At 39.8% G+C, this 288358-nt stretch overlaps 3 protein-coding genes across 6 annotated transcripts in view; 1 reads left to right on the forward strand and 2 right to left on the reverse strand.

Moving 5' to 3' along the window:
• The first annotated feature begins 67007 nt into the window (after positions 1–67007).
• On the forward strand, positions 67008–68453 carry C8H11orf91 (chromosome 8 C11orf91 homolog). Its single transcript, XM_005150726.3, has 2 exons — positions 67008–67371; positions 68368–68453. Exons 1-2 carry the CDS (start codon positions 67008–67010, stop codon positions 68451–68453), a joined length of 450 nt encoding a protein of 149 aa, XP_005150783.2.
• Positions 68454–81717: 13264 nt separating this feature from the next.
• Positions 81718–203024, reverse strand: KIAA1549L (KIAA1549 like). The gene is made up of 22 exons (XM_034065390.1): positions 202844–203024; positions 151970–152317; positions 148535–149146; positions 147035–147147; positions 145350–145569; positions 144208–144341; positions 142792–142954; positions 139044–139103; positions 137296–137447; positions 135676–135847; positions 133591–133754; positions 127736–127926; positions 124093–124220; positions 122511–122534; positions 113312–113490; positions 111455–111672; positions 105577–105706; positions 99880–100227; positions 95035–95132; positions 92670–92815; positions 90191–90342; positions 81718–85362 (listed from the first exon to the last, which is right to left on the reverse strand). Exons 1-22 carry the CDS (start codon positions 203022–203024, stop codon positions 85081–85083), a joined length of 4215 nt encoding a protein of 1404 aa, XP_033921281.1. The 3' UTR covers positions 81718–85080.
• A 5136-nt stretch (positions 203025–208160) lies between these two features.
• HIPK3 (homeodomain interacting protein kinase 3) overlaps positions 208161–288358 on the reverse strand; it is a 100692-nt gene continuing 20494 nt past the window's right edge. Inside the window, exons 1-16 of one of the 4 annotated variants that reach the window (XM_034065148.1) lie at positions 272857–273012; positions 257028–258108; positions 230090–230213; positions 226436–226555; positions 225300–225386; positions 224266–224450; positions 223322–223481; positions 222850–222973; positions 220021–220142; positions 219737–219861; positions 219479–219640; positions 218521–218817; positions 217485–217625; positions 214245–214480; positions 213831–213958; positions 208161–212192 (exon numbers count right to left, since the gene is read on the reverse strand). In XM_034065148.1, the coding sequence (XP_033921039.1) occupies positions 211716–212192; positions 213831–213958; positions 214245–214480; positions 217485–217625; positions 218521–218817; positions 219479–219640; positions 219737–219861; positions 220021–220142; positions 222850–222973; positions 223322–223481; positions 224266–224450; positions 225300–225386; positions 226436–226555; positions 230090–230213; positions 257028–258106 (3567 nt within the window). In that variant the 5' untranslated portion in view covers positions 258107–258108; positions 272857–273012 and the 3' untranslated portion in view covers positions 208161–211715. Of the gene's footprint in view, positions 212193–213830; positions 213959–214244; positions 214481–217484; positions 217626–218520; positions 218818–219478; positions 219641–219736; positions 219865–220020; positions 220143–222849; positions 222974–223321; positions 223482–224265; positions 224451–225299; positions 225387–226435; positions 226556–230089; positions 230214–257027; positions 258109–272856; positions 273013–288358 lie in introns of those variants that run through there. The other 3 variants (XM_034065149.1, XM_034065147.1, XM_031050252.2) reach the window with 3 other exon arrangements.

The following is a 288358-nucleotide window of genomic DNA, read 5'->3' on the forward strand; positions in this document are numbered from 1 at the left end:
TCATTCACATCAAGGACAATCAAATTCAATGCAAGCCACTACATAACTGCAGGAGCAGTTATGTTAACAATACCTGGAAAGAAAGCTTGCAAATATATTGTTCCTTTATGTGCCTTTGCAAATAAAACTTCAGGCTTACTCTGAATCCTCCATCAGTGAAAGAACTTCTTTAAAGAATTTCCGAAGTGCCCAACTTTCTGCAGAAACAGAAAATTAAATAACATATTTTGTTCAGTATGCAGAGAAGGAATATTCCATTTAATTCAACTACAGTTCAGTGAGTTAATTTATCTTTTAAAGAAAGATTTTAAAGAAAAATCTGGGTTTGGATATCCCTTTTAAATTTAAGAAAATCATAATAAACTTTACAATAAAACTCATCAAACATGTCTAAAATCTTAATTTCTAAATTTAAAAAGGATATGGCTGTAAGCACCCACCTAATCAGGACCTTGCATTCTAATTGATTAGAAACCACCTGAAGAAGGGACAGTTTTTGACTGAACATAGAATCATAGAATCATAGAATAGTTAGGGTTGGAAAGGACCTTAAGATAATCATTAGTCCATTAGATCACTAGTTCAAACCCCCTTCCATGGGCAGGGACACCTCCCACTAAACCATGTCACCCAAGTTAAAGGTTATCATCACTAATGCCGTCATCATCATCATCATCATGGGGTCACTACTCTTAAACAGTAACATATTTTTGCCAGCCTTCTAGCACATGAACAGTCCCTTGTAATCCACACGATTTTGTACTTAAACTATGAAACCCAAGAAAATAAAACTGTTTTGAACTGAATCATAAAATCATACATTTAGAATTTTTTCCCTTCTTGAAACTAAGAATTTAAAATTATCCTTTAGGCTGAAAATTTATAGTTATTTTATCATATATCTTTCTGTTTAAAATAGTCTCTGGCTTTTTATTTCTTTAAAATTTCTTGGTGAAGACAATACAATTTGATACCAGTTGTCAGAAATTCTTTCATCCAGAGAGTAAAGATGTATGACTACTAATGAAACAAGCTGAAATAACCCATACTGTTCATGGTTTATGCTGATTTAATGCCAGAAGATACAGTTAAAATTTATTCATAGTCTGACAACAGTTCCAAAAATCACAGCTCAAACTGGGAGGGTAAATGCTGCTCTGAGACCCTAATTGCGTTGACAGCAGGTAGAAAAGCGGCTTTCGTGTATCGGGTGACTTTCCTCATTTCAGATATGATGATATTGTATCTTTGTTCTTCATTCTGCAAATGGTAGTTAAATACTAACTGCTACATTCTGCAAACAGAAATAAATAAAGAAATAAGCACACTCAGAAGTGTTTCAGTTGCAACTTTCCCCCCTTTTTGGCAACATGGTAATACAAACCTTTGCCAGTTTCAAAGTGAGAAGTTTCAGTTGCTTCAAAACTTCATTTCTCATGGACAAAGTTTCTTAGAATGTTTATATTTTGTTGTCAAACTTTGTTATTACGCTGATTCCATGCTGTTAAAAAAAGTCTGCAGCAGGGCAGAACACGTGTATGGAGTCATCAGTTTAATCATTAACAGATAATTAGACTAAATTCACAAGGGTGAGGCAAATGTCTTAAATGCATTCGGGGGGGGGGGGTGGAATGAAGTGAAGATGATGGAATTAGTATCTGTATGTATAAATTTTTCTTTAAAGACAACATGACTTCTTTCTTTTCTCATGGAGCAGCTCCAACCTAGAGAATCACTGACATACCATGAATATTCCGTTTTCTCAGGGTTTCAAAGCTATCAACTGGATTAATTCATTCATGCACAGAAAAATGCTGGAGCAAAACAAAAAGAAAAAATAAAACCAAACACATTCAAATACTTGAAATACCAGTACCAGACACTGCTGGGCATACTGTATTGCTAACAGGCTGTATGCATATGGAGATCAGTGGGAGACAGCCACCTTACTACAGTGATATTATTGAATGGGACTCAGAAACAGATTAGATAAATTTATGGAGATCTCATCCCTCAGTGGCTATTTATCAGGATGATTCAGATTAGCGCACGAAAGTGATAATTAGATGGTGATTATTCAAAACAAAACACAGTACTTTACACTTGGTGTCTTTCTCACAGTCTTTTCTTTTATCCCAGTTTTTGGGAGACAGTTTGACATAAGACAAAGCGTCCTTTGGGACTATCTTATCTTCTTCAGATTTATTCTTGCTCCAAAGGGTATGTTTCACTTAGAGCTGAAGAAAAACAAACCCTGCATGTCAACTCAAATGCGTACATTCATAATGTAATACATTACATTGTGCTTTATCTTAATTTTCCATATCAGCTCTATAAGTAAACAATAGTCACTGTCATAAGTGTAATTTCTTTAAAGTATTTAGGGGCATATCTGGACAGATAGTAAGTCTTTTAAAAGGAATTAATTCATCAGAATCTGTAATATCTATTGAATACAAAGTCAAGCATGTATTTTTTACTTCAGTACCTGTATAGGTTCATACTAAAAGCCAGTTCCACTCACCGTTAACATATCTGTGTAGCTCTGTAAGTCTGGTCTACATCCTCAAGAAGTATGAACTCATGGATAGTAGCCATACATGCATAGTCTCCGTGTAATTAGGTTAAGAAAGACATTAATTATTTTATTCAAAATACTTTGGGCACACAGCATAGAAACAGAGCTTTCAAATTTTAATACACAAAGCAATACAGCACATCACAAGCATGTACTAGTTGTTATTAAACTCTCCTTGATTCAAAACATACTCTGCCTCCAATGGCTACAGCACAAACTTTGCACGATCCATTAGTAATTGTAGTTTAAACACCTGACTTAGGACAAAACCGCCATTTTGTCATTCCCAACCACCTCTACAGGAAGGAGAGGAGGAAAGGGAGGAAGGGGAGAGGACATGAGCAGGTGGGCGGGCAGGCAGGCAGGAAGGCAGGCAATCAGTATTTCCCTTTCTACATGCTACTTCCATTAGAGTTGAATTCAGTGAATGAGTTGAAACCTGTAACAGTGTATTCTTACTCCTGATTTCTGTGTAGATAATATTTAGGACTGTCCATCTTTGTACCCAAATGACTGGGCCTCTGCAATCTGTTTAGAAATTGGGATGAGATTCAGATACTTATTTTGTGATCTGATTCACAGTGCCGAAGTATTCTGCAGATTAGGAAAGCCTTTGTTTGTCCAGGAGATTTCTTAACTCTTGCTACTCTGTGCAAATTGGCATCCATTTTACAACCTTGCTGCTAATTGTTATTTGCAGGAGGATTGGTGCTCAGTGCAAGCAGTTGCTTTAATTACTATATGAATATTCATTGGGATTTCATACATAGCACCCTAAGTATTTACAGCTTCATTTCTTCATTGTTGTGGCTTTGCTTACCTGCTTTACCCATCTGTACAAGTAACTGTCATTATCACAATCATGTAACTGTCTCTGTTATAATCAGAACTGCTTTGTTACTACTCCTACACAATCTTCTGCAGGTGCCAATACAAATTACAGTCTTCACAGCTTCTCAGACATTTTAGCCACAGACACAAAAGTAGTTCTGGTGATCTCAATAATGCATTACTATCTTTGCCACAGTGGAAAAAAAAAAAACCAAAATAGTGCTTTCACATAGTTTTGATGTAACTATCAGCGCAGTCCTAACACTAAACCTGGCCTGTTTCAGGAACAGGTATCAAAAATGCCAATGCCAGGATAGACCAGTCAGGCAGTCATACTGGATGTGAGCAGCACCTTTGCCAAGTGCGACCAGGTTCTGAAATCCTATGGTGATGTAATAAAATACAAAACTAAGTATAAGTAAGTCTGGAATATCTCCAGCCTTGTTTTATAGTAGTAGAAGTGTGTTTACTTACATGTATGCTTTACTGTCACCAGTTATACCTTGACAGCAATAGCAACCCACATCTAGAGTATTTCATGAAAGTGGGATCCTTTATTTGGCACATGTATGATTAACAGGCTCCTCAAATATTAGTCATTTCAAATTTGAACTCAATTCACTCTTTATTTTCAAGTATTATTTCATAGAATTATTAACCTTTTATAAACTGTTTATTTTGTAAGATTTAGATTTACCATTTTGTGTATTCTCCTTGGCAATCCCTTTCCTTTTTTTTTTTATTTTGCCTATTAATAACTTTGCTATCCACAATGGCTTTTTTTTTCCTGGTAGTTTTATGAGTTTGCTGTTTCTCAGTTGTCTGTTTTTTCCACAGATACTCTCAATTTATTTATTTTTTTACTGCTTTGTTCTTCTATCTCTGTTTCAGAAACATGTCTGGATGTCTGATTTATTGACAGAAATATTAATGACAACTATTTCATACTGTAATCCTTTTCATTGTAAATAAATGATAAACAATGTAATTGGGAAAAGCTGAGAACAACTGATAACAGAACAACTTTGATATAGAAGAAATGTTACCTACAGAAATCAACAGATTTGTAATATATGCTACTGTATATCAATAGAGAAGTCAATTTGACACTAAATCTACTCAAACCTGTCTAGGTTGAAATAAAGTATTTGACTATTGCAGTTCATAGCTGCACAATACATTAATCCTGCTCAATCACCAAGTGCTACCAAAGCCACAGTAAGTAACTTTTTCAGCCATATCTTTACAGCAAAAACCTATATTTTTACATAATAAAATAATGCAATATAATTTCTGTATGATTTTATCCAGCAAAAAGACATCCTTGTTGATGCTGTTGCCTTTGACAACCTATCATGAATAAAAGTCTTCTCTATGTTGAGACATACAAAATTTTACATCGTGATAAATAATCTGGGACAATGAAGCAACATAAAGCGGTTTTGATACCAAAAACCTTTCAGTAGTTTTCACTTCTATGCAGTCAGTAACCAGCAACAACTGCATTAGAGTTCTTTTACCTGCTGTCTGCCTGCACAACATCAGGAGCTCACATTCTTTTCATTTTGATGCTGCAGCTGTTGGTGGTTTTGAGCAGCTATGATCAAATTAAAGGTGAATAAAACTAATTGCTGTGGTCCCTGCTACAGCTCACAGATGATATAATGAATATTCTCAAAGCTTCTGAAGTTACTTTCAAAGTTATATGAGTAATATCGCTGACATCTCAATTCATACAGCAATCCCTAAACCAGTTTTTGAGGCACAATTTCCTGTATATTTTGAAGTGGATCATGACTATAACAACATGTTGTTCTTCCTGCTTCTAGTTAACAGCCCCATAACTTCAGGAATGGAAGGTGACAGCCCTAAGAATAGTTTATGCTTCTGGGTATTTATTGATCTGGTAATTAGAGCCTTAGAGAGCTACCTCCTCCATGCCACATCGTCCTTTACAAACTGAAGCTGCAGAAAACCCATGAAGTAGTTGAGAACATGGCAGTATGTAACAGAAGCTGCTGCAGAGGCTCATAAGAACCTTCCTCTAGAAATACAGCTCAGGTTTTTTACTAATACATCAAATATGCCATCTACTTAGTACTGCATGCTAATGCAAGTTACAGTCTGTGTGCAAAATACACAACATCATGTGAAGGAACAAATACTTTATAGGAACATTGTATGCTATAATCTAGTAACTCATTTTATGAGGAATTTGTTAAGTAAGAACTGGGAATGAATACTGGCAAACATGTCTTTGGAACTGAGAAATCAAAGTGACTGGAAGCTGTGTTGGGGACAAAACAATATCTCCCATTCGATTACTTTCATTTCAAGTATGAGAATTTGGTAATTTTTTATGAATAAATAGGATCACACAGCAAAAACTCTGGAGGAAGCCACTTATTTCTAAGCCAAGCTAGAAGAGGACCCCAAGCAATCATGGAGCTGTGAATTCAGACCGGATAATTTAAAAATTGTACATCAATTTAAATATAAAGGTAGGCTGTCTAAATGTAAATCTAATTTGAAATTTGTATAAATATCAGTAAATTGAAAGTGGGGAAAGGATTCAGTTTCTCTTATCTGCATTTTTGTTTCTGCTTTTGCAAACTCCTGAATTATATTTTCAACTTTCTTCTGCAATCAATTAAGCCTGATAGGGAAATTCTCTTAAAAAATGAAAGCTGAGTGCCTCCAGCAAGTGGAGAAATATTGCAAGACTCACAACAAAATCCTAAAGAGTCATTTTGTATGAAATGAGAAGGGATGTGAGACTTCTATAAATTTTACTCACAAACTCAATTGTATTCTTATTCTTCTAAAAGTCACAGTTTTCTAGAAAAAATTATTTGAAGAGATAAAAAAATAGCAGCCTCACCAATATTTTCAATACAGTTTTCATTACCATGTAGCACTCATTTCATCTGTCTAGTGATACATCATGAGAAGACTGTCTTCTATATCAAATGACACAAGAAGACTCTCTTCTATCTCAAATGACACGAGAATCCTAAAACAGTAGTTTTGCACTACTGAAGAACAAAGTAAAGTGACAAATGTTAACTTTTTCATACATGTAAAAGCAAGACATCAGAAAAATTGAAAAGGACAGCATTCAACAAACACCCATTTATTCAACCATGTTTCCTGAATTTTCTAATAACAAAATATCCAGAACTGCAATAGGAAAGAAAGACTTAGAAAAGAGTAAGTCTGAGAAAAGGAAAACTTAGAAGGAGAGTGTATCTGCAGTTCAACTGGAATGGCAATGTGGCAGAGCAACAAAAACAAAGCTGGTTCACCTATGGACAGCTTCACAAGTGGTGTGAGAACACTAATTGTAAGGCTTTGTCATGCACTCCAGATGAGGCCATTGCTCGACAGCTGTAAAAAATGGGCTATTCACAACTAGGGTTGGGGGGAAAGAGATTCAAAAGAAAAAGAAAGTGGAAAAACTCAACTGTATTAAGCTCAAGAGCACAAGTCTATACAGAAATGTTGTGATTACATACTGTCCTGGGTTCAGCCATAGCAGTCATTTTTCTCCTTCTTAGTAGCTGGTGCAGTGCTGTGCTTTTGACTTTCAGCCTGGGAACAGCGCTGATAGTACCAATGTTTTTAGTTGTTTTTCAGTAATGTTTAGTCTGACCAAGAGCTCTGTGAGACTCATGCTCTGCCAGGGAGGAGGGGAAGCCAGAAGGAATCAGAAACAGGACACCTGACTCAAACTAGCCAAAGATGTATTCCATACCATAGCACGTCATACCCACTATAGAAACTGGGAGCAGTTATCCAAAAAGACTAAATCACTGCTCTGGTCTAGGTGGATATCAGTAGGCAAGTGGTGAGCAGTTGTATTCTCTTCCCTTGTTATTTCCTTTATTATTATTGGTGGTAGCAGCAGTGATTTGTGTTATACCTTAGTTACTGAACTGTTCTTATCTCAGCCCATGGGAGTTACATTCTTTCGATTCTCCTCCCCATCCTTCCAGGAGTGGGGGGATTAATAAGGGGGGGAGTGAGTGAAAGGCTTCATGGTTCCGAGTTACCGGCTGGGCTGAAACCATGACACATATTAACCAAGCTATAACCAAACTAAGTGTGAATGCAGTTGTCCAGAACTATCTGACAAGCTAAATGCTTAGAAAGAAGGGGAATTGTTCAGTGTGATACCTAGGGCTATAACAGCAGACAATGGAATGAAATTCGGAGGGAAGGTTTCGGCCAGATATCAGCACAACATTTCAGCAGAGTTATTGTACTGTGAAATAATCTCCCAAGGGATGTAACTGAAATGCCATTGTATGGGAAATTGAAAACTAGCTCAAATTAGAGCTAAAAACTTCAGTGCAACAAACAATGATGCCTCCATGGAATGATGGCCTGGATTGACTTAACAGCTTTTTTTTCCACTTTCTATTATATTCCATTGCAGAATGCACATTGTAACACATTTTTAGAAGAATGTTTTCTCAACAAAAAATATTGTTTTAGCTAAGTATGCTTAGCAGCTGGAACATCTATCATTCCAGCAGTCGTTATAAGGGTATCTGCACATGCCATATGGACAAGGATGCTTTTTAAAAAGCGATGCTGGCTTTCACAATTCTGTTTGATCTCCCATTTTAATAGCTCAAGCAGATCAATTTGAAACTCCATCTGAAGAGATGATTAGGAACATTCATAATATAGAGCAGTATATAAAACCAGAACAATATTAATGCCAGTTTAAAAAATGGATGCAATGTTTATCACACAAAAGCTAAAACTCCTTTAGAAAGATGGTAACCTAATTAGAATAGAATCATAGAATAGTTAGGGCTAGAAAAGACCTTAAGATCATCCAGTTCCAACCCCCCTGCCACAGGCAGGGACACCTCACACTAAACCATATCACCCAAGGCTTCATCCAACCTGGTCTTGAACAGCACCAGGGATGGAGCATTCACTACCTCCCTGGGCAACCCATTCCAGTACCTCACCACCCGCACAGTAAAGAACTTCTTCCTTATATCCAATCTAAACCTCCCCTGTTTAAGTTTTAACCCATTATCCATTGTCCTGTCACTACAGTCCCTAATGAATAGTCCATCTCCAGCATCCTGTAGGCCCCCTTCAGATACTGGAAGGCTGCTATGAGGTCTCCACTCAGCCTTCTCTCCTCCAGGCTGAACAGCCCCAACTTTCTCAGCCTGTCTTCATACAGGAAGTGCTCCAGTCCCCTGATCATCCTTGTGGCCTCCTCTGGACTTTTTCTAACAGTTCCATGTCCTTTTTATGTTGAGGGCACCAGTGCCATTCCTTCCCTCCAGCGTATCAACTGAACCACACAGCCTGGTGTCATTGGCAAACTTGCTGACGGCACGCTCAGTCCACTCCACTGTCCACGTCACTGATAAAGATATTGAACAAGACTGGTCCCAACACCAATCCCTGAGGGACACCACTCGTTACTGGTCTCCAGCCGGACATTGAACCGTTGACCACAACTCTTTGAGTGCAACCATCCAGCCAGTTCCTTGTCCATCAAGTGCTCCACCTATCAAATCGATGACACTCCAATTTAGAGACAAGGATATCATGAAGGACAGTGTTGAACATTTTGCACAAGTCCAGGTAGATGATGTCAACTGCTCCACCCCTGTCCATCACTTTTGTAGCCCCGTCATAAAAGGCCACCAAATTAGTCAGGCAGGATTTCCCCTTAGTGAAGCCATGCTGGCTGTCACCAAGCACCTTGTTGTTTTTCATGTACCTTAGCATGCCTTCCAAGAGAATCTGCTCCTAGATTTTGCCAGGCACAGAGGTGAGACTGACTGGTCTGTAATTCCATGGGTCATCCATTTTCCCCTTCTTGAAAATGGGGGTTATATTTCCCTTTTTCCAGTCATCAGGAACTTCACCTGACTGCCATGATTTTTCAAATATGATGGCCAGTGGCTTTGCAACTTCATTCACCAGCTCCTTCAGGACCTGTGGATGGATTTCATCAGGTCCCATGGACTTGTGTACGTTCAGGTTCTTATGATGGTCTCGAACCAGATCCTCTCCTACAGTGGACCTAAGGTCTTCATTCTCACAGTCCCTGCGTCTGCCTTCCAAGACTTGGGTGATGCGGTCAGAGACTTTGCCAGTGAAGACTGAGGCAAATAAGTCATTCAGAACCTCAGCCTTCTCCAAGTCCTGTGTAGCCAGGTCTCCCAGTAGCTACCAGAGGGGGCCTACATTGTCCCTAGTCTCTCTTTTATTTGCAATGTGTCTATAGAATCCCTTCCTGCTATCCTTAACATCCCTAGCCAAGTTCAATTCTAACTGGGCTTTAGCTTTCCTAACCTGGTCCCTAGAATCCCAGACAACATCCCTGTGTTCTTCCCAGGGTGCCTGTCCTTCCTTCCATCTTTTATAAGGCTCTTTTTCCAAGTTTCCTCAGCAGCTCCTTATCCATACAAGGAGGTTTCCTGACCCTCCTGCTGCACTTCCTTCTAGTCAGGATGCAACACTCCTAAGCTTGTAGCAGGTAATCCTTGAATATCAATCAAGAGTCTTGTGCCCCCCTTTCCCTCTAGGGCTATATCCCATGGAACCTAACTAAACAGGTTCCTGAAGAGGCCAAAGTCTGCTCTCTTGAAGTCCAGGGCAGTGAGCTTACTGCATGCTCTTCTCACTGTCCTGAGGATCTCGAATTCGACTATCTCGTGATCACTGCATCCAAGACTTCCCTGGAGCATCACATTTCCAGACAGCCCTTCCCTGTTGGCGAGCACGAGATCAAACATGGTACCTCTCCTTGTCAGCTCCTCCGTTACTTGCAGAAGGAAGTTGTCTTCCACACAGTTGAGGAACCTCCTGGATTGCTTGTGCTGGGCCATAACTTCCCTCCAACAGATATCAGGCTGTCTATGAGGACAAGGGCCTGCAAGCATGAGGCTGTTCCTATCTGTCTGTAGAGTGCTTCATTCACAGATTCCTCTTGATCAGGTGGTCTGTAACAGATCCCCACAGTAATGTCCCCTGTAGCTGTTCTCCCTTTAACCCTGACCCACAAACTCTCTGTTGACTGCTCACCTGTCCCCAGACAGAGTTCCATACTCTCCAGCCTATCCCTAACATAAATCACAACTCCAATTGTAGCAGTCTTACAGAGAATGCACTTTTCAAACCGCCAAGTGTCCAAATGGTTTGCCCAAAATAGCTCATATTTTTTCTGTGTTTTCTTTCCCATGGTGTACTTACATTTCCTGCCATGCCTTGCATTGTATCTATGTGGAGCTCTTTGTGTAACCCTAGAAAAGATGAAGCCATGTAGAAAACACTCCCAGAGGCACAACCCTTCCACACAACTTGCACAAGTCACTGATATGGTTGTTGGATGTAGTTCTTCAATAAGCTAAAACATTTCTCTAAGCACAGAATGAGTAGCAGCAGTAAGATTTGGTACACGTAGAGCTTTTCCTGCATGTATATGCCTCTGTTAATACAATTTTCTACTGCTGTCCATATTTGCCTTCTCTCCATTCAATATTTGCTGCAGTGCTGCCTCTTATGTAACTGCAACATGATAAGATACAGGCAAATTTTAGAAATCATTAAGTATTTTACACTATGCATAAGCAACTGAAAAATAAGAAAACACAGCAATTTATTCAAAATTATCTTATTTACTTCACTCCCTTTTGCTTATGGATAAAAGGACCTTTTGTATGTTCTACTGACTGATTGTGTACCCCAGTAATAGCTGTAATATCAAGGAACTAAACTAAATCTTTCTGAGAACAGGAAACAATCTCATATCTTGACAGCCAGCCATATTCAATAATTAGTGTGGTTAGGAGCAGTATCACAAACAAACTGAGGTGCATTATAAACTTTTTTAACAGGCACTTGAATTAATCTAGAGAATCACCCTGAGAGTGCGTCAGGCAGTACATGAGCACATAGTGTTCATAGTTAAGATTAAATTCCCTTTAATTTTAGTTAATTTTCACCTGCTTATACCACATATATGTTATGTTACAAATAACACCAAGTGATAACCAAAGACCAACTCACCTGGTAGTCTGAATATATTTTATTCTTATTCTAGCAATAGCAGCAGCAGGCTGTTGTACATGTACAAGAATAAATAGGTCTACCAAAGCAACACAGCATTTACCCGCTTCTGAATGGATTCAGAAGGCTCCAAGCTGAATTAACAGCTGGCCACATGTTGTCCAGACTAAAAAATATTTCAAAAGATATACTAAGATGCAAATTTTACACTTAAGGTATGATTTAACAGCCCACTTATGACCTGCAGGGTTTGGTATATACAGTGGCCTAAAAACTTTAAGCACATTTTCTGTGTGTGGCAGCAATTCAGCCTGGAACAGCATTAGAAGCGACAGAATATTATAATAATATCAAGACCTCAGCTCCCATTAGCTCCCTGTGGAAAAGCCACAAAAGCAAATGACAACTTACATCCCAATTTTCCTAGGACACTTTTCTCTGTCACTCTGGCTGTTCCAAGGTGTCTTGCAAGTATGCTGCTACACAAAGCATTTCTGAGCTGATGAGCTGTGGCCAATATTGTCAGTCTCCCCAGAACCCTCCCTGTGGCTAAAGACACTGGTGATTTTATGGGGCATGTTTATGACATTCATCCCAAGTCGTTACTGTGATCTACCAACTGCAGTTACATTATCAATAGTAAGTATATAGGTATAAGGGCTGGAACAAGGCTAATATTAATTTCTTGAAATAAAACAGTGTCCTAGGTTCAGCAGTAGCAGTCATTTTTCTCCTTTTTAGTAGCTGGTGCAGTGCTGTGCTTTTGACTTTCAGCCTGGGAACAGCGCTGATAGTACCAATGTTTTTAGTTGTTTTTCAGTAATGTTTAGTCTTACCAAGGGCTTTGTGAGTCTCATGCTCTGCCAGGGAGGAGGGGAAGCCAGAAGGAATCAGAGACAGGACACCTGACTCAAACTAGCCAAAGAGGTATTCCATACTACAGCATGTCAAGCCCACTATAGAAACGGGGAGCAGTTACCTGGAAGGGCTAGATCACTACTTGGGTCAGGCTGGGTATCGGTCAGCGGGTGGTGAGCGGTTGTATTCTCTTCTCTTGTTATTTCCTTTATCATTATTATTATTGGTGGTAGCAGCAGTGGTTTGTGTTATACCTTAGTTACTGAACTGTTCTTATCTCAGCCCATGGGAGTTACATTATTTTGATTCTCCTCCCCATCCCTCTGGGAGCAGGGGGAGGAGTAAGAGGGGGGAGCAAGCAAGCATCGATATGGTTCTGAGTTACCAGCAGGGCTGAAACCATGACAATCAGTCAGGAAAATCTTACAGCTCTCTTGGGCTTAGGTGAGTTTTCTTCATCTCCAGTCTCCAGAGAGACCTGGCAGCAGTGCTGCAATAAAGACAGATGATTACATTCTCTTTGGCTCCTTGACAGTGAACCCCATCATCTTCCCAGGAACTGAGAAAAGGTAAACCTATGGGAACTGCTGACACTTGAAAGATTTAGCAGTAGAGATATTTTCTGTTGTAAATAGAAGAACACACAAGAAGTCCAACAGGTAAACACCCAGTTTACAGAGCAATGATGCTCTTGCACATACATAGCAGCTTTCACCACAACAGTGCTCAAATTAACACAGCTGCATAGATCAAACACAGCTACAGTTTTGGGTGTTTTTAACTAGGAATCCAGTAGTCCACTTCTAGTCATTTGAGAAAATTGTAAAGAAGTTTTTGGCAGATACAGGCAGGAAGATTTTTGGTTTCATGGATCATCCGAAAATGCAGGAATTGGCACATTGGAAAGGGAGAGCCCTCTCACTAATAAAGTCTTCTTGCAGTGAATAGCTCTTAACTGTTACTTTCAGCCAATTATTATTCTGCCTACCCCTCTTCATAATAGGATTTGTGAAGAAAAAGAGGAGTATCTATTTTAATTTAAAATTAAGTAATTTAGTAGAATTTGAGGTCGTAGAAATCCAAACCAGATGTGATATTCACACATATATTAAAAAGTGTATGTTGCTAATACTGGAAATAAAGGTGATAAATGTACAGTAATTGGGTTCCCATAGTAAGAATGGGATGCTATCTTAACACTCCCACAGTTAAGGAGCTACCTTGCTAGGAGCAAACCTCACACGACTTTTTCAGTCATTAAAATGTGTGGCACCTTCAGTACAGGTTCTCCTTACCCTTATTCACAGAATCGTAGGACTCCACGCCCTCACTGGCAACCTGTGCCAGTGGCTGATCACCCTCATAGGAAAAAAAATGGTGTTTTTCTTATGTTTCAGTTTGTGTCCATTGCCTCTCATCCTGTTACCAGGCACTGCTGAGAAAAGTCTGTGTCAATAATTGGTTTTCATGGTTCAGCTCCTTATGTGCCTCGGTTCCCACGTGAGGTTAACCTAAGACAACACAGTGGCACGGGGCATGAAATGCAGCAGATAAAAACTTGACTTGTATAAAATAAATATTTGATCTAAACCAAATATTTGTGCTTTAGTTTGGAACAGCTTAGCTCTTTTTTTAAAAACAAAACCAAACAAAACAAAACTAAAAGTGAAATGCTAAAAAGTGAAATCAGAAAACAAAAAGGATTTCAATGTTAGTCAAGAAAAGGTATCTATGAAATCTTCCTCTTACAAGTCAGCTACAGTTCTGAAAGCATAGGCCTACCCCACGGCTTTCCATCAGTTCCTCCCTCCAAGTTAGATGCAGTGAGTCAAAGAGAAGCTATGGCAGTACAGAGCATGAAGGAGGAGATCAGATTCCCCATTCAGAGTAAGCTGTGCCTACTGCTAGTTTCATTAGTCTTAAACTCAGGGGTTTTTGGCAAATTAATCTATCACCAAGCTCTACTAAGGCACTCATGAATAAGAAACTATGTACCTTTTAAAAGAAAAATAATCTTTAACCCTTCTATTCCTTAGTTTTTGTCTTTAAAATGGAGACACCACCACTCATCCATGCCTAACAAGCATGTTATGAAAGAGGATGGCTTCAAAACCTGATATAATGAAGGCCGGATAAGTACCTCAGAAAGACAATACAGTCTGGACTAATTTAGCCAAACTAAACATTATTCTCCTCAGGAGAACTTCTCAAAATATAGCAGAAGTAACAATGGACTGTAATTCTTTGAATATACCTCTAGGTACAGGAATAAGCATTCTAATCCACTAGCCTGCAAAGTATGCCAGCATACCTGCTCTTAACATTGAGGCACTTACTAGCAGCATTGGGTATGTCTGGTATCAGAAATATTAGTTAAAAAAAGAAGCTTTTCACACAATAGAGTCACAAAGCGATGGAGGGAAAGTATTATACCAATGTTTGCTGTAACTATATTTCCATCCCAATTAAACTTCCTTAAATACACAGGGGAATTTCAAAGCCATTTGCAGTGATTTAATGGTGCAGTTCACACTGATGTTTCTGGGAGTCAGGATGATAAATCCCTTCATATTGCTCTGAAAGTTCCCCAGCATGTTGGAAGCATGTGTCAAAGTCAGGAGAGTTCTCCTAATGAGCCCTGCTCTCTTTGATGTTTCCACTGGATAGCATTTCTGTCACTGAGTGAATATTTTAATGTCTTATGCAAAAAAAGTCTAACAGTTTTCACCTTTGATAACCATACATCTTACTTTAAAGCCTTAACTTCTAAATACAGGGGATGAAAGGTGATTCTTTTATGTCCTTTTTGCCATTGAGAAGCAATGCTTTTATTATTAAAAATGAATAATGTTCCAAATTTTTTAACTTTAGTATGCATTAGTCAACCAATGGCATTGAGGTTAGAAATCAATACATAGAGTGAAGCAGTGTTAATGTAGTGGACAGTTCATTTCTCAATTAAAGTATTTTAAAATTGAGCACATTCATTTTCAGGTGTTCATTTGAAAAAGCCTATAAAGAAAATATGTGGAATTTTAAGGAGATTCATCTGAGATTTTGCTGAGCCCAACTTCTGCACGCAAAGTTGATTTGACACATCTGATTTTAGTGTCCTTAAGTACAGCATCTGCAGCTCACTGCAAACTAAAATTTAAAAAGAGACAGAACATTAGCATTATTGAAAATGAGTGCCTAATCGACTTCATCAGGATGCACTTGCAAAGATTAGAACAGAAAATATTCTGCTTCTTTTATGCAATTAAGGAGACATCAGAAATTCATAGCCAGGCAAAGAGGTAAATTTAAAAGCCCTAAAGAGCACAAAAATTATTTCTCCTCTTGCTGTTTTTGCCCCATAATTGCAAATCCTCCCTGAGTTTGCAGGAAGTGAGCGGCAGCAAACCTCCCCTTTGTTTTCAGAAAGAATGACAGCTTCTGGAGTTTTGAGAATGGTCACTTTAAATCCCTTTTGTGGTCTAAAAGGGTCTATTCTATTTCTGCTCATTCAAGGAAGTTCAGAACTTAAAAGAACTCAGCAGATCAGAGTGAGATTCAGAAAACTCCTAAGCAGGTTATGGGTGTCTCAGAGTGGGAAAGTAAAATCTAAGGAATCAGAAAGAACACAATAGAGCACAGATGGAGAAGATATTCAGGTAGGTCTTAAAGTACAAGAAGCTGATTTATCGGTCTGATCCTCTAGCTCTAAAGGCACATCTCCCTGCCTGGCTACAGGACCAGAGCCTCTGGAGACACAGCCATACTAGCACCGAACAACACAATGGCAAAACAGCTGTGGGAGCTTCTGGCTTCTGCCAGGGACCCACATCAGTAAAACACATCCTAATTCTGATTCCCACTCAGGAAACACAACTACTGATCTAAGGAAGATGTGATCAAAGAGCACAGACAGGACTGGATCTGGTGCTTTATAGTGAGATCTCCCGGAGACTCTACCAAAATCCATGTAGATACAATAGAGGCTGCTTACTGAAATGGAAATCTTTCTATTAACATTTCTTTGCATTTTTTGTTCTGCTTCTGTGTAGGGCAGAGGTCTCAAAGAAGGTTTCTTTGCTCGCTTTTTGTGGTTATGTGTTAAGTACCATCTCACTGCCCTACATACACTACAGGCTTTTTCCAGTCTTTTGGATAGCTCCCATGATAAGACTTCAACAGCTACAGCTGAACACAAGAAAACCTAGCAATAACAGCTGTCCACATGGTTTGTCATTTTTCAGCCATGCCCTTATCATTACAGGGCTTAGACATCAGCTCACCAGCACAGTCAAGGATAGGATTCTGCCACTACTGCTCAGTCACATGTTCATTAAAAACTACTGAAGCTCATTAATTCTTGTTTTTATTTCAGATCTTGTATTAACAGAGATGCACCAAACACAGGAGCTCACTGAAAGTACAGTAAAATGTTAAAGTGATGATTTGATTTTCAATTATGAGGTGAATTTTTGAATGTCAAACTATCTAACACTGATGAGATATTACAAAAGCTGGATTTTAATGTGTGGCAGGCATGTTTTGGTCATATGTGACAGACAACTAGAGGAGAAAACTGGTCTCCATCACTCTGACAGATATTGCTAGATATACCTTTCAATGCTTTAGATACCACCTGAGCTAAGTGTCATTACCTATACAAACAGCCTTCTACTTACCATTCTACATCCTTACACTCATGTTTCAGTGTTCTACTGAACCTGCCTACCCAACAAGAAGGAGCAGATGATCCAGAACACATTGAATGCCTTCTTATGCAGAATCAAGACTGCTTACAAATACCAGCTGTAACCTGCATTTACCTTTCCCAAGTTTCCAGCAATACACGGCACTGCCAACTAAAAAATAACTGTACTCAGAAGAAACGACAAAAGGTTAATTTAAAAATCACCTTAATACTGCTATTTCCAACCTAGAGCTTAACAAGGACACAGGAGTCCCAAAATGCAGCACCAGTGCAGCACAACCAGAGACTAAGGCACTGAGTAATAATTAATTTCAGTATTTCTGCAGTAACAAACACTTGAGCAGTAGTAAACAAACATCTAGTGGTAAATCACTGGCAGTGTTCAAGGCCAGATTGGACAGAGCCTTGGGCAACATGATCTAATATGAGGCATCCCTGCCCATGACAGGGGGATTGGAACTAGATGATCTTAAGGTCTGTTCCAACTGAGACTATTCTATGATTCTATGATAAGAGATAAACACATTCCCTGCAAGGTAGCACAATTATTACTTTGAATTCTAACACATTTCAAGACATAAGAAATGGAAATGAAATTTAAATGCCAATCTTACAGAGGGCCCCATGTAAAGCCAAATTTGGGCATAACTCCTTGATGACACATTTAGAAGAAATTAGCTTTGAATGAGAGTAACTGAGAATCCTTTGCATCACAATATCTATAGTGGGAAAGAGCCAGTACCCTTGATGACCCCACAGTATTGTATCAAAAGACCTGTCTTTTCTCAGTGCACTTTATGTATGATATACGAGGATGATCAGGGGACTGGAGCACCTCCCATATGAAGACAGGCTGAGAAAGTTGGGGCTGTTCAGCCTGGAGAAGACAAGGCTGCGTGGAGACCTCATAGCAGCCTTCCAGTATATGAAGGGGGCCTACAGGGATGCTGGTGAGGGACTATTCATTAGGGACTGTAGTGATAGGACAAGGGGTAATGGGTTGAAACTTAAACAGCAGAGGTTTAGACTGGATATAAGGAAGAAATTCTTTCCTGTGAGGGTGGTGAGGTACTGGAATGGGTTGCCCAGGGAGGTAGTGAATGCTCCAGACCAGGTTGGATGAAGCCTTGGGCAATATGGTCTAGTGTGAGGTGTCCCTGCCCATGGCAGGGGGGTTGGAACTAGATGATCTTGAGGTCCTTTCCAATCCTAACTATTCTATGATTTATGATTCTATATGTACAAAACTGTAAGAACGTAAAGCTGGCACAGCTGAATTCAAGAGCAACACAATGAAAACACCATGATAAACATAAGATTATCAGCATACCTTGTATTTACCACTTGCTCCCTCCTGTCAGCCACCCACTCTGACACAGTCCATAAACACGTGAGCTGCTATTTTTCACCACATTGTTCCAATTCATTCCACATACAAACACCTGCTGAATAAAAATTCAGCCTTGGCAATTAACATCTGGCAACAGTTTACACAACTGACAACAGGGTTAAGCTCAGAACAGAGCAGCAGCTCAACCTGAAATCCATGAAAACTATTGTATTGTAATTAGCATCAAGAAGTAAGAACTTAGAAACAGCCTGAAGACAAAGCTGCATATGCAATAGATTATTTATAGTACTTATCAGTACTATAGCCTTTTCTACTAAAAATTACTGTTCTTCTCAGTTTCTGGCAGTTATTTTAGATATGGTTAAAGCTCATTCAAAAATTATCAAGGTCATGTAATTATCTAGTTTTAGTAGGGCCCACGTCTGCAGCATCTTCCAAATTGGCATTGCTGTATTTCTTCACCAAGAGAGGGAAGACTGAAGTTGCGATGTGAGGAGGACTTGCTAATGCTATGAACTGCATGCTAAAGACCTTAGTCTAAACATTCCACTCTGAAATTGCAGCTGATAATCACCTGCAACTATTTTAATCACAGATCTTTACAGCACCCATTAGAACTAATGATGCAGGAAAATATGAAAGAGCTGAATCTCACCACTGCTAAGACAGATGTCAGACACATGCTGCAAGTACTTCAAGGTAATACAGAAGTGGTTATTAGTTGCTATTTCAATAACAAGACTGTTTTCTTGGCTGTGAAAAACGCAAGTTTGCACAGAATGCAACGATTTCCTGTTCTAAATCTGATTTCTAGAAGTACTTTACAACTCCTGCAGAGATAGATCATTAAGCTACAATACCCTTAACAGACTGCAATCATTAAAGCTTTAAAACAAACCCAACCCCCCAACCTTTTTTCCCGTTTCCAGAAACTTTTCAAGAGTTTATTGAAAATTCAGAAACTTTCCTATCTCTACTGAGACAAAACTGAGACCTGCTACATTTTCATGCACCAAAAGAAACCCAAAGGCAGAAACAAAACCAAACCCCAAACAGGAAATCTATATTATTCTTTTACAAGCCAAAGAATATTTGCATATGGCTGAATGGTGTGGTTCATGTCCTGACTGTGCCACATTCCCATATCCCATGTAAAATGCCTTTGGTGTCAGATGGCGTGTTATTTTAGAGAGGGTCGTTTTCCTCACTTCTTCCTGTTTTCTTTTTGACTGCAAAATCTGGTCCAGAGATATCTTTTTGATGATTTCCTCGCACCACTCCCCTCTGCCCCTCAAGTGGAACACTCCCAAGAAAAGGTCTGGTTTCAGTAATTCAAGCATTTCTGACAAAATAAGTTTCATAGAAAATAATAATTCCTGAGCAGTTCTAGTAATATGTGATGCAAAAAGAAATACATAAACAGGCTGAAAATTTAATTACAGTATCTTCTGGGGAAAACAATGGCTTTCTTCTTACACTGGGAGGGGCCATGACTTGAAAACACAGGCGACTGCAGACAGAGAACTTCTGCCATAATGGATGGGGTTTACAGGACACAGAGTACCTACAAACAGTTACACAAAAAAAAGTATTAAAAAAATAGAAAAGAAAAACCAAACTGATGCTTTGGAAAGGTTCTAATTGAACTTGCTTCTAAAAATGGACAAACCCATGCAAAACCATACAGTTTCCTTAGCTCACTAGGTGGGTAGAGATCTCGATGCAGGTTAGCCAGTGGTATAAAGAGTGTGTCAACCTGGGTCATAATTTGAACATCAGTAAAAGTAATTACTGAAATACATAAAACCACATCTTTCACCAACTCGTTGTTTAGTGCTCCCTCAGGACCCTTTTGGATTCTGCTATTTTCTCATATGTGAGGGAAAGGCACCTGACTAGCACCGGTCACAGGAAGATGCTTCTTCCAGAAAAGCACCTGGCAATGCAAGGTCCCCATAATGGCCCTCACTGCTCTTTGGCTACATCTATACCAATAAATTAAAACTACTCTGAGCTACCCTCTATCACTGGGGTCAATCCTCTGGAATAGCGCATACAGAAATTCGTAAAACTCCAGCACTGAGCTGGCTACATCTACTCTGCTTATTGGGAATGCTCACATAAACTCTCCATATATGCCCAGGAATTGTCCAGGAGGGTGAATCCAAAGCTGTGCCAGGGACCAAGAGAAATATTTAAGAGCACCTTTAAAAATCCATATTCCTGTACACATGCCTGCAACCTTCCAATATTTAATTTAATAAGTTTTAAACCATAGGGGTGGCTTTTGCGCATCCTTGAATTAGAGTTGAAGTGCCACATGAATGAGTTGGTGTCACAGTTCAGTGGGTCACACACATACAGGTATGGGGCAGTTCATAGTCTGACAGATTGCAATGGTTCAGCCTCATCACTAGGTCAAGCTTAAATTCATACTTTTTTCAAAAACACAGATTTATGAAAATAGGACAAAGCTGCAATAAAACCAACATAGCATCAAAATTACTTTTCATATCAGAGATTGACTCAGCTTCTCAAATGGTTCCTCAGGTAGGGCAAATATCTTCTACAACATACCCCTGACTGTTCTGGGAGTTAAATACTGCTTGATCATGTTGTGAAAGCTCCCCTGCTGTAACCCTTAACATCCTGATGCAATGATATATCATCATCAGTCTATGGTTCCTAAGTACTCTCCAAATTCCCCTCAAAAGCATTTCCTTTCTCATAAAGACACAAAAAGAGATAATATTAAGCTGTACTCATGTTTTACACCCTATACTATGGTAGCAATGCAGAATTAGGAAACTTCTAACTTCTGCAGTTGTTGAATGCTATCTCCCAACTACATTAGGCAGACTGGAGCTGATCTGATGTTAACTTGCCTTGAAACTCCTGCCTATACTTTTGCATAACTTGCCTTGTTTCTGACACATGTTCTGAGCTACAGGAAATACAAATTCCTTTCCCCAGGAGCACCATGAGAGCTTGCAGAGCTATCACTTATTTCACAGAATTTGTTAATTGTTTGGTTTAGGGGGAAGAAGACTTTATAAAACTTTGTTTTAAAGAAGGGTTCCAGGAGCATGAATTCTATTTATGATAGTGGCCACATCACAGCTTACTGTATTTCTTTCACATTCTTTGATAAAAGAAAATAGCTTGTTTTAGAATAAACTTTCCATGGCATTCAATAGAATGCATAATCTCTGCTTCAGGCTTTGCAGAGGCTCCAGAGATCAGCAGGAATATTATTCACTGTCAAAAATTGATATTAATGCAGCAATTTATTCGAGAATTTTAATTCCCAGAAGACAAAAGGCATTCTTCAGTTCCCAGAAGACAAAAGACATTCTTCAGTTCCTTGGGAAGGGGAAGGTTATATACTGGTGTCTGTTCTACATTTAGCACTTCACAGTTAACATGGTTCTGTCAGGCTTGTTCAGAATAGGAACAACCAAAATCAGCACATCAAAACCTATGCTCGAAGTGGTATTTTGGGGTGCAAGAGGAACAAATTTTGCTGCGATATTAGATTCATACCAGTTCAACACATTAGTTCAGATTTTTCCCTGCCTTCACTTATAGACACATCCTGAATGATGGAATTGCAAAATTGGTGCCTTCCATTTAATGGAGATTTGCTTTTAGAGGAAGGTTTACTGAGCCCACATACAAAAGCAAATCCCAGTGGCAGGACAAAACGAAGACAAAGTTCTCTGCAGGGGAGAAATTCAACATCTCTGGGGATTGCTGTGCTCCTGCTGCTTTAATAACTGCCAGAGCTGACTTCACTACCCTGCCTAGCTTAGAAAAGGAAAAACCTCATTACCTGCTAGAGTCATTCTCTTATATAAACAGATTACTCAGGATGCATTCTGATAGTTGTATTTGTCCTTAGTGAAGAAGAAAGTACGTTTAAATACCCAAAAAATATATTCTTCCTACCTGCACTCTTGCAATGGCTAACAAAATAGAAATCAGCATAACAACCAGTGCAAGCATCTACAGTGTTACTCACCAAGAGGATTTTCAGATCTAGGGAAAAGTTTTATAACCTGCAACGCAAAAGATGGCTAGGCTCCACCAGTGGCTGAACTTAGATAATTACTTACAAGCTCACAGTCAAAAAAAAGAATTCTTTGGGTTTTTTTCAATGAATTTGTAATACATTTCTTTATGCATCAGAAACACTGCTTCATTGCCTGGGCACTTGAATGCACAGAGAGCAGCAGTGCTTCAGAACCATTGCAAACAAAAACCAATGGGCTTCAACTTTTTTGAATTCTAAAATCATTTTTATTCATTTTTCATTTTGAAATCATACCAGAAACATATTAATCTAACTTTGGAAGCCAATAGACTTTGCTTGCATGAGGGAAAAATCTGTTTAAGGGTTGTTATTTTTCTGCAGAAGAAAATGGAATATTGTTTCAGATGAATACACAGTTGATGGGAATATTGGAATTCCTTGTATCCCCTCCTGTGAGTTACATGGATTTCTAGCAAATTACATTGTACTAAGCACAGCCACAGACCAGGAATTACAAACAATACACCAAAAGCCTCCAGCTATCAGGTCCATAATAGTAAATAACATCTACAGTAGATTATGTTTTTCTAAAATTACACTAAGTTTAACTAAAGAATGATGTGTGCAATATCTTTATTTCATTCTCCTTATTTTACAGAGTATCACCAAAGTCAAATAAATGCTTAACTGAGCAAATGAAGTATATATAAAATGCCAAAAAGTAATTATCAGTAACAGTGTCTTAGAGAAACAACACATTTGCTATTTTGGCATTTCCTGTTATATACAAAATGCCTCGATATGTAACTGTGAAATGACAGCCACACTCATTGACCAGATATTTTCTAGACAGGTCCCTGAAAGGATAATTGTTCTTTTTCTTTTCTACCAACTGCCAGGCTGGAATAATGTTTGCAGTTTTTGACAGACACCTTACGAAACAGAAGTCATGTTTGCAGGAATTAGGTAGAGCACAACCTGCAAGTGACTGAGCAGCCTTGTTCTGAATCTGACCTTCAAACTGTGGCCCAGACACTCAAGAGAAATAACTGGTTTTCTACAACAGTTTAATCACTGAAGACTGAAAACTGATGAACATATTTACTTCTGTGATTAGGAATAAATGAAAAATAACTAAAAAGAAAAGGACATTTTTGTTATTAAAGAATGTAAGAGTGATGGCTTTTCTAACACCCAGAGGAAGCTACTATTTTCAGCCACCAAGTATTTCCCACCAGGTCCAGTGCATCTGTTATAAATAATGAGGACCAAGAAAATAAGGCAGAGATTGCAGCCCAGAACAAGCGCTTTTGCCATGTCTGCTCTGATATTGGAAACAGACAGAAAACATCTTCAAAATCTCTTTTTAGATGTGATTGACAAGTTTAATTTACTTGATGTACTCCTTAGTTATAGGAATAGCAATAATGCAAGGGAAGGAAGCTGTGCAGCAGTTGCTGTGGCAACCAAGCAGTCAAAGTGAAGGCATGAAACAAGAAACGGCTGGATACAGGGAGTGAATTCTCTGTTGGCATGGGAAAACTAGAAGTTTTACAACAAAAGGCAAATTGTAGCAATATAACACATCACTTGCCTGTGTCACTGTTAATATCTGGGACATTTGACTTGAAACATCCAAGTTTACAATTCCAAATTTGTGAACACTGATAGGCAGTCTGTAAACCATGGCATCCATTTAGGAAAACACAGAATTTAACAGCCTAAATCAATATGATAAAACAGGACATCAGCACCCACTCTTGTGTATTCTGAGGGCTGCAAATACGAAACCCAGAGGAAAACAGATTTCATTTTTTTCCTGTTACAGCTCTGGCCCCAGACAACATGCTCTGACACTGGTGAAGTTATCAAACCACTGCCTGCTGCCCAGCTGCTGTGGATTCTTCCTAAGGTTATGATAGATAAACACAACTCTTGATGCTCTCTTTCCAAAGCAAGTAATATTTTTGACAAATGGATGCAACAGCTTCCATTTTCGTTAGCTTCATAATCCCTGGAAAGTGCCAGAAAACACACTGTATCTCAGCAAGTAAATTTTCATGGCAATATTCTTAGGCCCTACTGGAAGTATTCCCTTGTAACAAGTATGGGAATTCAAATGTTAACCAGAACTGCTAAGCTTCACACACTCATGGCTGAGAAATAGTTGAAGTACAGTACGGTGACAACAGTATAAACTCTAAAGGAGCCAAAAGTCTGGAAGTAGTGAAATGCCACCATGTTTCATGAGTTTGACTACTTTTGTAATGCGGTGTGTCTGCACAGCAGGGCCTCAGATCTCCCAGGAGAACACATCCCAGCTGGGCTTCCCCAGGCATGGTGTCAGCCAAGGCACAGCGGCTCTGCAGGGGAAAGCAACACCTGAGGGGAAGAAAAGGACTGACCTTTCCTAGTCACCAGCACTGCTCCACAGTGAGGCCAAACCTTAGCAGGGAATGGGAAGAAATGTCATGTCAGGTGGCAGCCACCTGATGCGGACCTTTGTAGGCCAGATGAAAAGGGAAGGAAAAAGCTTTTAATTCAGTGTGTCTTTTTGAGCTTCATTATTTCTCATTGCACCTGCAATTTGCAACTGAATAACAGTTTGATTTTACTGTTTGTGTCTTCTCTGGAAGTTTGTAATCACACCCAGTGTAAAGGAAACAATCACAACCCTGACTTCCAATGTAATTATTTGTGCTGTAGAGTTTGTTTTCCTTACAAAGCATCTTCCCTGTTTTTAAGCATAAATGTACCTTGGGTTTTGGAGCTCTCTGTAAAGTTGATACAACTTTAAAGTGTAAGAGATCTTCTGCTCCTTTCACACGTCTTTACAATGAGCAATAATATCACAGTTAATATTTCTCCATGTATCTTTTTACCAGGACTGAAACTGGATCAATACTGTAAACTTCACCCCACTGCATGTCCTTAATGTGTACAACAAGCTGTGCTAATCACTTCATGGTCAAACTGATAGCACTGAGAAATAACCTTTACTTGGGGGGGGGGGGGGGGGGGAAGATGAAGCATATGGTTTTAACTAGGTTTTCGAAAAAATCTTTGAGAGGAGTAACAGCTATGCCCTGTGTTCATGTCCAGCAGAACACAACTGCAAACCCATCAGCTTTGACTGCCTTGCAGCTAAGCAAAATGCACTGCAGAAAGCAGCTTCACCTTATTGTAATCCACCAAACCTGGGAGGGTAATATTTTCTTCCCTTTCATTTGATGATGACAGAAATGTTTTTAGGAGGCCATGACACTCCTGGCTCTGCTACATTTTTTCTTTACTACAATGCTCTCATTGCAGACACCCAGACAGAAGACAATTTCTTTGAAAATATATGGTATTTTCCTGAAAATAAAGAAAAAAAAGAACTGTGTGGGAGAGAGGGGAGGGAGAGGGGAAGAGAGTGGGAAGACAGGAGACACATCATGTGAGGCCACAGAAAACCTCACTTTAAAGAAAGCTTAAATTACAGCCAAACTGATACTGAAAATATTGCTTTATCATTCCCACTCTTGGGAAAGTAAAGCCAGTTCCCGGAAATATGGTCTGAAACATAAAGATAAATGAACTCTATCCTGCCAAGAGAAAATGGCATTTTGTGTCCCTGCCTGCTGGGGCCAGATGTGCCACTGGGCTATTCCAGCTGCCAAAGCGGGGGGCAAACACACAAGTCTTGCTTCTGGGTTATGGAGGTACACAGCCCTGATTCCCCTGCTGCTGCTCCACACTGCCCAAGAGAGGTGTAATTGGCACTGGAGCCAAAGTAGACACAAGGTCCTTTTGCATTTGCCACTTGCTAAGCTTGAAAATTAAAAGAAGCTATTGATAGCAATTTATATGCACCAGGATGGCTGTGAGGGGAACTTGAGTATGCTAAATTGCAAGTAATCATTCACCACCCTGTGACAGCTTAACAGAATATAATCACAAAATTCAAAAAGTAAGATTGGGAAAGAGGACAAGAGGACATCAAGTCCTTCTCTGCTCTTCTCACAGAGTTTCTATTTATAAACGTTTCAATAAAGCCTCTGCTTGGGGATGAGAATTTAAAAGTGCCTAAGACAATGTGGTTACCTGCAATTTCTGTGTGGAGACGTGCAACCAAATCTGCTTGCGACTGTTTAATCCAAAATCTGTATGTAAACCTAACATGCTTCTCATTTCCACATGAGAGAGAATGACACTTGGATAGAAATTACATGCACTCAGATGGATGAAAGACTAAATTTTGTAGACTGGACTTCACTTATCTTTATGTTAAGAGACATCTTTGTGCCAGTGAAAACTACCCAGCACTTTTCATACATATCCTTTCTGCAGGATGTCCATATCAAGAGATACTTATTTCCTGTTTTCTGGTACTCCAAAAACCTCATTATCTTAGGAAGGGGAGTTTCCTTCTTATTTTCAATAGCAATTTGAAAATATTTACTGTCCATTTCTCTTTTCAGCTTTAAATCAGTTTCAGCAGCTTAAGAGAAATGTGGATACTTGTTGCAAAGATGAAACTGTTGGCAAAAGGCTGGAAAATCATGCTGCAGAGAGCCAGGTACCTGAAGAGCATGAGAACAAGGAAGGACACCAATAGCAGAAAGTAAGAGAGACTGATGTGCACATGCACTCTACACACACTTCAGGTAAAGATAACTCCCATACCATATATAATAAACTCTATAGTATTTTGTGCTAAACATAAATGTGACAAGTCATGTTCAATGGAACAAATCCCTTTTCCAGGAGCAATGCTAATCCCTAAAACCTCAGACATCTGAAAGGCTCTACACATCCTTGTTAAGCCACGACAACAGGATAAGCTGATTCTTTTTAATTTTGTATGCCTCACCCTGTATGAACTCACCTAAATTGCAGATTCCCTCCCTCACCAATGCGCATTCACAGACATTCACAGACACAGGCTTAAATCACATCTTTCCCAGATAGCAAATTAAGATTGAAAAGATTTCTTGCATTTGACTTCAATTCATCTCACTTTTCTTCCAGTTCATAAAAACAAGAGGGAAAGAGACATTTCACCTGCCACATTTTGCTCATTTCCTTTAAAATGACAAATGCAACAGATTTAAATACATTCCAGATTAATGCACAGAGCAGAGTGCTTTTGCCGCCAGCACCTGAATGAGACAGAAGGTTTCAACAGTAAATATATTCTTATATGAGGTTTAGTATTACCCAGATGATACCAATAGTCAGTAATTAATCTGAGTTAAATAAACCATCCACAATCTTGAGATGGAAGAAATATCATAGGATAAGTCTTATCTGCAGGGATTCTTTATACCCTTATATTGAGCAGTCACTATGTGTTTTACTTCATATAAAAGAGATTTTATCCACCCGCTCTGCTCTGCTTTTATTTCCAACTTTATTCATGCAATTGCTCCCTGACCTCCCATGATTGCAATCAGTGCCATAAAACAGTATACTAAAGAACTTCTACAAGGAAATCTACTGCCAAGGGCAACAACAATAGATAACTACCAACACTACAAGTGAAACTAATCACATTAACCCTTATAATTACTACTGACACTGTGTACAGCTGTGAGCCAAACTGATCACACAGGGGCACCTGCAATGGCATTGTCACAGCAGGCCAGAGCTGGGGAGGCAAGGAAGAACGAGTGGGAAGTCACTTCACTGGTAAGTCACTTCACATAAAATACTGTCTCATGGGTGATGTTCATATAAACTGAAGGAAAAGCAAATTCTCAGCATAAGTCCCAAGACCTCTAGACCCTTAAGGGACTAGTCAGGAAGGGGATAAGGGAAGAGTCAGCCCAGCCTGGCTACGCAGGGTCAATAAACAGCACTAAGCTCTTTCTCCATGTCATCAATATGAATCTTGCCCAAAAATGTTGTGTCTGACATGGAAGCCTACTTTTCATCACTTCCAGCAGAAGCTGAGAGATACCCTGTCTGGAGGTGCATCATCTTGAGCCTAGACACAACTGAAAGCACATTTCTAGAGTAGTTATTCTTTTCTGCAATCAAGATACTGATTCGTGAAATACCTTTGTGTAGGACAGATATTCCATGGGCTAAAGCTTCTCAGGAAGATTAGCATGGCATAAAGTAGAATTACACGGTGGATCTGCATCAGCATTTAATTTGGATGAAGAGTAGACATTTGAAACAAACCTCCTGATGGACTCCACTCACAGTGCTCCAAAATCCTGTCAGTGAAAATAAATTGGGAAATGCACCCCAGCATGAATCAGAACTCACACCAGAGCCAGCTTGAAGTAAAACCACAAAAAAAAAGATACAGTGCAGCTGCTGTATCCTTAGTACAGTTTTATTCTACATCTGGGTCCACACAAGTATCCACACACCTGACTACTTTTAATTAAATACGGGACCAGGCTCAATGTTGAGACAGAGTTTTCAGCCTTCTTCAGTAACAGCATCCACAGGATGTTTGCAAGTGAACAGTACTAGCCTTTCAATAGGCACAGCAGTGACAATTATCTCCTTAAAGACAAAAATGACCCCTGAAGGTGAGAGAGCCCTTTGCTAATTAGTATGAAAAGGAATGCTGTTGTGCACTCTCCGTTATATTTACACTGAGACCAAATGAAGATTTTCACCATCACAAATCTCAGCATGGCAACTCTCACAAGAAAAACTTTCACAGGACATACAGGAATACAGAATCAGAGCAGTAACACAGGTTTCAAGCCTTCCATACTAAGAATTGTGGTATAGTCTTGTTGCTATTGCCTTCTGCAGGTTTTCATTTAGGTAAACTCAGAAATTCTAAAAATCACCTGTGAAGAAACACATAAGACATTCACTTGAACAAAAGGTTCCCTTCAGGTCAGTATTCCAATGAATTTTATTTTATTTTAGAACTTCTTTACAATGTCATCAAAAGTGTACCAGTGGGTAGAAGAATGAACAATGAAGAAACGGATTCTGCAGAATTAATCCTTTTATAATCTTGGCACAGTGGTCATAATAATATCTTAAGCTTATTATAATGTATATTCTTGTTATACATTTAAAATGCTCATGTACTGAGAAAAAGCAGCTATTTCAGTTGAAATTTTGTAGAAATCTTAATTTTATGCATAAATTAGACTGAAGAGTTCCTACAAAAGACCATTCCATGGGTTATTATTTTCAGCATTCAAATCATCCCTACAGGAGATGGCTGGGACTGGAGGACACAAACCTTTTGTCTTCTGGAACAGGATGATAAGAAGAGAGACTCAAACATGCAGCCAGAACAGAGGCGCATTATCAGTAGCAAGCTGTAAAGGCAGCGGGGGCAACTCAGGAACTGACAATGAGATAAAACATCAGATGTTTTGAACAAGGATGGAAGAATGCAAACATACTTTGGCAGGACAACAAATGGGCTATTTTCAGCCTGCTTTTGCCATGCTGGAAGTTTCCATGATGGAGAAGAAAATAGCACTGTAGTAGAAAATGTCTGTGACCTCCTCAACAAACCTGACCTCTGCTAGAGAATGTGCCAGTGTGATGAGGGAAATGAAGAATCTTAATGAGGTAAGATGAAAGCTGGTCATCTTCATGCAGCAGACTCCTCCCAAGAGATCAGCTAGAAAGCAGCATTCACTGTATTTTACAACTATATTTTAATTCATCCTGGTTTATCTTTTAAAGACAAAGCAAGAATATTCAGACAGTAACAATCTATTCATAAACTTCTTTCTTCTCCTCATAGTTTTTCTCTGAAGAATTAAAATGGGCAAATGGACAAATCCTGGTACAATCCCGGGGCAGAGGGGTCTGAGGAGCCTGTGCAGAAGACTGGGGACAGGGAGGTGGTTACCAGTTCTGGCTTGCAGGAGGAAGGCAGATTAACAGATGGCTCAGAAAAGCACCTTGACAGTCTGAGACACAGTCATGTCTCTCAAACCCATTTCTGCTCTACAGAGAACTCCTGGCAATCTTGTGACTCCATTTCCACATAACCTGGAGAACTGTGTTACACTGTGCTATCACAGGATCCCCCACCTTTCCCATTCATCTCACACCACACAGATCCAAATGTAAAGCTTATGTCTACAGTACTCTATTAAACAGGCCTGCTCTCTGACCCCCAAGGCATATGGCTCAGCGGTGTCTGCATTCATCCACCTGTATTGGTTTTATCCACAAAAGGGGTCTCATCCATGCTGCTATGGGCAGCTACCCCTCAGCATTCACACAATTCTCCGGATATCCGTTCACACTGAGTGGGAGTTGCAAAGAGCCTACAAGATTGAGCCAAAGAGCATATAAGCATTTAAATATTGTAGCTGATCATGTGCCAGTTCTCAAATCTGTTCTCTAGTCCTGTTTAATTAATCGATACAGACAGGGCTATAGAAACCACATGGCATGGACATAAGTCTCCTCTCAGAAAAATAACCAAAAAAATTCCCACATGGACAGATTGTCCCACATGGCTTGAGGGTGAACATAGACATTATTGTTAACATTACCATCTATTTCTCTTTTATCTATTGTTTCCTTTTTCTATGTCTCTTTTATAGACAGGGAAGCAAATCTAAAAATAAAGCCCTTTTTTCCTTGAAGAATATTACTTGCTGGTAGCTCTTTTTCATCTCCTTCCTTTGTTCCCAGTTAGCTGCTCTTCTAACACAACCGGATATGATAAAAGAAAGCTAAAGATGGAGGATAAAACTTTGTTTTTTTTTTGAGAAAGCATCTTCCATAGAAAAGCCACAAAAAATTATTAGAATTCAGATGTCCTCTGCAGCAGAAAGATGGAGATGGTTGTCCTGAGCAATTGCTGCTTTTTAGGTTCCTGAACCTACTGGTTTGCTTGGGGCTTTTTTCTTTAGTAGGGTGAGGATTTTCATATAATTTCTAACTTGACAATGTGAAAAATACTAAGTATCACTTCTCCTTCCTAAGCATCATTTACTGGCTTATGCATTTCTGGTTTAGGCTCCTGTATGATTATTTTCTTATTAATAAGAGTCTCTTTATAGAATCACAGAATCATTTAGGTTGGAAAAGACCTTGAAGACCATCAAGTTCAACCATTTTTGTTCCTCGTTATTCTATCAAAGAAACAGATGATTTTAAAAATGCCCAAATCATATTGTTTTAGCTGAAAGCACAAAGGACTGATAATTCAGCAGCACTAAATTAATACTACTGAGCCCAGAAGCTGACATAACATGTCCTGTAGTGCAGGAGTAACAAACCAGCAGAAGGTAGTTCTCCTTAAGGCATTATTCCCTCCCTCAGCAAACTTCTGGCTCTGGTGCTCAGGGGGTTGAGTAGTTTGATCAAACAATGGTGATTCTCCCATGCCATCATATTCTGCAGGACACCTTTGTAAGAGAAGCTACCTAGTTTTGGAGCATTTCTTTTCCCTTCTTCACTTTTTGCACATTGAATCTACTCTGAAGTACAGCAAATAGCACATGAACCTTAACTTCATCTGTTATATTAGAAAGATATTTTTACACAATATGAGAATGACACAAGCAGAAGTGCTGTAGCCAGCATGAACTGGAGTAGTCCTGATTCCCTTCCAAATTGCACAGAGGTTAGTAAGCCCAGTACTTCAACAGGAGAGACACACTCGATCCTCCTTAGCTACCTCTTACAGGTTCATCAGAGGTACAAGGAGCAATTCAACCTTTTTATTTAACATTTGAACTTCTTTTCTGTAGCTTCAGCAAATTTAGTGGTATGCTCTGGTGATAGGTATTTTCACTTCAAGAAATTACAATTAATAAAATGCTGTACCTTACCCTTTTATAAAACATGGTTCTAATCTGGAAACTCACAGTGTAAGCCAGCAGTGAAACTCCCAGTCCTCCCTACTTTTGAAAAATAATCACTTTGCTGCTTCTTTATAAGCCAAAATTTGCTTATGTACATGTTCATAAAGAATACCAAATATTAAATGTTGAAACGTTAGAATTTACCACCAAAACCATTTTGCCTAACAGGGCCAAAACATTTCAGTTTGATGTTTCTAAATTTTGTTGAAGACTTACCAGGCAGACAGTATTGTAACAGTCAGCAGGATGAATCCGGAGCCTTGAGACATGCTTAAGCTCAAAAAAAAAAAAAAGGAAAACAAATTCTGTACCTTCTGGATTCTCCCAGTTTGATGCAAACAGGATCCCTACTACAGGCAATATGTAGATGCCATACAACATAAAACAGTCCCACAGTACAAAGACACAATGCCTACACTGCATTTGCAGGAGATGGGCCAGAGCATCCTTGACAATCAGAAGTTTTAGGCAGATACTTAGCTTTTCAGGAGCTTAGGGCCAGTCAGTCCACCTCCTGCCAACAAAAGGAGGAAAATTCTTCACTCTGTAAGTTACTCCTCATCCGCTGACCCAGCAGGTTCCCAGTAATGAAAACATTTTTCACAAATTTTATTGTCCTCAGCTCTGTAGAGCCACAAACAGCTCTGGGAAACAGTGGAGGAGCTCTCTACTGCATGAACTGGATTTGTTAACTGAGTTCCAATTACAGGACTGAAACCCTACCCACTTACCTGTAGCTGACATCACATGAAATCTGAGGATAATTGAATTGAACTGAACAGATGTGTACATCAGGGCAGAATCTGACCTGCCAAATCTCTATCTTCGTGATGTTATTCCCTGAATAAAACTCAAATTGACTTTCAGACTCTGGCTGAAATCTGTATTTCTGCCCATTAAAGAAATAAAATCTTTTTCATTTAATGCTGTCCAAATTTTGAATTGGAATAAATAAGGAAAAAATACATAGTCACCAAATTATTATTTTGTGCCACCAACCATAAGGACACACCTAGCAAATCTTGAAAGAGAGGAGAAATATCAACTAGGCCTGGGCACATAATGTGAACAAACACTGTTAAGGAAAAGATTTTCAGCAGTCTTTATAGGAGCCATTATTCAAAGATGGCATTAGCACACAAAAATCAGAAGTGGGTATCTTGCATATTCTGGGTTTTTTCACAATTAAAGATCTTTTCTTATCTAGACAGTAAATGTTTAAATCACATTTTCCATGCCAGAAATAAAACACTGATTATCCTTCTCAGAACGAGCAATTTAAACCATTTCTAGCAGAAATGTTACTCTATCAGTCACATAAAGTGTATGCCTCTCAAATTATGTTATGTTCAACACTTGTGAAACAATTTCTGATGAACAGTTACAGGACCTAGCGCCATGCTTGCTCCAGCTATTCCTTGCTGTAGCAGGACAACATGCCAAAGACTGGCACACTCTCAAGGTGACCCACTACAACCAAGTAGGCACCAGAGACCTGGAGGAGAGTAGATGGTGCAGGCCATGCTGCATGGTACTATGCACCAGTTATCCCGAGCAGCCACAGGCAGAAACAAACTCAAGTACCCATGCAACCCAAAACCCTAAAAAGCAGTTAACAGAATGAGTCTAAAGAATCTTTCTTCAACTTAGGGGGCCTATAAAGATGCTGGGGAGGAACTCTTCATTAGGGACTGTAGTGATAGGACAAGAGGTAACAGGTTCGAACTTAAACAGGGGAAGTTTAGATTGGATATAAGGAAGAAGGTCTTTACTGTGAGGGTGGTGAGGCACTGGAATGGGTTGCCCAAGGAAGTTGTGAATGCTCCATCCCTGGCAGTGTTCAAGCCCAGGCTGGACAGAGCCTTGAGTGACATGGTTTACTTGTGAGGTGTCCGTGCCCATGGCAGGGGTTTGGAACTAGATGATCTTAAGGTCCTTTGCAACCCTAACTATTCTGTGATTCCATGATTCTATAACATGGCAGTGGGGTGTTCTCAGTATCTCTCATTCATTACACCTTCCTAGCTGTGCTCCAAAGCCAACACAGCAGAGTCAGCAAATTCCATCACTCAGGTATCACTTAGATCACCTAAACAGGATAGTATAAATCCAACCAACCTTTGCCAGTCCCCTGCAACTGCCACTAATGACAACCACTGTTTACATCTGTTGTCTGCATAATTGGAAGTACACCAGGGACTCAAATCCCAAAGGAGACATGATCTGTGTCTCCCATCCATATACTGAAAATTATAGCCTTCTATTTTAACTCCATGTATCATATTCTCACAATATAAAGACCTAGGAAGTGGCTGGTAAATAACTGCATACTACAAAATTTGAAGAAAATCTGCACAAGGAAAATTTGCAAATATTAAATCCATCTCAGCTTTTTTTGATTCCCAACAATCTCAAAGACTGTTGGCAATAGACAAACAGGAAAATAAAAAAAAATAACCACAGAAGAGAGTTGATCAGTACAGAGGTCTTTAATTTGGTTGAATGGCTGAATTTCATCTGAAAAGCCCTTACACAAAATATTTCGCTATGATTAATAAGTAATTACCATGCATTGTTATCAACCTAGAATGCATCATGATGCAGGGAACAAGTCTACTAAGCACACAGATAATGGACTGAATCATGAAGGCTTTCTTTACACTGATTTTACATTAATTATTTTTCCAAGTTCCCTTAAATTAAATTAGTCATTCCTAGCATTGTGTTTCTTTTTCTTCCTTGAAATGTCTTAACTGGAGAAAATAGGCAGAAAATAAACCATCTTAAGGACTAAAAATCTAATTCAGTTGAATTCATCCATTTTTTGTTTTGTTCGAACAAATTAGTCACAGTGGAACTACGGTGTCAGGGACATTTGAACAGGAAAAAATAGCTTCTAGCTTAGTTAGTATAACCTCTGATTTCTTAATTGTTAAGAAATATTTAGTTGCATTAAAATATATTACCCTTACCTGTTGCTTTATTTTTCTCAATAATGCTCCTTCTTATACTGTACATTTTCATGAAAAAAACATCTTCTTGGAGACCTTCAAATGTGGGGTTTTGTAGCGCTGAAGAGGAACACCAAGACCTGGGGTCTACCATTCACTTCCTGCAGTCCAGAAACTGTATTCTGCTGGCAAAATTCTTACTCATAATTTTTCACTTTTAAGCAACAGTTATTTAAATTATTAATGGCATTTTTCTATGGTGCTTAAATTTAACTTATTTTTATTCTCTGGTGCCTAAACAGAGCTACTTTTATTCTTGAGAATTGTGGAATTAGAAATGGTTGGATTTACTTTGTAAAAACCTTGCCTTTCAGTGCCCAGAAGCTTCCGTAAATTCAGAGCCAAATTACAAATTATTATTTTAATAGATGTCTTCCATAGTTCACCTTAGACGGAATGATTGCTGCAGCCAAAGCAACTAAGACCAGAAAATCAGTTCTTCAGTCATCTGTAAGGGAATTAAAAACGCTTTACTTGAGCTGCTCACCTTTCTGAGTTTGACTGGCTAGCATCTCCTTACATTTTGTTTTCTTTCAATAATTTATGTATTCCTGAGAACACCAAAAGTATCAGGGCCTGTGATCAAGTCAAATCATGTCACACTCAATAAATCATGATTCAGAATTCTTGCCAATTCCTGAAATATCTTTAATGTTTAATTTGCAATTTAAAGTTACATCTAAAGAGAAACAATTGAAAAGGAGTGCTACTAAGAAACTTATCAACCCCCTGAAGACAGAGATTTATTAATGTAACTTATAACAATTCTAAAACAAATCTTCAAAGTTAGATATGTAAATAATACACAGAAATGTGGGTTTCTGGAAAAGGAGAAAAATAACTTTCAAAGCAAAGCAGAGATAAAGGAGTGATGATGTAGGACATCTGCCTGTGCAACAGTGGTATATGACCTTTAAATAATATATAGAAACTGTGTAAATGCACTTTAATTATGAGTATTTTAGAGGAGACTGTTCCTTCCCCATAGTTGAAATCAGCTGTCATTATGTGTTAGCATATTATTTTACAGAATTTTTAAATGGATGTTTAAATGTGAACACACAATGGGTTTTGTCATACTCAAATACATAAAATAAACCACAGAAAAATACAATTGTTTTATGATGTTTTAAATAAGTAAAGCAGAATGTTCTTTCTTGAATTTCCCCCAACCTGCTATGATCATCTCTACCTCAGTTATATAAATGCAATTCACTTACCTGTTGAAGGGCAATATAAGAAAAGAAAAATCTATCAAATTTCAAAATTCAGGAACAAATTGTACCCCACTTGCTCACACAGTATGGTAGTTTACTATTTTGTTTCTTCCTCTGGAAGTAATTCATTCCTTGGCACCAGATAACACAGGCCCTCGACCTATTTTGAGAACACTCAGTCACAGTCCCAGTTCACTTTAGGTAGTGCTCTGTTGAGTTAGTGCTCCATTGCTAATTATAAATGCTTCTAGTTAAAACAATGCAACTGCAGAGGCATAAGGATGGACTGAGTGAAATCAGATGTAGCCATCCTCTTCAAACCTATCCGTCCTGCTAAACTGGAATAGAAATCATATAAAAATTAGATTCTTTTTTGAGATATTTGCTCCTTTCTGCTCGCCACAGCCATTGCTTTTAGGAGTCCATTTTTCTGTCATTTCAATAGTTCTTTAAAGCACAAATATAAATGCTGAGCTGAGGGAGTTGAACATGCAATTCAGATCATAAACAACCTCATCAACCCAGTTTGTCTCAGACCATATACACTGGACTGTTATTTCCACATTATTATATGTACCACTGCACATTTTGCCCAAGGCTGGTTAAAACAGTTATGCTTTCTTCAGAAGGCACTAGCTGGCGTTGCCAGTGGGAGGCAGAGGATGAGAGTTTTGCACACAGCCACCAGTTTCAGCAAATAGTCACAACATTATTCCACATACAGCTATTGAGAAATTCCAGCATCCCTTATCTCACATGCATATTAGCTTATTGCAGTCCCCCACCTTATAGGATACACCTCCGGAGGAAGATACCCATGACTAACTTCTTCCCTGAGTAAAATTACACACTGGGATGAGATCTTGTTTAAACAGTGCTCAAATTAGAATATTTTTCCTGAACAGCAGCATGGAGAAAACTTATTGCTCACCCCCCCTTGCATACAGCAACTTGAACACACAGTGTACCCATAGCACAACTGACACCTAGTGCAAACCATTAACCCAGTGCTATAGTCACTGCCAAAAAGACAAATAGCAGGAAAAATAATTCCTTGGCCAGAAGCAGGAACATTTCCTGTCTTTGACATGGTGGGAGAGTAGTGATCAGCTTGCTGGCAGGCAGTTTATATATGGTGTAAATGATTCAAATAGGAAAGAGGGGGAGAAAAAAGAGAAGTCATCTGTAAACAATTAATGCATCTGTGGCTAAGTCTCAAGTAAATGGGTTGTTTTGCCTTCTGGTACTTAATTAGTATGCTCTGTTCAGTACATAGTGAACAGAGTCCCCAGTCAGCAGTGCCTCCAAAACAAATTAAAAGGAGCATAACAAATCTTGCTTTTCTCCAGACATGCAAATCTCTCTCTACACCTGTGTACAAATATATATATATATATACACACACATGCACATGTAGGGAGAGAGAGAAAATAAAGTTACAGGAGGAAAACATAGCAACTACAATTATGTTCATTTCTCATCTTTCTGAAAACTCAGATTTGTAGAGCTGTAGAGCTGATGACAGCCTCCATGAGGACAGAGCTTGGTGGATAATTCAGTCCCAGTAAATTTTAGATATAGCTCACAACTTCAGCATCTTGCAGATCAGTTAACTGTACTTGTATGTATGAGAAAAAAGCAGCAAAACATAACCCAAGTCACAAAAAAGATTGAACACACATCCATGAAAAACATAAATGTGCCAATATATCTATTTTCTCATGTTAATAATTTGATAACAATAATAATGCATTTCACCATTAAAGATAAACGTTTTACATACTAGTGTCTGGGGGAGAAGGGATTGTATTTGACTCTAGTGAGAGCAGGCTGTAACCCCAGAGTGTTTCCTCACAAGTCACCAATGCAATTGCAAGAGGTTTAGGCTCCTCAATGTTGGTACCTTTGTGCTTTTCAAAACGGCCACATTGTAAAGGATGGTGCTCACCCAGCAAGGGAGAAAAATTGATGCTGTATTAAGGGAGATTAGTTTACAAAAGCAATGGGAGACTTAAAGTGATGAACAGCCTGTGTTGATAAAAATTCATATGCATTTCAAGAGCACTCCTAAAGGAACCGAGTAGGTGCTGCAACAAATTATTATCTAATATAATTAAACACAAAGGTAAAATAGCATTAAGGGACAGGTTTTGATTGCTGTTGCAGTGGCAGATTGCAAGCAAAGATCCCATTAGAGGTAATGGGAGCTGAAATTATAATCCACTGTGCAGTGTCAAAACTAATGTCCCTGTGGTTTTGGCTTAAAGTGTCAGAGTTAAGGCAGCAACCTGATTTACAATTCTCTCCATCATGTGCAGACAGCAGACCTCACAATGCCCCTCTTCCCTTTCTGCCTCCCAAACATGTTTTTAAGAAATCCACATTTGAGCAGGAGGGAAGGAGGATCAGGCATGCTATGTATAATTGTGCATTTCTTTGCTTTTGTTGCTTTAAATCAAGCCTTTACTTTTTTTTTAGCATGATTAATGGCTAGAGCAAAGGGCTACCACTGAGAGCTCTGATGCTTTTCACTTTGTAACCATGGGTAAATCACCTTTGGACTGCCATAGCCAGGCTGTTAGCAAGGTGAAGAAAGCTGCTCTCCCTGTCTAAAATCACCCTTCAGCTCTTACAAGAACAAATTGCACCAGCCTGTGGCAAGTGCAAATCACTGGGATGGCTGGTAGCAGTGTTTCTTAAATGAAATATTCCCTGGGAAGGCATTTCATACCCCCCAGGCACTTGTCACCTGCTGATAACAGGTTTTACTTGGTCACTTAAGCTCACTCAGAGAATGGTCAGCTTTAAACAGACTAGATGCCCACATACAAATGCTGCAGCCCAGTTCCAACCTAAACCTGTGGGCTTGGGCTGTCTCCCATCTTTGAATTAGACCTGATGATTCTAAAATGCTGGAATGAAAACCATACAACTATGGAATCTGTACAAATGTGTGTAGGGGTTTTATTCATTTTCATAACCTGTGTTCAGGATAACGTGTTTACATTACTGCTGGAAAAGAACCTTATCTATGCCGAGAGTGGAGATGGGCTTTAACACCAACATGTGGTTGATGGGATGGACTATGCTCTCTACAAGCCTGTGAATGACACCAAAGTGAGGGGAGCTGGAGGGCAAGGCTACACTTCAGAGGGAACTCAACAAGCTGGAAGCAAGACCATCAAAAAGTTCATGAAGTCCCCAAAAGACAGATGTAAAACCCTGAATGTGGAATGGACCAACCCTGTGAATCACTACTGACTAGCTGGGCAGCAGCTCTGCAGAAAATTACCTTGAAGTCCTGATGGATGGGTCACTGAACCCCAGGATTAATTTCTGTATCATTCTGCCTTCCAGCAAGCTCACAGCAAAGCCTTCTTATACATATAATGCATTATTTGCCTTTCACCATCCAAATGTGGCAGGGAACTAATCCCATTTTATGTCAAGGAAAACATACAGACATCTGCAAACTTGAGTCTGGTTCACTGGCACCAACCACCCAGTGAATCAGTGGTAAAAGCAGAATTAAAACGCAGGAATTACTGGCTCTCAGTTCCACCAATTATCCATTCAATCGTAAGGATTTTACATGAAAACCTCGTCTTGCCTTGGCCCACTTTCATGATGTATTTTAACAGCACTGAACACAACAGTTTTCTGGCCCACGACTGATAATTCTTGGCATTAATATAATGCAGATTATGATAATTATTAATAATTTTCTAGGGTATGAATAAATTGTGTGGAATATACGAAATTATACTGGTGCAGATCAGTGAGCTGTAAGAAAACATTAAAAAATAACTCATGGAAGAGTATGTGTAACAAATTAATAATTGTCACACAAGTGATAATCAGCAGGACAAAGTTTTTTGGACTGTCTTTTCCACGTATGTCTGTACACTACCTGGCACTATCCATAATCAGGCCTGCTACATACTATTATGGTACAAATAAATTAAAAAATAAAGAAAGAAGACAGTAATACAAACTTTGAGACATACAGAGATCTTGTCTTCAATACAGAGAAAGAGAAAAAGTGGTGAAAAATAGGGGAAAAGGTTAGTTCAGTAGGGGAGAAGGTTTGCTTCACCTACACCTCTTGTTTTCCGGCCATCATACTGAGAAATTTAATAACTGAATAATCAGAATGAAAATCCCTGAATCAATATTCAATACAACACTGGTTTTCAATGCAAGGCATTTCTGGATTTGGCACACTGTTCAAACCACTTTTATACTCCCCCTATCACAAACTAACTGCAAACACAAGTATCAATGTGACTAAGACAATGAAAGGTTTTGAAGGTATTGCCCTGGCCTCAGCCATTCTGTCATTTCTAAAATTTCACAGACTGACCTTCTTGTCCAGCAGATTCAAACTCAAAAACCAGACACATGGAACCTGACTCATTTCCAGAGAGAATACTAGGAATCACCAAACCTGTTAAACCCCTGTAATGAAAGGGTCAAGCACAAAGTCTTGCTTTACTTGAGGTTTGAACCCTCCTGGAAAGAAAGATTTTCAGATTAACTGAAAAAACCCACAGTTTCATGTGTACTAAGTCAGAGACAAAGTCTATAAATATCACCCTCAAAAGGTGAGAGAATTCACTGATCTTTTCCAAGACACCTGGGGCACTTATTACACTTTCTGCATTGCTTCTGCCACTGCCTGTTAATTGTTTGATTGTTCTCTGCTCCTTCCTTTTGAAATACCTGTTATTACATTCTATTTTTAGTATTATAACACACAAATATGAATTACAAATGAAGAAGTACAAGGAAAATTTGATGGCATGAGCTGAAGAAAAAAATACAGCTTTATAAATAATATTTAAAACCTTTCACAAAATCCAAGGTTCGAATCACAGAATCATAGAATCACAGAATAGTTTGGGTTAGAAAGGACCTTAAAATCATCAAGTTCCAACCCCTCTTCCATGGCCAGGGACACCTCACACTAAACTGTGTCACTCAAGGCTTCGTCCAACCTGGCCTTGAACACCGCCAGGGATGGAGCATTCACAACTTTCTTGGGCAAGCCATTCCAGTGCCTCACCACCCCTACAGTAAAGAACTTCTTCCTTATATCAATCTAAACTTCCCCTGTTTAAGTTTGAACCTCTTACCCCTTGTCCTATCACTACGGTCCTTAATGAAGAGTCCCTCTGCTTTGAGGTCTCCATGCAGTCTTCTCTTCTCCATGCTGAACAGCCCCAACTTTCTCAGCCTGTCCTGCCTCCAGTAAAGTAAATAGCAGAATGAGGCATTTCATCCCACTTTCTGGTATAGCTCCATCAGTGTACTTCTGAAATGAGTGAGAAATCCAGGTAATAAAACAGTATAAATCCTCTGATCCTTTGGTTTTCTAGATGGCACCTGCTAGAACAGGTATAATAATTACTGATTACAGGGGCCTAAATGTCTATGATTGCATGACAGCAAAAATAACTCTCAATTCATTTCATAGAGACAACTGAAAATGTATTTCAGCTCTTGACTCTACTTTTAGCATTTCTAAAGTATTATTCACCATAGTATCAATGAAAACATTAGATTATAAAATTAAAATTCTTCCTAGACAACCATTAATCCCCTGGGTCATTTATACACAAGATATTTATCTTACATCCTTTAGGGTATGCAAACAATATGGGCTCCAATTTCCATATTCAAATATAGCTTTTAATAAGTAGGAGAGCAGTATATGCTCAGGAAAAACATTAATCACTTGGGTTTTTAAAATGAAGAGCACTTTAATAGCATGACTTCCAACAGCTAATATCATGGAAACATGATAATAATTGGCTTAAATAACTAATTTTGGCACCAAATAAAATTTTTTCATCTTTTAATTCAGCAGATACTCGCTTCAGAATTAATAATTTAATATCTCTATTTAAAAGAAACAACCCACATAAATTGTACATCATTGGTACTGCAACAGGCCACTCTACTAAATTTATTTTTCAACAAATATCTATTTCTTTTTTTTTAAGAATTCACTTATTTTTAGATAGATCTAGAGTCATTAAGTGGGTGATGATAATTCTGTACTCTGGAATTTTAGTAACACAAAATATTAAATGCCTTGAAATGTTTGCATATCTGAGAGGAAACAAAGCAGGATCTTAAAATACAAGTTAAAAATTTATTTGATTCTTATACATTATATTCTTGACCATGGTATTATAGTTAGCAATAACAACACTGTGGTCCTACTCTAACACCAAAGTTAAGGTGTGCTAGGCTCTGCACAAACACACAGACCACAAGAACTGCCAACATGAACAGGCAAATTAGCAAATTTAGAAGGAAATGTCTTCTATAACATTGACAAAGCCTGAAGCAGACTTGAGCCTGTTAAAGATGACCAGGCACCATTGCACATTAGATTTTTACCACCACAATACAATTAAACTGTACACCAGAACTAGTCCATCAGGCAAATACAAACTACTTTAGTAGTTCTATGTCCTGAAATTGCGAGCACTTCCATGCAGTAATTATCTGTTATAGCAGCAACTGTGAACACTGTATGAAAAAAAAGCATGCTTTGTAAACCTCCACCAGGAAGGGATCTCACAATTAATTAGCATTTCCACTATCTAGAACAAAAAATTTCTGAGGGTATGTGCCCTTCTTCACCCTACATCACTCATGCTTAGTCTAATGAAAATAAACCTGCCAGCAGTAACCAACACATCTCTAACACAGCTCAGCATCCACCTTCCATATTTTATTATTTTAAAAACATCGAGAAGCAGAGAGAAAAACAAGAACACCAGTAAAACTCACTGTTCTTAGCATCACCAAAGCAAAGAGAGACAAGCAGTCAGACAATAAATATTAAACACTCAAAAGAGTTCTTTCTAAAAATGAAACTGTTAGCATTGACTATAAGTGTTTATTATTGATCTCTTGGGACCTGCAGTTGTCACGAGGTACTAGAGACTACAAACTCTTTGTTTTAGAAATCAGGCATTGAGAATTTTGATAGCAAAAGACAGGGGAAACAATTTATCTGTTAAAAAAAATAACCTCAATTTTATAGCTCTCCTTTCATCAGAGCTTCATTTGAAGTTCTCAGTCTTTCCTATATTAAAAGAAGAGTTCTAGTCTGGCAAGAAACACTCACAGTGGGAGGTATCTTAGAAATTAATACATAAACTTGAGGCCACCTCTTACAGTATAAGAGTATAATCTAGAAATAATATACAGACACCCTGATTAAAAAAGACCAGGGAAAAAACCCAGTAAATTCTCACTAAGCGAAGAATATATATAAGTTAAACATCAGAACAAGAAATGCTGGTTAACAAGACTGTAATAATGCAAAATCTAGTTAGTCTCAAGCCTAGACAGAAGATACTCAAGTTGGCTTGCAAATCTTTTACTGAAGGAAGTATCTTCATTAGTGTTTACAAAATCAGATCTTCCAAATTATTCTTTTCTCAAGCTTTTGTTGTAAAATTTCATCCAATTGCATTAAATACATCATAGGATTAAGTTTTCTGGCTATGTCTCATCAGCTGGGGAGAGAAGCAATTCCATCACCTTGGATGCATATACACTGCAAACTGCGCCATGACAGGGACACTGAACCTCCTAGCTGAGAGCCAGTTTGTCTACTGAGCTGTGCAGAGTTACTTGTTCCAAACCCCACGTGGGACTTTCAAAAGCCAGTGACGCACTATTCTGACGTTACTGTCATACATCATACATGGAAAACTGGAATGGAAAATTAGGTAGGTGTGTACCCTTATGCATTCCATCACAGCTCATAAACCTTACTGTGCTGAGACAGAGTCAGTTTTTTTTAGGAGCTTCCTTGGCACCTGGAAGTTCTCCAGGGAAAGATAAACTTTGGCAAAGAGACCAGGACCGCACTGCTGGACAGAAACAAAAACTGCAAGGAGATGCGCTGGAGTTAAGCTCCATGCTTACCAGAGTCTTCCACCATGAATCACAGACACTCCCTGTGCAAGGGGTGAATCATAGCGTATAGCAGGCTGGAAAAGGAAAATGGATCCCCCATCACAACAACAGACTAGCGGCCACATCCTGAAAATGAGCTGGTAAATAAAGGGATGCATCCCCTTTAAATCCAAGGAGATCGTCACAAAATGCAAATGGAGTGGCCTCAGATGCCAGTGAGTCTGTAGAAATGCTGTTTGGGAAGACAGGCTAAGAAAGGTTGCAGATCATTCCCAACCCTTGGTCAGCAGTTCAGCCCTCAGTGCTACAGATGCACCCATTACCAGACATGCAGGAACTCTGTAACCCGGGAGGTCACAGACTAGGAAAGCACACAAAAGGCATCTGTGGTCCATAGCACAGTAGATATAACACTCTTCGGGATGTCAATTGGAGCTCAGTTCTCCACAGGAGGAAATGAGGCCTGCTTGAAGGAAAGGAGGATCTTCGGTGACAATGGCTGTATTCTGTATTTTGATGTATATGATTTCCATTCAGCTGGAACAACAGTGTGTGCAAAGGCTGCAGTAGAGTAAAAATGAGACTATGCAGCAGAGGGCAGGAATTTAGACTCAGATTTTTCATCTTTTTCTGCAGATTCACAGACAAGTGTTTTTCAGACAGGAAGCCGTAGTTGATGTCATCCCATCCTTTGCTTTTGATTCCTTTAAGTTCCTATTAGGTTAAATTCCAATTTAGTAATTTGATGTACTGTGAAATTACTATAGATTCCAGCTGTAGCCAGGCAAGCAGCCAAGGTAACCTCATGGTGAGAGGGATGGGTCTTGGCTCTACTCTTGAACATGTAACACATTTTAACAATTGGTTTTCATTGAAATATGCTTACGTCACATCAAAGTATCGGGTTTCCTTCACACTTTGTGCTGCTGAATTCAATTGCCTCATTTGATTCTAATTACAGTAAAAGACAAATGACTCCTCACATGAATAATACTCAAGAAAAGGTAACTGCTTAAATTTCATCCAGGAACAACCTGGGAGTTAGCACAAGCCCTATAAACTGACTGCAATGCATATGAAGCAACAAAGAGACAGAAACTTGAATTGGTTATAACTGAAGATTTACAGTCATCACTAAGCATAATATTCCCCAGCACAATAGAAGTAAAGCTTTGCTGTGAAAAAAAAAAAAGAACAAATGTAACTGCAGTAAAACTGGTCCAAGAAGCCCAAAACAGCCCAAGAGTGCATATGAGAAAACAGAGTCCCTGCTCACCTATAAATGTTCAGGAGCATCTTACAATATAGCAGAACAATAAACTCCCTATCTGAATCAAAATTCCCAAGTTGCAAGATAATTCTTATCATGTCTTACTGCTGTTTTGAAAAATCAAGATTACTTCTTTCTTATCCTGGGCAGCAATTTCTCACCAAGGCTCTGCCTGAAGGAACAGATCAAGGAAATGGATGGGCCTTCTCCCCATCCACATATCTTCAAAACACAAAGCTCTTACTGCTTCTTCAGCTTTCCTTTTATGTTTTCAAACATGTATGTGACTTGCTGTGGACTGGATATTTCCAGAAAAGAAAGCACAATATTAACTACATCATTCCTTTTTTTCCTGGGAAACTTGATTACAACTGCTAAATTCTTTCACAGGAGAAGCAACAAGCTTAAAATACCTTTCCCTGTAGAATATCTAATTATAACTACAAAAATAACCAACTTGTTTGGTTTGATGTCCATAATAGCTGTAAATTCTAAGTATTGCATTAATAATATATTCAAGCACCATAAGCAACTGTGTTTATTTCAATCATTTTTCAATTACTAAATCAATTGTCATAGTCACTTTAACAAAATATTTCTAACAAGAAGCTTTAGGTGTTTTAGCCTAAAATGACACAGAAAGTTCAGATGAGTAATTGTGACTGCACTATATACTTGTTAAATTTTGCAGAAGTATTAAGGCCATAGCTACTGGAATACAGTATCACATAAAGTTCATATATACTGACAAAAACACATTAAAATAATGTATTAGCCATAGAACACAGAACAATGAAGGTCAAAGAAATAATGTTCACTTTGATTTATCTTAATATGAATTAAACCTTGAATAATTACACCCTTTCTTTGGAATTTCTTGCCTCCTGTTTTGTATCATGCTTCTAGTATCACTTAGGAATAATACTATCAAATAATTCAAAGGTAAATTTTAGATGCTGTATAAGGGATTTCATGAACATCACAAAAATATTTCTTTCTAATGACACCATTTATATAAATAATATTACAAGGTTTTTTAAATGAGGCATATTTTTCTGCAATGCTGAAACCAAAAAATACATTGTCTTAATAAAAAAGGAAATATCTATCTCCAGCTGCATATCTACCTTAACTTCATCAATGAAATATAAAATGAAAACAAATGTCATATGATGAAAGACACACTGACTTCTAATATCAGTCGTTACTAATAACTTAAAATATGCTAATTAGCTTTTACAACCAATTTTATTAAGACATTTCATATGAAATGTGGGGTTTATAGCATTTTCCACCAAGTTTTTTTTTCCCCTAGAAAAAAGCTATTCTAGAAAAGTATTTACTTTTAAAGAGTCCAAATACATAATGATTCAGAAAAATTTACCATGTTTACAGCAAGTGAGAATTTATGTTTAAAAAGTCTGACCTAACCCTAATTACTGCCAATAAAAATATTCTCCTTCACCTCAAAAGACCCATTAACAGAACATTTGGACTGACTATCTAAGTTGTTTTTCAATTTTATTTGTTAACAAACAAAGTGGCAAAGTACCACCAATATTGCCTAACTTGTTTGCATAGCTGTCATCACTAGAAATGATAAAGTTGTTTCTTATCACAGAATGTACTCACAGGACTGAGTGGGAAGAGACCACCAGCAGCTACCTAGTCCAACTGCCTGCTCAGAGCAGGGTGCACAGAGGAACGAGTGTATGGATCAGATCAAACCATTTCTCCATCCAATACTTAATAGAGAAGACGAAACAAAAGATTTATGTGCACTACCCATTGTGTAGCACTATATGAAAGCAAAAAAATTCTTTTTGCCAATTAGATGCATCCAGCAGACATTCTGAGCGTTATTTGATTAACATTTTGGCCATCCTTACAAACTGCAGCGCTGGTAACAACCATGAACTAATCGACTATCCATCTTTTGAAGCCCAGACATCCCTTCCCGCACTCCACAGCAGTAATGAACATGTGTTGATCTGTATTACTTCTATTCAGAAAGGGAAAAACAATATGAGACAGGGGCAAGGTTGACACAACAGGGATGTTATGACTGAAGTGTCATTACTCTCTTGCCCTAATTCCAGAGACAGATTACTGCTTAAGGTCAAATGACTTGGATTTACACAGTAGCTGTTGAAAGCAAGAAGTTTCTCCCTGCAGCGCTTTCCTATCCTTTCCCAGTGAAGCATGGTAATTCAGTAAATCAATGTTAATGTCATGATCAGCAATTTAACCAAATTTCTTACCAGCAATTACCTATTCTTTCCTATTAGCAAAACCCACAGTCAATATTTTGTGCAATATTCAGCATATATATATATACACACACACACACAACTGGAGTTAGGTCTGGCCAGGTGTGCAGAAATACAGCTTCCAACAAACTGAGTTAATCTAGACAGAGATGTCCCACCATTTCCTGGAGCACACAGAACAGCTGCAGGATGCAGCAGGACAGCAGCCCTAAGCAGCCTATCTTAAAGGTTAAATGGCTGATATTGGCAAAGCCAGCTAGAAAAATGGAAACCCATTTTGCATTTATGTTAAAGGTGATTTGCCATCCAGGTATTTCAGTTCCTTCTGCACATTTTTCACTCATAAAGCTGCTGCTTACAGGCTTGGAAGTAAAACTCTCCCCTCTTCTTTGTTGCAAAGCTATCAAGGGCCTCTTTGTTCTCACATTGTGTGGTTCATTAAAAAGGAAGAACTTTCATTTTCCTTATAATGGAAGTTGTGCCCTCAGAAAATACACATATTCCTGAAACAACCTCAAGTGGAATCTGTTGATATCAGATACATATTTCCCTCAGATACATTCTCACACCGAAAGAGAAATAGCTTTTCATAAAAGAAACTGAAAGGACTTGAAGAGTAATGCAAAACACGATAAAAGAATTTATTCTAGCTGTGCATTTTTAAAGTATCTATCCTTTTGGAGACATGTCTCAGTTTCCTAAAATGTTTATGTTAAAAAACACTTTAAAAATACACAGCAGATTTCTTTAGGGATTTTATCAGATTTCATTTTTAACTGATTTTCCAGAAGTGTATATTTTAATAGGAAAAAAATCCTGCTTCACTAAACATTAATGTCAACAGACAAGATTCTCCACTCTAGTACTCCTGTTGCACCTGAAAAGTATTCACTGGGGAAAACTACTTGGCTCAACTGTTAGACAAATTAATCTCTGCCCTCACAGCTCCGCCATCTCGATCATTATTGAGTGAGCTGTGTGTAAAATGGATTTGCATTTCAGTGACATGTATTTTTAAGTGCATGCTGATGCTGCACATGGTTGCCTGGACACACCACCTCCATTTACCTTCAGCATGTTAAAATTGGAACCTTTCCATTATCCCATTCTCAGTACTCAATAACTCCCATTTCTGAAGTTTCTTACCCATCTTTGTGAACCTTTATCTAAGAAATAGGCTGAAGTGCCAGGCTATGCTAATAAGGAGGGAGTTCCTAGTGAATCCATGTCTGGTTTAATCCTTATTTTCAGATGACTTCTTCTGTAACATATACTAATTAATTAATTTCCACATTTACTTCCCAAACTATTCCATTATCGAGTAAACCTCCCCTGGGTCTTCTCTCTCTATCTCTGTGGACTTCTTTATTATGTACCTAGTCCTTTTCAGGACTCCAAAATTTCTGCCACCCAACACAGCAGCTGGATTTTCAGACACATTACAACTTTCACCTGTTCTGCTACCAACAACAAGACAACATAAGCTTCACTTTCACCTTTTCAACCTCTCATCAACATTTAGTTTCCTACCCCCAAATTTCCACCAGCTTGTTCTTTACAGCAGCAGTTGCCCCCTGTAAGGCTTTCCCATACTGTACACTGAACTTACTCAAACTCCACCTTGCTCAAGCTTCTCTTCAAATTCCACCTTCTCATTCAAAATCTTACTTTGATATTAGTAACAGTAAAATATGAAATGTTATTTTACTTATTTGCAACCCCTACTTAGAATACTTTCGTATTTCAGTTCAAATATAAATTGGGGAATAAGATCTAAAATGGCACTTGAGTAATTTCATGATTATATCAAAGACGTTTTCTCTAAGCTTTAGGTCAGAGGTTTTTTTTTCTGCTAGATTATTCATGCCTTGTCTGATCCCTCACTTTTTTGGTAATATTCTTCACCAACAAAACCAAGCAAGAGATATTTCTCAATTGTCTTTCCCGCAGTGCATCATTATTATTCCATTACTATTTTTTTATGGAACTAAAGCACACGTGGATGACATTTGTGCATATTAATTCTTGGATACCATTAACTCAATGTATTTCTGGATGCTTGTGTGCAAAGCCACATCGCTGCACAGAGCAGAAGAGAATTTCAGTTAATTGGGAACCAGCTAGAATGAGGTACTTAACAGCTGCGCGACCTACGCAGGAACCTTAAATCAGAGCTAGGATTATTGATTGTCACTGTTGCAATATTCAAGAGAGACATCTGCTGGCAATAAAAGAAAAGAGCACCCATCATGAACTATATGAAAGCACTACACATTTAATTATGCAGATATATACTTATCCATGAAAATTAACTATTCAGGGCTAATTAGAAATACCCAATCTGCTGAAATCATATATTTACTTTCATTACACCATTTTCCAGATGCACCCTGTTTCATTTATGATGCATTTTATCTGTTTATGTTGGATATGATTTGCTACATTACACTGCTCCAAAAATGTCGTACCATCTATGCTGCTAATACAAGAGGTATTTATTTCCTAAAAGAATCATACAGCTGGTGTAAAGCTTGAATATGTGCTCTGAGTGCAAGGTACTTTATAGCTGGGAGTCTTGTAATCTTAACAAATCAATGACAAGATGTCAGGAACTAATTAATATGTACCCATTAACAGCAAATGGTCAAGCTTTAATGCTACCTTAACTAATGTCATCCCCAATGACACTGAAACCAGAGGAGTATGATCATCAGCATAGCAGTGGTGAGATGGGACTTCAGCCCACCTTTCAGTGCTGAAGCTAGCCACTATCATTGGGCCACAGGTTATTTTCAGACAACTTTCACATGGGCTATAAAGGAAAAATCCTCCTGAGCCAACGTCTTAAAATGACACCTAGCCACAGCCTTAGTTTGGCTTAGCCTGTGTTTCAGTATTCACATTCTGAACTTTGTCAAGAGCCAAGGAGGAAAATGTACCGCAGGTGTCAAAACATTTATGACCATCCAACAGAGGTTATTTCAAAGCAAAAGCAAGGTGCGGAGCTAGCCATGGCTAACGCAGTACTGCTGACACAGCTGCCATGTATTTTATTCCACCTACTTCTTACATTTTGCAGCCTTCTCTTCCCAGCTATGAAACTATTTTTTTAAGCTCTGCTCAGGAAGCAACCTATTGTTTCACCACCCTGCACCATGATGGGATAACATATCTGTAAGCATCAGCCATGCTGTTCCCTCTCCAGAATTTATCCTTGGGTCTTAAGAAGACACTAATGACCAGACTTTCCATTTTCTTTTGGAATACACCAAATTGCATATAAATACCTTATTAAGAAAAACAAAACCACCACGCTCAGGAGGGGTATGTATGCTCCTAACACTACACCTATTCACATGGTCCTCCTCCTTGTGCCCTTTCCCCTTGTATTTCTTCATCTTGGTCATTTTCACAGAAAATTTCCTCCTTTGTTATTTTTGTGACTGTCTTCACTGTATTTGCCCTCCCACTACCCTCAAACATGTCTTTTTCTGCATTCTTTCTAAAATTTAGACCTTACAGTAAGAAAACAGCAGCAGTGCCCCATGATTAATTTCAAGCTCATTTTTCATTGCATTAGGGCATTGAACTATTGTTCCAATGAGTCAATTGAAGATATGGGAAAACAATTTTCCAAGAGGCAGGGAAAATGGACAGTAATAGACATGCCTAAACAGTAAGTCCTAGAAAGAATACTAATGCTTCAGGGAAAATACATTTTAACCAAACTCAAAAAAGGGGGAAAAAAGGGGAGGGGAAAAGGGAGGGAAATCCCCAACCATTTCCCTTTAGGAGATTTAAACTGTTTTCAAATTGTTTTAGCAATTTCAGCTACATAATAAAAAAAAATACTTCTATGTATATAACTGCAAGATAACAGCAGAATTCCCTCTAGGCTTCCTTTTAATTCATTCTTCTTATCCTAAACAGCACAGTCCTACTTCTTGTCATCTTCTCTCCCAGGTGAGAAGCTTTAACTCCTAATTGGCTCCACTCTTAATTTCCATAGCTTTACTCCAGTTCTTTCCATCCATCATGATCCACATCATCAACATAGCTACAGGAATCAGGCTTATATAAAAGTTGTTTATTGGAAGTGACCATTTTACATGACAACAGGCTATCCACCAGAATTAGTATTTCTGAGAGGAATGCTTGTCACTTCACGTAATTTGTATTTTTGAGTATGTCAATGCCCAGAGGCACAGGTATTGTCTGAAACACCCTAACTTCAAACATGCTGATTACAGTCTGCAGACTACTGAGGGACTGAAGCTTCAATCAAACATGTAGGTGATTCTCAGGGAGCTAATGATTAAGGTCATCTTGCATCTGCTCTTATGGACAGTGGTACTTGGTGATCTTTTCAAATTCTCATGCTTATTGATCAGAATTCCCTTGACATAATGACGGATGGGCACTCCTTTAAAAAAAAAAGCCAAACCAACTTATTTTGTTATTGATTTAGCATACTCTGCTTTCTCCTCTAGATTCACAATACACAGGGTTACCCTCTCTGCTGCATAACTTGTTTTTTCAGCATGAACTATAGAAAGAACTACACAGAAGGAACTGCCAAAAGCACTGCTGCAGCAACAAGCTAGCCATAAAGTTATCTTCCAGTAGAAGGAATGAGGTCACAGCAGCTGAAGATGGAACTGCACAGAATCCATTTAAACCATGAGATATTATCAGTATAGTCCGTAAGTCTTCCAAATACTTAAACTGATGGATCTTGCAAAGACAAAAATAAAGTTCAACAACAGACCATGGTCATCCCAAATGCCTAAGACACAGCTAAACCATACAGTCATGATTTTTTCCTGAGGAAAGTAATGGCCTAACTGTAAATCTGTTTAAGATTTAATCTGTTTAAAACAAAAGAGGAAAGTTAAATAATCAGTCAACATATACCAGCTGCTATTCTCTTTATGAAACAGATTTCTTGTATGCACACTGAAAAAAAAAAAAAAAATCAGCCTTAAGTAGCTTCAAAGAAAACACTCCCTGGATCACAATTTCTGTCCATCTATGCATGGCGCTAGTCATCGGGAGCAAAGGCATATTGGGCTGAAATACTTGAATGACATCTTTGCTCTGAATCAGCTATGCTGTATGATGAAAATGCCACTTAATGAAACTCAATGTACCATTATAATACAGCTTCACTGCAATAGTACTTTTATGTTTGGTATGAGCCAGTCTCCATTATTCTAAGTAGTTAATGTCAGTAACACAGATTGTATTCGCTGATATGATTTCACATTTCTTGATAGGATGGGCTGCAGCTCTGAAGAATATTATTAGCAAGTTGGAGACAACTCACGTTCCAATGCTGCTACAATTAGAAACCATCTACATCTCCCAGCTACTGCAATTCTAATTCTGAGAATAACTGGAGCCTATCTTTTACAGTAACTATTGGCAAGTACGAATGAAAGCTCAGTTTACATGCCAATAATATTTACACAATTCTGAAAATATAATCTCACACAATGGTAACCCTTAAAGACATAACAGGGTTTCAGCATAGTGCTTAGCACCTAAGTGTAGAATATACTAACAAAGAACAAATCTTACAGATACATAAAAAGGCTTTCTCTGTTAATACCTGTTTGAATTAAATTAGGAGCATATACATATTCATAGCAAAATCCATCTGAATTTTAAAGGTTTTGCATAACATCTCCCAAATAAATTTTGAGATCTATAGACATCACCATCACCTGAAAATGCAGAGATTTATGACAGTGTTGATTCCCAACACACAAGGAAAAACATTTGAGTGACATGTAGATTCTCTTCCAACTTTTTGCATTTCACAACATATGCAACCCATTCCAGTACTATTAAATGAACCTTATTATTGTCAAACCTATTAGTTTATTAAGCTGAGATGAAATGGTTCTGCAACAGGAATTTTAGAAGTGTTTGGAGTATGGCATATGAACAGCCAGGAACAAGGTAAAAGACTGCCTTCAGGACTAGTCATGAGTTCTAGTATTTTACAGCTGGTATGGATCAGGCTCTCTTTAATTTTATATGTGGTGAACTGTGCCTTTTCTGTGTAACCTTATCTGCTGTGATGACTATTTTATGTATGTGTGAGGTAGCACCAAATCCATATCTCTTATCTAATGCTCAGTAGAATTCATCTTTCTCACCCCACAGGAGGTCTCATTAGTTCTTTTACGTTGACAAGTGCAATCCTAAAACAATGTGATTTCCAGAAAAGAGCAAGACTATATGTTACAAACATTTTAAAAATTAGGTCATCCTGGATATATACTCGGTATCAAGAAGTAGGGTTTGACAAAGATTCATGTTTAAAGAAAAAGCACCCATCATTTATCTCAGATGCAAACACAGCTAATCAAAGCACTTATCTGAATTAATATGCAGACATTACTCTGCTCTCTTAAAATGATCTCTTTCCTTCTCCATCACCCTACACATACTCATACACAAGATACAATGCACAAAACCAGGCAACTTTGAAGGACCCCTTCAGAAAGCCTCCAGTTTCATGATGGTTTTATTCCATTTATGCACCCCTCACCAAACTTTCTTGTCAAAACATAGCATCTAAACCAATTCTGAAGCCACTGGATCCCCATTCCTGACACTCCATAGAAGAATGGGACACAACAGCAAAGAGGAGAAAACCCTCAAAATATACAAGGCTTCCTCAGTTACTAGACTTGAATACCTTTAACCAAGCAACTCTGAGTCTTTGAGACATCTTCTGTTTTCTTGTTTCTTACCTCTTTTTGTGTTCTTAGAATAAGGCAAGTGTTTTGAACTCAGTAGCACAGAAATCATCAGAGATGCAGTCATGGCCTCTCTGTCAAAACCTACAACTTCTGTGATCGAACACACCGTAAATATGTGGGAAACAAACACCAACACTGAAAAATAGTTTGACTACATTTTACAGCAAAACAGCATATCTTCTTCTGATCCTAAAGACTGGCAGAGACTTACTCAAAAAGAAAATTAAAGTTCATTTCTTACACAGCTAGTGCTTTTTGCATTTCTGCTAATCAGTCACAATTTCTATTTCAGGCACTAAGTCTCTGGCTAATTTTGTACTTCAATTGTAACTCATCTCTTCTAAACTTTTTAATTAGCACTTCTTTCAAGTTGTATAATTGTTAATTAGTTGCTCAGTGCTAATTTCAAGTTTACTGGCATAGTGTTTGAGACTTTATAAATAGCTTTATGCATACTGGTTTGTATTGTGAAGTGACAAATCTAGCAGATCAGACATATGCATCAGGGAAGGGAGTGGCACACTTCTGAAATCAACTTCATTAATAAATCCTACAGATTATAAACTGAAACTAGTATGAGCTCTGTAAAAAGAACTATATTAATAGCAAATAATACAGATTAATTTATAGTGGTGGGTTGACCTTAGCTGACTGCCTGGTGCCCACAAAGCTGCTCTATCATTCCCTGTCTTCAGCTGGACAGGGGAGAAAAAATATGACAAAAGGCTTATGGGCTGAGATAAGACATGGAGAGACCACTTGTCAATTACCATGAGGGGCAAAACAGCCTTGACTTGAGAAAAAGAATTTAGTTTATTGCCAATCTAAGTCAGAGTAGGATAACAAGAAATAAAACCAACTCTTGAAACATTTCTGCCCAACCCTCCCTTCTTCCCTGGCTCTTCTTCACTCCCAGTTTCTCTGTCTCCTCCTTCCAGAGTGGCACAGTGGGAGGAACAAGGGTTGTGGTAAGTCCATCACACACTGTCTCTGCCAATCCTTCCTCCTCACACTCTTCCCCTGCTCCAGCATGAAGTACCACCCACAGCAGACAGTCCTCCACAAACTTCTCTAGCATGAGTCTTTCCTGCAGGCTGTGGTTCTTCACAAACTGCTTTAACATGGGTTCCTTCCATGGGGTGCAGTCCTTCAGGAACAGACTGCTCCAGCATGGATCCCCTGCAGGGTCACAAGTATTGCTAGTGAACCTGCTCCAGCATGGGCTCCTCTTTCCACGGGTCCTGCCAGGACAGGCTTCTTGGGGGGTGTCACAGCATCCTCCCCCTGCTGCACCATGGACCTCCCCAGGCTGCAGGTGGAGATCCACTCCAGTGTGGACCTCCATGGGCTGCAGGCAGAGATCTGCTCCACTGTGGATTGCCGTCTGCACCACAGGCTGCAGGGGAATCTGTGCTCTGCTGCCTGGAGCACCTTCTCCTTCACTGACCTTGGGGTCTGCAGAGTTGTTTCCCTTGCATATTCTCACTCCTTTACTCCCAGATGCTGTTGAGCTACAGTTTTTACCCTTTCTTAAATACGCTACCATGGAGGCAATGCCACTGTCAGTGCCACTGTTAGGCTCAGCCTTGTCTAGCAGTCAGTCCAACTTGGAACCATCTTGCATTGGCTCTATCAGACACAGGGGAAGATTCTAGCAGTTTCCCCCAGAAGCTACCCCTGTAGCTCCCCTGCTACCAAAACCTTGCCATGCAAACTCAATAAATTTATTCAAGTTATTACAGTTTATATCAATACACTGGGGTAATAACCACACATCTAAATCACAACTGGGTTGAACACCGCCAACATCCTTTCAAATAAGAGAAAAGTTACCTTATTGAAGGGACTCCAAACATAAAAAACAGAAGTGACAAATTAGATACAGAAAATAGTTCACAAATATATTATGAACTCATAACTCTTCTACTTACCATTAAGAAACAGCACAATAAACAGCACAAATGTGAGAAACAATATGTAAGGAGAAGTGAACAAGAGGAACAGAAGTGTCACAGCTCACTGCCTGCAAAGCCATGAATCTGAAGTACAGCCTGGCAGCGCCTGTATAGATTTTTAGAAGCTTTTCCCCTAGACAAGAGAAAATTTTTCCTAGAGAATCTATGTGATAGGCAATAAAGGCTACTGGATACATAAAGTGGGAAGCTGATACATTATTGAACCAGTCAGGAACACGAAGATAATGAAATCAACTAGATAGTGCAAGAAAACGACTACTAAACTAAGACGAGATGGCAGAATATCCATTCTGGAAGACGAACACAACTGTCAACTGAATGCACAAAATGTGATTTATTAGTATCAGATTTGAAATAACCCATTACATGGTAAACCAAACTTTCTGACATAATTTTTCAGGGTGTCTCAGGGATGAAAATCTGTTTGTGTTTTCTTCTTTGTTAAATGCCATACAAAATTCTTTGTAGGAGTGGAAGGGCTGTAGCTTTGCTGGATTTTACAGATTCTTAAAGCACTCTATGTGAAAACAAGAATTTACACACATGCACTCTCAACACTTGTGAGTACCAGTATTTAAACCACATGCATTGCCAGCAGCTGTAACTTTTCAAACTGTGAATATCAAGCCAATGGAAGACCCTCTCCTAGGTATCTTTGAATATAAATATGGATGAATGTGCATACAAAGAGCAAAATACAAGTCTATCTAGGTTAGATGGTAACAGAAGCATTCAGCAGCAGAGTTCACCATTCATGACATTTGAAATGTTAATACTGACAATGATACTGCAGATTGCATTGCCTTCTGGCACTCGCATGAGGAGGATGTTTTAGCTGCCCTCAGATTTTACAACTTCTGGTTATCCATAACTTCCCACACCAGAAAAGCCTTTCCAAAAGATTTTAAATACGATAGAGGAGTGGCGGCTGGAATACTGCAACTCCAGTCTTTGTTGGAAGACTTACTTGTCCAAAATTAACATTTTCAAAAGCACTTCAAGTCTCAACACTTAAATACACATAGACAAATGTGCTAAATGTACCATTATAACACATTACCAATTGCATGTATATTACTCCCTCTATTGGATCAAACCTGTAATTGCTGGCCTACGAAGCGCATATATGAACGTTTTTTTGTCTCTGATCTCTGATCTTAACGGTCAGTTCAGCTACACAAAATTTCTGCCTACACGATGTATTCACTTGCATAACCCAAGACTAAAGGATCCCAACTTTGGAAATAAATTTTGAATGTCAAAGATGAAGGCACATCTCTAATCAGTGTATATAAAATCATAGAATCATAGAATAGTTAGGGTTGGAAAGGACCTCAAGATCATCTAGTTCCAAACCCCCTGCCATGGGCAGGGACACCCCACACTAAACCATATCTCCCAAGGCTTCATCCAACCTGGCCTTGAACACTGCCAGGGATGGAGCATTCACAGCCTCCCTGGGCAACCCATTCCAGTGCCTCACCACCCTCACAGGAAAGAATTTCTTCCTTATATCCAATCTAAACCTCTGCTGTTTAAGTTTCAATCCGTTACCCCTTGTCCTATCACTACAGTCCCTAAAGAACAGTCCCTCACCAGCATCCCTGCAGGCCCCCTTCAGATACTGGAAGGTTGCTATGAGGTCTCCACGCAGCCTTGTCTTCTACAGGCGGAACAGCCCCAGCTTTCTCAGCCTCTCTTCATACAGGTGCTCCAGTCCCCTGATCATCCTTGTGGCCCTCCTCTGGACTTGTTCCAACAGTTCCATGTCCTTTTTATGTTGAGGGCACCAGAACTGCACACAATACTCCAAGTGGGGTCTCACAAGAGCAGAGTAGAGGGGTATGATCACCTCCTTTGACCTGCTGGTCACACTTCTTTGGATGCAGCCCAGGATACAGTTGGCTTTCTGGGCTGTAAGTGCACACTGCTGGCTCATGTTAATTTTCTCATCGACCAACACCCCCAAGTCCTTCTCCGCAGGACTACCATGCATTTCCTTTTTGCTCAACTTGTAGCTGTGCCTGGGATTGCTCCGACCCAGGTGTAGGACCTTACACCTGGCTGAACTTTATCGGATTGGTATCAGCCCACCTCACAAGCGTGTCAAGGTAGCTCTGGATAGCATTTCTTCCCTCCAGTATATCAACTGAACCACAGATCTTGGTGTCACCAGCAAACTTGCTGAGGGCACACTCAATCCCACTTTCCATGTCACCAACGAAGATGTTGAACAAGACTGGTCCCAACACAGATCCCTGAGGGACACCACTCGTTACTGGTCTCCAGCCGGACATTGAACCGTTGACCACAACTCTTTGAGTGCAGCCATCCAGTCAGTTCTTTATCCACTGAGTGGTCCACTTATCAAATTGATGTCTCTGCAATTTAGAGACAAGGATGTCATGTGGGACAGTGTCGAACGCTTTGCACAAGTCCAGGTAGATGACGTCAACTGCTCCACCCCTGTCCATTATCTTTGTAGCCCCGTCATAGAAGGCCACCAAATTGGTCAGGCAGGATTTTCCCCTAGTAAAGCCATGCTGGCTGTCACCAAGCACCTTGTTGTTTTTCATGTGCCTTAGCATGCCTTCCAAGAGAATCTGCTCCAAGATTTTGCCAGGCACAGAGGTGAGACTGACTGGTCTGTAATTCCATGGGTCATCCATTTTCCCCTTCTTGAAAATGGGGGTTATATTTCCCTTTTTCCAGTCATCAGGAACTTCACCTGACTGCCATGATTTTTCAAATATGATGGCCAGTGGCTTTGCAACTTCATTCTCCAGCTCCTTCAGGACCTGCAGATGGATTTCATCAGGTCCCATGGACTTGTGCACATTCAGGTTCTTAAGATGGTCTTGAACCAGATCCTCTCCTACAGTGGGCCCAAGGTCTAGATTTTCACAGTCCCTGCGGCCACCTTCCAAGTCTCGGGTGCTGCGGTCAGAGCCTTTGCCAGTGAAGACCGAGGAAAATAAATCATTCAGAACCTCAGCCTTCTCCAAATCCTGTGTAGCCAGTTCTCCCAAAAGTTTCCGGAGGGGGTCTACATTGTCCCTAGTCTGTTTTTTAGCTGCTACATACCTATAAAATCCTTTCCTGTTATCTTTAACATCCCTAGCCAAGTTCAATTCTAACTGGGCTTTAGCTTTCCTAACCTGGTCCCTAACTTCCCGGACAACATCCCTGTATTCATCCCAGGCCACCTGTCCTTGCTTCCACCTTTTATAAGCCTCTTTTTTCCTGTGAATTTTTCTCAGCAGCTCCTTATCCATCCAAGGGGGTCTACTGGCCCTCCTGCTGCACTTCCTTCTAGTTGGGATGCAACACTCCTGAGCTTGTAGCAGGTGATCCTTGAATATTAACCAAGAGTCTTGGGCCCCCTTGCCCTCTAGGGCTATATCGCATGGAACCTTACTAAGCAGGTTCCTGAAGAGGCCAAAGTCTGCTCTCTTGAAGTCCAGGGCAGTGAGCTTGCTGCATGCTCTTCTCACTGTCCTGAGGACCTCAAATTCGACCATCTCATGATCACTGCATCCAAGACTTCCCTGGAGAGTCACATTTCCAACAAGCCCTTCCCTGTTGGTGAGCACGAGGTCAAGCACGCTGCCTCTCGTCGTCGGCTCCTCTGTTGTATGCAGAAGGAAGTTTTCTTCCACACAATCGAGAAACCTCCTGGATTGCTTGTGCCGGGCTGTACCGTCGCCCCAACAGATGTCGGGGTGGTTAAATCCCCCATGAGAACGAGAGCCTGTGAGTGTGAGGCTTTTCCTATTTGTCTGTAGAGTTCTTCATCCACAGGTTCCTCTAGATCATGCGGTCTGTAACATATCCCCACAGTAATGTGTCCCATCACCGATTTCCCCTTAACCCTGACCCACAAACTGTTAACTGATCACCTGTCCCCAGACAGAGTTCCATACTCTCCAGCCTATCCCTAACATAAAAGGCAACTCCCCCTCCCCTCCTACCGGGCCTGTCTTTTCTAAAAAGCCTATAACCTTCCATTCCAACACTCCAGTCAAAGGAGCCATCCCACCATGTTTCTGTGATGCCTATTATATCATAGCCCCGTAGATGTGCCCATATCTCTAATTCCTCTTGTTTGTTACCCATGCTATGGGCATTTGTATAGAGGCATCTTAGCCGAGCTCCAAATGAAGCGGCTCATTGGCTGGAGCACCCAGAATATCACTACATTGCTCAGAGTATTTATTATAGGTGCTGGCAACTGACTGGGTGTGTTGAGATAGAATGATGCCCCCCTCCCCCAACACATCTAGTTTAAAGCATCCTTGACAAGTCTGGCAAGCCTCACAGCAAAACCAGTCTTCCCTTTCTTTATCAGAGCAGCTCCACCAGCCCCCAGTAGGCCTGGCCCACAAATTTGGGCCCCATGTTCAAGACACCCAAACCCTTGACTATGACACCACGCTTTTAACCATTTATTAACCTGTCCAATTCTCCTTGCCTTTGGAAGGTCCTACCCTGTGTCCTGGAGAATTGTTGAAAAGACTATCTGAGCTCCAGAACCCCTGACCACCTCTCCCAGGGCTCTGTATTTCCTCTTTATACTCCTCAGGCTACTACTATCTATATCCCTAGCACCCACATGTATCACTAGAAGCGGGTAATAGTCCGTGGGACTTACTACAGCAGGCAGCCTCTCCGCAACATCCCTGATCCGTGCCCCAGGTAGGCAACACACCTCCCTTGCGAGCGGGTCAGGCTGACAGATGAGCGCTTCTGTCCCTTTCAAGGCAGAGTCCCCTACTACTACAACCCGCTGCTTTTTCCTAGCGGTACTAGTAGAGATCTTCTGTACCAGAGCACCAGCCGGCTGTTTCTGGTGCAAGTGCATTTCCTCATCAGCCCCCTGCAGGACAGCAAAGCGGTTCAGGGTGGGTACAGCAGATTTAGGAGGAAGCCCCTTGCTTTTAATTGCTCTCTTCCTCCTTTTGGTTTTTTGTTTTTTTTTTTTTTTTTTTTGTTACTAATTCCCAGCTTCCCTGATCAACAGCCTCCTTCTTTCCTTCATGAGTTAGAGGGGAAGCTTGATAACCCCACACTGTTTGGGACTGGAGCAAGCAGTCCTGCTTCCTCTCAGCTTCCCTGACATCTTGCAGCTTACTGATAGCATCCCGCAGCTCAGCCACCTGCTGGAGGAGGACTTCCATCAGGGAGCAGCAAGCGCAGCCCTGCCTGTTCTGCACCTTTCCCTCACCAGACCAGTGCAGGCACTCTCTACACTCCAAGCTCTGCACCGCAACCTCCCCACTTACCGGCTCTGTCTGGGTGCCTACGCTGGCCACCACCGGGGCAGTTGGGGCAGAGCTCCCAGACCGGACCCTGGTCATACGGCGAGTGCTCACCATCCCGCCCGCCTGCCCGCACGAACTGCCCCAGCCCGCTCTGGTCACCGCCCTCCCTGGGTAAGTTTTAACCACTCACAGTTGGTGCCACTCCTCCTGTCTCCGCCCCGGTGAGTCACCTCCTCGCGGGAGCTGAGCTGCCAGCTAGGCAAGTCCTGTCGAGGACTTGAGGCTTCCTCCTCTGTGGTTCTTGTCGCTCTGTGGTGAGGCTCCTGGACGCTGATCTCCCCCCGCTCCGCTCCGGTGTTACAGGCGTCCTTTCTCGAGCTATTCCCTCAGCAACTGACTGAGAATGGCCGATGATGGCCGGTTTGAATCTGCCACCTACCCTCCTGGCTCGGCCCCAATCACTGTATAGATATGGCAAATGAACACGTCTTTCTTAGAAGCAGAGTTTTCCTCACATCTCACAGCGTGACATCTTTTCTCCAACTTGCCAAACTAGCCTTCCTACCTGACAGACAGAATTCTTTCCCTTCTCTGTCTCTTCCCAGATATCTCACCTGCCCGCAGGAGGCAGCACCAAAATGCAATCCTGCTATACTATGTACTAGCTTGTGCTTTAAGTAGGACCTGCATGGACATGTGAAAAGGACCTTATTCCTGGGACCAAAGTAGAAAATAATATACTTGTAAGATCTTTGGTCAAGCAAAATGACAGTACTTCCTCCCACGAGACAAGTCCTACTGTAACTCATATAACCAATTCTTAAGTCCTGAAGATGTCCAACAACAAGAACATAGCTACTATTCTACTAACCCTTTTGCTACTTAATATGATATTTGGGATTATTTTAATAGTAACTCATGATCTCAAGATGCCTGTACATTTAAAAAAATAAACCCTAAAATAGTTTGACCGCACACCCCTCAAGAAAGGGTAGACTGTAGCTCCAGAATGTCATAATTAAGAATACCATTACCAAGAGCATTATCCGCTTCACATTAAAGAGGCTATCACTGATTATACATTAAGTGAAGGAGAAAATTTTCAGAGTTCTGAGAACTGGAAATCTCTCAAACTTGTACTATAAAGAGCTACATTATAATCTGTCCAACTCTGTTGCTGCAGCCTCTTTGCAGTGCCAGTCACCTTTATATAATCTCTGTATCTCTAACTTGTAATTCTTGCAGCAACCTTTTCTGTGCTCAGCACATATGTACCTGCATGACTAACGCAAGAAGAAAGACAAGGCAGCACTTTGAACATGATGCACAAACTCCACCAGATGGCACCTAAAGACAACATGACCCGCTACTTCTGCATTAAAAATTTACATTCTGCGTTACTATTTACATTAAAAATTGCATTCTGCATTAAAAAGTGCATCCTGCGCTTTTTTTGGTTCTAAGACAAAGGAACTTTCAGGTTCATTATTTTACCACCATGCATTGCTGTGATTCACTAGCCCACATAGAAATGTTTATAAACTGTATATTTGACTGATATCAAATGATGAAAGAAAAATGCTATAAAAATGTTATAAGTACCAATGAAATGACAACACTTATATTATGCTCTCTCCTTCAAAAAGTTTCCTCTCTGGTGAATGCAGGTACCTTCCTCTTACATCTCAGCACTTTTTTTTTTCCTGTTTAGCCTTTTTCAGCTGAAAACCTCAATTCTCTCTGTTCAGAACAAGTTATCTTTCTCTTTTTACTAAGATTGATCTCTAGAAACTGAGAATTGCTACAGTGGATCAGGGCCAAGACCAAACTTGCTATCTCTCGGCATCCTATCCCTGCTAGTTGTCGTACATAACCAAAACTTCACAATATGCACACATGTGCTATTGAATACACACATTTCCTCTCTCCCAATGAAAGTATCTATACTGGCTTTAACTCTGAAAAATGGCATTAATAGCCTCATCAAAATGCTTATCAATAGGCTATCAGTCTTTTCCATGCAAACATCCTTAAACTTGTAAGTTATAGAAATCCTCGTGCATCGAACCATGTACCAAAACATTGTGAGTTATCTGTAGGCCACTTTAGGACAGTATGAAGCATGCAACCACCAAAGAACAAATAACAGCTAAGACTGTTAATGCTACTTCACTAAAAATATATTTATCAGTCTTCAGTGCTACTTCATAAACCAAACACTTTGACTAAAGATCTAATCTCTTTTTATTTATCCTTTTGAATAGTAATTTTATATTCTTTTTTCTCAGTTCTTTTGAAAGCAGGGGCTTTCCCTTATCACTCTCTACATAAGGAATACACTATACAAATTTCAGATTGGGCTTTAAAGTAATGAGAACCTTACTGGTTTTCTAATACCTCTTCTCTTCCATGTGCACATATAATTACACACACCTTGATATACTTACATGTGGGAATTCTTAAAGAGCCAAGGCCACATGGTGAGTGATCCCAATACCCTGAGCCTTGTTACTGTAAAGTAAGAAGATTTTTGTCAGGCATAAACAAGGTCAATTGTCTTCTTAGGCCTCTGTAATTTTCCACTGAAAATACGCAGAGAATGATCTCTGCCAAGGTTGTAGTTTCCCACTGTATTTTTAGAGTAAGGTATTTAATCACAATTATAACAAGTTATAAATATTAGCTCTGTAAACAGTAGTAACCTCTAGACTAACCAAATAGAGCTCAGTATCCAAGGCTGTTACATAAGACACCTCAGGGTGTAAGGGTATAAAAGGAGCACTGTATCTGAATAAACTTTGGCAATCACTTGATCACATTGATCGTCTCTGCGTTGTCCATGACTCCTGCATCGACACTTACATTTTGTTTTTTCTCTACTAAATACTAAATAATAATATGTCACCTAATCTTCTTTAATAGTTAAGAGGTGAGCAAGCAAGGATGTGCTTGACAGTACAACAGCAAGATAGTACTTACTCTACTGTGGTGACAAAAAAGATTAACAGAAAAAAAATCTAAATTCAGTTATTCAAAATATTGTTAATTTAAAAGTATGCCAATATTACCCAAATAGCAAAGTGAAACATACAATAAAAGGGAAGCTAACTTAGAACATAAAAAAAGGAACACATCCCTGGGAGTGTTCGAGGCCATGCTGGATGGTGCTTTGAGCAACCTGGTCTAGCGGAAGGTGTCGCTGCCCACGGCAGAGGATTGGAACTGGATGTGCTTTAAGATCCCTCCCAGTCCAAACCATTCCATGATTCTACGGAAAACTGATTGAATCAGATTCAAATAAAACTGTGATATGTTTGTTTGTTTGTTTTATGTGTTCACAGATAAATAGAAACTTATTTTAGTAAAGATAAGTGAAAGCACTTGGCATTCTGCTGGTTTCAAAAGTAAAGCTCCCTGCAAATTTTGCATGAGCAAAAAGTGAGCCACAAAGACCTAGCTAAGGAAGGGTTATTGACTGTACTATATATTCTCAAATTACCATAGAAACAAAAGAACACCACACTTGCAGATGCTGTGTCCACCTAATGCTTGGATTCTCTCCTCTCACTGTCATGTAGAATCAACTGTAGTCGATTCTACATGGTTCTGGTCTAATCTAATATAAACTGGGGGAAAAATAATAAATGTTATTAGCAGACTTCCCATCTGATCACTCCTTATTTGAAATATACCTGCTCCATTCACAAAATATGCAACCTGTACCATACTGGCACCGGAATTTCAATAACGCAAGTTCACAGTATAAAACACAGCTGGTTTTGGCTGCAAGTCAGAGCACATTCCCTAAATGGTGTACATGAAAAAACACCAAATGACTCCTGACACTTTTTCTGCTCCTACCACTTTTGCAGGGCATGGACTGTCACTCTTGTGACTGCTAGTGTCTGTAGACCTGCTAAATTTCAAAACATTCTTATTAGTATTGGCTCACAACACAGTGCACCATACCTAAGTCCACAAAGTCCACTTCTAGAAAAAGGTAATACCAAAAGTCTCATTATATTCAAGGGAAAGCTTAAAAAATTGAATTTAATCCAGACCACATAGCAGTCCCTGCCATGGAATGGACTCAGTCAGAGACCAATATGATCAGACAAAAAGCCATTTATTGCAAAGCATTAACTCCTTATATACTATTGCTTACACACACCTACAGCAATTTGGCATATCATGATCGGATACTTGTCTTGAAGACCCTTAGTGACTAACATATAATTGGTTAAGCACAGGTGTGAGAACTTGACCTCGAACACTTGCCAACAGTCCACAGTTCTCATCACTCAGTGAATTCCAGCTTCTTCTTATCTTGCTTGCTTAAGCTTTCTTGGGCCTCCCACAGCCTTGCTGTATCCCTCGAAGTTATTCAGAGCTCCTGTACCAAATATCCATTCTCCTGTGAGAACACTGTCTCCACAAGTCCCTCTACTAGAGGCTGTGTTTTGCTGAAGACTGCTCATCCGTGCATTAGTAGTGGAGTGGTCTTCTCACCTTCTTTTAAGTGATTTTACCTCCACAGCCCCTGCTGATGCAAGGAATAGTAACGGACTAAGTAAAGAGTTAAGAGTTTTCTTCAAACTATGCATCGTCGTAACTTAGAATGGGAAACAGGTATGTTCTTGTTCTTTCCAGTTAAACTATAACTCAGAATAGAATATTGTATTATATACAGCATATATAGTATATATATATATGCACACACTATATATACACTATACTATGGTATATATATAGTGTGTATATATATAGTATATATAGTATATATTCTATTATACATAGTGAATTCTATTATACATAGTGAAACACACTGTTTAAAATTAGGGACCCTTTTTCCTCAAGAAGATGAATGTCTGACAAGAACCTGTTTTAGCTAGTCTCTATAAGACTTCAGGTTGCCAGCTGGGGAAACTGTGCAGCCACCGGGCGAGATCGAATTGCCGCGGCACGGAACTGGTACCCTCAGACATGGAGGGGCTCGCGCCCAACGCCGCTGACTCGCGGCCGGTGGGTCTCCAGGACAACCGCCGTTGGATGCCGGACATTGGCGGCCGGCGCCATGACCGAGCAGCGGGCGCCGGGCCCACTCTATTTCCCCCAGTTCCACGACGGCACCGAGCCCGTCCGGCCCCTAGTCGCCGGCGGGGAAATGCAGACCTCTTTCGCGGCCATGGGAGGCCAGCGACAGCCCCCGCCGGCCGCAACTGCGACGCCCCGCTGGGCCGCGGCACCGGCGCCCATCGCCTACGAGCCGCTGCGGTTCTTCTGCCCGGCGCCGACTGCGGAGGAGGGCAGGGGCGGGTCCGCGACGCGGCGGTCCGGAGAGCAGGAGCGGCTGGAGGATGAGATCACCGAGCTGGGCATCCGCCTCAAGGAGCTGGATCTGCTGGCCCTCGTCGGCGAGGGCTTCGACGACCAGCAGTGTGTGTGTCCCTGGGCTGTGGTTCCCCTTGCTGCTTTACAGCAGGGCTCCAACGGGCCGAACACAGCCCGGCCGCACAGGCAGCAGGTTTCTCCAACAGTAACCGATGGGGAGGGGCAGTCCCAGATGCCTCTGCGCCCACAGCGGAGTGCCTGCAGGACTAAGTGTGAGGAGATACAGATTTGGAGGCCCTGCACCTACCTGGGTCCCGGCCACAAGGGTCTGGGGTAGCCCATTGGGTGCAGGGAGCAAAACTGGTGTCATCTACTGTGGTTGCAGGTCATGAACAACTGGCTGAGGGCACAAATTAAAGAAGGGACAAGAACTGCAGATGTGGTTACTTATGCACAGATTGACAAACCCCCTAGTGTCATAAAAAAAAACCAACACCATAAGTGGTTAAGTGTTAACAAAAAAAACAATGCAGATACCACTCAAATCAGAGGGAGTATATACATACATGCACTAATGAGATGCTGTGGCTGTAAATCATCATTGATGTAAAGGCCACTGATAAGCACAGATAGTTTTCCTTGAAGGAAATACAGGAAATAACACAGTTCAGCAGGTTCTGATTACTGAGGGTTTCCAATAGGGAGCTGTAAAGATATGGTGCTCATCATTTCCTCCAAGGCTGCAAGCCAGGAAGCTTTTGGGAGCACAGAGGTTAGAAGAACACACAAGAAATGTCCGTCAGATATTTACATTCAAAGCAAGATCTCAAAGGAATTCTGATAGGTAGTTTGTATATATTTACTTTTCTGAACAGGAAATCAATATTTTCCTTTGTTATATAGCAATACATACCTCCCCCCCCCCCCCCCATTTCCCATTTTAATACCTATTATTTTCAATACATGTGAGAAACTTCAGTTTCCAGATATTTGTTAGCCAAGAAATTGTAAGGAATACTACTAGTTTGCTTAACACGTTATTTGATTTTCTGAAAAGTATTAATGACAGAAATCATGACAAATTATGTTTTGCTCCTGTTTAGATAAACTTCTGAAGGCATGGAGAGAAGAAAAGATAGAACGCATAAAAGCAAAGCAGAAGCTGAAGAAACAGCCTCCACCGCGATGAAGATTATTTCAGCTGGATATTCTGGCACTGTATCACTACAGAGTATTTTACTGGATCTTCAAAATTATTTTTCTACTTGTTATATGCTGTTCTACAAAATTAAAAAATACAGTATATTTTCCTACAAAGCTTTTTTGTGTATTGTTTGTCTGGTAGTAGTTACTGACAGCATTACTATGTATCTCAACATTTTTTCTCCAGTTACTATTGGCAAATAGGATGGGTAATATTTTCTTCAAAAACACTCAGAAATTAACAGGATTTGTAGCAGTGTATTGATGATATGCAAGATAAATGTAGCAGGGAAACACAGTAATTCCCATACAAAATACAGTTTGGTAGTGTTTTAATTTTAAGTACATATCCTAGTTTCATCTATTATTATTACTGTTATTATTTATTTCAACTGCTCAACTGTTCTTCTCTCAACCCACAGGTTTTTTGATTCTCCTTCCTGTCCCTCCAGGGGATTGAGGAGCCAGCAGCTGCATAGTATTTAATTGCTGGCTGGGGTTAAACATGACAGTCCTTTTTGGAGCCCAATGTGAGGCACAAAGGTTAAACAGCTATTTAAGAGTACCATGCAGAGATCTGCCCCAAGGCTGGATAGTTATGAATGACAGTGTTTCTGGGGTAGTATGAGCAAGTATTTGGGGCAGTGGGCACTTCCAGTGCTTTGGAATTCTGCCCCTGACAAGTGCAGAATCTGGAAAAATTAGTAAAATATTTGGGAGAAGTATCCTGTCACCCTGGCAATTCCAGAGAACCACGAGTCAATGCAACATGCTGGGACCTGGCCCATACCTACGGAGCCCTGCTCAACGCTATGCAGTGCCCTCAAGGGGAAAAGAAGGTATCTGCATCTGATGGCAGAGCAACACTTGAAGCCCAGTGACAGAAGTCACAGCTGAACCAGAAAACCAACCCATACCAGTATCAGCCACCCCTATATACAAGAAGAAATGGACAAGCAAGGCATCTTGTTTGGTGAAGGAGGATGAAGCAAGGCCATTACAAGAACAAAAGAAAGAGGCAGAATGAGAACAAGAGGCAACCACTTGATCCCTGTCCCTGACTGAGCTTTGGCAGTATCACACAGACCAAGACTCCCCGATTCCCATTCAAAAGCTGATTTATCAACCAGAGAGGCAAGGAGTGATCAGCAGGACCCGTTCACCCTTTAATGGTCTCATATGGCCAGTGCAAAAGTTGGATGAAGAATGGAGACTAACAGTAGACTATGATGGCCTGAATAAGGTCACACCACCACTGGGTGCTGCTGCACCAGACATGCTAGAACTTCAGTACGAACTGGAGTCAAAGACAGCCAAGGGGTATGCCACAATTGATATTGCTAATGCACTTTTCTAAATACCTTTGGCAGCAGAGTGCAGGCCACATTTTGCTTTCACTTCCAGAGGCATTCACTCTGAATCAACTGCTCCAGGGGTGGAAACACAGCCCTACAATCTGCCATGGACTGATCCAGACTGCCCTGGAATAAGGTGAAGCTCTGCAACACCTGCGATACATTGATGACATCACAGTGTGGGGCGATACAGCAGAAGAAGTTTTTGAGAAAGGGAAGAAAATAATCCAGATCCTTCTGAGGGCTAGTTTTGCCATAAAACAGAGTAGGGTCAAGGGACCTGCATAGGAGATTCAGGACTTAGTTGCTGGTTGGAGTTAAACCATGACCATACATTAAATAAGTGCAACTGAAAATAAATATGTATGGTAAAAACTCCTATGCCTCTAAGCAAGCTTTAGAAAACTACTTTGATGTTATCATAACAGCATACCACAAAATTATAGAAGTTATGGCTTTAGTTAGTTTTTAACAGAATAATTGTATACCACTGACTTTCAACTAACATTTTACAGTTATTTTAGAATAGTGCTTAGGCTAAAGCGTGTATCTGGTTTTAGAGTGACAACATCCTTGTGTTTGGAAGATGTGTCCTCTCCTGAGAAAATACGGACAGGCACAGCAATGACAGACTGAAGAACTGGAGAGCAACTGCCATTCAAAAAAAATAACGCCATATATATATGGCATCAAGAATAACCTAACAAAGTAGTAAACAGGCTCATCAGACTCATAGAAAACCCACAAAAAACAATTACTTTTGCCTGTTGTATATCAAGAGCAGTAGGCGGCAGCATGAAATAATAGCTACCAACCCTGAAACTATCATATTTTGTCAAGCAGGGCTTTTTTTTTTTTTTCTAAAATAGCAATATTTTAATCTGTTGGGTTTTTAAGAAAAAAAAAACAACAACAAAACAAGTAAAAACCCAAACCTGCATTCAAGTTGCTCGACTGTGAAGAATTTTAACAATATGGTATCAAAATTTTATTTTATGTTGCTGCTTATTACAGCATTTACTCTTTTGCTATCTTAATCTTTCCAGCCAGATTTTGATCTACCCTACACAGAGTTTATATTAAAAAAATATCTATCCTATTGTCAATCAGCTAACTATAATAAGCCCATTTTATCCGAGCAGCTAGATCTTAAACAGAATCTTACCATCTGCAATTGCCCCTGTCAGACGGCTGTCTCTGCCAATATGGCGAGTCTCGGTTTCACCTGCTAGTCAATATGCTCTTTAATGATGCAGAGCCTGAGCAGGGCTGGGGTAGTGTGGTAAGGGCAGGTTTTGTCCGCATCCCGGTGTGTTTCAGGTAGGGCGAGGTGAGGGACCTTGCAGGAACAGACAGGACCACCTGTACAACAGGCTCATGGAGGGTCTCACCAAGGCAGCCTTCAAACCCAGAAGGCCCCTCACAGGCACTCCTGAAGCACAGCTCATGCCTGGGTGGGAGCTGGGGCCTGAGGTGAGATGTGTCTCCCAAGCCTGTGGGGCAGGCAGTCCGTGTGATAGAGTGTGGTCCTGCTGGCCCAGGGCCCTGTGCCAGTTAAATGTACACAGACCAACAGTGAGTTTCCCCTTTTGCACTCCAAATCCTTCATATGCTACAATATAAACACCCTCCCTCTCCAGCTTGCTTAAATGTACTCTTCAAGCCCACCTTGGCAACATTTAATTGCTGCTTAGTTCTTCAAAGCCTAATTAATGATATTGTGCTTCTGGCTCAACAGTTCAGTTTTCAGTAGTTGGCATCCGTTAAGCTATTTTACTACAGACAGCACAGTACAAGTGTGACAGTTTCTGAAGTGGGCTTCTTAAATTAAGTATTTTTACACCTGGTCATCAAATGCTCGTGTAATAACTGTTGATTTCTCTCTCTCTTTTCAAATATAACACGGAGACAGAGGCAGGAAATATACAAAAGGTAAATCTAGGTGACCAAAGAACCAAATTATTACCCAAATAACTTGGAAATTTGGGTGGGCCTCATTGGTTTACAGCTTCCTCTGCAGAATGAAGATAAGAAGTCGCTCAAAAACGTTCTGAGGCTAAACCTGTGGAACTGATACAGAAACAGTTAATTACTATGAAAATGGAACCTGTAGTAGTACCTAAATACACAAGACAAACTCAGACATGAAATAAAATGGCCAATATACAGCAGCCTTTAAAGGCCTCACACAGAAGAGCTTTTAGACCAACTTATGTAACAGGGGAGCTCTTCATTTTCCCAGATCTCCAGAATAATTTCACTCCTAAACCACTCCAAGTTTTCCATGGTTACTGCAAAGGCCTGCAAGGATTCCCATTACATATGATCACTGCTTTCTATCTGTTACTTTACCTCACCTTTTATCCACTCTTTTTCTTTGCATTCATGTGGGCAATCAGAAGGCATGAAAGCAACCAGATTTGTATGAAAAAGAGTTCAGGAATGAGGTCTGAGGCCTTGGTGCTTTGACAAGCCCTGGGGCACTGAGTTGGGGCCTTGAAGGCCAGAAAATGTGGGGGCTATGAGAGGGTCTGCAACACTATGATTGGACTATTCACCTGGAGAGCTTCACAGTGGCCAATGAGATTGAGCGTTGTATGTATGTGCAGGACAGGAAAGTACCGAACAAGGGGATAAAAAGGGCTTGGTGACAATAAACAAGGATTTGAGTCTCTGCATCAACTTATGTCCATGTAGTGATATGCCACACATCCAGCTCTCTCATTAGCCATTATTCACTGCGGGTTTCTTGGATAAGCAGAGCTACTTTTCCCAACATACAGTTTAAGGGTTTTTTTCCATCTGTTCTTCAGTTTGTCATATGGCCTTTATGCTAAAGCAACACTTCCTGTTTAATTACTGGGTGATAATGTAAGGAATAACGCCTGGAAAAAAAAAATCACTGTTTGTTCTTTCAATTGGAAAATAATAAATATTTCAATGGAAAATACTAACACATGAATTTGGCTAGAGAGTAATAAGCTTATAGTAATAGTTTGGACATACAACAAGTTAATAGTACATATGTCAATTCTACCAGTCCATAAACATTTTATTTACCTTTAATTTTCTCCTCTGTTTCCACCTGATCTTGTTTCATCCAGTAGTTTGCTCTCATCTCTGTAGGCTTATGGGTTAATCTCTAAACTGATCTATTGTGCCCTTTGTAAAAACTAAACAGACATTAAACAAAATAGAAGGAGCATTACTGCCTTTTTTTTTTTTTTACTTTTTTCTGTTCTCTTAGACTGGTTAGGGAAGCTAAACCTGACATTTAGATGCTGGTATAAAATCATAGAATTATAGAATTGCAGCACAGTTAGGGTTGGAAAGGACCTTAAGGTCATCTAGTTCCAACCCCCCTGCCATGGGCAGGGACACCTCACACTAAACCATATCACCCAAGGCTTCATCCAACATGGCCTTGAACACTGCCAGGGATGGAGCATTCACAGCTTCCCTGGGCAACCCATTCCAGTGCCTCACCACTCTCACAGGAAAGAATTTCTTCCTTATATCCAATCTAAACCTCTGCTGTTTAAGTTTCAATCCGTTACCCCTTGTCCTATCACTACAGTCCCTAACGAACAGTCCCTCACCAGCATCCCTGCAGGCCCCCTTCAGATACTGGAAGGTTGCTATGAGGTCTCCACGCAGCCTTGTCTTCTCCAGGCGGAACAGCCCCAGCTTTCTCAGCCTCTCTTCATACAGGTGCTCTCAGGAGAGCAGAGTAGAGGAGCAGGATCACCTCCTTTGACCTGCTGGTCACACTTCTTTGGATGCAGCCCAGAATACAGTTGGCTTTCTGGGCTGTGAGCGCACACTGAAGCTGGATCATGTTCCTTTTCTCATCGACCAACACCCCCAAGTATTTCTCTTAAGGGCTGCCATGAATTTCCTTTTTGCCCAACCTGTAGCTGTGCCTGGGATTGCTCCGACCCAGGTGTAGGACCTTGCACTTGGCATGGTTAAACTTCATGAGGTTGGCATCAGCCCACCTCACAAGCGTGTCAAGGTCCCTCTGGATGGCATTCCTTCCCTCCAGCGTATCAACAGAACCACACAGCTTGGTGCCATTGGCAAACTTGCTGAGGGCGCACTCAATCCCACTGTCCATGTCACCGACAAAGATGTTAAACAAGGCCAGTCCCAGCACCAATCCCTGAGGGACACCACTCGTTACTGGTTTCCAGCCGGACATTGAACTGTTGACCACAACTCTTTGAGTACGACCATCCAGCCAGTTCTTTATCCACCGAGTGGTCCACCTATCAAAGTGATGTCTCTGCAATTTAGAGACAAGGATGTCATGTGGGACAGTGTCGAACGCTTTGCACAAGTCCAGGTAGATGACGTCAACTGCTCCACCCCTGTCCATCACTTTTGTAGCCCCGTCATAGAAGGCCACCAAATTGGTCAGGCAGGATTTCCCCTTAGTGAAGCCATGCTGGCTGTCATCAAGCACCTTGTTGTTTTTCATGTGCCTTATCATGCCTTCCAAGAGAATCTGCTCCAAGATTTTGCCAGGCACAGAGGTGAGACTGACTGGTCTGTAATTCCATGGGTCATCCATTTTCCCCTTCTTGAAAATGGGGGTTATATTTCCCTTTTTCCAGTCATCAGGAACTTCACCTGACTGCCATGATTTTTCAAATATGATGGCCAGTGGCTTTGCAACTTCATTCACCAGTTCCTTCAGGACCTGTGGATGGATTTCATCAGGTCCCATGGACTTGTGCACATTCAGGTTCTTAAGATGGTCTTGAACCAGATCCTCTCCTACAGTGGGCCCAAGGTCTAGATTTTCACAGTCCCTGCGGCCACCTTCCAAGTCTCGGGTGCTGCGATCAGAGCCTTTACCAGTGAAGACTGAGGCAAATAAGTCATTCAGAACCTCAGTCTTCCCAGATGTCTTTCATATAGCTGCCTTGTGACTCAACAAATCTACCCATATTGCATTAAAGAAAGAAACATTATGCTATGATTTTGATTCTTGGGCAGAGATCTCAAAACATTAGTAGGTTGCTCCCATTTCCACTTCTTAACAAAGAAGCCTTCTCAAAAAGCAGAGTGCCACATCTCAGCCAACCTGAGGGCTGAGAATGAGCTGCCTTGCTGAAAGAGCCATGTGTACACCTACAGTGATATTTGTGCTCCCCAAGGAGTGCCCACAGGTCTTTCACTTCTGAAACTTGAAGTGGTCTTGGCTGCTTTATGATGAGAAAAATTAGATACAAAGCCATTTTAAAACACTAATGCATTTAAGCTTTGAAGTATTTTATACCAAACATTTGGCTCCATCAAAGTGCAGACTGCTTTATTTTAGAGTTTGCCACATGAAAACTTTCCAAATAGATACTCAGCCTTATTACAATGGATTATGTGAATGTAAAGTAATCTTCAAGTAAAGCTGCCTTAATTAGCTCAGTGACCTTTTACAGAGGAAATCCAAAAAGACCAGGCTATCCTAAAATGATTTTTCTGTTTTCAGCAGTGAATGCTGCATGATAGATCCACCTCTCCTGAAAATTCAGAGCTAATATCTCAGCATAAAGTAGGGAAATCAGGAGCAGCACTCAGCTCTAGGAAATTTGTCCTCTTTTGTTTGTTTGGGAGGTGGTTTTTCTTAAGATCACCAACATCTATATACTGAATCGAAGAGGCGCTAATCAGGAAGCAATCAATAAGTGGTGCATTTGGCCTTTCTAAGGAAATGTATAATTAGTAATAACACTAGTCAGTTGTTCAATGTTACAACCTGAAAACTTATATTTTGCAAAATAGGCTGAGATTTTGATAAATCTTGAGAAGAGCCAGAATAACCCCATGAGGCAATTTAAGCACTGACAATTTAAATATATATATATATATAAACCTGTATCTTAAGTAATACTTTCTGTCCAGAACCTTAGTAGTGATATGTACACTAGGAAGCTCATTTATCCTCTATTTTGAGAAGATCCATTCCTGCCTCTTTTTTTCTCTGAAACTACAGAGAGGAAGTGTTAGACATGTTCCTTGTAGTAAAATGAACTTTTTATTCCAAATTTCTTGCATCACAAATGACACAAAAGCACTACTGTCAAAAGCACATACCTGCATTTTATTTTTTCTTTTCATTTCACTTCAGACTGACAGGAGAAAACTAAGGCCTGAGTAAATACTGATAAAACCCATAGTAACTGACTGAATATTAGGGGAAGGACTAGAGGACGTTAAGATGAGAATAGAAAGTCACAAAAGAAACACAGGATCACAAGATGTTCTCAAAACCTACAGGCTTGCTGGTTACTGTCCTGCTTACCTCTGTAAGGTAGGCAAACACCTTTCTTCAGAGGAAATACCACCATTGAAATACACGGTTTTAACTTGTGGACTTTTAAAAACTTCTTTCCTGTCCTCTGCCAGGTTCTGCCTCTAGAGCACAAGCAGCAGGACCCCTACACAGCCCAGGAGCCTGGCAGCTGCAAGGAAAAAGTGTGCTCATGCTATAAAGCATCTGATCTAAAGAAAGGGACACAGCAGGAACAACCAATAAGTAGCAACATAAACTTTAAGACATATTTTATTTAATGTGCAAAATTGCCAAGAAAAAGCATTTATAACTTCAACTAAGCTATAGCCACTAACATGAAAAACTATTCTATGTATTTGTAAGCTTCATTTCAAGAATCACCCTACAGTTCAGAGTAAAACCAGACATTTGGTAATGACCCAGCACATTCTAAATTCATCCTTTTAAGTGACATATAAAATTCTACCATTGGTATGATTTTACATTTGTAGTTGCCAAAGGAACCAGTTCTTGGAAATTTCCCTTCTGATTGCATAGTATAAAATTTTAATGAATTATTTGCTTCCTCTTCAGTTTATTCTCTAGACTTGGCTTTACAAATCACTCTCAGTTTTGCAGCTCTGTCTTCAGAAAACTAATTTTCCCATTTAAAGCTGAAACACTTATAAATTTTGAGCAAGTTTCACAGACACAGCCATTACAGTTTAGTTGAATCAAGCTGTGAACAACAAAGATAACATGGATATTTGTAATCATGCAGAGCTAGTCCTTTCCATAATTCAAAGACAAGAAAAGTTCATTTCATCAGAAAGTGACATCTGTTGCATGGGAAGTGAGACAATTTATTGATATAACATCTCCATAAAAAAGTGTAGAAGCTGTTAATGGAAAGGCTTCCTAGAACATACTGAAATAGTATCAGGAGGTGATTTTTTTCTTGTAAATTCACATATATTTAAATGCTACCAGAGAAACAGGTAGTTTATGATCTTGAACAATTACCAATATCCATGAAATAATAAACAGTGCTTCATACTAATGTATCCACTTGCACTCCAGGGTTTCAGTGTTTCTAATGTCATCAGTTAGTTTAGCCTCTCACTGGGGGTGTGAGGAGAGGCAGTCCCTTCACCTTGCTTTAGGAACAGGGACACTTAGGCATAGTAAGATTAAGCACCTTGCATAGGACCACTCCAAAATTCCAAGAAGGGTCAACTGACTTATGATCTCCTACTTTCTAGGTGCCCATAAGCAGATAGCACCCTTCCTCTCTTTGCCCTTGTAATAGCTAATGTACTGAGAGAATACTGTATTGGTCCTGCTCTACTTGAAGTGAGCAGGTGTTTTGCCAACAGCTTGAGTGGAAGACATTACCTGTATTCATGTTTTGCCTTAATACTAATATGACATCTGTAAATATTACAAAACAGAACATTGGCCAAAGCCACATGTTGCCATAGCGAATTCCCATCACATATGTTGGTTACTACTTCTGGTGCATCAGCATTATATCAGCAGGCCAAAGAGTGCACTGCTTTGTGTACACCAGTGTAAAAGTTATACTCAGAATGCCGAGCAATAGCAAGAATGACATTACATGAAAATAAAAAGTCAACATAGGAATACCTGTGCTGTACACATGCTCCTTCTTACGAGATGCAACGGACTGCCCCGAACAGACCCTTTGTTGTGTCTCAGCTGTTTCTTCTGGATTGCTAAATCCTAAACCAAAATTCAAGCTACAGTAAGATTGGTTCTATTGTATTTTCCACAATTTTTGGCTTTACTGTCATTTGTTCTCTATCAGCTATTATCTTGAATACACTTTGAAGAACTCAACACCAACATGAAATGAAAAAAGCCTTCGCAGTCCCTCTGTCATCAAAAGAAATATTAAAATTAATTTGGTGGAGGGTAAAATGTTTTTCCCCCTCCCCATTTGCAGTGTGGAAAGTAGTAAAGTCAAGGACAAAGAATAAACCTCAAGTTTACTTATATCCAGATCTCCCACGTTTAGAACTCTGAAATAGAATACGCTGCTGTTGTTGCTATTTTTGCACTGTTTTAACAAATGAAGAAAGCAAAAGCTAACAAGATACATAAAACTGATTCTAAGCCCTGCAACAGCAGTAATTTCGTAGTTAGTGTCCACCCACTGCTGAAATAGAAGGTTTACCACCTATTTTTCTACTACAGTCACTTGCTTTTTAGATCCTGGTGAATCCCTGGCACAGGCTGCTGTATTCTGACATCACATCTGAAGGTATTTATTAGTTAACTTTGCTGGTGATGCAGCACCTAAAAGCCACAGATTCCTTCCAAAAAGTCAGAGTTAAGGAGCAGCATATTTCTGGTTTAATATTTGAAAAAACTATTAATTTACACAGGCACTCTTTAAGAGGTCCCACTGAAGGCTGCAAAAGTCAGTGCTTTTTGCCAGCTACCCAAGATTTTAACTGATGCCAGTGTGTGTTACACTATTTAGGCACTGGTTTACAGAGCACAGAAACACCTTTATCTGCAGTGACAAGTGACACATTTTGGAAGAGAAAATCACCTCTTCTCTAAATATTGTACTCAGTGGAATCAACTTTCTCTATGATTTACAATTCTTTTGACCCATTACCATATGTAAACATCTATTTATAAAGTTAAAAAATTACTTACAGAATGTAATATAGTTTCAAGCTACTCCTTGGGAATGAATTGAGCATGGTAATTTATGAGAAGCCAGGCACTTCTTAACACAAGAATTATGTATAACAAATGAAATAATTAAAACCAAATTATTGAAACATGTATTCATGGTATTTGTAATTATTTTCAAGACATTTCCTATACATGTGACCACCAAACTATTTAAAACCCATTTCTCATCTTTCGTGAGCCTCATACAGAAAAAAAGCTTTGAGAACTAACTCTTTGTTTGCTTCTGTACTTCTTAAGGAACCTGAAATGGATGAGGACAAGTAAAAGGGACCAAAGAACGAGTTTCCAAAAAATATTTTTGGACATATATATACATAAATATGACCATGATACTATATTCCTATTGAAAATCCTTATGAATTTTCAACAGGAGCATAGTCTCAAGGTGATTTGAAAAAGATTAAATGTTACGTGATTTCGAGGCATCTCAGCAGTTTTAAAGATCAGGACCTAAACCACCTTTCTGCCACATCACTTTGGTGGCTATAGTTTTTATAGTCTCTTGGTACTAAGAGCCACCCAAAGGGCAGATGTGTTACATAAGGCAATCTGCCCATCTCAGAGCCCCATTGAAACCTCAATCTCATCTCCCATGTCTGGTAAACAGCACAAGCGAAAATTTTCATGAACAGGAATCACCAGATGCCATTTTTTGGATGGTTTTTCATTCACTGGGCACAGTAAAGCATTTTTTATCAATGCAGTTCTTCTCAGTATATTCTGTGCTATTAACCAGGTTTGCCTTTATACTTGGCCATCTTGAAACTTCCTTTGGAAGAACAGTATGCAGTTCATTTACTGACCTATATAAATCTCATTTCCACAGCTGAGTTTCACATTATTTATTTACAAGAGAAGGGCAAGAGTTAAAAAAGCATTCTAAATGAGTACTCTTATCCTTGTTTTGCATGACTACCCTTTTAAATGGAAAAGAGCAACTTTTAAGTATTTTGATAAGGAAAAAAAAGTCTTATTCCTGGTGTTATGTCCAAAAAATTAACCTGTGAAGAGAAAGTCTAGCACAGGAAATATAAGTTACCACTTGACATATAGCACTTGTGCAAAGCCCACAGTGCTATACATAAATAACATTATAGTAAACAAGCTTGAGGTAATTAATTTCTCTTTGAACGCACATTCCTTTGTAAAAATTGCTTAGCAGACCACTAATGCATCTGGAGCAATGTATTGGGTGCAATGGACAGAGAATTAGGTGGAAGTATCTAATTCTCTACTTGTATTCTACCTAGTATATACCTATTTTCAAAACTATGTCCTACTCAGAACAGCGATGTGCTTGTAGCTCTTTATGGAGGGGCAGTAAGTGGTGAGTGGAAAGATCTGCTCCATCAGCCACACCAGCATACTGAGCACAAGGGGCTGCTGTGTTCTCATCAGTGAGCAGTCCTGATCTTAGCAGGCTGACCTTTAGTTTTTTCACAAAGCCTGGGGAAAAAAAAACTAATGATGTTAATATACTAACACTGCATGACCATGCCTTCCTCCCCACCCCCCCAGTGATGTAATTAAATATATATTAAATGTCATACAACTTGTTTTATTACAAGAGATTATTTTGAGTAACTGGAAACTACTTGTGTTGATTCTGCCACACTCATGTGGAGCTGCACAGAAGATGCACATTGCTTACACAAAGGAGTGCAAGCATGAATGGATACACTCTCTTGCAATAGAACTGACTCTTAATTTACACATATCAGTCACTGACAACGAGAGGAATGTACCGTGCCAAGAAGAGTTTCAAAACACAACCATTTTCTAGTAGGCATGAGTTAACATGCCATAGAAGATCATAGAATCATAGAATGGTTTGTGTGACCCATGGCTTCCAGACTAGCAAGGTAGTCTTGACCTCTTTAATATACTTCCTATTATCTTGCACTTGTTCTTTTCCCATTTCATATCCATCAGGTGTGGGAAGCCACAGAGATTTAGTTATGTATTGGAAATACAAGGTCAGGACCATGACTGATATACAGTTTCCTTGGACACAGTACTCGGAGCTGCTCAGACATGTACAGGATGAACAAGGTTGGCAAAATGAAGTTACTCCTACTAGCTCAGAAAACTTACTGCTTTTAAGCTCTTTCAGACTTTTAGAAGCTGGCAGTTAGTTCTTACATTTGCAATGCAGGACTAAAAGCTACATTAAAAGGTAATTAATGCTTTAACAGTCAAGACATCTTAAAATATATAGTTAGCTTTGTGTGTATCATCCCTTAAACAAGACAGTCTGCCAATAAATCCAGTGTTGCTTTTTCTACTTGCTTCACATCTTTATCTTATATTTCTTACCTCCCACCTTTTCAAAGTTAGCCTGAAAAATAAATGATCATTACTTACAATAAATTCCCCTTTTCAGTATATGAGATTTACATGCATTTGATCAAGTTCTATCTGTAATATTTTCAGATACAAATATTCATGTTTCTAGACCAACTGCTAGAGCTTCCCTCAAATCCAGATAACATGTTTCTCTCAAAAAAAAATAAAAGACTGTTTAAGAGTAGCCTCTTATCCTCTGTAAAGTTACTGATGTTCATAAATGTCACACATAATACATGTACTGACAGTGGTCATTACACACATATCAAGAAGTAGTTTCACATGTGTTTCATTTGCAGATGTTTCTACGGATGATTTACAGATCTGAAGATAAATAGTGGTCAGAACATCAGAATTTCTGTAGACAGAAAATAACATTTTTACCAAAACATTTAACATAAATTTTAAAGAATACTGGGGTATTTAGTAGAAAAACCTTAATAGTCTAAGTTTTTATCAGTAAAAATGGCATAAATATATGTCCATGAGGTTGTAACTCTAACCAAGGATACTTCCTTCTTTAAAATCAATATTGAAAAACTGTATTGTAATTGTAGACATACAAAATGTTTATTATATTACAAATTATTTATACACTATATTTTCACTTTATCATTGCTTTGTGCTCAAACAGTATAAATATTACAGCATGATTTTTCTTTCCCAGGAATGTCCTTACTGTCTTGATATAATCTTACTTTGCACTAAAAAACCAAAATAAAAATACAGAAACATATTCCAAACAGGATAAAAAGCCATGAGGAATGTAAGATGTCTTTGTGAATAAAGTGCACCACAATGGTTTTAGTGATGGTTCAGGGAATATTCAGTGGACTGCACATCATCAATAACAATACCAAACAAAATTAATTCTGAAAGGCAAACAGGTCTTCCTCAGTAGTATGAAGAGTACTTTGTTTAACTTTACTGAAATGGTTTTCTTTCTAGAAGGCTATTTAAATGTTTGCTTGTTTTTTTTTATTTTTGTATATGTTCACTTTGTTTGTATGCAGGCATTCAAAGCCTGTACATCTATGTAATATGCAAATTTTAATTTCCAGTCTGGAAAGGTACATGCTCAATTATTTAAGATATACTCACATATTTTTTGATAGGATCACTAAATTGCTTAAATTTTGTAATGGCTACAGATTTACAAACAGAGCTAAGTGTCCCAGAGATGCTGCATAATCAGGTATGTCCTACCTCCTGTGACTCTTTTGGAAATACGTCGTAACATCACCCTTCCCAGCTATATGGTTTCAGCACTCTCATCCACGTGATTGCTGCTGCTTCCATACTTGCAGCTTTAGGATAACTCTGTAAAACTAGAGTCCAAGATACAGATATTTATTTCAAAGCCCATTTCCTTCCTGTTGCATAGAAGGGCTTATCTACTTGCAAAATTTCACTGGGCTAAATAGAAGAATTATTGAAAAACTGAGATAATAAAGCAGATGCAAAATGTGGCTGGCATGATTTAGCGTAAATTTCACTAAGTTAGGTTAATAAAGTTATGAACCAGCTTAGGCTAAATAAGAGTGAGCCACTCTTCACTTATGCAGTCAGAGTAAGTGCTTACTGCACTTGTGTTACAGTGATTTTAATGACTGAGGGATAAGCAGAATGTTGTTCAAGAGATTCTAGCGAAACTCGTATGTATAGATGAATCCTGACAGAGAAACTCAGCCTTGTTCTCAGTGAGTTGAGTTGCCACTGCAGCCAGAGTTAATCTTTTTATGGCACACTGAGTTTAGCCCAGTATTTTTAAAGTGTGACACTCTTAGGAATCTATTAATTCAATTGGATATATTGTATTACACTGATAAGGTCAGTATTATTTAGCTGACAGGTAATTTAGACAGCAGTCTGCCTCTACTAGACCATATTTATATGAGAGATTGAGTTTCTTTGGTTGATTTGTATCCAAGTCATACAAATGTCTATTTGTGTACTCCAGACATAGCAGGTTTATACTGATCATTAATATTAATAGGGTTTTTTTCTTTTTTTCTTTTTTTTTTTGTACTTGGTTTATGGAAATTTTCTGACTATTACAGATTAGTCACTTATATAAATATACAGCACATATATACATAGAAATTACAAAAATACATTTTATTTATATTTGATTTTTAAATAATAAAAATTAAATTTTACATTTGTTGAAAGATTAGCTAGCATTCCAAAAGCTTCTGCAATATTTAAGGTATTGAAGCAGAAGATATCTGTATATGCTAGGATAACTATGTATCACAATCTCAGTTAGGGTTTATAATATAATTATTTGGGGGAAAAAATAGTTCTGCTTTAAAAGTTTGTGCTTCAACAACTTCATCTTCTGTCCCCTATTCTAGTCCCCTCTCATTTTACTGATGGCCGAAAAGCTAAACCAAGTTCCCTTTCTCACTTCAGTAAAGACCAAAGAAACTCAGGGAAATGAAATGATCAGACAACACAGCATAAGTAATTGAGGAGAACTAAATAACTTACTGAAATGAAGGACATTACCTTTAACTCCAGCTGACATCATACATGCCTAATGCAACAAATATTGCAACAACTCCAGTACCCAAAGCTAATTGCTGAAGGAAAAGAAAAAAAACTGTGATCTCCAACAAGTTTGTATAACTGCAAAAGATCAGCTACTGTCCCATTCAACTAGTTTGATTTTCCTTTGGGATTGTATTCATACGATGATGCAGTTTTACAATCAGTGACCTTTATCTTGTACAATATAAAGTCAGCATAATTTCTGGAGATGCTCGCTTTTACACAGAACAATACTATTTTTGTTAATCCATGTAACTACTTACTTATTTACACATTAATATAATAATTAGGTCCTCTACATTCAGAACTTTCTAGGTGTGTATTCACTGTTCCAGTGTAATCAAAAAACTCAACTGCAGCTTCAGGTAGCACTTTCTGGCATCATTTTAGTAGATAACATTGTTTACAAAAGAGAAAAAAGCACTGTGTTAAACAGAGGTTTTCTTGTCCAGGCAGGTGTATTTCATTATTCCAGGCTGAAAAGACTTGTGCAAAGGTCTCAGGTTTACCAGCTTCACATGCATTCGGAGTGAAAAGCTGGAATATAGAGCAAACATGAATAACCCTTCTGGAAGCTTCTAGCACCAATATCCTGTGTTGGCTCTTCGTGCATTGTATTCTTTCACAATGAGAAAAGTCTCCTCCATAACTCATCAGTAGCATCTAGGGACAAGGTAGCCACCGATTATCAAATTATCAGTCACCTTCTTCACAGTCTTCTCTCCTTTCACCTCTTTGTACTGTTGATAGGATGAGGAGAATAGGGGCTATTTACAGGATATTTATTTGTATTATTTGCTAATCCCAAATTCTTTTGGTTTGAATACAGTCTCTAGAATTAAAAGGCTGAATGACTGCATTGCTGAAATCAGCATCCCTTATACAATGTCCTGGAGCAGACAGCTAACATGCCCCCTTCTGCACCTACCATGGCTTTTAGCTAACCATGTTCTACTGTATTCTCTTCTTGAATCAAAGTTTTGACATGCAAGAGTTATTTTCAGCAGCTTTACCTTGGGCCTGCAAATGAAACACTGCGTGGCACAGACATGTTCAGCAGCATCTCTAATGATGATGGGTCATAATACAAGACCTAAGTGACAAACAACTGCATATGATCACTCTTACCCATATTAAACTGTTATACCTGGCAGCATTTCCTTAGCTGGCAAGCAGAATTATATGTCTTCAGAGTCCTGTTGCTGTACTTTAAGTAACTTCATAGTATTGACATTTCAGACAGAGAAAAATGCCATCACCTTGGCACAATTCACAGCAAATTTGTAACTGAAAATGAAGAGTTGCTTTTTTGGCTACTCCGGGTTGCATAATACAAATACTGCACACAAAAGTTATTAGACCTGGAACTCAAACATATCTGTTTGCTTCTTGGCCAGTTTAGCAACTTCTTCTCTTATTGCCTTTACAAGGGCAGCTGTAGAAATGTTGGTGAGAGGAGCATCAGATGGGTCATTTTCTGTCAGACTCTGCTGGGAAGCTGCAGTGGATGGCAAAGGAGCTTGCTCTAGGCTGGGATGCATGCTTGCTTGCTGGCTGTATTGCCGAGGCAGTCGGGAAGGAGAGTTATGTTGGTAGCGGGGCCTCGGATAAGCCTCAATGTATCCAGGAAGTGGAACCTGTAGAGTATTTAATTACACAAAATTATACAGAACAATTGATCCATAGTACCACCTGCCAGGTAATGACTCTCCCTGGAGCAGAATAAGGTGGAACAGATAGGACCATATGAAGAGAACATAAACCCCATAATCCTAAGCATACATTTACAACTGTCTATCTTGGTATGTGCCATTCGTGCACACATGTCAATGTACTGGGCACTCAGCTCCCCAGACTGTGGCAGCAAAAACACCTAGCAGGGAAAACACTGTGTGTTCTAATATACCATCACTGCAAAAAGTCAAAGGGAGAAGACTTTTCCAAAAGTGTAGTCTCTGCTTACTATTCCGCCTAAACAGTTCAATTTGAAACAGGCAGCAACACTACATTGCAGGATATCAAAAAGCCTAGAACAGAAAAGTAGAGTTCACTGATTTGCAGCCACCACCTAATCTAAGTTAGCCAAGTCTCCAGACTTACTGATCCTAACAAAAACTCACTACATAAGCTTAGGTTCACCAACCTGGAAACTCAGCATGGAAAAAGAGGTTTAAATCTCAGAAGTATCAGGATCTCTGGCCACATTCCATGGGGGATTCACTGTTTTCCTCTATAGCGACTTCACTGAATTCAGCCCAATGTTACACTGGCTAAAATTAAAAGAATAACTTAGGCTCTTTAGTTGCTGTGAGATATTAAATTTTCTTCACAAATCCATGAAGCATGATACCAGTCTTTACTGTCCTCAGTTTTTAATGCATCAAATAAAAATAGTATTTCTGTTCTGCAGAAGTCTAGAAAACAGCCCTTCATTTTGAGGAAGGCTTTATGTTGTTACAGAAAGCAACCTATAACCTGTTACTAGGACAAGATAATTTTTCCTTGAGAAAAAGCTTGCCAGCTAATCATTCTAATCCTTGCCAACAAGTAAGGAAAGTTGCGTGATGCTCTTCTGTGAACTGAGTCACTTAGAAAACTACACTTATCTACACTATACTCAGAATATGACACTTAGAATCATAGTACAGTTAGGGTTGGAAAGGACTTTAAGATCATCTAGGTCCAATCCCCCTGCCATGGGCAGGGATGCCTCATCACCCTCACAGCAAAAAACTTCCTAATGTCTGTCCTGAACTTCTCCTGTTTTAGGTTAACCCCATTACTTCTTGTCCTGTCACTACAGTCCCTAATGAATAGTCCCTCACCAGCATCCCTGTAGGCCCCCTTCAGATACTGGAAGGCTGCTATGAGGTCTCCACACAGCCTTCTCTTCTCCAGGCTGAACAGCCCAACTTTCTCAGCCTGTCTTCATATGGGAGGTGCTCCAGTCCCCTGATCATCCTTGTGGCCCTCCTCTGGACTTGTTCTAACAGTTCCATGTCCTTTCTATGTTGAGGGCACCAGAACTGCACACAATACTCCAAGTGGGGTCTCATGAGAGCAGAGTAGAGGGGCAGGATCACCTCCTTTGACCTGCTGGTCACACTTCTTTTGATGCAGCCCAGAATACAGTTGGCTTTCTGGGCTGCAAGCGCACACTGAAGCTGGCTCATGTTCAGTTTCTCATCAGACAACACCCCCAAGTCCTTTTCCACAGGGCTGTTCTGAATTGCTTCTCCCAACCTGTGCCTGGGATTGCCCTGACCCAGGTCTGGGACCTTGCACTTAGCTTGGTTGAGTTCATGAGGTTGGCAGTGTCTCACCTCACAGGCATGCTGAGGTCCCTCTGAAAGGCATCCCTTCCCCCCAGCGTATCAATAGAAGCACATAACTTAGTGTTGTCAGCAAACTTGCTGAGGGCACACTCAATCCCACTGTCCATGTTGCCGACAAAGATGTTGAACAGGATTGGTCAAAACACCAACCCGTGTGGGACATCACTCGTTACCCATCTCAAGTTAGACATTGAGATGTTGACCACAACTCTCTGTGTGCAGCCATTCAGCCAATTCTTTATCCACCCAGTGGTCCATTGGTCAAATTTATGTCTCTCCAGTTCAGAGACTGTTCATTAACTTGTAAGTTAATAGCTAATACCAATAGTTAAAAGTTAATAGTTAATACCAATTTCACAGTGTTTAATGACTAAAAAAATAACTTTGTAATTCTTTTTGCTTTAAATTTGCCTTAACATATTCAACTTCCCAAATGCATTAAAGTCTGGCATAAGCATATAATACAGACAGCCAGACCAGTATCTCAGCTAATTTATTTCTGTGTTGTGTCAGTCAGGTTGAGGTGTAAGGTGCATCACCCACCAGGCCTAAGGCTGTGCTGGAATTCCGCAGAAGCTGGCTGAAATATCAAGATGGGGAACATCTGCCAATTGTATATACCTTCTAGGAAACACAGGACTGCAGTATGGACTGCAGAATGACAGCTTTGGAATTCTGTTTAAATCTCATATTGGCTGAGGCCCCATGAGAGTTTAACAACTCCTTGGGTGCTTTTGAAAATTGCCACTTCAGGCATCTAAGAACCTGTTAAAGCCTAACCATTAAGATTCACTCATAATCTCCAATAGCCTTCAAGTGACGAAGAGAATGTCAAACACATTCAGAATAGTGTGATGAGTCAAACACAGGAAGCAGGCATGATACAAAAGTGATCATTAAATGCAGTTGCCTCTTCAGTTTACAATAGATTATTCAAGACACTTTAGTAGTACAACATGTGAACAGGCCACTAGAGGCCACCAGGTTACTACTTTCACTAAGCAGCATCTAGCAATTTCGAAAATAACTGCATTGTTGAATACAGTTGCCCTCTCCCACAAGACATGGTGCTTCAGTACTTACCATTTAACTGAGAAAATAACACACTACAGTAAATAGAGCTTATAAGATAATTCTTTGTTGTGAAATCTCTGTTTCCTCTGTTGCCTGTTTACATCCTAGCCAGTGGAAATGCATGCAAAGTAAAGAATTTCAGTTGTTACCTTATGGATGTTAAGACGCTGCTCTTATGAACAGTCCAGAAAATCTTGCAAGCATGATCAAGCTATACTCTAGAGGCTCAGAAACCAGAAATCATCCAGAAACTCAAAACCACAATATGAGTTTAGATCTTTATTTTTTGCAGTTTTACTCAGGCTTCTGATAGTATTATGTTGCTAATACTATTACTAGTTTCTCTAGTAATGATTTTCAAATAAAGACAATTTCTTCACAGATTTGCAGTCATTGGGAAGTGCAGATTCATTGTGGAAACTGCAGTATTTTGGTTTACTTTTTTTTTTAATTCCTGCAAAGTCACAGGAGGGATGAAAATCTGAGCACTAAGTTGTTAAAGCTCTGTAATAAGTAAATGAAGTTAAAAGGAACATTTATTTCCTTTGAATTCTGTATTGCCAGTTATTTTTTAGGCAGCTTCTTGCATCCTTCTCCATTCTTCTATGTATGGTCCACTGGCACTAACTGCTATTCCCATCTCTTTCCCTGGAAACAAGGAAACCCACAACAGGGTTACACCCTTCTCTTTCCTGAGGAAGGAACTGGGGCTGGACACTTGCTTTCCAGTTTCATCCTCCACTTTGACACATGATACCTGACTTTTTTCATGGGACTGCAGCCAAGGAGTAGAGGTACAAAAGGGAAAAGAACAGAAGATAAATAAAATACTTTTCCTGATTTGTTTGGGGGATGGAGGGGTTAGATGGTTCTTAAAGTCTGAATGATTGCTCATATACAACAGACCTGGATTTAAAATGTCAGTAAGGTAAAAAAAAAAACAAACAACAAAATAACCCCAAAACAACAACAACAAAGAAAATAAGGTGGTTTTCACTGCTTTTAAAGGGCGGCTCTGGGGAGGGAATCTGTACCACAGCATCACAAGCCTCCCAGTGTCAGGGGCACAGCAGCAGATGCACTCAGCTTACAGATGAGCCTCTTTTATCCAACAGTTCAGCATACAGATTCAAGCTTGCATGTGACAAGTAAACCAAATTCTTTTCCTCACAGGCATTAGGAGCAGTAATAAAGATTTGCCGACAAATAGCTGCCCCAAAAAACATTTATATCTCTCCATTAGATGCTCAAAGCCAACTTAGACTGTAACTGCCATGACTAGAATATTCTGTTGATTATATGCACAAGGAAATAGAATCTATCTCCTGGTTTGTTTAGCTGAATTGGTTCTGCATAAATACCAGATGTGAGTCTAAGCAGTAGAACTGATCTTTTTTTTCTTTTCCCTAGTGGAAAAAAGCCCTACATTTTAGAAATTGTTTCAAACATGATAAACTATTGTAATTCATTTTAGGATGTTTCAGCTTTATGTCTTTGAAACATAGGTATAGTCTGGGCAAAAAATTATATCTTTCTTAGACTAGGATTGTGTAACTAATGATTTTATGATCTGTCACTCCAGCCTGCAGGAGGATTTGAAGCACTACACAGCAGGGAGAGCTGCAGCAGTGCTGGGAGCTAGGATTCAGGAGCCAGGCTGTCTTGAGAGAAGCCTCCAGAAGGGAAAGATGCTCCGCAGCTTCCAAAGAGCACAAGGCTACCTTGAGAGGCAGCAACACTTAATCCTGCCATGTGCCTATCCAATTATTTAACTTCTGTCTTAGGAAAGAAAAATGGTACCTAACTCACCAGCTTTAAGTGTGTGCCAGTCCCTAACCTAGTGAATGTTTTAACTCTCTGAAGACCCTGCTTTCAGTTCATGGGATGGACAGCTAAAGTATCTATGCCCTCTCTCATAGCTTTTTATTACTAGAAATTATTCCCATTCAAGGAAGAATTATCCCTCTCATTCTTTGCTGACCACTTAGCATTGCTTAAAACCCTTCCTGTGCAAACCACAGAAAACATATGTAGTTAAAAAAGCAAGGATGCTTACTGAGTCTGCCCACTGCCCTGGTAATTCATTCTCTCCAGCATAGGGCATCCAGGCTTGGTTCCTGTATGCGGTGGGTGGCGTTGGGATAAAATAGCCTGTGAAGCCAGGTCGGTTTCCTGCTGGTATGGCAAACACTGCTGGTACGGTATTTCCTATTAAAAAAGAGAGTAGATATAATTAATAGCTGCCATTTTCAGTTTTAAATTAGAAGATAGTGCTTATGAAGTAACTCATTGGTGATTGTGAGAATGTGACCACCATAGGCTGGATTTAAGGCCCTCACCATTTGTCTTGAACACCTTTACCATGCTGGGAAATACTGGAGAAGGCAAGATTTGCAGTTGTCTGTAAATAATACACAGCCTTCAGATAAAGAAATAAGGATTTAGTCCTTGATCCTTACAACACCTGATCTTCAACAAAACTTTGAATCATTAGGAAAAAGGAGGGGGGGAGGTTCCCGCTTATATTTGCTTCTTTGTATTCAACTTTCAGCTGTTGTCACCATGGGTTTGAGAGTAATGCACCTTTCTCTTCACAGTTTACGTAGTCTGTCTTCATGTGTCTAGGCAGAATAAAACTGTCAGAATTAAACTCTCTTAATATCTCTAGGCACAAAACCTATAAAAATGAGTGATACATTTAAAGGGTTGTAATCTCAACAACCCCCTCATAAAACTTCTGTACTTCCATAAAAAATACAGAGGCTGCACCTGCTCAGTTCCTTTCCTAGGAGCTGTCTACAACTGCAATAAATGACACAGCTATGACTTGACTTAAACGTTTTTAAGGAAACGTGTTGACACCAGTTCAGTTTTATCACAGAACAATTGCCTCCAGAGTAGAAGTATATAATCCATTTTAACATGGCCTTAAAAAAAGAAAAAAAACCCAACAACAAAACTTGAAAAAATGGGAAGAAACTGTGAGGGATATTTTCATCCAAAATACAGACTAAAAACTTGTATGTTATGCTTTACATTTACACAGCGCTTTCTACTCCAGGGACTAAGTCCTAGCTTTCATTCTGACACTGGGTTCTAGTGCCTTTTCTCCTATGTTAGAAGAATGCTGGAGTCACTGAGCCCTCAGAGAAATAGTCACCAACCATTTGCTATGGAGAGGTGGGATTCATGATGCATGCCTACATGGCAGGTAGCCATGGATATCTCACAGGACCTCTAGGCCAATTTCCTCTGGCCATTTGGCTTGGAAGGAGGTGGATTAAGAGAAGAGGTGTGGGCAATCCTTGTTCTTCCCAGGTCATAAACAACAGAAGGGTTGCTAATTTAAATGAGTTAGCAAGGCTAGAAATAAATATTTTTCAGACATGTACAGAGAAGAAAGTGCTGCTTCTATAGATGGCACATGGCTTCTATACCAAAACACTCTTTCACCACAGCAAAATAAGCCACTATTCAAAATGAACAATTAGCTGATGTAGCACCTTACTCCAAATTCTTACTGCAACATCATTATCATAGAGCTGATATTGATGGGCTGCATGAGAGTGACATGAGGCCATTTCATGCCAAATCAACACCTGCAGCAATGTTTCTTCATGTATTGAGGCAATACAAATTTATTTTCCTACTAGAACATTAGAAACACGTGTTAGTTTCCTCACAACTCTCTTTGTCTTTCCGTATACTGCAGCTTTTTGCAGCACATAGCATCTATCATATATGAAATTGTCCTCAAACTACCCCCAGAATTATTCTGGCAAACTCTACAATGTACACAAAGGTCACTTTGTCTCTTCTGAAATGCAGCCACTCTGCAGTGGTAGCACAGCACACCTGTTTTTAACAGACAGCAATAAAATGTCCACATTGGTGGAAATGATAAAAAATATATCACAGAGTACATTACTTTAGACATGAAGAACAAGCTTTGGTAGATGGCATATTTTGTACCTAGAAATGCTTTAAAATGAAAGTCTCAGCATCTGCTCTTTTCAGATTCACATGCACCATTTGCAGAAGGTATGACAATAAGTGAAAGCAGAACAGATCCTTCAAACCTGCTATATTTAATTAATTGACAACAGATTTGCATATCCACATTAGTATTCTCAGTAGAAGATGTTGAATACAATGCAGGTAATTATTACTTCTGAGAGAGCTAAGAAAGATTATTTTTTCTGACAGATTAAAATAGCCATGTCAAATAAATGTACTAATGTAAAGACTTTGAACCAACAGCATCAATTTTTTTTAATCTTGTAAGCTCTTCTCTATAGCTCTTTGAGAAAGCATATTCCACCAATGAAAAGCTATATCAAGTATTTTCTCGGATAAATGTCATCCAGATATCATCAAAAGAGCATATTAGCTTAAATTTATAATATTAAAACACCTAATACAGTTTTTCTCCAAATAATCATCTATGTTTGCTATATCCCATACATTCATTTATATGCAAAATTAATTATAAGGCTCTCAAAGCTGCAAGTCATATGTCTGCATCATTTTTTCACCTGAGTGAAAAGCTGACTGATCAAGTGGACCAACAGACAATGGAGCTCTTGAACCTGGTGCAAAAGATGCCTGATCATGATGCTGGGCCTGATCTGCCCCACTGGACTCAGGTATTCTCACTTTGCTGCCAATATCTGATGTAGACCTATGCATTAAGAAAGAAAAAAAAATAGAAACTTTTGTCATTGTGACTGGCAGATGAGATTCATAGCCACATGCATGCCTACCAGCTACAGCTGATGACAAGCCAGCTAGGAATGAGCTATCTGGTTTAGCTCTGGCATGACAGAAGTTTGAAGAACTGTAAAACAGTACATTTGGAGAAGTCTGAGAACAACTTCTTTAGTTTGGTCGCTACTTTGCCAAAGCATGTTATTGCCATCTCACAGAGCCTTTGCTTGCTGCTTCAAATGCCTGTGACATGCAACACAAAACCCAAAACTTCACCATAGTTTATCAACACCAGACTGCAGACACTAGCATATTACTAGAAGTATGTATGACATGGTATCAAATGGCAGGAGATTACTATGACAAGTAATGTTAACTGGACTTGGGAAGTACTAACATCATTTGAAATGGTGCGTCCCAGTTGCTTCAGAACTAAAATGTAATGGATGAAAAAGAATGTCAGCAGACAATGTCTATGTCCTGAGTAGTTGCATGCAGTTCTGGTGTCATAAGCAGCCAGTCAGGAAAGTCTCCTCTGGCCTTGGTGCTCCACAGTGATGTTAAGCAGGCCTGCTGTGCCTCCAACTGCACCTGGCACCAGCAGCACCTAACAGCACAGCACTGGAAGCTAAATGAGTTAATCCACCACAAAAGTGGGAAAATTCCTAGAAAAGCATTTTATAGAGTGCCTTGGTGTGAGGAAGAAGCAGAATGTATGAACTGAGCTAAGGCAATCAGGCTTTTGCAAGAGTTCGGCTTCAGAAATACAGGTATGAAATATCTGAAAGCTAGGCAGAAATCCTGGATCCAGGGTACTGAGTAATATCTTGCAATTCCTCCATATCCTGTTGCAAATCCTTACAATTGAGACAAGCAGGGAAAATGAAAGTGCTAGTTATCTATCTTAGGGATACAATATACTGCACCATTATGTGAGCTGAGACAAAGCATGTTTTAAAAGAAACTGGAGCCTGGATTTCCTAATTTTATTGAAACTGACTGGCTAATAGAAGACACAATTCATTGTTATTCCTTTCCTCTTCTTATTGAAATGAAACAAAACCAACTGTACCCTGGGCTACATCAAAAGGAGCGTGACCAGCAGGTCAAAGGAGGTGATCCTGCCCCTCTACTCTGCTCTCCTGAGACCTCACTTGGAGTATTGTGTGCAGTTCTGGTGCCCTCAACATAAAAAAGACATGGAACTGTTGGAACAAGTGCAGAGGAGGCCACGAGGATGATCAGGGGACTGGAGCACCTCCCATATGAAGACAGGCTGAGAAAGTTGGGGCTGTTCAGCCTGGAGAAGAGAAGGCTGCATGGAGACCTCATAGCAGCCTTCCAGTATCTGAAGGGGGCCTATAAGGATGCTGGTGAGGGACTGTTCATTAGGGACTGTAGTGATAGGACAAGGGGTAACAGATTGAAACTTAAACAGCAGAGGTTTAGATTGGATATAAGGAAGAAATTCTTTCCTGTGAGGGTGGTGAGGTACTGGAATGGGTTGCCCAGGGAGGTTGTGAATGCTCCATCCCTGGCAGTGTTCAAGGCCAGGTTGGATGAAGCCTTGGGTGATATGGTTTAGTGTGAGGTGTCCCTGCCCATGGCAGGGGGGTGGAACTAGATGATCTTGAGGTCCTTTCCAATCCTAACTATTCTATGATTCTATAATTCTATGAAAGTTGGGGCTGTTCAGCCTGGAGAAGAGAAGGCTGCGTGAAGAACTCATAGCAGCCTTCTAGTATCTGAAGGGGGCCTATAAGGATGCTGGTGAGGGACTATTCATTAGGGACTATAGTGACAGGACAAGGGGTAGTGGGTTAAAACTTAAACATGAGAGGTTTAGATTGGATATAAGGAAGAAGTTCTTTACTGTGAGGGTGGTGAGGTACTGGAATGGGTTGCCCAGGGAAGTTGTGAATGTTCCATCCCTGGCGGTGTTCCAAGGCCAGGTTGGATGAAGCCTTGGGTGATATGGTTTAGTGTGAGGTGTCCCTGCCCGTGGCAGGGGGGTTGGAACTGGATGATCTTAAGGTCTTTTCTAGCCCTAACTATGCTGTGATTCTATGTTTCAAATTTCATTAACGTGATTTTTTTAAGCGGCTTGTAAATGCCCTTCAGAGTTTGTCCCTGTTTGTATTACAAACAGTAGGATTTAGAGCTCATACCTATAATAAAACAACATATAAATACCTCCTGAGAGATGCAACAGCCACAGGACCTGTTCTGGGAGGGACAGGTGGTGGAGGAGAACCCATTACCATCTCAGGAAGCTGAGAAAATCTGTAAGCCTGTACAGGAGAGAAATAAATATTTTCTGAAACACCGATGAATCTCAGTCAAATTAAAAACCAAAAGCAAGTCAGAAATTAAGTACCTGCTTCACATGCTGGCCAACAGGAAGTTAACTTTTTGTGGCATCAATAGTAATTGCATTTTATTTTAGAAATTACAGTGCTTGGGTGATTTTCAGATGTGGGAGTAAATGTGAGCAAATGAGTTCAGAGCCCAGATGAAGTCTAATTAAAATAAAGCGTATTAAACACTGTGACATTTGTAACCTTGCTGGCAAAACAGATCTGTTATGATTATGTGAGCATTTTCACTTCCTTCAGAAACAAAGTTTTTAAAGATTCAGAAAGCAGAGAGCAGCATCAAGTGAAGTAAAGCTGCCTGTGAGAAGTGCATATTACAGCCTCTTCCTTTCAGACTTGCAGAGATGAAAATTCTTCACAAAAAAAAACCCAAAACAACCAACCTTTGTAACATTCTAAAGCAATAACAAAGGTCTCAAACAATTCTGATAAAAGTAGAGCAATTCAGAAGAACAGAGGGCCAACCCACTAAGTCACAACATTAAGCATCTTGCCCATGGTAATTCTGGATTTCATCACTAATACATGTGAATGATGAGTAATCGCGTGCAAGAAACACACAGCATCCAAGAAATGAGACGTAGGACAAAATTTTACCTACTAAATTCTTTGTACTGCTATAGATTAGAGGTCATAACTTTGATAGAAATACTTAAAGACAAAGGGATGATATTTCTCTAGCCCTTCATTGACACATTTCTTCAACACATTGCGGTTTTGGGCTGTTCTGCAGTTCTGTTGTTTTTACTGATGATGGTTCCGAGCAATGCACAGGATTAAAAATAAGATCAGAGCAATAGCAAATAACAAATGGTGGGGAGGCTGCCCAGTATCAAGACATCAAGAAAAAAAATAGAGCCCAAAGTCTAATGGTAGCTCTTTAAATCTGAAAAGAGGTATGTGTGTGGTTTAGTCAGTGAAGCTCCCTCCACAAAGAGCAGAGACAGCTAGAAACATGTTACCCTGCCATGAGTCACTATCTCCTGCCTGTAGAAAGAGCCTACACCATTTACATGATTAGCTTAGACTTAACACCTACATTTAGGTTTGAATTTGGCAATATAAGTCCCACACTAAATATCAAAAAAACTATATTTCAGTACTCATCTTAAATCTTACACATTTAGACAGAGTTCCAATAACTTCCTCCTCAAATTGATGCAAAACTGGGTTAACACACAGGAAGAGTAACTTAGCCAAATACTAACTTTCTGATGTCAGTATCTCTAAGGGAAAAGCAATACAGAAGATCAAGTGTCTTTCTCCTGCCTCTCACTGAACCCCTATTATAGCAGGGCAGAGTTGCTCAAAGGCATGTCTATGAAGGCATGTAATTTTTCCTTTCATGCCATAATGTCTCCTAATATTTACTTCCATCATGTTACAATGGTATTCAAAGTATTTCTATACTTAGGTGGAAAAAAAAAAATAAGGCAATGGTACATTCCCTAGCCAGGGGTTGGAAATACTGATTTTTAATGAAAGAATTGTATAGAAAAAAGAAATACTGATTTTGCATCAAAGAAAACCTCAATTAGATTTCTCCTAATAGCGCTGGACAGTGACTCTTCTGCATCTGCAAAGCTGGCAGGGCTCTTGCAGGCTGAAGCAAACACTTCCTCTGGCTCCACAAGCCTTTCATCCCACATCTTGCTCTCAGCATGCATTTGAGAATATGAAAGTAAGTATGAAATTAATTCCCCCCACTGCTGTTTGAAAGGAGCAGCACATGAGCTAATGTTTCAGAGTGGTTGGTGACCGAGTATAACCCGGTGGATAAAGACATAGAGGTAGACTCGGGGGGTCCTCTTGTGTGTTAGTGGATGTGCTTTGGCAAATGGGTATCAAAAGAGACATTTTGAAGGATCACAGAAAACAGTTCACAGAGAGCAGAAACATGCTGTGACTTGCACTGAAATCTGGGGGGGGGGAAAGAAAATCAAATCACTTATTTTACTGTATACATAGGAGATGAACAATTTTGAGTGACAGGTAATATTCTGCTCGTGGCTGCATGAGCATGCATAAGGCTATGAATGGGTAGATGGAATCTACCCAAGGGGAAAATTCCTGTTAGGAGATCTGCTACACCATGCCAAGGAACAATGCATCCAGGGGGACAGCAGCCAGCCTCTTTGTGCTGACCTTCCACAGGCACCAAAATGGATACGAGAGGATCTCCAACAACATTGCTAGAATTTCTCCAAGAATTGGGGCATTGGTGTTCTCCTGTATGCAACACATTAGTGAAAAAAAATGTTCAGAGGCTAAATTAAACCAAGATTTACTAAGGAATTACAGGTTCGGATGAGCAATTAGCTTCTAGGCTAACTGCTGTGATTATAAAAATAAAGTCACTTCACTGAAATTTGTACATTTGTAAATCCAACCAGCAAAAAAGAAAATAAAAACAACCCCAAATCAAACAATAAAACAGAACCCAGCTGATTTCACAGAAAATTTGCCTAATTTTATTCTTCCAAATGATTTTATCCTTAAAAAAAGAGTTCATGACTTGTTTTTCACAAAAACAACAAAACACAACCAACCAACAGCAACAAAACTGAATAAAAAATAAAACCAGCCAAACAAAACTGAAAAAGAGAAACATCCTGCATTGATTCCAAACTCTATTTTGTTGGAAAATAAGGACTTATATAACAACAAAGGATATAACAACCACGGGCAGAAGTAATCACATATGAGATTCAGGACAGACTTCACAGGTACCAGACTCTAGACTGGAACTGACTTTTAACAAAGGGCAAAAATCAATAATTCTTGGTTTGGACAGGTAACATCCTGCCCCACATAACAACATGCCAGTGCTCAAGTGCCTCTCATTCCCAGAGGTGCTGGAGAGTGCTGCTCATGCTGCAGCTCACCAAGCAGACACCTTTCCTACGTGCCAGCCACCTCACCTCCAGCACTGTCTGTGGCAGCATCTTCCCAGCAGCTGCTATGGGGTTCCTGGCAGGCAAATGGCTGCTTAAGTGCAAAGAATGACAATTCTTCCATGTTTTTCCTACCTACGGGTCACTTCCCACACACATCTCAGCTGGGTATTTCCAATTCCAACCCTCTGTCCCCATTTGAGAGCAAGCCAGTACATGGTGTGGTTAAAGTACAGCTTGCATTTGTGAAACCAATACACAGCACGCTATAAATTAACAGCCTTTATCCAAAGTCCAGCAGCTCACACCTATCCACATCGGTGGCCATTGACTATCTGCAAGGAATTTTTTAACACTATCCTCAAAACACCAGAAAGATAAGAAAATGCTTAAAGGTGCTAAACACAAAGGTGACTTAGAAGAGTAATCATTTGTATCTGAAGTCTTAGAAAACAAACAGTGGTGCATTCACTAAAAAAAGTATGGCTATTACATTAAAAGAAAAAAAAAGCAACAACTTTTTGCCATATAATAAATTTTATTTCATTTTAGAAAGATTCTCTGAAGTGTCAAAGCAATTTGACTAACCATTAGCTGTCTCTTAAGTTCGTAATCTAATTCTAACCATAAAATATGATTATATGCTCTATGAAGTTCATCGAACCAATTTCAAAGTGCCAGAAACAGCCTTTAGCAAGATTTAAACAGCACCAGCATGAATCTTTGCAGGCAGTGCCACTGGCTTTCAAATATGTCCAGAATAGCAGAGAAACAGCATCCTTTAATGTTGATGAGGTTTTTTATTGTCTTGTACGGAAGTCAATATTAATAGTTATTCTGAACAGAGGTCATTATTCTGCACTAGTAAGGGACTCAGTTTGAAATGCATTCTTAAAAAAAATATTCGTTTCTGACAAAAAAAATGCCTTAAAATGAGCAACTTTTCACACTGATATTGATATATGGGCTATTTCTCATTGGAAAGCAATCATCTCTTGTTCAGATTTGTACCTGACACATAAGAAGGAAAATATGTTGTTGAGTTTCACAATACTGTGTGTGGGAATTTAGAGGTAGTTTCCCATGCCAAAGGTGTTCATAATGCTACGGCAACTGCTGTCTTTATACCTACAAAATTCCATTAATAATTTGCACCCATGGATTTAAGTTCTTAATTCCTTTATTAATTCTGTGAGGTAAGGACATGTTAGCCACAACTGGAGGCTAGAAAATGAAGGATAAAGAGTGACTTACATAAGGTTAAATAAGACACCTGTGGAATTAAACCATCTAGAGTCTCAAGTCAATAGCTATAATGCAAGACTGACAGTAACAGCCCACATTTCAGGTCACCTCAATTACTGCTCTTGGTTCACTCTCTTGCTCTTCAGTGACGGACCTCGTCCAGAAGTATTCGGTGTTGTGTGCCTACACAGTTTTTCTGCAAAAACAGACTGCTTCCTAATATACATTCATTGAAGTAGAGGAGACATGCAGGCATGTTTTTGATCTGCTGAACAGCCTGGAGCTTAGTGCAGGCTGTTCTTTCAAACACAACTTAGACAAGATAACCTCGCTACTAAAAGATACTGAGTGTTCCTGCGAGAGACAGGTATGGGTAAAAATACATACACACATTCCTCTACCAATACTTACTTAACATAAGCTTGGCTTTACATCTGGTTTAAAGCACGGAAACATGGCTACTTCTTTTAAAAATGTGTCTCAGAGCATCACATTATAGTATACTAAAGAGAAGTTTCACTTACTGGTCTTGGTAAACTGTACTGATACACTTCTGGTCTGTATGTGGGTACCCACTGTACCCCTGCTCTAGGCCGGGTCATGGTACCAGGTGCACTGGTCACAACCTCGGAGTAGGGCAAGTGTGGTGCGGAGCTGTAAGCCTCCTGCCTGCTCTGTCCTCCATGGCCCGCAGAGGCCAGGCTGAAAGCCTCTTCCAGGAGCATGTGCATCTGCTGCCGAACCTCATCGATGGAAGGCTGAGAACTTAAAGTCGAGGTCTCTGAGTGGCCTTTGGCCTGACGGGACCTGGCGTAGCCCCGAGGCTCATTGACACAGTCGACATTAGTTTCTTCTATAATTTCAGGCTCAGTCTGTTGGATGGAATAAAAGCACATATACTTAAAAAGCTTTACAAGACAGTGATTGTGCTGCTCACACAAAACAATCTCAAGCACAGATGTAATGTATACAAAGTCAGGAGCTGTGACAATGTAGACACATGACAAGTATTGCAAAGGAGTTACACACTGCAGGCAAGTATAATAGCCTTTTATAGCCTACATTGTTTGCTGCAAAAACTATCAGGGGCACTTTGTAACAAATTAAATTGTCAATGATTCACATCTTAAAAGCAATTAGAATTAATGTTTACATTCTTTTCTTAGTTGATAGTACCAATGGGAGCACAACTGTGCCAGGAGGAGCATGGCTCTCTATATAGTACCAACACTACAAAGGATCCCTTAGAAGGGACCACTTGCTACAGCTACAGAGACTGAAACTCTGTTTCCATTCTCACACGTTAAGATTTCAGAAGAATTAAAGTTTTGATGTTTTCCTGAACTTTATAACTGAGTGAGGACTGCTAACGATGCCACAAACTAGGTCCTCTCCCCTGCAGAATGCTGACCCACCTTGGTCATCTTATCTAGCCATCAAAGAGTAACTGCACAAAAATCTGTCTAAACCTAATGTAGAAACATGTGAATGAAGCATCCAGGTAGTACTTGGGCAGCTTATTTTGAACGGTTACTTTTAGAGTAATTCCTTTTGTACAGATAAATGCAAACAGAAATCACCCCCTGGATTTTTTTGTGTAATTCCAAGGCAAAATCAAACATCATATTGTAAGAACTTGATAGTAAATCCCTAACTTAATCTATATTCTGTAAATTGGTTTTACAGCCTCTAGTTTTAAAAAACTAATTTTAAACAGGCAACCTGAAAAAAGGAACCAACTATTTATAACTCTTTAAATAACAGTAAAATTCATTTAAGATGCTAGGATAACTGGCATGAAGAACAGGATACATACCTCCTATATAGCATGTGGTTAGAATTTTTAAATAGCCACAAATAAATGAATACAACAGGATATTCTTATTAAAAATTCCAGCACTATCCTAATAATGTATCTGACCACTCTGTAGATCCTAGTGTGGCATACTTTTTTTCCCATATAACAGTGCTTTTCTACACCTCACTAGATAAGCAACTGTGCCCCTAACCTTCTACAAGTTATGTATGGTCATATGCGCTATACGACAGTCATAGTAGATATTTCTTCATTTGCAGTGGAAAATATCAAATTGACTTTCTTCTTCTGTTATCACCCATTCAAAGAGTTACATGTTAGCCTAAAACCCAATAATTTAAATCAAATAGCTTAGTTGTTACAAGCACAGTTATATTTTGTACTTAATGAAAATATAGCAATAAGGAAAACTATTACAATAATTAATCATTTGCATGTTAGAATTCAACTGTCATTTATATGATTATAGTTACATAGTATATTATACAAATTCAAAAGCACAGCTCAGCTCCAGGCTTCTTAAGCAGTACACAATAAGACTCTGGGAGGAACAATGTAACTGCAACAAATCATCTCAAACTGAAAAACTTTGTAGGAAATCTTCAGCTAAGCAGTTTTCCTTAATTTTCTTCCTGTGTTTTGATTCCATTGTTATTTGTGGTGTTACAGTAAATAAAAATCAGGTAAATTTTAGAAGCCTGACTATAAAATGCAATTGTAGTTTCTATGGGTGCAACTAAGAGTCTCTGAAATCATACTATCCCAACTGGATGATTACTAACCATGGCTCTTCTATTCCATCATATAGGAAGGTCAGTGAATGGAATCCCACAAGAGACCTGCTAGTATCAAATGCTGAAATTAATCAGGTTCTTTACTACAGCCCCTTGGTAAAGCCATTAGGATTCTATAGTGTCTAAAATATCTCTTATTAATAAAGAATGCGTATAAGTAGTCAACATTAAGTCAACTTTGATTTATCCATATCAAAGTTGTCATGAAGACTTTGGAGGAGACTGGTGATCATTACTTTTCCTCAAGTTTTAAAATTTATTTCAATTCATCCTGTCAATTTCTGATGTATGTCTTTTGGTTTCCTATCAATTGAAACATGCAGCTATCATAAAGAAATGCCATTGTACATTAACATTACCATTATAAAAAATCAGATATTGTTCACACACAGTTATTGTATAAAACAAGGAAATGGAAGTACATGAAGAAGGAAGAGAAAATCCTGTACAGAGATAGACTTTGTACACTTCTGGCATAACTCTACTGCAGCAACTATATCAATAAAATTCTTCATGTGGGCATCAATCCATTGAAGTTTTTGAGTTGCATTAATTTAGCAATGGTCAATAAAATAATGCCAGTAAATTCTTTTGCAGATTGATCTGAGATACATATTATAAGGCTATTTTTTACCTTTGACACCAAAACCAGCCTAAATATTTTCTGTCATAGTACAAAGCTCATTAGCAGTCTAGAGGTTCTAGACTTTTTCCTTATAGCACTTGCTCTACTCACAGTTGTCTGCAAATGTGTTGGAAGTAAGGAACATGTTGATAAAATCTCCTTAGTCTGCTTTCTAGGTGAAGATGATGATAGTAAACCCTGTTAGCATTATTTAAAATGGAAAGATAGGTACTGTTCAATAATAATCTATTTATAAGGAAGCTTTAAAGGCAAATAAGATAGAGTCAGAACAAACAGTATGTAACTATTGGCCTGTCTGTGTTTTAGCTCTGGAAACAGAACCATGATTCAGAGAAATAGCACAAAATCATTATAGGGAATGAAATATTAGAAAACCATAATTGAAGTACAAGAAATTTTTTATGTAAGGGGGACCAAAAATACATAAATAAAAAAACCACAGTGTGGAATGGCAGATTTCTGATCTCTTACTTCTCTATCCTATTTAAAGAGCAAAGCAAAATCATGCAGATCATAGACTCTTGTGATTTGGGTGCACACACGAGTCTAGCAGTTCTTCAGGAATTTTCTTAAAGGATCTGGGGTTTCTTAGTCTCCTTAAAATAAAATAAACCAGTTTTCATTGTTGGGAAGATAAACCTCAACACATAACCTTGGAATGCTGGTAACAGCTAAAAAAACCCCCAACAACCCTCTCCCCCACTAGAAAAAACCCACCAAACAAAAAAAAAAACAACCAAAATCAACAACAATGAAACAACAAGCAAACAAAAACCACAACAATTTGTTAATTTGTAAAAACATCTCATTATTTGGTTGATGAACTTAATTATTTGGAACTGCTTCTAAAACAAGTATTGTTATTTTTTGGCAGGACTTAATGCTAAGTAACATACTGGGAGGAAAAGGTTAGCAAGAGTCTGAGTGGTCTAGAACCTTTAGAATGACAAAGTGGATGTCAAAAGACAGCACCAGATGTTACTAGATGAAAAGGAAAGGACAGAGGATTCAGCATAAAACTCAGCACTTTTTCAGAGTCCTTTTCCGCTCGTTTTCAGAGGTCGGATTTCCAGAGGTGTTTAGTTGCACCATTGGTGAGATCTATATGAATTCCATGCGTAAATATGGATAGGAGTTTGCCTGTGGGTATCTAGGAAGACTAAGCCTGTCAGACACTAGGCACAGCTTGAGGAGCCTCAGACAGGACTGAGGGAAACCAGCCCACACTGCAAGTGGAGGCTTGGGAACTAAATTTCAACATCCTCTCCCATTTCCCCTGGGCATTTTTCTACTTTCAGAGGAGAAAAACATTAAGAATTAGAAGAGGTGCACTGCGGTGAATCGGCAGCACATCAGGCAAATGGAATTTTATGTAAGTGACCAGTAAAAACACTGTGCCACGGACAGCTTGACCAACTGCAACAACAGAAACAGGTGAAAGCAAACTTGTGTGTGGTGTGCACAGAGCTCAGAGTTTATCATGACTTTTAGAGTATTTCAGAATCTGCACAAGCTCATTAATCTACTGTCAAGGATTTGAACAAATTTCCCTTAAAATATACTTTATGGAGAGTATAGAAACTATATTTAATTAAATTTAAAAAAGCTTCTGCTAACTATTTATGGCATATTAATTTTGAACTAATAACGTTAGGCCATGCCTGCTCCTAGAATGTTTTCAACTTTAACTTCAGAAAAATATCACCTGTGAAAAAACAGCTTTTATTAGCATGTTAAAAAATTCCCTCACTTTCTTGAAACAGGATTTTCAGGATGCTGAGGGAAGAAGGCTGGCTTGACGATGTTTTTATCTAAGAAAGCTTGAAAAAGAAAGGAAATATTGTGAGGAAATTATTTTGCAAAATGTAAAGCCTATTTCAACAGATTATACCTTTGTTTTTCCAGGCTACAGTGATGTATTCTGGTGCCTCAAAGCAGTGCACCAGTTATCTCTCTCACATGGCACAACAGGACTCATGCAATCTGATAGGAAGCATTCACATGCAGGAAATAATTTAAGGAATATGACACCAACAACAAGCTGTGAAGAATTCTGTAAAGGATTTAAACTTCCCTTGGCACATCCCCTGAACTTGGCACATTCCTTCACCTTGCTAAAAATGCATCCCTCACAGCCGAGAGAGAACTGACAAAATGCTTGTTTAGAGGATGAACTCCCTTATTTTCCAGACTGGTTTAAACCATTTTTAGGGACTGATTTTCAGGGATTGCTAAGCTATAACTTTTTGTATACATGACAAAGGACTAAAAACTTCTACATTACCCCAGCGTGGGGGCTATTTTTATGCTCATTCTGGGTGCACACAGTGTCAGCCTGCACCCACCATGTGTTAAGACTGCATGAGACAACTCATCTGCCTTGTGCTGGCTGCATGAGTTCCTTGGACCATAAACCAGCATCTCCTCTGGCTGGTTTTGACATTTATCTATGCAAAACTCTCCCCATTCTGAGACAGTAAGAGGACAATATCTCTTCCTAGGGGATTTCAATAAAACACTGACATCTGGATTTCAGTGAAATTCCCAGAAGTTGGCTGTTCATTCTTCTGACTCCAGAGAGCAGCACCAGGGCTACAGAACAAACAGGAGATTTAATTGCAATGAAAAAAAAAACCAAAATCAAAGGCCCAGTATTACGTCAGTGGATTACTTCTTAAAAGAACTATCTAAATTCAAAATTCCATACTTTGGCAAACAATGGATTTCAGGGCAAATGTTTTGTTTGCATTTCAGACTGCAAAATGATGTACAGCCATAAAGTTTATGAGAGAGCCTGTGCTTTGAGTATCCTGAGCTTTTTTCAGGTTGTTGAGCGCACACGAAGTACTGTAATGTTAAGCTCCCAGTGCCACTCTGGCTTGTAGCTTACCAATAGTTACCTGGTTTTAGGAGTAAGTTAAGACCTTGCTGAGAAAATTTCTCTACATATATCTGATAAACTCACGTCATATCCACTGTTACGGATTCCCCGTCTAGGTCTTTCTCGAGTCACAAGAAGATCCATCTCAGTTTCTCCTGGGCTAGGGCTGTTCAAAGACTGCCTGCTTCTGTATACAGAGTTCTTCAGTGGTTGCCTAGAAAATGTGAAACAAGAAAACAGTAAAATGAAAACAAAAAAGAGACAGGCAGCAGTTTTCAATACTTACCTTTATTCTAAAATTATGGGGTTTATAAAAATGCCACTTAATAATAGGATATTCTATCTATGTACATGTAAGTGATAGAAATCAGTCATATTTTTCAAGAAATCATTAATTTTGTTTACTCTTAAAAAAATAAAGCCACATAAAGACATGAACATCATAAGTGGAAGCTTTTCAAATTAACTATGTCCCAGAAAGATATGAGAACACTTTTGACCTCAGGTGATACGATCCAAATTTATAAAAAATAAATAGGTGCTATTATAAAAAAATAATAGGGCCTTCCACACACTCAGCTGAAGAGCAGGGATTTTGGTTGCTGATCCTGAGGAACAAGCAAGGAGCAGAATAACACTCCACTGAAACAAACACCCAGCAAAGTGAACAGGAAGAGACAGGAGTGGGAGGCAACTGCTTGCAAGATGCTGTTTTAAATAGCCAGTTTAGTAACTGGCCACAACTTTATCAGAAAGCTGTACTCCCTGGGATTAAACTGCTTCCAGCTGGGAAGCACTGGCAAAGGCATCTCTAGGTGCTGAGCCTTTACCACTGTGTGCTCAGAATCAAGGGGAAGCAAATGTAATAGAAAAACAGCCTATAGCTCAATACCCAAAATAGCCTGTAATCTTTCCAGTGCAACCATTTCTTCCCTTGTTGGTTCTACAAAACCAAATATAGCATTCCTCTGTAAGACATATATCCCTGCATAAACGCTTCAGGAGCAGTTGCCAAATTGTGATATGGGAACTTGATGTTGCATCAAGCTGCATCTTTTAAGAAGGCTACATCTAAACCAGAAAATTTTAAGAAATGTTGCTCTTATAGCATATCTGGTCATTACTCCATTTCTTGAATACCCCAGAGAAGCGCTCCTCCTCCCCTTGTAGATCAGGAACAGATCAAATAATGGCACACCAGCTTCATTTATTAACACAGTAATTACACTGTTGTTATATAAAGTTATCTTTGCCTAGTCATACTATTTTTCTGTTTTGTGCAGTCATTCTCTTCAAGATATTAAAAGTAGATATATGCTGGGATATATTGTCTCTTCCTCTGGCACTTGAAGACAGCAACTCTTAACTAACCCTCACAGACTGACTGGAAACATACACTTATTCCTTATTTTCTCAAGGTTGTCTTGAGTAGCTGGTACTACCCAAGTAGTTGTGTTGTAGTAATATTGTGTGTCAACATTACTTTATTCAGTTACTTACGAGAAGTAAAAACATTCTTAGTGCATCACATTCATCCAAGTACATTTTTACATTAGAAAAGTTAAAAAATTACAAGTATTTTTGCCTTTCAACCAAACCTTAGCAAAAGATTGCTGCTGTGCTAATGGGTTCAACACAGTGGTGGCATGATTTTGACACTACAGCAAGGGAAGTTTTCAAAGGCACAGCATGGCAGCCCTTCAGCCATGACTGATATATTTGTTGGAATCACAGAAGACTCAAAAGGGGCTATTGAAGGTAGAAGGTTTGGGTGAGTTTTCCAACATTCTCTTATGCATGCCAGGTAACTTGAAAGAAAATGCAATCTCATGCGAAGATTTGATTAAAAGGCAAAAAATGCATGCCATAAAGTTAGGTGGGCCTGTGGCTGAGAGCCCTATTTGAGTTCATAAATGGTGTAAAAATAAGATCTCTGGAATGAAATGTTTGGGACTGCCTGAATAATTACAAAGAAAGAGATCTACTACAATATTTCAGCTATTGGAAAAATCCTGACATAAGAAGAAACCATATTTAGATTGTTCCATTGAACAATTAGTAAGACTTCATGGTTTAACATCTTAAGAACTATCAGTGAAACACAGTCTAAATTAATTCACTAATTCTTCAGATATTACAGATATGCTTAACAGAACGTTTTGCCTTGACAGATTAGAGCAGCAGAAACTGGTTTGCAGAAATACAGAAAGACAGACATCTACACCACCAGACAGGATAAAACACAGGACAAAAAAAAAAATCAGTTTTACACTTCTGATTAAACTAAGTGTTCAGGCATATACTTAATTTTAATGCAACTTTCAAAAACTTCTGTGTCGCTCAGTTCTTTACACACATTTGAAAGTCCCAAATGCACTGCCAAAACAGAACGTAAGCAGAGGTTTTGGAATAAATGTCCCCTATAAAAATATTATTGTGTAAAATGCCTTATCTTGTTTCTTCCAAGACTATGTGGTCAGTATTACCAGAAAACATAGGGAGCTACGTTATGCTAAGGCTAATCAGATCTGACAACCTTTATGTTCCTACATTAAAGGTCTCTAGAATTTCATGCATGTTTTACAATAGATCCATACATACTTAGTTGATGCAGTTGTGATATATTTTCTAAGGAATTCAAGTATACAGCTCTCTAATATATGCAGATACTTGACCTGATTTAAAACAAGTAAAGAAAATCCCAGAATAGTTCATATAATCAGAAGACTCTTAAAAATTGCCTTGAGATTACCAATTATCTCATTTAAGAGAGTTTTATTAATGAGAAAGGAGGTACAAACGCTAACAACTGGCATTCCAAAAGGGTTAGTAAGTGCCTTCTGGGAACAACCAGAACATTTCAAAACAGAAATTCTGTGGTACAGGAGACTCCCAAGGTACTAAGAGCTGTTTGTTCTTGAACCAATCAAATTATTTAGTAGCAATGTCTTGAAAATCACTTTTAAATATAATTTAAAATAAATCCAAAAGGTAAAGGTGATCTTGAGTAATGTAATCAAAGGCACCTTCATTTTCTGGTGTGTTTTGGAAATGCTGTAGTAATGTGATTTAAGTTAGTGGAATATATACGAAAAAGAAAAGAGTATAATAGACCTTCTCTCTAGAAACTATGATATTTTTTTCAGGTTTTAATTGCTGTAACTGTAACGTATAAACAACGATTGAAAGCAGAAAAAGTCAGAGATCAAATCTTTTCAATTTTATGCTAGCACAGATTGTTTTAAAAGCAATTTTATTTTGTTACAAAAATACAATTTTATTGATTCATAAACCCACATTGCCTTGTAGTATTATTCAAGGTTTTCCTCCAGCAGTGCTGGTTTAGCCACCTTATTTTTAGTTAGAAAAATTAAGGCAATAATGCTGTTATATGCGTTACACTATATCAAGTTCAGTTCTAAGTCTTAGTGTAGAAATGTTAGATAGACTTTGGAACTGATTTGTTTGCAAACATCTGCGACATCTGTGAAGTTCATTAAATGCTTTGTGTCTTTACAGAAAGAGCATCAGGCATTATTCTTCTCTCTTCCTATGTAGGGACAGAGACTTCATATTTAACAAGTAAATCTGGCAGTCAGTCTTTTATGGTTCAGCTACACAATGCAATCATTCCTGTACAGCAGTATACCTGCCTTCAAGCAGTTTATATCCTGCCAGTGATCACTATCTCAAACAGTCTGTGACAGGTTTACACAACATATCAGAAAGCATGCAGAAAAAATGTATTCCGGGACCTTTCAGTACATTGGCACATGAACAAGCAAACATCAGTATACTGAATAAAAAGCAGATGGCTAGCATTAAAGCTTCATGGGTCATGTTTCCTACATGGCATGTGGTGCATAATAAACATCCAAAGTAACACAGTCCTTCACTATGTGTGCAGCGCACATCATACCAATGTTTTTACTGTCCTATCTTTACCTTCTGGACAGACCATGCAGACAGAGCAGGACTTTTGTGTTCTGATGGATCAGTATTTTACTTTTCAGTGCATTTGGAGCAGTTTATTCCTCCCACACTGGAAAACTGCACAAGGAAATTATGCCCTGGACTCTCCAACAAGGACATAACGTACAGTTAAGCCAGCATCTTTTTTCTTCATTGACCAGCAAAACCCTGGGAAATGGCCCATCATGCCAGTATCTTGCAGTCATTCAACTCTTAGACCTGTTGAAGTTCATTTGGTCACAGCTTTCATCTATATTCTGAACCAAAACTGCTTCTATATTTCGCATTACAGTCTTTTTCATCTCTGCCCCTAGGGTAAGTGCTGAAGTTGCACTGTGTGCAAAGACTGTGTCACCACCAGTGCTTTGAATGCAGTCATGATTTGTGCTCATAGGAAAAACTTGGTCTGAACTTCCCAGGAGATGAGATGCAAGAATGTGCCTCCAGGCATGAGGGCCATTTCCAGAGGAAATGTAATTCAGTATCCCTTTTTCTCTCATGGATGTCATGGTTTAAACTCTGTCAGCCATGCAGTCTCGCTCGCTTACTTCCCCGCTTCTTCCCTCCTGCCCCGCTCCTGGAGGGATGGGGAGGAGAATCGAAAGAATGTAACTCCCATGGGTTGAGATAAGAACAGTCAAATCACCAAGGTATAACAAAAACCAGTACTGCTACCACCAATAAGAATAATAATGATAAGAGGAATAACAATGGAAAAGAATACAACTGCTCACTGTTACCCAGTTACCCAGTCCAACCGAGCAGAGAAGTCGCCCTTCTGGGTAACTCCCAGTTTACATCCTGGGCATGACGTGCTATGGTATGGAATACCTCTTTGTCTAGTTTGGGTCAGGTGTCCTGTCTCTGCTTCCTCCCAGCTTCCTCTCCTCCCTGGCAGAGCATGAGACTCAGAAAGTCCTTGGTCAGAGTAAACATTTGAGCAGTAACTAAAAACATCTGTGTTATCAGCGCTGTTCCCAGGCCAAAAGTCAAAAACACAGCACTGCGCCAGCTACTAAGGAGAAAAATGACTTCTACTGCTGAACCCAGGACAATGGATCAGTGCTACTGGTTCCACAAGAACCAGAGCCCTCACAGGGTGAGGTTCAATTTCAAACACTCTCCTATAATTCTTCATACCTCCACCACCCCTAAATAAGAGGAATCTGCACACTGTACCACTCCTGAGGTAGGACTGGTATGATCCCCTCTTTTCAATGTGCCAACTTGTGTTTCAGAAAGCACCAGCAGCAGAGCAGGTCCACCCACAAGCTCAGGCAGAACCAGGATGTGCACTCCCCCCTCATTTCTAAAATTGAGAGATAAATGCTACTGATGTGCCATCCTCAAAAGACAGCGAAGTGTTAATCAGACGTTAGTACTGTTATACAATATGTCAGTTTCACATCACAGATAAGCAAATTATGAATTTCTCTGTAAAGGGCACAGAAAGATCATCAGCTACAGGTATAAACACAACCTTATATACAGGTGTTAATACAGACACCATCCCTGCAGGACATACTGAAATACACGGACCACATACTGGTTGTGTTCTTGTATGCCTACTGCAACATATTCAGATAAAAATAATGACAAAATAACACCACCACTGAACTTTGGGAAAGAGCAAATTCAGATGCTAACTTCCTGGCTTTAGTTCACTCTCAGTATTACCAAGAACATGCCTACCTCTTTTTCTTTTTACCTGACTTGGAAAATTACACCCAAGAACTTGCTACAACCCCTTCCCCTTTTTTTTTTTTTTGTCTTTCCATTTTTTTCTTTTTAAACACATTGCAGATTTACCAGATGACATATTTTCATAAATAATCATGGGTTATATGAATTTTCTTCATAAAGTGGGAGGGGCCAGCTGAGCACACAGCAAACAGTTGGCTCATCAAGAACAAACCCTTTGATTCCCTACAACCTCTGGACATCAACTTTTCTCCCAGACAAAGAAAGAACTACATATAAAAAGACTCACCTGTTCTTTGGCTCAGCAAATGGCGACGGGACATCTGCGTCTGGACCCAAAATGTGGTCAAGTTCTTTCTGGTTTTTTTCATACATTCTTTTTCTGTCTGTCAGCCCCTTGTTATTATCAACCTGTGGGAAATCATAGTATCCCTTCCTCTTGGCTTTCAAGCGCAGTTTGTTGCGGTAATGTTCTATATCGGACTTCTGCTTCAAAGCCTTGTTTACCTAAAAGGCAAAAAGATGTTAAAAGGATGATGCTGGGCTGGCTACTTCCAAACAGCACTGTCGGAGCATGTTTGATGCGCTGCATGTGTCATCTTACAGAGCGCATTTTGCACCCCACCATGCCATCTGCAAGCAGTGAGGAACTGCAAGTGAACAGAGTTGCTGCATTTTTATGCCTTGGCAGATGGTTAAATAATTTTAGCCTAAAAAATATGTACCATTACAACAGTGACTCAGATACACCCACTGAAGAAAAACACTGATGATGTTAGCCAATTGTTGTGACCCAACATAGTGCATGCTTTTGGGCATCACAGGGAGGACTCATGGATGAGAACCTTCCAAGGTCCTATAAGTAGAGAGAGATATCACCCTTGACTTCAGAAAACCTTAAGTAAGTCATCACTGGTGGCTGGGGAAGAATTCCTGTGAAATATCATCATGTGTTCCTTTTATTTATATGCTTTCTTACAAATCTGTTATGGGCCCCTTATTTAAGGACAAGATCCCTAGATAAACTGATGTTTGGTCTAACCCAGTACAGGTCAGGTCCCACAATGCTCCTAAGTACTGAGGAAATTTCCCTCCTGTTTCAAATTGCCAGTTACATGGAAATGAGCTGTTTACTTGGGCTCTGTGCTTCCAGAGTCTTCTCACAAATTTCAAATGTATGTACACGAGAGCACACAGCACCAAATGTGCCATCCTGCTGACTTACAGAAAATAGATGCTGAAATCTAAACAAGCCTTTCTCCAAGTCTGGAAACCATAGGGCACATCAGGGCTTAAAATAAAAGTACGAAACAGAGCACAACAGACTAATCCAGGCCCACATGGGAAGCCTGATGACATTGTCTTTTACTGTGTCTTTGGCTGCAGCCCTCCTTGTTGCTTTTAAACAGCATCAGGCAGTTTCTGGCTGATCTTTAAAAGATCGTTGCAGTGTCTTACAAATTAGTGTCTTACAAACAAGACACCATTCTGGCTTGTCCCCACTATGCTCAACGACTCTATCAAAGCCTCAGCCCACTGTAAATGAACCAGTCTTGATTAAATCTACATAAAAATATGAATAACCAAACTCCAACAAGTGTTTGAGCCAAAGCACTGTTTTTTGGCCAGCACCTGGATCAGATGCTTGTGCTATCCCATTTTGTTCCCAGGAAACAACTGCATCCCTCTGTGCACAGGCTGGAGTGCAGACTGAGCAAACCCATGGTGCTGCTGCATCCATTCTTGCTCTGAATGGGATGCATTGCTCAGTATAGAAAGATCAGCTTGGTACTCAGATGATCTATGTACATTTCCATGCTCAGCCACAGAATTAGTGAAGACGAATTCTTATTCTGCTCTTGGTCTTCATTACTCATTTTGTTAAAAAGAATATGATAACAGAGAAGGATGTTGGGAAGGTAGAAATATAGATAATGGTCTCTTCCAAGGTCACACGCATTCATAGGTGCGTTGTGAAAGAGCAGATCTTAAATACACTGATCTCTGAGCCTGCAATGCTAATGGGACTTTATATAGAATCAGAGTGAAAAGCTTTTACCGGTCCTCAAGTCTAACAGGCTTCAGATTGTTTCACCCATGGATGTAGCCAAGGAAACAACTGAAGACATTATCTGACAGCCCTTACCTCTCCATTAATGATGGCAGATTCCTGGCTCCTCTCTGATGCAGCATGAACCGCAGGTAGAGCCACAGGTTTGATCGCTATCAGCTGCACTGATCCCGAAGAGGTGTCAAAGGGGTCAATGCCAGATTTCGCAACGTTATCAAAGAGAATGCCTCCTTCCTCTTCATCACTTATGGGCACTAAAGCACATCAGACTTGTTCAGCATAAAGACACGAATATTTTTACTGCATGTTCATAGTAAAATTCAGCAAGCACATGTTTTAGATTAATGATGTGCTCAGTACACTTGAGGGGCAGACCTGGGAGACCTTTACACTGGAAAAACTCCCATTAAATTACCGACAACATTATGTATTCAAAGTATTACCTGTCACTCCCCCCCAAAAAAAGGTTGATTTCCAATTTGCACTATTAAGATGGAAGAAAAGGAGAAAAAGAATGACACAGAAAAACGTATGAAAATGACAATGAAAGTCAAAGTACATCTTTTCCTAGGTGGAAACACAAACACACACAAGTCTCCACATGCCAAGGCATCAGTAGATACACCGAATCTAACACAAGAGTGCAGCTTTTTTGTGTCTCATATTGCAAGACCGTGGTCATTCTCAAAATCTGAAAAAATAAACCTACCGATTTTAGTAAAAGTCATAAATGCTAAAAGTGCTACCTGTTAAAATGAAAGAAAGCATCAGTGGTGTGTGTTAAAACATGCTTAAGAAACTGAAGGTGTAGAAGTTTATGTTGGCTTACTGCTTTGCAAAGCAGTACCTCAGGTGGCTATAAAGTTAAACCATTAAAATTTATTAAGAGACAGGAGAAGGCTTCTGAACAAAATCTTGAAAATTAAATGGCATGGCGAAGCATCTTCTGTTTTACATTTCTACCTAAATGGATAACTCATACGGAATTGAGCCCTTTCTCCTCCATATTGTTTGTAAGCCTGCATCACCTTGTCAGCTGTTGAATCTTATACCTTTTTATCCTCATTTTGAAATAGAAGAATGACTCTAAAGCACAAGCACATATTTTACAAAGAAATCCTTGCAAACATTTTGAATGATTATGCTATTAGAGGGAAGCATTTTTGCTCCATCTCCTAACTGACAGGAGCAGAGATCCTTTGCTAAAGAACAAAGTGGTCTGCTCTAAATTTATTTCCTCTGAAAATACACACTGGTTTAATATTTAATCAGTGCACAAATTATAATGGACTTGTATAAACTCGGCAGTTTAGACAGCCAGTTATGTTGGTAAGAAAATATTTGACAGTGTGCAACACAAAATATGAAGCCCCTGAGTAAGCTCATTATCTTTCTATAATGAAATGCCTATACTCAGTATGGGTTGAAGTTGACACCACTTGAGTGCTTGAGAAATACACGGGTTAAATCACTCTGTCATTAAATATTGTCTCTCTGGCTCCATGGAACTATCCAAATAGGACAGAATCTTTAGTGGGTCTGAAATTCCTTCATGCCTCCTGGGGCTGTTCAAACACTGAATTTGTATAGGCTCACAAACCTGGCTCAGTGAAATTAACTGCTGGACTCCCCCTGATGACCATGGTGCCAAAGATCAGCAAAAGTAGACAAATGAAGAGATGCCTGCCTGTCACAGACCACACGTGAACAGGAAGGCTTTTACACTGCAATGAGTATAAAAGTGAAGCATGGACATTCTTCCCTGGAGGCATTTTGAATCAGTTCAGTTCTCATGTAAGTCACCAAATGCAGTTCTGAAAGATGGGTCTTGTTTGTAATTTGCCGCTGAAACTTCCATGCTACCTTAACAAGGTACCTCTGCTGTGACACAGCCATCAATAAGAGAGAAAAAGTTTGTTTAAATTGTGTTCTTCACCAACAAAGATTGTGTCTCATAATAATTACAGCTTAGGTGAGCCTGGATAGTCTCTCGTCAGCGATCCAAGTACCAAGAAGTTGTGGAATCTCTTCTCCTTGGTTGTCTGTCTCTGCATTTGCCTGAGCAAGGCCTACCCAAAATCCCTGGCTAAGCATCAACTTCTAAACCATGATTCTTTCACAGTATTATCTGTGTACGCTATTTCAAGCAGAATGCACCAAGAAGCTCCAATGCATTTCCTCCCCAGTGTTCCATGACTGCACTTGACAAGACCTCAGCAGTGATCTCCAGGTACCCACAGAGAGCATGAGTAGCTACAGAAGTGTGGGTTGTCTCCTCAGGCCTCATTTCAGGATCAGAAACCAGGTTTTGCTTAATTAAACAGGATTCCTCTGGTTCAAAGACTCATTAAAGAAAAGAAAAATTAAGAGTAAAGAGAATCAGGAAGCAAAGGTGACAGCTACTTCTGACATGCTAACACCAAAGGGAGCCCTCAGTATCAGCCCCCTTACTGGTCTCCTATATCTACTGCAGTGCTTAACATGAAAATAATGGCCAAATGAACCCAGAAATGGCAAGTATATTCCACCCTAACTTAGCATTTGTTCACTAATTGGCATGTATAATATAAAAGAAGGGTTTTTTTTTTCCACTGCCCTGATGAGTGATAGAGTCTGTGATCTTCAGTTACTGGCAAGTGAACCATAAGCATGTAGGATGGGAATTTTAATATTTCTTCCATCTCTTTCCATGATAATTTTCAGCAAGCATTTATAACATAATTGAACCACAACAATTTGGAAACCAAAGGGAGCACAGTGAAAAGTGGGAGCCTTCAAGAGTTTGTTTCTGCTGCTTCTCCTTGCCCCAGGCCTGTCCACCAGCCAAACCCCTCAGTGGGCAAGCAGCTAGCAGTTACGGGAAGCTTCAGAAAACTGACCAGGTATTGTTTAGTCATTCACAATAAGTACATAGCAACATAGATTTTGTAGAATCACGGGTTAGAATTGAAAGAACCTTAAGATCATTTAGTTCCACCCCACCTGCCACAGGCACAATGCTTTTAATTTCTGTCTTTAAATGAATCCATACCAGCATTATTATGGATTCATTGTTCTACTCTTGCTTGCATTGTCTACATGCACACAAGAAGCAAGAAGTTCAGCAACAGAAAAGGGAGGGGGAAAGCTTCAATCACGTACTTAACAGTCATTTCCCATGTCTGAAACATCTTGTGCTAGATATATCATGCCACATGATTCACTGAGAGTGAATTACAGGTCCTAATCTTCCTGTGACTGAAGTATATGAAGTAGTCATTTATGCAGGTTGATTGCTAATTGTAGTGAAGATCAACGTGGCACTGGGTTTTTGAAAAGCAGGACCATCACTTTCTCTCCACATCACTGCGGCAGTATACAAGATTTGGTAGATACTAGATAATTCAGATTCGGGTGCAGCCCTGTGCTACTGCCAGCAAGGGATGCCAGCAGGTGGTGCCACTGGTCCTCCAACCAGCTGAAAAGGAGTTGCGGAACTCTGAGCAGTTAAGGACCAGTTAGACAGGTGCAATATATATTTTTTTACGTAGTTATTAATTTCTATTAAAAAATAAAAGTACTTTTGTCAGCCTAAGATTTCAATATGCAGGTCAACCAGGATTTTGTCTCTTCTCTCTTTCCCTCCACCTCGTCTTTCATCCCCCTCTCCCAAATCAAAATATGTTGGGAGAAAAACCGAACTGAAATACCTACCTGTAAAAAAAACAGTAAGGAAATTTAGATTACCTGTGGATCAGGTAACCTTATAGTAAAATACCTGAAACAAAGATATGTGCTGTCTTGCTCAGAAGCAATAATCAGACCAACTTTGGAAGTCTTCAGAAAAAGAATGACATCTCTCATGACCTCAGATGATCTTAAGGTCCTTTCCAACCCTATCCATTTCATGATTCTATCAATAGAGAAAAACATAGAAAACCAAGATCTGGGAAACACTCTCAAGCAGGTAAATGTGCTTTGCCTTTTCTTAGGTCATTAAATGAGCAGCATTAAAAATTTTCAAAGATTTATTTTGTATAAAGGGAACACAACTACTGTAACCATGCATCCAGTGGATACATACAGCAAACTGTCTCAGATCTAAAAGCATAGCTCCTTAGGAAAGAGCCTGAGTATCAGTATTTCAAACAGAAATCCTGACTCCTGAGTTTAAATTAATAATGTGGAAATAATTTTCATTTTAGAGAAAAACTATAGAGAAAAATATTAAATTTTTTTCTACATCATCTGAATCATGCCCTTTGTTAGCCAAGTATCTCCAGAAAGGTATGAGCAAGAGCGCTCAGCAAGAAAGAAATGAATGCTTCTGATGGTGTTTGTAAGACTGTAAGTAAAATACAAGTGTCCTAACATCAGTATCTGAAACTATTCAGGACTGAAATACTTCACTATAGCATGCTGCAGTGTATCAGAAAACACTTGTATACACCTGCACCCACCCCCCCTTTCCAAAATATACCCAACCATGAGACACTGTGCTTGTCTTTCATGAACAGCACAAGTATTACATTTTCAGTAAAACAGATAGATTAGAGACGTAGTTCCTGATTACAGGAAGATGTTAATGATTCCTCCTGGATATTACTTTCTCATATGCAAAGTCTGCTAAAAGCCAGGCCACATGTTTGACGTGCTGCAGTCCTGGGTTTGCCTGGGATTCTGAAACAGGGATTACCCAACAAGGTCATCCGAGATCTCTAAACCAGTATTTGCAGTTTTTTTATGAAACTGTATGCATGGTATGTCTACTCTTCTATTAGCTGCTTGTTTCATCAGCTTGCTATGAAGGCTTCTTGTCCCTATAAGAATCTCTCTTTCTGTGGTTATATCTTCTCCTTCAACCATATCTGCCTCATCTATTAAAATATAAAAGCAATCCAAAAAGAGACACTGTACTTCCTAATGTTTGTAGAGAATCCATCAACCCCTTTTCTTGACTGACACTCCTGTAATGCCATCCTAGTTATGGTCAATACCTTTAAAAAATTATTTACCTCACAAGGATGATGACACAAAGAGGACAGGGAATTCATGAGAATCTACAACAGAAGCTACTTCTTTGAGTAGTAAAGTAGCTCTTTATGACTTTTAAAAAGCTTTGCAGAAATAATTTCCTGTTTGCACAATAAACCCATGCATTCGTTTTCTTCAATGCTGACCTATTAGTGAAATATCACAGCCACCCAGACTAACACTGGATCTGATGGCATGAACGTCTACACACACACTTCATGCTGTTGCTTGGATGAAAACTGCTGTCAGACTCAATTAGTGGCAGACCAGAGCTCCTCTGAAGTGTAAGGCAGACCTGAATTAAGAAACAATTGTGCAATCTGCAGATCCCAGTTCCTTCAGAGGTCTGCTGCAACAGGCACCTTAGCAACGCAGGATAAAGTATTTTCTTGCCATGAGAAATGCAATTAAAGACTGGCTTAAAAAAATAGAAAGCAAGGTGGCTTAGGCATGCTGACCTAAAAGAGTCCAAACAGAATATATTTCTCACTTATTCTATGCAAGTTCCACCATGCCTGTGAATACAGCACCAGAGTGGCCCCATGGACAGCTTGGAAGTGCTGGGTTGCTCCCAGTCTCTGGGGAAAGAGGTGGCAGGGCACTGGCACTTTTTGCTTTGGTAGGAGTGTGAAGAGGCTCAGAAGTTCACAGAACAGATTCCAACACTTGGCTGCCTCTCGCAAACTGAAACTGAGTGGAAAAAGCAGCAGAAAATGGTACTGGCTATGTGTGAAAGAACAAAGAGTCCACTGTCAGCAGCACAATGGTAGCAGGGTGACTGTGCTCTCTATATCTAACACAAGCACATGAAAATAGACAATGGAAGAAACAGAAACAGAATGGAGAAATATCAGGCTACGTCACACAAGCTGAAATTTTTTTTAAAAAATAAAGAATCAGTGTGTGAAGCTCAAGGAGAGCAGTAACTGAGCCAGTACAGGGGATTGCAGCTGAACAAGTGGAGTTTGCTCAAATTTTTCTCTTTTTTTTTTTTTTTATGTCAGGAAATTACTCCAGAAAAGCCTGGAGGGGGTGAAGAGTTAGATCAAGATCCCTGCTAACACTTCCTGGGGCAAATGAAGCTAATACTTCAGAATGAGGGAATGAATGATGAAAAGAACAGACTCCTGCCTACGCCATAAATTCTTCCTAGCACTCTGATTTCTCAACCTTTCAGAAGCACAGGCATCATGAAAGGGAATCATCTCACTTCAAACCTGTACATATGCTCCAGTGCAGTTTTCTGGGCTTCTTCCTTACTAGAGTGAATGGTGAGTACCTAAGAGATCCTGTCCAAATTAGCTGTGACCCTCTAGAATCACTAGAAAGCCTACTTGGTTAGATTAGATTAGGAAGCCAATTTTAAAGGACCAAAATTTGGCAAGATAATGCCCTTTCCACTCTAACTTGCATTTCACCCACCCAACACAGAGAAGGCAGATGAAGGGTTCTGGATGCTTGCTGGGATACACCAGATCTCCCAGCTAACTCTGTGTCAAAGCAGACTGCTACATCACTGCTCCTAGATCCAATTGCTGTTGCCATATTTCGTTTCAATTTGAGTCACTACAGACAGCTACTCAGAAATTCAGAAAAGCTGGCTTCAAGGCTGAGCTGCCACATCAGCCAGCATGAAAACTGGTGGCCCACACTTCTGTAGAATAAAGGAGGCAGTGTATCATGGCTTGGCAGACTTACATCCCAAAATCCCTTTGATTTTTGCTAAGCCAATAATACAGCCAACTTTTCCTCCCTAGCACTTTGTTCCTGCAGACACCTGACTTTCAGATATCCCTACAAAGAGCAGAAGGAAAAGAGAATTAAAAAATTAAATAACAGCTTCTTCCTGGACAAAGAAAATGATAGCCTTAGGGACTGATGTTTCATAAAGGAATGAGGAGAAGTTACATCTGTTTTTAAAGACAAAGACCACATGCTTGGAAGAGGAGTACTCCAGCTGGGATTCCTAGGGTGAAGAAAGGAAGGTTTCTTACACAAGGAGGTTTGACAAGATGCTGCTTGTGCACCTCCACCTGTAATGTGTGTGTGTCCTTTCCTGATGATGAGGTTCAAGTACTAAGCTGGGCTCAATTATGTGAGTTTGCAGTTCAAAAGGTATGGAGTCATTTGCTTCATTGAGAACTGTTACCAAACTAAAGCTTTCATTTTTCTCAAAACAAACAAGCAATCATGCCCTCCCAAAGATACTAATGGGAAAGCTGCAAAACCAAACATTTAAATATTGGGAAAACAACAAATATATTTTTCACTGGCTTCATTTTGTGAGGAGCTGGTGAAAGGAAACGTTTTACTGTAGGCTGCTATAGCTCTTTAAATACAAGTGGATTCAGCCATTTGCTTCTTCCTGAATGATGTTTGGTCTGATAAAATGATAGGTGAAAGTGTTAATATCCTGTTCTCTTCCACATTCTCTTGCAAACCCTTCTCGGAAATTGCCAGTACCTCTGTGGGCTGCTTCATTCATCTCACAGTCCTCTAACATGAGAATTGGGCACTTGTAAAAAGAGGTTTGAATTTTTGTTTCTAAGTGCCCAAAGTAACTCATCAACTTTTAGAACGGAAATGTTCTACTAAAATACTAGTGTTTTGCAAGAAAAACAAAAAGAAACAAATGCAATTATCCTATCAAAGCTCATCACTGTTTAATACAAATAGCTATTTTGTTCATGTTTTCCATAGAAATAAGGCTTAGTTAAGTACTCCTGATCCTCCAAAACATCAGGTCCTTAAGCCAAGCCTGTTAGTCTATGCTGGCTTCACATTGTTCACTCTCAGCCCTGACACACTCTGTTTGAAGTCTATTTTGATACATTCCATATAGTTTATGTACTGAGGTAACATCCAGTGCTGTCATTTTCCCATGTAACTAAATGTCAGCAAGAAATAGAATCTAAAATTGGTTTGTAACTATGGCAACTAATGAGCCATTCTAACTTGGAGTCCCCAAATCAAACATGTGACCATCAAGGGATTCATCCCAGTTTTAAGATGCTGCTTTTCAGGGAAGAAAATATGCTGCTGCTTTTGCTGACATGCGCATTAGAGGAATCAGCCTACAATCGGGCTAGAGAGCTGGAGCAAACTCAGGCAAACAACTGGGAGAGAAGCAGCTCCCTTCTTAAAACAGCGAACACATTCTATTGAATCTATTGATCCAGCTAACCAATGGATGGATAGTGGATAATCCAGCTATTCTAATGGATAAAGATAAAAGAACAAAATATCAGAGATGACAACAGCTGTTTTAATCATAGCAGTTGGAAAAAAAATGTCAGCTCCATGATGTCAAGGAATGGGTGTCTACATTTTTAGGTTTTTTAATTTCAACTTCAACTGGCATTTAGGATCACAGGACTCATAAATAAAAAAAACATCTGCACATGCAGATAAGAATAAACATGGGGCCAGCTCCATAATCCTGGTAAGGGGGAGGCCCTTTCATCTCCCATCACCACATATTCCTTATCACACGCTGTTTTGAAAAGTTTGCATCAGGAAACTCTCCTAAACATATCTTAAGAGATATGCCTGCAGCTAAAACGTCCTTTACCAGGGAACAGTGTATTTCTTCTCCTTCATTTCTGTGCCTGGAAGCTACCAGGTGACCATTTGTAGGATCGTGGCAGTCAAGTGAAGGAAGTTCCTCTAGAAGGAGCTGACATCTCTACAGGAGGGCTTTGCAGACAAGCTGGTTTATGCACAGGTTCCTTTAAAGCCAGACCAGTCAGACAGAAACAGCCTATCTATCTGTTTCAAATTTTTTAGGTATGAATATAGTAGTATGTACTACTACTAGAGAGAGCAAACACTGCTCTTTCTGTCTGCCACAGAAGGTCAAGGTCTTGGTGTCAACATGCAGAGGGAACACATTATAAGAATCCACAGTATGAATGGAGTATACACTGGAGATAATTTCACTATGGCACTAGAACATTACTTAGTCCCATACTAGGGCTTTTTTTGAGAAAACAGAAAACGGAAGGTAAAATAAACATGTAAGTAAAACAGTTGTTAATTTTCCAGCACAATTGAAAAGCGCGTAGTTACACACTTTGTGTAATTGAAGCTAAAATTATAATGAATTTAAGATTTAAAATGTTGGATCAGTATTCCCTTATGCTACATTGAATGGTTTCTTTAAATAGCATGCATATGTTCTAGAAACACACTACAGTCCAGATCAGAAGAAAAGATGTTAGATGTTAATCAATTCTTTACGAAAGAAGTGGGAAGTTCTTACCAATTTTCTTTGAAGATCTAAAACCTAATAAAATTAAAAAGAAAAAAATACCTTCACTTAATTATTTTGCCTACACGTATAAACATCAGCTGATGCTGGCTTTGAATATTGGCTTTCCTGAGTGGGGAAGAAAAAGAACACAGCGTAAATTATAGCTTTTAGTTGTGTAAATTAGAAATGTTGCTGACTCGCAAATTAAGCTGCATTTGAAACAGTGAAAAAATAATTATGACCCTTGAAACTTTGAACCATGAAATATTGTTATGCTGTATATGACAGAAAAAGACCTCTTTGAGAAAGACCAGTCAGAATACCTGTTATTGCAGGCCTGGAGTAATCACTAAAGTGACAGGTGTGTCAGAAGAAAGCAGTACAGGTGACAAACACATAACAAAAGAAAATTAACACATAACAAAAGAAAATTAACAACTTCACTTCCCTGTGTGAATTTGCAAAACAGAGCACTACAGTTACATCAGTTATATGGTCCCCACAAGATGCAGTGCTCTATGGTTCATGAAAGGAAAAAAAGGAGGACACCTAAAAATGCAGTATGATTTTGCTGTCCAGAAGAGAGGCCACCTCTGGTGCTCTATACCTGTCTCTGTATTGCACTGTATTCCTGCTAAAGCAGCAAAACCTTTGCATGGCATAATGATCATTAAGAGATGACATAGGGGTTGCCATCAGAATGCTCAGGTGATTTTCTGGAGAAGGGAGAAAACAGCTACACTAAGATTTTCTCTTTCTGTCCACATTTACATTTTAACAATTTAATTATGAACTTGTGGTCATGACAGAACCTGATGAGACCCATCCAATTTAATTCTCTCCCTTTAGAGAGAAGTGATCACTTGGTTCAGCCACAGTGTTTCCCATCCATATGGCAAATATGGAAGCAAAGCTGTAACTCAGTGGAAATAACCAGAGAGACAGACAAAAGAGAAGCAAGGAAGAAAGGGGATTGAATTCAACTCTCATCAGAAGTTCCTGATACATCTCAAGTTATAAGGTCACCATCATCAACCAAGGAACTATGAAAAACATCCAGTGTGACATCCTAGGTGCATCAGGAAAAGCTGACAGTAAGTCTTAATAACAAAAAGTTATGACAAGAAGGATAAGAGATGCAAAGTTAAAGCACTGGCTGTCTTACACTTTCGCAAATTAATTTTTACCTAATTAATTCATCTTTATCAGATCTGGGTCAGCTTAGCAACAGCAGTAATGGAAATTATTATCTTAAGGCTCTACACAGAAGAAAAAGCTTTAAACCTTGTCCGCCTACTAAGCAGCATCACATCTTCATTAGTTTACTGGCATTTAAAGAAGAAAACAAAAAGAAAGAGATCTTGCAAAGGCCCACACAAAGAGTAGGCACCATAGTGTTGATGTGAGTTTGAGAAACAGAGCAGTAAGGGGGAAGAAAAAACACCAACCAACCAAACAAAACAACAGATACACACAGAAAATGCCCAAGTAATGCTGAAGGTATAGTGAGATGGTTTCAGCACAGCCAGTGCCTGCATGGGTACGGCTCCAGGGGCGACCACAAGCAGCTTTCATCAGGAACACTTCTCACCATTTCTTTTCCTTCCTTCCTCTTTTGCCACTTTCTGAGGTGCCATTACTTTCTGGAGGGAGCTCCGCTCAGAACTAGGCTTCCCCGACCCGTTGCTGATGATGGAGCCATTCTGACTCGGGGACTGGCTGAAAGTAACCATAGCAACAAGGGAGGATGTGAGTTCTTCCTTATAAACCTCATTTCAAGGTTATTTCATTTGCACACAGTTTGCATCACTGAGTTTTCAAGCCTGATTTTGTACCAAAAGGAGACAGAATATAAACTGCACACAGAAACACAGTGAAGGCAGGAACAGAGAACAGGACTTCTCAATTAGTTCAGGGTTGATGGGTATCTTAGTGGCATCAAATGCAGCCACATCTCATGCACAACCTCCACAATGACAGAAGCGGCACTGCAGAGGACAAAAAATCCTGTCATCAATTCAGTGCCATTTACACAGCTAAAATAAAGCAGACCTTTGTTTACGTATATACAGCTAAACTAACCCCTTCATTATTTAGCCTGCATTTACACTCGTTTTGTCAGTCACAATGTAAAATTCAGTCACTCACTTTACACATACACACACACAATGTGATAAGAAAATTCTCTTTTTTTTTGTTTTGCACACAACCTGGTTTAACCAGCACTATTACTTGCTGGGACTTCTAAGAAATGCTTGTTTTGCTCAGCCACTGCATATTCTTGCCTTAAAACTGGTCCCTGCAGAGGGTGAGCAGGGAGGACAGAGCAGAACTGATGCAAGTGTTTAGTCCCAATCAAGAGCAAGAACAGAAATGAACAGTGCAACTGGACTGCACTGGCAGCAAGCTCCAAGAAGTTCTCTTCTTTCCGGGGCAGCAAATTACTCAAATCCTAATGCACAGGTTGGGAAAAGCAGGCCAAAGTAGAAAATGTTAAATTTGGTGCCACTCCACATTTGGACACAGCATCACATTGTTTCTACATGTAACTTGCCACAATGGGAATGAAAACTATCTACAGGAGCTGTATTCATGCACTCATCTACAATCTAGCATTGTCATGGCTAATGACAGGATAACGTAAATAGGTTGTATCAGAGAAAAAGAACGGACTTAGGCACAAGGACTTTACAGAGGAAAAAATTTACAGAGGAAAAAAATCCAATCAAGTTCTATTGCTGTCACAATGGCTTTATATCCAGAATATGGTACTAAAGCAAAACTGTAAAAGCCATCCTATAAATTATTGCCAAGACTACATTGCCATCTTGATGTATTCATTTACCTCAGGTTCTAACTGCCCTGTCTGGTGTAGGTAGAGAGCTTTTACTGTGGTCAGAACAGAAAAAGACAAGTATGAGAAAAGTAATATTTAGGAACTCTCTTTTGAAGATAGCCTAGGTGGAAATATACATACAATTTGAGACAGGCTCTTCCCAGCTACAGGGCTTAAGGAGAGCTGAGTATGCAACCTAGCTCAGTCCAGCCCAGCCTGACAATATTCTTGTGAAATTCTATTGAGGATAAATACTCCTGAAAAGTACCATTTCTCCCTTTTAAACCTGTCTGCCACTCCCAATATCCAGCCTGTAAAAACAATTCATCCAGGACAGACCAACACCTGAAGAAAATCTTCTCTACTGGGGAACAAGGAAAAGCAGTGAGCATGGATAGCTAGCAGAATGATTTCTGCTGCCACCAGTCTAACTCATAGAATCATAGAATAGTTAGGATTGGAAAGGCTTTTTAAGTGGCCATGGTATTATTAACTGTGAAGTTTCCTTCGGTGGTAATATCAGAGAAGATATTATGATCAGTTACCAGCCACTCCATGGCAGTCTGATTTAGATTGACCTTTCCTGGCTGCAATCCATTTGCCTGGATGAAAGAGCAAATACATAAAGGTCAAGAAATATTTCTTCATCTTCAGAAAGCATTAAATTCTATCTCCAGAAACCTCTCCTGGGAATGAAAAAAAAGGCTCAGATTCTGCATGTTCTCACTTAGTCAAGTTATCACTCTGAAGGAGGCAAAACTTAGTTATTTGCTTAGAAAGGCACCAAAGTTCAACACATCTTAGAATAACTTTCCTTTGAATTCCCAGATCAAGTTTGCTTATCAATGTTTGTTTAAAACTGCAGATTATGTAGAGAGGAATTTCTGCACTCATTCAAAGGACTGAGTGTTTAATCACTTTTGTCAGAGGATTAATTAATAGGGCTGGTTTACATTTTTTGTGTATGTTTCCACATGACTTTGGAGGCACTTCAAAACACATTAGAGAACAGTTTCAGTTCCTGCAAAGGCTCAATCTGTGGTGGTCCAGCATCAGCAACCACAGACAGTGTCATGGTTGTCTCATATTTGTAATTTCATCAGAGGACAAAAGACCGCAAAAGGGACAAGAGCTGCTTGGTGCACACATCCTATATAACCTGACTCTCACAGTTTGAGTATTTATGGTGTGAACAACACATCACTGGCATTAAAGCACAGAATCACAGTTCACAACCAAACCCAGTGAAAAAATCACAGGAACCAAGGGAGTTTTCTGCTACCTCCTCTATTGGTCCTCCCTGCAATCAGCAGTGTCCATGTCCCAGGTGATTTATTATGCAATCACAGAAGCATGCTAAACCAGACACCAGCTCAGGATCCCTCTGTTTCCTTTTTTCTTCAGGAAAACCTCAGCTTATAACCAATGCCAGTGAACTAGACAATAACTGTTACCTCTATTCAGGCTGTTTACCTAACTGTTTGATTTTCTTCTCTTACACTCAGTATCATTCTTCAGCCATAAAAAGTTGATGATCCTCTGCTTACTTTCCAAGAGAGCGGGTTAAGGAAAAAGTTGACTTGAACCATGCAAACCAGGTAGGATAAAGGGATAACCTGCTTCCCTTGCCTGAGGGCACTGAGACAACAAACAATGACCTTCAGCTATTCTGATGATGACTGAGGCAACACAAGAGATAAAACCTCCTAACAGGAAAGGTAGTGAAGAACAGATTGCTTGAGGAAGCTGTGGTCATCCCACCACTTTAAAAAAAGGCAGATAAAGTTGAGTTAGGAGTGTATTTGACCCCTCAGGGGAGAAGAGGAAGAGCCATACAGCTTCCTGAGGACCTTGAATCTGTGAACCTACAACCCTGTAGACTTACTATGGATAAACTGCAAACCTGGGACACTTTACCCTATACACTGAAGTTGTCTGTTCTTACACTGTCAATTGAGTGGATATTTGGGGTTTTCCCTTCTGCTAGTGCAGACATTAGGTGCAGTTCTGGAGTGACAGAGTCCGTTAGTAGAGCTACAGCAACTTACACTGGCTAAGGTCCTGTCTTTTGGTTCATCTGAGAAACAATCAGTGTTCATGCTCCATATCCTATGTTTTCTTTGGTTTCATCTCTTACACAACACAAGCACGCATACAAGAGCCACTTCCCATTTACCTACTCTATGCATGTACAGTCTCTGAAGACTTCACTTAATTTTATCCTGCACTTTGCAGCAAACTTACACATCCAGCGCAGACCAGTGTTATGCCAAGAATTTATCATGGAGGAACCATCTGCCACGCACAGAGCCTGGGAGCCAAACCTTGCAGGTTTTTCCTAAGCAACCAGCAGCACGTACCATATCCCACCTCTCTGAGGAAACATGCCAGTCCATACCTTTTCCTTGTTTCATTGGATTTTGCAGTTTTGATAGTACTCCCATCCTGAGTAATTTCTCTCTCTTGGGAGGCAGGAGCATCTCTAACTGGAAGTGGGAGTACAACAGTCTCCTGAGTTACAGGTAAAACCTCATCTTCAGCTCCTTGCTGACCTAAGTGTTGTTTGGCATAGTCAAAGCCTTGGACAGGCTGCAAAAAAAAGTGGGAGAAAAAAAAGACATTTGCCACATGCGTCATATGTAATATAAAATTTCCACTTCAGTATGAAATTTTCCACTACCCTTTAACTTCTTTAACTACATAAGGTATAAGTATGTAGACTGACATAGGAGTGCCCGACAACAAAGCCATTTTCTGACAAGATCTCCATTCCACATATTTTAAACACAATTAGCGAGTATACAATTGATCTTGGCTAGCCTTTCATACCCTGCTGTAACACCCCCAGAAGACAATGGAAGAATGAGCACACTGAAGAAAAAACTAGAAGCGAGACAAATAAGACCACACCAAAACCAGAAAACTTTCTCTGACAAAAACCTTGTTTTCAAAGAGGGTGGGAGTAATTTATTCCAGATCAAGACAGAGTAAAAAAGGCACACACAAGGCACACATCAAAGTTTCATGGGCAACATTTTCCAGAAAAGGATCTTTTTTTCAGATCAGTGAAATTCTGCTTCCCCTGGCTGCCAGTTGCCTGCTGGGAAGGTTGTTATTGACTTCACGTGTTTCTCTCGGGAAGTGGCATTTGCAAAAGCCTTGCCTCTCCTCTTCTGAATCCTGGATGGGTTTTCCTGCTGCCTTTGCAAGGAACAAGCAGAACTGCACAAAAAACAACCATCACCCACCAACCTGCATTTTCTACTGGAAAAAAAGAGAAGGAAAACCAGCATGAAAGATAAATTACTCTAATTCCTGACCATCTCTGGATAAAATATGTAACACAAAAATGTTCTTGCTATGCTAAATTGAATTAATTTACCGTAACATCGAAGGCTGCTCTTCCTGAAGTACAAAAACTATTGACAGAATGTTTAAAAAGCACCACAGAACACTTCAGAAGTGAACAATGGTGATTTTAACCCTCGAGCATACTTTGGGAAACACATCAGAATTGAATAGTCAGTAACTGAATTGTCTCAGGTTTCTGTCATGTTGTCATTGAATATTTTAGTTCTGAAATAAAAGCTGGATTAAAAAAATTGCTGATAGAAAAAGAATGAACACTGAAAAAAACTTCATCTTCTTTTGTTCTATCCCCTACTAACTTGGGACTCTAGCTATAAATACAGATACATTTCACAGGTGATCTCAGTCTGAAAATAATAGGGTTGTCTTCTATTTTTTAAAACAAAATAAAACATGCTTTTTGTTTATGGGCAACTTCATCACTTTCCTAGTTTCCTGTTTTCTCCTGTTTGAACTGAGGCTGACAGTTTCTAATGTGCTCACATACTTCAGTATTCCTCTGGTAAATATCTCTAGTGCACTAAGTAGATGCTAGCTGATGTAACGCTGATCTGGGAGAACAGACATCTCCCCACATTACCACGATGGAACTGGCAACATATCAGTGAAATGCCAATTTCATATCACCAACCCATGGCAAGTCATAATAATCTCACCCCAGAGCCTTCTGCTTGCCCTCCTCTAAAAGCAGGGTACCACACAAGCAGCCACCAAATTACTTACCAAGGGAGGAAATGAAGAAATGGAAGGAAATGAAGAAAGGGGAAACAGAAGCTATGCGAAGGACAGCTAGGAAGAACTACTGCACAACATCCTAGGTAGTGATATTTTAATAAAAATTAAATTAAAAAAATATGGTTTTCAACCTTATTATCTCAAGTCTTAGTCAAGTCCCTTCTAGATATTTTGCAAAGAAGGTAACAAAAGAGAAAAGCTGATCAAAGCAGACTTTTTCCCTCCTTTGAAAGAGAAGTTTTAACTTATACTTAGTATCTTAAAAACAAAAACAAAACAAAGGAACAGAAAACCAAACAACCCTCTCAAACTGAAATAAACCAGAAGCAGAAGAACATGAGAATTACTTCAGAACTCTGCAGAGTCCCAGCTCAGATCTACCAAAGGAAGAAAATTAAGGATTATTTTAATCTGAGTTCTACTTACCACCATGTCTAGTAATAAATTGCAATAAAGGAAGAGCTGAAAAAGCCATCCTCATCAGCAGACATTGCGTTAAATGAAATTCGATCTTGGATCCCTGCTTTGTAAAAGCCCACAGGAGCAGATGGCTTTACCACCCATGAAGGGAGCTGGCAAGACTAAGTCTTGAAGCACTGCAAAAGTAGATGTCCAATAGAGCTGAAGTACTGAGAAAGACCCATGGACTTGGATTTTAATATTGCTCTTGAAATAACAAATGAATTATGAGACCATTAAATGATATTGCCTGGCAAAGAGCAGACTGAATATAGAAAGTTATTGTTTCTGGGACTTTTTTCCTTGTAATGATGATGAAAAAAGACACTGCTATTAAAAAAAAAAAAAAGGAAAAAATAAAGTAAAAACAAGAAATAAAAGACAGGGCAATCAGTCCCTCCTTTCTTCCTTTCTACATGTATACCCATGTACACAGATAGTTTCTTTCATCTTTTTTTTGCATGCCCTTTATCAAATTGATAGTGATTGTTTTCTCAAGGCCTGCAGCATTTGCTTTGGCTTGCAGGTCTTAGACTGCAGATCTTATCTCTGTTTACCTGCAAGCTTATTCCTTCATGCTCTAAAAGAAAGGAAAGATTATAAATCAGATTACAGCCCTTAAAAAAGTCATGCTGTGAATTAAAAAGCAAGGGAGGCAAAAGCTAACATCTATCCAAAACCTCAAAGTAAAAATAGTTGTTTAAAATAAAAACAGCATTGAAAGAACATTAACATAAGCTCCCATCATAATTTCACTGATTTGAATTTACACTTCTTTTCATTTTACAACTGGAGAGCCAATTGAAAAAGATGGTAACAGTCCTTTTTCCCTGTAACTTAGTACAGATGTCTCTGACTGCTAAGGCAATGCAGAACAGCAACACAGTTCCTAAGATACTGTAACCTACACTGCATATGAGAGGTCATTTTTTAAACTTCACTTACATAGCCTTCAGTCTGCTACAATTAAAGAAGTCATTGCTCAATTACCAGGCCAGGCAGTAATCCTGCTGTTATGTTACATCACCCCACAGCTACAGAAGGAATGTAGTGTTCAGTGCTTCATCACCCCTCCATTCCGTGCTCCTGGAGGGATGTGGCAGGCAGCTCTGCTCTGTGAGGACCTGCAGCGATGAACAAGCAGCTCTGCTCTGTCAGTCCCTTTGGGACAGGACTTTTGGAAGCTGAACACCTAAAATGGCACTGCTGAAAACAAAACCAGCTGAAATCCAAAGCTGTGAGTATCCTGTAATACCTGTTTTTCCTCTCTATAAAGTTCACTGGATATTCAAAAGGCATCAAAAATTGCTCCAGTGATTCAACAGCAAATCTCAGACACAGAAACAAAACGTTAAAGCTGCTGCTTAAACTAAAAATCACTCTACTGTGACTCCACTTACAGAACAGATTCAATATTAATCAAGCAGTCTCAGGTACTTTTCTAAGCCATGAAATATAATATATTCATTTTAAATGTGATGTAGGTATGTGCTCATCAGCTATTTGTATTGCCAAACTGCATGAAATGCAGCGATTACAGTTCAAGTAATCACCACTATTCTTGATATCCCTAATGCTGGGATTAAAAATAAAACTGAAATTGTTATTTGCAAAATTACCTTATTTCATTATCTTCTCCAGATATATGTTTTAGCCTTATTTTAAGTAAAGATGCTGAAATCAGGAATGAGAAAACCAGTCCACTCCCTGTCCCACTGCAGAATTTATTTTCTACAGTCCATATACTAGCATACACTCTGAACTAGACCTGCCTGAACCTCTTTGATGAAGCCATCATTGTGAAATTAAATAAAAAGCAATTCAGCTTTCACTTTGAAATGCATCACTTTTCATATAAATGACTCAAATTAAATTTCACAGAGTCTCAAAATATGCCAAGAAGGGGAACTGCACTCTGGGAGTGGACCTCCTGCACTCCAGCTGCAACTGTGAGCGAGTCTGCAGGAAAATCTCCTGGAGGAGCACAGTGTGGCTGCTGGGGGCTCAGCACCAGCTGGTTTGTTCTGTACATCTAACTCCTGTCTGATAACATTGACTGAGGATGCAAATGTAACCTGATTGAATAGGTTTTAACCTGACCATGTATTTTACAACCTAATTAAATCAGATTTTCCAGGAAGAGTTAAAATTCAATCTTCTCTTGAAATGGCAGATTTTGATTAAATATTAAAATATTTTCAAGTTTTTTCTGTGCTGTAGCTTCAACCAGCAGTGTTTGGGTTTTTTTATTTAGCAACTTGCTTCAGCTGTAAAGTATTCCATAATGATGGCCAGCTCAAAACAACGTACAAATTCCATCTCATTTTGTTCTTTTAGCTAGGACTGAAATTGCATATAAGAAGAATCAAGTGGTGCATAGTATATGCAATGGCCCCTAATAAAGCCTGATTTGCATTTTAGAGGTTTCAATGGGACGTTACATGATATTACTGCAGTGTTGTTAATTTTTCTTTGTGATATTGTTTGTTTCACTTCTGCAGATCTAGTCCTTAACACTACTTTGATAACACTACAATGAACATACTGGAACCAAAATGGAAATGTCTTTTTCGCCTCATTTTTCATACAAACATCTTTTTCAAACTGGCACCAGCTGCGCCTATCTGCAGCTAACCTAAGATGAGAAGAGCTGTCATATGCATCATGCCTTCCTTCAGCTCTCCCTCCAATCTACATTTTTCAGCAGAAGCAACAGAGATGAAATTGTTAAATCCTGCCGTCTGTAGCATTCAGAAACCAAAGACAAAAATTATCATTTCAATCCCATGCCAATGGAGAAGAACAAAGGGAGCTACAAGGGTGAAGGAACCATATGACCTACACACAGTGTCTGTAGGCTAAAAACTCCTCACTTTGGGTACCCGTGTTTAAAAGCCATTTAAATAGCAGCATGGAGAAGGCAGACTTTTTTCCACTACAGAGACAAATCAGTATTCTGTGACATTTTTCTGTTAAAAGATAGAGAATCAAACTAGAAACACATTTGATTTGGTCCAAACAACAAGCAAGCAAACAAGCAAACAAGAAACAAAAAAACCTCCAAAAAACTCTGTAATCAATATGGGTTAGTAACTTTAAAGCAAATATAATTGTTTGTACCAAACCAGCAGCATCTACAAATAAATTCGAAAGTTTAAAACATCTAAAAGAAAAATAGGAGAAATTTTCTGAAAAACCAAATGCAAAGAACGTCTGTTGGATTAGCAGTTGAGTGGAGAGCTTTGGGTTAGAATCAGGTCTGAATGGCTGCCAAAGTCCAGAGCTCCAGCCACTGCCACCTGCAGCAGGTAGGAGCTGCTCAGGAGGTGGGCTGGAGAATGAGGTCCCATGGGAGATGTGCTACTGACAAGGCTTAGGCTATTTTATGAAGGAAGCAAGTGCCTCAAATAAAGCCTACTCAGTTCTAATGGCTCAGTGCCTTACATCACTGTATAATGGCTACTCTGTCACTGCTACCAACAAGGGACAAGCTGTGATGGAAGTTGATGAGCCCTGAGGAAAACAGAAGGATAATTGCTGTGACCGATGGTATCAAGGACAGAGAAATGCAAAGATCCAACCTTGTGAGTAACAACTTTTCAGTTCCAAACCTCCTTCAACTGTCAGAGAAACACAGTTAAAGCCTCAGAAAGCAAATGGACATCTTGGATCTAAAGACCCATCACTCACTTTTGCTCTCTGAGGCAGGTTCATCATGGTGTCTGGTTTAAAGTCGTTCTTGTTCTTTCTGCACAGAACTGCTGTGATGATGATGATGATAACTGTAACCACAGCAATGGGAGCCAGCACTGCTGCAATGATCCACAGGTTGTTTGGGGGATTCTTCACCACAGCTATGGAAAATTGCAAACCAACATTGGTAACTTCCACTGCACAAACACAAGGTTTAAATTGCTTTTAACACAGACTTCAACTGTCTCCATTTAGTAAGTAGTATAGAAGGATTGCTAGTAGTCTAACTGTGCCTTTTTATTCCTTGAGTCAAAAAAAAAAGAATTAATCAGCAGCACTATGTAATTCCCAAATCCCTGGACTTTATTCTCTTATTTAGTTATATGTTAGTTATACACAAAAGCCACCATCAACTCCCAAGTTAAGTTAGATTCCACATTAGGTATGGTTCATTTACAGAGTAAACAAAAAAGGTGCAAGTAACACATACTTAATTATTTTCCAAACACAAAACCAGCTCATAGTAAGGTAGCATGTGTGTTAAAAGTGTAGACATGCAGTCCGTATCTGGTGTCAAAGACTTCCTGGCTCAGCAAGAGTAAACTGGCAGAGCTTTTTCAAAGCCAGTGAAGCTAAGCACGCTAATAGTTATTATTGATATCAACAGAACAATAAGAAAATACTTCTCTTGTGCTCTAGAAATGCTTTATCACAGCTAAGGTTGAAAAGAATCCATCATTTCTTAAGGAGGGGAAATAATGAGGTTGGAAAGAGCTGCTTGCAGATATATTAATAATGGTACCAGGAAAAGGGTACATTCCAGAAATGTAGTGATGCTAAAATATTTTAGACTCCATTTTATCAGAATAAAGTCTCTTGCTTTGAACCTTTAAGAACCTTTAACTTGTAAACACAGAAGAGATCCTCCTGTGACAAATCCCTGGTCCCCTAGTTTAATTTCTTTCTGGAAAAAACACCAGATGCTGAAATTTGTTTTAGTGAAATATTTAGTGGGCTTCACCATGCTATCTCTGTTTAATTTACTATGCCACTAGTTGCTCATGTGGACAGGCAATTGTGAGAATATCAGCGTAAAGCAGCATTTCCCATTTTCCAGGGGACTACTGCTTTCAAATGTCATTGAGCTTATTAGCTATCAGAGGCACTCAGCTGCTTTTAGGATCTGACTTCAACTGCCTAACATCTTGTTCAGTAGCAGCTATGAAAGCCAGATGAAAGTTTGCAAGAAGCTTGAGCCTATTTTCTTTGTGGAGCTGCAACTTTCTGCAAAACCAATGTAGTTTGTGGGTGATGAAGGAATAGCACCAGAAGGTACACATCTTGTGCACAGTGTAACAGTAACTGCACCCTTAAAGACTGTCCAAAAAGCCAGGTTGAAGCCCTTCAAGGTTCAAAATATTAAAAAAAAAATTATAGAAGCCCTAACACTTGTGCCTCAGTAACTGATGTAAGTCTTCAGAGAGAAATTCGAAAACACTTAACTTTTCAGGAGCAGATTACTTTATTGGCCACATTATTCTGAATGATACTATCATATCTTGAATTTGAAACCTGTCTATACATGAATAGTTCTGTTCAGCTCCACTTTCCTGATTTGTGTCTGGAGAAGAACTGTAACAACCAGATGGTGCACTTATCAAAGTTCTTGGTGAAGATGATCGCTTGAAAAAAAACAAATCCCTTTGAGACAGAAATAATCTACATCATTTTGAATAAGTCAGAAATAAAGGACATATTGATAGCCCCCACATTTTACTTTGGGCCAAGTTATTTGAAAAAAGCTTTTAGCCCCAGCAGTCATTAGCCTGTACTGTCATGGTTTTGTTAGTATCAGAATTAGTTCTGACTTCACAGTTCCATAAAGTTGTTCAGTTCACAGGACTCTGTGTGTGTAAGATTAGTCTTGCACAGGAAGAACAGCTGCTCAGAAAGGTGCAGCTGAAATTTCTCTGTGTGATCAATGGAGGCTCCCTACACATCCCCTGATGTCTTTATGAATTAAAAATAAATAAAAAGAAAAAATAAAGGATCAAACCAGATAATTTTTAAACGAATTCTTACGATCAGCTTGAACTTGAATAACATAACCCAGTGTCAAGGCCATGCGCTGGGAGTCAACGGTACTCAGAATTTTGGCAGCTGCGGTTCCCAGCAAAGGTTTCCCATTGTATAAAGTATAGTATGTCAGCTCAGCTGGCTCCTTGGGCCCTGGAATACGTTGGATTTTTACCATCTGTCAGGGGAAAAAAAAAAAAAAAAGAAATTACATGGAAATAGAACTAAAAATAGACCGTGTGTGTATTCTACCACTGCAAAACCTGTCAGGAGCTATTTGAAGGCAGTGCACACAGGGAACTCCTTCAAGACCCCATGTAAGATACATGTAAATATTCTCACAGGATCAGAGCTTCTCCCCTTCGTAGCCCGGGTATTAAGATTATTGAGGTCCGATTTGCCGCCTTCAACATTTTTAAACATAATCCTAAAGTAAAACCCTGCACTAAGAAAGGCCTGCAGCATAAAGAAGGAAAGGACCACATGTTTGGACATTATAGTCCTCTGTGAAGAGGGATTCTTAAAACCTGTCCTAATATTAAAAATTACACTTCACTGGCATATTGCAGTTGAAAAATTCCCTCATATTCTCTTTCTATACCTGTTATTTTTCACGCCAGGCTGACACTAAAGAGAACTATGTTTTTTTTCATTTTATTCTGCAGGACTTTTACATTGTACCTCTATCTGTCCTGAGAGTACAGAAAGCATCAAACACCTCTAATGATGGGAGAAAAAAGGAGTTTTGTGATTCCTCTCCACTACATTACAGACTAAAATAAGTCATGTTTTCATGGAAAATTTCACAAAAGTTCACACTTTTGTCCCTTCTTCAAATTGTTTCAGTGGGAAAGCACACAGTTGTGGGTAAATTAGAAAAGTAGTAATTTGGGGGTTTATCTCCCAACAAGCAATTCTTGAAAAACATCATGTAATTAAAAAAAAAAAAGAAGGCAATAACTTATTATTCATGTTTCGAAGACAGATCCTCCTTGAATCCCCCACAACTAGCATCAGTCGCTAAATCAGTGTGAAAAAGTATGAATCATTTCAAAATAGTGAATGGTAAATTTTGCTAACTAAGAGAAAGATAATTAATAAACTAGGACTGGAATCTATACTTCATAATGTGATCCGTGGCCACATGATTTGATGACTAGCCCTGCAAAAAGACTGCTTCTTACTTTTTTTCTTTTTTTTTCAACAAAACCAAAGTTCTAACTTTATTAGCTTCCTTTCCCAGGAAAGGTAGACCTGGGAAACTTGTTTATGAACAAAAGCCTGGAACTCTTCATTATGCTGAATATGAAACTTTATGCTAAAATATTTACTTTGTACCAATCCTCAGAGCAAGCACAAAGAAAATATTTATTAACACTGATTAACTAATGATAATTTCTAGAAGATGAGAAGCATGCAAACATGGGTGACTGCAAAACAAGAAACCCAACAATAACGCCAAAGATTTTGCACTCTCTGCTTTGATGTTCATGAGAAAAGACAAAAAATCTCAATCCAGTTAAATTTAAATTTTCCCCTACAAATTGATACAGGACACATGCAAACAAAGACTTTCAGCCTTTTTTTCTGCACATATCTAGGAGCCACCAATGCCATATTGCTCACCTGCACGGTATAACTGCCCACAGTAGTGGCACGTCTGAAACGTCTTCCTTGCTGATGGGACATCATAAACAGAGGAGCCAAACGCTGTTCCATCAGTCGTGCAAAGCTCTGATTGTTCAGTCCCAGCAGTGCCATATCAACCCCTTGAATAACTGCAGGAACAGAGGAAAATCACATCAGCACATCTTTCATGGATCAATGAGGTAATGTGGTCTGCAGGATAGTTTGAGACAGGGATATACTAACTAGAAGAAAAGTAGGTGGACACTGTTACAGCCCCTCAATAGTTCCTGACAGGGATATAATGTGCTTCTGTTTCAATCCCTGCACTCTTCTTCTCAGATAATGTCAATGATTTCATAGAATAAAATCCTCCAAAAACTGTTTTCAGCCTTCAGTTTACCAAAATGGCTCCAGGAAGCACCTAATCTATAATCTTCAACGTAAAAAGTAGTTAAAACCTATTTGAGAGCTGCCTGGTTTTATGCTTTTTGCTAGATTCTCCTGTTAACTGAGCACAGTTTTTCATCCAGCACTTTTGAAGACTGAAGTTAGCATTTTGTGTAACTCAGTTAGAAACAAAATGTATATTTGAGAGCACTGAAAGCCAAATAAACATCTCCTAAGTACAAATGAATGGAAAAATTACACCAAGTTCAAAAAAGTGACAGTGCATGCCAATTTAATTCATACATATGTATTACTTTTTTAATATTCTTTTAAAAACCTTCTGGGACCACCATGATTTTTTTTAAAGCTGTGTTTCCATTATAATACCAATAATAGTCCATTGCAGCAAGTACCCAAGAAATGGAGTATTGGGTTCATGGGGTCCAAATGGGGAGGAGCCGTACCATTAAAAATACCATATCAAATAAAATAGCCGTACCAAATAAAGCCATCACCTCTGAAGGGAGCTTCAGAGGATCATCATCTCTGAATAAACTTATTTTTTATCTCAAAATTATGAATAGGTATGCTAGCAAATCACACCAGCTTTTGGAACCAAAGTGCAGAATTTAATCTGGTTTATGTCAGGATTCTTTTTCTTGCTCTCCTGAGCACTAAACAATTCCAGGTACAGACACATCAATTAGAAAGGCTTTGGTATCTATTCACTCACAGATGCCTAGATGAAAGGGTCTCTTTCTTGCCCACTTCTCACTTCTAAAGTCAAAACACTTGTAAGAATATGATATTAGTGAAATGACTGTGATAAAGCAGGTATTGTGAATCCTAATAGCATTCTCTGCACCTTTTCCATCAACAAAAAATTACGTGCTTAATGCTTCAGTGAAAGATGCAAAAATTCCTGGACCCAGACAGTCACCAAATTGTAACAGATTTCTTCAGTTTAACAGATCACCTTTCTTGCTGGGTTATGTCTGCAAGGCTCTTGATTACAGATTTAAATCGAGGGCCCAGGAAAAACAAAAAAACCCAAACAAACAAACAAAAAACCTATCTGTGTTTGAAAACTCTGAGAAAATAATGCTGCTCTCAGAAGTGTTTAAACCAAAGCAGCATGAATTCTGAGATAGGTGCTGGACACAGAAGTCTTTGTTCAAGATGTTGTAATGCCCCAGAGTAACTGCAAATGCCTTTGCGCAATTGAATGCAGCATGTAGGTGCAGCAGGCTGCCACTTATTTCTGTGTAAAATTACTGCACCAATGTGTTCATCCAAATGAGCACTAAAAATTATTGTTATCTGAAGTACGTGGAGGAGGGAAGCAGATTGAAAATTACCTGTTATCACCCAGTAGTCTCTAGTTGACTCTGAGACATCAAGGTTTGGATACTCCAAAGCTTTAAAAGTAAAAGTTGAAATTATGTTACAATATTCCAACATTCTACACATTATATGTCCCAAAAGTGGTTAACCAGACAGTGATAAATAAAATTGAACTATGGCCCAGAAGGAGATATAGAGGCATAATTTTCAGGATTACAATTTCTCTTGTCTGAAAAGGACACAAAATGTAAGCAAACACTGGAGTACAAAGTAGAACATCTTATGCTGCCAAATTATTGGCTTAATAATTAATGCCAAAACATTGTCTGGAGCAAAGCACAGGATTGCCCATTACCAAAATTAATAGGTAATATGCATGTGCTTAAGTTATACACATTCTGCTGCTTTCTTTCTACAACTAATCCCCTGGTACGAACAAGATGAGAATCTATGATGATTCTGTGATTCAATCCTTACTTAACCCAGACAACAATTTTAACCTAAAATAGTATTAAAATAAACCAGGATCACATTCCACCAATCACAGAGTGCAGTTACATAGGAATGCTGTGAGACTAATGAAACTGTGAACACCCCTTGGAGTGTGATACTCTTACCCTCATTCTGCACCACTAAAGGTACTAATACCATACGTGTTTGTGTCTGCCAGAAACTGATGCTAGTTGTTTTGATGCCTTTTGTTAGTTTTTCAATTTCCCAAATACACTAGGCTGAAAAGCTCAACATGCTGCTAATTCATGATACAGCTCAGCATTTTTTCAATAGATTTATGCAATGCAGAAAGCATGAACACTTGGAGCTTAATACAGAAAATATCCCTGCTTTCAGGTTGAGACACTGCTATTGAGTTACCTTGATTTTTAAACTCCAAAGTGACTTGCAATTGTAACCATTCTCAAAGGTCTGATTATGCCCAGCAAGTGCTTATGAGAGGGATTTCACGGCATGTCCCAAGCTGTGCATTTCCATGACAGACTACAAAGGCTCTGGAGGAGCCGATGGAATCTGCTGGTAAATAACACGCTTTGAGAGCAGACACAGTATTTGTTTGATAAACTGAAACAACTACACTGCCACACAAATAAGCATCAAACACTTTTCAAAGTAAAACATTTTCACAAGACATGCCATCAGTCTGAAGCCATAAACACTATGTGGCATTAAGTCTGTGATTTTGCAGTATTTGCTGCACTGGCAATAAAACCAAGACCTCCAAAATTAAATATAATCCATTAGTTGTTAAAGGAGCTGATCACTTTATCAGGTCACTTCATCATGTGCGGGGATGTCGTGGTTTAAGCACAGCCAGTGACTCAGAACCATACAGCCGCTTGCTCACTCCCCTCCTTCTCCCCACCTCCTGAAGGGATGGGGAGGAGAATCAAAAGAATGCAAATCCCGTGGGTTGAGATAAGAGCAGTCCAGTAACTAAGGTATAACACAAAACCACTGCTGCTGCCACCAATAATAATAATGATCAGGGAAATAACAAGGGAAGAGAATACAACCGCTCACTACCTGCCGACCAATACCCAGCCTGACCAAGCAGTGACCTAGCCCTTCCAGGTAACTGCCCCCAGTTTACATACTGGGCATGACATGCTGTGGTATGGAATACCACTTTGTCTAGTTCAGGTCAGGTGTCCTGTCTCTGCTTCCTCCTGGCTTCTTGTGCCCCTCCTCACTGGCAGAGCATGAGACTGAAAAAGTCCTTGACTGGAGTAAACATTACTTAACAACAACTAAAAACACTGGTGTGTTACCAACACTGTTCTCAGACTAAAGCTAAAACACAGCACTGCACCAGCTACTAAGGAGAAAAATGACTGCTACTGCTGAACCCAGGACAGGCAATCAACAGAGAACTGCAGTGCCACATGGGACCCTTACAATGTAACAAGTGGCTTTCACAGCTCCTGACTAACAAGCCATTTGCCTGCATTGCCTTTGTGAGAAGCACCATAACCCTTTTCCTATGCAACAGGCCTCTTTTGGAAGGCAAACACTTGAACTGAGAGCAATCATCATCAAAAAATCCTTAGGGTTTCTCCCTGTGCTCCTGGATGCCCCATAAAGACAGTCCTGCACACAGAGCACTCTTCAGACAGGCTCATCCACTAGCCACAAAAAGGAAGAAGCCTGTCTGATGATGAATGGTCTACATCCCTTTCAAGGTCCCCAGGCACATCCTTTGTCAACAGCCTCTCCTTGCTCTTGAAAAGACTTGATGAAAACAGCCTGGAAAGTCTGATTACAAAGAGCACCAATGCAGTGCAAGGATTCATCACTGTGCAGTTTCACCAACTGTTTGCATATATCTGATTTAGATGAGTAATGCTTCAACAATAACATACACTCATTCTTTTCCAAGGATTTGCCCAATCACCAGAGTTAGCTGTGATTCCACCACAGAGTGATCACTTACCCTACAGACAGCTCATTGTGCAAGTAACTGATGAAGAATTGCACAAGATAAATAACACTGCTTTGGGGCTGTTTGCAAATAAAACGGACTGACAGAAAGGGTAAATTGCATTTTACCTCAGAGCTCACTTTCCAGCAGCCTGGTTCTGCTTTTTCTCAGAATCAGAAAATAAGCAAACAGCTTAAAAATTTCACTTAAAGCTATGAATCCACTCAGTTCAGTGTTCTGACCATAAAGACATACTTGGCTCTACCCTTATGTTTCCAATTATTTCAATACTTGTGATATGAAAAATTACAAACTATTCCATCACCAGTTTAACTTTATCAGTGAGACTGATAGATCCTGGAAGCTTAACCAGATCTTTACTGGTATTTGAACACAGTATTTCAAATTTCATAAGCATCCTGTGCAGATTTACACACAGTGAGATCAGCTGAAATGCATACTTCCTTAGCCAGAGTCCATTACCATGCACTGATGTACTCTGCATGTCCCTGTCTCCCCCCACATCCAGTGAATGTTGATGTCCTCCAGTGAAGAGATAACATGTCTCTGCAGTGGGCTTCATTTCACACACTAAGTTTAATGACCAAATTATACAGAAATCCTTATAATCAAATATGTTGTCTCTTTATTTATCTTAGAGTGTTAGCGTGCAGAGCCATGTACTCAATTTTCTCTAGCTCCCTGTACCTCTGATTCTCCATAACATTTAAAATGCAAGGAAATTACTGATGCTGGAGTGTTTAGACCACATTTTAAACTGAGGACAAAGTTCAGCAAATACACCAACAGTTTTTAAACTCAGTTTTTAAACTGAGAAGCCTAAGATGGAGCTCACCCACTACCCAAACACATCCCAAATGTGGTACACACTCCTACCACTGGAGCAAGCTCAGCAACTGAGCTGAGGATTCCACCAAAGCAAAGGCTATGCTGAAGATAAACTTCATGCACTGTGCTAAGTCTCTGAGAAATGGAGAACTGGGAATATTCTGTGGTTTGTTTTATATAAAACTACAATTTTTTATTTTGTTTGGAACCTGGCACATACAGTTTTTTTTTAATTAATGACAGTATATATGTATGTTCCTTAATTATCTGCCAGTGTTTCCAGCAACCAAGTAAACACCGAACCCACCACCACCTAATCCTCCCCCCATCTTGTTTTTGGCTTGTTTTTTTTCTTTTTAATAACTTAAAAGCAGTCATCTAAATCACCTGCAACCTGTGAGCTTGACAACAAAGCTTATAGTGCTTGCAAAGCAAACACCTAATCTTAAGGAGCTATGTGCTGGGAAGTGCATACTTACACTCTGCAATGGTGAGAGGTGGGTAAGTTAGGTAGAAACCCACCAGCTCAGCTGACAGCTGATTAAGAAGGTCGCTAGAAATAGTGCCATTTAGAGTTGTGCTTTGATTGTTCACTACGTAAAACAGAGTGACAGCTTGGGAAACATTGGAGGTGTTCAAAATCTGAAACAGAGGTAAAGAAATAATGTGCAACCATGTTTCAGCTTAATTAAAAAAAAAAAAAAAAAAACAAAAAACAAAAACAGAACAAACCCTCACAAAATAAAGAAAACAACAAACCAATCCAATGCAAAAAATCGGGGAAATGTTAACTTGAACAATGGATTAGGTACAGCTCACTCAACATGACTGTAAAACTTTACTTGTATGATTAATTCCTACTTCAGCAAATGCAGAGCTACAGGAGGACAGCAGCAGGCAGAAATGGCAGTCAGGACTTGCTGCCAAGACCACCACCCTATCACTTCCTAAGTTGGCAACACTCACAAAACTCACACTACTGCCTTCTTCTAGGGCTCTTTCCAAAACTGCCTGGGTGCTCTGCGAGATCTGCCACTTCTGCCATGAGTAGATCAGCGACCATGAAGTGCCACTCAGCATCATGGCTCCAGCTATTGAAAAGCTCAGTAACTACTTTACCTACTACAGAGCATTACCTCTTACCATACTCTTTTCTGCCTCTCTGAGCTCCTCCAGTTTGAACACAAGCTCACAAGAAACTGCACCAAAGTAATTAAGCAGAGTTCTGATGACCAATTTTCTTCCTCTGGTAAGCTCTGTGCAAACTATTCTGGTGAGCACAAGTACATACACAGAGTTTTATTATAATTCAAATACGCATCATAACAACACCCAGAGGATATTTTCTGTGCCATACTTCAGGATTAATGAGCATAAGAATGTTGGACCACTATACATATAAAGGTATGCAAAAATCAGGCCCTTCATAGTGAATTTGGGTCTGCAAGTATGGAAATGGAATGCACACCAAAAATAAAAGAAGAAAGAAATATATTCCATTAGTTCAGATCTTGCAAAAAGCTACAAAAAAGCTACACATGTCACTATCTTTATACCTGAACAGCCTCACTGAAAGCAACCAATGTGTCAGAATAACATAACCAGTAAAAATATAAATCTGGAAGAATATTTTGATATATTTTTATTTGAATTTCACTTATTTAACTGCAAACAGTAAAATTCAAATTCATGCAAATAACAGTAACAGTCTTCTATAAATCATACATTTATATACTTTTCTGCAATACATAAGAAAAATCTTAGTTCAGATGAAAACATAAACTTATTTCCATAGTGGCTATTAAAAGCATCATGTTGAAACACTAGCATACACGTAGCAAAGTACAACCCCAGAGAGTTTGGCACCAGGAACTGCAAAGCACACAAAGCTGTACCTGAACTGTTAAGTTGTTGCTGGTGTTTAAGACCTTTCTTTCAGCATCCTGAAATGCCCTCTGTAACCGTTGCTCCATGGTCTGAACAAATTTGCATGACTGTATATTGTCTGTTTGACCCACAAACTGCAGCTCTAGAAAAGGAACAACATTGTAGCATGAGGCCAAAATATTCTCGGTTGTGTAACTCCTGCAATGCCTGACAGCAAAATGATCACTTTACAACTCAAGCAGATGAAAATAATGCCACACAAGATCAGTTTACGTCATTCACGCACTGCCCCAAACTACCTGGGACAAAATGTAAGAATTGAAATATTGGAGCTGGTCCTGTCCACAAACGAATGGAGATTGTTTCCGCAGTGATATATAATATGATATAACCAGTTCATGGTACATATACCTAATCAGAGCTAGGCAGTAAGTGAGATCATTCAAAAACACAAGTTATACTCTCAAATCTTGCAGGTCATTTACTCTTGCAAGACGGAATCAATCATAATATTGATTCTCATTCTGTTTGTGCTAAGAAAATGTACATATCTGGGTAAATGCAATAAGTATGTGCGTATAAGCATATAAGCAGACACACGAGAAATCTTTTTACAACTGAATGCGTTGTTTTACAGCACACTGCCCTCTCATAGCTCACACCATTCTGCTGCATGGCAACTGCTCTCTCTACAGCATGGAGGGGTTAAACAGCAATTGTGGTTAAGACCACTGGGACCTTGGCCAAATCCAACAAGTTCAGCCAGAACAATATGTATATATAATATCATAGAGACATGTTTCTCATCTGAGCATCCTTAAGAGAAACACCCAGGTTAATTGACAGGTTGTGCAGTTAAGTCCATTTAATCAAAAGCCAACTCTTTGTCAAGATACGGGTATGACAGCCCTAACGCCCTGCCATTTTGCAGCAGGCGACAAAAGAGTGCCAAAAGAGGCGACATCAGCACCACAAAGGACAGACATGCGCACACAGGCTGTCCTGTCTGTGCTGGGACCATCAACATGTGAACCCAAAGAGAGCTTGTCCTGCTGCTGTTTTGCTGTAGGGGCTGAGGCAGGATGACAAAGGGAAGGAGGAAAATGGTCCCTGTGCACTGAACAATTAACACACACACACTCTGGCTCACCTGTCTTCAGCTGGAAGTGGTAGGCTGGAAAGGGCTTCCAGGGCAAGGCCAGGGCCACCACAGACTGCAGATGTGGCACATGCTGCTTCATGTCTGCTGTGGCGTTGCTAACACCGTATGCAAGAAGCCTTTCAATTACAGCTGCTGGCATAAAAACCAGTCTCCCCTGGGTAACGTAGTAACCAACTGTTAGGTTATTCGCTTGCTCCAGGATTTCAACCTAAAACACACAGAGACAGATGTTTTTTCTATTTTATCTGCAGTTCAACCACTATTTGATGGGACTTCTCTTCCTCAATACAGTTCTGTTGCCGGTTTTTTATGCTGTAATCCCCTATAAACCCCATAGGACCAATTAGTGTCATATCAGACATGGTATTAGCAGACCTGCTCAGAGGGCTTTAGACCCAACCCATGCAGCAGGTGCTCTGAACTGAAGTGGCACAGAATAGCTGGTTAGAACAGCTCACATATCTCTAGGCTGGAGCTTCGTTCATGTGTAGACATGGGGACATTGTACTTATGAATGTAAAAACACAGAGAACTTCCAGCTCCTACTTCACACCTGAAGTTCACTGACTGCATGTGTCTGTCACTGCAGGTCTGGAGACAGATTTTTGAAAGACACGTTTCCAGTATTTGATTCTTCAACCTCAACTGTTTCTTCTATACTGTGCTCCTATATTGTCCCAGATAGTTACACTATCACGTATATAAGTAGAAATGACAACCCACAGAATGAATATGCTGTAAAATAGGAATTTTACCTCAAAATTCTGCATTTTCCCTAAAGTTTAAGTCCTGGAGCTGGTCCACCACAATAATTTTCAGCTGGTTTCCTCTGTTAGGAAAAGGCAGCTTCTCTCAGGTTTATAAGAAGGTGGGGGACTAAACCTGACAGGTTTTGCTACTGCTGAGACCCAGTAATACACAGTTCCCAAACCAACATCACCCAAACTTGCAGCAATAGAGCACAGAGATAACAGTCAATCTGATGCCCTCTATTTTGAGCAAAATCACTTTTTTTCTTTCCCATTAGCTCAGTGAGTATAACTCATAACAGTCGTGGACTCAGCACAAAGCCCTGCGTAAGTGCATAGGAATCTGTGTTGCAGAGCAGAGTGCTCCAACAATGCACTTGGGCCTGCTCCTTTACACAGCAACTCAAGAGGCTCGTACAGTTTAGCTGCAAAGTGATGGACATATCTTCCTCAGTTATTTTCAATAAAACGTGCCAGCTCCCAGCTCAGGATTTTCATCCCTGAGGAGCTGCATTTGTCAAGTACTGTGTTTTCAAACTAGGGAGTGGACTGACAGCAGTGACACCCCATTTAGAAGCCCTGCTCTGGCAACTGATTCAGGCCAAACACAGCAGCACTAATCCCAAGCTGCAACGGGAAGAGGAAACTGCTGTCAGTAGTCATTTCCCACAGCATACCAAAAAGAAATTTGTATTTCTCCCTTCTACTTCATCAGATAAAGTGATAAAAGCTCTGGAGTAGTCCTTATATTTTGACAGCCCAGAGTGGGTGCCACCTATGCCTTTTTGCCATGGGAAAACCTCAGTGCTCCCCTCTAAGAGGCTTCTTGAATACAGAGACACCACTGGAGCTGCAGCCAGGTGGGATTCTCTTGGAGGGAGAGCTGTTTCAGTGAGATCAAGCAGGCAAGCCAAGCATGCTTACCTGAGCACTGACATTTTGATTGAAAGCTTGTCTCAGAACTTGGTTGAGTCCTCTTCTCACACTCTCCTTGAAGGAATTGCTGATCAGCATCCTCCTTGTGTTCAGAAACAGAACTGTGGAACAACAAAAGCCACATGTTGGCTTGAGACATTACCAGGCTATTGCTTGCTTTTAGAATTGTTTTATGTTGGGCCCTAGTTGGATACAGGTCACCAAAGCAGCTAGGATTTGCAGCAGCTCCAAAGGCAACAGGAACTGCAGCATCTTGGCAGTGTCCCTGACTTCCCTCTTCATCCCATGGCAATAGCCCATTGTTTCTAGAATGAGGTCTAACAAATGCAGTATCTTCAGAAACAACAGCAAATGTTTGCCATGCTGCCTTTCAAAGTGAAGTATGATGGCACTCAGCTGCCCATGGACAGACTGCTGCAGCATTCCCAGGGGACTGAGCTGGTGCTGCACAGGCAGATCTGCATAAAGGATGCATGCTTCATACCTTCATGGCCGCAGTTAAATAAGCAAAGAGATTTGTTACTCCACTGCTACAAGTATTTTCGATTTAGGAAGTGTCTGTACACTTTATTTACTAACATTATCACCAGGTTTTTACTTTTCTTTTATAATTTGCAGAGAGAGTTTTATGGCTGTACTTAAGTACCTTTACTCATATACTATATACAAGCTACTTCTGTCTTTAGAAATAGTTGTTGCTATCATCATGCCACTGATGTAGATATTTAGCAGCTGCTAAACACACATTAGGTCCAAAAGCTTCTTATTCCATTGTCCCCAGTATCATTCATGTCTATACAAGCTCATAAACCTTTATGTAGCTCTTCTTTGCCAAAATCTCCAGGACATGCACCTTCTGGTGCTGTGCTACCATAAGGAGTCCATCAGAAGACTGGGCAAGGGACCTCTCCAGATCCCTTTAGTTCAGAGTTCTTATAGCTAAGGAAAAGCTGTCAGTGATAAAACAGCTAGAGCCAGAAATGGTACTGTTCACAGAGAGAGCTTGAATTCCTCCTATTTTGAAGCATACAACTCAATGTTAAACATTACTTTTAAATGAATCTTTACTGATAGAATTAGGTGCTCATCTAAAACCAGAATTACATGTTCGTATGTGAACAGGGCCAAAGACTGAAGCACTATATTCTTCAGTGAGACAGACTCCTTACTGCAAAGCAGAGACCAAAATATCATGTCTTATGGGCTTGTCCTTCCACACTGCTAGATCTCTGCAGTGACCCACTGAAATTCTGAGCACCCGATCTCACTACTTCATTTGATGTTCATTGTAAAATCCAAGATAAAGCCAATGCCATTCCTATCTAAGCAGCCCTGCTCTTTTGGTCTGGGTTGTCAGTGCAGCAGCCTCATCCCCGGATTAACTAGTAATACCCCCACACTCTTTGACACTTAAGTGCCTTTCCCACTTGTCACTAGTTGCCCTCATAGACAAGTGAGCAACCTCAGGAAATTCAGTGACCCCCGTACCTGTTTTCACCATAACATTCCAGGAGAGCCGGCACTCGAGGGGGGGAGCTGCTGTCATGTTAGCAAACGCGAGGGCTGTGCTTTCAGGAGGAGCAGAGGTGTTTCCCACAGGAGTAGGGGGAAGTCTAGTTGTTTTCGCTGATGCTGTAATAGATGTCAAAGCTGCTGTAATTGTCAGTGGATATGGGGTTGGCGTTTTGGTGATTTCTGAGCTCGGGAACTTCTGGGTGTCAGTTACTGTTGTTTCTATCTGTCTTGGTACATGTGCTGTGGGTGCAAGTGTGGGAGCTATGACCGTGCTGCTTCTAGGGGTTATGATCATAGCTGCCAGGTCCACAGGTGAGGCAGTTGTGTTCCTTGCTGCCAAAGGAAAATCTGTATGTGTTCCTACTGAGCTTAGATGCAATGTCAATTTTGTGGCAGTGTTATTTTTTGTAAGTGTCAACATCGGTGTGCTTAAAGCCATCACAGATGGCAAGGGTGTGTTTTCAGTGCCTAGCGAAAAGAAGGAAGAAGTTGGCACTGGTGAAGCTGGAGATGATTTTCTCGTTAGTGGTTTTGCTTCTGAAGTTCCTACTGTAGGTATTGCACCAGAAGATACTCCAGATAACACTGTAATGACAGAATGGGTAGAGTTGGTTGTTGACAAAAAAGAAGTTAGTTGTGTTGGTGATGCATGGACAGAAGTTATGATGACTGACGGCAGAGCACTGGTGGTAGGGGTTTGCAATGGGATGCCCTCGGTAGCTTTATTAGATATATTACTGGGAGCTAAACTATTTATTGCAGCACTTGTGTCAGATTCCTCCACACTAAATGTAGCTGGAATCTTATTAGCCATAACCAAATAACCAGAGGACTCTAACTGGTTGTCTGCAAACTCTGGCAAACTTCCAGAACTGATATCTTCTTCTGTAATAAAACTATGCAAGAGTACTGAGCTAGAACGCTTAGTTGCAGGTGATGGGGACTCAGTTGGCAGTGTGCTGTGGATGGCGCTTCTTTCGTTGCTGGCTGAAAGAGTCAAGTTGTCGATGAGCTGAACAGCCAACATTGGTGGTGTGCCTAAGGATTTTGTCAGCAGAGCAGTTTTTCCAGCATCAGTTGTCTGTGACTCTAGAGAGCTACGGAAAGTCCCTGTATCATTAACAGAAGGCATGTGTAAATTTAGAGGTGCTTCATAGTGTATACTGGTATGAACATCTTCAACAGTGAAGAAATTAGCAGTGTTTCCAGCTGTGCTTCCATGCCTTTTTTGAAGGTGGTCAGGCACTGTCGAAGTAGTAGCAAGGGTTGAATACTGAACAGCAAATGATTTCAGTGCAAATGCATCTACATAAAACTCTGTAAAACTATTTGACTTAGTCCTATTAAAGGGTGAATCTGAAGTATCATATTGAGAGCTCGCATATGTATAGTTTGCTGAAGGGGTGGAGAAGAGGGACTGCGTATTTGTATTAATTTTCTTTTGCAGACTTGAAACTGCTGAATATGGTGCATGGTACTCAGTTTCCAATAAAGAAGTACTTGGAGGAACTTGTCTTACTGCTGTTTTGACTGCAGTTTTTACCAAAGGAATACGAATGCCAGCTGATGATAGCAATGCTGTATTGGTCCACATAGAAGCTGAAGCTGCAGCTGCAGCTTCAGGAGAGCTGACAAGATCCGAATTGCTTTCAGAATCTGCATTCAAAGTCCCAGAAAAGCCTGAGCTGTGGCTGTCCATCACTGTTGTCATGGAAACAAGTGATGGCATCGTATCCCATGCTGGAGGCATGACAGCAGCGAGTGGCTTTCTATCAACTGAACGTGAATTCTGATCAGAGATAAAATTATTTAAAGCTATTGGATGTGAATATTCTGCATGTGGGGTCATAACAGTAGGTACTGTCATATTTCTGTCTTTGTTTGCAGTTAGAGCAAGATTTTCTGCATCTTCAGGTGAAAGATGTGAAGTCACAAAGATATTAGCAGCAGATGTATTTGTGATAGCAGATTCAGAATTTGAAAGGCTTGTAGTGTAATTAATTAACAGCACTGCAGCTAGACTAGGACTAGTCATGGCTGTTTCCAAAACAGTGCCTACTATCTTTGATCCCTTAGGGAGTTTACTGGTTTGGATATCTGGAGAAACTTTTGAAATCTGAGATTCATGAGGCAGGACACTATAGCCACTAAAGTTCATGGACGTCTTTGCTGTCACCTGTCTTGTGAAAGGCCTTTGAGCTGTTCTTACCACAGGAAAGCCATCAAAAGTTGGGAGACCTTTTGCAGAAGCAGTTGGCAATTGCAGGCCATTTGCTTCGTAAGTTCTATCAGTCATGTCTTCTGCAAGAGTCTGATTCAGAACCACCACTGGGTGCTGTGAGGGAAAAGGCAGAGGGATTTGCAAAGCATCCTCATCAACTGTTGACAAGCTAGAACTGTTTGTGCTTGCTGTCCAAGTAAAGGTGCCATTTGTCTTGGTTAGCAAGGGAGACCTTGTGCTGGTTGAAGAAGAATGTGTTGCATTTCTAAAAGGAAAATCTATTTCACTTCTAAATGACAGCACTGCACTGCCAGCATGCTTTGCATCTGGAATAAGTGATTTAGGCAGTGAAAGGGAAGATGCGCTCTCTGTTGAGCTGGAGATCCCAGCCAGGTCCTCAGAAGCTGATGACATGGAAGGTGTACTGGTAAAACCTGTCCTGCCATTAGTCAGCGCTGTGGAAGACTGAGGATGACTCATTAGATGTGGAACACCCATAGAATGGAAGACTGATGTAGTAACCTCCTCTTTTTTCTGAAAAACTGATGATGACAGAGGACTGATATCACTACTTCTGTCAGCCAACACTGCCTTAAACGGGTGACTGTTTGGTTTTACTCCAGTAGAAGATATATTATATATACTTTCATTTGGAAACCATGACAGGCTTCTGGAAGTGAGTGACGGGGAAGACTGATATGTTTTTGACACTGGAATATCAGAGTATACAGACAAAAGAGAGGTCCTTTCTGAAGGAGATCTTTTTCCCACTATTTTTGTGAAATACATTGTTGTTGCTCCAAAGAGGTTGAAAGGCATGTCACCTGTAAACAAATCTGGACTCTTTCTGTGATTCACCGTACTGGAATGTACTACAGTGACTGTGCTTAAAGGACTAGTACTGCTTTGACTAACCTGTAATCTGGCTGAATCTGTGTTGAAGAAACCTTCAGGATCTGCAGACAAAGGCACTTTGATGGGAAGGACAGCTGGCTTAGAAAAGTTAATGGTATGAGGTGACTGAATGATCAGTGAGGAGAATGATGGTGATGAAACAGCAGCAAACATGTCTGATCCTGCTGTGCTTTCTTTTGAAATGGAGGCTGTTTCTAATGGTATTAGCTGAAATGGCACAGTGGTACTCAAATGTGTCTCTGATGGTGTAGTGAACAAAGTGTCAAACATACCAAGTTGAGGCAAACCTGATACATCAGCTGCTTCATCTGCATCTTGAGGTGATGACCTCAGAGGTGACTCAGCTGAAACTTCAGCAGGTTCCTGGGATGCGCTGTTTCCACTGCCTTGATAAAGGGTGGGCAATAGATAAGTTTGATCCACAGTCCTGGTACGTGTGCCAGTCAGTGTTGTTTTTATCATCTGAAGCAAGTTTGCATTCTCCAAAGTCTGTCCCATAGAAATATCAGCTACCGAGGAAGCCTTAGCTTCTGTGGAAGGCCGTGTTGGTGATAGTATAGCTCTCCAATTAGGAAAAGATCCTGTAGAAGGAGCAACAATGATATGCTGTTGCCTGGTACCTGTAAAATTATAAGTAAAATAAGTATATTCTTTCCCAAAAGGAAGAGGAGTTGTTGCTTTGTAGCAACAGATCACAACACAAAATACATTATATGTAGTAAAATCAGTGAACTTCTCTTGTCGACAAAGGGCATAAAGAGTCAAAGAAAGTTAAAAAAAAAAAGAAAAAGCACAAAACCCAATGAAAGGTACAACTTGACAGATTATAAATCCCTCACCTCATATCACCAGACAGAAGAATAAGGAAAGCTTCCTAGACCATACTATTTCAAAATACTACTTATAAGTGGGATGGTTTAACATACTAAAACATACACCTTCTTAAGCTTTGGACTGTTCTTGAGGTTATCATCAGTGACCCAGTACCAAAATATTATATGAGAAGATAGCTTTAGAAGCAGTGTAGAAATGGTACAGATTTTAACAACCACTGACTTGGCATGCAGTCTGCCATGGGAATAGAGTCAGCATTGGCTGTATTCCTGTAGGACGCATCTGGAGGTGCTCATCTTGCCAGTTCTAATAATGCATGCAATTATAGACACAAAGGGAAGAAAATAAAACAGGGATGAACATGAGGAAAGGGGAGCAAGATCCAAAACAAATTAGGAAATTAAAGTCCTTTTTTGACATGTGCAGATGTACAACGCATCATTTCAAACACCAGTTTACATTCAACACCATAATGTTCCTAGGCTTTGTTTTCTTAAAGTGATTACAGTTATTCTAAAATTGTAGCATGGGAAATATCACATTCTTATTAATTTAAAGATTAAGATTCACTCAAGAGTAAAATTTAAGGGACTCTTTTTCCCTCCCCCTGGCCGAGATAATCCATCAAAACTCAGTCCTGACACTCGCTACCACGCCAAGCTGTATCCCCTTGCATTGCTAACCAGAGGGACAACACAGAGCTAGTCCCTGCCCTCCAACTGCAGTGCATCTGCATCAGGCACAGAGGATGCCAACCTCCTCCATGCCCTTATGAATAACTCCAGTGTAATGACAATGAAGAGTAAGTGGGGGCAGACCCTTGAGATACATGGTTATAAAATGGGCTGGACATCAGTTCCAGTTACCAATGAACCTGAGAGTCAGAGCCAACAGCACCAGAGACGACCAGCCCTCACAAAGAGGAGCCAGCAGCAGAACACCACATAGCACAAGAGAGAAAAGTGGGTCACTCTGCACCTATTTAAAGACAAGATTCTGGTGATACCCCTGTGCCACACCACCCATCATCCATATGTGCAGGCCAAAGCAGATGATTAGACCAACTTCTTCAGGTTTCCGTGTGCCTTCAACAGGATCATGCTGGAATTATGTTCAGCATGGCATTTTTGCTCTCCCAAAAAAAAAAAAAAGAAACAAACAAAAATAAACCCCACCAAAAATCCCCCAAACAAACCACAGATCTTTCCATTCTTTAAGAACTTTATTAAGCCACGGTGAAGAATGGCCAGTATGATCTTTCCTCCACTGAGATGCAAGAAATAATATAGAATCCATAAGCAATTTGGTTTAGAGGAGCAGCTCTAGGATGGGTAAAAGAACAGAGCTCTGCCCTTCTAGCAACCAAAAACTCCCCATACCTTTCACCTAACACAGGCTAACTTGCACACTAGCATTTTGGAGATAAGCAAAGGTAGGCAGACACAGGGCTACCTACAGCAATGAGATATAAGCAGGCTAAAGGGAATCCCAATCAGCCTTTATGAAGCTGCACTAGAAGGTCAGACTGAACAGGAGGCTGCAGAGTCCAGGGAACCTGATCCACCAGGAAAGTTTTGCAGCACAAAATGGTTTCGGACCAGAAGCACTGTGGCTACTGATGTGCCACTGAGGTACCAGAGACCTAAATGACTGTTTTCTGATATTCTATGTGTTCCGCCATACGTTGGGAGGCACACTGCGATTCAGACTATGTTTTGGTTGCCTTTCCTTCCCTGCTACAATCAGGCAGCTTTCCAACAGAAGGTAGGAAAGATGAAGACATGTATTTTGCTCAGCTAGAACAAATGCAAACATATGTTTGAAATTAAGAACTAGATGATGTACCTTGCAAAATCAGGCCTTAGGCAGCCTGAAGTTTAAGTTTCTGTGAAGTCATCGTTACTCAATCTGTTACACCTCAAACTGCCTTTTTTCACTTCGTAACTGAAAGGCCATACTGAAAAGTGAATGCAAAGCCTTCACATGGGATTTCTTCTAGCACCTAGTGAATGCAAGTCCTCAAGGAGAATTAATCAAGTCAATGTTTTCTTGCTTTCTAAACCAGCAAAATCTGTCAACAGCACTCAGACACAGTCTGCACCATTCCTCATCTATTTCTTCACACTTCGCTTTAACGAGAATGATTACGAGCAAAGAGACAATATAAACGTGAAAACAACACTGGATTGATGTTACCACATTTTGACAAAAAGGAAAGCTCAAAAACTGCAAAGAAGACAAAACACTGAAAAAAATGTCCTCAAGCCACTGCTTAATTCTGGTCCTTCTGTTCTACTTCCTTCCATTCTATACCAACTAGAAGTTTTCTGGTTTTTCCATTAATGAAGTAAAGCTCTTGAGTTATTGAAGGTTTAAAAAAAAAATATATATATATACATACACAATGGTCTGCAACCAATATACAATGCTGGCATTCCACAGCAGCAAATTGTCTTTGATTCCACGTTTATGAAAAGATACTGACTATCATAAATTCAACATCCTGGATGCAGCATGCACGCAAAACTGAATGCAGCATGCAAAAGGCAAAATTATCTTTCCATGGAGTTTAAACTGAAGTATACACACCTTGACTGAGAACTCGTAGGGTGATATCAACAGGTCATTATCAAACACTGTGCAAACCAAGATTGTATATGGAAAAAGAGTGGTCATAGGAAAATATTTTCACTTCTGCATCTATCAACAGGTGAACACACCTGATGAAGGAAGAAGACAATTCAAATCAAGAAAGTCACAATGAGAACTCTACCTCATGCATTGTGCACTGGGCCATTGCTTGTACACGAATTGTACGTGCACCTTCCCTGCTTTCACAGTAGCTGATTCTCATAGAATCACAGAATAGTTAGGGTTGGAAAGGACCTCAAGATCATCCAGTTCCACCCCCCCCTGCCATGGGCAGGGACACCTCACACTAAACCATATCAGCCAAGGCTTCATCCAACCTGGTCTTGAACACTGCCAGGGATGGAGCATTCACAACCTCCCTGGGCAACCCATTCCAGCACATCACCACCCTAACAGGAAAGAATTTCTTCCTTATATCCAATCTAAACCTCTGCTGTTTAAGTTTCAACCCGTTACCCCTTGTCCTGTCACTACAGTCCCTAATGAACAGTCCCTCACCAGCATCCCTGTAGGCCCCCTTCAGATACTGGAAGGCTGCTATGAGGTCTCCACACAGCCTTCTCTTCTTCAGGCTGAACAGCCCCAACTTTCTCAGCCTGTCCTCATACAGGAGGTGCTCCAGTCCCCTGATCATCCTTGTGGCCCTCCTCTGGACTTTCTAACAGTTCCATGTCCTTTTTATGTTGAGGACACCAGAACTGCACACAATACTCCAGGTGAGGTCTCACGAGAGCAGAGTAGAGGGGCAGGATCACCTCTTTCGACCTGCTGGTCACGCTCCTCTTGATGCAGCCCAGGATACTGTTGGCTTTCTGGGCTATAAGTGCACACTGAAGCCACCTCATGTCCCTTTTCTCATCGACCAACACCCCCATGTCTTTCTCCACAGGGCTGCTCTGAATCTCTTCTCTGCCCAACCTGTAGCTGTGCCTGGGATTGCTCCAACCCAGGTGCAGGACCTTGCACTTGGCATGGTTAAACTTCATGAGGTTGGCATCAGCCCACCTCACAGGCGTGTTGAGGTCCCTCTGGATGGCATTCCTTCCCTCCAGCGTATCAACCGAACCACACAGCTTGGTGCCATCGGCAAACTTGCTGAGGGCACACTCAATCCCACTGTCCATGTCAGAGACAAAGATGTGGAACAGGACCTGTCACAACACAGATCCCTGAGGGACACCACTTGTTACTGGTCTCCAGCCAGACATTGAGCCGTTGACCACAACTCTTTGTGTGCTGCCATCCAGCCAGTTCTTTATCCACCGAGTGATCCACCTATCAAATTGATGTCTCTGCAATTTAGAGACAAGGATGTGTTTTGTGACAGTGTCAAACGCTTTGCACAAGTCCAGTTAGATGATGCCAGCTGCTCCACTCCTGTCCATCCTTTCTGTAGCTCCGTCATAGAAGGCCATCAAATTGGTCATGCCTCAGGATCACCCGTTATTCTTTCATACTCCAGGCTATAGACTGCCATTGCCAACAATCCTAAAACGCATCTAGCAGTAACCTCATGCTAAATACATGCATTTTTGGCAGTGACCAACCCACAGCTACTGCATAGATATAGGCATAGATGGTGGAGAGCTGGAGAACCATAGAATGGTTTGAACACTGCCAGGGATGGGGCAGCCACAGCTTCCTGGGCAACCTGTGTCAGGCCCTCACCACCATCACAGAGAAAAATTTCTTCCTGATTTCTAATCTCAATCTCCCCTCTCTCAGTTTAAAGCCATTCCCCCTTGTTCTGTCACTACTTGTTCTTACAAAAATTTCCTTGGGATTGCACAAAAGAGCAACAGTAAATAAATCTGCAAAACAAATCCTGGTCTATGACCCCCTTAATATCACCTTCCTTGCACCAATTCTGAGAAAAGTTTACAGCAACTCAAGAGATCAATTCTTATATTTGCTTCAGTTGTAACTTTTCCCAAATTAAATAGTGGCCTTCTAAACCAAAATTCTGACCTGGAGTGTTAAAACACAGCCTGTGTGTTACCAGCACCTGAGGTTGTTCACATCGTAGCCCCTATTGACCTGTAGCAGTCCATAGCTACAACAACCAATCATTATAAACAAGCACCATATCCTGTAAAAAAAAATATAAAAAAATCCCTCTTTTCAGTGATTTTAGAAAACGGTATCTGAAAACTGTTATTATTTTTGACAACCACAAACAATATTTTGTCCCCATACTACCAGTATTCTGTTTAAACAAAACAGTATTCAGTGTGAAAAACTGTATGAGGAGATGATACCATACTGCACAAGATTTGTCCTCAGTAAAAGTATGGACTTTAAAAGAAATAAGAGAACAAAGTTTGGACACAGTGCTCAGTCATATTTTTCTCGTGTGAAAGTCAAAGCAGAAAATCTCTTCTGTAGGAGTGTTTGTGCACCTTCCCTTCTTTCACAGACAGAATTCCCCTTTGGTACCAAGGGAAATGCATCAGCAGCAAAGCTTTCCATCAAGGGCAAGCTTTTAGCTATGAAATGAAAATATCAAGCTGCAATGAAAACTTACGTCTCTCCTGCTTCCAACATGTCCTGCCTTCATTGCTTGCCCAGCCCCAGTGTGAGGTGGCAGAGATCTGGGAAAGCAGAGCTAAGCTAAGCCTGCAAATGCTTCCCGGCTGTCAGCAGTATTGCTTCAGGAGCCCACAGACTGGTGTGACTTGTACCAAGTGCCAGCCTCACCTGGAGGTGAAACGTGTCTCCTCCGCCACGAGGCAGCTCTGCCAGGATGCTTTAATCACACCCGGCAAGCAGGGACGGAAGTGAGAAGAGTAAGAGGCAGGATATGAGCTAGGGTGAAACAAGATGGTCCTGGGCTTGAGGAAACCATTCTGCCACTCACAATTCCAGCTGCATCATCTGCACATTGTATTCCCCGAGCAGATGTTCAGGCCAATCATCAGGAAAGAGGAGTGCAGCAGAGGAGGATTTCATGACTGTGCTGCGTTGCAGGATAATTGCACATCATCATTGAGAAACTAGAACATGCTTCAGGAGCCCTTGTCCTTGCTCCTGTACCATTTCTGTTTGGGTTTATCACATTATTCACAGAATTTAAGTGAATGACACATAAAAAGTTATTTTTTACTTTAATTTTTGTTTTTATTCAACAACACTTGTGAGCCTGCAAGTCTGCTTTAGAACACTAGTTCTCTGTTTACCTGTAAACACACATTTATACAAGCTTTTGTAAAGGAATTGTGTTTATTCAGGGAAGTTTCTATAGACACTGCTAGCACCAGCAGATGATCTAATGAACAACTTAGCAAAAAAATTCAAGGTCATCTGGGAACACTCAGTAGAATATCTGTCAGGTCTCATGCTTTTGCTTTGAATATTACAATATTTGAAGACCTTTTTATAGGAAAGAAAAAGAAAAAACAGAACAAAAAAAATCCTTAAGAGAAATGGACATGAGAATTCTGATTTCTTGTGGCCATGGGATAAAAGAAAGCTAAAACATTTTTAAATCCCACAATTTTTAAGCAAATCATATTTTTTAAGAACTGACATTTTAAAATTTAATTTTCCAGACTGTACTGGTGGTACCAAATCCTGAATGAGCATGTAAAGTGTTGGGTCTCAACTCTGATCTGCTCTGGGAGTTAGGCAACAAAGTGCAAGACATGTGGACTCAGTTTTTCCATCAGCAGTTACAAGTCAGCAATAGTACAGCTTTCTTACTATGCACAACAAAAATGTATTTTCTTTACTACAAACTACTCCTTCAATAAAACTTTCAGAATTTAAATCCCCCATGCAAAATCAAATACAAGAGAAGACTGAAGAGAATCCCTGCTAAAATGAATATATGTCTTTTTAAAGAACACTAGTGCTTTCAAAAGGTTGAGCGGTGCACCAGATTACCTAATAAAATATATTGTGACATGCTGGTTGTGTAATTCTGAATGTTCCCCTGAGCTAAAAAAGCTTTCTGCTCACCAAAACAAGCACATCTTCAAGAGAAACATTTTTGCACATAACATTTGAGGCTGCAACCCAAAAGTGGAGAAAACTCTCTGGACTATGCTCTACCAGCACTGGGACAGGGACTCAACGTACGGCAGCAGTGGCAGCATCTGCCACCCTGCCTGGAATTCCAGGTTGGGGGCACGAGCATCTTCAGCCACTACTCCTGTTAGCCAAGTAGTTATTCAGTGTTACTTCAAGTACTGTTTATTTGACAGAGAGCAAACCTAGGAGCAGAGAGCACTCGGATTACTGTATGTGGCTGCCCTATTTCTGGCAGTACTCAAGGCCAGGTTGTACAGGGCTTGGAGCAGCCTGGTCTTGTGGAAGGTGTCCCTGCCTGTGGCAGGTGGTTGGAACTGGATGAGCTTAAAGGTTCCTTGCAATACAAACCAGTCTGTGGTTTTATGAGTCAATGTTATACACCGAAACAGTTTCAGAGAATAAAATGAAATCCAAAAACTACTGATCACTACAGCATTGACTCTACTTGATATGTATATGTACTAAAGGCATCAACTGTGAAAGGCTATATTATAGGGCTGTAGCAAAGTAGCATGCTACTCAAATGCCTGACACCATGTCAAGGCAACCCTAAAACTTCTTAATTTCAACTTATTTCATCCATTTTTCCCACACGACATCCTAGTCTCTAAATTGGAGAGACATCAATTTGATAGGTGGACCACTCGGTTGCTAAAGAACTGGCTGGATGGTCGCACACAAAGAGTTGTGGTCAACGGCTCAATGTCTGGCTGGAGACCAATAACAAGTGGTGTCCCTCAGGGATCTGTGTTGGGACCGGTCTTGTTTGACATCTTTGTCGCTGACATGGACAGTGGGATTGAGTGTGCCCTCAGCAAGTTTGCCGATGGCACCAAGCTGTGTGGTTCGGTTGATACGCTGGAGGGAAGGAATGCCATCCAGAGGGACCTCAACATGCCTGTGAGGTGAGCTGATGCCAACCTCATGAAGTTTAACCATGCCAAGTGCAAGGTCCTGCACCTGGGTTGGAGCAATCCCAGGCACAGCTACAGGTTGGGCAGAGAAGAGATTCAGAGCAGCCCTTAAGAGAAATACTTGGGGGTGTTGGTCGATAAGAAAAGGAACAAGATAACCAGAAGTTGATCCTCTCAATGACATGGTCTCAGAGGTAACAAACATACAGGATCAGCACAAAAACAGAAGTTTACACTAAGTCTTTTTTGCTACTTTCAAGCTCTTTTCACTGCCTGTGGCCTCTGGCTGTAATGACAGATAAACAGGTGAAGACCAGGAAAGGAATGTAGGTCATGCACAGAAGCATCCTGCTTTCCCTGTCTTCACAGCACTCACTACTGTCCCACTGATGACGCTTTCCAAGTATGAAAGTAAAAAGCAGTATGTTATCTATTTCTAGATTAGAAAAATAATCTGGTCACAGTGAGGACTGTCTGCAAAACACACTAGAGTAAATGACACGCCTTTTAAAAAAACACAATGAAACAATAATCAATTCCAAATTCTATTCTCTCTTTTGACACTTGCACTAAATCAGCAGTGTTTATCCATCCTGGTTTATCTACAATGCAATCTTTGAATCCAAAAAAGCAGCGTCTATTACTTGATACAAGGTTATGTTAAGATGCACAAAAGTTAAATCAGTGAACGTATAAGATCCACTAACAAGAAAAGCTAAAGAACAAATATTGAACTGCAGCACATTCTCCTTTGGAGGGGACTCCTCTTTATGTTAATGAATGAGACTAAAAAGATAAGCTCATGCTGAGAAGGAGTCCATATAAAATAGATATTTTTTTTTCTTAGATTAGGAAAACTCATTTCCTGAGCAGGCTTGACAGCACTGAAGGTAAGGGACAGCGAAGCTGCTTTTAAGCTTTGAGTTTTTTCCCTCTCTCTCTCCATTTATAAGAGGGCAAAAACTAGGAAGAAAGTCTTACACACATCATCTTAATTTGTTATTTCTTATATAATGACTTTCAGAAACTATCAATTTAAAGGCAATTCCTTTAAAAAAAAATCTGACTTTTTTAAAAAATTAAATATTGTCCTTTGATTCCTACCTTACACAAATGTCTGTCTCAGGAGGAGAGAAATCACTTTCCTATGAAGGGAACTGTCAGCTTTCAAGGAGCTGTCAGAGAGCTTCCTGAGGTCAATTCAGGATAACAGAGCAGTAACTGAAATCTTCCGAACAATAAACCAACCTGCAACTTTGCTATGACCTACAGTGGATATTCAACATGAAGTGCAATATACATTGCAATTAAAAAATCACATCTTAATAAACCATGCATATCAACTGAGTAATTAATTCTTAAGCACCTTGTCTGCTCTACAGTAGATGAGGGCTTGGCTCAGGCTAGAAGCCATCTTGCAACTGTTTAAAAATTATTTCCATTTTCTATGACTTTCACTGTGCTTTCTACACATCGTTAGCCTTTATTTTTAGGATCTTTTCTTTGCTGCATAAAAGTGACAATACCTCAAGTTTATAGCAATATGTTGCCTCATTTCACTTCCTCACCTCCAAGAAACTGCTGCAAATACTTGTCTGATGGGACATCATTACTGTCAGTAATAAAAAAATCAGCCACCTCCACTGACAGAGTACGAAAGACTAAACGAACAAAGGGAGAGCTCAGTCCCTGGTAGTGAAAAGGTTAAATACCTGCCCAGTCAAGTCTAAGTTTTCAGTCCTGTATTAAAATCCAGAAGTGTTATACAAATGCAAATATGACATCTGAAGAAGAAATGGTAACATTGGCAGACTGTAGGGTTTGCCTGCAAAAGCAGTGGACCTCTCTGCATCATTCAGGATGCCCCGTTCCTCACACAGAGAGCTCAGTGCTGTGCAGGCTGTACCCCTACACTACTCATGTTCAGATTCCAGTTACATATTTTTCAGTGGCTCAGTATTTAATTTACTGGCATCAACATACAAGTACAAGCAACAAATGCAGCACACACAAAGCTTGCAAAGACTCAAACACAGGGATAAAGCAGGTAGATGTACTTACAGACTGTAGCCCTCTTCTCGCATTGGCTGCCCAAACATGAAAAATGCTAGTACTAACCAGTGATGCAGCATTCAAAAGTTGACCGTTTTCGCTAAGATAAAGGTATAGGCATTTTCTGTCAAGTACATAGACAACAACATAGAATTACAGAATAGTTTGGGTTGGAAAGAACTTTATGATCATCTAATTGCAACCCCCTGCTATGGACAGGGACTCCCCCCACTAGATCATGCTGCCTAAGGCCCCATCCAACCTGACCTTGAACACTGCCAGGGATGGGGCAGCCACAGCTTCTCTGAGCAACCTGTGCCAGGGCCTCACCACCCTCACAGGGAAGAACTTCTTCCTTATATGTAACCTGAACCTCCCCTGTTTACATTTGAAGCTATTACCCCTTGTCCTATCACCACAGTCCCCGATGAAATGACATTTGACCTGTGAAAAGACAGGAGTCCTAAAAACATAAATCATACAAAAAAAAAGCAGGATCAGTGCTACAGGCATAGTCATTTCCTGTAACAGTTGAAGTGCATTTTAACTATAAAATGAATAAATAGTTAACAGTTACCAAAGCGAGCAGCTGTTTTTTTTTTTAAAAAAAAAAAAAAAGATGCACTGCCTGGAACAGAGGGCATTATTAGAAAGAAAAGATGCTCCTATTTCCAGACGGTGCCAGCACTGCACAAGTTGGTGGACCTTCTAATTCAAATCTCCTGCAGAAAGGCTTGGGTCTTGTGGTAGAAAATTATTAAAGTGCTCTATCTGAAAAGTTTAAGATAAGATATATTTCCTGTTCCATAGCAGTATGGTTTGTTTGGCTGTCTTCTGTGCTTTAGTTCATGGAACTCACATGCTCCATCACACTGCACCTTAAGGAATAGTAAAAATGGCTCTGGTAGGAAAGCAATTGATAATGCTTCTCCCTTGGACCCCCAACTAAAATCCGTCTTTTTAACTTCTAATTTAACTTAGAGCTAAACCCTGAAGAAGCCCAGCTCTGTGACCCACTTTGGGTGTTGCCACAATACTTCTTGTCATTTGATTGCTGCTCTTTTTGCAAAAGTTTCATCAGATTTTGTTCTCTAAAAATTCCTGCAAGCCATTTCCTGAACCAGCCTCCAACCTAACCAGACTCTAATTTCCTTCCAACCACTCAGTTAATCTTTACAGATGTGTGGTCACTTTTAGCAAAGAGAGAAAGACAATGCCCTACTCAGGCTTTTCCTTTGTACATACACTATGAAAACATTTTACATTTATGTAGGTATAACTGGCTATCTGGTTATAAAAGCTATCAGGTTAACCAGGATTTTAAAGTCATTGCTGCTACACTGTTAAGCACATGCATTGTGTAGCATTTAAGGTTTTCTATTAACCTGCTCTATGCTGGTATTGCTGTTGAAATGAGGCAATTCAAATAAGATAAGATAACTGGGGGAAGGTACATGAAGAGGAAAGGCATGAAGCAAAAAAGTGCTAAGGCTGCCAGGTCATGCAGTTATTCATCTGTTAGAAATTAAGCATTTTTCCAGTGTCAATGTTAAGATCCAAGTACCTGATGCTCCAAGAAGAAATCCTGACATCTGGGGCTTTGTTCCAGGTAAGATCAGAAGCGTAAGGTGAAAGTTTCTTCCAATAAACTTCCTGACAGGTTAGGCAGATCTTCCTGATAGATCAGGGCAGTGCTTAAGCAAATTCCTTAAGTCAGATTTATGCCACTTCCAGGTACTTTTTCAACAGACACTTTTCCTCACTGTCGAGATTTACTGGCCTGGATGCCAGGAAAAGGGGGAAACGTGCACACAAACACTCACAGAGGTGAAATACTTTTCATTCAGTGACTGATGCTCTTCTTTCATAGATCAGGTCTCTGTTAAACTGATGACTTCATAAATGGTCAATGGACTAAAATTGTGGGTAAAGACAGTATGGCTGTTGAACACATGAAAAGAAGAAGCTCATGACACTTGCACAAGCAGGAAAAAGTCTGTAAATTATGCTTTCAAATATCCATTTAGCTCAGATACATGTACCTTGGGATTTTGAAAATTCTTTCCATGAATGGTGCTTCTTTGCCACCTTCTACTCCACCATCTGCCCTTCTCTGGAAGCCCCAAGAGGAGCACTAGTACAGGGTGTGGGACCTATACTGCTCACCAACGGCTCTCTCACTACATTTATTGCAGCTCTGTCTACTTTCCTGCCCTTCTGCAATGCTCCAAGAGTCCCATGTAGTAGCCTGGGTCAGCTGCAGAATAAAGGCAAGCCAGAACAGAGTTAATACAGAATTCCAGCTTCATTGGCCAAAAGTTAGCCAAGGAGAAAGTCTTTTTTGCACAATGCCAAACCAGCTACCTTGAAAGTGCGGAGAAAAGTATCTGCGGAATATTAAATAAAACTTGAGACAAGTTCTGGCTCCACAATTATGTATGCCCAGCACCAGTTCAGACACAAGCAGCAGCATCAAGGAGTGCTCAAAATGCTCCTTTGCACCTGTGTAAAGGTGCAGAACAAAGTGAACACTACTCTCAAGGCAATCCCTCAACCTGCTGGAGACTCCTCTGGCCCCACAAAGAGAAGAACATGTGAAAGCCCCCCTACCTTGGTGTCTGGTCTCTCAGGTGCTATTTTGAATTACCTTAAACAGAAGGCAAATGCTTTATTTGCAGCAGAGTGTAGAAATGAGATTGCAAATTCTGTTCACAGCCTAAAAGTTTGTCTTGTTGACTTTCACAGTAATTTCTTTTTCATGGTTTTACCAAAACTAATTTGAATCTTAAATAAAGACTAATAATGCATTTCATTCTTCACTGACTACTGCTTTTTCATTAACAGGTGATACTTAAAATAGTACAAGGGATGTATCCAGAATTCCAATTAAAAACTAAATGATAATGATTTTCTGCACAAATCAAAGATCTGTCATCTAAGAAATTGTAATTTCAAAGTGATAAATATGCCTCAGTCACATTCGCTTGCTGCACAGCACCAGGCACCATGCTTCTCATCCAAAAAGCTTCTCTTACTGAAGCAATTATTTAAAACTCTTCCTAGACATATTAAAACACTGATGATAACAAAAATAAATGTTGACAACAGAACATCACAACAGCATCCATCACAGGATCTCCATTTGTAACTATCATTATGAGGCTGCATCTCTATGAAATAAGAGGGTTTGCTGGCAGTGCAAAGTTTAGCTTTGCTTATGACAACTATTTCAAATTAAATACAGTCTGCTTTTATCTTACTTTTTTTATTTAATTATATAAATACATTCCAACGTACTGTCAGCATAGGAAATCTAATCCCCACTTCCCTGAACCTACTGTAATCACTTGCATTTTTTTAAGTAAGCATAAAGCTCATCTAGACTCTGGTCACTTAATACCATTGTGTCACAGAGGGGTTTGAAAGTGCTGGCATTATATCTTGATTCCTGTTTTAAAGCCCATCCTTTCTACAAGTTGTACAAATTGACCTTGATGCAAATAAGAATAAATACTTCTCTTTTGATCGAACAGCATTTTGGACTTGTTTTGCAGAGCTGCAAACAGCTGCAAGAGCAGGAGGGCAAGGATGCATCAGACGCACTGCAACCATACATGTTTCAGCAATTCACTGAATCTCAAATCCAGTGATCAAATGGTAAGATGTGCTCTTGGAAATTTGTGGGTTTATTTTTTAAACCACATAAAAATACCCCATAAATTATCAAACATTTCTGCTTATTTTATTATTTCTACCATTACTTTTTAATTTATTATTGTCACCAGCTTTCCCAGGGACTGGAGGCTAATGAGAAATGGAAAATCTGAATGAGACTTCTGAGAAGCCACCTAGCAGTACATCCAGTCAGGCCAGGTGTAAAAGAAATAGACAATAGCATACGGATACTACTAAAGGCAAGTTATGTGTTCTGGATTCCAGTGAGAAATATATTAATCATTATTTATTTATTTAAAGCTTCTGGCTGTAGCTTTTTTTTTTCCCCTGCAAGCTACTGTGCTAATCACCTTCATTCTCCAGGCACCAACAACATATAGAAAGAGATATGTTGAGAATCAGTAACAAAGAATACTATTTTAAATTTTAATTTGATATTCAGTAAATGCAGGATGTAGAAAAAGTATTGAGTATGTTACAGACAGCAGATTAAAATGGGAGACTGTACCTCTGCTCAGACCAGCTCAGGAAATCTAATTTACCAAGACCAACATAATGAGTACAGTGTAATTACTATAACTGGCAATATCAAAGTCTTTGAAATCTCCTGGCACTATGATATGAAAAAAGAAATCTTTAGGAACTATTTAATTGTGGATGTACATTAGTCATGCTGTCACACTGCACCTGGTATCACACAACATGCCTAGAAGTATGTGTCTTAGTTATTCAAGAGACAGCAGAGCAAACGGAGTGAAAACAGCATTTGGAAGGCAACAAATATAATTCAGTGGGTCCCCTCAGTGTGGTGAATGGATCTAAGATTAAAAATAAATCAGTATATTCAGTCTTCTGTATGAGTTCAAGCATTTTGCGTGGATTCAAGCTCTGAGCCAATCTACACTTCAGACCATGTTTGCTGTGGGGATTTAGAAAAACCATCACTGGTGGTTTAACTTCAACTTTCCCCACACTCCAGTAAAATTAGTCCTTGCTGGCCTATGGCTGCTTCATGGAGATGTGGTCAAAGACAAATAAATGCTGGGATACAGTTCTCACCCATGCTGAGAATAACATTGCTCACACCATTTAGACAAATATCCTGAAGATATAATACTGTTCCCTTAGAAGAATGAGCAGGGGAGGAATAGGTGTTCAGTGATCAGGGACCAGCTGCTTGGCTACCAGCTAGTTCACAATTCAACAAGCCATTTCCTTAGAAAAATAAAAAAAAGAAATAAAGCCTACCACCTCATTTACAAGTAGATAATTGATAATATTTCTTTCTATATTTTATTATATAATGAATTATATATGTAATCTCTTAGGTAAACTGGAATACAGCAGAAGCTGCAACATCTAGGTGAGTCACATTTGCTTAGAATGGACATGCTGAAAACAAACATGTAGATCTGTGCAGTGTTTTCCATTAAGACATTTATCCCCTCCGTGGAAAGGTTATACAAAAGCACTACAGAACTCTGTACTCAACCAGCCTTCCCACCACGTTTCCAATGCACATAGGGACCAGCCTGGAATGACAGTGTTGTGTGACATGTCAAATTGAAACTGCCCGAAGCCTACCAAGTCAGCAGTATTACTTACTTATGGCAGCACTCACAGACTTTGTGGACTAAATTCCAAACTCAGTCACCAAAACAGCAACCTAGTTTCCTAAGCTGCTTACCTGTAGTAACATACACACAGTGGGTTACACAGTGGCCTGGGGATACTCAGCATTTGAAAGATAAGCTGTATCTACAAAGATAGCCAAATGTGGAATTCCTGTGCCAAAATTAAGACCCCAGTGTATGTGCTTCAGCTATCTAGCCTAAAGTATATTTGTTGCTGAACACAGGCACTTTAATTTTTACAAAAATAAAAACGTAAACAGAGGAACCCAAAATTCAGAATATTGCATTCCTGTGGGATCTCTTCTCACCATCCCTTTACAGTGAGGTCAGTAAACAGTAATTTGAAATTTTATGCATGTACATAACATTAAAGATTTATAGAGTAGCTTGGTCTCCAGCTTCTGAAATACATAAATACATTAGCACAATATAAAAGATTCTCAGAGATATATCATAGTTCTAGGGGCTTTGGTTTTTCCTTCTCCCACCAGCTTTCAAAGCCCAGATGAAGAGCTGCAAATCCCAGTTACTTATCGAGGGGGCTAAAGCGCCCTGGTATTTCAGAGGGAGAGTGCAGCCAAACTCTAGGAACACAACACCATTCCATGGTTAAAGACCAGGCAAGAAATACAGGTGCTGCAGAAAAGGACTGAGAAGACAATAGCAGGAAGACTGAGAAGTGTGCTGATGGCAAACGCAGACTGCCTGGGAGGGCTTCTGGCAGAATAAGACCACCAAAAGAAAGAACAACCTATAAAGCTTTGCTAATTATTTCAGACTACTTCAGCTCACTTGAGTCAATCTTGGAGTCTTGAAACCTGGATCACTGATTTTGAAAGTGCAAAAAGAGCAATTATGCATATATACATCATATATTCCTCAAAAGAGGCTCAGTTTGCAAGCTACTCATCAGCTGAAGTGCTTGAAAATAATTTTATAAACACCTAATAAGTACTTGGCATTTACGCCGCCAGGCACGCAGCGATCAAGATTGTCATGCAGAGTCTGGACACCTGCCCTCCTCATCTGCCCTTTCAAAAACAAGAATATTAAATTAAAAATACATTTTTAAAAATCAAAATTTACGTCTTGTGCTAGGCATTTCAAGGTTGGGGGGGTTCCCCTCTGAAAGAAAAGAAAGTCCTGAGTACATTGCTACTTTGAGTAGATAACTACTTTTGCGAAAGGTGAAATAACACCTACTTGTAGAAAGAAATACACCGGCTTTCCAAGCATATGTTGGTCTAAATGCTGCTAGAATGAAAATAAGGGCAGAAAACATAAGGGTATGATTACAAAGCAGCTGAAGACAATGGGGAGGAATTTATTTTATACAGTTCCATTAAATGCAAATTTTAATCATTTAATCTATTGAAGCATTTTAACATGAAAAAAAACAATTCACAAGGAAATATTTCTAATAATAAAGTATCATAAATTTTCATTTTTAAATAAAACATTATTCTTTTAGAAATGCTTCCAGAGTAAGTAATCTGAAGGTAAATAATATGAAAATTAGTCAAATATTTTGTTGCCTGTCAATCGGAAATACCTGTGAGAGGACTGATTAACTTCCTCAACACCTCTGGTTTGAGTTAATCTGAAGCAAAGTATCTTTGTCTAGTTTGGTCAGAGTAAAACCAGAAGAACCCAGAACTCCTCCAAGTCACTGATTAGCCTGTTAACTGTCTTACAAAATGTTCTGTAATTGTCAGATAAAGACAATTAACCCATTTCAAGTGGAGAACCATATTTTGCTGTAACTAGTATTTACTGAAGAGGTTGAACACTGGACTGTCATTGCTGCAGGAAATTATCTTTAACATCAGGAATATGGAAAAGAAGCACCAGCTAGATCTTCGGCCATGCTTTCAGAATGTTCTAGCTTTAAAACACTCAGCATTTGGAAGCAAAGCCTTGATTCTGCCCTTGGCTCAGACCCCAGCACTTTCCTTGTGGTCCACAGACCTGCACAGCAACATCTCCTGGAAGACTTCTCACTTCTGTCCTCAGCCAAGCGGATGCAGGGCTGCCCTAAAGCCTGGCCTTTAAAGAACTCTTACACCTCATGAAGTAGGCTTGATTTTCCAGAATATTTGTCTCCCACAGCAAGGGAAGATGAGGGCCTGTGAATGGTGTCTCAAGCCAGTCCATGGAGCCAGCAAGAAGAAATCACACCATGTCCTACTCAAATTTAATTGCAGGGCCAGATGCTAAACATGGTAATGAATTTAAAACAGTGATAGGAAAAAATGACAGCTTCTAGCAAACCATGTGCAAATCACCAAACTGGTATAAATGGAGTTTATAGGCAGCTTGTTGACACATAAATAGACTCACAGAAGGGCAATTACACGTTTCTATATATAATCTCTCTGACTTGGATGCTCATTTCAGATACAATTTATTAAAAAACCCACAAACTATCAGTACAGATGTGTTTGTACACCAGGAATAAAAGCAGATCTTTCTTAGAAATGGGTTAGGCTGCAAGAAAACAAATATTTTCTTCTGACATTAATAGAACAAAGTCACTTAATTTCCAATGAGACCAAGAACGACCTTTCCTGCACACAGAGGGGCAAAATTTTACAAAGTATACACCCAGAACTAATTCCCAGTGGCTGCTCATTGAAATATCACAGCATTAAAAGACAGGGCATAAAATACACATTTTCCCAAACTCTTCAAATGCCAGGAGATGAAGAAATGCCTCTCAGTATACCACTCAAGAGTTACAACTAGAAGACAAACAGGACAGGCTTTCTTTCCAGATTGCTGAGCCCATACAAGTTTGCATCCTCTTCATTCTTTAGTTCAAATTTGGTGACTGTGCCAAGTTCAGCAGTCATATGGACAAGCCCGCTGACCCTGCAGCAGGGTAAGGGGGACAATATCGCTGCTTCTCTATTCCAGCACATACTTCTTTTTTTTTCTATTTTAACAAGATAACTGTTTTACCCAGACCCTTAGAAAAACAAAATAGTATCTTCTTTATATGGCAATGATAGTCCTCCCTGCATGGACAGACTTTGAGATGTTCCCATGAAAAATGCATGAGAGATTCAATGCATGCACCTTTACATAGCACTGCATCCCTATACTAACCACCTCTGTAAATGCTGCCTTGGGTTTAACAGAGTTTGTGCTGGGTTTCTGTGATGTGCTCTCATTCATCTGTTCTCCAGTGCAGACTTTGATTAATGTTAAATCCCACACTGGGCCATAAGTGAAGTCACTGCCAGATGATTTGCATGGCTCTGTAGAGAATTGTTTGATATTCTTTTCTTCTGTCCCTAGCTAAGCAATCCAGCCTCCTCACAGCATCTGCTACACACTGCGATGACCATTTTTCTCCTGCTAGTTCATGCTGAAAAACAAATTTTTCCTCTAGGACAGATACTTTTCCAGCCTGAAATGTTACATATGTTCCCAAAGTACCAGCAGAACCCCTTTAGTGAGCTGTCAGGTTGGCCAAAATCTATGGGTCCAACACCTCCAGTAGGCATAAAACTGCCTGGAGAGGCCTAAAGTGAAAAAAGGGAAGAGAACCAGGTCACATCAATAAAACCAATCATAGAATCATTTGGGTTGGAAGAGACCTTTAAAGGTCATCTAGTCCAACTCTTCTGCAATGAGCACGGACATTTTTGTCATTCTCAGAGCCCTGTCCAACCTGACCATTAATGTCTCCAGGGATGCAGCATCTACTACCTCTCTGAGCAACCTATGCCAGTACTTACCTTTATTTCAGATCTGGTCTATACAACCTGCTGTCTTCAGTCTAGTGGAAAACCCAGCCTTAATTAAAAATAAAAAAGGTTATTTCTTTTGGAGGCAAGTGTAGAGTGTGGTACCAGGTAACTACACAGGGAGGAGTTTCTTTTCAGAGCAGACAGCCATGGGCAACATTGCTGTACCCTTGACACAAGCATTCACAGAGCACAGTACCAGCTTCTCCTGATTAATAATAGCCTTACCCTCAGCTACTCAGTGGTAAGCATTTATAACAAGGAAGCTAATTATGGGAGTGGTCAAAAAGGAGACAAATCAGCCTCAGGGGGCAACTGAGCTTCTTGCCTTGATAAAGATTATTAATAGGTTTAGTAGATTATTATTAAAAATATTTTCTATATGAGGGATTTTCTTTCTAATTCAAAGTCCCAGGATACATAGAAAACACATTTTTCCTATTAGTTAATAACCATCACTCTATTTTTCAAACTGGACGATAGAAATACGCATGAAAGAATTCATTTATGCTCACATCTCACAGATGTCATCACAGAACATCCCACAGCAAAGTCCTACAGAACAAGTACACCAAAATGACATGAAAGGGAACTTTAAGAGTCAGAAGCCCAATTTTTCTCTGATGCAAGACAAAGAAAATTTTCATTTCAAACCTCCAGGCACTTAGAAGGTCAAGTACATTTATGTTTATTACCTCCCATCCCCTGTTTACTCACTGAAAGATAGGTGTTGCTTTCATTGATCAAAAAGGAAAGTAATACACTAAATGCATACTGTATTATCTTCTAAATGACAGTACAATTTTAATGACTTATTTAAAAGGAATATATAATGCAACATTTCTTGCATGTGTCATTACTATGAATCCACAGACAATTGCAGTTTGAGAGGTTCTGAGAAAAACACCTCGAGCTCCTCAAGGAAGAAGAGTAAAGCACATGACAAATTAAAAATTCCAAAAGTGATTAAAATTTTGTCTTTTCTTTTCAATTCAGCAGGCATAACACATGCCAGTTCATTATGCAGAAGTAGGCTTGTTTCCCCATTATCATTAATACATCTGCATGATTCCATGGCAAATTAAAAGTAATTAAAAAAATTACCTGCCACTTGTATTGGCAAAACAATAAAAGAAAGTAGCAAATACTTTAGAAACTGTTTTTCTAGAGGGAAGTAGTTTCATCTGGACACACTGATTGACTATTGTGCATATGCAAAAGCCTAAGCACATTCCTCTGTGAAGCACAAATACATGTTCACAATGTTTTACTTCCCCCCCCCATCCCTTAAAATCTGCAAAAAGTTAAGGACAAAGTAATCCATAGAACTTTCATGTGAAGTGGTTACACAAATGTGAACTGTGAGCATCACAAGACCATCCCTTCTGCCTTTTTCCCCTAGTATCAGTTCAGCAGTGCAATTTATCAAACCAGTGCATTTTGTTTTTTTTACAATGCCAGGTAGAGTTTTCACTACACTACCAGTTCAAATAAATAATGGGAAATTTGAGTCTTTTCTATGCTTAGATAAAAGCCCTAGAGATGCTCTCATGTCATTAGTTCCAAAACTAGTAGTATCACCCACATTTTAGGCAGACAACCTGAAGCCCTTAGTCATGGCATTAAATAAACCTTGGTACAGAGATGGTGTATTTAATGCTTGATTAACTAAATATGCAAAACCATGGTTTATTCTTTTAGGTATCATTTCTTTACCTTTTTAATTAGTAGTTATATCCATATATAAAAACTTCAGAAATAACATCCGAGATGGGATGGTGGTTTAGCTTGCAGTACAACCATGTGTTCCCTTCTATTCCTTAACTGAGAGTCATACAGAACAGGTCTTTTCCCCTTCATCAAGAGAAGAGAGGACTAGGAGTCATAAAATATCTATGATGGTAAAATCTTAGAATTCACCCCTATTCTTCTCCATTCAAAAGAGCCACAAGAGACATATGGATCACATCAGCACTTTGCATGGACTCCAGCCCAATCCTCCACTCTGACTCTCAGGATTCTGAAGAAACCAGAGCTTCATCTCTCAGAGGCTGGGTCTCATGTTTCCATTTAATGGTTGGAGAGAGAAAGGAAAGATCACAAAGGGCTTTCTGAGCAGGACAAGGAAACTGAAGATCTGTGGGGTTAATAAGGGCTAGTTGCCCCCTTCCACCAAACACAGAGGTCAAGCAGGTCTGACTCCCAAGACACAACCTCTCCACAGCCGGTTTGCAGAATGCAAAGGCTGTTCACTTTTTTGCTTTAATCATCATCTTTGTACCGTGTATTTGCCATATTTGTTGTGTACACCAGTCTTTACTCACGAGTTCTTGTTTCATGTTTATCACTGAGGATACTGTCCCTAACAAAACTGTCTCATCCATTCCTTCAGATAAAAAATCTGAAAGGGAGTTTTCACATCAGAATTCAGGTACAGGAAAATTAATGCCAAACTTTCTCAACACCTCATTGCCTTTGGATATAAACCTGAAATCCCAGAAAATTTTCTGAGTATATCACACTTGGGATTTCAGAGTCTGAAACATATACTAGTGACTTAATCGTCTATACACTGTCTTTTGAGGGAAGCAAATACATTCTGATAAACAGAAAAAACATAAATAGGATGGTAACTGACATATCTGTAAGCATGTGGTATCAGGAAACTAAAAGGAGCCAGTTTGTACCTAGTCAGACATTTTTCACATGCTGACAAAGCAATCTGCCTCTTTCTCTTCTTTGCTAACATCCTCAAAGATATTTTAATGCATACGTCACTAAGTTTAACTCTGAGCAACTGTATTCCTGTATTTTGCTTTGAAAGCTGCTCCTTTTCTTTCAGATTTGAAAGACAAAAAAAGGCTTGTTCCCCTAAAACATGTAGTTTTGCCAACTCTGCAGATTATTCAAAGTAAAACATCTCATCTCCTCCTATAAACCTTGTCCTGTTTATCTCTACCAACAGTAGTGCCATAAACAAGGGGAGATGAAAAAGTACAAAGCTCATTACACAGAAAAAAAAAACACGAATCTTGAATTCGCTTTTCAGCTGCTGATCTCTGCAAGATGATCTTTTCTTATCCACCTCCATCAGGGGTTTTGTATATGTGGTATGTACCAAAGCATAAGCAGAATATATACAAATACTAAACCTTATTAAGCCAAAGACACAGAGGGTGGTATCTTAAGTCACTTAGTTTATCCAGATCTGTATAGACAGCAAGACCAAAGACTTTTCACAATGGGTCTGGAAACTACAAAACATTAAGGTCCTATTGCAAATAATCCTAGGGTTTACATTCTTTAAAAAAAAGTCTTAAAATTGTCAGGATGGATGGGGAACAATCTGCCCTACCACTGTTTCCAGTGGAGCTGGTGCTAGATGGGAAGGTGCAATCATTTGTGCTGAATTAGAAAAAAAATCAGCTATTGATTGCAAGGGGTTAAAAACAGCAGAATCAAGTCATTACAAAATCATTGGGATTTTTCTATTCCTTTGTTCCTGTTGAATGCAACAAATACCTCATTTAGCAGGAATATTCATGGTTAAGACATTATTTCTCTGCATAAGAAAATGAGACAAATGGCATTTTCCTAACAAATGCTTTTAATTTACAGAACTGGTTCGGATGTGCCTCTGATTATCTGTGTTTCTGGCTAGCCCCTAGTTACAGAGAGATCAGTGCCTTTCTAAAGGAGACTGACTCGATACCCATGCTCCATTCTTTATGCCATTCAGCATTAAATCAGAAGGCACAATATTTATCCTTGTTTTCAAAATCCTTTCACATGTCCAAGCAATACTTTGATTTAAATAACACTACAAAGTGTTTATCACACAAGTTTGCTTATAATGCAAGCCAACAGCATGTTTGGTACCTTTAAATAAAACGCAGAGTGACCTCTTATTCACCCACTGAAACCAAGAGCGTTAGGAACAGAGTCAGTGCTGTTGTAGTAATCCTTTACACTAAAGCAAATTGGTCAGATTTGTTATAAATCTAAGTAAACCCACTGATATTATGGTCACCTCATGCCAAGAAATATTGTCCACTTTCATATTGTTTCATAAGCACTTGAGGAAGTACATACTTTTAATGGAGGCAAGCCCATAATGCTCTCCTGCAATTATTCAGTATTTCAATGATTTTGTTAGTTGTGATCAGCTGATTGGAAAGTGTTCTTTTTAAGAGAGGATTTGTGATTTCTCTTTGGAATAGATTTTAATGCTTCAAGCTCAACTAAAGCTCCACCAACATCAGCTACATGTTCGGGGTGTCACATGAACTCACCACTACACTGCTGGCTCTTATAATCCATGTCCAAAGACCCAACATGCACCATCACTCACCTCCACAGGGAAGGCTCTCCCCTCCACCAGCTCCCAGCCGCAGGGAGAGCCCCCGGCTGCAGGAGCTCTGCCCTCAGGAGCAGCAGCTCAGAATGGCTGCCCTGGGGACTCCACACTCCGGGCCAGTCTGACCTGTGAGCAGCTATGGTCACATATCCTATGGTCTCAGGGCCCGCTTCCTGCCCCTGCACTGCCAGCGCCACCGTGTGGAAGGGAAAAGAGCTGCATGTAGAGCACGGGGGACAGACCAGAAGGTGGGTTTAAGGCTGTCTCAAAGGCAAGCAGATATTTTCATGAAAAATATAGGCATAATGCAGAAAAATATAAAACTATGAAAATGTTGATCATAGAAATATAAGCTAAATCAGGATGTGAAGAGATAGCTGTAAGAGAAGCTGTAAGATAAAGATTTTCAGAGCAGTAGCTTGGGTTGCATTTTAACAGTCAGAGCAAGCAGATATTCACCTGCATGTAACCAGCTAAAAAAGCATGTGCTGCAATTATATTTCACTTAGAAATGCATTTTTTAAATGGGTGCCTTAGAAACTCACCTGCATCCAAGTCACAGAATGCTTCAGTACTGCAATAGCCTCTGAAAACTCACAACCTTGCCACATTGTTGTATCAGCTACTATAAACCCAAGACACATAAATCAAAATTCTGATATATTTTCTACAAATTACAGTCTTTAATTAAGCACGGATCATGATTTAGTTATTCTGAAGGGTTTCAATTTACCAGAATGGCCCTGATGATCAGCTAGCATAGCAAACATTTCCATGCAGTTCTCTGAAAAACAGCTCACGGTAATAAAAAAGGTACAAACTAAACATATCTTGTAGGAAATTCACTCACATCACACACAGTTTTAGAGCTGCTATTAGAAATCCACTGAAAACAGTCAAACCTCCCATCAGCCAAAAAGAATCTGCCCAAAGCATCTGGAATTTACAGGTGGCTATAGGAGATCTATCATGATGGGATTAAGAACCTGGGTCTTTTCTCTCAGATTTGTTGCTCAGAACATTTGTAAATTAGGTCTTTCTATAATGAACCTCATTGGTTTTTAACCAAAGGGTATAGAAACTGCAACACACAGAGATCAGGAAATCCGTGTTTAGTGGGACCCTTGATGCAGTGACTAAGGCAACAGTATTTATTGCTCTGGATAATAAAAAAAACCAATAATTTAGTATTGGAAGACATAGAAGGACTTCACAAAACAATACTATGTATGGTAATAGATGAATTTTTTTTTTATTCTATGGATGAAAAAAACATCTAAAGCAATAAAAGACATTAAAGACAAAAAGGTGTGCTAATACACTTTACTATTTCCCATGAGCACAGATTAACAACAAACATAGCTGGGGAGTGGGAAGTTGCCTAACAAACAGGCAATGGCAGGCAAGTTGGTAGATGTTTCACTAAAGCTACATCAGCAATTCTACAATTAAAAGATTAGGTATTGGTAACATTTTGACAGTATTTCCCAAAGGCCTTACAGCTCCTTTTCTGTCCTCAGCCTAGTACATAATCATCATTCAGTCAGAACATCTGCAGTATGTGGTACACTGGCATGTATCCACAGTGGGATGGAGGAACCTGTATTAGTCATACCACAGAAAATGCCTCTGTAAAACCAAAGTAAATTGTGAAAACAGTCATGAGTTAGGAGCAAAGTGGTCATTCTTGATACTAAACACTCATTCTTCTAACCTCTCTACATTATCAAAATTACTATTACACGCAATAAATTCAGAAGAAGCCCTAGGTAACACCTTCTTGGGCACTATAATAATGTAGCTTTCTCAGCATAAATTGGTGGCAGGAGACATGAGGTTTTTTTTCTGGAGCAATGAATTTGTCAGACTATCCGAATAGAAATGTATCAGCAACTCCATGTTTTACTTTACAGCCCAGCTCTGTTACACCTGTCTCTTCAGCCTCCTTTCCATTACATTCAAATAATATATGTTTTTTTTTATTTCATTGTTTCCCCACAAACAAAATCTTCACTCTTCTGCTGTTGTGAAGTGCTTGCAGGACTGATTTCATAGGCTGTCCTATAACAATCAGATGTGCTTTCCAGATGACTTCTGAGTTAGCCTTCAGAAGAAACACTGCTTCTGTCACTTCATAAGGTATGTGAACAGCTAGCCTAGGAGACAGTACTTCAGATGGTAAATGATTTTTGCTAAAGTCAACCCTCTCACCCCCCAAAAGCAGTAGACAGGACACAATAACATTTTTGCCTACCTAGACAAAGCTCAGGACTCAGCAAGTGCTTTGCATGGACGCACTCAATATTTGCACTGACTCAACACCCTGAGCTTGATGGCACTGGAAACAAACACAAGTATGTTTAAATTAGGCAAAAAATGTGACAGCTAAGCTATTCCATAGTACAATGAGTATTTAAATAGAACAAAAGGCCTATGCTAAGATTATAGCAGGCTATTCTCATAGTCTGGTTTAATGGGATTACTAAACACAATTCAGCTTCATTGTGGAGGTCCAAGTTTTATATATTTTTCCTGTCCCATTTCCAGCACTGGATTTTATAAATTTTGCATAAAGCATTTGCAACACAGAATTTCTTGCCATAAATTATGTGCCATATTGTTCCATATCTCATTTAAATACATCAGATTTTCTTGCAATTAATTCTATTTATAACAAAATCTGAAAACATTTGACATATTAGAGTTTAAATGTACCTGTACTAACAGGAAAGGATTCTCAATAGATGTTATGAGTGATGTCAAATGCTCCAACTAGGATTTCCTTTGTTAACAAGCATTTTCCAGTAGTTTCTACTACATCCCCTACAATGATAGCAATTGATATGGCATCAGCCTGTAGGATCTACAGAACATTTCACAAAACAAACAAACTGGAAATCAGTTACCTCTTCTTGCATACCCTGGAGAGGGAGGTTTGAGGTTCTGTACTGATTCATCCCCAGAAGACTCCAACTCACATACAGCTACAGTTAAAAAAGATTTTCCACCACTAGGGAAGGGCAGACAAGTACAATTAAGGATTTCTAAAGCTTTAAGTAAGCTATAAAATGCGTGCCCCTCAACTCCACCCCCAACTAAACAATTAGCAAATATTGTGGAAAAGTAATTTTCTTAGCAAAAATGTAATTTTTGAGTTGAGTGAAACAAGTTCCATCACTCATTTCAGAGAACTTTTTTTTATAAGCATATTGGAAGTTTCAGTGTTTCTCCCTGCAATCATGTTAGCTGAATTTTCCTGCTACTAGCAGTTCATCTAAGAACACACTGTTTTGAAACAAGTTAATAACAAGTGACAGGTGTGACTCAGCCAGCTCAAACTAAAATGAACCTCTACAGTAGTTATCAACAGACTGAGATGGAAAATGGGAGAAAGCAGAGTTATGTGGTGGTGATGGTCTTAAGAGTGCTAGGGATATGCACACAGTCAGCAGATTGACTGATACCATCACGTCTAATTCATAGGAGGACCTTAGCAGTGAAGAAATATGTTTGCCAGAGATAGAGAATGACAGGGCTATGTCAGGATTGTTGCACTGTGCCTGACTGCAGCATAATCAGCTCTGGACAGTTATAAACCCATCAGCTGTCACTGGCAAATAGCTGTATTTTATTTCCAATGTGAAATTGGAACCTTTCAGGTGTACGCCATGAAAACCCCTGATGAACTTTAATGGAGTTCAAAGTATTGTCATCCTTTCAAAATAAGTCTAGCTGGAGAAATTCTTGGTGCAGCTTGCAGAGGACATCCTGATTAGGCTCCAGTATTGCATGTGCATGATCAGTATTATCTCATGTTTCCTCTGTTGACTACTGGAGTTCTGATAATTTGTGTAACTTTGTTCCTGTGTTCCAAATGACCCACTACTTCCATTGATTTAAGAATTGCAACACGTATTTTATCTTGTCAAAGAGCACCTGCCTCCTGAGAAAAGACAAAACTAGAAGCAAGTACCAGAGGGAGATTACTCCAGTGCCCATAGAGCAGAGAGGCCTGTAAGTCACAAAACCCTTGATATCACTTGACATCCTAAGGACAACAGCAGGAAAGGAAAAGACTGGGGAGCTGGGAAAAATGCCAATGAAAATGCAGACCATCAATCAGGTCAAGTGTGCCATGTCAGTAAAGAACAGGACCACTGCTCTGCAGCAGAGAGCTAAGCTACCACAGAAGGCATAAGAGTCTGCAGCACTGACAAATCGTGGAAGATATCATTTGCTACTGCCACTGGAAACAATGGGTTCAGGAAGCTGCAATACACCAAAAACCTCAAACACAAAAAAACACAGATGCTTTATCTCCTGAGAAGATCACTGACATTAGCAATACAGTTCTTCATTGTATTTAAGCCCAAAACTTTGGAGACCTTTCAGAGTGCAAGCCTGGAAGCAGTTGTAGGCTGAATCCTGTGAGCAGCAACACAAAACGCCTGAGCTGTGCAGAGCCAATTTACTGCAAAGCATTTTGCTTCAAGGCAGCAATAACTTCTACCTTCCTCTGCTCTGTTTTGCTGATAGTTTTTATGTGCTGTTGGATCACTCTATGTAATGACCCATGCTGAAATCATTAGGAAACAGTTCAGGTTTTTCTATATTAATGACTGACACAATAAACCGTGTCTTATTTAACCACTCAATTGTCAGAGCTTATAAATGCAACTTCTCAGAGCTGCCTTTATTTTTCACTACCTTTATTTCTAATGGCCTTAGCCAAATCATATGTGGATACTTCCACACTGAACTAGAAGTTTACTTAATTATTCTGTGGAATAATTCCGGCACACATATGGATGGTGAAAATAATGCCAAAAGGCAAAATTTTACGTCCATGTACCTGCATAGGATGCAAGACAACTTGATATAAACCACTAGGAATGGTGTTGAAGGGCTGAATGTAAATGCATCACTCATTATTTTTAGAGTTGCTCAATAAAGTGCTACTTTCTTTGGGCTAATCACATATAACAGCTGAATCTGTAATAATATAGCCTCAGAACTCTGTTTCACTCTAGCAGTCCCAATAGCATACCTTCAACCTGCTCCTTGTTCAAAATACCAATCAGGGAACCTTGCGTTTCAAGCTCAGATCCTGTACTCTTCCCTTTGTCCACATGTGTGACGAAGGGTGCTGGTGGCAGGACTAGGTCAAGCACTCACAGGAACCACACTAATGACAATAAACAGTGCTATCCTTTCCAGAACGAAACAGAAGAAAGAGCCAACAGCTTCCAGGGCTGTGTTAGGCACTGCACTGCTGGCAGGTAGAGGTAGGTGATTCTTCTCCTCTGTGATACCTGATGGGAGAGTGAAGAAGACAGAGCCAGACTCTTTCCAGTGGTGCCCAACAAGAGGCTGTGGGCACAAACTGAAATACAGGAAATTCCACTTAAACATAAGGCCTTTTTTGCTGTCAAGGTGGTCAAGGAGTTTGCCCAAGAGGCAAACTACTAGATGTTCAGGTGCCTATTTATACACTAAGCAGGAAGACAGTTGGCCTCAGGAAGTCATGAAAATGGAATAAACAGTTGGGAAAAGGCATGCTCTCCATTTGGCCACAGGCTGCTGTCCCTGCCCATGCCACCCAGCAAAAGTTACCACCAGAATGGTGTGCCACAAAACTGCTAGCACAGCTGGAGCAGCCCATAAACAGACGTATTAAACATAATTTTTGCCAATAATTTCACAAACTGCTATGAAGGGATTCTTGTCTCTGTAGCAATCCTGCAACTTGAAGTTTCATATACTGTGTCATTTTATTTTGCAGGTGACCTCCAATTCTGCAAAGGCTTTTAGGTGTGTTGTTATAAATTTAAGCCTGGAATAAGCTGACCTGCTTAATTAGGATGTCTATAGCATTTAATGAAAAAAATGTGCTTCAGGTTTTTTTCCTGCCAAAGGACCCCAATTTCTCACAGCTAAACCAGAGACATCTAAACTCAAATTGCAATTTATAATGCTCTTAATAAAACACTTCTGCATAATTTGGCCACATCTGTAAAACCCACAGTTCCATTCATTTAGTGAAAACATTGCTTGTTTATCTTCCTGATATCTTCCTGGAAATTCTTCAGTCTTTCTCCCTACAGTATAAGGGGGGAAAATGTATTTGGCCATCTCAGGTCTACACAAAATGCTGGACTTGGCTTTGCTGCAGGGCAGCACCTGTGGTGGTGGAGCATTGGTTGAAGAAGGCTGAACACTGACTTGTGTAGCAGAGGGGCTAGTTCCTGGCAGGGGAAGAAGAGAGTAGGTGGTCCATATGCTTCTGAACAATCTTAGCTTGATTCTTTCTTCCTGGCAGATGCAACCTTCTGTAGAGGACAGCATCTTCGGCAAAAGCTTCTGTTATTAATGTGCTAACTGTTTTTTCCACCAGTCTCCTGCTATCTACTGTTTTCCCAAGCCTTTTTGCAGCTATTTCTTCAGTACTGCTTTCTTCCAAGCAAGACAGCAGAAGCCATGGCTGCTGTGTCTGAAAAGAGGTCTTGGTATCCCACAGGATGTTCATGGCTGCTGAGACCATCACACTTGCCTCAGACTCTGCGCAATGTTGCAGCACAGAGTTACAGTGCAGGTTTGTTATCTTTGGCAATGAGAATGAAATAGGAAAGAGTACTACTCATTTCTGGTTTAGTGCCTTTTTAAAAAGTGTTAAAAGCTCATTATTAGCATAGTGAAGGGCTCCTCTGAAGTCACACACACACAAAGCATTAACTGTGCCACTGTCCTTGGTTCTGCATGAGGAAGACCTAGAATCAATGCAAGGACTCCATAGGTTGTCTTCAGTCACTATTTATGTACTAATATTCATTCTTTGAAGCCCTTGAGAGGGGATAGCTGTTTGGGAGGGAAAGGTCACAGACCAGATCTATCCTGATAGACACAGAGTTGTTAGGAAGGTGTTTGGGTCTGAGAGTAACCACAGGTCTCCACACATCCCATGGAACAAAACCTCACACTTTTTTCCCTTACTATGGTTCCAGTTCTGTATCTGTAGGAAAACTGGAAAGGTAACACCTTAGAGAAAGTCATACAGAACAGATGAGGCTAGCAGGCACCTCTGGAGGTCACCGAGTTCAGCACCACCAACTAAAGCAGGGCCAACCAGAGCATGTCACTCAGAATCATGTCCAGTCAGGCTTTAAATATCTCCAAGGATGGAGACTCCATGGCTTCCCTGGGCAAGGTTGAAGTGTTTGACCACCCTTATAGTAAAACAGGTTCTTCTGCCAAAGAGATGCTCTGACACAATGAATAAGCTGAGGTTGTAAACTATTCTTTCACAGTAAGATACTGTGAACTTCAACAAAGAATGATTTGTTTTCTATAGAACTCTTCAATGATCCTCTAGGAATCCACAGAATGCTCTCTGGTGAGCTGTAGGGGTTTTTGAAAGAAGCTTAATTTCTGTAAAATTCAATGATTTCACCCTTCTAAAATTCCACAAGCCTATTCTCTGAAGATTTGTTATCCTCAAAATCCAGGTCAAAAGTGGTGTTCATCTACTGGTCATGCCAAACCTCAAAACTAACTGAAATAATGGCTACGCAATGCCTGCAAATTTCACACTGCTCTACAGCCTGTCCTGCAGCTCTGGTCACTGCTGCAAGCACTGCAGGTGATGAACTAGGTGTTTGCAAAGTAGACATAAAGCTTTCTGTGCTTGCAGCCCAGAAAGCCAACCGTATCCTGGGCTGCATCAAGAGGAGCGTGACCAGCAGGTCAAAGGAAGTGATCCTGCCCCTCTACTCTGCTCTCGTGAGACCTCACTTGGAGTATTGTGTGCAGTTCTGGTGTCCTCAACATAAAAAGGACATGGAACTGTTAGAACAAGTCCAGAGGAGGCTGCGAGGATGATCAGGGGACTGGAGCACCTCCTGTATGAAGACAGGCTGAGAAAGTTGGGGCTGTTCAGCCTGGAGAAGAGAAGGCTGCATGGAGACCTCATAGCAGCCTTCCAGTATCTGAAGGGGGCCTACAGGGATGCTGGTGAGTGACTCTTCCTTAGGGACAGTAGTGACAGGACAAGGGGCAATGGGTTAAAACTTAAACAGGGAAAGTTTAGATTGGATATAAGGAAGAAATTCTTTAGTGTGAGGGTGGTGAGGCACTGGAATGGGTTGCCCAGGGAGGTTGTGAATGCTCCATCCCTGGCAGTGTTCAAGGCCAGGTTGGATGAAGCCTTGCATGGCATGCTTTAGTGGCCCATGGCAGGACGGTTGGAACTAGATGAGCTTAAGGTCCTTTCCAACTTTAACTATTCTATGGTTCTATGATTCTAAATACTACTTAATATTTACTGCATATTACCAGGCTTTCAAAAATGGCTGATGCAAGCTTTTGATGCACCAGGATGTTTGATAGGTCAGGGGCAGCCAAAACCACAGCTGCATTTGTGATGCTAACTCTAGTTATTCATGCTACTAAACCACAGGAGGAATGTTTTCCAAGCAGGGAAGGACAGAGTTTCTGTTCCTCTGTTTATTGGTTCAGTGGCTGAGTCATCACATCCTCAATAAATATTCTGTAATTAGAATTGTTCATTTTAACAATACTAAATAGCTCCAGAGAAATAGCTGTAAATATTTATCACCATTTTAAGACTGAAATACTTCTGCCACACTGCATCCTGCGAGGTAAACTCCTTGGCAGCTCATTTAAAGGGGAATGAAAATTTCTCTCTAAAAGGAGAGATAACACTGTGAAGCCCTTTTATTTTTAAAGCATCATGAATCATAACCAGTTGAAGACTTAAAATGAAGGAAAGGCAATAAATACCCCATTGCTGATGCACTGGACTAAGATATCCAAGTTCAATTCCCAGATCTTGTCTACAGGTTTGATCTTGACATAGTCAATGTGGTAGGCATCATTTGTGGGTAGCCCTGCAGCTGAGGTTGCTGAATTCTCTCCATAATGCCTTGTTTTCACTTCCTTCTATGTTTGCTAAACTGGAATATTCAACAGGAGGTTTTATACATAGCTGATTCTTTAACCGGACTTTGAGATATAGGGATGTGGGTTTTCAATAGAACAGATCATGCTTTTTTAAGAAGACAAAATTAGGGAGGAAATTTGCTATTTTGTCCTCTCAAAAACAAATGCAAAATGTAAGTATACAGATGCTTTCAAGCAGAGGTGTGAAATACAGAAATTGAGCTGTCTTACTGTAGGAAAGTGTCATTTACTGTCCTTATGACTACACAGCCAAATCTACTCCTTGCAAGCCTATGAAAAACTGACAGTTCACTCATTCTGAAGACTTGCTAGAATTTAGCAGCATTGTCAAAACTTACTCTTCTCAACATAGTCAAATCAGGCCTTAGATTTCTCAAGCTAGACACTCAGAAGAAGAGAAGCCTCAGATCTGACTGCAATTATTTACAATTGCATCAAGAATGAACTCCCCTGTGTTCACACTTTACATTGAAAAGCACAAAGCCTATCTCAGTTGCCTTGTCCCAGGAGACCTTTCCCTTTCTTCAGCTCCTTTTCCACAGCAGAAAACATACTCCAAATGCTATAACTGAGGTAGTGGTCTCGCAGATAACAAACCCCCAGATTATAACCCACAATAACAACCACTCATTTCACCACCTTGTTGCAGGCCCTGTGCTTAAACTGTTTCTTACAATGTTAGCCTATCTATTTGCAGATTTCTGCATCTTCTTTGCAGCACCATTGCTATCTCAGTGTCGTTACTCTGGTCATACACATAATAAAACAACAGCAACAACAGCTTCCTCCTGCTGCCAAAAGCTTTTCAAGGCACAGTATTGCACATTAAGGTAATGGCATTTTTTCTTTTTGAATATATCACCATATGAATCACACAAGGATAAAATTATTAGTACAGTTGTAATGCATTAATACATCACTTTGCATTTTACAACCCTACTGATTAGTCCACTATGAGTTTCATAGGAAATACATATAATAAGCAATCTACTAAACAAATAAACCTATTTTAAACTATTAACTATAGAATGGGCCTTATTTACTTCCACACTTCAAAAAAATACTAATTTCACATTACATAAAAAGTAATTTCTAAGAGACAGGAAATAAAAACCTGTAAGACAGATCCAGTTAAATGATTTTACCCCACAATTTGAAATGCTCTCTGATGAAATTATGAAAGCAAGGGGGAAAATAAGTTATCCAAGTAGCTATTAAAAACTCCTTACTTTGGCTATAATTAGTACAGTTTAGTGTGAACTGTAAATTGTACTGGTTATATTTGCAACTTAAAATCAAGTCACCTCACCACTTAATTATCAACATACCTAGTTTAACAGTAGTTCACCTAATGTATTTCCATAACAGGGAACCGTCTAAATATGTAAAGTTAACAGTACTTAATGTAAACCGCAATGTATCATTGTAGCACTAGGACCAAACTCAAGTGCTGTCAACAGCAATTCAACATGAACAGTAACATGAAGGCTTCTCCTATTCTGATCAGCAACTATTTAGCAGTTTGAGGTAAATTAATAACAAATGAATTCTGCTTGTGATGTAGAAACTCTCCACGCTGAGCACACTTCAGCTGGTGAGAGGTTGCACGGAAGGTGTTTCCCATGCCTCATCCCACCTTCTTGCTCCACCCACTGAGCCCACCCCGACCCTGCCATGAGAAACAAGCTGCCTGAGAGGCTCAAGAAGCCAGTACAAAAACAGGCATCAGATGTTAAGACAAAAAATGTCCAGGTGTATATCAAGTCCAGATTTCCTAATGCAATAAACCATTAAAAATAGTAACAGTATCAATGTACACCTAGAGGCATTATTGTAAACTATTCATATAAATGACACTAATAGCACAGTGAGTACACTGAAGGTAAGAAAAATCAACACTGCAGCAAAATCACTGAGAGGTTTCATAGCTGTATTTAGAAATTAATTCATTGCAGATGCAAAATGCTCAATAATTTGTGCTACTCTACACATGATTTTCCATTTTGATATGAATATGCTTCTATTACATTGCACTTCCAGTCCAAATATCTGCCATGGTCATTTGATACAATTGCTTTTATCTAATTTCATTAAACTATTTTCAGTGCTATAAGTAACAAAATGCTGACTCCATCCCACTGCTGACTGACAAACACTGCTTAGTGTATCTTGTTCACTATCAAGATTTCAACTATCCTCATGCAGTTTAAAAGCTCTAATCAAGCAGAATTGAACACATTTCCTGAGGGTAAGTAGCAGCCTACCTTCATGTCATATTTTACAATAACTATACAGAATTCAGGAGCCTCCCAAGTTTTAAGAATGCTGGAAAAAAAAAAAGTTGCAGAATAAATTGGAAGAGGTTTGATTAAAAAAAATTAGCTTGGCAGAACAGAAGGCATTTTTAGAGAGCCTTCCTGTACTATCACTCCTTCATGTTTGCACAATAATAGCTGGAAAACAACCCAAAGCCACCAAATTTAGTTTCCATCATCTCAATCATGTAATGCAATTTTAACATTTATGGAAAAGATTAATTAAAAAAGTGTTCCATGTAGTTCCTTGAAATAAGTTGGCTGTAATTCCAGCTAGGAAACATGGAAGGCAAACATTTTCTCACTTGCAAATGCTGTCATTGCCAAAGAAATCATCACTGAGGAAAAGAAGTAAAAACCAGCTTTGTGGTGCCAGAAGTAAGATGTTCACATTTTATTCTTGAACATCTGAATTAGGGAATACATTAGCAGGATGGCACAAAATGGCCATAGAGTCATTTGGGAATTTGAGCAGAGTAGAAGAGGAAAGTTATTCCAGGTAAACTCAAAGCAGTGGAGAAGGCTTTATACTAGCAGCCAGTGCCTGAACATGGTACAGCTGCATAAACAAGCTGTTGGGGAAGGACTACCTTTCAGTCTGGTATTTGTATGTACAGCAGTTAGTGGTAAGAATACCAGGTTTAGAGAGAAATAGAGTAAATAATTACAAATAATGTAGTCAGTAATGATTCACTACTCGCTACGATGATCACTTCCATGAACAACAATTCACGAGTCAAAAATATCTCCCTCCTTTCATGCTGAAGAATTTTAATACACTTCTTCTTCATGAAGCCAAGGCCGTCACCCAGGGACCATGATGGTAATGGAGACATACACAGAGTTGAACAGATGGGATAAACAGAAGTGCTCATCTATCTCCTCTAACAAACGTGCCACTGTTCCCAGCTTCCTGTCACATTAATTCCTAATGCAGTTGTGTGTGGAGGGAAAAAAAAAAAAAAAAGAAGGAAGACAAAGCCTGGAAAAGTGAAGAAGCAGCATGAGGTTAAATAACCTAGTAACATGAAGAAACTCTACAGACAGCTCAATTTAATATCCCAAATCACTGTCTTGTAGAGGTGTAACCCTTTTGGCATCTACTAGCCAACCTGGGAGAACACCCTTGTTTCTCATGGCAGGGTAGAAAGCAAATGTACATCCACTTACAGACAGCAAGGAGGGAACACTGCTCTGTGCCCAGCTGCTGCGCTGTCACCTGCAGTTACAGTCACAATCTCGGTACAACCAACCTGTATGAAGCAGTGTGGGTGGCTCTGAAGTCAAATGCAAATCATGAGTGAATACAAATTTGAGGAAATAAAGACAAGGAAAGAGCTAGTTTTCATTTCTTTCATGTAGTCTGAAACTGCAGCGATTGTTAATTCATTAACATACAAATCATGGAGCTCGGCACCTTAAATTAGATCAAACATTCACAGAAACAACAACTTTAAAGCTGTTGCCTTCAGATAAACATATACTGGCCTTACAGAAACATAGGAAAAAAAGGAGGAACACAGAGAAAAACATATATTTGCATACAATATATTTACATACAAATACATGCTATTACTTAATATGCCAGTCTATCATAACTACCAAAACTTTCATTGCCATACAAAACAGCAAGAGATACACACGGGCACAAGATCAGGGCAAAGATTCTTCTCAGCTATGAAAGGGCATTTGTGCACCATCTTGAGAGCTGTAGATCAGAGACAGAGGAGTAAGCAGCAGTCTTTGCTCACAGGCAGTACTGAATAATCCAAGCATATTGTATCAACTCTGCTGAACTACTGCAACATGAATGTTGTTTTCTGCCAACTGTTTTCAGTTCTTTACTATTAGCAACACGAAGGGCTGGTGCTTTTTGGTATTTAACACTGAAGGCAGTTATAGATCCTTAGAGGTGAACAAAAGCTACTAAAAAAGCTAACCTGCAATACATAAGCTTGCAAACAGGCTCAGAGAAGCCAGCGCCTGCACGGGTGACAAAACAAACATGAAACTAATACAGGCTTGGGACAATTCATCACAAGTGCCTCAGGGGCAGATTTACAAATGATGCATGTAAGTGCCTCATAAGACTTGCAGGAGCTGACAGCTATGAGAGCTGCTTCACACCTACTCACTTGAGAAGCCACCAGCCCCTTGAAGAGGCAGTGAAATTTATGCACTTAAATTATTCCCATGACCCGGCAGGCTCCTACTTGCAACTGCAGGCACCTAGATGTCTTTGTGATTCTCACCAGACAATGCTCTGGTACCTACTGTCTCACCAAAAATTACTGAGCATTGCTGTTTGAAGTATCTATGGTACCTTTAAAACTGAGCCTTAGTGATCCTCAGGTACTTTTGAGTATTTTTTTTAATTTGGCAAAACAATGAAAAGGACAAATGTGAAAAGAAATAGGATATTGTAAAACCTCAGCTAATGGCCCATGAGAGTTTTGATGTAAATCTTAGTTGAACTATTATAATAGAAACATAGAATCACAGAATGGTTTAGGTTGGGTTGGAAAGGACCTTAAGATCATCTAGTTCCAACCCCTCTGCCATGGGTAGGGACACCTTCCACTAGAACCAGGTTGCTCAAAGCCCCCCACTAATGGATACTATTACTCCCATATCTAAAACATCTAACATTAGGACACAGGGAGTAACACTACACGCTGCTGCATCAGTTTGTCACATCAAGAGAATTACAGGGACATTGCAGCAAATTCAGAAAAGGAATATTTTCTTACTGCCACCCTCCCTTTTCTCTCCTGTAGCCATGGGAGCACCTTCACAAGCCCTTACCCAGCTATCAGGCAGCGATGAGCAGGTCTTAGTTTTGTTCCAGGAGGCAGCACCTGGGATGAGCCAGGGGGAAAAGCTTCTAAGAGCCTCGTTTGCTATTTACTTTTAAGCATTTTCTGGAAAGTAGAACATATTGCTATTTTTGCACCAAAGTTTATGTTAAATTCCTCTTGTTTTACCATAAAATCTTAAATCACACTTAAATCGCTGATCCAAAAACTACACAATAGGATATGTCCTCCTTTATAGAATCATAGAATAGTTAGGGTTGGAAAGAACCTTAAGATCATCTAGTTCCAACCCCCCTGCCATGGGCAGGGACAACACACACTAAACCATGCCACCCAAGGCTCTGTCCAACCTGGCCTTTTTCTTCTGTCTCTAAAGAAAAGGCACCAGTGCTCTGCATCACCTCTTTATGGGATTAACCCATAAACTTAACACTAGTTAGCAATTTCTTAATAATCTCTCAGAGAAAACCAGAACCAAAACCAATCAACCAAAACCAAATAACTTATTTTCAGAAAGATGTTGAGTGTTTGACACTTGTCTGCAAGGCATCTTGGAAGAGAGAGTATAATCTTGTGTCTTCTCTAAAAATGTGCACTGAGGGGGTTTTGTAGATTTTTTTGTCAATAGCATTGTGGGATGCTGCTGAAAAGTTTCAATTACTGCCACAGTGATAAATACAGGACCTAGAGCTGCAAGTGACTACTCAGCAGGATAATGCACATGGATTAAATGAGGACTACTCTGTGTGTGCATGTGTTTATGTAAACAAGACTGTGTGCTGGCAGGATTTTTGTTTCAAATAAGAAAAGCCTGGAGAAATAGGTCAGACCTTTTAAAAGCTTATTTGTACTTCTTGGTACCTTGTGTTGGCTGAATGAATCAAGTTGGAACTAGATGAGCTTTACGGTCCCTTCCAAACCATTCTGTGATTCTATGACTGAGAAGAGAAAGGATGGTAAAATCCATTGCTTTAGGTTTTTGTTTCCCTAGGAAAGCAAGCAAAATATTAGAAAGTGCTAGTTCATGTTCCTTGTGCATTACCTCCCAAATTGTATTGAAAACTGATGCATTTACAGAATATCATACATGTCAATAATACTTCTGTTAAGGATTTCTGGCAGCACCATCACTCAGTGAACTCACTAAAGGAAGATAACCATGTATTAAGTAGGCTCTGTAATGCCCCCCTGGTGATTTGGGTATACCAAACTTCAGGATCAGCGCTCCCATCCCTTCACCATGGGTTTTGTGCCAACGACTAAGCAGCAGCATCCAAATGTAACCCAAGTACAAAACATTACATTTGTTTTGGTCACATTAAAGTCAGAAGGAGCTATTAAAAGAAGTTGTAGCAGATGACTGGGTCCCTAAGTACCACAGGCAATAAATTCAAATAGCAATTTTGCTTCATAACTGAAGTCCTACTTATTCTTTGTCTATTCTAATTACTCCCTGATATGGAATTAATGTAGAAATCAAATTAAATGCTCAGGAAAGTGTACGGATCAGCTGGCCTGAAAAAAAAGAAAAACAAAAAAAACAAAACCAAAAACACTATTAAAACCAGTTAGGTAAATAAACCAATTTAGAAATGCACAATGTGTTTCTGCCTGAGTGAAGGTACAAACACAAAGCCAAAATGGAGACTCATGATGCCAAGAGCAGAGCAGCCTCTCTGGGTCTTATGGAGGTGTTTGGTAATAATGTGCTCCTGGCTGGGTCTTGGTGGCCTTCAGGGAACATCCCTCTTTGAAGATGATGCTGAGGAGAAACACATTCAGATTTACATTGCTTCTTTTCTGCAAAGCCTCACCAAAAAATGCTATTACACTGAGACGGCTAACACTGTGAACATGTAGCAAGGATATAGCACTGGGACTACACAGATTGTCTAAACTAAGTCAACCTAAGTTAACATAAAGTGGAGATGAAAAACTGTTGGCTTTCACTGAGATTAACTCAGCTAAGATAACTGTGGGTAGAGAAATAAGTCACAGTAAAATTGATAGGGGCCAACTTTCTTCTCCAAATTTACAGTGAGAGAATAGCCCATGATAATTGTTCACAATAAATACATGAAGAAAAAAACTGCTTTCAAAACAGCAACATCTATGAAAGTATTACTAACTCAGCATTGGCGATGCTCCTACAATCTGTGATATTTCAGCAGCAAAATGTGCAATAACATGGTTTTTAAAAGTCTGAGTTCATTGAATGTAAATACTACTGTCAATGCAGCAAACACACATGCTAGTTAAGGTAAATTCATTTTTAAAGCTGATTATATTAAAAAACATATATAATTCTGTCTCTTAGAATCTCTGTAATCAGGAGCCATGCAACAAACCCCAAGCAGACAAGAGCAGCAATGTAACTAATGCTTTCCAAACACTTGCACAGTCCAGTAAAGACCATGAAGTACTTGACATGTGTCAATACAGTACCTGAGGGACAGTAAGCAGGCAGTCAATACAGAAAACTGTACAGAAGCCCTACAAAACTAAATGCATAGCCCATGTGACACAACTTCCATAAGGAAACATTGCGGAAGAGCTGAAAATCTCCAGACAAATCACCAAATCACTGCTCACTCACACTGACTGTTAGTACCACATGAAAACAGGTAGGGAACTTCAGGTTTAAACTAGAGGTGGTATAAAAAATGAGATGCTACCCTGCAAATTCTGCTTATGTTAATCTCTTTTATTCCAAAATATTGGAAGATTATTTACTATTTCTTCAAGAAGCTGAAGAACTCTCCTGGTTCCACAGCTGAGAGAACACAAATCCCCAACAAATACTGTGAGCCACAGGAGATACTTGTTTGAGTGACTCCATCATCACTCATCTTGAATATTACTGTTTTCTCTAGCAAAGACAGCATAATCAGTAAGCTCAAAAATACTCTTAAGAACAAGTTTTACAACACAGTGGGATATGTACACATTGGCAAACACTTAAAATTAATCTCTGTTATACACCATTGACAAAAACATTGCAGAAACCTCATCTAAATGCCACTCTATCAACACTGTTGGTATATATTTTAAGAACAAAAAATCAAGTCATGCATAAAACTCCATTTAATCTGTTTCCCAAATCTCATTGTCACCTCAGTTACAAGAATCCACTTGGATTAAATAGAAAACAAATAAAGTACATTCTTTGCTCCAAAGTGAGGTTATGGAAATTATCAAAGGTGCAGTAAAAAGCAGTTTTGCTAAGGAGACTGTAGCATGAGCTAAAATGGCAACCATTCAATTATTTACAGGAATAAATGCCAATATTACCACAGAGAGGAATACTGATACAAAAAAGGGTTATAAGTGTTACTCCAATGGGAATAAATCTTACTTCATACAGGAATGAAGTAATAAAGGAGTGTTACTTTTCATTATGTAATTGCTATCATGGTGGGGTTTTTTAACTTTTAATATGTTTAAATAGCACTGAAGAGAAAGAATGACATTCTGATATTAAAAAGACTGCAAAAGAGGAAGGTGTTCTGCAATGAATAAATCTTTGCAGAATTACACAGCCCGTGCCTAAATGGCAAACCCATGCTGTTTCTACTAGGATATGCTGGAACACCCAGATACATGCCTGGATACTGAAAAGGTAGAATTTGCTGCTCACAGCAGCTTTCACACATATGAACTGACTTACTCTTTTGAGAAGCTGATAGTGGATGATGTGAGGTAAGAAGCATGTGGTTTTTAATTTAATTACTCCCAAATTATTTTTCTACAAAAGCAAAGGCACCAAGAGAGACCAAACTTTTTAAGAGAAGCTTGCATCAGTATACTTGCTTGTCTTCACTCTCAACAAAGCATGAGTGAGAAGACTTAAAATACACATAGCACTGTATTTTTCCTTCTAGAAAGAAAAGTTAGCAATACCAAAACAACAATTAGATGCCACTCTGAACTGAAGTTCCCGATATTACTGAAAATGTCATATCCACACAGAGTAGAGGCACAGCTGTCTCAGTATTACACCAGTTCAACTAATGCAGGTAACTCAGTTTTCTGGCTAACAATTATATCTACTGAAACAATTACCACTTACTTAAGGGGGAAAACAATTCTAAGAAGGCATAGATAACTCAGATATCACACTACAGCTTCCAGATTATTCCCTACTGTGTTTTATATACATTGTCCTGAAAGGCTCAGCAGACAAGCAGTACAACTTGTTAATTTCAGTTTGTTTAAACATGCACATCTTATAATTTATATTTTTTTAGTGCTAATTATTCATATTATTGTGTTTGTCCATGCAGGGATGTAGGAAACACCACCCTGAACCAAACAGAATCCATCTAGTCTCATCAGTCAGTGCAGTCAGATACTACCAAAGAGTGCAGCAGACCTACATTTTGGGGGTTCCTAAAGATCCCATTTTGTGGCAGTGAGGGCTACAGCTACAGAGAGTGTAAAGCAGCATTGACTGGTTCTGAATTAGACTTTTTTTTTCCTTTTTTTCTCAATTGCTGATTGTCCCTTTATTCCTAGTGCTAGGAGACAAAGCAAACAAAGAATACTATTTATCTTTGTTCTATAATATTGTGACATTTAAACAGGGTAAATGGGAACTGTCAAGCAGACATTTTGATATTGCTGGCAATGATGGACTAGGTTAGCAAAGAAAGGATTTGACTAATGATGAACAAAAAGAATATGGAATAATTAATGCCCAGGAACAATTTTTTATGGATCACTTTGATTTTATAGTTCTATCAGACTACAAATTTTATCTAATATTCTTAGATTCCAATGAACCCTTTGACTTTATATCTCACATTTTGATTAATAAAATATAAAATGAATATGGTGCATATGTAATAGATTTTAAATTATCAAATTGAGCAGCAATGCTTCTAATAGACTCCCACAGGGACTGATTCTCAGCCTGACACTGAACATTTCTCTCAGTAACCTGGAGGAAGTCAAAACTCTCTGATAAAAGTTCTCAGATGACAACTGAAAAGGTGATGAACAATGAAGCTGGCAAGCAGATGCAGTCAAATATCAGATCATATACCTGGAAATAAAGACTACCAACCAAGTTCATGGGATAAGGGTGTCTATGTAGGGGAATAGTGATGAAGGATTATGTTTCTGAGCAGACTGCAACTTCCACAAGTAAGAGAAGCTTCAGGCATTGTCAATCTTGCTTCTCTTGATTATACCAAAGTCTGCAAAGTAGGCTTACTCTAAAAAAATAAATCTGGGAAGCAGAGGTGAATAATCAGATCAATGGGAAGTCCTACAGGAATAGTCTTAATTCACTTCTTACATATGGGGACATCAGCACTACAACAAAAAATTGTATCTGACACTGATGCCAATGCTTGTTCCTGATGAAGCAGAAATACCAGACAAGCTCTGGAAGCTGTAGTTCCAGAGGGACATCAGACTGGAAAAATTTCAAACAGGATCCACAAGAATGATGAAAGATGTGAAAAATATGTCTTTGATTGAGCCATCTGAGAACTCCAGGTGAAAAGCATGACTTGATCACAGTGTAAGAGCATGTAAGCATGGAAAAGAGATTTTGGAGCTCCTCAGTCTGGTAGACAGGGTGGCTAGAAAACACAGTGGGACAGTTTTGAAACTATATACATTTCCAAACATGATAGTAATGCCTTTCAGCAATAATTGTGGTGAGCTGCCCAGCTCTTGAAATAAAATAACCAGGACTGCATAGTCTTTAAAGGGTTACCCAGAGCTGCCACACTTGTATCAGTCACTAAAACTAAGAGAAATCTTATAGATCACCTTAGGCAGAAGACAAATTTGACATCACTGTGAGATAAATGCCTAGAAATCTTTTGCCAACACATTTTTTTCCATGTACCATACTCTTTATAGCTGATCACTGCCCTATCCAACTTGCACTATTTTTTCAGATGACCAGAGGAAATGCTGCACATGCTCAGGAACAACCCAACCTGGTCAACAGGATTGTTTTATGTGGCTTCTCAGTAAAATATAAAGGTATTTCAGAGCTCTTGGTAAAAAACTTTTGAAAATAACTCAATAATTTATATTAAATTATGTAGCAGGACTTCATAAACTATTCATAGGTATTTCATTAGCCAAAGAAAATGAAAGGTAGGTATAGAAAATAATGCTTTTCTTAATAACAGTGAAGCCACAAACAGAAACCTACAAAATGTCTAGTCAACACTCCTCCTTATTTGCCTAGCAAAAAAACACTGCTTTTAGCCAATTTAGAACTTAAAATCTAATTGTCTAATAAGTCAAATTGTCATTTTTCAATAGCAATGAATTTTGGATGTCAAACCTTGCACAGGGGGATATACTGATAAATTCAGCAGGCTGCAGCTTTGAAAACATCTCTGTTACTAACCACTGCAAGCAAAAGGTGGACAATTTCAAGTGTGTTTATGGACAACCAGTCAACAGTGGACAGTTTTTTCAAGTCTACTTTTATATGAGTATCTAATTCAGCAGCTACACTCAATATGAAGAAAAAAATAGGCTTTGAGACTTTCAGAGTTAGTGAACATCAAGAAATTCAGACAAACCAAGCTGAGAATACTGAACTGCCATAACTGTGAAGCCCGAATCTGTCTTGAAGTCATTCAAGACACCCATCAAGTTTTACCACAAGATCAGAAGAGCATTTTTAAAATAATTGTGTGATGGAAGGCCAGACTAAAATATGCTAAATAAAACCAAAATTATCTGGTTTAAGGATTTCTTAAAATGATCCCTAAATTTCAGTTTAAAGACCTCACACTGAAAACACAATACAAAGATAGAAAACTACGAGAATCCATTCCTTTTCTTAAATAGCTATGACCCCTATAAAAATCTAGTTTTTCATCACTGATACATTCATCAGCCAAAGCTATTAATCAGATTAAAAGACAACTACACGAAGAAAGGACTAGGTAAGTCTGTAACAGTTTCTTCTAAATCAGCTTTTCAGAACTTCCGTGATGAACGACATCACATAATCTGAATCATTTTTATTATTTTCAAAACAAAAAACAACTATTTGGTAACAAACTGTTCCCACGGATAAACTTCCACCTTTCAACTCTTTTCTTACAATTTCTACATCAGTTGCCAGCATATTTTGCTGGCCTCAATTATTTCATTGTTTAAGAAATACCAAGGAAAACTAACACATCTTTGTTTTCCATTCCTGTGGAATCTTTTTTACATTTTAATTTCCATGCATTTAAAAATTTAGCCTTTCTTTTGACTTGCTAACAGTGTCTCTCAGCATTGTGAGGTTACATATATTTATGTAAGAATGTCTTTGTGTATCCTTGCTAGTAAATATTTGAGGTTTAATTTACAAAATCCATACCCCTCAAAGCCACGGCAACGATTCATTTAAAGACTTTTTACTTATTTTCAGATATAGACACTGCAGTGAGATCACCATATTGGTAAAGAGGCGAGTGATGCAGGACAGTTCTGCTTCTTTTTTATTACCTGGTATACAGATGGATTTTAATTTATATTGTCTTGATTCAGGAATTTTTTATCACCAGCCATCTGCATGAGCACTTAGGAAAACACATGATCAGTAGGTATATTGTCTACAAAGACGTTTCTAGAGAGAAACCAAAATCACTACATTCAACACAAGGGCTTTTTAGTCATAATAAAGAAAACACATAGACATGAAGGCAATTCAGGAGAAATTTCAAAAGAAGAGCTCTTGCTGCTTCCCCAGCTGTTGCATCAGACCTCATGATAGTACCTGAGAACTGGAGAATATGCCCAGAACACATGCAATCATCTGAGGTACTTCCCTTAAAAGACCAACACTGGTGTACTGCTAACAGGCGATAAAACAATAGTACCGTAGATAGTTCCAAATTTACAGCAATTTGTAGTGGAGAAAATATAGAAACAGGCACTGTCCTCTAAGTCTGGATTTTTATTTTTTCCATCTTCAAATGGTCTTCTCATTTTTCCTTCCTCCATTCTGCTCCCAGAATCCAGAAAGGAGTTTTATCTGATTAAACCTCAAGATCAAATAGAAATATTGTGTGTTACATCTTGCTATACACACTGCATACCTCTTATACCTGCAGCAGTAAATGTTATTTAAATATTAATAACACAATAATTTCTTTTCTCCCAAAAGGGATCCATAGTACTTATATCTTCAGACTATTCATTTTCTGCAATAACTCCTCCTTTTAAAAGGGAGTCATCAAACTGAGTCACTTTGAAACTGTTTGTCTGAACAGTGGATAAAGGGTAATTTAGCCCAGAGAGCAGGACCCCACAGCCTCAGAGGAGGCTGCAGAGAGAGCAAATGTAACACCCCAGCTACAGCGGTGGAAGTTCCTCCTCTCTGGTCCTGTATAGAGCTGTGCTCTTGCCTTCCTAAGTGCAGCCTCTGAACAAGCACCTCTGGCACTCAGGCAGGATTAACACTACCTGCTCTGCTCTGTCCCAGTCTATTTTACCTGGATTTTTTTCCATTCCTCTTTCTTTTGGCAGAAAAACTGAATACTTTCAGCTCAAGTATATAAGTGCTATTTCCTTGATTTAGAAAAAAAAAAAACAAAAACATTTCTAGTCTTTTCTTCACACACCTGACCCTTAAAATTCAAGAGGCAACCTCAGGCACAAAAACCAACTGTGCCAGGAACACTACGACTACTCCAGCAGCAAACTGCTCTGTGTCAGATGTACAGGAACTGCTTTTCCTGTATTTTGCCCTAGGAATGTTTTTCATGGGGTGTTTTAATTGAGAAATGCTGTGTGTTCAAAGCCCACCCATGCTACTCCACCTTGCTAGTAGGAAGGCAGTGTCTTATCCATGGCCCTCAGGGTTAGCAGTAAAATGCAGATCAGTTCAGCCTGTGCAGTAGTTCCTTCCTTGGACCAAGCAAAAGGGAGTTAGACACTAAAAACACACTTAAATGCTGATTATTTTTTAACAAAATGTTGACATGTTTGGACATTGACGCCTGAATTCATATGCATGTATCACCAGTATTTACTTCAGCAAAAACAACCATTCCCACATGACTGAGAAAATGCCATAGATAGAAAATGACTCCCAGTCCCATTTGTCTTGTTCATCACCCTGACCTCAAGCAAGCATCAGAGATTTCAGAAAACAGTGCAGTGAGGGTTAGGAGGATGCAACATATCCAATACACTACAAGATGACTGAACGTGTCTGAAAGCAAGGTTTAGAAGTTCTTCTCTAACCACAGGTCTCGAATTGCAAGTCAGCATTCCTTACAGGCAATACACAGACACCCTTCAACCTTATCTGAGATACCAGGTGCTTATCTTAATCTACAGAGAAGAGTTTCATCAAAGTTGTTTCAATATACATGAGTTTAAAGTATTCTGTATCTAGATGAACACATCAGGTAATGTGCAGAATAACTCAGGTACAGGAATGTAGTGGAAGAAGGTAACTCATGATTGGTGGATCTATACCAAGCATACCCATCAAATGCTCAACTACTCCCAGGGAAGCACCTTTCTGCATGCTCCTATTAGCCTAATCTTTCAGCCCATGCTGGCGCTTCCTGGTTTGTTTGAACTTTTCACTATTCTTTAACAAAATAGCTGAGCTATCTGCACATATTTTGTTGAGATCATCAGAGAGAAAATTAAAAGAGCAACACAGCCTGTCTGAAACTATTGATTTCCTAAAATGCTGGACCGGTAATTCCAGGAAGCAACCGCAGGAGATGCCTTTTTCTATGTCTTCACCAATTTCCTTGAGGTGGAGCTGGATGCTCACAGTCCTTGCCTCCGCAGCAGCTCCTTCAGCAATGAGAACACCAACCACATCCGGCTGTGGCAATTCTGTCAGTTTTCATGGAGTTCCTGGAGCTGAGAGGCACTGGATCAGTGCTCAGGTAGCTGTCATCCATCAAGAGCCATGGATAGCAGGAGGTGGGACTGGCAGCGTAGCAGCTGGCATGGAGCACTTTCTGAGTTGTTCAGTCACAGCTTCGGCTGCCAGAACCAGCCAATGTGCTGGAGGTGTCCTTATCATCCTAGAAATGGCTGATAATTAAGGTGAGATCTCATTGTGCTAATGTTCAGCCAAGGAAGGAAGAAATTGACCTTTCCCTGACAAGTTTATCGTTCAAGCAGGCTACATAAACAAGCAAAATGGATGATGGAAAATATAAAAGGTCTATTTTAACATTTCTTAACATTTTCTCTCCCGTGCTCCCCTCTGACCAGCTTATTAAAGACCATGGACCACACAACTGGGAGCAACATGCCTTCTCCTCCACTTTTCTCAAACAATAGTACTATGTGTATTTACCAGAACAGAGATGGTCCCCCAAGACCAGATCAGCTTTCAGTAGGTGCCTTTCAAAGTTGCACCCATTTTGGAATCTGCTTCTCTCTCCTCCCTAAGAAAATGGTTGCCCATAGTTCATGCCTCTTGTTCACAAGGGTGTTTTCTCTGGCTGGAGCATCTTTCCCCTTTCATTTTCTGTCTCATTACTTTTCCTCTTTCTTGACAGATATATTAATTTTGACAGATTTTTCACACTTATGTTTCTGTAATCCACCAGAAATCACAGTTATGTGCTTCTGATTATGGCGGAAAATGTAGCTTTATTTTCAATCTGAATTCAAGCAGTGGTCCTGGGGATGATGTACCACAGAAATGAATGCTTAACTCTGTGTGTCAGTGAGCAAGTTTGTATGTATCCAGCCAAAGAAGCATAAAATACTTCTAAAATTAAAAATAAAGCTTCTCATCTGCTGTTTGAAACCTAATCACTCTCTACTCGATGGTGAAAGTGTCCTGAGCACTCAGCAAGCATGAGGTCTGGCTCTGAGCTTCTAACACAGAGATAACCAATCCTCCTTCTCCCAAAGCCTCATAGCACATCACTGCATCCTGTCAAGGTCTCTTTTCAGGGAGATCGTGCTCCTTTGCATTGAATTTTTTTTCCGAAGACACAGGAAATTCTGTTACCAGAGCTATTCAAAATCATCTCAGGGATCAGGAAACTTGAGAGTTGTCTTCTGAGGCACTGGCACCACACTAAAACTTCTCTCTTCACCCTCTGTAACTGAGTCGCCTGCTTCACCTTCGCACACAGTGATGCCACGTGTTGCACAAAAATCCAGCAGAAGTACCAAGCATTCATCTGTGTTTACATATGCACAGACATAATCTTCCCATAGATGAAAATACTCCTCAGTTGAAAAAGCTGCAGCAAAACTGGTGCACAACAAATGCTCTTCACAGTGTTTAATGCATCATGTAACTCCACTTGGACTTCATGGCAGTAGAGCTGCTCTGTGAACCACATACATTACAGTAATAATCACAGACACCAGTAACAGCACATGTGCTTAACACAAATCCAGGACTACACATAGCCTGCCCTACGTAAACATATAGAAAATAACCTTCTTAGATGTAGCTAATGTTACTGATTGAAAATCTGCCTTTACTATGTGTTTTGTTCCCAACTTCAAAGGCAGACAGTATTTCCTGTGCTCTGGCTCACTGGAATACATATCTGTTCAGGTTGATCCACATCCAATGCATGCACCTTATCAATCGTAACTATTGATGAACATTGCATAGGACAAATAAGGTTTTACTTGCAACTTCAGCTGTCATGCTCAAAACTGTAAAGTACACCAGATTATGTTAAGTACCTTAGCATGGCTACCTGATGGTCTGAAATTCCCAAGTAAATGACTACTGGTGACACTACTTCCCACGGTGTATTTGATGCAGGCTATTGGCTTAGCTCTGTTGTAAATTTTCATCTCTTTTTTTTTTTTATAGCTGTAGGCTGTTAGCCACCTACAAATATGTTTTTTAATTCTCAGATTTCCTCACTTCCAAGTGAGATGATGGCTGTGTCATAAAAACTAGACCACAAAGGAAGAAACACAAAATGCTTTTCATTCTACTCCTGAACCCAGGGATCAGGTGTGAAGAGGTGTCTTGTTGCATTGTCAGAAACACCTCAGCTTTTAGAATTCAGCTCTGTGAGGCTGGCAACCTCTGAATGAAGACACAGCTCATAATTCAGACATAGCACCAGAGTTCATGTGAAATCCAAGCTGAATTAACAAGCACAGGTAAAAAAATCTGCCATTCCTCCAATCACAGGTCAATTTACCTTACAGAGATAAATCAAACGACAGTATTTACATGTTCAGAATAAGTCATGAAGTAAGAGGCACTGTTCCACCAGTCTACAACCTGCAAATGAGGAACCTGATCATATTATATCTATAAAACTGACACCAATTGCTTATGATTACATTAGAGTTAACAGCTTCAAAATATGGATCCACATCTCTGCTCTTTCCTTAAATCCATGGGATTAATCTATCCATATACCAATTCTAACCTCTTTCAGTTATTTTAGCATAGCCTTAGAATTATATTTGGCATCTCTATCTGGCACATACAATAACTACTAGCAACAGTAACCGTTTCTGCATTGAGGTCACCGGGTGTATCGACTGCTGTGAGAACTCGGGAGAGTGCAGAACACTACCTGACTCATAAAGTCAAGGGAAATGGGAAAAATATAACCCAGAAATTGTCGGTGCTCTCAGCTGCATTCTCGCTGTAGCGCTCGGATTTCAGCAGAGCCTGCCCTCTCCTAACCCCTCCTCACCTTCCCCTCCTCCTCGCCATACTCGTACGGAAGCGCTAGAAACGATCCTCTGGTTTAACAAAAGCTTCTGCCCGTCCCTCTTTCTCTGCAAAGAACGAGACCTAATCCAACCAGCCTGTCCCATAGGAAAAGCTGTTATTTGCGCGTGAGCCAGGAAGGCCAGAGAGATGATTGCCGTGCAGGCTGCCTACAGGAAAAGGCAGAAAACCTGAGCATCCCCTCTTCACAGCTGAGAGGGTAAAAAAGGATGCAGGAGACAATGAGGAAGAGCCCGGCTTCACACACACACACAAACACACGCACCCCCTCCCGCAGTGTTACACGGCGAGGGGTAGATTTCGCCGTTTCGTTCCGTTGCCTTTGGAAGCCGGACTCCGGCAGACGGGAGTCCCTCTGCCCCTGCAGCGGCGAGCCTCCCGCAGTCTGCCCCTTCCCTCCCCGCGGGCAGGGCGGCGGCAGCGCCCGGCTCCCCTCCGCCGTACTCACTGCTCCTTACCCGGCTGGGCACGGGCGCTCGGCAGCACGGCGGCGATCACCCCCAGCAGCACGACGGCCGCGGCCAGGCCCGCTCGGCCTCCCTCCGGTGGGGCGCGGCGGGGCAGCGCGGTGACGGGCGCTCCGCGGGGTCCCGTGGGGCGCGCCCCGCTCCGCCGGCCGCCCGCCGCCCGCTGACACATCCCCGCGCCTCGCACGGCCCCACCGCGGCTCAGCGGGCAGCGCTGCCCATGGCCGCGCCGGGCTCTAAAGCAGCGGCTGCGCAGGGAGGCGGCGGAGCAGTGGTGGGGGGCACCGCATGCTGCCGGCGGCTCTGCCCGGTGCCCCTCAGCGGCGGCGCGGCCCCTCAGGCTCTGGCGCGGGAGGGAGCTTCATCGACAAAGGGCTCACGTCGCCGCCAGTCCCGGCCCCGCTCCCCGCCCTCCGAGCGCGGGGAGGCGTGGAGCGGAGGCGGTGCTGCCGGGGCCGCGGGGACCCCCTACACCGCCCCGCGGGGCGCCCGACTGCCGGCCCCGCTGAGAAGCGGCCACCCCGCAGCTTTCGGCAGGGCAGCTGGAACGGGTCGGGCAGAGGCAGGGCAGGGTGAGCAGGGCGCTGTCCAGCGCGGGCGTCAGCAGCCCGAGGGCACGGGCCAAGGTACTGCTTGCGTGGCTGCGCGGGCTCGCTGAGTGCCATACACTGATCCTCACCACGCGTTACTGAAGCAACCGTGCCCAGCATTACCTTTTGGGTGTAAATGAAACTGCACCCACTCACAGTGCTCTTGCGGATAGAAGTCCCTCTCTGCTCACCTTGGAAACCATTTCTTGCCAGATGATGCACATGTGAGGCTCCAGGCCAGGATATGTCCAGAAGTGGCTCTCGTTGCATGAAGTGTCAGGGAGCACCTCTTTCTGTGAGGCAGCCCAAGCCCTGTAAATGCAAGAATAGCTCTGAGGATAGAGCAGCTGGAGTGTACAGCAGTGGTTGACTGTATTGGTAGCTACATCCTCAGCTACCCAGCGTATAAACACAGGAAAGGCCTTCTGCCACCCTGCTCCTGCATTTGCTCACCTGGTCACTTCCTGCCAGCCCGTGATCATTGTCACACTTCCAGGCTGAAAGAGGAGCTCCAAAGCACAGAGGCTTACCTCTATGATGCTTAAATGTTCGCTACGAGACCAACTGGTGCATAAAATGTAGTGTGGATGCTAGAGCAGGTGAGCCCCTTGCACTGTTTCCTTGATTTGTTTTAGTTCCCAGATTATGTCTGTGGGTAACAGGAGATGGTGGTGGGAGGAGGAGCAAAGTGAAGGCGGGCTCGGGGCAGAATGTGCTTCAGGAGCAGGAGAGCTGATTCTGTAAGGGTACAGCATTGCACACATGCAGGAAAGTGGCCTTGGCCTTTCAGCCTTTCCAGCAGGAAAGAAGTCATCTTTCTGATAAATTGTTAGAAACCAGGTTTGAGATGCAGCAAGCCCCAGCATCGGCTCACCCCAGTCTGGCATCCTGCTACCCAGTGACTTGCAGCATCCCCCAAGTCATGATGACCAATAATTATGTATTTATCCAACTGGTTCAGCACACTCCAACTATCACCAGTGCAATTACTCAGCCACTGATATGTCCCATTTGTGCCATTTTCTCACTTTCCCCCCAAATTACTAATTCACTCTATGCAAAATTAGCTTCCACATGATGACTGCTAATGATTATCCACAGAGAGAAGATGGCAATTGTATGATCATTACAGTAAAATGGGTAGATTACGGCTAACTCCGGTTTATTTAGGGGCAAGGTATTTAGTTCAGCGCCCTCTAGTGGTACCATTGGTTACCTTCAGGGAGCCCTGTATAAACCTATTTAATCATTTTCATATTTTTCTAGGTTTTGTTATAACACGATTGTCATAGAATCACAGAATCGATTACGTCAGAAAAGACCTTTAAGATCATAAAATCCAATCATTACCCCAGCACTTCCAAGTGCACCACTAAACCGTGTCACTGAGGGCCTCATCTACTAGGTTTCTGAACACTTCCAGGGATGGTGATTCCACCACTTCCCTGGGTAGCCTGTTCCAATGCCTGACCACCCTTTTGGGGAAGAAATTGTTCCTACTACTCAATCTAAACCTCCCCTGGTACAGACTGAGGACATTACTCCTTGTCCTATCACCTGTTACTTGGGAGAAGAGACCAACCCCCCACCTCACTCCATCCTCCTTTCATGTAGTTGTAGAGAGTGATAAGGTTGCCCCTGAGCCTTCTCCAAGATAAACACCCCAGTTCCCTCAGTTGTTCCTCATCAGACTTGCGCTCCAGACCCTTCACCAGCTTTGGTGCCTTTCTCTAAACCTGCTCCAGCACCTTGTAATGAAAGGCTGAGAACTGAACACAGGACTCGAGGTGCAGTCTCACCAATGTCCAGTACAGGGGCACGACCACTTCCCTGGCTCTGCTGGCCACACTATTTCTCATACAAGCCAGGACACTGCTGGCTTCCTTGGCTGCCTGGGCACAAGCTGGATCATGTTCATCTCCATCAATTAGCAGCTTTCCAGCCACTCTTCCCCAAGCCTGGATTGTTGCATGGGTTGTTGTGGCCCAATGGCAGGACCTTGCATCGAGACTTGTTGAACCTCATACAATTGGCCTTGGCCCATCAACCCGGCCTGTGCAGATCCTTCTGCAGAGCCTTCCCACCCTCCAACAGATCAGCAGGACTGCTCAACTTGGTGTCCTTTGCAAACTTAGTGAGGGCGCACTCGATCCCGTCGCCCAGGTCACCAGGGACGATACTGAACAGTACATCCGTCCTGGCCAGCAGAGAGGACTTGATTGCTTTGCTCCCTGCCAAGAGGATGCCACTCCAGGCCAGCCCTGAGAGGGCCCAGGGCTGTGGCTCTGGTCCGTCAGGAGCCAGCTCCAGTCCTGGACGCTGTGCTTTCCGCACGCTGCGGGGCTGAAGGGGCCCACTCCAGGGCTACTCACACCTCAGCAAACCTCGGTCGGTGGGGCCTTGGTGGAAGTGGTGAGTAAAAACCTAGATCCGATACTGCTTATCCGCAGTAGAGCTGCCACAACCATTCTGAGTCTTGCCTTCATGACAGAACCTATGAATGAGTCTCACACATAGCTCAGGAGGGACTAGAAGTGGCAATGCACATTAATCACCATCCCTAGAAGCGTTCAAAACCCCTGTAGATGAGGGCCTTACTGACATGGTTTAGAGGTAGACGTGGCAGTGACGGGGAATGGTTAGACTGGATGATCTTAGAGGTCTCTTCCAACCTGGTTGATTCTGTGATGCTCTGTGAAGCAGCAGTAGGCCATGGTCTGACACAGTTAGCATTTTTTATTTTGATGAATAAGCAGGCCAAGTTTATAAACACAGATAGAAGCACAGAACAGAGTGCAGTTTCCAGGCACCTCTAGCAACAGCGTGTAGATGCTTCTAACTTGCTACTTCAGGATTTAAGGACAAGAATGCATTCAGATGCATATTTCACCCTGTCAAAATGAAGTTTCATCTTTCTAACAAAGAATACTCAGGGCTGCTCCCCAAGACAGGGTCAGCTAAAGTTATACAAATCTGCTTAGAGCATGTATCCACTCTTCCCAAGATAAAATGAACCTTCTTACAGGTAAAAGGTAGGAAGATATCATTAACACTGAATACCACCAAACCTTATCCATGGTATCACATATCTTCCTGCAGTCATTTCAGTCACTGTGTCATTCCATGTGGGAAGAGGTAAGGGCTACAGCATTTCTCTGGTGCTGCCCTATGGGAAGTTATGGGAAGTTCCCTATGGGGAAATTAGAGCTCTCAAAGCAGGGAGCAGTAGTATTGCACAGCCCCAATAAATCGTTGACTCACGCTGCCTCAATTCATGGCAGGAGCTGAACCACAGCACATGAGCTGTGGTAATTAACATGTCATTATCAGAACTGGGCTGCTTTGTGAGGGACACCAAACAGCAGCTTCAGCTGCCTCCCAGAGACTGGTCATCTCTCCAGCTGAAAGCCTAAGCTGATTCATTGAGAAAAGAGAGCATCATCCTAAACCCGTTTGTCCTGCTGCAGATCTGCAGCACGTGACAGCCCCATTGACTCCGAAAGCTTTCCCTTGAATGAATCTGCTATTATAACTGCAGTATAAATTTGTCTTTCATATTTCATGACAGGAAAAACATTCACCAAAGTTTAAACCAGTGTTAGTCATCCTGAAGGCAGCTGAAACAAGATTACTTACAATTGTCTGCTTTAGTCCTGCCGATGGGAAAGAGCATATGGGACATTCAGACATTATTACTAACAGACAAGACAGGGAGTACAGAAAGGACTTCACAGGCAACATATTCCCTCACCAAAGCCAGAGCATAAAGTATGTCAAGTGTACTTCGCAATGGCCTATTTGCTAGGGGAAATGTGGGATACAGACACCAACATCAACATGCGTTTAAAACCCAATGATACATGAGACTGAGAAAAATGAAAAGGAAGCTGCTCCCATAGCAACAGAGGTGTCTGTAGAATGTGGACAGATGTGTTTTCATGCAGCCTAAGGTCCAGTGCTTCAGGAAAAGCTCTGCAGACAGCATGACCAACCCGCATTGCTGAGCAAGCAGCTGTGAAAGATCAGCGTCTGCAATACCTTGTATTTAGCAAAGTAAAGCTTTTTGTCCATTCTGAAGTATTCACGTATCAAAATCACATTCCACTGTGATTTCGTTTTAAATTTCATTTATGACAGCACCTCATATACAATGTGAAGCACAAAAACCACGCAGTGTCAGAAATATGCATACCCAACAGCCTGCTCCATGACAGCTTCCAAACTACTAGATTTCAATAAGCACTGTAAACCCATGGCAGAACAAGCACGTTTGGCCAGGGACGTTGCACCAGCAAATGTGCCTTCCACAGACATCTGGTCCATACCAGGCCATGCGGAGACACCCACTGCCCAGGACCATCTGTGGCAGTGGGGCACCTTCCTGCTGGCCACGCAGCAGTTGGCACAGGGTTGGTATGACCCTTGGCAGCAGTGATGCGTCTGCTGGTATCTGCACCAGACAACCTTCTTCTAAGGGTTATAAAAGTGGGACATCCAGAACAAAGAACCTTCAAGGTTTGTCTGTGCTGTAGGCAGAATCTCAAGCTCCTCCTAATGAAGCCTTGAAAGTTAATAAAATTTAACATTTCTGAAAGAAGAGCAGCTTAGCCAGATGATTAGATCAGAATTTGAGTCCTCCCTGCAAATTTTCATTACTTTTACCTTAATCCAGCAAAGAATGACGTGACACAGTCAAGAATGAAAGCCACCAAAAGTCATCTGCTGCAATATATATTTTAATTCAAAGTGAATCTTGACAGTAATACACCATAAATTCTTATTTTGACACTCACCAAAATAGTCACCTGGAAAACCCGCTTTTTGTGACAAAGTACAGAAGGCTTGGTCACATTTAAATCACTGAGAACTAGAAAGAAATACTATCGCAAACTGTAAGAGACATTACATCCATAAAAAATTTTCCCAGTCCTCATATTGTAATATTGCACAGTGCAATTGCTACATGGCAAACTAGTGTAGCATAGAAACCCAAAGCAAAAAAAAGCCACAAGTCTACAAATTGTTAAACAGTAACAGTTCAAACTTATTAATCAAGTCTCTAGCACTGGGTATTTCTAGAACAAGTCTTCCTACAGCTTGCAGTGTGTGATTTAACTTTTACTTAACACAAACCAAGTTAATTAGCAGTAAAAAACAGAAACTTTAAAAATTAACACAAAAAAAGTTAATACAGTAGCATATCTGACCAATAAAACACCCTGAAGTTAAAAACCGAACACAAGAAATTCATATAAATCTTGCAAATTAAATTAATATGCAATTCCAGAGTCATGCAGTGTTTTATTTAAAAAAGGCATTAGAAGGGTAAGGTGTAGAACTGCTTCCCAGAGGATGGCTTTTTTCCACAGAAAAGGCCCTCACCCTGAAAGCTGCTTCAGTTTTCTGTTCTGCAGACGGGCCCTGGACCCTTGCAGAGTGACAGGGCTCTGTGCTCTCAGAGTGTACTGCAGGGTGGGGGAAATCACCCCCTTACACTGAATTTAAGCTGTGATGGGATCCCAAATAGTTCCTTCTTTGAAACGCAGACATTTCTAAAATGACAATACATCAGAAGAGCAGCAGATGGAATTTGGGGCACATTTACAGCAACTTTGTACTGCGTACACAAGGATTCTGTTGTGATATACAGATAATTGTGTCAATTTAACAATCACATTAGCTAAAAACCTTAAGCACAGTAAAAAGAACGTACAGTAAATACATCAGACCAATGAAAATCCCCATGGCCCCAGAAAAAAAATGCAGTCTTTTTTTTTTTTTTTGTAATCACAATACAAAATTCATTTACTCCTTTTGCATTGGTGCTTCTTGGTGTGTCCACTGCCTGCAATGGAGCGAGCACCAGAATCACGCCACTTCCCAACATAAGGGAGTGAACAGAAAACTATCTGCTGGACCACACAGCACAGGTTTGAAGTGATAAGGTGGACATCCAATTTGAGCATTTTCTTGACTCCTATATTTAGGCTTTCTATATGTGTTGATAAAATTTCAGATTCATCAGGATACTCCTAGTTGCTAATGTATACTTTATATACACACACTTGTACAAAATGCATAGACTTGATTACTAAAAACACTGAAACTTTAGGGAAAAGTTAGGTTTCTTGATTTTCAGTGTGATTAAAAATGTACTGCTGGTATTTTTATTATTTTTTTATGATCTAATACTGTTGTATTTTAGTTATTACTTAAAAAATAAATCAGATGTAGGCACATTTATTTCATTCAGACATTCATTAAATAAAACACTGCTTGCATTAGTGGAGTAAAGAAAAAGATTACCAGTTATTAGCTTATTGACAGAGTTAAACTCAAATGCTTTTCACTCTTATTCCAGTCAACATCACAAGGATTGTATTCCAGATTTTGTTTTAAAAAAAGTTAAGTCAAGCCTGCAAGATGCAGCTTCTGAAGTGTCTACACAATGCCAATATGAAAACATAAAAAAATTAAGTTACATCAATACATCCACTTATATGCAGTGATGAGCTCAAAGTTAATGGAGATAAAATACTGATGCAAATAACACACCCAAAAAAACATATGCAATCATCTTCCATCATTTACAGTATAGTAGTTACGACACTTCAAACATGAAAACAAAATAAAATAAAAAACAAAACCCAAACCCCAGCTTCTATTTCATGTAATTAGACTTGTACAGAAATTAGAAGGCTAAGAAAGAACTAATTAATCACCTAATTTCACAGCTATCTGAAGTGGCAATCTTTATATAGCAGCTTATCTATGATACATTCAAGATAAATGATACAATTTATTACTTGCCCATAAGCTAAAACACAGCCTCAGCTTAATACCTTCTGTAAATCCCATCTCTACACTACAGGATACTTGAGGTCTATGAAAAAGTAGCTACCTTTTATAGGAAATGGATGATTAAGTCTTTGGTGCTGCAAAAGCAACTTCATTTGAACAAAACAAAAAGAAAAAAAAATAAAAAAAAAAAACAAACTGAAAAGACACACTTCCTAAGGAAAAAAGTAATGCAAAAAGCATGTAAGTGACGTCCCTGACGGAATGTATTAAATAAGCAAACACCCGCAGCAGGCTAAAACAAATACCATCATGTCAAAAGACTAAAATCTCTCCCATGCATAAATGATTGCACACAAAGAACTCACATCTTTTCAAGCTTCAATAGTAAATATTCTGCTACTAATTATTAAATACTGCATGGTTTGCTCAAGCTAAGATGAAATCACATCATGGATCAATGAGCACTTGGCTTTTCCTTTCCTTAGCTAGTCAGTCATGCCTACCGCACCTCTAAATGATTTATTATATCCAATTAGACAAACACTTTTAAAATAAACTACTTGGGCTGTATTGCAATTCCATTTACCAGTATGAAATACTGTGTTGTGTGTCACTACTCAATAGCTACTGAATCAATTTTTCTTAAGCACTACTAAAGGCTTGTCTTGAAGCTAGATCATTCGAGGGGGTGGGGGGCAATTAAAAGACAGCAAAATTCAGCTACAGCAAAACATGCTGCCTTCTTAGTAAGGAAAACACACCCAATACTAAAATCAGACCACACAAAACCCAAAGAATGAGCATTACGCTACCAAAAAATCAGCAGATCTGAATTTTTAAGTGCTGCAGTCCTCAACATTTCTACGTAAGTAATAACAATAACAACCTCAAATATTTAAGGCACTATGTGTGGGAACAGTTTACAATGCAGCTGAGATTATTAGGACAACAACATTTAAGAGCAATGTTTAGGCTTTTTTTTTTTCACCCATGCAAAAGACACATGCAATGTGAAAAACAGCTCAACTCTTAGATAAGTGACTTGACATTTAAACACCAAGATACGCGATACAAACAAGTTACTTCTACACTGTACTGCTGACACATGTGCATCTGTTGCTCTGGTTCTGTACACTGAATGGCTTCCCAAATGTAGACGTGTCTTGCACTAGTTAGAAGGCAATTTTATAAAAAATAGCAGGAGCAAAACCAAGGTTTCTGCTCCCATAAGTCACCTGTCTAAAGTTACTATATAAGAAGATAACATGACCAACGACAAGTTATACCAAATGTGCAAAACACATTAAAAGTGAGTTTTTTAAAGCTCAGAGTTGTTTAAATTGCACCCAAGTCTACATGATTAAAAAAGAAAAATCCTGTTGTGCCATGGCTAATATGTAATAAATATCATGTTTCTTCTTAAATCAAACTTCCAAATCATTGAGCTTCCTCAACAGATTGTATTTGAGTTCTCACATAAAAGGATACTGGCTGAGTTTTGTTGGACTCAGTGGAAATCCTGTGTAAGCAGGTGATGCTGCAATATATGAATGTGGTGGGAAAACTGGTTTGTACTGAGTCTGATGAATGGTTGGGGAAGGTAAGAGACGGGGATTTATGCCAACTGGAACCTGTTGTATTATACCACTGGGATGAGTTATGTTGTACGTTGGGTGTTGTAACAAAGGTCTTGAGGTACATGGCGAGGCAAGGAGGTGGGCAACGGGTGCAGCAGTACTAAGGGGTGCTGGCGACAGGTATGGGAGAAGAGCAGGCTGTCCTCCAAGGTGGGGACCTCCAGAGAGGTGAGCATGCACAGCAGCGTGGTTTGGACTTCCCTGAGGAAGGGAGAATGTGTGGCCGGCGACACTGGCCGGGATGTAAGCCTGCTGCCTCCAATGACCGTAGTTCCCGTTCCACTCCTGCGGCCCAGATCCAAAGTGCTGAACCTGTCCACACAGAGAAATGAGCAGGTGTTAATGTTTCTAAGTCTAAAGGAAGCTTGAAAAAACTGAAGAATGCACTAAAACTAATTAACTTAAAATCAAGAAGAAAACAGAGACAGGAATAATTAAAGGCTTAAACAAACAAAATAAAATTTATTAGCTATTTAGATAGTAGCACAGACGAAATCTGACAATAAGAGATGGTGAACAGAACACAAGTTATTGTAATGCTCTTGCAAAAAAAAAAAAGGAGAAGAAAAAAGGAAGATAAAATGCCATGCTGGGCTGTTTTAACAGAAATACCATGTATCACATGAGCAAGGTGCTTATTCCACTCTACCCAGCACTGGCTTGGCATCAATTGGAAGTACTGCATTCAGTTTGGGCACCATAATGAGGCACAAAGAGGACAAATAGGAGAGAAATTTTAGAGGAGAGCAGAAAAAATAATAAACGGATTGAACACATCTGAGACAACTAGGCAAACAGAAGTCTAGGGCTGTGATCACAGGAAGATGTGACAATCAGTAACAGTTACAAAGAGAAAGACTAAAAATCAATTACTCCCTTTAAATGCTGCAGACTTCAAACTACACAGGGCATCTACCAAAGAAGGAAGGATCAGCATAAATTTCTGTAATGAAAATAATGTTCTACGCTTTCTGCCAAGAAGCCAAGGAGCTGCTGTCATTGAAAAGATTAAAAATTAATACTATGCTGATCACATTAAGGTTTGCTTAGAATTAATTAAACCAATCCTTCTGCATTATCACGCAAAAGGGGAGATCATGTCACCCACCCAAATGTTTCTTTCAGTCTAAACTATTCAAGTTATTATTGGTAAATCCTCTTATCTCCCTATAGCATGCTTGTTTTTAGTATTTAACTTACAATTTCATATTCACAGTTACTCTGCAAGGCTTTGACAAACAGCTCTTATATTAAATGTACCTCCAGATACCTAAACAAAAGCTCAGTGCAGCTACAGTTCAAAATTAATTAATTAAAGGTGACTTCAACTTCAGTTCTCAGTCATAGCAGACACATTTATTATGTTGTTGGGAAATGACAAAAGTAGCTTTTAAATTAATTTGGCTGTCTTCCAACACTGGATTGAACTACAATCACAACTTCTCTCTTCCCCCCAGTCCTCCTCCACAGCTTCACTACCTGGCAGTAAAGGTAAGAAACAGGTTAGCTAAGCTCTGTTCTATCTCTGGATACTCAAACTACAAGCATTCTCATGCACACTACTAATAGAACAAGAGTGAACAGAGATGCAGTTTTTAAATGTGTGCTATTGGGCATTTTATTGTTTGTATGTAGGAGAAAAAAATATTAAAGTATTTTTTACTTTGTCTCATGCTTTGACTTTATATAGGCATTACTAGTTTTCCCAGTGTAGCTTTTCTATCATTTAAAAAAATAAAGTCAGCTGCTTTAAGAAAATGACCAAGAGTGAAAGATACTTATGACTTGCCCAGTAAGTTGAAATCCATTTTTCAAGATTTGAACACTTCCGTAATCAAGTTGTTGAAAACCTGCAGTTACCATCAACAGCAATTGAAATTGTAAGCATTCAGCATGTTTGGATCCTCAAGACAGAAAAAGTACTTCTTAGAAGTGAGTAAGTATACGTACCTGACTGAAGTTCACCTGTTGCTGATGGAACGCTGATGCCAGTTTTTGCTGACGGTTTCCTACAATAGAAGAATGGTTTATTCTTCCCAGGACAGATCGACCCTTTTTCAGTGGCTGGCACGGAGCATCTTCCAATATATAAAATGAATAATGTTATGATTTCGTTGTCACTATTGTTTTTCAACAAAAGTTACAGAAAGTTTCATTTGTTTCAGCATACAGGGAGAAATAATAAAATAATACACTAATTAAAGTCAAAACCCAACACAATTTAGAAGTGTTTATTACAGATTACCAGACAGATGAGTAGGTCAAAATCTCCACATATACGGCTATTGAATAAATGTTCAAATTTCTATTCTTATCGACTGGTCTAGAAAGAAAAAAAAAAAACACACACCTGGACTAACTTACCTGTATTCACCATCTGTTCATCAAGGTGTAACCTGTTTTGAAGTCTCATTGGTGGTACCACTAATGTGCAAACAGCCGATTTGCTTTCAGGCTTAACAGATGCTCTTGTGTCTTTATTTTTATTGGTATTAGCTATGAAGCCATTTTCCACAAATGGGCTGTCATGTCCTGAAGAGTCTGAAGTTGGGGAACCATCTACTGTATCACAGCCACTCTCTTGCTCGTCATCTGACATACTGTCCAGAAATCAAAGCATTGCATTGAAATGACACATTTTTATAACACAGATGCATTTTATGTAATTATTGCAGTAAGCGTATAGAAATGAAGCTACTGCAAGGTGGATAAAAAAGGTTATATTTTAATTATACAAGCATGGATATTCAGATGGTAGTTCAACATTTAAGCTATACTACACAAGGGTTATAAGGAGAAAACTTCTCCACATTTAGGTGCATAACCCAACTTGTAACCACTCTGTAAATTATTTTTTAAATAAACCCCTGAATTCTACATTTTTAGGAAAAATAAAAGATTGAAGATAATTTAATTTCTTCCCAAATCAAAACATATTTTTTTATGTCTCTTGATGGTTATTATGCTAGATGGTTATTATACTGATCTAATTTCCTTCTAGAAACCAGCCACATCACAGAGTCTGTGAAAAGCTGTCCCAAGGGCCCCTGAGAGCCAGGAAGAGAGATAACGTGCTGAGGAAGCAATCTGCATGGTGAAAGGCAGCCCCCTCTCATCTGCAGATCAACCACCAGCAGCCACGCTAGACCGTATCTACTGAAAAATAACCCTTTCTGAAGCTCCTCCAAAGAGCACAGCCTGGCATGACTGACAGATTCTTTGTCACAGGTTTAGCTGAAGGAGACAAACACAACCCCCTCTGTCTACACAGTCTATGACAGCACTTGTGGTCTTTGGAATCCATCCTGGTCAAGTGGTGCAAAATCACTCAACTCCACCACTGCTTTTACCAAGGCAGCTGGAAGACAAAGAGGTGAAGAAACCAACTCATAGTAACAGCCTTTGCTAACATTTAATGAGCTCCATGCTTCTATCAGAAAAGAAAGGGCTGAGAAGAAGTTAAATGTCAGCTGCCAGAAGTGAAACCAAAGTTCAGCCAGTGGAACCAGAATCAAACACCTATTAGGTAACAATGAGGTATACTTCCAGAAAATATATTAATCTCATGTATGTATTATCACACAAGTAAAAGGGTACATCACAGATGCATCTCTATCAGCAACAGCAAAGAAGATTAACTAGTCTTCATCTGAGATTGTGCCAGGTATGGATTATACAGAAAGCAAGAAAATTGAGCTAACATGAACAGTATGTGTTGAAAAATAAGTAAGTGTAGGACCTAAACAAAGTTCCTGGTTAAAATTTAACCACCTGAACAGAAATTCTTCAAATGCTTCTAGTTATTTTCTTGTTTTACAGTCAGAAATGACAAATGCTTGAATATAGGACCAGGGAAATATAACTGGTTTAGTTCACCTAGAGAACTCTGGCAACTTTTAATTTCAGTATCTTCAAAGTTCCAGAAATCACAGAAATTTGTTTGGGATTATCTTCTACATCGAGCCACCATGCCAAAACGAAAAACCTATCCACATGCTCTATTACTATACTTCAGTTATCGGAGCTAGCTGGATGAGTTGGATCAGTTTAGTAACCTTACAGAAAGCTAACCCACCCCTAACCTGTGACTGGATTAAGCATAACACAAAGCTGCATCTTGAGTAAACAGAACCTTTCCTTAGTCCTAGCACTCATCAGACTATACATGCTATCTCCTCTTAATACACCTTCCAAGCCCTCAACAGTACAGAGAACAACCTACTACACCTTTTAGTGTATTCAGTGTCCAACACTGCAGAGATTTGTTCACCCAAGATTTCAGGCCTTACAAAACATCAAATGGATTCCAAAGTGGTTCATGCACAAGCTGTTTGTTTGTTTTTCTTCTGAGGGGAGAAGATTGCATTTATATAAAAAGAATCATTGTTATATGTAAATTATCCATTAAAAGCATCATTAACTCAGGCTGTCCAAAATTTCAAACACATAAAACTGCCTGTACAGAGTTCCATTCCCTCACCAACACATGCGGTGATAAAAATCTTTAGTTAAACAAAATGGTTTTCCATTAAGACTCCAATCTTACTCATTTTGCAAAATGAAACTGCTCTGAGTTTGAATCACTCTCTTCTATACAGTAAACTATTCTACAGAAAATGGGAAGTGAACTGAAAAATAAAAATGAAAGACCTGGTCACATTCATGGCACCTACAGGTTGCTTGAAGAAAATTAATTGTATCTCCAGCTCACAGTATTTCTATGTAATACTGGATAAATCATATTAAGCCAAACCTTTTGTCAATACCAGCAACTAGAGATATCAAATATCTCTTGGTTCGCAAACTCATACCTAGGAATCCGATTTGTAGAAGTGCCACAAGTGGCTACAATTAAAATTTTAGCATATTAGCACCAGAAGGACAGGGACTAAAATGAGATGGAAACCCATCTGCAGGTGCCAGAATATACCAAGTCAGTAGCAACTTCTGACTGAATCAGAGGTTAAGAGTATCACACAGACAGATGCTTTAGTGTCAAGTTCTCAGGTACTGGAGAAAAAAATGCCACAAAATAGTTCAGATTCATGTTTAATGTTTCTCTAAGAGTGAATTTTGAATAATGTAGAAAAACGAAGGCTCAAGTTAGATGTCAGATATTTTAAAGCTGCTCATATGAGCAGTGTTCACATAAGTGATGCTTATGGCTAGCAAAAGAAAAAAAGACATCAATGTCATTAAAGATTACAAGATATACAATGGGACAACAAGGGGGTGCAAAAATTAAAGATGTTCTGGTAACTTCAAATCTGTCACCACCCCACTTTGGCTTACTTAATTTTGCAACCATAGAAGATTTTTGTTCTAAAGGAAGCTGCATGCAAGATGCTTATGTTTTCTGTATAAACATCATTCATTCAGTATTCTGAAAAGCTCCAACGTAGCAATACAGATCTGTGAGAAACAATACAAGCACAGTCTACTCTGTTCAACTGTAGGCCAATAGATTAATTTTTAAATACATCATTCAGCCTCACCAGATGGCAATGTAACAAAAACCTCTTGCTTTTTTTTTTCTACTTTTAGCATAAGCTGAGTCTGCTTTATATTGGACCTTTGTTTATTGAAAGGGGCACAATGTTTTACCTGTTGGATCTCTTGCAAGGAGATGGACTAGACTGCTCAGAGGAGCTGGTACTCAGAGTGCTGTCAGGACTGCTGAGAGAACACACGCGGTCAATGTTGAGGGTGTTCTGGCAGGCTTCGCAGTCGAGGCTGCCTTTACACCTGCCACACAAAAAGAAAGTGAGCACACATCCCAATTCTCATTTGTTCTTTCCAATGCCATTGACTTAGGTGTAATTATGGAATAAAAAAGGGGCCAACTAGTAGAAAAGATCTCTGAAACGCAAATTAATATCCAATTCCTTTTGTCTTTTATATCCAAAACAGATTTTAAACCTTTTTAGTGTTCTCTGGAAATTCCAGGCTAAACATTTATTTTTTGAAACTTATTAAATGAACAAGTTTTTCACTGAACCAATATTAAAAAAAATACATTAAAGTTTTTACAACTTGCTTCAGAGCAAGTTCAGTGCTCTGAAACATTTGACAAAGTTTAGGTTTAAAATACGTGTTCCTCCAGTTCAGAATCATTACAAGCAAAAATAAAGTTAAACAAACATTAAACTTTTAAGCCCTCACTGAAAATGATACATGCTCCTTTGATAACTTTGTGAAAGAAAACTCCTTTGGGGGACCACAGTCAGCATCTCCTTTTACACCCAAATGCACACCTTTTCACACTGCTAGACAAGTATTTTTTACTCACATATATGTTATATTATATACTGGATGCTACTGCTAGAATGCCACCATTCATTATACAAAGCTGTAAGACTAGCCTCCAACAAATAAATTGGGTATGACAGTATTAAGATGAAAAAGCATGCTGGGCCTGAAAGTATTCTGGTTTGAAAATGCCTAACATGCACAGATTAAAGATGCAGACTTCTGAAAGAATTTTTCCTTTTCAAATAATATACTGCTACAGAGTTACGTTCTTAGTGAAATTTGATTGGATGTGCACTGTCTTTTTTGAGTGCAGCCAGTAAATGCAGTACCTATGCTAAGACAGTTATATTTAAGGAGCACCTTAATAAAGGTACACGTAGATTCTTACTCTGTCAGTGAATGCGCTCGTCCTATGTCATCGTCATCTGTGTCACTGCTGATGGTGATCACACTGACTGCTGGGCTGGGGGAGCTGGCAATTAAGATAGCCTGGCGCTGTTGCGTTGCAAGTGGTGAACCAGGATCCAGCCTGACCGATGCTTCACAACAGTTACTTTCCTGTCCTTCCGAGTTAAGATTGTCCTGTGCTTCTATACAATTTATTGTCTTTACAGCCTTCAGGTTAAGTATCTTTGGAGCTATAAAGGTTGAATTTTGGATATTGGTATTCTGTAACACGTTGCTCCTGTGAAGAAAACACACCATTTGACATTCAGTGAATTTGTAGCAACAGACCTGAAAACTGCCAGATTTCCCGCAGAGATTCTCCCTGAAAACAAAAGCAAGGATTTCATCTAAAGGCTACCAGCTTAATACAAGACTGCTGATACTGTCCTTTGTTACCCATGCTTTCCCCTTTACCAAGCATCCCCCACCTTTGCAAATACTCTGTATAGCAGTGGGACGTATTTTCTTTAGCAAGCAGCTGAAGAATTTTTGGCTACCAGTAAAACTATCCTTAAGATGATTGTAAGATATACAGCAACCCTGATATACAGTATCTCTTTTTTATTTTCAGTTGTCTAAACCTGATATATCTTTATCCACACAGGCTTAGGAATATCTCATCACAGCTACTTCAGTATATTCTTATACCTTCCCAAAGGCTATGAAGACAACTTTGCACATGCTATTTAAGAGGAGCTAAAACTTCTTACTATTTCAAGTATCTTTCCACTTAGTCTGTATTATCAAAAGAACACTGAAAATACTGGGCAGAAAGGGCAAATTTTCCCAAAAGACTGCTTAAATAAAACTGCTTCTAACAAACACGCCACCATTACAGGCTATCTGGTGCTGAAGAGCAGTGACAGCACCATCTATGAATGTTAGAAACATCTACCAACCTGTTCTGACAGAGTCTGTTCCTCTTGGTAGCAGCAGGCTGAGGCCAGACAACGTGTGCAATGCCCACACTAATTGGCTGAGGGGCAAACAAGGTTATCTGGTGTGTTAGAAGAGGCTGGGGTATCACTGAACTGTAATGGGTGCCCTGGGTAATAATCTTCCTGAGGAGAAGCAAAGGAAGAACCCATTTGCATCAGGAGCCACAGATCTTGTTAAATCAAAGCCATTAAGGTGTTGCACACAAATATGTGGCTTACCCCCAGTCTCCAAGCCTCTGTGGGCCAGCCACAGGATCAGAGGTCAGAGATGTAGCAGGAGCTGCCACCGGCACTACTTGCTGCCATGCAGGAACCAGTATTTGCTGGGTATGATTTGACCAAGTCTGCTGGAAGCAGAAAATATTTCATGACATGGGGAACGGCTGAATTTACATTAGCTGTTTGTAGCTCAGCACAAAACAGAAAAGGGGCTGCAACAGAAACTGACAGGGCAAAAATATCTGCTAACTGATAATAAGATTTTTACTTGAAAACAAGCCAACCTGAGAAAGGATTCCTGCTCGAATCTGGAGTGGCTGAACTGCATGGGCTTGGGTCACCAACGGAACTGAGTTATCCACCCTCAGGGAGAAACTGGTGGGTTTACTATGGTTTGTAGGAATTCCTATCAGAGAGAAAAACACATACCCCAGTTTTCATCAGAACACCAGTCTTGCATGTATTTTTTGAGCAAAATGCAAACACAAAGGATAATTTTATAACCTATTTTTTAATGTGTTTACAATCTGATTCCACAGTTTAAGACTTCTGAGCCAAGTAAGTCAACACCTAAAAGATCTGTGTGCCATTACTTACCTGCACAAGCCTTCGATGCCGTAATTGGCATCATTTGATGCTGCCAATAGCTATTTGTTTGGAAACATACATGTCATTGGAATGACTTTGGCAGAAAGTTCTGCAGAGCTAGGTGCTTACTTTTGATCACAGAGGTTACATTAAAAGAGTCAGAAAGGAAGCAGAAAGTAAGCAGAACTGAATTTCAATGCTTCTCACAAGTGACTATTGAACATCTCATGCTCTGTATTTCCAGCTAGCTGAAACACATTCCTCTCTGCTTTTATAGCTAGCAATGCCATGCATTAGATGCCTCTATTTGTTACTATCCCTTTTGTGGGAAACAATATAAACCTTTATGTGTATACCATCAAATATTTGCAGTAAAATCCATAAATCTATTCCTCTCTTCATCAAAATAATGCAAACCATAGCACTGTTAGAATATTACCACAAAAGCATAATAGTAAATAGATGCATTTCATGCTTTGTATATATTTCATTATTGTCACAGGAAACTAACAGATGTATAGGAACACTGCAATTTTTTACATAATAATGTTAAAATGAAAATTTTTCTACAGATACTACAACAGAATAGTTATGCTAGGAAAAAAAAATACTGTCTGGGCAAATATACTGATTTCACATCTTCTAAGTGCACTTTGTCTCTAGTGTTTTAGTCAAAGACTTAGCAACGGGTGTTTGGAGGCAACTACTAAAGAACTATTAAACTAAAGCTTGAAAGTGTTTTAGTTTTGTTTTATATCTTTACAATAAAAGATGAACGAAAATCTTCATCTGATGCAATTCTCTCAAGTCATAACACAATACTAAGTTATGACAATGCAGACAAAGCTTTTAATTTTGAAATACTGCTGATTAATATTTTCCACATAGCCCTCTAGAAGAGCAACATCTTCACTCTGGCAGAAGTAGTGAGCTTTAGCACTTCAGATATTCAACAGAGCAGCCAAGCAGAGAAACCTTGAAGCAGTGCCAGATACCATTAATAACCCTTTCCCTCCGTGCCAGTAACTCATCACCTATGTGATGGCCACAACATATTCCCTTCATTCAAGATGTAGCAGAATTTAAATTTGTAAGTTTACTGTCATACTAAGAATACAGTATATAGATACAGTATTTCTCTGTACTGTTCCCTTTTCCATAATCACTTTATTCATCTGGGCATAAAGAAAACAGTAGTTTTTTTTTAAATTATGCACTATGTCATTGTCTAAAGCATGTATACAATTTAAATAAGAAATCATTTAGCCACACTAAGAGCTCAGCAAGAAATCTGTCTGGAGCTATGCATTTAGTTCACACAGCCTCTGACACCGCACGGTGACTGCTTGGAGCTTTCACGAGTTTCTGAAACCCAAGATAGATGCAGCAGCCACAAATAACATTACTGAGAAAGTCTGCTGTATCTGTCTTTATCTAAAAAGATAAGAGACTTCCTGGGCTCTAAGTTTAGGTTGAAAGTGTTCTGGCATTTTGTCTGGTTTTGTTTGTTGTCAATCCCCCTTATAAAAAGACAAAACAAGTGTTGCTTGATACATTCTGAGATCTACATGAAGTTTTAAAGATTCCTCAAAAAAATCAAGACCTATGTTTGCATTACACAAATATATTTGTTTAGGGAAACAGAGGGCAACTGTATTACCATATGTCCTTCTAGAGATGCTTATGCTTATTTGAATGTTTTCTGAACTGGGGAAATACTTTTGTGCTAGCATTTTCACCTCATAGTCTTCCAAATGGCTCTAAGAATTGAATTCTCAGCCAATTATTTCTTACAACAAATACACAATTGTATGCTTAAATCAACCTTACCCTTAGTAATACAGGAGAGTTCAGCCAAGTTGCCCTTTCCTCCTCACAGCACAATGCAAGGAAAATTCTCAAAGATTCAGTGATGTGTTTTTCAGACATGAGAGGCCTGTGGCAGCTCTATCAAGCTGTCCCGGTTCATCATAACCATAGCACAGTAAACATGACACTGTTTACACTGGGCACCTCTGCCCTTAAAAGAAGTCCCACATTTCCTGATGTTTTCTTAAACATTCACAGTCCAATAAAAACTCCCAACTTTATTGTCCAGATTTGTCATGAGAAGTGTTATAAAAAAAAAAACAAATCAACACAACACTGACATTCCCTTTATTTTTCTTGTTTCCTCTCAAATTTTATTTCAGAATACCCTCACTGTTTTTGCTTCAGCTTTTACAGTGTGTTCCTCTACTTTAACCAAGATATGTATACACACATATATGTGTGTGTGTATGTGTGTGTGTGGTATATGAAGATGGACTCTGGATTGCTTAACTAATTTTCTGCAGAGGCTGGTTTGCTCTTTCTTTCAGAAAGGTGCAGTGTATCTGGACCTGACTTACATGTTTTTTTTATCATAAAATTAAATTATTTTAAATATATAACTTAAGTGGATATAACAGAAAACTCAAATACTGCTAACAGAGAGACAGTGACGCTTGTATTTTAGGAACTGTAAGAATTACAGTTAAACATACCTTGAATAGTTGAAGGACATATAATCAATGCCTGTTGGAAAACATCACTGCAACCAAACTGAGCAGTACCTGCCTGCAGCGGTATCCCTTGGTGCAAAACTGAATGAGTAGATGCAGTTAATGCCTATGGGAACAGATGCAATACAGGCAACATCATTACTGTGAAGCGAAATCTCTCACATACTTGTCCCACCAGCTTATATAATAAACAAATAAAATTACTTCTACGAAGATTTCGGACATTTCACAGGCAGTAATGCCGTTTGGCCACCTGAGGGCACTGCAGTACAGCACTGCTTTGCCATGGCCGTTTGCGACTGACTTTGAAACATTCTAAACGGTTTAAGAAAACACAAGGAAAAAGTCGAGTACAGTATTTTTTCAATTAACAGGCACATTTGTTTTTAAATTATGAAATTAAGTAGAGAAACTGCCTTAACTATAAAAAACAGAAATAAATAAGTGCTTTTACCTGACTTCTCAGTGGACCAATTTTGGTGAAGCTTGCAGTTAGGTTAGCTGCACTGCCTGAGGCAACTGGTCTCATAAGTGATGTTTTATTGCGATTACTTAAGTCATACAAATTTGATCTGCATTTGCAAATATCCATTATGTGAAAACAGGACTTCACTCTATCAAAACAAAAAAATAAAGTTGCTTAAATTAGAATTTCCTGTTGTTAAATGTATAGAACAATTCCCTGAAATGGGGGGAGGGGGAAATAAAATAGTTCAAAGCCCACATTTCCCATCAGACATAGAAGTAGAAAAAAAAAAAAAGAAATGTTATTATGATGTTCATGTAAAGCCTTTGTAATGCATATTTTAAAATCAGGGAAATATGTTGCTATTTCCTGCTCCTTGCATCAAACACCATTTTTTAACTGCACACAAGCAGGAAGGAGAGTAAATTAAAATGGATGGAAAGCTCTTTCCTTCAGTGACATGCCTGAACTTCAGGAAATCCAGACTGAAATGCACAATTCCATAACTGCAAGAAAACTTTCAATATATTCCACATGAACCCATGCACAGAAGGTGGTATCTAAGGCATTCACCTCAAGAGGAAGTCCATATCCCTAACTCTCACTGACAGACAGAAACTAATGCTCTTCACGTTGCCAAAAATCAAGCCCAGGTTTCTGCAGTGTTGGAACTGGAACAACCAGGCATAAAAATGATAACTCAGACATCTACTGCTCTGAATGCTACTTGTCAGAAAAAAACCCAAAACAGTTATTCTAACAGTTTCCTTGACCAAGTAGATGTCTTTAACACTGCAAGCACTTGAAAGAATTCTCTAAGATGCTACAAAAATGACAAAAGATTTTTCACTCTGACAGCACAGGAAACAACACTATTGTACACGCGAATCACTACAACAGAGATTTAGAGTAATTTTTTTTGTGTTACATACTGGTTGCTATGAGGAAAATCAAGGAGGTGCTTCATGGTAACAAAAGAATGGTTCAGGGTCTCAGCTGGAGTGATTCTTAAATCAGCGTCGATAAGCAACATTTTCTTCAACAAATTGACAAACTCCCTCCTATCTGCCTTCTCTGCCAACAGGTCACTTCCCTCCAAATCCATCACCATGTTCACCTGGCATTGAACAAAACAACCAGAGAGAAGACACACGTATCAGTTCAACTCCTGTTTTTGCTGTAGAACACTAATATTCAGTGATTTTATCACGTGGGGCATTGTGCATTTGCCATGTCATCTCAGTGCGGTTGGCTTGGAACTGATGACTTTTTTTTTTTTTTGCACAAAAACCACTCCCTTTTCACCCTCCGCAGCCAAAAAAGCCTGAAGGCTTTGTTCCAGTCTGGGACTTAGAAGTTACGTAGCAAGATTTGGGATAAAGACCTTTATATGATCTAATTTAAACTACACAGGTAATCTTCAAAAAACATCATATTCAAACATGTACTAATGCTAATCTTGAAAAGAGGTTTTATTCTCTTTTCAGGATATGGAAGAGAATGAAAAATCTACTTTTGTTATTGACTAGTTATGAAGCTAAAGATAAGTGAAAAGACAGTTGTTTGTTTAAAAATAAAAATTACTATACTGAGAATTATATTGTTAAGATGGCAGAACTAAACTGGAAATTCGATATTTAAGATAACAGACTCCATATGCGTTCTTTTTTTATCTAGTACGGCAGATAAAGCAGAAGAGAAGGTACACATTATACATGAAATTAAAGATTGCCCCATAAGGACATAAAGACAAGTAGCAATGTTTAAACACAAGCAATGACAATTAAGATCTTTATAAACAGCCCAAAGGGCTGACATAGACATTTTCCTCAGAGCAACATATACAGAGAAGAACAGATGTGACTGATGCACAATATTCTAAAAGGTGTTTATTTCAAAACTAAGATGTTTTCAAGTCATCATTCACTCCCACCCTTTGGCAAAGTAAGAATGATTTCATACTCACATGCACTATATCATCCAAACTGTTGAAAATATACTTTCTGGCCTCTTTAGACTTCATACCTGTCTCTGCCTCATGCTCTTCCAATGTCTCAAAATAGAAAAGGAAAGCAGAGTTTAGAAGTTGACAACAAAGGTCACTTGTAACTACAAAGTTACCTTTAAGTGTTGACCTAAAATATATTGTTTTGGGTGGATTTTTTTAGTTAATATTTCAGTTGTGCATTTAGATGCTGCTTTGCTAACTACTTTCATTTCCAAAATCAAAATAAAAACTTACTAAATTTCAGGTCTGACTGACCACAGTACTGGATTACAATAGATGGTTTGTGAATCATGCAGGAAGTGCTGAAAGCCTGGCAGAGCTGTTTAACAGCTCTCTTGTGAGCTTATATTTATTTATCACAAGTTTCCTACTGCTTGTATTTTACCCATTTCCTAAAACTCAGACCTTTAACTTCAAACAGCAGCAATACATCACTGTAAAAAAGAAATTAATTAAAAAACAGGCAGACTCTGATCAGTTTCTCTTTTATTTCTTTTTCTTGTTATTTTTATACTTCTATACATACACACAGTTGGTATATTTTAAATACTGAATTTGGAAACAAGAGTGAATGTAACCACCCATCAGTAATGCTGCTCAGAGGGAAGCAAGGTGTGCAGACCACCAAAACATGTATTTTATATTTTATATGCTTTCACAGTACTGCAGCTTTCTGCCAGCAAGACTGTTTTAGCAGGTCGGAAGGAAACAAGCTGCACACAGTCATGTTGTTTCTTCACCTCCTTTTTCTTCCAGAAACTGCTGATCCTGGAGCTGGTTTTGAATGAATCTTGCCAAAGCAGTTTAGGCGCCTCAGAGACAAATCTTAAAAGTGAAGTGAAAAGTAGTAACCGGGTAAGAGGCAAAACAAATCAAAACAAAGGTCATTTAGTACCTCTGGAGGGAGGAAACGTGGGCATGAGCTTGGGTTGCTGATTTTGGGAAATGGGAAAAATGGAAGAGATACAGAGCAAGGACTGACAAAACACACAGGAGATGCAGAAGGGAGCAAGAGTATTCAAGTGTATCTTGGTCTCTCTGGTTTCTCTGTTCACAAAATAATATGCAGTTTTCTGCTACCTTATACTGTTTACCTTTAATCTCCAACTAGAATATGGTGCATCTGTTTCTCTACAGAAGAATCTTGCGGTTTTCGTCCCCATGTTCAACAACTGCTCTCCCGGCAAACCTTGAGTCTGTGAAATGTAACGAATCTGAGACAGAAAGAGAAAAAAGGGAAATAATTTATCTCCGATATTGAAAATCTGATCTAGTTAAAAACTTGCCATTTCATTTAAAAATTGGCAAAATTAACCACCCTAAGAGCATCATGTTTGGACAATTACATCTTACACAGAAGAGAAACCTAACACTGGAATAGACTGGCAATAATGGAAACCAGAGCTTGTTGCAGGTCAGGATGGAGGGAGTAGGAATTCCAGCAGTCAGGGCTGAAGATGCGGAAGGAACAAGGGCTGAAGGGCTCTGGGCATGCTCCTGTGCCACATGCCCCCACAGAGGGGCTGCTGGTGTGGGCCAGCCCCTGGAAAAGGTGGAGCATGGAGGGATAAGAGAAAAAGGAAGAAAGGAAAAGAAAGAAAAAAAAAACAACAGGAGACAGCAGTAAAATACACCAAATCAGAAACTGGGAATAAGATGAATTCAATGGAAGACAGAGGACTTAAGAGCTAGGAGCACATGGGAGGAGAAAAACTCACTGGCAGTATAGAGAAAAGGTACATACAAGGCTTCTGCCAAAGAAGTGACAGAACAAAGTGGGATGGAAATAAACGCAATGCTGCCAACTTTTGGAATTTGGCATCCTCCATAAATCCCTACACAGAATCGTAAAATCAACTAGGTTGGAAAAGACCTTTAAGATTATTAAGTCCAACGTTTCCTAAGCACTGCCAAGTGCACCACTAAACCGTGTCACTGAGGGCCTCATCTATATGGGTTTTGAACATTTCCAGGAATGGGGACTCCACCACTTCCCTGGGCAGCCTGTTCCAATGCCTGACCACCCTTTTGGGGAAGAAATTTTTCCTAATATCCAGTCTAAGCCTCCCCTGGTGCAGCTTAAGGCCTCTTGTTCATCAGGGAGTACAGATAATCCCACTCTGACCAGCAATGTTTCTAGTTCATTTAGCTGTTCTCTAAGCATAATGTGTCTTAGAAATTAAAGGCAAAACAGATGATGTATTCATTCAAAAATTTGCAGTTAAGCACCTATGCCTGTTTTTAATGAGTATTAAAGACACAGCCATTTCCCACTGAGAAGTACAGCTGCTACTGCTTATAATCACAAATAATAACTAAGAACTTCCTCTCAAGAGCTAGCACTTTTGTTGCCATGTACCAGAAGGACAGGGGGAAAAGCACTACAAAGCCCTTGTCTGTTCGTTTACCCTGTGACATGCACTACATAGCAGGAGAAAAGGAATTCCTTTGGGAGCCATCTTCTACAGCTGCTATACTCACGTACACTGAGGAAATCCCTGAATCAAACTTATTTGAAGCAAATTTTGAAGACTTGCTTGAGCACAATGATGAGCCTGACTAAAGTAAGGTAATTCCTTCTGATGCAGGTTACAGCTTCTCTTCCAGAAGGACTTCTCAAATATGAGGATCAGGCAAGTTGCTAAATGAGTTATTAACTGATGCTTCCAGCAAACCTGAATGCTATATTTGTCTTTAACTAGACACCTTTTAAAGCCAATATTCAGTCATACACCAAACAGAAAATCTATGGGCATGAAGATTAACCTTAATGATGCAGTCATTTGCATGAAGTACAGCAGCATCTTGGGAGGTGGCTGCCACTGGTGACAATGCTGTTTACGTGCATTGTCTGGCAGTATCAGAGGTTGAGCCATGCTGGCCCTGGGCTTATGATGGCAAGAAACAACTGACAGAAATACAGTGTCCTAAGTACCTGGCTTGCTCAAGCTGCACAGACAAGCCAGCCAGCACTATGAAGTACGGACAGTGTGCACCATACTCAACTGCCTTCATCTCCCTGGGCTTTCTGCATGACAAGCTGGCTGCAGCTCTGCAAGGGAAAGGAGGTCTTGTCTCTACAAATGAGACTCTGTATCACTTTGAAAAAAGATCCTCATAATCATGAGACTGAGCTTTATGCTGTTACTGCACTCTGTGCAAGAGCCAGAGGCTCATAGCTGTGTAAGCCTGTTGGCACAAATTAATTAACAGTCTGGGCTGCTGCCATTATGACAAATAACAAGCTAATTTGAGGAAAGAATTGGGACACAGTCTTTTCAACCATTCAAACCCCTACTTCATCACAAGCAACTGAAGACTCGGTCCAAAGCTATGTTCTGCATCCAGAAGCATCATCTGCTTACGTGTGTGATCGTGATCAGAAGACCATGAAGTGGGCTTACAAGTCCTTCCTTTCCCACAGCAGCATCCCTTTTAACAGCTAGTTACAGCAGTACAGGGATCTAAAGTGGACGCAACCCCAGAAATCACATCTTCTGCACTCCTCCCTTCGTTTTTTTTTTTTTTAACTTGAAAGTCCAGATCTTCTCCTGCAGTTTCTTTCAAAACTAGATGCAAATAAATTTGCCAAGTTCTTGGAAATTTCTGAGACAGCATTACAGATTCCTTCCAAAAGCCACTTTTTCCTTAAAGAGCACAGTGAATTATATGGTGGTTAGTTGTTTCCTCTTTCATTCTCCATTTTAACAGCAATATGTTGCACAAAGGTCTTCTAAACACACCAAAGCATCAGCCCAAGCTTACTTCTGCAAAATACTTAATTATGTGTAAATGAAGTAAACTGAAATATGAAGTGTTACCAAAATCAATATATTCACTCACAGTGGTTTTAACAAATTAATTTTTAGAAAAGTAATCTGATCTGTAAGCACAGGGAGCCAAAACCTCACTCACTACATGAGGATCAGGATTTAACCTGAAGAACACACTGGGAGAACTGCCCCTGAACTGAATGCTGAACCAAGGATGCAACAGTTACTAAAAAGCCAACACTGTTATACCTAGGACTCCTTCACTGTGAAAATTCCAAACCAGTTGGGGACAGTCAGAATGCTGATTATGCTCCTTCCAAATGACCACATTATGACAGAAAATTAAAGACTCGCTCTTAAGTGTTCTAAATAGGAAGTGTTCTACAACTTTCTTTTTTTAAGTCATCTCATGCCAATGGTGTCAGTAGCTTAAAATTCCAACAAAACAAATTGCACAGCTTCAAGCTTTGCAATTGCATATAAACAGTATTGTTGTGAAGGTTGATTCTTGTTCCTCACAAAGTACAGGCTCTCAAATCTTTGAGCTATGTTGGACTTCCAGAAAGCTTCAGAAAGTATTCAGAACACAACTAACCCTGACATACAAACAGGCATTCAAGAGTCAGCCCCTTAGCAAATAGAAGAGAGATTATAGTGCACAGGCTTTGGTTTGTATCAGGATAAGCAGCTCCAATACTAACATTTACTTTCAAAGACAGCAAAAACAAAAACAAAACAAAAAAAAAGGGAAAAAGTTGCAATTTAATTCAGAAAAGCAGCATTACACAGTTCTGTCTAGAAGCAGGATTTATGTTTCTAGGACAATCAATAAAGACTAAATTAAAAGCACTGAACAGACTTGAAGAAATACTATTTCATAGGAGATACTACGAACATTTGAAATCCTGGATGCAATGATCTGAAATTCTTTAGTTACTGAAAGTGTGCACATGCTTATGAAATACATTTTACTACCTGGTCATATTCCAGTGCTCCTGGGTACAGTGGCCATCCAAGAAACAGCTCTGCGATCACACACCCTAACGACCACATGTCTATGGCTTCACAAAACGGCAATCCCAGTATGATCTCTGGTGCTCTGCAAATAAATATGGTTATTTTATTTCTTCCTTGGGGAAAAACACTAATTCAGCAATCCCACATGACAAAGAAAAACACAAAACAAAGAACAAAAGATAAACCTGAATTATTCAAAATTAAACAAATACATGAATTTCAAAATTATTTGAAAACACAGGCTAATTATTTCAGTAAAGTCACAGAATCAGTATTTGCGTTTTTCTTTATCCATGGCAAAACTTTACAGCTCCAAGATGCTGGGGTTTTTTTCCCTACAGGTATCGGTTTCCTACATACATTAAATTATTGATATGCCTGAAAACCAGCACAACACTGATCCAACACTTTTGCCTTTCCTTCAGTATGTCCTTAACAATTCATCCACTCAAAATTATACGCCTGTAACTCTGTCCTAAACACAGGCATTTATCTCAAAAAACAAACAAACAACAAGATTTATCTGAAAATCCACTTGTACACTTCCCAGCTGGACAGCACACTTAAAGCTTTTTAAAATACCAACTTAATTACATAACTGCAAATCCCTTAATGCACTCAAATCAGTTCAATGCGTTCAATCGTTAAATCACGTACATGAAAACACTGCACTTGCTAAAGAGACCAGGTCTTATTTTTTACCTGAAATAGATGTGAATTATTTAACCAACAGCATCTGAGTTTATTTCTGTACTCAAAAACCAGGAAAAAAATGGCATTGGCACAGATGCTAAAGGGGCTTTTAACATCTCTGTTCACATGAAACACAACTCGAGTATGTCACAGATACCCATTTTAATTGCATTTGTGCTTTTTAAACCTTTTATCCCAGTTCATTCAATCTACTAACAAATGGGAAAAGAATTACAATATATCTTCATGCTAATAGAGAAAGATATGTGGAGACGTAAAGTATTATTTCAAGCATCACACTATGAAGTGATTTACTTTTAAAACACACTATCTGTTAGCTTAACATGTCGCAGAACAGTGGGAAGGTGGTTAAAACTTTCAGGGTAATTGCCCTCGCAGCTGGTGGGGAAAATCACTGTTCCTCACTCATATAACAGCTTAACAATCTTAGGCTTCAGCACAAGCTGGTGTGTCACACTGACCTTCCACATACAAAACAATTTCCAATCACAATGAATTCCTACATATTATCATTTATCTTCTCCTCTTACATTTACTCTTATCAAAATATTCTTTAATTCATCAACTTGTAAAGGATTTGGAACAGATTCTTATTTTCATGCTACACTGGGACAGAGAAGCTATTTTGTGGCTACACAGTAGATGAAGAGCTGAAACATCATTCCTTTTCACACGGAGTAGTTGGCAGACGCTGCACACAGACATACTCCAAGCTCCAAGGCTGCACGTTCATCAACACTGATTTGACTACAACAAACTTCTGGGGATCAACCATATGTATTTTTGTGATGTGGGATCATGACACTGCAGTAAGTGTTAGCTAGGTTCATTATCCAAGAAATAAATTTAATTTATCTAGATACCATAAGACTAGGAATAGCAATGTCTGTGCATGGTTGTTACAGATCTCTGCTAAAATATGCTTCCTTTTGTTGTATTATGTTACAACCCTGAATACTTAATGAATATACACACAGCCTATGGATATAGGGGCTTTAACAAATGCTTCTGCTAAAATAAGCTCTTAAAAACTTCTTACATTTACCCAACAGTTAATATGTACACCCTATAAAAATAGCCACAGTCAGTCTGTCGCTCATATCTTTTGAGGGATAGGATTGCAAATTAAAGAAGGATAAGGGCAGATATGATGACAAAAAAAAATATAAGAGAACATTTACGGCATTTCAAAATACAGTAATCTGTTAGTTTTTCATGGGTACCAAGTGGTTCTGCAATACCAGTAAAAGCACTAAGAAGTCTAAAGAAAAGGGACGTATTTAAAGAGAGGCAAGACCAGTGCTCCTCTCTTCTCAGCACCTGACCTAGCACCCAGAAAGAGGGAAACGAAGTGTTTTCCCTAGCACAAAACAGTAAAACCAGCAGCTTCCCAGAACTGATGGTCTTATGAAAAGTTCTGTTGAATGCATGAGTGATTTCTCAACTCTGTTCCCACTGGAGGTCCTGTAACACACACACTACACAAACCCCTTACAGATCAAGCAAGTGAGATTAAAAAGACTGAGCAATTTTCATTTCTATTTCTCTTCTGGCAGTATTAAATATATCTATTGTCTCCCACATGCCACCGTTTTATTTATTGACCACCAGGTTGCCACCATCCAGATGAGTTAAGAGTATATAAATAGCCTTCCTTCCCTCCTGTCTCCCACTATTTTCAACACATCTATGTGATCCCTTTCCAAGACCAAAACCTTTAGCCACCACCTGTACCAACCTCCATGCCAGACGCTGAAGGCAACAGTGCTTCTATGAGGAGCACAGAGCTCCTTCCCAGGTGCAATTGCCTATTCCAAAGATGCTAAACACTAGGAATGCTTGTATATCCTTGGCACTGTTAACTCTTCATTATAGGTTTGGCAGCAAAATTCTTTCCAAGCAGGCATATAAGCCTTATCAAGTCATTTTAACTTTGCATTTTCAAACACCCTGAATAAGAACTTTAGTACTGCCTCTCCATAAGTTTGGGCTTCTATAAATTTATACAGTTTAAGGTAAATGGAGACGTTTGTAATATGAGCATGCAACACCAAATGTATACTCTTCTCTCATAAGCCAAAAGTTATTACCCCTATTTACCACTGTTCATTGCAACAATGACTAATAATTTTCTGCTCTGGATACAACACACCATCATCACTGTAACAAATACTAATGCAAAAAAGTCATCAAAAGGGTAGGTCAAAGTCATCCCATGGATCAACAGAACTCATGTGAACAAACCCAATTTGCAAGAGTTAAAGTCAAATCAAATTACAAACCTGAGAATAACACTTTGGCCCTCTACACTCCCATGATCAGTATAATGCCAGCATACACTTTGTGAATGGAATAACCATATATGGGTTCTGAGATGTCTAATTCTTCTTCTAAAGAAAGGAGGGCTAAGAAATTGATCAGATGAAGTAAATAAGTTAATGAGAGATGGTAATAGGCATTCTAATGAGCATTGCCATGTACCATACGTTTTCTTCAACTACCAGTCTTTATCATGAACGTGGAGGAGTGCAACCTTTTCAAGAGACCTGCAAGAATGTAAGAAAGACCCTAGGCTAGAGGGATCCAAATCAAGGTAGCGACAGTCAGGAAAAAAACCACAGGCAAGTATACTTCAGTAATCTGAAGGATGCAGTGGAAATGAACCACGTAATAGCAAAATCTGTGGATGATGAAGGATACAAAAAACAGTTGGCTCTCTAGTGCATTTGTGATGGACTTCAGAAGGAATTTCAGATATGCAATCAGATCAACACAGTGACGGTAGATCATACATGGTGTATAGTAAACCATAGTGAAAATAAACATACATTTTTCATTAATTACTTACCCATAAGAATTGGTAAGTTATAAATTAACTAACTTTCCAACAAACATAAACAAACAAACAAAACAAAAAAAATCCAACAACACTCTAGACAACTTTACAGATTACTCATTTAAAGTATCTTACATTTGGGAGCAAAAATAAACAGGACATCAGTATTTATTTTTAAAGGAGAAAGACATACCAAAAATTATGACGTCTTATATAGAACTAATGATATCCCCTCACCTTGAATAGTGTGTGCTCACTTTTGAATTCTGTGTTCAGTTTTGGTCACCCCCATCTGAAAAAGGATACATCAAATAGAAAAGACGCAGAGAAGGACAATATAAATTAAAGACTTGAAGAGACTTGGGCACAAGAAGAAACCCTGGTTAGAACTATAAAGCTTCAGGAAAGAATGAATGATCAGTAACATAACTCGAACTATATATAAAATAAGGGCAGAGAGGCAGCCACGTGTTCCTAATGCCTTGCTTCACTACAGAAGACCAACAAATCCCCCACCCTTTCTGAGATTAAAGACTGATGGAACTATAAAAGCTGGGGTTTTTAAAGCCAGAATACATTTAATGTTTGAATCATGGGCCACTGCTAAGGTAAAAAAAAAAAAAAAAACAACTAAAGAGTATTTAACAATGGACAGAAAAACCATCTAGATTAAACAGCTGTTACAGTAAATTTTCTCCGGCAACAAACCAGCAGAATACAAAGACTACTGATCTGACAACATATGTGTATCTCATTTCCTACATACTAAAATTACTACTGTTGCACAAAGATAAGAGCTACTCAAGCAAGTCCCTTGATTCAAGCTAAAGAGTCTTTACAATATTCCTCATGGTCAAAATAACTTATATCTTAATGCCATTTTGTTAGAATGACATCACTAAAATTTATAGTCTTTTAAAAAGTCACGTTACAGGTAAGATGTTCACTTGAGTGATTTTTTTTAAACACTTTCATAGCTGAGCTGTCTCTTGCTTTTAAGCCTATTGAGATGTTAAAATGCAGACTGGTAGTGCCATGTGCTAATGTACATTTTGTCTCTGAAACACAGGTATGGTACACCAGGCAACAAGCTTAATCCTGTCCTTTTGAAAGGACTGATGTTGTAAATCTATAATGCAAAACTGTATTACAGATTTACATTCAGAAGCCTGGCTTTTCTTGTACGGTTTTCTATTGTTCTTTAACTCTGCTATGATTGATTAGGCATTAGGAAGTACATAACTAGCAAACTCCGATTATTTTTTTTGGTGGGTTTTTTTGGTTGGTTTGTTTTCTTTTGAATTCTAAGAAGATAATATTTAAACTGAAAACAAAATGTAAGTGCTCAGAAACAGACTCTGGAAGCATTAGTAAAGCTGTATAGAGACATCAGTGTCTTTGAGTGGCAGGGAAGAATCAAAACCACCGCTCTGCAATTTTGGGCCATCACGATAGATCACAAAACACAGGGAGAACAAATATGTTTGGGATGATATGGGAAGTTATCCCCTCATTCATAATTTCATTCCTCCTCTGAAGGAGTCTGGAGCCCTACCAGACTCTCACATGGTAAGTAACAGTGAGGACAGAAGGAAACAAGACACCAGATCTCCTGTGAACTTCCAGGACCATGGTATCGCTGCAGTGGTGTCCACAGTGCTGAGCAGAAGGAATTCTCATTTCCCGGTAGAAAACACTTAATTTTAGCATAACAAAACATTTCATAGGACTACCCAACAAATGGCTAGAAAAGACCCACCTAACATCAGAGCCTTCCACTGTTAGGTGTAAGGTACAAGCAGCTGCCAGTTTAACTTTGAACTGTGATCTGACCTTGAGGAGATAGTATGTTAAAACCTTACCTAGAGAGGCTCAAATATGTAACTACTTACAAAAAGAAGCAATCACTGGGGGAAAAAAAAAGTTACCTAGAACATAGTGCTCACAACTGAAGGCAGAGGAAAAACAAAGAACTCAAACCAGACAAAACCCAAATAAATCCTTGGTAATTCTGTCAAATAATATAAAATAACAAGCAATTATCATATTATGAGATCATCATAGCACTCTTTCTTAATACTGAAAAAGAGTTTTGTCTGAACAGGTCATAACAAATTTTAACCTTATACCCCTTCTCTTACCACTTACCAGATATACTAAAGATAATAATCTAGGTGTTCCTTTTTCGAGCATTTTAGCTGAGAATAATAAAGTGACTTCAATAGACTCTTCTCCACTTTATTTCTATCTCTCGTGAAACGAGATGTTGTTATTAAAACCAGATGATGTTTATACTTCTGCCTTTCCATGATTGCATTTGTCCTCAGAAAGACTGCAGCCTACCAAGTGATTTATTTATGTATTCCATACACTAATCAGTTTTTAATTACTTGAAAATTAAGCAAAGTAGATTCTTTCTGGCCATGTGGCCTGTAGCAGGGCCCCAGTGTAATGCCCCCTGTCCCTGCCCTCCCTTTAATCCTGGCCCACAAGCTCTCAGTTGGCTCCTCGTCCATCTCCCAGTGGAGCTTCATGCACTTCAGCTTGATGCACTGACACGGAAAGCAAAAACTTCTCATCTCCCTCTGCTTGTCCTTCCTGAAGGCCCTTCCTATCCTTCCATTTTATTTGCTTGTAGCATCCTCATCAAAAATAGCAAGACCTTGTAAGTCAGTTTTGTGTGCAGGCTTCTGCTGCTTTCATGCTGCACCTACATCTGGACTGAGGGTACAATGTCATGGTGGTCCTAAGGAAGCGTCCTTAGGTGGGTCAGGCTGCTTGCTTCCTTAGGACTACCTAGGGACCCCAAGCAGACACAAGGCAAGGGAAAGAGCCATCAGTTTCTGATATGACACATTAGCATAAAGGTCTCATATTTACATGGACTCTCATTTTTGCATAGTTCAGGAAAAATACCAGAGAACACAAGGATATGGATGTTACACGAAAGATCATGCAGATCATAATAAACTATTAATCAGCTATTAAAAAAAAAACCAAACCAAAACATAAACCACACACACAAGACCAAAGGAAAGTCAACCCTGAAGACATGAGAGAAAATTCTTTTCATTCTGCAGCAACACTTGCAAAAGGGTTTGCCGTCCAACACAGGGCAAAGGCTCACCTGACTGCTGCAGGTCTGCAGCTCAGCCCCAAGAGGCTAAGAAACCACACAACAACTGGAAATCTTATTTTGAGCATAAGCTGCTGCACAGCAGTTCTTGAGGCAGGCATACCACAAGAGAAAGGAACATGCAATGCAGACACCTGGAGAGGGTAGGAACATCTGCTACATCCTCATCCACCTCAAAAGGCATTTATGGGGTTTTTACTGCTGATGGAAGCCCGCCTGGATGATGCAAAGTGATAGTTTCATGAAATTTTGCAACTCAGACTGATAAGGTTTTACTTAAAATTACAGAGTTACAGAAAGCTCACCAAGAATCAACACAAATATTCCCCAAGAGGCAGAGTGATGTCCTGTTATTCACCCCTCAGGCCTTCAGATCATTCTGTACTCATATGAACTAGTATGTTAATCTTATTTACCTTCTGAATTATGTCCTACATAATACTGGAATGAGACTTTTGTAGTCTACCATCCTGACTTCTGAAAAAAAGAAATTGTCAGAAGAAAAACAAAGAAAAAAGAACTTGTAAATTTAGACAAGTGTCAGTATTTTTGTTACAGAGAATTTACGGAATGATACAGGATTATAAAAAGCATTATTATTGACAAATCTAGACTCAAACTGACAACATGACATCAGAATAAATGGAGACAGTATGCTGGTTGAAGTTGTTTTATTTTAAAAGACAAATAAGCAAAAGACTTGTAGGAGAAATGAACACTTAAAACTTCGGATATACCCTTTTAGTAGCTATGACAGCTGCTAAGTTAAAAAAGTAAATAAAAAATAGAAACATCACAATGAAGCTATGACAGAAAACCTACCAAGCAACAACTGAGCAGGTGGGGTAACAGACATGAAGTTATATCTGTGTTCTCAAGGTTACGTTAGTAGAGACATTTTGATGAATATTTTAAAACTCATCTAAGTCCTAAATCTCCTGCTAGATTCATACCCAACAGATACACATTTTATCGGAATCTTCCATACAACAAGAAAAACACCCTCAACATCCAACAACCTTAACTGTAATTGGTATGCTGCTGTAGCCCTTTAAGTGAGCTGACTGGCTGATTTGGGGAGTTCCTCCCATACAAATTTCTATGATTAGACCCCTGGTGTAAACAGACACCACCAGAAGCAGTCACATCACTACCCAGGGTTTACTGATCCCACTCACATAACCATGGGGAAGTGCTGAAGAGCCTGCTTACCCTTTGGGGCACTGTGGAAAGTCATCTGCCAGTGTTCCAGCAAAACTAAGAAGTTGCATTAGAAAACGTAAAAGGTTATTTATTTTCCCCCCTGGTGAATTAAACCTACAGACTGCTGGTGAGGAATATTACACAGGTCATTTTTGTAAGTTAGACTGCAAGACTTCAGCCTTCCAGGATGTTCCACCACCTGCTTGCCACTGCACTGAGGAAAGAATCCATATGCAACAGTCCCTTCATGTGTTTCACCTCAGCTTCTAATCCCACCAGGACCAGACTGTAGGGTTTTTCCTTTTTTGGTTGGTTTTTTTTTTTCTTAGATACTTCCTCCACTTTGCTTTTCCCCTATTTTTCCTTCCCTGGCATCCCATTTTAATTTACTTGTCCTTTCTTGTGTAAAGGAGAGCCTCTCTATTCTTAGAAGAGTTTCAGATCCTAAAATAAACTGCTTAACTCTGTATCTATTACATCCAGATTGATGTCATATCAGACCCGGACAACATGCTGCAACAGGAATGTGACTACAGCAAAGCAGCCCAGCATTCCTGCAAGCTCTGCTCTGCAAACATCTTTAAAGTAACATTACATACAAAAATGTAACTCACACTACCTAAACACTAAAATATAGCACAGGGCTTGGCTTTTCCACTTGTTTTTCTCACTATATAAATGTTGGTATAATTTTAAAGCCATTTTTGCCCAACATCCAGTACTAAAATCCAGACCTTCCACCACACTGAAGAGTAAGAAATGAAGGTAACCAGACTACACTGGGATTTCTTTTTAATCAAGCAGAATGTTAATCATTTTGCTGTCAGAACAAATAAAAGTTAAAAACAGGGAGTGAAGTTACAAGAAGAAAGATAATAATGGAATCTAGATACTAACTGGATAATAACGGGAGCCTTTCATCTAAGTAAACCCTTTGAGTCCAGTCCAGAACACTAATAATTGCAAACAGCTCATTATTTATGGCTAAAAACTTCACTCTGTTCCCAGTAGAGACAGACACATTATTAAAGGCACACTTGTTGGCAATATCAGCAGAAACAACATGGATCAAATAGACAGGGATCTTCCTTTCATTTACACATGTTCTTATGGGGCTGTAGCACATTGCTTGTTCAGCTAGGGCTCTTTAGGAAGTTTTGTCTCCAAGAGAAAAAAGAAAGGTAAGCTACCTTTGCTGCCTGCTCTTCTCAATGTACAGAGAAAACATCTCACAGTACTTCACAAGCCCCTGCAAGACAAGACACTGTGCTGGCAAAGCATGAGGAGCAAAAAAACGCTTCCTGAACTTCACAAAAATAACAGTCGTAGTTATTCCAAGAACACAACCATCCTTTCGTTTGAACTATTAAAAATGCATTAATATAACAACAATAAAAATTATGAAACATTCTCAAGTATGTCCTAAACTGAGAACTGACATACGTACCATATGAAACCCACAATGCATCTAGGCACCATACTGTGTCAGGGGGTTTCAACTTCCAAATGACTTGCACCAAAATATAAGACCAAAACATGCCAACTAAAAATTCATTCAAATGCCAACAACTAACAGAAATTGCAAATATAAAACCACTGGGAAATCGATTTTGCATGAGATTGTAACCTGCGGCCAAACCCTGAACACTGCCCTGAAGACTAACGTATTATGGAGAGTCTACACAGTCGGAGTATTCACTGGGAACTCCTGCTCTTTGAAAAGGTAGAAGCTAAAGTCCAGTTAACAAACTTTAAAAAAAGGTACTTGCAACTTATTATACAAGCACAGAATTCACACTTGTGTTGTTTCCAGCATATTTGAATTTTTCAGGGAAAAAGTCCTCAAATTGAAGCACTGCCTTTTCTAGTCCCAGGAACTATTATTAGCTTATGCTGCCATAGGCACAACTGATAGGTCAAACTTTCAAAGGCCAGCCCTGCATTATGTCACTGCTTTTGAGGAAGGGTCCAAACACTGGCTGTGCTCTGCCTTCACCAACAGAGTTCATTTTTTCTTTTTAGTCAAATTAATTTAATTTTTCACACTGCATTTTTTCACTTTTAGTAAGAAGTGCACCTAAAGCCAGAAGTGGAACCTCTTTGTCTTGAAACTGGGAAGGGGAAACAAATCTCTTCTTGAAAGAGATTTTCACTAGTACTCACTACTGCTCTGTTTCAGCAACTTCTTATATGCGCTACCTGCAAAGTGAACAGTCCCTACATGCACACACACACAGATGCTTCTATGGGTAGGAGAAATCTTTGCACTTTTTGTCCATAACAATGAAGTTCCTGTAGTTCTTTTCAATCACTGATATCACTCACAGGTTATGAGTAAAATCAGAAAGGATCATTCCCACCAGCTCAGTTGTATTTCTGTATAACATGAATTTCCTCAAAGCCTGCCTGAATGGTTTCCTTGTGAAATCTTGATTTTAAGATTGAAACAGACTTTTATTGACTATACATGAATAAGAAATTATATTATCCATTAATAGGGTAGCATAAACTATCAAAATCAGGGCAATACACTTAAATCCTTGGCAATAATCCAACTACCAACACAAACCTATATACTGGTTTAGAATTACCTAGGGAGGGAGAACTGCTGTCAACCAGTCTTGAAAAGTCTCTATAAACAACATACACCCTAATGATGCTGCTGGAATGCAAGCAGCAAAATTATCCATTATCAAACAATTTCCAAGATGCCGGAATGCTTGAAGACTTAGCTGGAAACAAGAACAGCACTGGATCTCCATCAAGACACTTAGAGGCTAGTAACATAGCCTTATGAGGAAAAGGGTCCATTAGAGTACAATGATAAATAAGAATACTTTCATTAGTCATTTCAGAACTGGAAGACAGTGACAAACTATCTTTTAATTATTATTTTCTGGCCCTGATGATGCAAATGCCCTTGAGCAAATCAGCTTGTACGATGGTTCAAGATCACAGATTCTTTTTGAAAACATCAATAACTAAAAATAACCAACTGGGAAAGACAAAACCCAGCAGATATTAAAAAAAAAAGATCCTAAAAGCTTCAGGCTTTGAAGGAAATTTTAGTCTGAAGATAAAATCCACTATAGTCTACAAGAAATATGTCAATAACTTACCAAGTCTTGGTACAGTGAGCACCTAGAGACAAAAAGCTACTTTGTTGAAGTACTAAGAAAAGAGGTCTTTACCTACACTTGGAGACCTCAAGCAACTGCCTTCTGAAATAAAAGGCAAGATGGTTCTGTTCCAAAACACAGATCATTACATTCTACTACCATTTTACGTTCTCCAGGGATGGTCAGTGTAACATTACAGTGTTCACTTCAAGGCCTATAAGGCATCATGCAGCAATAAAGTGCACTACAATTACTGAGTTTTCTCCCAGAGGTGGTTACAGTTCCATAGAATAAGAATTGATTCTATATGTTTTTGCAGGTTCTGACTGTAACAGTGGAGCACATTTATGGACCATTTATTTCAGATAAAACCTGATGTAAACAGGTTTACAGGACTCATAAGACTACAGATGTGAAGGTTTCTCAAAGATTCCCATCCTGTTTCTAAATATTTTTTATTATTTTAAACATGGCAGAACCAGACTCACTATCAATTGCACACCCCTGACTTCAGTTGAAGCTCACATGCAGTTCATTTGAACTGTGGCAAATGACTGGTTGCCACTCTCTTGCTTTCATTATCTTCCCAATGTCAAAGCAGCATGGTAAACTATTAGGTACACCAACCAACCCAGCAAGCATCACCAGATTTTACCTAAGCCCAGGTGCTGAAATCTTACATTGGAAGCATTTAAGGACTCTATAGCAGCATCTTTTCATAAAGAATGGCATGGCATCTTAACAAGGCACACTACTGCCAGCTCTACCAACTTCCAAGACAGCTACTGAAAACAGGCTTTGTTTTACAGAATGAGCACATACCTCACTGTGTTGTGTATTTCTCATCCCCCACTGGTGCCAGTATACCCACTGAAATGAGACAAGTGAAATCGTAGAGTTTCTTTGTTTCACTGTTCAGCAGAGGGAAAAAAAAAAAACAAAGCAAAAAAGTATGCTAAAAATCTATGAATGGAAAGACTGAAGTTTCAACAGGAGTTACTGAAATAAGCAATCACACATTTAACTGGCTAGGTTATTTCTTCTAATTGATTGGAACTGTTGTGTAACTGTCAAACCACTGCCCATACCCCAGAAGGGAAAGAGGATGGGATCTCAGTTGTATCCAGGTGATAACTGACCCCTTGGGACACCTACTTCTAAGGCAGGTAAAACAGAGCACTGGCTTCAAACTTCTCCAAAGCACCAGTATGTTTCAGTACAAGCTTGCTATGATTTTAAAAAGTGATGTATAAATGTCATGCCATTTGATATTTTCTAAATAGTAAACTGGAACAGGAAAGAACTAGCTGACAAAGTCAGTGCTTACGTGTACCACCACAGCTTTAGATGAGAATGCCCTAAAATGCATCCCGCCCACAGCCACTGCATATGCCACCCCTTCAACAGGGAGTTATTGCTGTGTCATAATCATGTCAAAAAAAGAAACAACAAAAATATCAAGGCAATGTTTACAAGTTGCATGATTACTTTAAAGCTAATTATTTAGCTAGAACACATGACTCGTATTTCCCTATGAAAGGCTCGCTACTTAACTGGATTAACATGCTATTGATACCTAAATTCCACTGCCAGAGGCTAGTGTCAAGTCATCATTTCCAGAACAAACCTATAAGCTATTTCCTTTATCTGTGACTATTACAAGCTCATCATGAATTTGCTCCGAAAGTGCTCTAAAAAAAAAAAAAAAAGAAACCAAATAGCCAAAAACCCAACCCAAAAAAAACCTGCTGCAAAGAACATTCAAGAGATGCATGACACGGGATTACCTGTTCTAATGAAATTAGACCATACATCAGTCACAGGTTAGAAGGGTAAGTATATTTTGCAGCCAACCAAGAAATTAACGCTTAATTTTTAATATTAGTGGGGTACTTTTAGGTTTTAAAAGATTCAATTTTTGGTACTGTGAAAAATCAATTACTGGCTAGAACTCAACTCCCAGCCATTTCCCAGGGAAAGCAAATCCAGCTCTGCATTCTCAGCAAGCATTTCTCAAGAAAACATTTGGTTTTGCTCTCAAAAGGAGCACTCGCAGATATGTACACTCACTTTCTCCACACGCTTCTTAACACATATGCAATATGGAAGAAATATATATGCAATATACAGAGAAACTAGCTAGAATAGAAGTGATCTCCCTCAAAACAACGGCTCTTGCACAAACACACACATGCTCAGGGTGGTACTGCTGGAAAGCCTGCCCTGCCCTGCTCCCCTTTGCAGAACCTTCCCTTGTGCTTCCATTTCTGTAGGAGTTGCAGAGCAAGTAAGAGGAACCCCTGACCCCTACAATCTCATGGAATCACCAAGAGCCATGTCAATAGCAAGGCAAAAGCCCTCATTTTTTAATCTCATTCCCATTTGTAGCTAAAATCAGAAAGAAGCAAACTCAAAGTGGAATCATAGCTGATTCTTACTGTGCTTCTCACAACACATTTTCAAGTTAAGTTTAGTGACAGTAACAGGAACTACAACAACAACAAAAAAAACACTGGCTCCAAGATGGGAATTTTGAAGTCTAACTTCAGCCTCTTTCAGCAACACTGTTTCCTGATGTTAGTAACACTGGGTGGGAAACAGAGCACTGGCCTTCCTAATGAAGAGCCCCAAAATGTCCTTAGGAAGGCAAAGGGGAATAACCAAAAAGGCTGAAGTACACTAGGAACACAGTCCAAAGAAAACATTTGTGTTAGGGACAGGACAGGCTGATGTGCTCACTGCAGACAAAGGGCTCCAAAAACAAGTCACTGTTCCGTCCTTCCCTACCAGCAAACAGTACTCTCCTACTGTACTCGAACAGAGCTGCTTGGAAAATTTCATGACACAATTTACCCTGTTTTCCTGGGCTCTCGCCTGGCTCAGCAACATCACCAGCCAATGATCACAGTTCAAAGCACTGGTCACTCATGCAATAAAATTGCCTGTTGTACCACAGAGCAGCTCCTCATCAGGAACTCTTTATACAACAAACACAAAATCTATTTCATAAAGGAGAACTGCACCTTGGAGCTCCACTGCTGGATTTGGCCATGTCAAAAGTATACGTCTTAACAAAAAACCTGCCTGTAATGCACTAAAGGTCCAACCAACAGAAGCTAAAAAGTCAGCAGGTAGGAAAACATACTAGGAACTGTCAATATAAATGTACTTCTTTGCTCCTTTGTCTTTTCTTAGGCTTTTATTGTCAGTCACTGTCAGAGACTAGATACTGACTGTATCTTTGACCATTCACAGTTGGCTTTACACTCTCCAGAAGGCTGTTAGATGCTTACACCTGTATTCTGCAGGCCTCCGTCTCATCCTGTCTTTTACACAATGGGTTATGTTTGATACAGGAGAAATAATGAGATTAAGCAAAGGAAGAATTCTCTTTTACAAATAAAAGAATATTGTACTGACACCTAGGTCTACTTGAAATGCATTTGTTGTTTTACTGGAATACATGTTTAATAAATATTTGCGTAAAATGTATTAAAAAAACATTACCCCAAGCATGTACTTGTTTCTAGTGCAAATTCCACAAATCAGATTTCAAAGCATGACAGAAAAATTTGATGTTTTTCTTAGGTAAGTCACATGTGAGCCTAATGAAGAAAAAAAAGATTGTGGCTAATGGTGAAAAAATAAAAAACTATAAATGAAATGTACAAAAATTAAAGCATTTTCTTTAAAATCCAGTTTAATTTAAAAGTTAAGCTTCATGAAGAATACAAAGAGACTCTTTAACCACATCACAGGTAATCCACTCAGGGAAATGGGTATTAATCCCTTTCAGCTACCAGCTCTCTAGCAACATACAACAGTTCATTCAAAGAAAAAGGCTGTAAATAGAGTAACTGACAACAGATTTAGGAAGAAGACAACAAAAAAGATACTTTGAATTGCAAAAGAAAACATTATTAATTGCACACTGCTTTCAGCGACTCCCTTTGCATTCCTACCTCTTGTACACTAAGAATTCTCCTGTGCCACGTTGCCTTGAGACACTGAGGAGCGTGGGAAGGGTGCAGTTGCGTAAGATGTTATTAAAGCAGCAAAGCTGGCTACTTAACTGAAGATACTTAAATACTCTAAATAATTACACTGATTAGCCAGTGATTCTCAGAGCAGTGCTGCAGCAGCTACCTACCTGCAGCATAGTAGGAGTTGCTCAAACACACCACCCTCCCCATGTGCATTCCACATTAGGTATCCATGCCCCAAGGGCTGGCAGTGAGACACCCTGAGCCTTGTGTGTCCACCATGTTCATCACTTATCACTATTCCTGACACACCCACAGGCTTCCAAGTGATGGAAACATTCCCCAAACACAGAACTAATATGGTATATCAATAAGGTAAATACGTCCCCCCACAAATAATTGATTTACAGACATGAAGTACTTATCCTTCAGAGCGGAACAGCAGGAACTTGAACTCCTAAGGATACCCAGCAGTACTGATACCCTAAAGAAGTTTGTCACAAAATAACATAAATACACACACACATAATACTTGACTTTTTGACTTTCTAATACACACTAGCCTATGTACTGCCTTTCATTTTTACTTTCCCCTCAACCCTGCAAGACAGTTGTTTGACAAAACATTAACTTCATCTGACAAGAAAGAGTTCTTTCTGAAGATGCAGCCCCAGAAAACATGCTGGTAAGGCAAAAATGCTTGAAAATATCTTTCTAAACTTCTGAAGCAAAGGTGAAATCAAAGCACAGCAGAAAGGGGAAACAAGCTGTGGCATCTGATTTTATGTACACTAAAGACTCACAAGCAACGCAATTTATGAACAACCAAGACTGAGGGATGCAGGTGTGTAACGCATGGTGGGGGGGGTGGCTGTGTGCAAACAATACATACAACCATATAGAGCAGCCTTTCACATCATTTAAGCAACTAGAAATGAACACACTAGCTTTCTAAAAGGTACACGTGTCATCACATAGCTCCAACTGGTGTGCAGCAGCTCCACTGCTGCAGAAGAGCACTGCAGCTGGGGGTCCAGCCTCACACCAGCCTCCCATAGCAGCCCCTGCACTGCTTCCTCCTCCTCCTCTCACTCCAGCATTGCAATGGTTCCTGTTCACTTCTGTGCCAAGCACAGGCACTTGGCTCTTGAGGATTCATCCTGAACATGCCCAATGAGCTATCCCATGGCATATGCTGGAGCATCCAAACTGCAGGAACACTGCCCCTTTCCAGCAGCTGGCCTGCAGTGACTCCAGATGCCTTCCCCAAAGCATCAGCCTAGCATCCATGATTGGAAATGGCTGGAAATCCAACGCAAGCACCACACACAAACCAGGGAATTACAGGTCTCCCAAGCCAGGAGGGGGAACAGCACTAATTAAAGTATTAACTTCTAGTAGAAGTTTAATTCTGTCCATAAAGGAAGGACTGAGGTTACTGTTCTGCATTTGGTGTTCCTAATTCATACAACGCTCTCTTCGGTGAAATGGTTAAAGTTGATGCAGGTTATTTATCCTGGTGGAATATGACCTACATATGCTGGTTAAGTAAATAATTTGAAGGGTATGACATCAGCATTATTCCACACAACCTTGCAAGAGTCAGCCAGTGGTCTCATGTAAGCCCGATCCTCTGTACACACAGAATGGAAATGCTTAAGCGTAAAAAAATAGCCACAAAACAGGAATCTGCACACAGGCATGACCACCATCCAACCCAGCATATCTGCACCAAATAACCAGACCAAGTTTTGGAGCTTCTCTTCTAATTTTACAGCAGATAGCTCTCCATTAGAACAGGGAGGGAATAGAAAGTCATTTAGTATCACTTGTGCATGGGCTAATAATGATGCCACAGATAGACCTTTTTCTTTGTTTTTTTTCTCCTATGTAAACATTTCATAATAACAGCCAATGTAACCCCAGAACAGCAGAGATGAAGAGAAATAAAATTAGCACTTGCTATGTTTAGGCAACTGTGGAGCTGTTCTTTCAGGAAGACAAGTGGCTGGCTACAAACTACCTATCCCAAAGGGTGTGTGTCACCATGCAGTGAGCAACCACCCTGTGGGACAGTAATTCAGAGGGCAGGGTGGAGTACACAAGCACCAACAACACAAATTCCCAATTATCCCTCCATGTAATACCCTACAGAGTTGCAGGTTTTTTCTTTTGTTAAATACTTGTCAGTTTCCTAACTTTGTTGGTAGGTTTTTAACAGCTAAACAACTGCTGCCTGTATTAAAAGCTGTGTTAAACAGGAAAATTACACAGACCAAGAGAACTTCTTCAGGTTGAGGGTGGCAGAGCACTGGAACAGGCTGCCCAGGAAAGCTCTGAAGTCTCCCACTCTGGAGACACTGAAGACCTGCCTGGACACATTCCTGTGTAACCTGCTCTAGATAGCTCTGCCTTGGCAGAGGGAAGGACCAGTTGATCTCCAGAGGTCCCTTCCAACACTAACCATTCTATGACTCTGTAAGTGGTGCTGGTCATGAAAAAACAGGTCTTCATCAACCCTGTCAGAGCAGAGACTCAAAGAGCTCATCTACTGGCAAGGCAGAGACCCCAGAAAAGAAACAGAAAGAAATAAACTTCAGTAGTAGTTAAGCACTTGAGTTTTGCCAGCATCTCTCTCTACAGAAATTGCTCAGCATACTCAGACAGACACCAAAGTCAACTACAGAGCCTTCTCAGTGACATCCCATGTACACGAAAACTTTTAAGAATACTTTCTTAGTGGAAGTTGTAGAAGTAATTCAAGGCTAGAATAAAACCAAAGCCTCATCAAAAGCCATACAGTATAATCTACAGATTACATCCTTTTGCTTTCCTAGGGCTCTTGTTACCAAAAATGCTGAGACCCTCTGATCCACTTGTAGCTACTCTTCCAGAGGAAAAGCATCTAAAATTGACTGCATCTCCACCAACACTGTGCCCAGTGTGATTATCTCATGATGGCAATAGCAAGCACCTCAGTGCACAGACACCATCCTGCAATCCGCTGTGCTACTGAGAGAACTGGAAGAGCAGCCAGGTCTCTCCAGCCCTGCTGCCACCCACCAGGAGCAGCCAACAGAGAATCAGAGAATTTATTTATTCATTCATTCATTCATTAGGTTCTAGAGAGCCCAGAAACCTAAGTTATAGCCTTTGGATTTACCACAAGACGAAGCTCAAGACACTCCACAAGTTGCAAAGAAGATGCAAAAGATATTTTAAATGAACCTCAGAAATCACTCTTTGTGTGAGCAGGGGTCAGGGGTAGGTGGAAATGCTGATAGAAACATTATGGTGTTAAAAACACTCTTAATAAAATACACATAGACAAATAACATATTTTATATAAAGCAATACACACTGGATCTTGAGCTAAAACAGTACTGGATGGCAAGAAGTGAAAGATTAATTATCAACAGTGACAAAATTAACAGCTCCAAAACACAAACAGCGGGGTTCAGAAAAAGGCACTTGGCACAACACCCAGTCCAAACAAAACTCTTGACATCAAGACTTTGTTGGCAGTTATCACTAAGTGTTACCACCAATTCGTAATCTACAGCACTATCCTAATAACACAAACCAATACCAAAAATTATGAAGGTTTTCAGCTGATAAAACTAATACGCATTTTAAGCTCTATATATTGTTACATTTATATAAAAGCCTTGTACATAATTACTGTAATGCATGCAGGTTTTCAAAGAGCTGATGAAATGCACATATCCAAAAGTTATCAGCAAGTATGCTTCATTGAGAAACAGTAGTAAAAATAATGAAAAAAATATTCTAATTCAATTCCTAAAATCAATTTTTGACAATGAAAAACCATTTTAAATTCACATCAGTTTTGAACCCACAAAATAAAAAAAAAAAATTATTGTTTTATGGTTTTCTACACACACACAAAGTGAATACTGAGTATCAGTATCACCTCATCCCTTTTCTGCAGGGTCTTAGTACCACCAGTGTACGCTTCTGCCCGCTGCCAACAGCAAGCGCATGGGACAGAAGGCCATAGCATTGCCCTATCTCCCACATTCTTTGCACTGACATCTGCAGGGAGATTCAGGGTTTTAATAAATGCTTCATAGGGATAAATATCATTTTACTTTTCACATCACCAGCACAACCTCATCTGCATAAACACCCGCTTTCGTACCCACAAGTACTACTGGTTTACATAACATTAGGCCTGTCCTTTAATCAACTGTTGCTGTTCAAGTATCAACCAACCAAGATTTTTAAGCACAGTAACACAGTAACATATTCTTCAGGTAACATCATAGTTTCAAAATGGAACTGCTTCAAAATACTATCTGTGAACTGCTTTGGCTTGCTTTTCCCCAGCCCCCTGATTCAACTTCACTTCTGACAAAGTATTTTATTAATAGTCCAAACAAAAATTCCTTCAAACTACCAGCTAGCCCTGTAAGATCAAGGACTTTCAAACATACAGTATAAATGTTTGACAACATGGCCATTTCAGGCAATTTATTTTCACACAAATATTAATTTTACTTAATTACATCCCAAAGACTTATTTTCATGTCAGACACCTCTACCACTTGACAATTGACAGTTGATAATTAATGCCAGAATTCATGGTACTTAGCTGCCAGCTGGGTTTAAACCACACATGCATAATACTTCTTCTCCCATGCATATGCTCCATCACCCTCACCTGTGCTGGATGCTGTGATACTGTGATACTGTGATACTGTGAGCTGATGCAGAAGGCAGCCTTCACCCACAAAATAGCCTTCCTTCACAGACAAAGGATGCCAGATGGAAGAGACAAGGCCTGATGCTTAGGCTTTGCTTTCAACCACAGTGATTTAGATCTAGTACTAGCCGCTCTTGCAACAGAATACACAGCTGTATTTTCAAACCAGGCACAGTGGGAGCAGTTAGACACAATATCTACAAATACAGCATACAGCATTGTAGCCGCCACTGATATGCTCTGCAATTACCTGATATACCCACACTCATGTACGCCCTGATGTATGATGAACAGATCTTTGTGATGTTAAGTACCAGTGCAATGAAACAAAGGATCACATTTCACTACATTTATTTTAATATGTGAAAAAATAAAGGCTGCCTCCCAAAACCTTAGCCTTGACAAACAGGTTTATCATTCAACCTCAAAAAAAAGTGAAATACAGCAAGAACCAAGAGGTCTTTTACCTTCAAGGTTATAAAAGCATTTCCCTTTTGTTCAAACTGAAACAACCTAAAGACCAAGACAACCATTTTCTGAACTCTGATTCGAGTTTTTGCTCCTACACAACTCACAAAAAATGCACAAAAAACAAAAACCCCATTGCTAAAATACCACAAATAAACCCACACCATTACCAAAATATCTACTCTTATTTTCTGCCTCTATGAATAGAGACTAAAAAGGCATATTATATTATGCTGACTAAAAAGTAATAGAAAATTTAAACTCCATTTGTTATCAAGAGCTATATAAAGTTATGATGAGCTAAGGCTGGCATTCCTGGAGGATACTTGGAAAGGTTTTGGTTAGTTCCTAGTAATGGTAAAATAGAGGTTTAAAACGGGAAGTCATTTAAACAACTAATGAGTATTGCGCAAAAAATGCTAACAAAATCTTGCCGAACAAATACAGCAATTTGTTCAGACACAAGCCACAAAAGCTTATCTTGACATTATGTTCTCTTTGCTCAGATAAGAGGGTAAACCAGCAATCACAGCCCTGCAATTTTAAAGGGGAGGAAAACACTGTGAAGTGTCCCAATTCACTTGTAATAGCAAATCCTTGCAGTATCAGGACTCCTGACAGTAACCACGCTCACAAGTCTGGCAGCTGACTTTGAACATGCTGACCTTGAGCAAGCAAATGACCTTAGCAGTGAGTACTTCTGGCTTATTTCATTGCAGCAGCAAAACTGCCTCACCATCTATAGTAGTTTAGAGTCTCTGGCCGCCACTCCTGACTATTTTAAGATATCCCAATACACTTCAGTGATGTACAGTTCAAAGTGATAGAATAACATCTGCTAGCATGTTGAAGTGCAAGTTGTTTACAGAGGCATTTTTAGCTTGTTCACATACTGCGTTTCCCTGACAGACAGGAACTTGATTTATTAACAGGGCTCTGCTTCTCATTTTCACATCTAAACACCAAATTTCTAAAAAATTTAAAAGAAAAAAAAAGAAATAAAAAGAATTTTAGGCATTGTGAAAGGAGAAAAACAAGACATCCCACTCTAGATAGAGCCTATTTAGAAACTTCAAGTATGTGACAGCAATGGGTGGACTTGAAAAACAGCTGCCTCCTGACATGTCAATTTTGCACTTCTCCCTTGGTCTTCCTTATAAAGAAAATGTGTATTATATTTAAAATGTATTTAAGTTGTATGTTGATCTGATGGTAGGAGAAAATAATCAGTAAGTTACTCCAATGCAGCAGATGTGCTACTGAGTCATAATAACCCATCCTGCTGACAATCCTAACCTACAAGAAGGAAAGATTCAGTTTAACAAAAACCACTCTGGGGAGGCACCGTCAGCCTGTGCTCTCCGGGGTCCCTGGAGTGACAAGGACTACATCTAATCAAGTTACAGGCCAGTGCAAAACCAAGCCTCTCCTGAAATTTACAGCCACAAGAATCTTTTTCTGATTTTGAAGGAATGTGTATTAGAAGGAGAACAACAGATCACATAAATTTCATAAAAATAAGCAGAAGTTGGTGGTGGTTTATTCTGAAAGTAAGGGTGAGGCTGAAAAAGTCATAAATAAAAAGCTGTCCTAGTGCAGCAGCCACAGAGCACACATGTAGCCATTGCTGCAGCTCAGTGCAAGGGCAGCAGTTAAGCCACACAACTCGACTGCTTTATTCTTTTTCCAAATCCCTTTAAAGCAGAAGAGTTCTTACAGGACCAAGCCACTCTTCGAGCTGCAGGAGAACTGACTGGGTGAGTGAAAGCCATGTCAGCACTACAGGACACCCTGACTGTCACTCTTCCTCCATCCTCTCTGATCCTTCATGGGAGAGAAGGGTGAGGGGAGGGGGAAAAGCCTGCTCGCATCCAACAGGAATACATCCAACAATTTTTCCATCTCTGAGCTCTGCCGCAACACTAGTGACATTTGGCATTTTGTCTGGAACAACTCTGTTGATTAGTGACCATCCTTAGTTGGAAAACTGGAGGGAGGATATCACTGTCCAATTCAGGAACGAGTTGACTCCACTGAGTACATCTACTCACATCATCTGCTTTTCCTTTTGATCACACTGTTTAATAACTAGGATTGTATTTTACTACTATCACCAGTAGGGCTTGGAAATGGTTTTCTGCCACAAGCATCCCTTAATAACCACATACCTTCCATTCAGTCAGCATCACTCAAGTTGTCCATCAGTCTATCACAGGTTCAGCTGCTGCCCCATTTTATATGGACATTAACTACATTACTTGCTGACCGTTCCATTTTCCCCAGTGAATGTGGCTACACTGAACAGCAGTTTGCAGACAAACCACTGGATGCCAAGAGGAGCATCTTTCCATCAGGAAACTGATTACTGGTTCTCAAAGCATGTTTTCAGGAAGATTTCCAGCTGTGCTCTAACAGCAGTATAACCTGACACAGTCTGATGAAGCAGATGTTTCCTTCGGAAACAAGAGGCAAAAGACAGGAAACATAACCACTGAGGTATCTACACAGGCCAGTAGAGCAGCGACTGCTCAACTCCCTGTGGAAGCTGGGCATAAAGCACACAGTAAAGTCACACACTCACTCCTACACCTGCAATGGCTAATGTTAAGTACACGATTTTAGAAGGACTTTGTGAACAACAAATTTTGTAAGGTTTACTTAAGTGTAATTTTCAAAATCCTGTATTTAAAAAAGAAAACCCCAAACCAAAACTAACAGGAAGGTGATTCCCCTTGAAAAACTCCTCCCAGTCAACAGCAAACCCTAGAAACAAAGAAGCCTTTCCTACACTATAGCTCTCCCTTAGTGATCTATGCTCAACATTCAATGCCAACATGTCAACGTATCTTATGAGCTCAGTTGGTGCTACAGCCAAGCAACAAATGGGAGAAGGATCAAGGACGAGGCTTCATTACCAAACCTTGCCATATAGCTGTTACCATTACTGTGCACCTGTTAAGTACAATTTCACCAACTCTGAACAATGGCTCAATGCTACAGATGACAATGATGTGCAGAAGGCATCTCTGTCCTCGGGGTATTAGGTAGTGAGTAACACAGAACTCCTTAACCGCTGGCGTTGTGCACAGCTATTGCAAAAAGGGGAAATTATACATGTTTCAAAGGAAGTTTCTCCCCCAGACACACTCCTGGGGGGAGCACCAGGAGAAAGAAAAAATCTGCTGCGAAACCAGACCTAAAGAGTTATCTCTGAACACAAAATGTGGAGAAGGCCATTGCTTCTCATGGCAGCAAAAAGGAAAGCAACTTGGCTCCCAAGTCAGAAAGGCAGGACTGCCTTGACCATTTCCAATAACTCAACTCTTGTTGGAGGTTATTGCTTCTTGGAGCCTGCTATCTGGAACCCCTCTTTTGACACCCACTTCTCTAAATACATCTAACCTTGCAAGAGAGGCATAGCAAAGGAAAATTACTTCCAGAGGGAAACACCATGCCCTGAGAAAACTTTCTGCCTCACCAGAGGAGCATAAGACACCAGACTTAGAAATAAACATGTTGATTCCCCTCCTTTGAAACCTGCACCATGCTTAGATAAGGGGATGGTTTTGGAGGCATTACTCCCCTTGTTGAGATTTGGGGTACAGCTGACCAAAGGACAGCAACATACTTATCATACCATTCCTATATACGACAAAGCTTCAGTACCTATACTGTACGTAAGGGTTTTCTCCTCTTTCCAAAATGTATATAATGCTTAGTTATTTACCCACTTAGATAATTCCTAAAAGGTCAACAGTTTTAACATGTGAGGCCAGTAGGGAAGTAGAGGCTTCAAATACCAGATCTCTCTAGCCCCCAGCTATTAAAATCCCAACCAGCATAAAACTAGCATGTAAGCACACTGCCTTTTAAAGAGAGAGCATTAAGAATAACATTTCATCTTTAAAACAAACATAATCTGAGACTCAAGACATGTATTGTGGTTGGTATTTATTCACATCCATGCTCTTAACTTCTAGCAATATGTAACAGTCAGAAGTTTCAAAAAAAGTAATGAAATGTCAAAAAGATTTTTATAGTAATTTTAACCATTCTTGTACTATCACTTTGCTTCACAAAGCTGAAGCAGGAAAACATCAGATAATTATCACTGCATCCACTTTGTCTCCATTTTTCTGCTTCTCTACACCCTTTTAAAATCCAATTAGTTTCATTTTTTCCACAATCTCTCTAATATCTCCAGTAGCCATCAGTAGGCCACCTCTTCTTCTGCTACAGACACAGGTAAGTAAGGCAGCCCATTATCCACTCACCTGGCTGAATTACCTTCCCTCCTTTAATTCTTAATCCTCTTAATACTTATTTTCCAATTCATTACTCACTTCCTCTTACTGATGTAAAATACTGGTGCTACTATTCAAAAACCCCATGGTAACATTGGCTTTTGTGGTCTTCTCTATTGTCATGATATTTAGCTCAAGAGAGTCCCATGAACAAGAAAAAAAAAATGGGGGATGGAGGGACAGGGTAAAAAACAAACAACAAACGAACAACAAACCACTATTTATTCACTTAGTGATACTTCTTCATGGGTTTCTCCTGAGCATCCAGCCTAACACCTCTACAGACACTGCTGGGCATATGCCTTCCACAGAGAAAGTACAGATTTTACTCTTGAAAATGACGGTGGCATAAGCTGCCAGAGCTGCCAGAGAGCACAGTTCCTCCCTCTTCTCCAGGCCACGGCCCTCCTTCCTGCAGCTGGCACCAGCACGGGCAGATGCAGGAGAGCAGAAGGTAGAACGGGATGGCATTGGCACCACATGGTTGAGAAGCTGCATCCCAATGCTGCGGGAACAGAGTCTTGCACCCTCCCAGCCTATGCTGTTGTTTAAGGTCTTTTCAGTCCATCCTTTTCGAGGACCTCAGATCCTAAAATAGCACTTTTAAAACAAAATGTTTCCTCTTAATAATTTAAATTCTTAGGCCTGGCTAAATGCTTTTGTGTATCAGAAAAAGCCAAGTTCACACCAAATTTACATATAAAATATTCTTATAAATGTCTAAATATTGCACTGTACCTGTCACCTGGTGAAACCAAATCTTATGCATGGTCATCTCTGATCATGCCAAGATCCCAACCAAGAGGGGTTACAAGTATGGCTCATGACAATACACAAACAGCTTTGCACAGAAACAGTTAGCAAAGGCTGTGCAGAAGAATACACATGTGATCATGCTGATAAAAGAGGTGCTGCATGGAACAAGCATTTTCTAAAAAATGTCTCTAGTTTGAATTCTAATTGGATTAATTCAGCTTAAAGCTTTAAATAAAAAACTATTTAAACAAATGTTCTCCTGCTAAATAACCTACACAAGCACACAGCCCCGCTGTGCTTAAGGGAAATTAAAGAAATAATAAATAGATTTTAATGTCCCAACCGCTGCCCGGTTTTTGTAAAGGGTTTGTTTCAACATGCCATAGTCAAACAAGTCAAACCTGCACTATCACTCCCACCCTTTTCTAATACAAAAAAAACATTTAAGTACAGTTATATTTCATAAGTATCTGCTTATCTGATTGACAAGAAGGCACAACCTCTTGCAAAATAAATTACATCCTCTGAAGCCCCTTCTCATTCCTCTTAAATGCTTTTCTCTTTACATTTCCCTGGCATCATCTATTTTGAGTCCTTTTGGATCAAATTCATATTTTTTGGTCTTATTTACATTAGTCAGGTGTTCCCAAAGCACTAAAATCTCAGAAAACACATGCCATGCTACACAAGAGTTAATTTGAATCACACAACCAATAGAGAACTCTGCATCTACATTTTCTTCAAATTACTCATCGTCCTAGTTTACCAGCTTTTTACTGAACTGGCAGACAGGCAAGACACAGGACATACTATTGCCACCGACGCAAAGCAGAACTGAAAGAGGTCTTCATTCAAGACAAGTGCGGCTTATAAAAAAATCAAGAGGACCTCAAAAGATGCTAAATACTAATAGCTTTTTAACACCACAATGATAGGTTAACTATACAAAGAAAGGACTAGAAAACAAACAAACAAACAAAATAAATCAAAACTATGCATCCATTTTGAGGTCAATGTAGAATGCAACCAAGTACCAGAAATCGCTTTAAATGTTCACCTGTTATCACTGTAAATATTTAAGTATCCTATTGCTCACTAACTCCAGAGGTTCACTGAAGTTCACAGCTGCTGAAGGCACTCAGTCAGAAAGGAGTTTATAAGAACTAGGCAAAATATTTACAAGTGCTGGAGAAAAACAGAGACATTTACATAATCTTTGGCAACAGGACAGAAAACACCGCACTTCTAGTACACTGTCCAGCTGCTTACAGAGAAAAATCATCACATCAGGGAGGCAGAAAAGGCATCAAAGGCACCCCAATAAAGCAACTGAAAGCTAATTTTTTTTCTATTTTCCTTTTAAAGTGTCTCATCAGAGATCTCAAAATAACAGTAGAGTGACGGCTTCAGAGCGCAACCCAAAGTGTACTTCTAGGAAAAAACAACACCATAAAAACATTAAGAGCAAGTATTCACATTTAAAATGGTAACCAAGCACTTAATCTTAGTATGACCTAAACTTTCTTAGATGGTCCTTTCTTTTGCAAGTTATTATTAGTTATCTGGAAGAGTAATTCTTTAAGCCATTAACTTTAATAAATGCAAAAACTTTATTCCCATTAAAAGCTAAAAACAAATGAAAAACACCTACCTGTAGTACCGAGATTGTAAATAGGTCGAACAAATAGTCTTTGATACATGGCTGGCAGATCCAAAGTCTATTACTTTAACCCGGTAAGGCTGTCGAACAGGATCCACCAACATAATGTTCTCTGGTTTGAGGTCAGCATGGATTAAACCCAGACTTTTTAGTTTTTTCAGTGCAGTAGCCACCTGTTGCAGAATAGGCCTTATTACTTTCAGTTGCAGAGGGCTGAATTTGTTTTGTTTCAGGAAGTCATATAAATTCTGTTCCAACATCTCAAAAACCAGACAAGTATGGTTACGATGTTGAAAGCATTCATAGGCTCTCACAAAGTTAAATTCATCAGCATTTTCAGTACTTAGTCTCGCTAATATGCTCACTTCTATTTGTCCCTGGCGTGCATACGAAGGATGATTCTTCAAGATTTTGATTGCCACAATCTCGTTTGTACCCCTTTTCCAGCACTTCACAACTTGTCCAAAGGTCCCTCGCCCAAGGAAATCAAGAACTTCGTAAGTGTTTTTCACAGAGGACAATACCTCATGCTGTACTAACTGGTAATCTCCGTCTCCACTTGTACCACTTGGTTTTGAAGTTGCAGCCGTTGTCACGACCGTTACTGGGTTTCCCACACTGGTTTGCAACATTGCAGGCAGGATGGACAGCTCATCAACAATCTGCATCGTGACGTTTTGATTATCCAACTCTTCGCTCTTACGCTTCAATCCACATCGCTGGGGCCCTTCCAGAGTATCTGCCCCAGTCCGAGGTGCCTCTAACTGAGTTTGCTGTGCCCACGCCACTAACACTTTCGTAGCACCTGCAATATTTGTTAAAGCAACAGCATTTGATGGCAACAAAAAGTTCTGTCTTCGAGGTCTGTCAAATGGATTTTTAGTCTGAAAGAATGTACTAACCCTGTGGGGAGAAATTCCAAAGTTTTTACCATTCACACAGATTTGCGGGTAGGCTCCTTCGTGGTACACGCAACTGCTTGGTTCTAGTTTGAGTTTCTTCACACTACAAAAGGCACTTGACTGGGTTTGATAAACATATGGTGGATAGACCAAGACTTGTGAGGCCATACCTACAGAGGGCAAGAAAAAGAAAAAGCAAGTGAGAATCCCGCATTTACACTTCCAAGCAGCCTCCTCTTCTAAAAAGATCAAAACATTAGTACATTTTCCAAATGAACTAGCCTAAAGTTACTTCATGTTTAGTTTCTTACAGCCCACAGCAAGGTCCCCATGCCTTTCCAGTGCACACAAGGGCTGTGGCAGCAGCAGGTCACTGCAGTAGTTGCTTTTGGTGATTGATCAGGGTATGACTCAAGACAGTCTGCAGCAGGCCACTAAATGTTATTTTTCAAATGGGGGAACTACCTTTGTGCTATTACAAATTCAGCTTTTGCTTAAAAAAAATTAAAAAAAAATCTACATAAAAACACTCAGCAACAAAAGTTAAATAATGCAAATATTTATCAACAATGATCTAAAATGACTGAAAAGCTCTTAACTGTAATCCAAAGCTACCTGTTCCACAAGGTATCAGACCTACTCAGTGTAAGCACCATCAGGCTTCTGAGAACAAACGAACAAATGACAACTGTCAAAGCTCAAAGAATTTCACCATGATGAAAGAGAAAGCAATCAAAGTGTGTGTCAGAGCCCAAAATACCTTACAGAAGCATGTGTATGTTCACATAAACAACTGCAACTTTACTGTACATTGTAATTTACCTGGAATCTAATCCATTCACAAAAAATGAGTAGCTTTCCCAAATTATACAGCATCCCATTGCATTAGTTTGTGTATCAGTTATCACAAGAGGAAGCAGCCTGCTTGCCTGGGAAGCCCCTGAGCACAGCATTCTGCACAGGATTAGTCCCCAGCTCAGGACACCAGCTTTATGGAAAGCAGAGCCATGCTCCTCACTGTACCTCCCCTTTTCAAGGCATGAAGAAGAGTCTGGTCCTAGCAGAGCATCAAAGGGAGGGCAATGACACTAGCTAGCCCGCATGCAGGATAAGGAATCTCAATTCCCTGTGAAATTGTGTAGACCTCACCTCTCTTGGATGCTGCACCTTCCAGCTCTCATTTCTGCACTCCACTGTGTCCCCTTCCAGAGCTGTCAAACACCAGCCTTAAGCTTTAATGTCACATAATGCTAAACCCTAAGGAAAAGACACTGAATGGCAAATGACTACAAGTTTCCAGGGAAGTTTTGGCTTATACAAGTCTGGTCAGCTCTCAAAAACAAGTTCAATACCAGTAATACTTTAATTAAATCACTTTCTCATACCAAGCACATGAAGATTCTGGCAATGGGTATTTAAATTGCAGATGAGTTCCATAAAATTTGAGCCAGACACTGCAATGACTGATCAAATGAAAACTAACCAAACACATGGCATGATTATTCTGAAGCTGTGATTTAATTTATGCAAATTAAAATTTTAGTTTCTTAAGAGCAATTAAAATCATCATACCATCATCTCAGTTTAGCACCCTGTAATGTCTTTTGCCTCAACAGTAGAAGAAAAATTCAAAGCCCTTTCTTTACCAAAGCTGTTCGTTTGCCCAGAGCCAGTCAATGTAGACAGCTGGAAGAGGCTGGTAGCCACCCCAGCGTTATGGACTGCCCCTGGCCCTCTGCTCCACACCAAGGGTTTAAGGCTAGCTCTCAAGATGACTGCTTTGAAAAAGCAGTGATAAAACTACACTGCAGTTAAGGAGGTTTTCTGAAGGCAGGACAACAACCCAGTGGCAGAGAAAACAGGGGAATGACGGTCCTCCAACACAGCCAGAAGACCACTCAAACCTTTACTTGAGCCTGTTGGGATCACGGGTCTTCAAAAACATGCAAGACTTCTATAGCTCATGTTATTTGAACCACTCCAGAAGGACTGGAAGCACACGGACCCAGCTTTAACTTTCATTTCATTTGGATGAGAAAAAAATAGGCTATCACTTTTTGGGGTTTGCATGTTAGGCTTCACTTCATGACCCTGAACTATGAACACAGGAACAGCTCTGTTCTCAGATAAGAAGTGTTTATTGAGTTATTATAAGAATATTTTTAGCAACCCCAAGGAAAAAAAAGATGGGGAGAAGGGCAGGGGGGAGGGAAAGGCACTAAATAAAAGGGATTACATACCCTGAGAGAAGAACCTTTGATGCAAACATGAATAAAAAAGATAATTAAAAATAAAAAGACAAATTTTACTCCAGAAAAGTAAAAATGGCCTTGGAGTTCTTGTACAAGCATCTGATTTCTCAGCTTCCCCTTTACCCCCTTATTTTGTCCTTTTTTTAGACATATACTTCAAGATACAATCTCATTTAGAGAAGCAAGAGTATCTTCACATAACCAAGGAATAAGGTGTTCCTATGGAACAGGCACATTACAATCCTGCAGCATCCTACATTTGAGAGTTCTTAAAGACCTCTGCCATGCACTCATAAGCAGTGCTCAGAAGGACTTTTCAGACAGTACACTCTTTACTACACATTAGCATATATGCAACAAAAATACCCCAGAACAACATACAACTACCCAATACAACCAGCTGCTGGAGGTCTTCACTTTGAGAAGCAAAGTTTATTAACAGAACTGATTTCCTCCCACACCCAGAAAGCAGGGGAGGGGGGGAGGGAGGGCTTTTTGTTGTTTTTTTGGGGATTTTTTTGTGGTTGGGGGTGGTGCGATTTTAGTGGTGGCAGTTTTTGGCCAGGGTTCTGTATGTTTGCAGGGTTTGGGGGTTTTCTTACTATTCTGTGGGATTCAGGTTACAATATAATCCCATGGAGAGCTACACTGAAAAGTGTAAAGAGCTGCTGCTGCAGGAGGTTTGGTTAAGCCTATACATCTTTCTGCATGGTTCTTACTGAGACTGCCACTGCTGCCTCATACAGACCTAGCTCACAGTGTATCAACATTAACAAGTCCAGCAGCACAGTAAGAGGGATGTGTAGAGCAAAAGCAACTAATGCTAAAGGAAAGACAAACCTGTGCCATTTCAGTGAGGGTACTTGAGCTTGAACACCCATGAGCATCTGGTGCAACCTTCAGTTAAATTTAAAATACACCCAAATGTATGCACTACATGACCTGTCCAAGGTGCAAACCAGAGCAGAACATGCAAATCCACCACAAGATGGGCTGAAAAGCAACGCCCAGGTGACAGTCTCCAGCTACTTAAATTACAGCAGCTTTGGACCTGATTCAATTTCAGTCTCAGAGCAGTGTGTCCATTCCCTCTACCCACATTTCTGAAGCCCTCTTGTCCTTCCCCAAGTGCAAGATGACCACAGTAACTACTCCAGTGCAGTGACTGCTCGCAAGCTGAAGTAGGCTCCAGATTTCTCCAGCTTGCTTTGCTCCAGTACTGAGACTGCTGCATCACAACTCATGTGCAACCTCCCTGCTAGTGAATACTGCAGGGGATCTGGAAAAGAAAGCCTGTCCTGAGACACCTATCAATTACACTATTATCTCTAAATAGGCTTTCTTCAAAGGAAATGTGTCTTCTTGGCTCTCAAGTTTGAAACAGAGAACTGGGAGTTCTACGCTTGGCTTATTACACAATAAACTACACAAAATGTGTGTATTTTGATCATAGGTAAGACTGAATTCTGGAATTCTGTACTTCAAGAAAATTTGAGCAAAGTAATGAAGCAAACATTTTAATAAGTAAATTCATTGTTCGTTTAAAGAAATAAGCAAATATGTTTTCACAAAGCAACGACAATGAACAGGAGGTGCTTCACAGTTTGCATCCCCCCACCCTGATCAAGCTGCTCTCTGCAGAAACAGAAACAAGCAGACATTGCTCAGTGAACTGAAGCACTTCTGGCAAGATCTCTGTAATGTTCACCTGTCACCATGTTCTTTACTAGATTCTTAACACTACGTCTCCAGCCTTTTCAAGCAGTTCTAGGCAAATTCAAAACATGACCAACTTGGCAAACTAACAACATGGAGAAGTACAGGCTGTTCAGGTCTGACCACCATTAATAATTAACTGTAAATTCACATTTCCTCACGACAGAGTTGGGGGGGGGAGAGGTAGCAAAGTAATTAGTTAGTAAAACCACTGCAGCAGAGCTGCAGAGAAATTGCCATGACACCCTTCATTCTTCTGCAAAATAAACAGCCCGTTTTAACCACCCCCCAAAAGCACAATCACCATGTTGCTGCTTTTGCAGTAAAACCCCCAGCGGGCAAAGCCTAGCCAGGGGCAGGCACCTAATATTATAGTTACAGTTTAACTCAAGAGAACTTGTTTTCCAACTTCTTTCAAGCTGCCATCAGTGAGAGCTAGTTCCAGGACACTCAGACCCTTCCCACAGTGCAGTCTGGCATCAAGGGAGGCTTTCTGAAAGCTCAGTAACTTCCAGCAAATGCACAATTTGAGCAGTAGCACTTATGAAGTCTTCTGCTTACATTATACATCACTTTGAGATACCAGCAGTCATTTTTCCCAGGTAAAACAAAAAAAAAATACTTTTTATATTAGGTGCTGCTCAACTTTTCAAGTTACTTAACAAATACAAAGCTGAGTTATTGACCCTCTCTTCCCTCCCAGAAGAAAGTTATTACTGGTAGTAGCAGCACCTCTCTGTTATTGTTTGTTTTGGATACAGAGCCATACAAGCTGTCCTGATGGGCACACTTTCACACCAATGAACTGTTTGCCCTGAGGAATTCCCTTACTCCAGCTGTAGGATTCATAACAAAGCATGGGAAATTGAGGTTTCACGCAATTTATGAAGGAAAACACATCCATAGAAAGTATAAAGTGTAAAGAGATACAAGTTCAGTGAAGCTCCCCCTGCCAGCTACCTCAAAATCAGATCTCTGATCTACAGAAGAGAGGGCGTGGAGCAAAGGAGAAAGCACCAATGTGGTTCAAGCAACACATGGCATAAGGATTTGTTTCCTCACATGACCACAGAGGAAATTCTGGACATGAACTGCACAGGCACACACACACTCCATCACCAAGAACAGTGAGATGCAGAGGCACTTTTGCAGAGGTAGCTCTTATGCCAGCTCGCCAAAGCAGCCAGCACCCAATTCTAGGCATAGCAAAAAGAAGAGTTCACTGACAAAAGCCATAATTATGATTTTTGATTAACACATAGAAGGTGTTTCAGAGATCAGGAATCCTGGCTCAGAATATGCCAACAAAATCAAGCTAAGCCACTGGCAGCCTTCGCCTGATGTGGAAAGCTCAGTTCTGCATAAATCAGGGGTGAAGGCTGAGGCTGGAAGGCCACAAGTTGGTTCCAAGCTTTGAGTGAGTCTTGGTAGGAAGCAAAAGAAAATATGATCCAATTTTGCAGCTGAAAAACATAGCTACTACCCACCTAAGAAAACTTTTACAGGGCTGCCTTTAGATTTGGACATCAGAGACAGTTTTAATCACTCACTGCAAACGTTACACTGATACCAGAAACTGAAAATACAAGTTTGTTTTGAAGTGTGATGAAAACTCAAACACACCATTGTCTCAATACTTGGAAACAGAACTGACCCCATACACTGAATAAAAACATATTTTACATGAAGTATCACAGTGAACCCCTAGGGCTAGACGTTGTCATATCTACCAGTAGCAGTACTGAATAATACAGTCACTATATTCATATTTTCCACAAACATCAAAAGCTACATCTTGTGATGCCAATATGACTGCAATCACAGTTAAAGACAAATGGAATAATACTTCAAGCATTTGGTTTTTTTTCCTGCTGGGCAAGAAGCCGTTACACAACTGGAAAGAAAGCACAAGCATCACAGTATTGGACAACAGCCCCCAGTGAGAGCATGCTCTCCAAATCAGAAAGTGCCTCCATCAACACAAATGGCATGTGTCAACCAGCCAGGGATTCACCAGCCAAATCTTCTTTTAAGAGACTAATTCTTTATGAACCCAAAACCAGCAGGCACACCAAAATAACAGTCCCTACCGGCAGTGTTCAGGAGAGCCCACACCTTCAGCTTCTGCACCACAGCACAGAACTTAAGGATTTAGTCAAAGTACTGCTACTGCCTGTTGCTCTTCCATGTAGCAAGACAGATCACAGCAAGTAGAGAAGTAGGACATAAAGCCACAGTTACTGTATTTCCAAATGATTTTGCCACCTTCCATAAAGTAGAAATAAAATCTGGTAGAGGGGTTTAGCTCAAATTGCCTGTTGGCAAACCACCTCTTTAAGCACACAAACAACAACAAAAACACAAACATCCAACCACAACTTCCTACATAAATATATATGCAATTTTGCCTTCTTATTTTCAGCCGCTTTACTTTGATTTCATTGCTTAATTTTGCATTCTTAGTCTGCTGGGTAGTATTAGAAGTGGACCAACCCAGGTAAGAAATTCATTCAGAAGTTTCATTTTAGAATGGCTCTAGACAATATCGAATGCAGCCCCTATAATACAAATCTAGATGGCTGTTTAACTCATTGCTACTTCACCTTCGCAGCACAGCTGGCATGCCAGAACATCTGTACACCCATTTGAAAAAACTGCTTTCACAAAGTTGTTTCTTCATCAAGTCCTCTAAACTACTCAAGGTAGAGGGAGGTTCATTCAACATTATCCTTCTTCCTCTTATTACAAAAGACTTTCAGCTGGACCAAGCACGCATTAGTACAACACTACAGAACTGCTGTTCCCCACAGGACTTACAAAGGAAGTTCACAACAGCAGACACACAAGTAGCCTGTCTACCTTATCAAGTCTGACATGCAATGTAAAAATTCACAAACCAAGGTCCACTGTACCAAAAGAGCACAGCTCAGGAGGTGTGCAAAGTTATTTCCTACACAGAGAACCACCCAGCAGCAGGTAACATTTGAGCTACAACTTTCCCCAAATACATGAAAAATCATAATCACTCCTCCAATAGGATCAGCATGAACTTACATTCCAAGCTGCCAAGACAGCATGCGTAGATCACATTTAATTTCTTCTGCAACCAAAAAATTACACTAAATAAGAACTTCAGCCTTTCTTTGTTTTGTTTTAATTCTTTTACACTTAAATCAGAATGAAGACATCTAATCTGACATATTTCCCTTAATTTATCTTTTCCTGCTAGCTTCCAGGTCAGTCACTTCAGCTACACCCCGTAACAGCTGTCAAACATACACTGACTAAGGTGTACACACACACACAAAGTATACGTTTGAAAGGGGTTTTCACACAGAAGGGTGTGAAAGGGTTTATATACACACAGAATGAAAGCTCTTCAGAGTCCTATTTTTTTTAGAATACAAATTCCTTACTTAACACTGCTTTTTAAATATTTTTCTGTTCTATAACACATTGTGAGCAGCAACATCATGGAGACAGCATTGGTTGCTTACTGAAAACAGCTGTATAAATTAGACATGGCATATGTAAAGCAATAAAGAACAGAGGGAAAAATAGGTGTTTACCACTTCTTTCGTATTTCTAAAGACATGCAGGAAGGGGAGTTTCCTACAGGCAAGGAAATCAGCGTATTAGAAATACATATTTTCTCACAGAAGGCTCAGCCTTCTGCCTCCTAACGAATCAGTAACTGTAATAACCCGTATTATAGTATTTCCCAGAGCCACCAGTGCAGGAAGTTTCTCCCTCTCTCCTGAACACAGGAACTTACTGATTATAGAAAGTAAGCAAAAAGAAAGTCAAGGCCACAGGCAGCATATGACCCCACTAACTAGAGCATAATACTGAGAAATATGTGTCAGTTTATCCTACATATTTAACAATTTTTCCATTTGTAGCATAAGTAAACATTCACTCATTTTAATCTTTGAAATAAAGTTTAGATATCTCATTAACTAAGTTTTCAAAACACATTTAGTCTCAAGGAGCACTTGCTGCAAAGAGCTCCCAATATATTTCTTCAGAAAAACATCCACCATGTCCTTGTGCAGGGCTCAAAGCTGACACAGGCAAAGGGAGAATTTAGCCCAAAGTATCATTTCAAAAGCCATAAAGAAAAGGTATTAAAAAACCCCTTCATAATCTCATGAAAGCAATGCATTCCTAATAGGCTGAATATCAGTTAATTTCTTGACTCACAAAGTAAGTTGATATTAATAGATACGAGGAGACCGAGAGCTTTTTAATTCTCTTCGGAACAAAGCCCGCTCCTTCCAGAAAGCTTCATAAGTAAGGTCCCAAATACCAAAATTCCCACATGAAACAGATTCAAATGCTGAAAATAAAGACCTTGTGAGGACCTTCTCTACCCCTATAAATAGTTTAAAGCTTAAAAAACAAGCTGTGGAAAAAACTTCTCAACTAGAACAGAGACTGTAGATAAGCAAGCTGCTCGAATAAAAAACAGAAGAAAACACAGAATAATTGAAAAGGGTAGGAAGTAACAGATGACCAAACTTTCTAGGAAAACACAGGACGGAAGACGTTTACAAGGCAATGATGCAAGAGGCACCTTTCAGTCAAAAAGGCAGAAAAACATCCTACAAGAAATAAATAAAAAGCCTTCTGGAAATTGTGCAAGTTCCACCAATTGTTGAGTATCAACACAGTCAAAACCTGCACCACATGGAAGAGGGGAACAAAAAGAGTACATTTTACTCAAGACAGTGGAATCGGGTAAAGGTTAACATCAGGTTTTGTGAACACTGACAGAGAAGCAAAACACAGCAGTAAGCAACAGAGACAGTGCAAACATTAGAATAAATTTAGGTTTATATTGAAGTATGAAAAAGGAAATAGCTTATATAAATTACTGCAGCTTCTGTTAAATTGTGCATACAGATAATTTTTATGAATACCTGATGCTAGTGGTTACTGTTACCTTCCAGAGAAAGCCTAAAGCACCAGCTAAAAACCAAAGTTTCTTTAAAAAAATAAAATAAAAAGGCTTTGTACTGATTGTCAGTACTGACGTTTGTTTTCTCTCTGTGTTTTTGCATTTACATGACAGTCTTCTCATTCAGACCTGGCGCCTCTGCTGGTTCCTTCCTGTGGGCAGGCACTTGTTCCAGTGTGTACCAGCCAGATCAGGGAAAGGTTCAGATGGCAGTTCATAGAATGACAGAATCACAGACTGGTTTGGATTGGAAGGGACCTTAATACTCATCCAGTTCCACTCCCCTACCACCGGTAGGGACACCTTCCATGAGACCAGGTTGCTCCAAGCCACATCCACATCCAAAGACCCAAGTGAGTGAGCCTGGAGGGATTTGGTCACACTAACAAAAGCAGCAAACACCTTTGCAATGAAGACACTCCAGCAGCACTACACAAAGGACAGCTGCACCAGTTAACTGCATTCCCAGCTGAAGTTGTCCTACTGGCAGTTTTTTCTGCATAGAAAACAGTTTTCCTATCTGGCTTCATTAAGCTTCAAGACAAGGTGAGCACGAGATGAGGAGACACACTTCCGTCTCATGGTTCACCTTCTAACCAAGAACCAAGTAAAATGAAAGTAAAACTCCTAAAATAACCCAAAGCAGGCTCTCTCAGGTACTGGATACCACTTGCCCCAAAGCAAGGCAGCAGCCAAGCTTCAGGTTTGTGATAAAAATCTGTCTCACCCAGCAATTTAAGTTCCTACCAAGCTTGCGCCTTGGAAGTGAAGCGTCCTGGTCTCATAAAAGCAGCTGCAGAACACCACAGTGTCCACATCTGAAGGAGCAGAGCCTCTAGTACAGAGAAGGGCAAGAAATGCCGAAGTCAGTGGATTAGAGAGTGGTTGTATGGGAAGTGGCTGTGAGCATCTCTGACTGCAGCCACATCTTCCTGTTCCAAGGAGGATGTTAATGGGACCCTGGATAGATATTAGGACCCGAGCTCGTGTCCCTACATCTTCCACCCCTTATTCTGAACAGCAGTTACTGCAGAGCCATACATACTTAGCAAGGGATGTTTATACAAATATGAAGGGATTTTTGTTTGACAATAGCTGACTTACTACATGACAAGCATTAAATCACATTTAATTTCTAACATGCTTTTAAAAGCACTTAAATAGTTTTCTAGAACTGTTAAATTATTTTACCAAGAATGGAGTCACACAAGTTTAAGATTAAAGATTTTAAAAATAGGAATTTTTAATGGAAGTATTACAACATGCAAGAATAATTATCTTTACATAAGGATACAATTATTCTTTTAGTATTTAGGTAGTTGCTGTAGCTTTGATAATACTAAAAATATATGAAAATATTTCTTGTATCTGTTTTGTCTTTAGGTATTTCACTGGGTCTTGTCTTATTGCTGTGTTGTGGAACGTGAACTTTATTTTCCAGGCTTCATCCTTCATCTAACTGTTGTAGGGCACAGTAGAGTTGAAGAAAAGGCCATACTTCCAAAAAGGAGTATTTCCTACTTTATTCTGAAAATACAAGGCGAAAAAAGACGGTACAAAAAGTTTACTGAATGATGGGGCTATCAAATATGAAAAGTTAATAACAGAGATATTTTGATCTTAAACTGATTGCAAGTCACTAAGAATAAAAATACCAACAAAACAAACCAGAACTAAACTACTTGATTTGCTTAAAAACCACATCAGTTATTTGGCTCTCCTTCCATTTCCAAGCAAAATTGCTAAGCAAGAGATTAACCTCACTTTGTCAGAAAATTAACCACTCTGAAAATTAAAGTTGAATATCAAGACACTGTACAACAAAAAGAAAAAAAAGTGACATTACGCAAAAAAATACTACAAACCTCTACAAAGATTAGCCCCAAACCGCACCTAAAACCAAGACTCAAACCACTTCTTGCCATCTTTCCCAACATTCACTACATTGAAATAAAACAACTGAAGAATTAGGCTGTGGAAGGAGGACAACGGCACCTACCCGTAGGAAATACTACACTATCAACTAAAGCCACAGATTACAACCCACTTTCACAATTACATGTTGTTCCTCTGCTCATCTGTCACTCAAAAGTCACTGCCTCTGAGGAGAAAGAGCTTCAATTTCTCTAGAAGTCTCAAGAGCTTCTGTCTCTTTTATATTCCAGATGGTCTATGGAGGGAGGGCAGGTAGGCCAAGAACAGGTAACAGGATTTTCCAGGCTTTGTACTTCATTACAGGTTATTTCAGGTCAAACAGAGGGTGTTCACTGCCACAGAAGTCAAAGGTCACCCATACCATAACATAGAAAGGTGTTTTAAATGTAGTTCAATCGTGATTCAAGGTGCATTGCACAATCACCAGCTATCTCTAACAGGGCTCATCCTTGCCAATTCCTTCATATTTGGTTTTGCACAGAGCCCACCCAGAGTTCTGAAACAGTTTCAGATGCTTAGAGATCCATCTCATCCTTCACCCAAAGAATAAGCTTTTATTCCAAGAGCTGGACTGAAAGCAATACATTATTTTCCACTCCGTCTCAGATTTTCAGTCAAGATATCTGAAGAAAAACAGTATTTTAGTGACTTAGGAACAGAAACATTAACTTAGTGAAAGGTCCCCACCATCGAGCTCAGTTCTCACTACTCTTATTTTCAAAGGCAAGCAAATGTCATAGGCCAGTTGAAAATAAGTATTTGACTAGCTATGAGTTTACATAACCCACTTACTGGAGCTCCATAGTTTCAGCAAAGTGCTAAGGATGTTTTCTTCATCAAATTAATCTTATGCCAGGACTTCTGAAATTCTCCTCTAACGGAGATACTGTAAAATCATCAGCTAATTGAAGAAACTGAGAAAATACAGAAAGGTATGAACGAGCTTTCTTGACATATGAAAGGGGGATACTGTTTCACAAAACAGCGACATGTAACGGAGAGCTGGTATCTCCACAAGAGCATCCTACTCCCACATTTTTTCCTTCCTTGGTCAAGGAACACCAGTTGATTCCCAGGCCTGCTCTCTACCCAACTCACACTGGTGTTAGGCGACAGAGCAGTCTACCTCAGCTGTAATGCTTCTGCAGATGGAATGAGATCATCACATATTCAGCGAGGGTAAGGCTTGTCTAATAAAAGGATTTCAAAAAGCACGAATGGTGTCTGCTTTTTTCCACAAAGTTCCATGCAGAAAATAAAACTGCCTATAGTAACTATTCTCTATGTGCCCAGCAGTTGTGTGCCACAACACCTCACAGGCCTCACACTGCAACATCAAGATTCAGCTCAATTAAAAGAAGTTTTCCTTCTGTATTTAACGTTCCTCTGAAATAGACATTTGGGCTCACACAACAAAGCTGTTCCCGTTACTAATGCTTTTACTCCCCTACATACATACATGCAAAGAAAGCCAACTACAAATTTCCTGCTTCAAAACGCAGTGTTCCGTCAAAAAGATCTTTGATGCTATAATCAACATACTGGCAGATGGAAATGCAAGAAAGAGAATATATGCTGTTAAAGAGAAAACCATTCTAAAACCAGTAAGTGCAATCCCTTGAAATAGCACAGAGAGGTGCATCCCTAAACATACAAGCTTGGAGAAGCACAGCCTGACATTCCTACACATTTAGGTTGGGATTATCACAAGAATTAAGCATAGTTAATTCTGTTTTACCCAGGAGCTGATAAGCTAATACTGCCTCTGGAAGTGCTGCTCAGCGTTCCATCCCCTTGAATAGACACGATTAAGCTGACAGATACTTTTCAAAAAAGCACCTCCAAAACAGTATTTGCTTTGAAGCAACTGCTATAAGTAGAAGCACACAGTAAGAGAAGCAGCACACACACCTTCTAGTATTTCTAGCAGTTGTATCTTCTGCAGGATGAGTTGAAAGCTCACTCTTCCTCCCCACACCCTGCCTTTGTGTCTCCTGCATAATGAGATGCCAGAGAGTCTCATTTTCCTATTTCTGTAGGTAGTTATTTGAAAGACAGGAGGGAGAAAACATGCAAATACAAAAAACCTGAAACAGAAAAAAACCCACACATCCCAGCAGAGACCCCAGGTCAGGGGCAGCTTTCCAGGAAGTTTTTCAATGCAACTTTATTCCAGCTGATGAAATCTCTCTGAATGCAGAGTTCTCAAGGCCGAAGAGAAGCACACCACCACCACCAGAATTAAGAGCATCTAGCCAAATGAAGTTATGAGAAAAATAATTCACAAGTGCAACTGATGCTAGCCCCTGAGCAAGCAGGACAACTCGCACTACAATTCAAGTCCCTGGCAATAAACACACTCAATGCAAACTCTATTGAATTCCTGTTTTCCATGATGATAAAACACCATCTCACCGAGTGCTACCATAAATGGCTCGTGGTAGCGCAGATAAAGCGGCCACCACCGTTCTATCAGGATCAGTTTTCCCCCGGTAAGTCCACGCTAACACTTTGCTCTATTTATTTGCGATCTCACCATGATGCTCTGTAATACAGCCCTGACCTATTTTCCAGGTGCTTAATTAATCTCTTTGCTGGCTGCCACGCTTATTAGATAGCTACTGCATGAATCTTAAACTTCATTTATAGAAACCTTTAGCCAATTTATTCTGTTACGGCATTATTATGTCACAAAGTCAGTCCTCACAGCCTAACCAAGCTTTTCTACTTCCCGTAAAGCCAATCACAGCAGAAACTTTTTGCAAATGATGTAATGGGAGGTAATACCAACAGCAAAAAATAACCAGAGAAATATGCATTGTAATCAACAACTACAGCTCTACTCAATGTAATTGCCTCTCATGTCAATTTCACATTTTCCCCACAATTTAAAGATACAAAAATAACTGAAATAGACACGATTGTACACAAGCAGGAAGATACAAAAACATCAGAGAGCCACATAATTCCTGGGAAGGCAAGCCTGGGAATCTCAAAACAACTCACAAAGTTAACAAAAAAGGAAACCATTGCCGGGTTTGGCACCAAGTCAGATGCACAGTTCATAACAAAAGTATAGCCTCAAAAGAAAGATATTTATATATACATAAGCACAGAGCACTGATGGTTGAGGGCTTAACGTAAACTAAAATTTAAAAAGAAAAAAAAAATGAAAAACAACATTTGCTACAGCATTAAACACACGCAAACACATCTGTCATGTTTATAATTGATTCCACGATGAATGAAGAACCAGCACAAACGCAGCATAATCCCTGCTGCAATCACTACGTTAAAGCCACCAGCAACAATACCACCCCACGCCTGGTTTTATACAGCTAGTTTTTGAGAACTGACCAAATTTTGAAGCGTCAGCTTCCTTTCCAGTTGTGTTTATTTACATCGGCCCCGCAGCACCGTTCGCTCCCCGCCCGATCCCAGCCACCGCCCAGCTCGGAGGAGCGGCTCCCGCGGGGCTCTGCTCGGGGCTCAGGCTGAGGAACGCCGCCTGGGTCCCGCCGGGGTAGGAGCCACCGCCGCACCCGGGCACCGCCCCGGGACCCCCGGCGCAGCGCTGGGAAGCACCCGCCGCCAGCCTGAGAGCACTGTACAAGAGGGAGGCGGCCGCGGAGCGCCCAGGAGGGGAGCGGTGCACTGCCAGGATCCGCCCGGCCCAACACCGCCCCGCGGCCGGTAACGGGCGAGGCGGGCGGCCACGCCTTTCTCCCACCGAGCGGCGGCGGCCTCGCCCGGCACCCGGGCAGCGCTCGGGGCGGGTGCTTCCCTGCGCCGGGAACAGAGGAACTTCGCGGGCGCGGCGGAACAGGCGCCGTCGAGGGCGACGGGAAGAGGAAGGGGAAACAGTACTGACCGCTCCCCGCCACTCCGACAAGGGCGGCGGCGCACCGTGCCTGCCGCACCCGGGACAGGGGGGTAACGGCTTGCCCCGCCCCTCCACCCCGCAGCCCCCCACGGAAAAGAGACGAAAGGTGGCGGCGGAGGCAGTGCCCCTCGCCGCCCACCAGGAACGGCCCCGCGCCTAGCCCGGCGCTCACCTTCACGGAGCGGGCCGCGCTGGCGTCCGATCTGTAGCTGCCGCCGCCACCCTGGGCATGTCCGGGAGCGCCACGGTGAAGCTCCGCTCCGCCGGGCTCAGCGCCTCACCCCCGCCGCTCCTGCCGCCGCCGCCTTGGCCGCTGCCATCTTGTCCTGGCGGCTGGGAGGGAAGCGCCCCAGCTCAGCCCGCTCGGCAGCCCGGGCCTCCGCCTCATCTTCCCGGGGAGGGACCCAGCCCGCCCCCGGCCGCCGCCTCCTACGCGTCCTCCCGCCTCCGCGGCTGCCCTGCCCGTGCCGGCCTAGCGGCGCCTACCACCCATCGCCACAGAGCGGCGGGGCCTCTGCGGAGGGGGCCTGCGGGCTCCGCGTGCCCCGGCCCCGCGCCCAGCCTGCGGGGCCCTACCTGCAGGGCCCTCCCGCCGCCCGCCCAGAGCCTCAGCGGCAGCGCCCCCACTCGGCCCCGCCGGACCCACCCGAGCGCTCTGTCAGTCCGCAGCGCATAGGCACAGCTGCCTCGCCGGCCATGGCAACCCGGGCTCGGGCGAAGCCGGGCGCCTAAGTGGCGCCTAAGTAATGCCTGGCGCTCACCCTGCCTCTCCGCATCGGAGGGGCCGGGCAGGTGCGTTGCCATCACCCCCCAAGCTGCAGGTTAGCGGCGAGGCCAAGGCAGGACCCTCTGCGTAAGCCGGGCAGACCTACGAGGGCAACTTCAGATGCTCCCACCGCGAACTCTCCTCTACCCACCCCAGTCCATCACTACCTGGAGGAAGGCAATTTCATGTGAGCTCCTCGAGGAGCACCCACAAACCCCCAGTGGTCCTCCAATGCCCGCACTCCTAATTGTCAAACATGGAATGGTGAGCAATTCGTCCCCATCTCCTTGGCTACCAGCTCCTGTACCGTAATTCACAGACCTTTGGGATGAGGAATGCATCATGGAAAAGACCCAACTCTCAAAAAGTGGAGTTTAGAAGATGGCAATATGAGAGTGAACACATCACCTCTAGACTTGTTTAAATTAGGGTTCCTGCATTATAAGATGAAGTGAGTCCCCTTCCCAGCCCTGAAAGTGAAGCACCAACCTTCTAGGTCCAGCCTGCCATCTTTCCCTGCTGAGCAGCCCCTGCCACCACAGCCAGACACCATCAGTCACACCACTGGCTACAGAAGTAACAGGACACAGAAAACGCAATAACCATGTTGTGTCCCACAGGACAGTCCATCGCTCTGCCTTGCTCAGCTCTTGCCAAAACAACAGGATGCACCCTCAGTGCCTAATGTTACACAACACTTAGTGAATATTAGTGGTTGCTTGTAGGACTAGTCAACTTCTGCAAACAGCATTCTTGACCCTAAATAGTATTCAGCTGATGTGGGGCAAAAAAGGAATTGCTGTTGGCCTATAAAGTAGTGAGCCCCAAGATAAATCCTTGGCTACAACTGGTCATCACATGCTTCTCCACCTCTTGCCAAAAATAACCAAGAATTTCTTTATTTACTTGTACAACTCTATGTACTCCCCTATTTTTCTTACACTCCCTGTTCCAGGATTTTTAATGCTTGTCTGCTTGATTTTAACCTTTGTTTAGGTCCAGCCCTGGTAATATCGTTAGATGTGAAGTCAGAATTTGAATTAATTAACTGGAGAAGACAGAGTTATTGTACCGAAGTACTAAAACCTAACACTCGAGTTAGTACCATCATGTCACCAATATGCGGTCTTGTAAGTAATGAGACATATAATTTAAGGGTGGAGAAAAATAGGTGGGTGTCAGTGTTAGCAAATTACAGTTCTCAAGAGCTGCTCATCACATCTTTTGCTTACTAATTTTACAGATATTAATCAAGCTTCTCTTCACACATCTCCCAAAAAAATAACGTCCTCTGGAATTACTCAGACACATGTTTTATCATCCTATAATCTATTTCAAAAGACTTGAATTGTTGATAAACATTCTTGCTGCAACCATACAAACTCCAAAATTACTTCACCAACCAAAGCATTAAATATCTGCTGATTCAGCCTGTGACAGTATTCCATACACAGATATAAACTGGCATACGTGTCACTCCAAATTAAACACTTGGGATCTATGAAATATCCCCAAATCCTCCTCCTCAGCTACTAACTAGTCTTGACGTATTTTTTACAGCTGTTTTTTAAGAACTATTTCTAGTTCTCGTATTTTTCACCATGTAAGTTTTTGATAACCAAATTGACAGTAGTCATTCAACCAAAATACGGTGAACATGAACGAGACCCATCCTCTAAAAATAGACAAAATTGTGAATCCAATGCTCTGCTGATGTGCCTGCACGATTTTCACCAACTTTCACAAATAGATTTCAGGTTTAGAAGATACGGGATAAACTTCTTCCATTACACTGGTCTCTTTCTGGAGTTTTGAGTTGGTCATGTTTGCTACATAACAGAGCCTCCCAAAACATCTCACCACCATCAGGCTGGTCCTCACATTCCAGTTTTTGCTAATCAGATGAAGCCAGACTTCCCCTCAGCCTACAATGGGAACATCACCAGCATATAATCAAACTCTCAAATCTCTTCAAAACTCTTCCAATTGCTTCTGTGGAGCACAGCAGCTCTCTGAAGAGCCAGTGTTTGTCCTCACTTGGATGTTGTTTCAATTGAAGGCTTCCCTGTGCTTTGTGCAAATCTCATTGTACTAAGGGGTCCGCCTGGCATGAAATGGCCAGTAGCGCTACAGCAAGCTGAAGCGCCAAACCTCCTCTGGCACTTGACTGCTTGTAAGTCTTCCTTTGGGCACAGAAGAGTTTTTAATTACCCACAACATGCGGTAAAGCAACATTAGATGCATAAGCGAATTTTAAACACTGATGAACATTTCTATCAGAGGTTAAACATGACTGCCTGAGAAGCCCTTGCATGATTTTTTTTGTCACCTGAAAAACAGTGAACACATTCTTGCCCTGATTTTCTCTTAGCAGGTATTTTGTGCTGACAGGCAGCTGAGGGGTTAATACAGAAACTCCTGTTACACCTGTAAGTAGTGTGGACTACTGATACCACTCTGAGGGGAGTGTTTTGTTTCAAAGTACTTAAGTAACTCTGTGAAAGGAGGCCCATGTCATTTATATTCATTTATAAACTTCAGCAGTGAAACACCACACCTCTCCACAGGCCTCTGTTTCACCTTGTTCCTGTACCTTTACAGAGGATTAAGCAATTGTTAGGTGTGAGTGCTCAAAGTGGAAAGAAGAAACAGAAGTTAAAGAAGACATTTCCAATTGATGTAATCTATTATGCAGCAAAAAGAGATGATCTGAGGACAAACACAGGCTGAGAATTTCTGGCAGCACAACTAGCAATGACATTTTGTGCTATTTTTGTTATCAAAATCCCAAGCGTAGACACAGACAGAAAATGCTTTGGCTAGAACAATTTGTTTTACTCATCAAACTGCTATAAGATGTATCATCAAAACACTTTTTACAGCCAGTATGAGTTGTTTATATCAGGTTATGAGTTGTTTAGATCAGCTGAGCTCTTAACTCTTGAACAAACTTGAGTCCTGAACAAGGCTGTGCTATTAGAGCTGCCCAGAAGAGCCAAACAACAAAGATAAGGGACAGAAGGCGAGACTGTAGGGCTGTAATTCCATCCACCAGGCCCTTCACCTGGTCGCTAATAACACAGGGTGCAACTGCATGAAACAGCAAGCCATGCTCAAAGTCCACCCCTCTGAAAAGGGGAAGAACTGCATCCTTACGATTTCCTTGATCTTCTCTACACATCCAGTTGAATTCTCCCACTCATAACCCTCCATTTAGTAGATTCAACTCACCCAGCAAAACAGGGGAAGGCAGAGTTTTTCCTTGTCAGCTAGTAGGTAGGGCTGTGTAGACTTCATTTTAGCTTTCTGGGGAGAAATTACGAAATCTAAACAGCCCAGAAGCATGCTGGTTGGCAACACACTGTTGTGGCCACTGAACGTATCCAGGCTGTAATCACCTAACCTGCAGAGTACGAGCAGCAAGCACTGACCCACAGAAGGAGGCTGAAATAGGGGACAGTTCCACTTCAATTTCTCCTTTTCTTAAGCTTTCTCTTTTCTTAACCATAGTCTTCAGTCTTTCCCACAGTATTTAGCAGTATATGTCAAGCAGTGAATTAATTTGTGGTAGGACTTCAAATTATGGTATTGCTACACTGTTTGTCACATTTGCTGAAATATTTTATGCTCACCATATTTATCCTCCCAAAACAGTAAGAAGACTGGACAGAGTTAACTATGTTTTTTATCCTCTCAATTCTTTATCTAAAGTATTTTTAAACTGATGTAACTGTCACTGAAGTATGACTTGTATTATGAGACAAAGCATTGAGTGTGATGCATTTGGATTAAAACCTTTCAAGATCCAAATTTCTGCTGAAACCTGTAAAGGGATCAGAGTTACATTGATAAAAAGTGCTTTCCTAAAACATAAACATTCAAATTTACACTTTCCACTGATTACCATCATATTCTGATAAACCTAGTTCAAAGTTCCCCAGATGCCCTCCCCATAGATTTGTTTGCCAGACATATGCGAAATCCAACCTTCTGTTGCTGGGCCAAAATGGAAGATTACTTTCAAATTGAAAGCAAACATACACTTTGCTCTTTCTGCAACAAGTGGAAGGTCAGTTGAGAAGCACTATGTTTCTTCAATTAAAAAACACGTGTTTCTCTATGCAGTTCACATTATTTAAGTACTTTTCAAAAATAAGCACAGATATTCAAACATGTATTTTTCAGCTTTTATTTTCCACTTCATTGTTTGGGTTGTTTGTGGGTTTGTTTTTTTTTTTTGCATCAAAATGCTACTTACTTTACTAAACCAGCTTTAATAGAGGACTAGAAGAAAAGGCAGGGGGTATTTTTTTTTCTTGCTTGCTCTTTAATTTGCAAGTTAAATGAATAGCCTGGATCCTCCATAAGATTTAAAAACTGCAAAGGACAGAACACACCTCCACGGGCTGGTGGTGCTTTCTGGGGCTTTGTTCAAGGGCCATGCTTGTGCCGATATTCATTTTCATGAAAGCATCACCATTCCCTGAGGATGTCCTAAGATACACATGAAGATCAATCTACTTCTGTGGCTCTTCCAAAGGTGAAAACCAGACTGAAAACATTCTTCAGCTGCCTGTCTTTATGCTTGTTTTTCCCTCAGCCCTTAAAAACTGGTTCTAAGGAACCTCACACACCATTCTGACATTGCCAATTCAAATTCTACCAAGTGTTAATGGTAACTCTTAGGAAATTAACTTGTCTTGCATACAAAGATGATAACATGGTGAGTAAAATGGTAAGTCTTAGGAAAAGTAGAATCTTTAAAATATTTTTTATTATGATGTAGATAAAAGCTGGCTGACTTGAGATGAGCTGCCTCTTAGATGGCTTTCCTTAAGAAAAATGGTGGGCAGCCAATCTTGTGCAAGGACTTACAGCTTTCAAAAAAAAAAAAAGTACTCACCAAATTAAAAAATAAAAAATCAGCCTTGATTTGTTATGTCCCATCATTGAAAAATTAAAAGAAACTGCAACCCAATAGAAGCGGATTATAAGAGTTGGTGCTGAGGACCAGTATCAAGGTCTGGAAAAATATTAAGGGTTTATCTTGAAATTATATAAATAATTACTACTTCAGCTTAGGATTTTCAGATTTGTTTTTAAATAAAAAAAATGTTTGTTTTCAACTTTACTGTTCTTTTAGGTGCCACAGTTTTTGAAACAACCAGCTAGGACCACTCAATTTAAAAATAATGTCACCCTTCCACTTTTCACAGATTATTTTGTTCAGGGATACTGTGAAACACTTATTTCTCTGTTTGTGCTCATATTACATCAATAGGTGTAGATCTGACAGATGTCTTAAGCTATAGTAAGTTCTCGTTCATATTTACAGAGGACCATAAATAGTTAAGAGTAATACAGTATTCTACAGAGTAGTTTAAACACCTTTCCTGGACCATATGAACTATAATGTACATGGTATTGTATTTTTCCATCTCTATTTTCCTTTTCAGTCTGTTTTTGCATCTTTGTAGGAGCCATAGAAGTATCATAGGATTACAGACTGCTTTGGGTTGGAAGAGACCTTAAAGCTCATCCAGTTCCAACCCACTGCCGTGAGCAGGTACAACCTCCACTAGACCAGGTTGCTCCAAGCCCTGTCCAGCCTGGCCTTGAACACTGCTTCTCTGGGGTAACCACAGCTTCTCTCGGCAACCGTGCCAGTGCCTCACCACCCTCACAGGGAAGAACTTCTCCCTAATATCCAACTTAAATCTCCCCTCTGTCAGCTTAAAGCCATTTTCCCTTGTCCTGTCACTGCAGGCCCTTGTCAAAAGTCCCTCCCCAGATTTCTTGTAGGTCCCCTTTACATACTGAAAGACTATTATAAGTTCTCCCATGAGCCTTCTCTTCTCCAAACTGAACAAGCCTGATCATTCGTCATGCATACACCTTAGGAGATCCACAAGGAAAGGGTAGATCTTCATTAAATGTGTCATGATAATGTAAATTTGTAGTTTGAAGCTGTAAATTTTCTTGTAAGAGTCTTGCTATTTTAATGTAGTCTTTCTGGTGTTTTCACATAAGAATATTTAATATTCACATTTTTTATTCTCTCTCTCCAGCAGGAAAACAATTTGAAGTGATTATTAGGATTAACAAATGTTAAATGTGTACAAGAATCCACTGTGTTTCTAATTTTGAGGCTCTTGGCAAGGGCAAATATAATATTTTACCATATTAGAATACTCCACAACAAAACTGTGAGAATCTTATATAATCTGAGAAAAATAACATCCAAGGCCATCAGTGAAAAGTAAGAATTGTAACACAGAATCACACTGACAGATTTCAAAATAAAAAAGAAAATGCAGCTTTAAATTGCTGGCTATAAAAGGTATGCTTCATTTTGGAGCATAGTAAAACTAATGTTACCAAATTAGCGATATCAAAACATTGGGGAAAAATATTTTTACTTAAAAAAAAGTTAAGACGACATTGAAATTTTGTTTGTATGGAGGAGAACATCAACTTTTCAAAATAGAAACGCCACTCTGAAACTTACTTAGAACTAAAAAAAACAATTATATAGTGTTAATTTGTAAAATCTTTAATAGAAAATACTGTACTTTCTACTACTGTTTTGAAATGAGCATCATTTCTGCACCGTACACGTGAGAATATGCATAGGGTACCATCCAATAACATTACCAACCATTTCAGATTTACAGTTGAGTAATCACTTCTTTTTTTAGGGACTGATACATTGCAAGATCAAGGGCTGCAGACAGATGAACACCAGAAATGTTCCAGCTGACCTCACTTCCCAAAACGCATCATTTCGACAAAGAAACGTCATTAAACATAAGCAAGCAGTCAAATTACAGAATTACAACATAATCCTGCATTACTCAAGTGAGTAGCTGCTTATTAACAGGTCCACTGACTCCAGGAAAACTATTTACTTGAATAAAGATTCCTAGGGTTGTGCTTTTGGGACACATTCCAAAGCCTTTTAAAGTTAAGTAGTCTGATTAATTGACTCCTAGTTTGGGCTGATGATTTATCATGGCAAACAGAAGTTTTATCTTGATGACAAATCCATCACTGTCCCCCGCAAACCCCAGCAGATCCCAGCAGAAAGGAGTGCAGCCTAGTTTAACTCTGGCAGGCATTGAATCGCATCCAAGCCTATTTCAGAATTAAATGGAAGACCAACTCATTAACTGGGTCCTTCCAATTTCACTGTCAGAGCACTTGAGGACTGAGCTAGGGCTTTGCTATCAGCAGCTAGAGTCTGACCACATTAAAATCTAACCAAACCAAACAACCCTTTTGTTGCACTGACGAAAGGTCCTGCTACTAATCTTGTCTGTGACACAAATCCTTCCTGAGAAGCAGTTTTACCCAAGTCAATTTGCACATGGCTTGCAAATGTTCACCTACAGCCTCCCTTAATAGCTTAATACATCAGGAAGTCACCCATCTGGTTTCCTACTTTTTAAAAGCAGGTATCTTAGTCTTCCTTATTTCCCCCCCCATGAGACATCATTAATGAAATACCAGTTAAAAATATCTCCTAAAGATTGAAATTACCATATTAGAGACTCTCCTGCTAAAATGAACAACAGAACAAGAACGTTTTAATTACCTGGGTTATGTAACCAGATCAAACCATTATATGGAAAAAATCCAAAACATTTCTTTCTAAGTTCTAAGAACTTATTTTCCTATAAATGTGTTCATTCTGAGATACAAATATTCTGAAGAAATTTCCAAATGTTAAAAAACTAGCTTGTGCTTATTTTGTCTTATTTTTCTGTTCCAAACCACTAATAGCCCATATCTGTTCCAAAGGAAAATGTGTTCAGCAGCAGTTTAATGAATTGTTTTGACCCAGTGAAATACACCATGTCCACTCCTAGTAATGAGACACTTGGCAGAAGGTATCACATCACAAGAACAATAGCTGCAGCCAGTCATTATGGTCCACCAAATACTGTAACCTCTAAGCAATCTCTTTTCAAACAATGGAGGAGAAGATAAGGTAACATTTCCACTTAGCTAACTGCATGTGCAGTAGATGGTGGCCATGCTTTAGCTTGTAACTTTTAAAGTTTATAAGCATTTTAATCATAGGAAAACGTTTCTAAATATTTTCATTTGCTTTTTCTTTTTTAAGCATACTACTGTTATGAAGACTTAAAGCTCATGTTATTTTCTTAGATTACAAAGACTTGATTAAACAACAAATGTTTTAGCGTAAAATACACTAAAATATTGCCACAGCATCAGTTTTTGAAGACAGTGTGTCTACCCATGTAACATTTTAATTACATCTGGGGTGAAGGCAGACAGGAAATGGGTTGGTTTTTCTGGCTTTATCATCCTTTGATATAATTACCACTGTTATTGTAACAGAGAATACAACCCTATATGATCTCGTGTTTAAAAGAAGGTGACAAGCAGAAATTGAAAGGAAAATGGCAAATCTATGTATAGATAAAAATATGGTCATAGGCATCATGTCATGTTCAACACTAAAATGAACAGTGATGAGATACAACAGGTGAGAAAATTAAGTGACAGAGACTGCAAAGCATCACACGTGATAGCTACACCAGGAAGTCTGAGCCTTGCTGGGTCACAACAAGATTTTACTGAATATGTACATGCTAAATTTTAACGTTATCTTCAGAGTTTTGCAATAGCAATGAAACAATCTTGCTGTAGATTCTCATGGAGGAGACTACAAGTAATGGAAAAATTGCCATCAGGACACAGAGGCCCAAGAAAAGGCCTACAGTATCAGTCTCAGCGGCTATTTAAATGAGACAGAAGGTCTCAATTAAATAGAGAATTGGAGATCGTTCTACAAAGATGTCATTTGTGCCAACACTGTACTTGTGACTTAGAAAACACAATTCCTACAGTTCTAATATGTGCACTGAACCTCAGGACCATTTTCAGTTTTTCTTCTTTTTAAATGCAGACTGCATCTCTCAGAATAAGGTAATGAACTGGCACGTATTACCTAAATAGCGCATCCGCCAGTGATTGATGTACTTCATGCACATTGTGCCATATTTTAAAAAGGAAAAGGTGTACTGCTATTCTAGACAGATACAATTTAAGAAGTGTAAATTAATTTATCCTTTTCCTTCCTCAACAAGCACCTGTGAGACTTACTTTTTTTTCTATATGTATTTTATAAAATAATTTAAAAACAAAGAGCTGGCTACTCTCGGATTACAATTAAAAATATGCTTTTTACAAAATATTCAGTTGAATTTATGATTCCATTTCATAAATTTTAAATATTAGAGTTCTTACTCTGGGTAATACCTCAAAATGTCCTAAAAGTGCATCTTAGAAGCATAGATAGGTGAGGAAATACATCACCTATCATTCATGTTTCACAAAAACACCTAAAAGCAGCTCAAGGTCATGGATAAAAGGGCAAGTGTTAGGGCACAGACTGAAATATCCCAAAAAGAAAAAGAGCAGAAAAAAAGCAGTATTTACTACTGCTATAGGTGTGAACTTTTCAACCAACCTGTCTATAGAGTAAAAGCAAAGCCATTTAATTCACTGGTTTAAGATATTTCTTTTTGAGCCCTAAGTATTTAGTGCAGATGTGTGGGACCAGTTTTTATTCACTCGGTTCTCATTTATACTAAAGCAGAGATTACAAAACAAGGAAAGGACATGCACAGGTCTTGGGAAGCGGCACCCTAGACCATGGAAATGAAGTCATTACTTGGAAAGAAATCCTGATGACTTCCCCATGCAACTGAGGTCCCAGGTGGACAGAAGGTCTGTGTTCAGCAGTCTCCATGGCAACAGCAGCAAGCATCGCACACAGGGCACCAGATCCTACACTACAGCCAACACACAGAAAAGCAGTCCTGATATTAGTTTCACTCTGCTCCCTATACCTCATGCAGTTTCCTTTTATACCTAGATTTCTTCTTTGTAGTTGTTAATCACAAAATATGAACATCATCACCACCAGTGGTATTAGTTATTAATCATAATACATTCAGGAACAGGCCAGGAGGATCAGCATCATAAGAGCTGAGCCCTGATCTTCTACCATCTCACTGCAGAAAGGAAAGGAAGCTAATGGACAGTTATGCACAACACAAGCAACACTGGTTAAATGAATTCCTGGTGCAAACCCATTATGGTCAGGAAAATTATTTCTAGGATGAATATGGCTCCAGATGATTATTGATTACTGAAGAAAATCTGCACACTGAATATTTTGTTTATCAAGTTTCTTACGTATACAGCTATTAAGATCAATGCTGGAATAACAGTAAAAGTTACCATTCAAATATCTACTGGTCTTTGTTATAACTACTAAATAAAACTCAATCAAAATCACATAATGCTTAAATTAAATTACTAACAGGAGCTAGTGGAAATAAGCAGAATATTGGTATTAATTTTGATAGACATAGAAACAGTAATATTAGCAGAGTAGCCCAAACTATGGAACAGAATTTCATGGTCAGGAGTCCCCTAAAATAAAAACCAAAATGACGGCTTCTGAAGTAAATATCACAGAGTTTGCTAGCTAAGTATCAGACAAGAGACGACAGATGGATTCCGACAGAAAAAGAGGGTATACAAGGAAAGAGGAGACAATGTTGGCCAGCACTATAGGCAGAGTCATAGCAGTGCACCAGCTGCCCGCCTGCATCACAGGAGCCCTTACTTCCTGAAGGAAGAAAGTTTGCCAGTGCCAGCGTTATTCATTATTGTTAGGCTGCCAACATTTTGCCTCTCGTGAAAGACAAAAATGTGTATACCATGTGAAGACCAAGAATACGATATCAGCCTCATTGGTATCTTCAAAAATCACATCACCGACATGGGTGAGGTCAGAATCCTACTGAGGTAATTTCCCATTTCTCCAAGCACTGATTACATGTGTACCAACATACCCTCAAAAGCCGGTACTTGGAGGTCAAAATTATACTGAGAAAAGTATAAAAAAAGCCACCAAAAGAAAACACTGGATTGTTAGGGTAGCTGCATTCGTCATTACATGCCACATAGACAGGGAAATCGGCTTTTTGTACCCCAGCATAATGACAGCTATTTACATGTGAAATTCAAAAGCAACATAAATATTTTTGGTTTAACACAATGAAACGTAACTATCCGTCATCAAACACTATTTACCATTTAAGTGCATTTTTTTAGCAGATGCAAATTCATGTATTATACTAGAAGCTAACAACTGTTTCACAGCAGGGTATGAGTAGCTCTTCATTTATTTTTTATTAAACAGTTGTATCTATTACATGTGTGAAAGATTGCTTTAGCTGCCTACATGGACTTTTAAGCCAGAAAAGCATTCCACTTAGCAGATGATACTTAAAAGCACAAGTTTAATTCAATAATTGCTTCTTTAACTTTCTCACATTTCAATTCCAAGCTCAAAATATTACTTTTAATTAAAAATACAATAGGAAATTGCCTAGTTATCTAGTTCTTTAACACTGGTGTTCTTAGTATAAGGCACTTAAAACTACTTTAATCACTGTCTGTAGCCTTTGCACTAAGCCATGCTTAGAAATGAGCTGGTTGACTCATGTCCCTTAACTGACCTGCTTTATATACAAAGAAAAACAGCAGCTCAGAGCTGTATTTCTGATCAGTGATGGAGTATCTTGATTGCAGCAACCTGGTCATATCCCCTTTTCAATACAATAAGTGTGTCTTTTGCCAGAAGCATCAGAAATGTTTCCTGGTCTAGCAGACACAATTCTGTCATTTCTAGCATCATTTGCATTTACATTGTTTACAATTATTTTGCACTCCCTTTTGTACCTTATTACCCTCACTAAATGACTATGGAATCAAGCTTACTTCTTAAAACATCTTTGGTGACACTTGTCTGAATAATACTTTTTAGAGTATAATTGTTAAAGCTGGATGCTTATTAGACAAACTGTAATGAATCTGTGAGACTTCCAAAGTGATTTATTTTTGAGACCTCTTTCTATCCTTTTAATTTAAATCTTAATTTGGAATTAGTTTATTATGAGGAGGTGAAATCTATTTTTCACTATAATCCTAAACCAATATTAGCTCAGAAAACTACTTTATCTGAGCTAGCTATCATATGTTTTACCATTAAAAGTAATTGTGGCAGGGAATATATCTAATGTTGCTTAAAAAGGATTAATTTCAGACCACAGAAAACACACAGCTTCCTATTTCCACAAATCATAATTAGAAGTCTGCTTTGTTTTTTCCCCAATTTTACATATTTTTGTCTCTGTAGTTCTTTTCTGTATACTGGTCTTGCTTAGTTGCTGCTCATGGGTTCCCTAGCAATGAAGTAGTTAACACATCCCCTAAAATGTTTGCTTTGACATCTGTATAAAGATTCTTCTACCTAAGACACATCAAGACAGCCCTCAGAAATAACTGAGCTGAAGTATATTGGCAGAAAAACACAATTTAAATGCAACAGTTTGATTACACTGCAACATGTTACCATTACTTATGACAGATATTTACAAAATCACTACACTTTCATGAATCCTGTCAACCTAGTTGAATCAGTCTTTTTCTAAACCAGGTTTAATCAGTATTTCCCAGAAAAGACTGCTAATTACTGCAAAACTTTCTGAACCTAATCGAGGTGCTAATAAAAATAAAACCTCTCTGAATATTTTATTCTATAAGAGAATCTTACAAAAATAATCCCATCCCTGGTATTGGGAATGTGCAGGTACTGCAAATTTCATGGTTTGGTTTATGGTTTTGTTTAAAAACAAAAAAAAAATTAAAAAAAAAGCGGGTGAAAAGCTGTTTCCTCATCCATTGAGAGTCACCCCCCTATTATTAAAGCTCTTGAAATGAGTTTGTCTCATGAGACCAACTGGTACATCCCATCCCACAGCACAGAGTGCTGACTGACAGTGCCTCAATACCAGTTTCTGACCAACCAGTGGCTCAGGAAAACTGTAACTGCTGCCGATCATGTACTCATCATGTTGCTTAATTATCTGAAATGGTTCTTGGCAGGCTGGGAATGACATCCACCAATGATATGGGGAGCTGCACCCCACCATCTTCTAGAAGACTGTCAGAAAGGGAAGATACACATGGCTCAGAGCTTAAACTCATCTTTCTCCTAGCATCAAGCTGGTGGGTATTAATTGTACCATTTTGCCAAAGACTTCTCAACGTTTTCTAAACTCTCCCCTTCAGTCATTGAATGGGAGGCATATGGTCATAGATTTTGCAGTCATCTGCAGAATTTCCTCACACTGCCACCATTTCAGTGCAGAGCTAAACCACCCATGGATGTGTCCACAGGAGTCATGGTGTCGTCTTATGTCCTCATGTCCAACAACACAGCAGGACTGAAAACCAGCCAAGGAAACAAAGAGGAACAATGGGAAAAGTGTGCTGTTTTGTTTTGTTTTCTTCTCAATCAGAAAAAGCTTTATAGTAAATTCACATTACAGTTAAGGAAAATCATAATGGATTGTAGTGGTCTGTCAGGAAGCACGAAGACTGCTGTACTATAAGCAAAGTTCAGATTTTCTTTAAATGAGATTGAACTTTACAGCTTGCCAACGCTGTAGAAGTTTAACAATGTTAAATTTAATCACATTTACTATATTTTTTTAATCCTATATCAAGAACATACTTGAGCTGCACGATTATTTTTCCATTTCCAGAGCTGTCCTCCTGCACACTCATAAGGTGTGTCTGCACACTCAAAAGGAGGTCTTCCTCTTCCTTGTGTGCCGTAATTACGATCAATGCTGGGAACTGAGGTTTCTGGAGTACAGTTTCATGCCTTCAGCACAGAGGTGTGCCAGGGCACACGCTGTACTCGAAACCTGCCTGGCTGCTGGAATGGTTCCCAAGGGGGCTGTTAGAAGTAAACTGGGATAGTTCTCATCTTTCACAGTCACCAACCCCCTCCTGCGCCAGTTTAAGGAATGGGAAGGCTATAAAGGCACTATTTAATCATCTGCATTCCCCACTTGTCTCTTCCAACTAGCATTCTGGTCTTCTTATAAGAAGAGAGTTTTAGAAACAACTACAATATTCAATTTATTTTCTATTAAAAAGCATTGTATTCTAAGAGTTAAATTTCTATTATAATTTGCTTTTGAAGGTCATTGAATCACAGAGAAGTTTAGGTTGGAAGGGACCTTAAAGCTCATCGAGTTCCACCCCCCTGCCCTGGGCTGGGACACCTTCCACTAGACCAGATCATATTAGATGATCATCTGATCTGGTCAGATCAGCTGATCAATCATAGATGAAGATAAGTTTTCTAGGACATTCAAGGTGAAATAGAATTCCAGACATAATACTTCCTTCTAGAAGCAGCAATACTTAGAGGACTACTGAACAAATATTTGCCATAAATTCTAACTAACAAATTGTTCTGCAGAAGGAGTACTAAAAACAGGGACACTGTTCTTCAAGATTTTGTGCTCATGAAGCCTTGCCCTGGTATGTACAAAAGCATTGTATAACAATATGAAATCCCAGCGCTGATGAAACTTTGATTACCACCCACTGAAATGCCCAATTCCTCCCATGCCTTCTTGCATATCCCCAGCTGGCTGAGCCATTTAGCTATCATCCTGAAGTGCCTGTCTTGTACTTTCTGTGCCTCTTGAGGGCCAGGGGGAAGAATTTTTATTTCTCCTCTGTCCTTTCCTTTCTTATTCCTGAAGAATGGCATATTCCAATAAAAAAAAGTTTGAGAGTGTGAGATAAGGAACACTGATGAGTGAAACAACTTCAACACAAGCACTTTGAATTTTTCAAGTTTACACTATACATTATCAAAAAAGCCTAGATTAGAGCAAGTATCTAAGTTATTTTTTACTGATGGTGCTACAAGAACCATTTTACAGAAATAAAACCACATTTTCACTGTGTTAATGAAAAAGGAGAAAAATATTAAAAG

This window comes from Melopsittacus undulatus, chromosome 8, assembly GCF_012275295.1.
Source record: "Melopsittacus undulatus isolate bMelUnd1 chromosome 8, bMelUnd1.mat.Z, whole genome shotgun sequence".
Taxonomy (NCBI): Eukaryota; Metazoa; Chordata; class Aves; order Psittaciformes; family Psittaculidae; genus Melopsittacus; species Melopsittacus undulatus.

Coding starts and splice junctions, on each gene's coding strand:
- C8H11orf91 (XM_005150726.3), top strand. CDS start 67,008: ATGACCGAGCAGCGGGCGCCGGGCCCACTCTATTTCCCCCAGTTCCAC. Junction 67,372..68,367: donor GGGCTTCGACGACCAGCAGT/GTGTGTGTCCCT, acceptor GCTCCTGTTTAG/ATAAACTTCTGAAGGCATGG.
- KIAA1549L (XM_034065390.1), bottom strand. CDS start 203,024: ATGTGTCAGCGGGCGGCGGGCGGCCGGCGGAGCGGGGCGCGCCCCACG. Junction 139,104..142,791: donor ACCTCTCACCATTGCAGAGT/GTAAGTATGCAC, acceptor TTACTTTTAAAG/CTTTGGAGTATCCAAACCTT. Junction 135,848..137,295: donor TGGGCAGTTATACCGTGCAG/GTGAGCAATATG, acceptor TTCCCCTGACAG/ATGGTAAAAATCCAACGTAT.